This window comes from Panthera leo, chromosome D2, assembly GCF_018350215.1.
Source record: "Panthera leo isolate Ple1 chromosome D2, P.leo_Ple1_pat1.1, whole genome shotgun sequence".
Classification (NCBI taxonomy): domain Eukaryota; kingdom Metazoa; phylum Chordata; class Mammalia; order Carnivora; family Felidae; genus Panthera; species Panthera leo.
Window position 1 is genome coordinate 61,249,494 of NC_056689.1, and position 249,964 is coordinate 61,499,457.

A 249,964-nucleotide genomic window follows, 5' to 3' on the forward strand; every position below is an offset into this window, starting at 1 on the left:
TGGGCCGAGAAGATCTGCCTGGCTGCAGAAGCTGGGAGTGGTGGAGTGTGTCTAGCAAACCGTGGCAGTCCTCATCTGGTGGGGCTGGGATTCAAGCACATAGCAGGCCTGCCTTCCTGCCCTCTGCTGCTTCCTACACCAGCACGGCCCAGCACTGTTTCGTGGGGTCCAGCAAAAGTAGGGTAGGGTCAGGGGGGCTCTAAGCTGAGAGGCCAGCTCGGCCCGTTGGATGTGGATCTTTTGCCCCAAGATGTGCATTTCTTGCTCTCAAAGCCTTGGCTGCTTCCCAGAAAGCCTCCTGGTGGTGGGGGAGGGAGGAAAAGCTTGAGTCTGATTCTCACCAACAAAGGTGGCAACTTACCTGCCTCACCCCGCCCCTCCAGTGTCCTCAGAGGGCCCTGGATCCTGCAGTTCATGCTGTATTCTGGGTAATGTGGCTTTTGCCATTCAGCTGGATGGCTTTTCTGATGACAGGGAGAATTAAGAGGTGATTCTGTTCAGTTAAAAAGGCCAAAAACTTTATTTAGTTTTCAGGGAAATACAAGATGCATGTAAACATAAACAAAATACAAAACAAAACAACCCAAATCTTACAGTCTAGAAGCATGCCAAGACAGAGTATTTTCTGCAGACCAAAGAGTCCCGTCAACAATGATAAAGGACACCCGGAAAGTGGCAGGCCAAGGGGCTGGATCCCTTCCCCAAGGACACTGCATTTTTGTGATGAGAACAATTAAAAAAAATCCCACTATTAAAAATATTAGAAACATGGAGATAGTTTAGCACCACCATTGATCCTGGAAATTTTTTAGCACTCAAATTGACTGCACTGAATTCAATGTCCTTTTCTTCAGTTTCTCTGCTGAGGGCAGAAGAGGGCACAACCTTCTCCTGACCCCACAGAGCCCACTAGGAGCTGGGAGGGGCTAAGTGGAGACCATGAAGAATCTCCCAAAGTTCTGGAGCCCCAGAGACACCCAGCAGTTCACATGCAACCATGCAGTCCACAAACCACCCTCCAAGGACCTGCCACTCACATCTTCACTCAGAAGTCACCTTCCCGCAGACCTCTCAGTACTACTGTTCGTGAAACCCTGTTCTCATCTTGTGTCCTGGATTTAAAGAAAACTTGTTGCAGAGAACAAGCTGCAGATCCAAGAATGGTGGCTGTTTACTCTTCTCTCTCTGAAGTAAGCGCTTATGGAAATGTGCCTTGGTCACAGGCCACTGAGAATGAAAGGGCATATCCACGTTTGAGTGCGCACTGCACCCTGTCTTCTAAGTCACACCTGCAAGGCAGGCTCAGCAGACCGAGTAGCCACAGGTAACATCAGAGACACTCCAAAATGACTGGTGTTAACCAAAGAAATGAGGCTGCCTTCCTTCCAGACATGCTCGATAGTGTCTGGACCCTGAGGTTCCAGTTTGGTGGGGTGGTGGGTCCTTACTGTACAACCCATTACGGTCACTGGTCTCTAACCAATTTGAGCAGTTTGAGAGACCACCTCTGGATTGGACAAAGGGATGTGGGCAAAACCAGCTGGGAACCTGGGAGATGGATGAATGTTCTCGAGCCAGAGCCTCCAAACTCAAAGACTGACTTGTTGCTAGCGACTTCCTGTCTCCACTACGTAAATCAGTGACTGTTCATTAAGAACGTGCTGGGGACCCAGTTTGTGTCCCAGCAGGTAGCGGTTTCCTCGGGCTAGCTGCTTCTGTGGCCAAATCTTAGGGCTTTTCCAACCTACTCTGACTGGACCCTTGGGTATTGAATCAGTAAATTCCCTCTGTACCTGCTCTCTTCCTCCTGAAACACTCAGAATTGACTTCTTCCTTCTTTTGAATGAAGACTAAACTCCAGACTCCAAACTCTCTCAGCATTCTCACACTTTTCCCTTTCTGCCTAGAAGACATCCTCTTCTGGAAGCCGCCTTCCCGGGAAGGGACGGTAAGCCCCAGCCATTCCAAACACGCACACATTCATCTCACCAACGTGCCTCTCGCTTGCCTCCAACATGCTCGAGCCATCCTTCTGCTTTAAAACCATTTTCTTGCATGCTCTCTCCCTGCCCCTCGCCCCCTGAGGTCCAGCCCATTAGCCAGGGTGGAACTGGGAACAAAGGAGGGACCTTCAGCTCAGAAACCATTCTCTAAGGCCACTGAGTTCTAGGACTGGGATGGGAGAGGGGACTGATTGTCAAGGTCAAGTGCAAACCCAAGATTAAAAAGACAGGATTGGGGAAGGGAGATTGCATGGTAACCCCAACCTTATAGGCAGGTTGGGATCAAGGTCTTAGAAGGTAGAGCCCTCCACCTAGTCTGTAAGCACCAATGAACCCAACTTCTGGCTGCAGACCTAGGTGCACAGAACAAAACAGGAGGGAAGCTAAAATTACTGGGGCTGATTTCCTGAAACCAAGGCTGTAGGTCAGTAACCTCATCCTGTCACTGTCTTTGGCCATAGAACTGAGAACCACTGAGGGTGGTTCATGATCTAGGCAAAAAGCTCAGTAAGGTCGAGGAGGAGCCGTCACACTGTTCCTGTGATGTGTTCAGTTGGGGCCTGCGGTCTGGTGCAAGTGCATATGCAGGTCTGCTGACTACCACGAGCATGCTCTGGCCCCAGCAGCCTGACCACCCTCAGAAACACGAGAACTGAGGGCCAGAAGCTCTTACCATCGAGAACTCCCTCCCACGGTGATGATATGCATGCAGTGGGTGGGTTCGGCCTGCTAGACCACCCATCCGCAGGTGGCGGGTGACCCAGTTCAACCATCTCAGTGCTTCCACACCCAGTGACTTCTCGCGTCCACATCTTCATTTTGGAGCCCGGGATGATGGCCTAGGCTGCTTCTGCTAGATCTGTTAATGCCAGTGTGAAGTTTCCAACAAAATAATAAAATAATTACCAAAAAAAAAAAAAAAAAAAAAAAAAGACACATTGCACTCTCCAGCCAGAATTACGTGTGTGAGTAACACACACTTGCTGCCAGAAGCTGTGAGTCCCGTGGGTCCTGCCCAATGCCAAGGACTTGTAAAATGGAGACAGCTTGCCCGGTATTTGTTCTCTAACCCCTTGTTATTTAGTTCAAGTGGGAAATTACCAACACTCACACGTGTGTGCTCATGGACACACACACATACGCACATGCACACACACTCACTCACAACACACAGCCCTCAAAAAAGTGAGGGAATCTTAATTCTTTAAGATTAAGCAATGTGGGTGGTTCTCTTTCCAGAGAGCTCTGCATCGAGATTCTCAAAGATTGGACATATAAATGTGTATACTCCAAGGAGAGACACCCACACACAGGGGCATGGTCCCACTCTGGGCACACAGATCCATGTTTGTACAGGAATTCACCCAACAGAGGGGTTGGAGCAGCAAGCATACAGTACTGGAGACGGAGAGGACAAGCCAGTGAGGATGTCCCTGGAGCCCTGAAGGGCAGAGCTCCAAGGGCTTGGACCCAGAGACTTCCCATCCTGCTGCTTTCTCTACCAGTGCCAAGTAAGGAGGAGGCCCGCTTGGTACCTGTTGTGGGGAGCTGTCTACAAAGACCTGAGTAGGCCCCTCAGACACTTCTCTGAGGCCCTCTGGGAACTGTCGGGGTGTTGAGCAGGAGGCCGGGCTCACTCCTCGGGCTGAAGTCATTGAGATGAATGGGTGGCCCAAGCTCAGCACCAGGCCTAGCTGTAGGCTTGTGGGAATTGGTGTCTCACTGGGGCACATAGGGCTCAAGGCACCCACATCCCCAAAAAAGGATTTGGTTACATCTAGGGTTCCTGCCCATAAACTGAACTGAGGTTACATAGTTTTAGAAAGACTCAGACATACATCAGAAAGATCACGGCCCAAACATCAGGAGACTGGGGTGAGAGAGGGCTGCTGGGAGTGATTTTTAGGACAGGTCTTTCTGGGCAACTGGCTGAAAAACAATAGAAATGAAAACAAGGGACCGTTCCCGGATGTCCTTGCTCTGCTCCGAGGGCTGGGGCCCTGAGCGGCCTGTCCCTGAATCCCTTCTGGGTGGATAACACCCAACAGAAAAAGGGGCTGCCCTCCGGTAGGGACCCCTGCCATCCTGCCAGGAAGGGGGGGGGCGGGTATACAAGATCAATATCCAGAAGGTCACCTGTCTGCTCCACAGCTTAACTCCTTCCAGCAGCCCTGCCGCTTCCTATGGACGAACGGGCCACCGGGTCTCCCGCCACTGTCCCAACAAGCCCTGGCGTCCCTCTTGATAATATTGCACTTTTCCTGTCTCTCAGATTGTTTTCATTTTCGATTGAGAATGCAAAGTATTTGGAGGGGTAGGGGAAGTGAGTAACCTTAAAGAAATAATATATTAGTTAAATACAAAAAAAAAAAAAAAAAAAAAAACCCAAAACAACAAAACAAAACAAACACAGGAAAAGTAGGGGCTACTTTCATTTTTTTTTCCCTTAAAACAAACTACCAAACCGAGGGCTAGACTTAAATAGTTCTACATCTACTCTGCAAATACTAGTAATATGAAAATAATGTTCAACCGAAATTCCCTTGTCTTTCTTCCTTAGACGATAAAAGTAGTAACATGCCTTGCTGAGGAAAGCGATGGATATAAATGCCAGTAAAATATGCTGCTCTAACATCTGAAAGTGATTAAAACGATTCTATATAATGCCTTCGTCAAGATGGAGACTCGAGAGTAAGAAAGAGAAGCCTCTGGGGCCAGGCGAGGGGTGGAGGGCCACGGCTGGCAAGGCAGAACCTGGGTTCAGCCAGGGGCAGATGGCTCACTCGCCCTTCAGAGTCACCCCTTCCGGCCCCCTCCTGCTGCCCCCCAGGGGGCCCCTGGCCTAGTGGCAACAGCGTAGCAGGGCTAGGGAGCCCAGCCAGGCCCGCTGTTTCAAAGTGGGAGAGAGATGAAGACATTTTTTCCCCTTGTAACGAAAGAAAAAAGGTCTTTAAACGGAAAGAAAAAGCACCAAATGATGCATCTTCGGGCATTATACAAACCTCAATAATGACCTCAGAAGGGCTCATTAGGATTAAAGGTGCAGTATACAGCAATACAACGCCATTTCACATTTTCAATCGCAATTAATGGAAAACTGGGTTTGGACACTGCTGAGATTTCATTTTCCTTTTTCCTTTTTTAGTCCGATCTGGTTTTCCTCCAGATGGGTCAGAGCCACAGGCCCCTCCCTCCTCCACCTGCTGCAGTACCCTCCAACATCACAAAGCAGCTCAGTAGCTCTAGGGAAAAGCCCCCTTGCCCTAGGTGGGGCTCAGGAGTCCAGGGGCACGAGCCCTGGCATCCCCCGGCCATGTCTGAGAGGGACTGGCATGCACCCTTCGTGCTTCAAGTATTAATATTCTCTTTGGGTTTGCAGGGTTTGTGCTGTGTTGAGTCAGGGGGTGATGGTGAGGGGTGAGGTGCAAAGATGGGGCATGGCAATCCCTGTTCACTGCCCAAATCTACATGCTGTCACCAGGTGGCAGCATTCCCCACGTTTCCTAGATGCCTGAGCAACTCCCAGCCATCCTTAGGGGGCTGGATGTCACAATGTAAACATGATGACCACACAATAAACTCCAATGGGGGTGGGAGGGAGCGCAAGGATTAATGCAGTGGGGTGGTCTGCCATTAACTAGCTACATGATTTCAGGAAAAGTAATTTCCTGCCCTTGGGCTGCAGTAACAGAAGGGGATGGGATGGAGTGACTTCCAAGGCCACTTTTAATGACTATCACTTAGAGCACTGGGGATCGAGGAGAGAGGGTCCTGGGGGAGGGTGGAGAATGTGGGCCCCGCGGGTGCTGGAGAGCCCCACGGGGCAGTGCAGACCGTGAGGAAGGGCAGGGAAAGGCAGGCTCTGGGGAACACTGTGGTCCAGTCCAACTGAGATGCTCTGTGTTCGGCAGATGCGTCCTGCACTCCTTCCTGGCCTGGCTGGCACGTTACTGACTGAACTGGCTCAGTGCAGACATTGGAGGAGCGAGGCCGCTGGGGCCCCCCCCTTGGAAGACAGCTACATGGAAGGTCCTTTCACCCAATAGTCACTCTACTTTTAAATTTTATTTTAAATAATCATAAATTACTTTTTTTTTTCTTTTAATAAATATGTGCTGCTTAAAAATGAGAAAAGTATATACTGCATCTTTAAGTAATGCACTTTGCTCTCTGGGTTTCTTCCCATTCCACCTTATTAAAGTGCATTAATTAAAAAATAATGAACCACTTCTTTATCATTATTGTTCAAATAAGTCCAAATAATATTAATCTGAAGACACTAAACCACTACCATTAGTACTGCAACCTAGCAGATTAACTCAATATCCTACTCTATTTAATACTGTCCAGCAGAAGAAAAGAACGAATTTCAATTTTAAACTCACAAACAAAACAAAAGGAAACAAAATCTCACCGCGGCCCTTCCACAAAGAACACGAGCAGTTGGCTGTAGCTGCCAGGCATGAGTGCACGGCCAGCGAGGAGGCTGGGGGGATCCCCAGGCGAGGCCTCAAGGGTCTAGGGGGCGGGTGGGGTGCTGAAGGCACGAGACACAGCGTCCCGTGCTGATCTTCGGGCAACATACACTGCCTGGGTGGGGAGCAGGGGTAGAGGGAGGCCTTTCCTCCTCTGTAGAAACCGCCAACCCTTAGTCCAGGCCTCTGGCAGCTGAGCTGGTGGCCGTGGAGCCCAGTCCGTCCGCAATCAAAGGCACGTGTGGGATTCCACTCCCAGCAAAGGGGGGGGGAGTCCTTGGGGAAGCCAAGGCTTCCGGAGGGTCCCCTCGGAAACGTCAACGACTGAAAGACACAACCCAAGGTTGACAGGGACTTTATTCTCTCCCTCTTCGTGGGGGGCGCCGCCCCTTGGGAAGACCAGGTCGGCTCCCGGCCCGGGGTCCTCCGGTACCTGTGGCATCGCACGTAGGCGGGGGAACGGCCGGTGGTGGCTGCCCATCCGGGGTCCCCTCAGCCCTCAGCGGGGGCGATGGGTGCTTCTCCACAGTTCACACGTAAGGGTTCTGGTCCTGCCCAGACGGGAGAACACGTGCAGAATGGTGGCCACCCGGCAGCCTGAGAGCTGCCTTTTCTCCTGGACAACCTGCTCCTCCCTCCTGGGGAGGGTCCTGCCCCACTGAGACGTCTCTGCTTTGCCGTGTCTGGGACTGGGGCTTCAGCCCCCGGACCCTCAGGCAGGTGCCGCGCTAGGGTGCCGTCCGCAACAGTGGAAACCAAACGAAAGGACTTTGGCTTGTGGAGGGAAAGGAAGTGAAAGCCCAAAACCACCAACCTCCCCGCAAAAGTTACAACAGAAAAGCCCCATCCGCTACTCATTCTGTCCCCTGTGAGGCCGACTGCCCTTGGGCCCCCAAACAACCCCTAAAATAAGACCAAAACCCAAGGCCTGACATTGAAGCCCCAAATCAATAAACCTCTCCCAAAACATGCAAAAGAGCTGCCCACCCAGCAATACCCAAAATAAAGTCTGTGCAGATGGTGAAGAGACTGACGGCTGCACCCACCCTCTCTGTAAACTCTGGGGTTGGCGGTCCTCCGTGGGGCGCCCAGGGCAGGGCGCACTCTTCTCAAGGCCAGGGAACAGCGACAGGTAAGAAAGGTGGTCCTTGCTGGCACCTGGGGAACTGCTTTTTCTTCAACGAACAGACATTGACGGTGGCCTGGCCCAGGGACAGGCTGGGCCCCCAAGAGATGCCTCCAAGCCCCAGAGCCGGTGGGGTCTTCTAGCACACGCGCCCGTGGCAGGTGGTGGCAATCCCCGGGAGACCAGCACAATTGGCAAACACAAGGACCGCCTCTGATGGCAAGGTGCCAGCGGCAGAAACCAAGCTGGGCAGGGGCAGGGCACAGGAGGTCCCTGCGACCACATCTTTTCCGGATTTGCAGCCAAGGCACAATTGGAATTTCCCTCATGGCCTGTCCCAAATGGTGCCAGGTCCGTCAGCCAAATCACCAAGGTGCCCACGTAGGGCTCAGCTTTCTTGCCTCTGGTCCCAGGCCCGCCGCTCCCCTGCCTGTTCCCTTCCCCGCTCAACGTGGGCCCCCGCCGGACCTTACCTGCCAGCTGGGGGACAGCCTGGAGGGGAGCATCTCTGAGGTCACGCCTTCTGCAGGGTTTAACGTTGTCCCCCCCACCCCACCCCTCCCATTTTCCCTTTCCCCTTTGTCTTCATCTCACTGCTCACCCGCACCAGGCTGGAAGGACCCACGCCCCATGTTAGTTCTTTTTCTCCAGGTAGTTGGAGGGCACCCAGCCTTTGAAGGGCTTTGCGCCATCCAGGATCTGGCAGTACCACCAGCCGTTGGGGTTCCTCTCCAGGACCTCCATGGACACACCCTCCTGGAAGCCTGCTGTCTCCTCATCCCCCTCATAGTCCGCGATGGAGACATAGACGTCTTTGAGGTTGTTGTGGATGAACTGGGACTTCTCAATGGGCTTGGGGCGCACGGGGGACACGGGAATGCCGTTGCGCTGGGCGGGCAGCAGAGGCGCGTCTGAGCCCTGGCTGGCGGCCCGTTCGGCCAGGCGGCCCTTGGCGTCTGCGGCAGCCGAGCGGGCGGTGCTGAAGGAGGAGTTCCGGCGGACACCCCGGAGGCCGTCGGTGGCAGTAAGCGACTCGTTCCTACGCAGGGCGCAGGACAGGTTGTTGTCCTTGGGTGGCGGGGACACAAACACCGACTGAGGCCTCACTGCCACCTGCCGCACCCCGTTCCTCATCTTTACTGCCCCGGTGGCCGAGGTCTTGGCGAAGCCCCCGGGAGGCTTGGAGGGGATGGGCGGCGTGGCCCTCTTGTTCTGGTTGACGGTGTTCAGTGCTTGGACCCGCTTCTCGATCTTCTCCAGGCTGTCCGACTTGCCCTCGTTCTGCTTGCTTTTGGCGCTCACTGTGTCTGGCTCTTTGCCGGAGGGGTCGGATTGCTCGTTCTCGCCGAGCACCAGATAGTGGGAAGGGGCCCAGCCCTCTAGCTCCCCAAACCTCACGTACCACCAGCCGCTTTCCAGCTTCTCGAGCACCTGTACCTCCACGCCTGCGGGGAAGCTGATCTCTGAGTCCTGGACCTTCTGGTAGGCACTACATGTCATGTAGGAGGCGACCTGCCCTTCTCGTCCCTTCTTGGTGGGACACGGGGGTGTGGCGGCTGGGGGGGTAATGAGGTCAGCGGAGCCTCTCCTGGACCCCTCACCGGGACTTTCAAAGGCCGTCTGAGGGGGAAGCTCTGAATCCTCGCTCTTTGAGCCCTTGAGACCACCCCGGAGCTGGCCTGTGGGTCTCAGCTGGCGCCGTAAAGTGCTGATGTCCATCTTCTCTTGACTCTGGGACTCTGCTCGGCTCAGGAACGGCTTGGGCCGGACCGACGGCTTAGCCCGGGTGCACGAGGTCAGCCCAGCCTTTAGGTCGGCGTCCCTCTTTGCCCCAACCGTGGGGGTGCCACGGATGCCTGCGTCCGAGGCAGAACGGGGCTTCAGGTCACCACTGTTCTTGGACAGGGAGGAGGAGGAAGAGGAGGAAGAGCAGGTGGTGTTGATGGTGATGGATGAAGAAAAGGAGGCAGAGGAGTGGTTTTTCCCCAGTTCTGCCTGGGCGTTCTTCTCTGCCTTGAGCTTTAGGAGCGATGACGATTTGGGGGAATCTGATTTGGGGGAGTTTTTTCTAGCAAGGGACAGAGGGGAGCCCCCCGGGGAGTCACTGTCCCGGGAGGAGCGTCTGGCTGACAGGGCATCCTCGACACACGGCCGGAAGCCCTCGTTCTCATAGATGGTCTCCTCCTCCAGGGCCACGTCCTCTGAAGAGCCACCGACCCTGAAGCGGGCCCGCTGCAGTGAGGAGGCCGGTGAGGGCCTACGGGGCTGGGCAGGCCGCCGCTCCCCCGAGCCACTGTCCTCCGTGGGTTCCTCGCTCAGCTCTGGCTCTGAGTCGAAGCCGAAGGCAGGGATGTCATATTCAGGCTCCTCATACTTGAGCTTCAGCGGGGAGTCCTGGCTCTCCCCAGAGCCCACTGGACCCTCCTCGGCCTCCTTGGGCTTGCTGGGGGGAGCGGGGGGCGGTACCTTGGGCCGGGTCAGTGTGCTCGTGCGGCGGCTGAGGTTGGGCTTCTTGCGCTTATCGATGTACGACGCGGGGGCCCAGCCCTCCTTCTCACCGATCTGGACGTACCACCAGCCACCCGAGTTCTTATCGATGACCTAGGGGAAAGGGTGGGCAGGCCAGTGAGCTGGGAGGATCGCCGGACCCTACGATGTGCCAGGCTAGGAGCTTCGCACTTCACGCGACGCACCAGGCTACGACGCGTCATGTCTCTGTTTTACAGATGAGCAAAGTGAGCTACTGAGGAGGTGGCCCCAGGACCCCGGGGAGTAAGTGCTGGGCTGGAATTGAAAGCCAGGTCTCCACCATCTCCCACTCTCCAAGACCCTCTCCCCTGGTCCTCCAAGTCTCCATTAGCACCCCAGCTCGAGCTGGCCTTGTCTACAGACTCCTGCTTCTCCCCCTAAGCTGTGCACTTAGAAGACCTACTCCTCCTAGTCCCTATGGAACCCAACTCGCCAAGGACCCGTATGTCTAAGAACATGCCATTCATTCCGCTGCTCCTCGTCCCGCCCCTGGGATTGCTAGGTCCTCCGCCGGCGACCCTGGAAAGGGTCTCTCATGTCAGAAGAGAATGGGAAGATGCAGGTGAGGTGAACTGGGAGGTACAGCCTGAGACCAGAGCCACCCTGCTGGACGCCTCCCTGGTGTTCCTACTGCCTGTGGTCATTTCACTGCATGTGGGATCCCAGTGAAATTCTGCCAGCCGAACGGACTTTGGCTTAAATGGTTAACTGTGGGAAGGATGAGGGGCTTTTAGTCATTTCCATGTTAGTATAAACTAGTTCAAGGAGCTTCTTTCTTAACTACTATTTGAGATTGGCTAAAGACCAGGAGTGTGGTGCTGCCTCTGCTGCAGTTCATCTGGGCTGGAGCACATAAAGGGAAGATAATTTTGGATTGTGGGACACTCCTGGAGAAAGGTACCGGGGTGGGCGGGGAGGGGACATGAAAAAATTGATACCAGGGGAAGAGGGGCAGTGAAGGAAGAGAGATAGAGACCAGCCCTCTGCAGTCCACACCAAAAGGGAGAGTTTCTGTCCTTCCTTTGGTTCTCTATTCCTTCCTTCACCCTTCCCACCCCATACTCCACCCCACACTCAAGATTAAGCCTGGGTAGCTCCTAAGTATGACAGTTCAGTTACATGGTGAGCTTTGGAGGCTCTTCTGGAAACCTAAGCACCACCGACGGAATGATTTTTCTTGGAAATTCAGTTCCAAATTGAATACGTAGGATTTAAAACATTCACACGGGGGACACCCTCTCTCCCACAGGCAGAGACCGCCTGAGGGCTCTTCCGACAGTTCTACAGGTGTTAACTGGATTTAACCTCATTACTCAAGAGCGATGACCGCATGCCCTGCAGTGGCCACAAAGCAGAGTTTCATAAATGCTAGGCCGGGAGGGAGCCTCATAGGGTCTGTTACCTCATGTGGCAGAGACACATGATCAAAGCCAGGGCAGAGGAGTGACCGTATTGAGGGTGAGAGGTGCTGGCGGTGTGCACGTGGCCAGAACCCAGGCCCCTATTACCGTGGCTACGTGGACCACATTCTCCCCACGGCAGCGCTCGCTAACATGGGTTCTTCAGAATCTTGGCCCCCAGGGTGCTCCTAGGAGACAAACTGTCCTGGGGCCAAATGGGTCTGGGCAATGCTGCTATTCTGGTGCCCTCTTAGAGATGCACGGTGACATCCCTACAGCACAGGCTCTGAGAAGTTCTGCGATTAAAAGCACACAACTGCATGGATTTTGTTTAACCCAATGTCCTTCAAACCTATTCGACCAAAGAAGCCCCTTGTTTCGGGACGCTTCCATCACAAGTTCCCACTACACGCTCTGGGAAACGCTGCTGTGAGGGAAGGACTGTGTGGAGACAGGAGTCCTGCATTCTGGTCCTCACCGTGGCACTTACTGGCTTCAGGCAAATTTTTATCCCCGTGGGTCTTCTGCCCGCCCCCCTGGAATGTTGCCAGCAAGGCATAAATGGGAAACATGGCAGGTCTTTGACTAGCATGAGTTCAGACCCTCAGCTTCATGGCCCAAGGCTCACCTCTGCCTTCTGTCCACCCCGAAAGCTGATGCCGTCAGAGATGCAGGACTGGAATTCAGCAATGGTGTAATACTCCACCTCAACAGAAGGGGGCTCTGGTGGCTTCGGCAGCTGGAACCCCTAAGGCAGAGAAGGGCTCAGTGAGCAAAACCTACCTGATCAGAACTGTAACAGAGGCAGAGTGTGGCGGTTACACCAGCTGGAGGGCAGCTGACCTGAGAAGTATCCATCACCTGAGGCTCAGGGTGTCTCCCCAGGGGACTGTTCTCCTGAGCAGGCTTTCTATTACCCATGATCCACTTGAAACTCCTCTGAGCTGTCAAAATGATCATTTAGTAATAGTAACTTCACCCCTACATCTCTGGAGGTCCAGTTTATAGATACTTCAACAGCTAGGTCCCAAAAATGAAAATGAAAAAGTAGAGAAGTGGTTTTAACAAAGCCTGTGCAAACTGCCCCATGGGAGGAGAGCCTCGTCCTTAAGTCTAGCTGACAGGTCACAGCGGTGACATCTGGTTGCAGAGGCAGGGCCAGGGGAGACAGCCATCTCTTTGGGGCAGAGGGCAGGAGTGTAAGGGGGCGCGGAGATGGCTGAAAAGAGCCCTTGGTGGGTCATTGCAGAGATGCCAAATGGTCAGGCAAAACAGGCTGGAGTGGTTATACCAATACCCAAGCAAGACATTCAAGGACATTTAGGATTTGGCTGCAGCCATGACTTCTGAGTCTTATTCATTCACTTTCCAAACATCAACTGTGCATCTTCTGGGTGCCAGGCCCAGGTCTGAGGCACTGGGCACTTAACAGTGAACCAAAAGGACAACCCCCTTGCCCTCATGGGGAGGACATTCTAGTTTCACTCGGTCTCTACTCTGGTCAAAATGGATTTTGTGCTGCCCTGTTACTTCCAGTATGTCCCAGTATCACACAAAGGGGTTAAAGCAAAACAAACAAAGAAGTATGTGTGTTTGGGGGGGGGGGGGCGGCGGTGGCGGGAAGGGAGAGGGAAGCAGCTGTGGTGTAACAGGAAGACCTCAAAAGACCTCTGCCTTACAGCTGGACACATGTGGGCTCCAATCCCAGCTCAGCAACTAACCAGCTGTATGGCCTTGGGTAAAGCCTATGACCTCTCTGAGGCTCAATTTCCTCATCTGTAAAATGGGTCATGAAGAGAATTACTGATAGGTACCTAACTTCTGGCCCAGCCAAGGACACAGGGGGAGCTCCACCAACGGCAGCCAAAGCTGACCCCTCCTTCTGAAATGCCATCCTATTCCCTGGAATCTTCTCCATTCTCCACAGCTCAGCATGTCCTAATCTGGCCACTCACAGCCCAGCTGTCTTGGGTCACAGGGAGTGAAGGGCAGGAGGAAGCTGGTCTTGAGGGACCAGGTATGATTCAGCCCACTTTCTCCGCCCGGGGCCCTGGTCCTGCAGGCATGTGTGTGAGTAGATGGGGTCCAGGCCCTGGCAGCCCTCCTCTCCCCCTCCCCCAGCCACCAGGTGGGATGCAGCCACATCTGGCTGGGACAAGCCCTGCCGCAGTAAGTCCTGCACTTGTTAAGTGTGGAAGGAATGAGCCCATTGTTCCCAAAACCGAGTCTGCCTGAAAATAATCAGCTGGGGCTGAGAGAACTGGAAGGACGGGAGAACTCATTGTTTTGTCACGGAAAACTCGAGGGTAAAATGACATAGAAACTCCCCTGGGGCCGATGGCCAAGGCAGGGATGGTCTCCTCTCCACACGCCTGACTCAAGGACCCGTTTACTGAAGGCCCGCTCTTCCAGGCCAGGGCAGATGTCACGGATCCCAGTGACCCTTGCTACTAGGCCCAGTGAGACTTCAGAAATCTTTCCCCACACGGTGCGGCAGGCAGCCCGTCCGTCAGCCACAGCTGACATAGGAAAGGGAAACCTGGCGGCCAGCCCTGCATACACCATCCCATTTCATCCTTCCAGCAGCCCCAGGAGGTGGCTGGCACTGTCCCCATCTTACAGATCAGGAAATGAAGGCTTGGGGAGGGTAACAGACTTGCCCTGGGTCTCGCCGTTCCCAAGCGTCAAAGGTGCAACATAAACGCACGTCTGGCAGGCTTGAAGCCCTCTGTTTCCACGGCACCCACTGCCCCTGAGGACAGTCCCCTGAACTAGGGCTCTAGGTCCGCTGCCAGCATCACTGCCACCCTAAGCCTAGTATCCCGAGGGTATATGCTCTTCCCTGATGGTCTGGACACCAGGACCCCCACCTACAGGAGCCAGGGACGCCAGCAAGTTGAGCCTCTGACTTTCAGCGCAAGCCAGTCCTGGCTTCACTCCTCCTTGCAGGGGTGCTCGCCGGCCTGCCCTCTGCCCTCCCAGGCTCTGGCATCCACCGAAGCCACTGGACATTCCTGAGCCAGGAAGGCGAAGCTGAAAGGCTTCCAGGCTTCCAGGCACACATGGACAGCAGCCCCATTCCCAGCCCCTGGCAATGCCCTGGCTGGACACTCCCGCTGGCCAGTCTAAATGTTTATGTCTGCCAGTGTAGCGGCTGGGATGGATTTATTTAGCTTTGGAGTGCAGTGTGTTTTTGAACATCAACTGTCCAGCTAGGCCCCCAGAATGGCTGGGATGCCCAGGCTTTCCTCTCTGCCCCTGGCCCCACAAAGCTGGAAGCCCAGCAGGGCCCTGGAAAACCCCTGGACTGACAGGCATTGAAATGAGACAACCAATTAACTGGGGAATGTTACAGGGCGTCCCCAGATACAGGAAGAAAAAAAGGAGAAGAAATTCAGCATACATACCAGGCTGGATTCTCTGCGAGGTGGAGGCCTTGTCCTTAGGTTCGGGGAGCCTAGAAGAAGAAACATGGCTTCAGAAATCCCAGCCAGACAATGGGTAACAGCGCTGGACCCTGTCTTCCCTATGTGTGGCTGCCTCCTGATCCTGGGAAGCTCCTGGCTCTGTCCCACACTCAGGAGGGGCCCATGTGCTCAGTCACTATCAGCACTATAGTTTCTTCATGGAACCAGAGACCTTTAAGCTTTCTTGGCTGTGTTTCGGGGGATCCATGAGCCCCCTAAAATGATGTGCACATTTCAAAATGTATAGACATAGAGGCATTTTTCAGAAGAAAGGGTAAATAGCTCTATCAGATTTTCAAATTTAGGAGCAGAGGCCAAGTTCAGAACTAAACTAAAACCACAGCTTTCCTCAAGATTTTAAGGCTGGGTGGACATCACCAGAAGCGGCTCTCTCATCATATAGGGCAGTTTAACCTCCATCTGAAGATGCTGTTGAGCCAGAGATGCATAGATTAGGAGGGGGCCAGTTAGCTGGGTTTCTCCTATACAGAGGCCTTTAAAACTGCTCGTGGAGAGGCAAAGCCGTTCCTTCCAAGTCTTTTAGGTTTCCAGTAACTGGTGGGAGGCGAGAGGGAAGGAGGGGTAAGGCCAGGAAAGATGTTCTACTGGCTGTCACTCTGTAAAGCAGCCTTGCACAAGGGAGCCACGTGTCACAGCCTGGGGGATACACTGATCTGCAAAGCAACCATTCCTGGCTTTCTTCTAGGGAATGCCACCAGCTTAAACACTCGTGTATTTTATCTTCAGCGCAAGAGTTGTGAGGAAGTGCCTTGCCTACTCGTGATTAGCATGAAACAAGTTCAGGGTTAGGGGTCAGCCTAGATGTCAGGGTAAAAATGATATAGGGGTCTTATACACCCCTCTGGCTTTCCTTGCACCCTGTGACCGCTTTCTAAAGAGCTGTGCCGTAAGGATGCAGGGGTCAGGAAGGCTCTTACTGATCTGGGCCCTCTGAGGGGCAATCCTGGCCACGGCTGGCGAGCCCTGGGCCAGCTTGGAGACACTCCTCTCAGGGACGCCCAGAGCGCTGCCATTGGAGGCATTGCACAGGATGGGCAGGCTGATCTCCTTCTTGGCGATGGGGACCTCAGGGCCCTCTCCTTCGGCCGGTGGCGTCTCCTTATCCCCCGACGCCTTCTTGTTCAGCAGGTTGCTGATCTCCATGATGTTCCCGATGATCTCCACTGGGCCTGCCAGATTCTTCTTGCGTGCTGGCAGGTCGTCCTTGGCTTTCTTCAGGTAGGATGCTGGCGCCCAGCCCTCTTTGCCCAGGTACCTGGGGGAAGGGGTGGACATGATGTCACTTGAGCGCTGCTACCTGACCTCACACCGCAGGCTCCATCTGGCCTGGCCCAGCTGCGCCTTCTCCACTGTGTTCTGTGAGGCACCCGCCAATCCCACCACTCTGGAGAGAAGTGGGATGGAGGGCAGGTGGAAAAGACACCTAGGACACCAGTTCTTCCTCTCTCCTTGCTCTCTGCCTGATCCCTCCTTGTGTGGGCTCTCGTTCTCTACAGTCAGGCAAATGTGGGACATCAGGATGAGAAGATTCCTCAGATTGAGTTGCCCACCAAGTAGACTTGACAACGGCCTGCTACCTCCCAACAGAGAGGGCGATTCTAGAGATAAGAGCAAGCGTGAACGTGGTGTGTTAGGTAGAGGCCCTCTGACAAAGGGAAGGGAGATCAGAGAGGTGAACAGGTAGCACAGGTAAGAGGAGTTAGGAACCCCGAGTTCTGCTCTTGAGTCCCTTGGTAAGTCCCTACCCTGGAGCTCAATTTTTTCTCTCTTCTGCAAACTTCAGGAAAAGAGTAGCTACAAAAATTTATCCAGAAAGATAGACCTTTCGAGACTAACTAGGAAGATGTCTATAAAGAATGGCCAAGTGGGGGAGGTATGGATGCTAACTGTGGGGGTAGCGGACAGATCAAGTTCACAGAACAAGTCCCCAAACAGACTGATGTTAAGGGTAACACTTCAAATTACTGGGGGTAAGGGGCGCCTGGGTGGCTCAGTTAAGCGTCTGACTCTTGGTTTTAGTTCAGGTCATGATCTCATGGTTTCGTGAGTTTGAGCCCTGCCTTGGGCTCTGTGCTGACAGCACAGAGCCTACTTGGGATTCTCTCTCTCCCCCATTCTCTCTGCCCCTCCCCGGCTCATGCTGTCTCTGTCTCTCTCAAAATAAATAAATAAACTTAAAAAAAATTAAATCAAATTAGTGGGGGTAAGGATGAGCTTTCAATTACCAATTTGGAGATGACTGATTACCCAGTTAGGAAAAGTAAGTGAGACCTTGGCCTCACACCACAGGGGAAAAAAAAAAAAAAAAAATTGTGAATATTTGGTTAATCTTGAGGATTGAGAAAATCTTTCTAAATAGGGCTCCAAAAGCCAAAACCATGAATGGAAAGACTGAAAGCACATGACTGGATAAAATGAAAACCTTTGGTATGACACAACAAAACCAAAATGAAACAAAACAAAATGAAAACAAAATCAAAACCCATAAACAAGGACAAAAGGCAAATGACAGGGCTGACTTAATTTGAGGTGACTTGATGACTTCTGAAAACAAGCTTTTCCCTTTTCTCCCCATGGTGCTCAGAACTTCTACCCAAGCCCACCAAGAGCTCACCTCCCAGTCCACCAGTTGCACTGTCCCCGTCTGCTCCCCGGGGCACATCTGGCTCTTTGCAACGGCTCCTCTGTGCCAGATGTCGGACACTCGCCCTTCCCACCTGCCCGATCTGACCTTGTTCTTGGGTGCTCATGAGGTGGGAGAAGCAGGAACGTGAAAGCGAAAGTTTCTATCAACATGTCTGAGCTTTGCTGGAAAGCCTAGGCAGGAGGTGGCTTCTTATGTTCACACCACTGGAAAGCACAGGCAAGCTGTCCCAAGGTCACCTGTCTGGCCCCCTGTGTGGGGCTTGCAAGGCAGATATCAGTTAACACGTGAATGGAAGTCAAGGGGCTGGCCTGCCTTCCCAAGGTAAGGGGTGCAGAGAGAAGCACAGAAATTTCAGGGGTGGATGGCAGCAACTAGTAAGGATGCCTAATCGTATGTATGAGCCACGAGCCAAGGCTCAGCAAAGCAAAGCAAGTAGCAGAGGGCCACACAGCTAGCTGTTGGCAGCATCTGGCCTGGAACCTGGTGCTCCTGCATCTCAAGATAAAGAGCTTGCTGGCTATGGCAGAGGTGTTCTTCTATGAGAACAGTGGGGAGATGGGGAGTGGGGTCTCATGGGAGTGATGGTCAGGCCTGCTCACTGCCCTGAGTGCTCCCACGTCCAACCCTGTTGTGTTCGTCGGGTGTTACATGGATACAATTAGATTCCAGGCAGAGAGATGCAGGGGAATCAGGAGCGGCTGTGTGTGTCTGGGTCCAACTCGGCTCACATCTGCTTTCCAGCTCTGGAGCGCAGAATGACTCCAGAGGGAAGCAAACTGGAAAAGAAGGGAGAGAGAGAGAGGGAGGGTATGTGTGTGTGAGGGGAGAGGGGAAAAGAAAGACAGGAAATGAGGACCAACACAGAGCCTGGAATGTTGGGAAATGGCATATTTAAGGGGGTGTCTGGCAGCCTTCTTAAGGTGGAATCTTTGTAGGGTTTTTTCAGTTGAAGCTCCCACTAGCTAAAGGGGTAGGCCATGGGGGACAAGAGTTGACTAAAAGTGATGGCTCAGAGTAACCTTGATCATTTTAAGAAACTGGAGGGGCACCTGGGTGGCTCAGTCGGTTAAGCATCCGACTTCGGCTCAGGTCATGATCTCACAGTCCGTGAGTTCGAGCCCCACGTCGGGCTCTGTGCTGACAGCTCAGAGCCTGGAGCCTGTTTCAGATTCTGTGTCTCCCTCTCTCTCTGACCCTCCCCTGTTCATGCTGTCTCTCCCTGTCTCAAAAATAAAATAAACGTTAAAAAAAAAATTAACAAAAAAAAAAAAGAAACTGGAAAAAACCCCGCAGCCTTGTAGATAACCTCCGGGAGGGTGGTTTCGGTTACCAGCCTGCCTTAGAATGTTTGCTGGCCCTCCCATGTAGATTTGTGGTTGCTGGATTTTGGGGTTGGGTCTAGTTTTTTAGTGAGTGTGAAAGTCTAGGGGCAGTGACTTTGGGAGACACACATCCAGGCACACAGTCCTGTCCCACCTCACAGAGCAGAAAGGAACACCTCAGCCCTACTGACTGGTATGCATGGGGCCAAGGGCAGGAGCAGCTATGTCTTGTCAGGTCACATTAAGGCTGAATCCCATGCAGCCAATGACCTTCATCCTACCCATCAGCATAGCCCAATCTTAACACCACCACGGTCCAAGATACTGTCTCCTGAGTGCCCACATCACTTGGGTCAATCCTGTCCCCACTGTGGGAGACAGAGCGGAGCACCCTTCCTGCCCAGGGTGGGTACGGGGTTCCCAGGTGTGATGGGCTGGGGAAGTGGTCCCCAGAGCTCACAGATACAAGACTATCTTGGTCATTTGGGCTACGGGCAGGGAAGAGAGAAACTGGGTGAAATCACCACAGCAGAGTCAATTCTAAAGGACCCAAAAACATTTCCGGTGAGCCCTAACCCCACCCCCCACCCAGAAGGTGCTGGCTGGCCTCAGAGCCCCAGGACAGAGGGGACTGGAGAGCAGGACTTGGTAGGGGAAAGGTGAGTGAAGCCCACAGGGTTTAGTTGGCTTCTAGGATTGCCAGGGAAGCCCTCCCTCCCCTCCCCATGCTCCCAAATGGGTTTCTCAGTTGGGAAACATGATTGGGCCCTGCAAGAGGGAGGGGCAGAAGGAAGAGGCCTTTAAGCTAGGCTTGGGCTCAGGCCTTACTTCTACCCTGGCTCTTGCAACCATATAAGCCAGCCCTGCAGAGTGGAAAGGCCGCCAGTGTTGAGCTATGGGCAGCAGGGACTGCCTGTTGGGACCTCAGCAAGGCCTGTGGACGCCAGCCCTTCAGGCGGCCTGAGCTACAGAGCGCACCAGGCAGCCAAGGCCGGACACAGAAAACCAAATTCAGATGTGCTGGACCCTCCTGGCAGATGCATGGGAAGGGATTGCACCACTGCCTGCAAGCTGAGCCGGGGCCCCCTGTGCCCCACTGGCCACAACTCTGGCTCTGCTTGACGTGCCCCAGGAGAGAAGCTGCGAGATGAGCACTCTGTTCGAGCTGTTCAACCGTGCAGGGTTGAAGCAGCCAAGCCTGGGCTGTGGGCGCAAAGCCGCCTCAGTATCGACCTGCCAGCTGGTGCCCACGGCCACTGTGCAGTCTGCTGCCCAGGGCCGGAGTGGTAGAGGGATCTCTCTCTTCTGCTGAGGCTCCTACCTGATGTACCACCAGCCCTCCAAGTTCTTCCGGATCACTTCCACAGTGACGCCCTTCTCAAAGCCAATCTCGTCCTTGCTCTGGCTGGTGTAAGGCTGTACAGTGACGTACTTCTCCTCTGTGGGGGGTGGATGAAGCAACAAGGCATAGTTATTTGAGGTTGGAGCTCAGGTCCTCCTTCCTGTCTTTTCCTCCTCGGGCCTGGCCCGGCTTAGCTGGTTGCCTCACTGTGGCTCCCAGTGTGTGCAGAAGCTGGCCGGGGCCCCAGGTGGCCTGGCTAAGCCCTGGCAGCAGACAGTTGGCTCTCCCAGCCCAGTAACAGCAGTGAGGGTGCTGGGGCCTAGTGTCCTCAGGGGTCCAAAAGCTCCCTGGACTGAGGGCACAGTTAGGGGGAACCTGCCCTGTGTGGCACCTGAGTCAGGAATCCCCTGGGATGTCTGGAGGCGCCGTGGCATGCCCCCCTTCCCTGAACGTGCCAGACCCCCATCCATGCCCCAGACTTGCTCTCTGAGCCCTTCTCCCACCTCTACCCCTTAAATCCTGCCTCTGTCTGATCTTCCGGCAGCCCCAGGGCCACCTCCTTGGTGAAGCCTTCCCTGACCACTAATGTGATCACCTGATTGTGTGATTTCCCCAAGAGGATTGTGGGGAACACATGTTCTATGGGAGTGATTACATGGGTTTTAAGATGAGGGCCCGGCGGCCAAATGATCAGTGGTGATGCTGACTGCAGCCATCAGCAGGGCCTCCCGGAGCCCAGGGTGGGCCAGCATGCTGAGCTGACCACACAGCTTGGGAGCACCCCTTTGGGGAGCTGCCTGCTCTACCGTCACATTTGCCTGCGAGCCTTGTTCAGGGCCTCCCCAGCTACCGGGAAGGAGGTGCCTTATGGGAAGACAGGAAAAGCCTGGGAGGGCAGGTGTGGGGAGGCTGGGCAGTACTTGTCCTCCTGGATCTCTTCAGCCTCTCTCCTGGCAGGGGCCCTGCTGCCTCTGCACGGGTCCTTGCTCAGGCTTCCAGGGAGGTGTTCCTCCTGCGTCTGCTGGGGCCAGGTGGACTCATGGCTGGCTGGCTGGCTGCCCTGTCTCCTGGGTGGAGAGCCTCCCCAGAGAAACGTTCAGGTCTCAGGAAGGATCACACATCCCCATACTCACCCTCTGGGAGGAGGAGCAGACCTAGACAGAACTGGCCACACCCTCTCGGAAGGTTACCCTGAACTCATGCTGTCTCTTCTAGCCTGTGCCTGTCACACAATTGGGGCTCCGAAGGCACTAGGCAGCGCATCAATGAAGGGCAAGGCTGTCTGAGCAGGGGCAAGAGGCTGTGTTCTAAGATACCTGCCCCACTCCTCCTTGCTCCCATCTATGACAGTAACTCCTAGATTCCTTGGTGGACCCTGATGGGCAGCCTGCCTGAGCCTTAGGCAGCAGTAGGGGAGGGGTACGGAGGACAACTGCCACCTCCTCCCTCCCCTCCCGCCCCCCCCCCCACTGCCCCACGACAGGAGGGCCATCTGTTTACTTAGGAGGATCAGGGCCCTCTCCGCAGCCCTATGCCGGGCCCGGATAGCAAGTCCCTCCAGGATGGAGGCGGCAAGGACAGAGCTGATGGGCCCTGGCCAAATCTGAGAGGCTGCCAAAGGCGAAAGGTAGGTGATGACCCGCTGGAGCCTCCACCATTCTTCGGCATGCGCCTCTCAATGGCAAGCTTTTCCCAGACGCAGAGGCCTTTCTCACCATCGACTAACTCCTGGAAGCTTTCAAATTCCCATCCAGCCACGCTGAGGAGAGCTGCCAAGATCGCCTGAGAACCTGGGCCAGCCAGATTCTGACTCGGGCCTTTGAGAAGTTCAGTGTGCTACACTCCAGCCCTCCACTCTCCTGCCTGCTCCTGGTCCCACTCCATTTTCCAGTGGGGCACGGTAAATCCTGGCCCGGGCCGTGGCCAGAGGGGCAGCGCCAGGCCCCGGGGATGTAGGGTTCTGAGGTTAGGGTGAGGCGAGGCCTGGGCTCCACATTTTGCCTATGTTCAGCTGGGCTATTTTTAAAAGCCTGTGGTTCCAGCAGGAAGCCATCATTAAAGTTTTCCTAGGCAAAGTTGCCTCTGCAGGGAAAAATTATAGTCCTTCTCCTAGGAAGATCAGAGGAGTGCTGTCCTGCCGCATGGCAGAGAACAGGGCCTGGACCGTGACATGCGGGCCCAGGCTCTGGAGCTGTCAGGCCCCAGCAGCAGCCTCTGCAGCCCCCAGTGTGTATGCAGAGGACATAGCACTGAGGGCCATGTAAGTGCCCTGCCTCCCCTTGACCCTCTCAGAGAAGGCAGAACCAAGCACATCAGTTTTCCCTAGTGAAGCTGAGCTGCTCCTGCACAAGGCCCCGTTCTTGGTGGCCCTCGGACTGACGTGAACACAGAGGTCTGGGAGTTTATGCTCCCGGGAAGAGATCTGGCTGGCCTAGAGGCTTGTCTTGCCCCGTCACTGTGTAGGTCCCAGGTGATGAGCATTCAGAGTGCAACTCTTCCAACTGGTCTGTGTGGGGGTTTACTTTCCTGCCATGGCCAGCTCAGGCGGCGGAGGCATGGCTTACCTCCGTGTAGACATGTGGCTGGCTGTCAGGTTCCCAGCTTCCACGTTTCCCTGAGGGAGAGGCAGAGCCAGCCCCTCTACTGGACCAGGGCAGAGCCCCGTCTGGGGGTGGGGATGGGGAACCAAGTCAGGATGCCCAGACAGACTGAAATGGTCTCAGGGGCTTGGGGAGGGGGGTTGGGCAGCTAAGTCATTCAGGTTGCCCGGGTCTCTAGAAGAGACTTTTAGGAATCAAAGTTTAGGAATCAAAAGGGAGAGGGAGCTGTAAGCTCAGGGGTGGGGGGTCACCTCAGGGCTTCTGGGAAGCACTGAGGCTGTGGTCACTCTGATGTGCCGTCAAAGGTGGGTGGCAACTTTGCCCTAGGGAGGGCTGACCAGGCCGCCCACCGGTGGGTGGGTGGCTGGCTGGGGGAGGTGGACAGGCCTGTTTTGGTTTTGGAGGCGGGGTCTGGAGAACCCTGCAGTTTCCAAACCACAGACGCCTCCTCTTTCAAATGCTTTCCCCTCCGTCAGCAGTCTCCCTGGCTTCCCTCCCGGCCCCCACAACCTACCCAACCCCACTACAAGAGGCCTTCTGATTCCAAAGGCCTGGTTGGCGGAGGGGCTGGGGAGTGGAGGCCCTGGGGAAGCACTGCTTCTCTCTTGTCTAGTTATATATGACCCACTGCCTGTTTCCCCCCATTGGCTCCACTGCTTTCTCCCAGCCAGCTTTCTGCAAGTTTTTCTTGGCTGCCTGATTTAACTTAGTCCTGACTTAACTTAGGGCTGAGACTGGGAAATAATGCTGTTTAGGTCTCTTAGAGAGAGAGAGAGAGAGAGAGAGAGAGAGAGAGAGAGAGAGAGAGAGAGAGAGAGAGAGAGAGAGAAAAGTGGGCTTGTCCTCATTTACATATTTGTATACGTATGGATGTCCACAGAGTTGTGCATCTGGCTGGGAATGCATGTCCACATATACCACTGCATGCGTGTAACTCCGAGTCCGCTGCCTGTGCCCATGCAGTGTGAGGGGCTACGTATGAGACCGTATAGGAAGCTATGTGTGTCCTTGGTGGTCAGAAGCAGATGTACGATGGATGTGTCCAGAGCAGCTGAAGCATCTGCGACTGTAAATGCATATGTGGAATGTTCTACGTTGGCTGCACGAGCGGTATTACGTGTGTAGTGGCTGTGTGCCAGAGGCCACGGATGCGCAGCTGCGTGGGGGCCAGAGGGGACAGCGTACCGCTGCGCACGGGCAGTAGTGCTTCGTCACTTGTAAGTGTCCGTGTGCTTATGGAGACGCAGTTGCGTTTGGGGTTCGGTGTAGGATGGCGTTGGGAGCAGATGCTGGAGGGGATGGGGGAAGGCCAAGCTTTTGTCTCTGCGGTTTTTCCAGGCCAGCGTCCCCCTCTCCTCTGCTGCCAAGGCTCAGGGCAGTGTCCCAGGCTGGCCCCCCGGCAAAGCTGCTCCACCCCTCCTAGTTCTAGGGTGCCCCTGCTTTACACTCGAGCTCGTTCTCGCCGTTTCCATGACTTGGCCTCCTGCCCTGCACCTTGGAGTCCAACCCTTGTTCCACCCTCAGGATGAGTTGGGCTCCCACAGCCAGTGCTCTGAGTGTGGTGCTGCACCAGCCACAGGCGGCGGCCACCTCAGCGTCCGGGCTTGCTGCTGCCTGGGGCTTGGGGCTGGTGCCAAAACATGGTCTCAGATTGTTGAGGAACAAGCTGTGGGGGTGGGCCGATATTCACGGGGCATCCCTGCTATCGGAGAGAGGCCAGTGCTCATCACAGGCCCTTCCAGCCTTGTTCTCAGTGAGACAGGAGAAACGGACCTCTGCTGGCCTGTGGGCCCTGGAGATGTTGAGGGGTTTGTTCAGAGGCTCGCCCCTAAGCTCCCTACTCCCAAGCTCCTGGATGCTGGAAAGGCCCTGAACCCGCAAATGTCTTAGTTCCCAATCAGCCTGGATGGCTGGCCAGGGGCCTCCCTAGAATCTTGACCAGGCCCCCTCACAAAGTGCTGATGCCAGTGCTGAAGATGCTGGAAGCTCCTGGCTGGACCTGTCACTGCCTTCAGAGCCGGCTGGGGCCGAATCCCGGGACCAGGCTGGGACTGGCTTTTGTTCCCTTTCTAGTATCCCTGGAGCTAGCTGAAGAAGGAGGGTTGTGGGCTGGCCCTTCTTCCTACTCTGTCCCTAAGTAGTTGCTGGAACAGCTTTGGCCGATGGAGCACCTTCTCAGAGGAAGCAGGCACCGAAGAGTGGGGGCAAGTAGGACAGCCTGTGCAGAGACTTACACCCCGCCCCCCTCATCTGCAGCTTCTAGGGCCAATGTGGCCTTTCTTAGTCCAGCCGCCCCCACATCACATCCTGAATCCCATGACCCCCATCCCCAGGATGGTGGCAGAAGCCAGAGCCGCCCCCCAACTCCCAATCATCCCAATTCCCAGGTAGCCCCCTGTGCCCTCCTCCCCAACACCCCACAGCTGCAGAAGGTGAGAGAAAGTCTAGCTGTTGAATCTGGGTGAGGAGGCCGAGTGGCAGACAGGAGCAGAGCTCAGAGAGGAAGGGAGGTGTTAGCGAGAGAGCGAAGGGCGGCAGCTGCGGGTCAGGAGAAGCCGGCTCCCACAGTCACCTCGGCTGTGCTGCCTGTTGACCATCCCGCCCAGGGTCCACCGGCGATCCAGACGCCGCAGATGGGCCTTGCGTCTCTTGGACACTGGTGTGGGAGATGGCAATGGAACACGCGGCCGACGGAACCGGCGGAGAGAATGGAGATGAGGATGAGATGGGATGGGGCAGGGAGGGGGATGGCGGGAGGGAAGGTTCACGCTCCCGGGGCATCATCGCCAGGACCAAGCACCAGCAGCATGCACCTGCTGGACGGGGGCAGATCTGCCCACTGACACGGGGGAAACTCCACCAAAGCCAAACCATGTGGGTTGTATCCCTAAGACCGAGAGGGGCTAAGAACTCACAATGCTAGCACCTGAGAGGTGAAGAGGGTCCTGGGACCCAACCTGGCACAAAGATGGCCCTCCCAGGCAGCCCCAGGGAAAGACTGCTGCTTCCACCATGGCTGGGCAGTCACGGTTCCCAGGAGGCCATGGGGCCCACGGCACCACCCATCTGTCGGCCACTCACTCACTCACCACGTCCTGCTTGTGAGCCTACCGCCACGAGCCAGGCACTGTGTCAGGAGAGACGTGGGGGTCCTCTGCCATGGGGCTCCCTGTCCCTACCACCCTGGGGGTACCTGTCTTTGCTCTCTCAGCCCTCTCCGGGGTCTAGCACAGGGCCTGGCCAGAGGCTGAGCACTAGGAAATGTCGCTGAGTGAAGTGCACATGGGGACGGATGCTGCAGGCCTTGGTTCTGCTCCTTTGCTGCACGCTGCCCATCGGATTTCTGACAGCGGGGGACCTGCTGCCCAGTTCTCTGTGCTGCAGCCCCTCTCATCCAGCCCATGCCCTCTGGTTGCCGTGGCCCAGCCCCAGAAACCCTCGGCCTTCCTATAGGATGCCCAGGTGTAAAGACACCATGTCAGGGCTGCAGGGCACCAAGCGGCCCCCTGCAGAAGCTGGGGGTCAGACTGCTCAAGTATGGGGGAGACAGGTCAGCAGAGTCAAAGAAAGACTGTCCAGATGCACCTGAGCCAAACCCCACCAAAGCCTCCTAGGAAGTACTTGCTTTTCTCGAGGGAGTGGTGGTGACCTATTTGACCTGCTTCTTGGCAGGAGGAGGCCTGGACCAAAGGTTGGAGATATGGATTCAGCTGAGGCCTCGCTGCCGGATGCCTGTGTCACCTGGGGGCAGGCAGGCTTCTGTTCTTCTCTAAGCCTGTTTCCTCATCTGTCACTGGGGCTGACATCTACCCTGGCACGAGCAGAGACAAGGGACTGAACGGGCCACGTGGAAAAGAAACGATCTCCTGTGTGAGGCCAGACTGGGAAGGACCCTGACAGCAGGTTGTTCGGTGGCTTCCCTGTGGGCAGAGGAAGCCTCAGCTGATGCTCAGGCCAGGGGCCACCACAGCAGTAAGTGTTATTTCCCCAGCTGAAACCATGCACATGGAGCATCTCACTGAAGCCTCACAGAAGCCCTGTGCAGTCAGCACAATCTCCATGTTAGAAATGGGAAAACAGAGGCACGAGGGGGTTAAGAAACCCTCTGAGTCACACACCTAAGTGTCAGGGCAGCACATGAATCTAGGTGGTCTGGCTCTGGAGCCCAGATTCTAGGCCCTACGATGTTCCTCCCCCTTGACCCTGCACCCTTGGCCTGCCAACAACAGGGAAAGCCCAGATAAGAGGCTGGTGCCAATGCGGACCCAGCAGGGAGAGAGGCAGATCATTGCCAGCGGCTATAGGGCACAAGGGCACAGGCAGAGACCCAGATTCTGGTTTTGGCTCTGCCACAAACTGAACTGGGGGCTCCATGGAGGTGACATCCCTATGGGCCTCCATTTTCCTACTACCTCTGAGAGGCAACGGACCCAATGGTTCATGAAAGCACTTTGCCAGTGTTGGGCTTGGCCCTTATTGTCATCAGGGGGTAAGAGGATCTTCAACCTCCACCCCAGCCCTCCTACCTCCTACCGCTAACATTTCAGAACTGGAGCATATGCCAGAATGCCTGGTAATAGAAATAAACCCAAACAGCCAATTGTCTTTTTGGGATCAGGGATCAGAGACCTATGATGGGATGGCAATAGGCCTGGAGTAGAGGGGACCAATGTGGGATAGTCTCTCGGACACACCACAGATGCCAGGGCCCTGGGCTGGGGTGGTGAGCCCTGAGCTCTCCTGTTGAGTTGGGTAGAGACGCCCAAGATGTGATGATGAAGTTCACAGCTGCCCAAATGTTGCCAGGGGTACTGGCACACAGGTCCTATCAAAAGGATGCTGAGGAACCTATTTTAAAGATGGTCTCCCTGAAGGCACATGCACGCACACACGAACACTTCTGAATGCAGAGCCTGCACTGGTTGCCTTACTGATTCTTACTCTGTCAAGGTAAAAATCCTCTACAACCTGCCACTGCTTGTGCTTGCACTGCAAAAGCACCTCCTCTCTCCTCAAACCAGGCTGCCATCTGTGTGCACACACCTCCCTGGCTCCTTCCTGCCCGGGACTTCCCTGCCTACTCAGTGTCCTGTCCTGCATCTCCCGACATCTCTGCTCTGACATTCTTGGCAAAGCCTTTTAAGGCGGGACTCAAATTCCACACACACACACACACCCTCTCAGAAGTGCTTACAAGCAAAATGCTTCATGGGTGGGCAGAGGGCACAGTGGTAAAGACCACCAGGCAAAGGAGGCTGACCAAGGCTCAAGCCTTACAAGGACAATCACGTAGCTAAATGTCTTAAAGCCTCAGTTCCTGCATGTGGAAAAGGGGGATTATAACAGTGCCTCCCAGAGTGGTGGCGAAGGCTTTTAAAGTCCCAGGGCCACACACCTGGCAGGGAATAATACCTCACTAGACACTCTAGGGATTGTTGTTTCTGAAAGGCCCAGGGATGACCACAGAACATGGAGAACATGGAACTGGGTAGGAGGCAAGGCCTGATGACTGCAGATAAACTAGACCAGAGCCAGCTCAGGGGCTAAAATCCTCCACCATTGCAGAGGTGCAATGGAACCAGAGATGAGGCTGGGTGCAGGCTCAGCCCCAGGGCTCAGGGAGCAGCCAGGAGGGATCGGGCACCCAGTCTGAACCTGCAAACTCTTCCCGACGGAGCCTCATCCCTGGAAACCTGTCACAAGGTAGATGTGCATTTCAGGGGCTGCAGCCCTGGTCAAGGGACTGAAATAAAGCATTTACATGGGAGGAAGGGTGGGGCTCCAACCGCCTGCCGAGTAACTGACATTTAGGGCAAGAATGAATAAGGAGCTGGCACTCGCTTGGCGGACTGCTTATTTTGGCCTGGGCAGCATGGAATGGAGGGTGTGTATGTGGGGGGCAGGCCTGGAGGTGGCCTGAGCCCCGGGTGGCAGGCCTCTGTCCCCCTGGCTCTCAGTCATGCCCATTTGGACCATCCCCACTGACCATTAGGGCCAGCATTCCCGTTGCTGGGACACAGAGGGTTTAGAAGTTCTTAGGAGCAGGCAGACAGGAACTGGGGGTGGCTCGGACTCCCTGGGCTCAGGCGGCCTGCTCTGGAGAATACCTGAGTCCACAGACAGTGCTGGCCTGGGGGGGTGGGGAAGGGGGAAGGGAAGTGAGAAAATCCCAGGAAAACATCACGAGGCCAGAGCTAATCAGAGGGGCCAGGGGTGCAATGGCCACCTTGCGGTTCTTGCTACAATGAGAAATGACTTGCAGGCTTGTTCTCTGCGTCTGAACTGTTGGCCAGGATAACAGATATCCAGAACAGAGACTTCTGAGTAGACATGCACAGCACAAGTTGTGTGCACAAAGCCCATTGCGTTCATCCCTGCAGCAGAGAGCACACTGTGGGGTCAGGGAGGCAAAGGTGGGTCTGTGTGGGGTCCCCAGGGGAACCAAGGGCTTCTATGGGGAAAGGGTGCTGTGGCATTTAGTCCTAAGACTATTCTTTCCAGTCTCTGCCCCAAAGTTGCCAAAGCCTGAGATCCACACTCCAGGGAAATTTCCCCTCTAATTTGAGCCCCATTCAGGGCAGGTAGGGCCAGACCTGGGAAAGGAGGTGAGCTTGTGGGCTGGCTTCAGTGAGATGGGGTCCCAAGGGAAGGGTCTGGCACATGGCCCAACTCACCTTAGGGATTTTGATGGCTTTAGGGAGGAGAGTGGGAAATGGGTTCACTCCAAGGGCCAGGAATGGGGTGGGTACCCATCCCTGAGGATCTCGAAGCAGCCCACACCCTGCAAATGCCTCATTATTTCCCTTCCGCATTGAACCTGCAGGTCCTTACCTTCCCCCGTCTTGGAGGTGTTGATGTCTGAGTCATCCCGAGTACCATTCTGGGCCTCCAAGTAGGTGGCAGGGACCCAGCCCTGCTCCTCAGAGGTGCTCACAAACCACCAGCCTGCAGAGGGGACAAGAGAGAACGCAGTCATGAGAGCCCAGCAGGATTGGGCGGGGGGAGGGGGGGGTGGGGGCAGGGCATGGAGCCAGGCAGCCTGGGCACCTGGCAAACACCTGGCTTGAGTCCAGCCTTGAGAAGCCTGTGCCTCACTAAGAAGCAGCCAACACGCTCCCTGAGAGGAGGGCCCGATGGACGGTGATCCACACTTACACAAATGCTTGATGAAAAAATTTAACAGTAAAACTGAAACAAGGATGTGTCAAATGTGTGAAATCACCCTGTGGGAGAGGCCAAGGAAGCTCTGGCTAAACAGTGACCACTGAGGGTCTCTGAAACCCATTAGGACTACTGGTGTGCCTGGGAGTTTAGCTGCCTTCTCTGCTTTCAAAGGTATCCAGAGATAAATGCCTCACAGACAACTTCTGACAGTCACTGTGCCCCCGGCTCCATCACAGGTCCATGGCATTTGCACATCAGTGCTACTCACGGCCGCCCTGAAGTATGTTGACGTGTCAATCATACTAAGTGGGCACCGCACCCTTGAGTGACCCTTGGCGGTCACGGCCAAATGAGAAGAGTCTTTCTCGTTCCTTGGTTCATTCATTTATCATTTAAACAAATGTTGACTGAGCCAAGTACTCTGAGCACCTGGGTCTTGGGACTCCACTAACTGCCATCAATCCCATCTTAGAAAGAATTCTTCACAGGACCTTGTCTTTGCCCCCATCCCATTCCGATCCCTCTCTACCCCCAAAACAATCTGGCACTGGTTCTCTTTTCTGTCTGTGACAGAGCTCACCATTTCCAAATATGGACTGTTCCCTGTCAAGAGACCCAGGGCTTTTCCCTGGGCAGCACGGAGGCCCCGTCACTGCCCACAGCAGGGAACAGCTGCCCGAGAAGGGGGGACACTGGGAGCCTCCGAGGTGCTCCTTGTTGGGAAGTGGAAGGGGCTGCCCGAGAGCCGCTCTGATCACGGAGAGGGACAGGGGAAAACCGTGCCACCATTGCACAGGACATCGGCACCCAGAGCCACCTCCTAGGTCTTCCACAAGGTGTGACGGGCCTGGGATAGCACACAGCCTATGATCTAGTCTCGAATGTCCACTGCACCCCACCTTCTCCAGAATTCCACAACGCTCTACCTGCTGCTCTGGAAAGACCATGACACCCGGTGACATCTGCACAGTACCATAATGACGGATGCATGTCATTACACGCTCATCTACACGGCACCAAGAGTGAACCCTACTGTCAACTATGGATCAGAGTGATTTGGATGTGTCCGTGCAGGTTCATCAGTAATGACAAGTATACACTCTGATGGGGGAGGCTGTGCATGTGTGAGGGAAGCATGTGGGAAACCTCTGTATCTTCAGTTCAATTTTGCTGTAGGTCTAAAACTGCTCTTAAAAAAAAATAAAAAATAAAAAAAACACAACCAGTTGTAACAAACAGGAAAAAGCCTTGGATGAGGAATCTGGAATCTCAAGGCCCAGAGCTATTTGGCTCAAGGGCCTTCCTCAGTTGGGTCACTGTTGTCCCTCCGGAACCCAGGGTGGATGCGTTCCTCCCTCCTTCCCTCCCTCTCCCAGAGTGGGATGGCATGAGCCATCACACCCACAGCCACTTGCACATTCTGGGCCACTGAGCAGACTCCCTGGAGCAGCACTACTGTCCTCCCTGAAGCCCCGGCCACAATGGTGTGGCTGCTTACAAGGCTGTGGCCAATGGAGGCCCCAAGGAAACCAGAAGACATGATCATGCAGGGGTCTTTTCCCCTTCTCTCGGCTTCGGGGGGAGCACTCTCTGGATCCCCAGCAGTCTCGGCCAAGAAGCACCATCCCCAGGTGCTCTTCCACAGAGGCTGGCCGGAGGTCACGGAACAGGACTCCCCATCTCATAGGGATTTCCACCATGAAGATGGTTCTGCCTCCTTGACCACAGGAGTGGGCACACCTGGTCAATCATCTTTGGACTGATCTGTTATCCCCCCGGACACTGTAATGGTTCTGGGGCTTTCTCAAGAACTGACAGGGGTACTTGGGCAATCTGAACACTAAGTACCACATAGACCAGGGATCACAGGGGTACGTGGGAAGAGGTGGCCTGAGGGTTAAATCACTAAATCAGCAGCAAAGTCTAGAGATGGAGAAAGTCAGACTTCATACCATTGGAGTTCTGGGTTCCAGGTATGCTAAAGCTAGGCCACCTGTTGGACTAATTACAGTGAGCCAGTGACTGTCTATGCTGTTTAACTGAGCTGGAGTGGGTTTCAGTCACTGAGTATCCTCACTAATCCCATACCTACCCAGAAACCACCAAAGTTCATGACTAAAGGTCCACCATCGTGAGTCAAGTCTGGAGTTGCAACTCAAGTCCACTGGCCACCTGCCACCACAGACCTCAGCAGGTGAGGACAGAGCCCTCCAAGCCACTCTGGGTAAGAAGTACCACCCCCAAATTTCCGCGCACCAGGATAAACTCCAAGAGCCCCAAAGAACAGTCACCATACTTCTCAATTTGGAGTCACTTCTGGGAGGGTCTTGAAGGCTGAGGCTCTCACATGATCCCCAGGTCCAAGCCCCAATGCCAAAAACACACAGGTTTTGGCTCCCATACCTCAAGACCCTCATCAACCTGACCGCCCCCAAAGCCATGCCAAATCCCAGCAGGCCAAGGAAGTACCCTGAAGGCTTGCCCTCAAAAGGGAGCTCTGCTTCCCAGGAAAAGGGTTTCTCAGGATGGGCCTGGGATGGGACCAGGGATCTTACTGTCATTGGGAACACATGGGGATGTGTCCAGAGGAACAGTGGAGTTTGGAAGCATGTGTCTTGGTGAGGATTTGCTAAGACCCCTCCATGTCCAGCCCCTCCCAGCCTCTTTTTCTATACCAAGGTGTGCCACTGACAACTCCAGCCTCTGAAACAATCACTTCTGTCCCCACTGGGAGAATATTCCCTCCTTCCTTTGTGTGAGTCCATGCCTTCCTAGAAAAGCAGGCAAGTTGATGGTCTCCTGGATGGCCAGGGTCACTGTCTTTTAAGCCTTCTATGTCTGGAATTTGGGCTCAAAAGTCATCCTCAGGAGAGGCAAAGGAGGCAAGCCCCTCTGTGGATGCTGGGAGGGTTAGGGTTGGGGGAGATTTTCTCCATCAGTCTCATCCAAGCTTGTCTGTGTCATCATCTGGTGTAAAGTGAGTCCAGCAGCCTACAGATCTCTTGTTCTCTCCCTCTCCCCCTATGGCCATAGTGGAGACCAGCCCTTGAATGGGCCTTTCCCCTTGGATCCAGGGGCCTCATAATCCCAGGGCTCAGGTCCCTTTTTTGCTGGTGGTATTGTCTCCCCTACCCTTATTTCACCCTTTGGGAATCCTGTGTACATCCTGCTCTCTCCTTTTCCCCAGGAGCCAGGGTCCCTGCCAATTTCGCTGGGAACACTGGCCCGGGTTCCACTCCAGCCCAGAAATGTGCAGAGCTAGGCTGAGTGGCCCAGATTCTCATGTCCCTCCTGCCTCAGGCCCTGCAGAGAAGAGTTTGTCGCTGGCGTGGCTGTGGGCACCTCCACTGAGCAAAGGACAGGCTCAGACACTGCCCAGGTGGGCATGGATGCCCAGCTCAGCTCCACGCAGACCTCCCAGGAGCCCTGGCACACAGCTGGGTCTCTGGGGGAGGCTGCCTGGACCTGCGCCCACCCAGAGCTGCTGACAAGCCTCTCCTGAATGCCAGCACCTCAGACGTCAGTTGCTGTAACCGGGGCTCCCGACCAAAGTCCCTGCTGCTCTACCAAGGAGCAATTAGAGCCTGAACCCCTGGGGGTGGCCCGGCTTGCCAAGAGAGCTCAGTCATCAGCCGGCCCTGTGGGGCTCCCAGGCTCACCTCCAGTGCCCGGGGCATCCTCTTTTCTGCAGAGGCTGAGTGTGTGGGCTGCATGTGGGGGTAGGTGTGGACAAGGCTCTGTATTTTTCAGTGCATGGGAGGTGGGGTATGCTCACGTACACATCTATGTGGGTGCATGTGCGCACGGAACAAAGGTGTGTGTACATTTGTTACACGTGATGATGATTATGGTCAGGCCCTACCTTTACATACGTATTTAATCTTCAAGAATCTTGGGAAGTGTTAGTGTCATCATCATCCCCACTTTACAGATGAGGAAACTGAGGCAAATATAGATCACAATTAGACACAGAGCTGACCTCAAACCCAGGCTCCAGGAACCATATTCTTAACTACCACAGAAGTGGATAAAGGAATTTATCTGCTGTATGCACAAGGGGAGAGGTGACTCCTTGAGAATGTGTACCTGCAAATGCCACTACGTTACACATGTTCCTGTACATACGTATTGCTGAGTGTGTGCTCTGCGTACGGACACTATGAGCAGAGGTGCAGGGCTGCGTGCACTTAAATGTCTATGTGGACCACTGAGGGTCCCCTGGAAGTAGAGGGTGATGATTAGGGATATAGGGTCAGAAAGACACAAATCCAGGTCCTGGTTTGCTACTTCCTAGCTGTGTGATCTTTGCCAAATTAGTAAACCTTTCTGAGCCTCAGTCTCCCCTTCCTGATAAGGGAGTAATTAATCGAGATTACCTCTGTAACTGAAGTGTTCTTGTTGAAGTGCATAAATGAGGTATATGTAGCTTAGCTTAAGGCCCAGCACAGAAAAGGAGGGTCAAAAACCTTGAGCTGTTATTGACCTGGTGGTGGTTGTTTGGCATTCCCCCCGGCTAACACAGTCACCACCCATGGGTGGCCAGGTGGTATCTTTGCCCGCAGAGTATATCAGGAGATCCTCAGTCCAGCTTGGTAAATGGACTTGGATGTGTACGGTTTTGTGTGTGTGTGTGTGTGTGTGTGTGTGTGTGTCTATGCAATCTGTGGAGTTTGGGGACTGCCTTCAGGGGTTCCAGGAGAAGGCAAGGAGCTATCTTTCCTTAGCTGATGCAATTTATGATAGCAAGCATGATGGGAAATGGGGTCAGAGGGGAGGCATCTCTGGGGAAAGTTCCCCTCCTTGCCCCACATGTATTGGGGCTATCTTCAGCCTGGCTCCTGTCCTTCAGCTCACACGGTCTCCCAGGACAGAGTCCTACAGCTTCCTCTCTGCTGTCCTAATGCCTCGGCAAGCCCTCCCCAACTGATCTCCAAACCCCAGTAGCATCCAGAGCATCGACCCCACAATTCACAGCTGCTGGTGCACTTGGGAGAATTAGTCTTGTTGAGACTGTAGGTACCACATTTAGCTGTTCTCTAGGGCAGAACCGAAATTGCAGCAAGCAGCCAGGCAGATGGGGAAACTCAGGCAGAGAGCCTAAGTGCCAGAGCCCAAGATCTGAGTCTGAATCCCACCTTGGCCACTTCTGCGCTCTGTGACCTCAGGAAAGGGACTTAACCTGTAAAATCTGCCTTGCAGGCTAGCATGAGGATGTGTAAGATAAGGAGCAACAAATAGGCTCTGGCACAGTAGGTGCCCACTAAGCGGAAGCTACGAGCTTTACTGAGGGACTAAAGCCACAGGATGTGGGAGGTTAGGTGGCCAGCACTCACGGATGCCCAGGGACCAGTCTGAGACACCTCTACATTTTTCATGTCCCTAGGAAGATGGGTCCAACCTCCAAGGTGGCCTCTGTTAGCCTTCCTCTCAGCCTTAGTTCTCGGGAGAGAAAATGTAGTGAGGTTTTATTAAAGGACTTCTCACTGCACTGACCAAGTGGCCACAGCTGTGCTCAGACAGGGACGGCTGTCCTGATCGGCTGCCAGACCTGGCCTTTTCCTGAGAAGTCAGCCCTGTTTCTAGGCAGAAGGGGAGCAGTTTCTTATTTAGGAGGCGGGTGGGGAACAGAGAACTTGGAACAGGAAATGGTGGGGAAAACCCGAGGGGCCTGGGCTGGCTGGGAGAGCGCTGAGCACACCCCTGCAGTGCAGCCCGGCAGGCACGCTCCAGCCCATCTTCCTACTCAACATGCCTTCAAGCTGAGATTGCCCCCTGGCAGGGGCAGGACAGCAGCCACCATGCCCACTGTTTGGAGTGGGAAGTCACAAACTGTTGCAGAGGGGCCCTGAGAAAGGAGCCCCCGCACACTGGACGTGCAGGAGAAACCTTCATTCTGGGGGCTCGGGGTGTGATCTTTGGAGCTAAGCCCCCCCATGGAGGAGATGTCTGGGAGCATCCCTAGGTGGCCAGTCCATCGAATGCTGCCTGAGCCTGGTTGCTCATTCTGTGAGGACATCTCCACAGCGCCAGAAGAATATAATTCGGCCAGGCTGACCAAAAGCCCTCTCCAGGAGGCAAAGGCCCAGAAAGAACAGCGATGTCACTTGTCACAGCAGCCAACCCTGCTTGTGGGCCTCACTAAGAACCCGCTTCACAATGGTCCAGGGGCTGAGTGGGGGCAACCTGGCTAGCACCTCCAGCTCAGGGCAGGAAGGGAGACCATCCATCCTAGGTGGGGAAGGGGCTCCCCAGCCCCAAGAGGGAAAAGCTCAAGCCCAGAAGTCAGACCCTCCCTCTTTTCAGGCCAAGTGTAATCTTTGGCTGTTGAGCCAGTTGCAAAGCCCTCTAAAAGGCACTCTAACTGGGGCTTGGCAATGCTGGCATTGGGGGGAAGGATGGAAAGGGTAGAGAGGAAACAGAGACACAGAGTGAAGGAGACAGAGTGGGGGACAGACAGAAGGTGGGGATGGGGACTTAGCGTCTCCAGGAGGGGGCTGAGCCTGGCCAAAGGCAGCAGGAAGTGACGGGCACTCCCAGGCCACTGCTGTCCCCGGGGTGACCAGGCCACAATGGCCTCCTTAATGAGAGAGGATAATGAGCTCATTAGGGCCAGAGGAGGCCAGCTGCACACAATTAGGATGTTAATAAAAAGTCTTCTGAGGTCACAGCTCAGCCTAGGACAAAACAGCTGGTGGGGGTGGGGGAGGAGGACCCTGCTCCTTCCTCTCCCTCTGAAGTCCCCCCCACTCCGTTCTTCAAGGTATAGTCTTCCATGAGGCCTTCCCTGACTCGCCCCACCCTCATGACCCTGCCCATCCCAGGATTCTGCACACGGACACTTCTTAGTCCCTCTTCCAAGACCTCGGTTTGGATCCTGGCTTCACCATATCCTTGCTGGTGACCTGGAACAGGTTGCTGGGCTCCGTAGAGCCTCATCATACCAGGATAATATGATCTGCCTATAGGGTTGCCTGACATCACGGACATACGGTGTCCTCCATAACCAAATGCCTTCTGAGCACCTGATATGTGCGGGGCATTCCAGGCATGGGGACGCTATAGAGGACACAGTCAGGCTTCAGCCTCTCTTCCCCACCTCCCCCTGCACTGCACACAAGATGGGCTCAAGTACAGCCCCGGTGCTGTAGGAGGGGCCGGGCTCCCACTCAGCAGTCCTGGGCAGTACCCAGGGGGTAACAGGCAGGAAGAGATTCAGAGTTTGGAGTCTGGGAGAGCCGAGCAGCCTTTAGGTTACTTCCAGGGCTTGCCTTTTTCTTCCCCTCTCGTCCAGGTCCTTCGCGGGGTCTGAGACCAGTTAAGGCAGAGCTGAGCACCTGTGGAGTGCTAATGTACGCCTAGACCTAAGTGAAGGGTGTGGGTGTCGAGACAGAGAAGCATGGGGGATGGAGCTAGGAATAGCAGAGGCACAGTCCCAGGCCTCAGACACCTGCCTCAGACTCTGGACCCTTTGTCCAGGCATTTCTGCATTCTTCCCTTGCAGTGGTTTGGAGAAGGGTAGGGGGTGAGGATCTGTGAGCCCTGAAGGGGGCGGGGGGCTGCTGAGAAGGGGAAGGGGGCTGAAGGGAGCCTGGCCAGGCACTGGTGACCACGCTGCCCACCTGGCTGCACCACACCTGGCATAGGGCTGGGCCCTAAGGGACTGCTTCTGCCCTGGATCCCTTTCCCGTGACCTTGGGGCAGATGTGAGGTTTCTACCTGAGAGGGACCAGAGACACTGGAAAGGCTGGCTGCCCCTAATTATGCTGTGCCTTTAAGAACAACGAAAGGAGGCCCACCCTCAGCCAGGCCTCCCCTGGTCAGAAGGCTCTGTCACTGAGGCCTCTTGCCAAGACACACTCCAGCTCACAGCATGCGGCCTCCACCGTCCAAAGCAAACAGGAGCAGGCAAGGGCTCCCCCAGTCTTTCCCAGTGCACCCCCTGCCTTCCTGCCCGACCCATTCTTCTTATTCCACCTCTGGCACCTATCCCTGCTCTGTTGTCCATGGCCTCACCTTCCCCCAGATGGGGCTTTCAGGCCACCAGGGCCCCAGAACCTTCCCTGGGCGCCTGAGGCCTGGATTCCAGGACCATTAGCACAGGCTGCTACGTCAGTTTGGAAGGCTCCGTGGAGTCCACAGCAAGAAGACAGCGAGAACCGGGCGCTGCCGCCCCTCCCCCAGCCCGGTTCCAGCCTGCTCACCTCACTGGATGGGCCCAGGAGGCTGAGGCACCCAGGAGAAACCCTGACCACCGAACATTCGCTGGCACAGAGGGGGCACATGATAAAAATGACAGACGAGAATCACAGTTTTCAGCAAGGGCTCTAGAGCCAGGTTACCTGGGTTTCAATCTCAGCTCTGCTACTAACCAGCTGTTCGGATTTGGGCAATTGCCTCAATTTCCTCATCTGTAAAATGGACCTAAGGTAGTACTTCTATCTCCCCGTGTTATAGGGAGTAGAGGAGTTAACCTACAAGAAGTGTTCAGGATAGTGCCTGGTTCCTAGCAAGGCTTACCAAAGAGCTATTGTTAAAGCTGAAGTATAAGACACAGGGATTTTTAAGGAAGGAACCACGACCTCAGTGCCCCTCAATAGCTAGTGCTAGGGGTGCGCAGGGAGGCAGGTGGGTCTCCGGGGTCTGGAGTCTCAGGGAGAGAGTCTCGTGATGTCACTGTCACTTGGCCCTGACCTCGGCAGGTCTTTTTTTTTTTTTAGTTTGTTTATGAATGTATGTATGTATTTATTTAGAGAAATTGTGCACGTGCACAAGAGCAGGGGAGGGGCAGAGAAAGTAGGAGGGAGAGAATCCCAAGCAGGCTCCAGGCTGTCAGCACAGAACCTGACACCGGGCTTGATCTCACAACTGTGAGATCATGTCAGCAGGTCTCTATTGAAAGCTGAATCTGGTTCCGTGCCTGGCATGAGTGTGGGTTGGGGGGGGGGGGGGCAGGGTGAAGTAGAGAATACAAGATGGCACAAGGCCCTTCCAGGAACAGCGGAGCAGGGTAGGGTGACCCAGACAGCCCTGTGGTTGCTACAATGTTTGGTGAAGGAACCACAAACATCAGAGATGAAACTGAGTAGCCAGGGAAGAAGCGAATCTTGGATCGAATCTGGAGGGGCGGGGGAGGGAAGACAACAAACTGGTTGGGGGAACAGGACACAGTGATGGGAGTACTTGTGGCCCAAGCCAGTAATGCACGTGATGCTTCGGATGGGAGCCTTGCCAGGTGAACTTGAGAGGGGTACTCCCCTTCAACATCACAGGCGAGGTGTGGGCTTCTAAGAGTCACACCAGGAAGGTCAAAGCCTCACAAGGGAATGCCTGAGATAATGCAAAGGATAAGGGGCATTCCCCCGATGCTCCAGGAAGAGCAAAAGAGGTAAGTGGAGAGAGACTGAGAGGGTGCGGTACCGGGAGGCCAACACAAGTCGGGTGGGAGGGTCTGCTGGACTCCTGTCCCCTGCTCAGCATTTTCTTAGGAAGGGCGCCCACCCTGAAAAGTGTTCACCGAGAGGGTGGTGGGCAAATGGACCCAGGTGGGGACAGGGGTAGAGCATTGAGAGGCTGCCCGCCACAAGCTCTCATTACCTGGCGGTGGGAAAAGGTCGGGAGAGCACTTGACACAGAGTCTGCCGGGCCCCCATCCGTAGTCCTGGAAGACGCAGGAAGACAGGCCGACCTGGGAGCAAGGCCAGAGGACACAGCACGGGCAGAAGTGCCAACTTCCAAGGAAGAGAGTGAATTCCAGAGTAAATGGGCAACCTCAAGGCCGGTCCTGATTGGACTCCTCGAGGAGAGCCTGCAAGGAGGTTCCGAGCATTCCCAAGGCAGCGCGGAGAAGACACAACAGGAAGGAAGGGGGCCAGACCACACTGGATTCTGATAACGAGTGAACCACTGGCCCGGCGGGTCTGGGATGTGTCATAGCGGAGCCATCCAGGCCTTGGGGCTCTCACGACCCCCCTGGGGGCTGCGTTTCTGCCCTGAGTGATTTGAAGCCGAGAGCTGACCACTTTCGAAGAGAGTGTGATGATTTGCTGGATACAACCCAGAGGTGTTTCTGCCGGGAGCCCGTCCCACCGAATGTTTTAATCAGTCCTGAGACGAAGACAGAGGGGCTGAGCAGGTGGCACCATTTCATTTACTGAAAGCTGTGCCAGGATCAGGAGCTATCCCCTTCACCCCTCCCACCCACACACAAAGGTCTGAACAGATGGTAATGACAGGTCCACTGTGACAAGAAGAAAAGGGATGAAAATATGAAATAAGAAAAAATATGAAAATGTGAAAATAGACCAGAGGACACAGCTTACTACAGTGATCTTATAATGTACTGTGCACACTTTCTGGAGTGAGTGTAGGGTGCTATTCATAACTATACTAAAATATTAGGTGCCAACTGGGAGTGTTCTGGGCAACTGGGCTGGGCGGGATATCCCTACTTGACAGCGAGGATGAGAAACGTCCTGGAGTCTGGGGGCTGTACGTTCAGAAGTCATTTGCCTCCAGGTCTGTGAAATCTTAGGCTGCATTAGGAAACCCCTGCGCTGGGTGACTTACCCAAGGTGCCAGGCTTAGCACCCAGGTCTGACAGCAACCAAACAGCTCCCTTTAAAAATGACTCCAGGGGCGCCTGGGTGGCGCAGTCGGTTAAGCGTCCGACTTCAGCCAGGTCACGATCTCGCGGTCCGTGAGTTCGAGCCCCGCGTCAGGCTCTGGGCTGATGGCTCAGAGCCTGGAGCCTGTTTCCGATTCTGTGTCTCCCTCTCTCTCTGCCCCTCCCCCGTTCATGCTCTGTCTCTCTCTGTCCCAAAAATAAATAAAAAAACGTTGAAAAAAAAAAAATAAAATAAAAAAATAAATAAAAATGACTCCAGCTGTCCGCTCCTTTGCAGAAGAAGACCAACACCCCCTGCTGTATTAGTTCCCCAAATTTCCATGTGACAGATGAGCCAGGGAAACCGGTCCCCTTTATCTACTTCATTCCATCAGTGTCTACAAATCAACTCCATTCTTAGGAGTCACAGGCGTGGCTCACTCTCCCTGCTTCTTGCCTTGCGCGCTCCACTCCCACCCCAGAAGGGGGCTACAGGTGGTTTCAGGCCCCATCTCCGGGTTGCCCCTCTCTCACCCTCTCTCTGGGCCCACATGGCAGGGTGAGGCAGGACACTCAGGCTGATAGAGTTTTCTGGCGCAAGATCTTACCCAAGGGCTTTGCCAGGAGAGAGTGACTTTGGATCAGCATTTCTCAACCTCAGATGTTTCCACACTAGGCAGGGCTTTTGCCATATCCTTGTACTTATGTATGCTGTGGTTCACTGAGTAAATACGCATTTAAAGCAACTGTCTTTTGACTTCGAGAAAATAATTTGTTTAGGAAACTTCAGATCGCCACCATGAACAAAGAGGACCACCGGCCCCAACCATAAAATTACAGAGAATAAAGCAACATAGTAAATTTGAGCTGTGCTGGGTCTGCAGAGGCTGTGCCTACGCCTGTTCCCTCCCTCTTTGTTACAAAAAGAGATTTACTGGAGAGGAGTCAAAGACAGTGGACCATCAAGCTGAGGCAAATCAGAAGGCTTGGAAGAGGATGGGAACAGGACAAACACTGTTCACCGCGCGTTGCCGCAGTATTTAACACTGCCTCTCTGTACCGCCTGAAGTCAGGCCGTGCACCACGCAGTGGCATGGACACTCATCAACTTAGGGCTACGTTGATATTTGACCATTCAAAGTGGCTGAAGGAGGAGGCCGAAGTGTCCTTATTAGTGAGAAGAGAATATTAAACAGCAATCTACTAACCAGGGTTCTAGTGAGAAGGCAAAGAGAAAAGAATGGAAAGCAGCCTAAGCAATGTGTCTGTGCCTTATACGTGTGTTTCCAGCCTGGAGAAAAGGGCGGAGGGGATCCTCTGTAACTGCTACCAGTCCCTTGAAACATAAGGAGTTATCTGTGTTTTTTGAACTAGCTTACTTCAGTGCCTCAGAAGTATACATGCAGGAGTTTGTATATTTTTCCCCCTTTTCTCTCTTTGCCAAAAAAGGAGGCTTCTTGGCCCCAGAGCAGAGTTGCTTTTCGCTAAAAGCCTTAGGCTGACAACCATCCCCTCCCTTCCAGCTGAGTTCAGCCCCTCGTCAATTGGGGCAAAAATAAAACGGGGGCAATTTCAACTTTAAAGACCATCTCCATAAACAAAACAAACCCACTCCACAATTTGTCTAGGGCATTCCTCCCTCCAAACCCTCCTTATTTAATTTTTGGGGAATTTTAAATAGAGGCCTTGCAAAATTCTGTACCGCCTGACGTCAACAGCTCTCTGACAACGTGGATTCTTCTACGCTGTGTGGGGAGCAGACACCACCGATACTGATGCTTTTCCAGGCTCCTTTCCCGGCGGGAATTTGGGAGCCTCTGGTGTCACTCTAGGAGACCGTGGGGAAGGAAAGTACCCAGGAGTGTCCCACTGGGGTCCTGTAACTGCATTTCCCAAACCTCAGTCATTAAGACAGCACCAGACATCCAGTGAAGCACTCTAGGTGGTACCTCTACTAGTGTTTGCTTTACAAGAAGCACGTAAATACTTTTGTATTTTAAAAAGACATTTTCCTATGCTACACTAAATGGAAAGCCAATACTCCTTGGTGCAAACAGAAGATAACTGGAGAAACCTATACACTGAAACAACAATGCTATAGACTGCTAGTCAGATATTAAGGCAAGCTCTACCGAGACACTAAGGCTGGGGCCAGATTTTTCTAACAAACAAACAGGCCAGCAACATCAGCACATGCTAACACCGAAGCGCCAAACAGAGACTGTGTCCTTGACCCAGCGTGCGGTGGAAGAGAAGTCAAATAACTGTCTCGTGACAGGATTCCATGCCACTTAATCCTGTGTCCACCACACATTTTTACAACCCACTCCTTGGGAAACACTGATGTTGCAAAAGGAACGTTGGGTTAAGAATATGCACCCCCTTGATTCAAATCCAAGTTTGGCCATTAGTAGGCTTTGAGGTCTTGCGCAAACCATTTACCCTTCTGAAACTCAGTTTCTTCTTTTGAAAAAATGGAAACAAAGCCACCTGGCCTACTTAGCCCTAGAGAGCTACTCTGAAATAACAGATGGGAAAATGCTTTGAAAAGTCTGTGGGCTGTAGGTAGATGGGGGCGGATGGGTTATTCTTCCAAGCAATTTCAGGAGCCTGATGGACTCCCACCCCTGCTCCCCCAGTACAACTCACTGCCCAGACTGGACGGCGGCCCGCCCATGTCTATCGGGGAAGAGAAGAGAAAACGAATACAGCACTCCACAACTTTTTCAGTCAACCTTCTCAATGGCCACATGGATTTCAAAATATTACCCCCATTTTATAGATACGGAAACTGAGGATCAAAATGGCCCCAGACTGGCTACCCAGTGGCAGAGTGGGATCTGAACACAAGCCTTCCATGCAGCCTGGCAGGAAGTGCCCTCTATGTTGTTTTCGTGCACACCCAGCAGACCCCAAAATTGCTCTCCCAGATCCATCAGTCGCTAAGCCCAGGCCTCATCTTTCAAAGCCACCACTTTTGCCATTTCCTACAAATCCCTGCCAGTTGTGATTCTGCTCTTCTGCCCCTGTGCTCCCCCGGCACCCCCGACCTCAGGTTTGGGTTGGCCATCTCCCCCAGCGAGACCAAGAGCTCTCTACGGACAAAGGCCAAGGCTTGCTCATCCTGGCATCCTCTCAAGCCCCTGTCTAGCTCAGTGTTTCAGACAAAGAAGGGACTCAGTAAATAGTTGTTGAAAGTGAAATGCCATGACAAATGAGCTCAAGACTTCCTCCTCTTTCCCTGGCTTCCCCACCCACACACCGAAGTCTCTCCTGCTTCCTTATCCTCAAGTATCTCTCAAAGTCTAGCTCCTGGGGTCAGTGTAGGGTCAGCTGTGGGCTTCTTTCTAGCGCTCATCCCTCTGGCCCGGGGCCTTCTGCCCTGCTGGAGCCCAGGACAGTTACACAGCCCCTAGGTGGCATCCCTCTTCCAGTCCCCCCAAATTCACGAGGTGCTTCTGACTCATGGCTCACCTAGGAGGATTTGCCCACAGGGACCTGAGACCAGGAGATTTTGGTTGCTTGTTGCATATCTTGCCCAAGATCACCCAGTAAGCTGACCCTCCCACTGGAAGGGCTCCCGTGTAATCAGCGTGTACACCTGAATGGGCCATTTTCCTTTGGTCCTCTCCCTTCTCTGGAATGGAAAGGCAAAGCCCAGGGAGGTCCTACAGGACTGGCACCAGGGACAAGCCGACGGCCTGGGTGAGGCTCCAGGAGGAATGCAGAGGCCTTGAGCGGCCCCTCCTCAAACCCATTCAAAGCAGCCCCACTGGCTGGTGCAGGACTCCACTGGGACTCTTGGAGTCACGGCTTCTCATACAGGAAACACAAACAAAGCCCTCCTCCTTGGTGGGCACAATTTGGAGCTTGGGAATGGGCAGCCCCAGAGACCTGCTGTCCCCAACACCCAGAGGGTGAGTGGGGAGAAGGCTATACCAAAAATAGCTTCTCCCCACCATGGTGCCCTACTCAGGGCCCAAAGAACCACAGAGAATTAACCAGAATTCAGCAGAGTGTGCCGGGAAGAAGCTGGCAAATCACCTGAGCTCCCAGGGCCTCAGCCTTCTCATAAATGAAAGTCATGATACCTGTGCTTTATAGGGCAGTGGCAGGAATTACAAGAAGAAAGGTGTTTGGCTCGCTGTCTGATATACAGGAGGTGCTTCGGTGATCCCTTTCTCACCCTCCTTATAGCTTCTGATATTAATAGTCTCTAGAAAGCAGCAAATAGGTTAACTTGAGTCCCAAACACTCTGATCCTGGGATAACCATCCCGAAGGCCCAACCAGGTTTATGGTGATTTAGGAACAGGCTCTTTCTTTCCCTGAGCTTTTCTCGCCCCATTTCCCTTTCTGTCTCTCCTGTCCCTGGGTACCCTCTTGTCTTGCTAGTTCTTAAGAGCTGGTCTGGTAGAGATCCTATTCAAATCCAAGGAGAAGAGGCTACACTCCAAACACATACCATTAGTCTGGATGCCCCAGAGACTACCCAGGTCCAAGTGTCTCATTGTAGACTCACCACGGTTAGTGATCGATCAGATGGTGTGACTGACACTCTGGTCACCAACCAGTGATGGGCCCCTTCCTACCTTTCCCTGTCAATCTCTGGTGCCTCCTGCTCCAACACCCAAAGACAGTCACCACCATGCCTCATGACACGCCAACGACCACGGTCCCCTCAGCTGCGTCAGAAGCAGGAACTGTCTGCTCCCTCCATTAGACCATCAGCTCCAGGACATGGGGATCAAGTCTTCCTTGTTCAGCTCTGTTGGTTTGCTTGGTTTGATTTTTCCAATCTGCATGAGGGTCGGTCTTTGATCAATATGCCACCATGGTCAGCAGGAATATCCTGGCACCTTGATGGCAGAGAGGGTCGGAAGCTGGGAAGTCACCGACCTAGCTTGCCCTCCATACCGCCTTCTCCCAGTCTCCATGGGGTCACCCGACCAACTTTAGGGTGTCTGGATGGTCCTAAGGTGGGGAGGCCTACTCCAAGTTTAAGTTTGGGGGTTGAGGTGGACGATGAAGATTTCCCTCCTTTAAGTAGGTGTTGGCAGTGACAGGCCCAAGACACCTCAGCTGAGTCTCAACCCTCAGCCATGACAGGCTATAACTTCACTCCCCAGTAAGTGAGCAATATTGTCACCGGGTCCAGCTCCCCAGCTCTGACCTGGCCCTTAGACTAGAATGTGAGTGTCCCACCAAACTGGGCTGTGACTCCATTCAGGCTCCCCAACCCCGAATCCACTTCTAGAATGACGTTTCCCATCCAAGGGCCCTGAGATGGTGGGACGGCCCCAAGGAGACTGAGAGATGGGGGTACGGAAGGCAGGTTAGGCCCCTGGGGTACAGAATCCTCCTGTCCGCTGCCACAACAGCGCTGACAAGATGTTCTGGCCTCACCCAAAGTGGGGGCCCTTGAAGTCCAAGGAGGTGAGTTTGTGTCTGGCTGTGCAGTGAGGCAAAAGAGTGGGGTTACACACTCATAAGGGAGGTACTGAGGCAGGAGGCCTGGATGCTCACTCTCTCTGTGCAAAGCCTGAGGATGAGGTCAACTTCCTTCCTCTCCTCTAAGGAGCAGTCAGTTAAAATCCTGCTCTGTTGGCAAGGAGGTCTACATGTTGGCCAACCCTGGTTCTGCTCCAGGCACCAGTGACGGGGGAAGCACGCCCCTGACGGTGCCAACACTCCAGGGGGTAGTATTATTTATCCCCAAGTGTGAAGGAGTAGATAGGAGGTGCTGGCCGAGGCAGGAGAGGGGGGTTGAGAAGCAGATCCCCCCAGGGCCGGGTCATGGCTACAAGGGGTGAGGGCCTCATTAGTTTGTTGTCTGCACAGGCTGATCAGGGAAGAAGCTGGCGAATCACCTGCTCCAGTGTGCTAAGCTATTTTCATTACATTCCCACCTGCCCCCTCCTCCTCCCCACGGTGCTCAGGTACATTGCAAACGCGAAGAAAATGCCAGCTTGCATATGCAGAAGAGCCAAGTGGGCAAGATAGAGGTGAGGATGCCCTAGGTAGACAAGAAAGACTCTGGGAAAACGTGCTTCTCCGGTTCACCCAAGAAGGGATGGGGGGGCAGTGAACAGGCCAGGCAAACCCCTGTTCCAGTATCGGCAGGGGCTGGGGGAACCCTCCCATGCTGGGCTTTTGAGACCCCTTGCTGCTTTGGATTTTGGCCTCTCTTTATATCCCAGAGCTATTGCTTTCACAGATCTTGTTTAACTTGAGAAGGATGGGGGAGGAGGGGTGAGGAAAACTGCATTCTTCCCCATCAAAGCCAAGAGTCTAAAGTAATACTTCTGGTTGTAACTGATCCCAGCCTGTTTGTGATTACGGCCCTTTGCTCGCTTTCTGGCAGGACGGCCCTGGAACCCTGCAGCCCCGCTGAAGGGGAGAGACACCCCTGCTCACTTGGATAATCCTGTCCTCGTCTGACATGACCAAAAATGTCCGTCAGCCTCTGCTTTCAGCAGCTCTCCAGGGCAACTCTTCAAAACATTTATTTTAAAAAGGGGGGAAAAGCCACCCCCAACCCCAACCATGAAATTCCATAACACTAATCATATTCCTTCTGTTACCAGCACCATCCTGGAAAACACAGCAGCACCAGCGGTACCCATTGGCTGATGCAAATTGAAGAAGAGAGGGAGGCTCGGGATTGGACCTTCTTCCTCTCTTGCCTACGCCTCTCCCTTTTATTAGGGAACAGAACGAACAAACGAACACACACACACACACACACACACACACACACACACACACACACACACACGCCCCTTTTGCTGCCATAGCATAGAAATGGCTTAGCAAAGCTCAGGACTATTTCTCAGCTGTTCTTTGTCCAGAAATTTAATCTGCAAAGCATTTGGCCTCACAAAGCCCATTCCAAAGGTGTCCAGGAGCCCACGAGCCCTGTGATCATCATTACAAACCCAGGGATGTTTGCAGCCAGTGACCCATTTGGCTGCTTAGGGAGCTGGCTGAAGGCTTACCAACATGGTCAAATTCCCCTCACCTGCTCCCTCTAAGCTGAAACTGGTTTTCTCTTGGAGCCCCAGGGGTTAGAAGGGACCTTAGGAACTCTGGAAGTACTGAGATGAAAGGCCTGCTTCTTGCCCAGTTTTGGTAAAAGCAGGATGGTCACGGGAGTGGGGTGCTTGGTATCTGGAACAGAACCGTGGCCACTGTCTTCACTCCCGATCACATTTCCATTCTATGAGGGAAGGTGATGCTCAGAGAGGCCACCTGGTTAGTGGGTAACTGAGCTCAGAACCTAGATTGACCTGAGATCCTTTTATATAAAGCCTGGCATTCCTTCCAGGAGGGCATAGCACCGCCCTGCCCGTTGAGATGACACCCTAAGCACTGTGCCAAGTGGCAATCCCTTGAGCCAGTGGCTCGAGTGGGTGGCTGGAACTGGCAGAAAGTCCCCGAGAGCACAGGGAGGTCACATGGCCAGGCCAGGACTGGGAGAAGCCTGTAGGACCCGAGACCCAGGCCTTGCTGCGCGTGCATCCCGACCACAGCAGCTCAAACTCCTGTGGTAATCAAAAGACGGTGAGCACGCTGAGCAGAGAGAAGGCTGGGGCCTTGCAAAGGCGCCAGTTAGAAGTACAGAAAACAAACAAAAGAAGACAGAGTGTCCAGAAACACGGGACTGGATGCCTGGCCAACCTCAACAGCGACCTCAACACCTTCCTAGGGAGGTACAAGCGGGGCCGAGGAGGCACAGCCTCTGGTCTGGGGGGAGACCACAGCCAGCCAGTGGAACTGCCCAGAGAAGTGGGGTCGCTAAACGGCGGGGAGTCCATATTTTCAAGGTGAGGCATCTGAAGATGATCTTGCAGGAAGGAAGTCACCATGTTTGAAAAATCAGTCTGTTTGAACATACAGTGTTAAGAGCATGTAGGAAGCACCTCTGAGTCTGGGGCCTGCCTCTAGGCTCCAGCTTTAGCACCAGGCTGAGGGCCCAGGGTCAGGGAGCCTCAGTCAGTCAGCCAGGGGCAAGATGGGGTGTGGCCAGCCTAGAGAGGGTGGCAAGACCTCAGTGATGCTGGGAGATGCCAGCGGGCCTCGGAGACAGCCACCTCTACACCAGTGGTCCACAGCTGTGCCACAGCACAGCCATGAACTCGCCACATGACACTGGCGAGGAGCTTCAATTTTCCAGGCTCTGTTCTTCCTCTGACAAAGGAGAGGTTTGGGCAGATCGTCAGAAAGGTCTCCCTCAGCTTGGTGGGAAAGAAAGGGGGAAATCTCTCCTTCACCTGACATTTGGGGCCCTTTGAGGCCCCTGACACACACCCCCAGCCTGTTCCCTGCTGGGTGAAAACTTTCCCATAGGCAGCCTCAGACACAGCGGCCAGATTATGCTTGTTTGTGTCCACCCTCTGAGCCCTGGAAGGTGTCATTCTGACTCAACTCGGCTTGGAGCCCCCTCTTCCTTCAGCAACTTGCTCAAGGCCCATCTTCTCCAGAAGACTGCCCTGACCAGGCACTGTCCCATCTCTGAACCCAACAGTATTCATGAAAACCCACAGCCTTCTGGTCCTGCCCTCCCTGTCCTCTCCATGACACCACAGAACCCCAGCTACACTGTGCTTTCTGCCTCGCATTTAGCAGGTACACTGTGAAAATGACTGACTCACTGCATCTGGGCCTTTATCTTGCAGGCAAGAGGGATCCCTAGAACGCCATCCCCTCAGTGACAGGAAGATAGGGACAGCTGCTTCTTGTCAAATGCTACACCCCAGTGCTGGGCACATAGTAGGTACGTTATTTGGCGACTGAATAAGCAAACCACAGCGTATGGAAGCATTTCCTGCATGTAGGATGTCACTCAAATAGGGCTGAGATTAAAGATGTCGTGGGAGGGGGAGAAGGAGGCAGAGGCAGCTCTTCTTTGGGTCTGGTGAGGTTAAGGCGAGGGGGCAGGACATTGTTTATTTGGACAAAGAAGAACGCAGAGAGGGCTGGGGTCCTGCCCAGCACTGCCTGCACACCCTCAGCCCCACCCACCATGGCCCTGGTGAGCAGATCTCTGGGGAAATCACAAATGCCCCTAACTCATCTACCCATCCAGTTCAGCCCTGGCCCATGGACCTGGCTGAGCCAAACACTGGAGCATGCACATGACTCTTCTGCAAGAAACTTCCCTTTGGACTACTTTTCTCTTATCCCAGACAGGGCTTCAGCAGGACTGATTTCTGTTCCCCTGCTCTCTGTGGCCTGGGGAACTCACATAGCAGAGCACTCAGGGGCATGGCTCTCTAAAGAAGTAAAATCTACAAGGAAGAGAAATGCAAACATCCAGATTTCCAAACAGTGGATAAATGGCATGTGTTGGAAGTCCACACCCCCACCTTCCAGCTGTGCAACCTTGGGGCGAGTCACTTAACCTCTCTGGGCTTCAATTTCCACCTCTGAGAAGCACAATGCCAGCATTTGTCCTTTGTCTTACTAATATGTTTTATAAACTGCATGGTTTATGGGGCACCTGGGTGGTTCAGTTGGTTAAGTGTCCGACTTCGGCTCAGGTCACCATCTCGCGCTTCAGGAGTTTGAGCCCCGCGTTTGGCCCTGTGCTGACAGCTGGGAGCCTGGAGCCTGCTTTGGATTCTGTGTCTCCCTCTCTCTCTGCCCCTTTCCCACCCATGCTCTCTCAAAAATAAGTAAACATTAAAAAAATAAAATAAAATAAACCCACAAGTTTCTGGGGCATGGTGATTCAAGGGCCACTCATGGCAATGTTGATGGGCCAGGTGTAACAGAAGAGAGAGATCTGCACACCAATCTCAAAAACCTACTCGTGGCTCGCTCACTTTATGGCCAGTCCTTGGCAGACGCTTTCTCTTAGTTTGGCTTTCGCTCACCTCCCATGGAGCCTGGGCCACTTCCCCACAGTTCAGTCCAATAAAAGCTTAAGGGAGGCAAATATATTTTAGCATGAGCCTAAAAAGCACATGCCTAAGAAGGGAAATGTGAAGTGGAGGCTGAGACGATTAAATGAAACAAACAAGCAAAAATCCCCCCAAAATTCCATAAAGCACATTTTAAACATAGGTAGAAGTGAAGCTGGGGCTTCCATGAGCCACGAGCTGCTCTCCACTTAGTCCCAGGGGACACTGGCTCCCACCAAGCATCACAGGGTGACTAGCTAAACTGGGTCACCCTGGCTTTCCTGTGAGGAGACCAGGGAGTGCAGGCCAGCACTGGGAGCCCAGAGGGTGAGGTTACGGAATCTGAAAAGATGCTGATAGAGAGGAGGGCGGTAAACCCCACTACCACGAGTGATTAGTGAAAACCCAACTGCTGAGAATGTAGTATCACACAGCCACGGGTTCATCTGGGGGGAAGAAACAAGGGGCAATTACTCAGCCCAAATTCCCTGAGGTCCTGACAAATTATACTCCCCAGAAAGTGCCACAATGGCAGGGTGGAAATCTGTTATGTAAGAGCGGAGGGAATGCTGTGTGGGGAACTCTCTCCCTGTGCTTCAGCCGTGCGGTGAGACCTGTCGCTCGTACTGGCGAAAGGTCCTGCATGAGTGTGCGCGTTGGGAACGGGCAGGGGGTGTCCAGTGGTGCCTGCTCCCTGGGCACCTGGGCCAGGGTATATCCGGGGAGGGGAGTGGGGTCGCCTGGTGGCTACACTGCAAGACTCCTACCAGGTACGCGGTGGCTGTTGTATGTAGAATGCGCCCTGCCGTGGTACCACCTGGCCTCTCCCCCTTCTCTGCCCTCACTCGCCACCGTGCTCCCCAAACCGATCTGGTTTTTTCTCTGCCCACCGAGCTCCACGCATTCTCAGCACAGAAGGCCTTCAGGGGGGCCTTCCCTGGCCACATGATTACCCACTCTCGCTGTTTATTCACGTGAGGGTCACAGTGCCCTATTTCCTGTGTTGCACTTTTCAAAATCTCCAGTTATTTTCCTGGTTTACTTGTGACCATCTCACCACTACATGGGAGCCCCGTGAGGGTGGGACCATGTGGGCCTCCTTCACCTCTGGGCCGCAGCCTGGCACCTGGTCAAATAATAGGGGTTTAGTGACGACGGCTCGCGTGAAGATGGGCCTTGCTGGGGTCTGGGCAGTGTGTGGTTTAAGTAGTCCCTTGGTGTTCAAACCCAGAAAAGCAGCATTTTTGGAGATGCCCGTGCAAACTCAGTGCAAACCTGTGTGCCCCCCAAAAGGGAAGGCAGGCAGCCAAGCTGTGCTGCCCCGGGGCTGAGAGGAGCAGCTGGTGTCACACTGGCATGTCAGCTGGATTTCCAAGGTCACCACCAAAACACATCTTTTGCTCAGAAATGACTATTCCAGGGTGATGGCCTCAGAGGAGTTTGGGACACGACAGGTCCACAGAGCCAATGTGAGGTGGGAGTGACCAGCCACCCTACTCGTCCTGCCTGAACAGGCGGAGGCAAGACAAGAGAGTACCCTGGTGGCTACTGTTCCACCCAGCCGTCTGGCAGCTGGCTCCAGCCGGGTGGCTGGCAGTGCTCAGTGCTGACAAGCCCTGGGACGCCTCCCGGACAACAGCTCACTCGAGGGAAGAGTGACTTCCGGTTCCCGGACACACCTTCCCCTGCCACCTTCCTCCCCACAGCTGGGACTGCTTGCCTCAAGTGCCACATCCTCACGTCCCTCTCCTGTTCATCTGTTCCCATGGCCCCATCCTTCCTCCCCCTCCACTGCCGCCCAGCTTCCACTTTCTTCATCAGGATGCACCCGCCGGAGGTGGCCCCACCAGGCGCACCCCTCCACCCCTTCATGTGGACCTAGAGTTCCTTTGCATCTCTGCCTACCTAACCTCCTTCTAAGGCCCAGCGCGATGCCTCCAATTCCTCCAGGCAGCCTTCCTTGACTCTGCTAGTCTCCTACCAACCCCAGTGCTTCAGCTCTGCACCATGCAACAGGGTCACTGCGGGACAGCCAGCATGAGGATGTCATGGGTGAGCCACTCCTCTTCCCTCAGCCTTGCTCGAAGCTTGTGGCCCTGTGAGGGTATGGTCTCTGGGTCACCAATGGGAACTTACTTTTTTCTCCAACTCCTTTCCTGTCACAGACTGGGGCAAGGACAGCTACCCAAGCCAGGGCTCCAAAGTTGCGACTCTGGTCTCCAACATGGTTTCTGTCCTTTGCTACCCTGCAGCAAGCTCCCTGCTTGCCCTACCCACCTTGCAAACCATCAGGGCTGAGGGAATCCTTAACACTACTGAGTGCAATCCATTCTCTGGCCAGGCAGAGAAATGGAGGCCATAGAGGAAAACTGGCCTGCTGTGGGTGCCAAGATCAATCTGTGGCATAGCTGCCCTAGTCCAGCAGTCTTCCTGGCGACCAGCACGTCCTGAGCACTTCCTGTGTGCCAGGCCCTGTACTAAGCACGGAATTCCTTTCAAATCAGCATACATTGACCCTATAGCTGTGGGTACAATTATGCCCATTTTAAAGGCAAGGAAACTGATGCTCAGGAGACCCAAGTAACTTTCCCAGACTCATCACCAGCAAGTACCAAGTGAAAATGAAAACCAGGCTTGTCTAAGTTGAAGCCATATCTTACGTTGCTAGGCTGTCCTGCAATCCCATTCTCAAAACAATCTCTAGTCTGCAGTATATAAAGCTGTGTTGAGGGGGCCCAAGGAAGAATTAGGATGCTAGCTTTTGCTCCTGGATCTATGCTCTGTGGCCCTTTCCCTCGCAGGCAAAGCGGACGACACCTGCCTGCCAGAGATAGTCTGCAATGCAGACTGTGATTAACCTGCCTTTCTAGAAACAGCCTATCGTATCTTTATTGGGTTATCTCTTTTGTAGGGTAGCATGGCAATCTGAATTAGCAGTCAGGTGGTTTCTTAGTAAGCACATAATCTAAGCAGAAGACATAGAAGATACATAAGAGAAGTCCACTGAAGACACCGTAAACTCTGTGAAGCCACCCCAGCCTGACAATACAGTCCACCCCTTAAGTACCCAGAATGCTCACATCGATTAGAGTCTAAGCTTCATAAAGGCAGGAACCTTATGGGTACGCACCAAACTAGCATGGGGCCTGGGATAAAGGAGGTATTCAAGAATTGTGAAATAAACGAATGAGTGAATAAATGAACACTATGTAGATTCTCCCTTATAAGAAGCTCACTTAGAACCAGTTATAACAATGTTCAAGAAGAAACAGCTAAATAACAGAAGAGATACAACCTCAGTGTTAGAAAGAAATTCTAACTCACAAAATATATGGCTGAAGAATGCAGTATCTCTCTCGATACAAAACCATCATATGACACAAAAATCTGAAAGCTTATCAGTCTTATTAATAAATATATTTAGCAAATAATAAATGGTTATACTTTATTAACCCCCTCCCCCAAAAGCCCACGCAGTGTTTATCACTGCCCCCTTCTACTCATGAGGAAACAAAGTGATTCCTATTTACATCACAAAGTTAGGGTAATATTCGATCTTCAACCTACTATTCAGATTCCTGATTCTTTGTTTCTCCACCACACACACAGCTGCTGAACAAGTAAATAGTTTGCAGCCCAACATGTTTTAGGGTACTTTACCCCTCTGCATGTCCTTTCTTTAAAAGCTGCTCTCCACCAGCCACTGCTGAGGAGGCTGGTGAGGTAGCCAGGTTTATACCCCATGACACTTCTGGACACAGCTGATTGGCCTGGGGCTGGCCACCTCATGGAAGGTCTGCTGATTGGCTGGCCAGTAACCAATCAGATTCAGATTCAAACTTGAAATTTTGAACTCCGAGAACCAGGAGCCACAGTCCATTGGTGGCAGTTGTCTCAACTGAAAAGCCATGCAGTCTGGTCCTGACAGAGCAATAGCCGGTGAACGGGCTGCTGTTATGAGTGAACAGGAAGGGAATGGAGGTTGGTCTGCAGTGAGAAGACTGCAGGGGGGCTTTAAATCTATATGGTACACCCAAGAGAGAGACAGAGAGATGATCTGGCTTGTGCCGACTTTCTGGTTCCCAGCTCCTGTGAGGCTGGGATGCCCCTCACATCCTTGGGTTCAGGGACATTTCCCTGCATCCTTTCAGTAGTCTCTTGAGCAAGTCTGAGTGGATTTCTGTCCTCTGCTCACTACTCAGTTGGTACCAAAGCATTGATTTTGGAGGAGACTGAGATGTGCAGACTCCCCAAGGCTCAGTTTTGTCACCTGTACAATTTCTCACCTGGGTGGACCAGCAGAGCTCAAAATTCCTTGCCAGCATGATTTGATGCTAGTCCTATAGCTATGTGCCCCTGAGGAAGTGTGAGAACTCCCAGGGTTATCATGCTGATACCAGGAAAGAAACGAAGACTCAGAGAAGAAAAGGTGAGGCAGGAAAACAATGAGCCATCTATTGACTCATATCCTCACATCCTCCCCCGACCTTTATTCCTAAGAAGGAGGAAGCAATCCTGGCAAGTTGGAGATCAGCAACCAGAGCAACGGAGACCTTGCCATCACCACTCTACAAGATATCCCACCAGATTATAGCTGCATGAAGGTGAAGCCAGTGTGGTCTTTGGGGCACAAGAATGTCCTACAAAGGAGGCATCTCAGGGGATGCTGTGTATGTGAAGGGTAGAGGGTGGAGGGGTTCCCAAGGACAAGACAACAGCAGCTGTTGCACACCTTGCTTGTTGTCAAAGCAAGCAAAGCTGTTGAATCTTTCTGAGAGATTTGTCCCTGTTTATCAAAGGAGAAAAAGAGTCCTTTCTGGCTGGGCCCCAGGCCCACTGCTTGATCAAAAAGGCTTTCCCTGAAGCCACCCACTTTGGGTGTTCTTGACTTCTGCCCACCTACATTCCCTGGAATAGGCTTGTCCTCGGTGCAGTGGGCACCCTCCTCAGATCCTCTCAGCTGGCGCTTGCCCCCAAGTTCAAATGAACAATTAACAACACGAGTTCCCACTATCTATGATCACCATGTTGGAAGGTGGGACACAGAGTCCTCCTCCTTCAAAGATGTTACAGGGAGACCTGTGGTCATCTCAACCAGCCCCTGTCTCTCCCCCAACATGCAACGCCACCAGCTCCTGGTGATCCTACCCGGGATGGGACAGTTCTCACCCTCCTCCTATGTCCTCTGTAGAGGGCAGAGATCCCAGCTGTTGGACTCGAAGAAAATGACTTAACCTCTTAGCCTGTTACTTCAGCCACAAAATTGTTAAAGGGCCTTCTACCGCATAGGGTCATTCCCTGATTCTGGTAAAATGATACTCATGAAATGGCCCCTGGTGTTTACTTTTTACTGACTCTGAATTGCCTTCCAGACACATCTCTCTCTAGACCAAGGAGATTACATCCCCCAAAGCTGGGGGCTGGCACAACGATACCCCAAATCACTTGGTGGCTATGGTCCCAGCCAGAGGGCTTGGATGAACAGGCAGAGCCAAAGGCTGGTGGACCCCGCTACGAACACTCTACTCGAGGAACTTCCAGCCAAGAGAGAAGGGGACACAGGCAGAGTCCTGGTTCTTGGTGGGCAAAGCAAGGCCCTGGGCAGGGGGGCAGGGGGGAATGGTGCTAACTGGGGCTGCTGCCCCAACCACTGGAGTGGAAATGCCTCAACACGCCCACTGTGTCCCAAGGTCAGAGGCATAACAATTGGGTCTTTGTTACAGAGTTCAAAAGCCTCACTCACCACTCCTCCCAAAGCCAGCTTACAGGATGCACAACACGCCTTCCCTCCCCCACCTCAGCCACCCAGCTTCCTTGAAGTGGGACACCACTGTCCCAAGGATCTGCAGTTTGGTCCTTCTGCTTTCTCCTCTCCACCCACTTAGATTCTCTAGTTAAACTGGTTGTACACTCCAGGCCTCCTGGTTTCTGACAGCAATGGACAGTGTGGGTTTGCATGGTGGACAGAGCACTCCAAGGTCCCTGTGCAGACATCTGCTGCTAAGCAGTGATCTCCACCAAGAATAAAGACACAAAAGTCCTAGAGAAGTCAAAAAGCCACCTCAAGGGAGGCTCTCTACCAGACACCTAGGGCCCTACAGAGTCTCCCAGCCACAGAGTTCAGACCTGGGAGAGGGCTCAGGGAGGTCATTACTCCAGTTCCTGTTTCCAAACAGCCACCAAATTATCTCCATTTTACGGAAGGGATAACTGAGGCCCAGAGGAATTAAGGGATCTGAAGCTACCCAGCCTCAGCCACTGGTGGGGCAGAATCCTGCTTCTAGGGCCAGCAGCTCCCTCAGAGGGGGTATGTGTCAGATTGGACTGCTCTGGGGAGTCAGGCTGCTGGAGCCCCCCTCACACAGCCATCGGGGACTCCTCAGAAGAGGAGGTGCCTCTACACTTTTTCCAGGTGTGCTCTCCCCCATGGCTAGGCAGGGCTTCTAAGCATTCCTAGGGTCCTGAGTGTGGGATGGGAAGGTAGAGGGAGGATGTCTGCCCCTGGGAATCAGTCTCGAGCGTGTGGACTTCCTTTTGGGTGGGGGTCTTCCCCATCCTGGCCAGTGGCTGGTGTGCAGAAACGTGGGGGCTCACTCCTCCTGCTGGGCTATATAGCCGTACTGGTGACACAGGCAGGTGAAATGGCACAAGGCTCCCTAAGCCAGAACTCTATTTCTGAGCAGCCCTGACCCTATGTAGAGAAGTGGGCCCATTTTTCCCCTTGGAGCAAGCTCCAGAAACATCTGTCTCAGCTGCTGCCTCCAATTCTACCATCAGAGATCCCTTCCTTTGGCTCTTGAGGTACTCAGGGTTTCCAGAGCCAGGCCCCTGTGACAATGCCTGCTTCCCTGGGGCAGGCATGGGAAGTGGGGCTGGGGAGGTAGGCCTGGTACTGTGACAAAGGCTGAAGACAAAACCTATGCAGGAAAGAGACCAGTGTGGGCACCTGGGGGTGAAAGGCTCACGCCTTAAGCTAGGGGTGTAGCTCCACAGGGTGGGGAATGCCACTGCCAACCACCTTGCCAATGACACCAGGTACAATGACAAAGACTGACCTCTCTGAAGGGTCTGTGAAGACCCCAGACCCAGGAGGGCCAGGAGTCAGACCTGTGCTAGTATCACAGGTCTGTTCTCAAGGGAGCACAGTTCCTGAGCCTCCTGCAGCAGGAAGCTGAGCTCACCTCCCCCAGGAGGCCTGCTGGGATTTCCTCAGCATCTCTACAGCTACTTGCTGCCCATAGGCATAGGAATCGGGGGCCTGGGAATGCCCCCATTCTGTTCTGCTTTTGCCCTGAGGTTACTCACTAACTCACTTCCCCACAGTCCATCTGTGCCTCAGTTACTCTGTCTACAGAGTGAGTACAGTCACCTTTTGGTCGACCTTCCTTTCAGGGTTTAAAATATTGGAAGGGAAGGGAGTAGGACAGGAAAAGGAAAACAGGCCCCTCCCCTCTGGGAGTGTCCAAATACAGCCCAAAGAGGATCCTGTGCAAGGGACCTTCCCTGGCAGCTAACTGAAACCAAAACAAAACACCCTAGGAACCAACTGGAGCCCCAGCAGGATATGGGGAAACCGCTAATGGATGTCCCGGCCCTGCCCCTCAGACAGACCCAGGCCCTCTCTTTTTCCACCTGCAAAGATGTCTGCTGCCAAGGGCACCAAGGCACTTGTGTTCACCTGGTGAGAACCGTGCAACCAGGGGCCCCAGATAGCCATTGGCAGGGCCTGGACGAGACAAAGCCTCAGCTTGCAAGGACAGGGCGACTGCTGTGGGGCCCTCCCTGGCTCCCTTATCCCCTTGCCTGGGCCCTCTTCCCAGGTCCTGGCAGCCTTCAGCTCTGCACGGGCAGTCAGCTCCCCACCCGGACACTAGCCAACCCCCACAGGCCTGGCCTTTCCTCAGACAAGGTGCCAGGGGCCCAAAAACCCTGGCCCCTACAGTGACGTCGTGGCCTGCCTTCCCCACCAGAGAGTCAGCGGCCACAGAGCCCAGTCTTTTTGCCTGGACCCTGGCTTGGACGATGGTGCCAACAGGGGACGCTGCCCTAAGGTGCCCCCGAGCTGGGAGCTACCTTCCCTGTGGCCTCAGTGGGCACGGGGACCCTGAACAGAGGCTGGGAACCTTGCACCGGCGGCTGCCACCCTGCCCTTGCATGCACACAAGCCGGTTAATTTCCCCGAGCTGGAGAGACATTCTTCCACCACCAGGCAAAGTGCTGGCCTGCAGCCCAAACCAACAGGGGAAACTTCAGCCTCCTCGGCCCTCTCCCCACCAGATGGAAATAACGTACAGCTGCAGAGGTGGGGGAGGAGGTAGGAAACAAAACCAGCCAACCGTCAGTCCGTCTGTCTGTCTGTCTGTCCGTCTGTCCGTCCGTCCGTCCGTCCCGGGAGCCAGCGCGGCCGTCTGGGCACTCACCGCTCTCGTTCTTCTCGATGACATCCACCACCTCCCCGGCCTGCAGGCTCAGCTCCGAGTTCTCCTGCTTCTTATAGTTGGACACCACCACGTACTGTTCCAGGATCATGGGCTCGGCGTTGGTGTCGGCACCTGGCGAGGGCAGAAAGCACGCGGTGAGCCAGCGGCCGGCCATGGCCCCGCGGCCGGGGCGCCCCCTGTCCATCGGCCTCGGGGGAGGCTGTTCCGTCGCCAGCGCCGCTGCCGCTCCGAGGGGCCGCCCGCAGCCAGGGCTCGCAGCTCTCCGGGCCCCAAGGACAGGCCATATAGCAAGGCCCCACACCGGCCCGCTGCGCCGCGGGGACCGGGGGACATGGGGAGCCGGGCCGGAGTGGGGGGGAGGGACAGCCGGGGACGAGCGGAGGCCCTGGAAACTCAGAGGAAGAGCCTGCCGCTGCGATGAGTCAGTCACAGCCCGGCACGAGCAAGCAGCAGGAGAGGCCTGGTGCAGACGTGGTCTCCCCAGACCCCTTGGCCGGCAGGGGCGGGACGGGAGGGCCGCCCATGAGGGCTGAGGCCGAGCAGAGCAGAGCGAGAAAGGCAAGGCAAGGCAAGGCAAGGAGGAGGGCTCGTGCCTCTCCCCCAGCCCCTGTGAACCCAGAGAAAAAGAGAGGCAGCGGTCCTCCCCTCGGGAGGGAGAGGGAGCGAGCAGGAGAGAAGTCTCCACAGCCCGGGCCCAGGCGAGAAGTCAAGAGGGTTTGAGGCCGCCAATCACTGGGGTTTACTCGCAACCCTTAAATAGAAACACATGAGACCCATCGAATGAGGAGCCAGGGGTGGAGGCAGGGGAGGGGGAGGAGGGCCGAGACTGTTTACTTGAAACCCAAGAAGAAAGTCCCAGCGCCAGCAGCCGGTGAGCCCAGCCCGCCCCCTGCCAGCTTTTCCTCAAGTTCGGCTCCGTCTGCCCCTCGGCTCACCAAGGCGCTGCCACAGAGCCCAAGGGCCTGGTGCAGACAGACCGGTCTTAGGCCTGCTTCACTCCGGCCACATGCAGACTGATTCAGTCTCCCTCTGTCTTTTAGGGCTGGGCCTTGTGGTCAGGCTCCAGGAAGCCTCCAGCCACCCTTTCTGGCAGTTGAGGGGGTCAAAAGGTGGGGCTCTGCAAAAGGAGGGCAGGCGGGCTGGAGCTCCCAGGAGCAAGCAACTTCTCTGTCCCTCTCAGCCAGCGGACCAGTGCAATATTCATTAAGCAAGCACCAGGCTGAAAGGTGGACAGACTGGGTGCCCGTCTTGGCTTCCTGGCTGTGTGGCAGTGGACATGCTGCTTAAACCTCTCCATGTCTATTTCCATCACCACCACTAGGGGTGGAGGTGCAGACGAAACGCCTAAAACAGGACCTGCCCTGCCAGGAGCTGAGAGGATCCACAAACCAGAGACCTATTGGTTACCTCCTACAGGAAGCCTTCCCAGACCACCCCCAGCCCAAAGGGAATGTCTAGCACACTTTAACTATGTGTCTACCATCCTATATACCTGCCAATCTCCTGGAAGGCTGGGGAATTCACACCACCTGCAAGGCTACAGTAATGGCTGAGCGTCCCTGGGTTCCATATGGTTCCCTGATGCTTTAGCCTACAGCCACATTCGTTACACACCTGAGTCTAACTTGGCAAACGTTCTGTCTCAGGCATGGACACTGTCCCATTTTATCCTTTTCACCTTCCCATTTCACAAAAGACAACCCAGTGGCCCAGAGAGGACAAGACACTTGCCTTAGCTCACACAGCTGCCATGGAGAGAACCAAACAGTGTTTCAGGTTCAAGCCCATCTCTCTTTCCATTACAGAATGGCCGCTGATTTCCATTTCTAGACACCCATTCTTCTAACACAATGATCCTCAACTTGGCCCCACAAAATCGCCCGGGGAGCTTTTAAAGAATACTGATGCCTGGGTCTCACTTCCAGAGGTCCAGCTTTAATTGGTCTGGGGTATTTTTTAGAACCCCCTCCTCTCCCATGGTTCCCGTGCACGGCCAGGGGAGAGAAGCACTGCTTAGACCTTTGGGTCTTTCTATGCAGAAGGCTCCATCCAACCCAGGGCGGGGAGCAATGGAAGGAAAGAAACCCACTACCCCTGGTGGTTTCCTCCCATAGGGTGTGGGCCCTACGGCCCCAGCTCGGCCCTTTGGAGACCAGGAAGGGACCCTGTCCTGCCACATGGATGTGCACACGCACAGCTCCACTAAAGCCAGGATTGTATTTCAGGCAGAAATGCGACCAACAGCTGGGCAGCAGGGCCAACCCATTCTGCACTCAGATGGGGCCAGCCTTTGAGCCTGTCCCTGCCCACCAGGCATGGTGCTGACAGAGGCTCCCTCCCACTGTGCCCCTGGGGGGACACCAGTGCCCCTGTGGCCAAGAGCACTTCTTCAGTGCACCCAACACAAAAAGGGCCAGCCCCTGCCCTGTGAGACACAGGGGCTCCCCTTCCAGTTTCTGGGAAAGAAAAACTCCCAATACAAACAGAAAAGAGGAGCTCCCAGAGGCTTAGAGAGCTTCCAAATCCCAAGAGCCCAGATTATACTGACAATTAACAGCAGGCCCTCAGTGCTCACTCACGGTCAGCACTATGCCAAGCACCTGACTGCATCATTTTGCCCTCTCACTGGATCCTCACAACAACCCTATGTGGTAGGATCTGTCAAAGACCCATTTTACACATAGGCAGACTGAGGCTCATGAAGGTAAGCAATTTTCCTGAGGTCACACAGTTGGGACTTGAACCCAAGCTCACCAGACACGGTCTCTTGTGTTCTGAACTTCTCTACCATTTGCCACCTACAGACAGCCACTGATCCTCGGTTTCCAAAGGAACCCTGCCTCACCCTATCTTCACACACCTGGCACAAGGTTGGTGTTTAATGGAGACTGGAGTGTGGGTTCCTCGTTGACTGCTGCTACATCTGTTGGGCAGACCACAGGGTCCATTAGGTAGCAGGCATTCAGCAAGTGTTTGCAAAATGAATGAATGAAATGAACAAATGGGCGGAGATAGGAACAGAGTGATTTAGTGGTTTGTTTTGAGCCAATACAGATAAACCAGGCAAGGCCTCACCTCTGAAATTCAGGGAAGCTAGACAACTATGTAAAGGAAAAAGGGGAGATGGGGAAACAGAGGACAGAGGAGCAAGGAGTGACGAGCTTGTGGCCAGAAGCTGCTAGAGAGGACAAGCAGGGGTGATGGGGAATGGAGAGACTTCAGCTTATTTTAATCCAAGCCAAGGAAATCTGAGGCAAGATTTCAAAGAGGGGAAAAATTCCGCCCCCCTCCCCCCAACCCCTTGGAAAATTGGCCTAAGCTTTCTGAAGACTGACATTTTGGGACACAGGTAGAAAAGTTAAGAGAATGTTCTCCAGGGTTTCCAGAGCACAAGAAGACAGGCGATGGCACTTCCTGGAAGCTAGTCCAAAGGCTGTGGGATGGACAGATGGACACAGACACTCTGTGCTCCTGGCTGCTCTCCCCTCCCCCAGCACATGCAGGCTCCCAGCTCACTCTGGCATCTGCCTCTTAGGGTGTTGCCTGCCCAGGGCTGCCTGGGCAGGCATGAGCTGGGAGCAGGTATCCAGATGAGAAACCACTCGGCAGGCGGGCCGGTGGGTGATGTCATCTCACAAAGGCTGCTTTGGATCCCCTCCCAGCCAAGGCCTGGAAAATTGGGGGCTGGAGAAGTCGGCCCAAAGGAGGAGGAAGGGCAGGGGCAGTGGATGGAGCCTCTGGTCTTTAGATGGGAAGGGTTTGACAGAAGCATGGTGAAGGGGTGTACTTCTTCTTCTAGAGAGAGACCCTTTCCCAGGTTGGAAGGGGACTTTGCAACAGTCTCATCCAGGGATGGGCCCCTTGTTATTCAGAGCCCCTAGCTGGATCTGCTAGGGCTCTGGCAGTTCCCTGGAGCCCTGCCCCACACCTGCATTCCTCCTACTACCACCTGGATGGACCCCTGGCTCTTGCCTGATCCTCGCTGCCAACTTAAACTTCTAAATGAGGCTTTTGCCAAGTCAGTCCTCTGCTCCAACACCTTCAATGGGTCCCTGTTGCCTCCAGAATAAAGGCCAAATTCAAGCTCAGTCTTTCTGACAATCTGAGTCCCCCAAGTTCCCTGACACATAGCTGCCCCCCCGCCCCGGGCCATCCCAGGCAACATTCATGATTCAATACACATGTACTGAGGGCACTGTGTGCCCACCACACTGTTTTATGTAGGGTTTTACTTCCAAGCCTTTGCCTTAGCTGTTCTCCCTGCCTGGAATGCCTTCCCTTCTTCTACCAACTCCAATTCTACCTAACCATCTCTGACCCTCCAGGAGTCACCTGATTTTTCCAGCCGCAGGGTTCACTCCTGTCCTCTGCTGGATTTCTTGTGGGGCACTGTGCCCCAATCAGACTGTGTGCTTTAGACCAGAGTCTCCCTGATGAGAGTACATGCCCAGGACTGGCACTGGCCTCAACTGCCTGAAATTCATGATGTGAAAGCATAAAATTCGAGTCTGAGATCCAGTCCTGCTTTGCCCTTACTAGCTCTGTGACCCTGGGGAAGACACTTAACCTCTCTGAGCTTTAGCTTCCTCATTTGTAAACAGGTACAGTACAAGTACCTACCTCAATGGGCTGTTCTGGCATGGAATGAGGTGACAAGATTAATGTCCTAAGTAAACTACAGACAGTGTTTATAAAACAAACAGGAAATGGGATATTTGGGGGGAAGCGGGAGGGTTTCAGATTCCCCTGCAGCCTCAGAACCAGCAGGCAGCTCAGGGCAAGGGCCACACGTGCCAGGAAAAGGGTGGCTGCGGTTGTGTCCCTGAAACATGCCTCTGTCCAACCCCACCTCCAGGCAAGCATTGTTTACTTGCCAGCTAGAGACCAGGTCTGAGCCCCCTGGGCCCACTCGGAGGGAGATGCCAGGCTATGCAGCTCGAGGACTCTTACCTACAAGGATCCCCCACATCTGCCCCTTACTGTCTCATGCACTCTCTGACGTTCCAGATGGGGAAACCAAGGCCCAGAGAAAGCTGGCAACTTGCCCAAGACTCCAGCCCTGAACTCCCAGTCTGGCTGGTTTTTCCCAGCCCACACTGCTTCCCCTCAGCTTCTCACTCCAAACAGCTGGGCTCATCCTGAGAAGCCAAGCCCTGTGATAGCCCCCACCCCAGGCTTCCCATGTTGTCCTTTACCCGCTCCCCCCCCCCCGCCCGACGAAACCCTGGCATTCGACCAAAGGTCTCTCTAGCCCCTCACAACGGGTTCCTCCCAGGCTGGACTCAGCCTGCCGGCTCCTCCATAGGCCCCTGGGCGGCCAGGCTATACGTTTCATGAATAAAATGTATAGTTGTGGGCCAAGTGGGTTCTGGCTCACTGGCTCGTGGAGAGGGGAAAAAGGGACAGAAGCCCAGTGATTAGTCAGGCCCAGGCCCTCGTCACAGACAACACTAGAAGGATGGCTGCGAGGAGCGTGGGTCAGGGAAGGGGTCCTCCTGCCTGTTGCCTTTCTCCTCTGGGCCCCTCCCAAAACGTCGACCCCCCCCATGTTCTTACCCACAGCTGTGGTGGGTGGGGCCAAGCCTCTGGCTGACTGACAGTGGGGGCTGGCCCAGCCCCTGTGACCTCTGACCCTTCTGCCTTGTTCCCCAGCTCCCAAGCTTCAATCTCTGCTACATGTTTGGGCAGAATGGGTGTGTGTGTGTGTGTGTGCGCGTGCACGTGCGTGTGTGTGAGGTAGCACTCTCAGAAATGGAGGGGCTCCTAGAAGACCTTCTGGAATTTCCATCCCTCTGCCTGCCACCATCTTCCTCTAGCAGCTGAGAACCCTGCTGTCTAGGTTTCTCTCCCACTGGCCAGTAAGACCAGGGAAGCCCCTGATCCCCAGCCCAGCTCTGCCTAGGCACAAGGCACAGGCCCAAGTCCCTGAGGCCCAAACCTGGGCCACGAAGCCCAAAGCCTGGCAAGGCCACTGAGGCAGAGGCAGCTCTAAGCTCTGGGGCTCAGAGGCTGCGACAGCAGTCACAGGATTCCCTAACCTGCTGCAGCTCCCCAGTGAGGGCCCCTGGAAACCAGGCTGGGTTGGGGCGGGGAGGGGTTGCTGAGACTTCAGCTCTCTGCCTCAAGGTAACTGCCTGAAGTGGGACTGACCATCTTTGGCTGGCCCACCTCACAGGGATGACCAGCTGAGTTCACGTACAGGATGATGGTAGCCTCACCATCACCTGAGCACCTTCTGTGTGCCAGGCTCCCTGGGAGGGGGCAGTGCATTGCTGAGGGAGGTTAAGTTTACACAGCCAGGACATGGCAGAGCTGGGAACAAACCCGTACCTCTGGGTCCGAAATGCATCTGTTTACACACTGTGCTATGTGGTCATCACCCATCTAAGCCTCCAAGGTTGGACTTGGGGCCTAGAGAGGGTTGTAAGGAAGGCAGCGAGTACGGCTAGCGGAAGAGCAAGAGGGGGCCCAGGGGACGGCCGGCATGCCGACAAAGGGCTGCTACGCATCACAGGGAAGCATGCGGACCGCGGCCGGCGGGCACCGGCTCCCACACGTGCGTGCCCCCGGACACACATGCTCACACACATGCACTCAGGGCAGTACCTGTCACGTCCTTCTTGGGAGACTCAGCCCAGCTGGAGAGCCACACTTCCGAGTCCCCCGAGAGCAAGCAGCAGCAGGAGAGAGAGGAGAATCAGAGGAGGAGAGAGAACCGTTAGGCAGGCAGGAGGTCCACCGGGCAAGTGGCTGCAGGCGCCGCTTTGGGCTGGCGGCGGAAGGCGGGGGAGGGGAGGGGAGTGATTTCCTGGCCCTGGGCTGGCTGCTGGGCGTGGGCCTGAGTGATTACAGAGGCGCTGGGACACAGCCGGCTGGGACGGACGGGGATAATGAGGTGTCTGCCGAAACGCAGGAATCCTCTGGAGCACAGAGAATCCTACACAATCCCCGCCTGGAACTGGGCCCACGGGTTATCACTGCCCTGGAGAAAGCAGCCTGGACCTTTCTCTCTGGCCATGTGGGTGGGTGGCTGGCCGCACAGGGCCTGGTGGCTCCAAGGATCCTCACCAGGCCAGCAGGCTCAGCAGCCTGGACCTGGACCCTCAGACATCAGGGTTGGAGAGTCCAAGGCCAGTCTCCAGTCTTGAGGCCCCACACCACTGAGCTCTGATGTCTTGTCCAGCTCTTGACCCAGCCCTACCCAATGAGGAAGACAGGCCCTGGCAGAATGGAAGGAAGAAGACTCATTTAGAGTCTCACGCCCCAATTCCAACCCAGAAGGCCCGGGACCTTTAGTGACCATCAGAGATGGGGTCTCTATCTCAGGCTCAGACAGTCATGTCTGATCTGGACCTCAGTTTCCTTATCTGTGAAATGAGGTTAGAAGTTATCCTTCTGCCAAGACAGAGGAGTAAAGTCAAAGAGCCTAAAAGGACATATGTAATACGATAACATTATAATGAGGCAGATAGCTCTTAGCCTGATCAACGGTGTGAACCACTCCAGAGTATCAGAGAGTCAACATGTTAAAAGCACTGACAGTCTACCCAGAGTATATAGTGCTTCATTCACTTGACAGTCCCTTGAGGTGGGTATGCATTTTTCGCCCCATTTTACAGGGGAGGAGACTGGCCCAGGTTCCCACAAGCACAGAGTAGCAGAGCCGGAAATGGAACCAGGTCTGGGATCACCCCGGGCTGCTGCTTTCTCTGCTGAACTTCTCGTCGCCTCCGAAAGAGCACAGCGTTGGCTGCAGTGGGGCCAGTAAGAAGCAAACACTGAGATGCGAGTCTGAGAGGCACCCAGTGCTGGCCCGGAGAGCCGCCTGACCCAGTGACAGATAGTAAAGATAATCATAACAGCAGCAAAGGTTCGTGTAGCATTTATTGTATACCAAGAGTCACGCTGAGCCCTGAAATATAGTAACTCCTTTGCTTTCCAGAATAATCCTACAATGGTTAGGTACTCCCTCCAGTTTGCAGATGAAGAAAATTAACCAGAGAGGTTAAGTAACTTGCCCAAGGTCACACAGCTAGTACGGTGTCCACCTGGTGTGGGGCTACAGACTCCAGGTGATCAGTTGATGCTAGTCATAAATTAAAGCACCTAATTCCCCCTTACTCAGCAAGTCACTTCCTGCTCTCATTGTAAACCAGCAGTGAGGGGCTCTGGTAGAGGGGTTTAGTGACTCTGGAGTCTGACTGTGCAGATTCTCCCCTTGGAGAGACTTACTTAACCTCCTTGAACCTGTTCCCTCCCTTGTAAAAACTGACACAGATGATATATTTACTTTCTAGGTTGCTACCAGGGTTAAATGACGTAATACGCAAAAAGTGCTCAGCGTAGTGCCTACTACAGTCAGTGCTCAACGACGGTTAGCTACCATCGGCAACATCTCCCAGAAGCTTCGTTCAAACCAACCTTAGGGCACCAGGAAAACCCTACTGGAGTCACAAGGACGAGAACCAGACGGTGTTCGATACTGGATGTGCCAAGAAGACGCTAGCACCCAGTCAGAGATGCCTTCCCATTGACACCCCCAAACACGAGGTCAGCTGGAATCGGGGGTGGAGGGCTCTGGAAGACTGCACCCCAAAGACAAACATTCCACGGCCAGAGTCTCTCACCTGGACTCGCAGCCAGAAGCTTCCTGGGTGGCAGGAGCTATGCGGGCCCGACTTTCATGCCCGGGTAGGGCTGACACAAGGTAGGCACACCTCTGAGGCTTGAAGCTGGTGTGGCCTGAACTCCAAATGGGGAGGGCCTCATTACCTGGTGCCACGCCTTGCTGGGGCTCTAACTCCCTTTTGCTGTACCCCAAATGTGGCCCAGTGGTCTGCCACCCAGCAAGGCCATCCTCACCACCCCGCAGGCCCAGCACCAGGCCCACTCCAGCCCCATCTGGCCCCACTCAGCCCTGTGCCAACCCAGCTAAGAGGGTCCACATCTCTACCCATCTCTGCTGCACTTGTTACTTGTACACCTTCCATTCTGGCTTCTTTTGGGCTGTCAGAAGGAAAACTTTCGGGAAATGTTAACCTCTTTCAGTGAGCCAAGGGCAATTATTTGGCTCAGGCCTTGAGAACCCAGGAAGGCTCGTTTTGCTAGAACGGGGGTTAACACTCTTCCTGTAAAGGGCCAGAGTCAATATTTTAGGCTTTGTGGGCCATGTGGTCTCTGTCAACATTACTCACCTTTGCTGTTACAGCACAAAAGCAGCCCCTGACAGTCTGTAGAAGACTGAATGGGCTGTGTGCCAATAAAACTTTACTTAAAAACGACATGGCGGGCTGGGCTTGGCCTGTGAGCAGTGATGTGCCAACACACATGCTAGAAGATGAGGGGAGCTGCTGCTGTCCTCGTCAATGGCAGGGGGCACCCCCAAACCCTGGGCGGGAGAAGTGGGGGCTCTTGGCCCACCTAAACTACATGCACATAAGGTCTCTGCTGCTTGGGTAATTTTTTCAGTAATCGTCTTGAAGGGTCTGATGCCCTTCCAGGCCCTTGGGGTTTGGGCATTTGGGCAGGGAGTGGGGAGCAGACAGGAAAAGATCCCTCAGCCTCTGGAAACTGAGCCCCACTGCTAAGTGTGGAACAACCCAAGCTCATGCCCACCCCCAGCACCCCCCAGAAGCAGGCCTTCCCTTTGCTCTCCAAAGGAAAATGGGAAATGGACCAGAAACAAGCCTGTCTTTTTAAAAACATGATTTATTTCCCAGTCCCCTGGATCTGCAAAATTAATCCAGTTCCGCTGCTCCCACCCCAAATCTCTCCCCACTTTGGAGTGCCTTGTCTCCAGCCCACCCGAGCAAGCCCTCTCCCAGGGTGGGAAGGACACCCCCACCCCCACCCCACCCCCGCCTCCTTACAATGAACAGAGGAGACTCCAGCCAGGAGGCAGACAAGGCTGCTGGCTCAGGGCTGGGAAAGCAGAGACAGAGGGATGGGATGAGGGAGCAAGGGGCAGGCACAGCCAAGTGAGCAGCTGTGACCGACACAAACCAACCGCTTCCTGCCCTCCCACTGTCTCTCCCTCCCTCTCCCCTGGTGACAGAACCAAGGGCCTTACAGGGCAGGGTCAGGAGCGGTGGAAAGTGAGTGGCGCCAGACTGGGAATGTGCACAACTGGTTTTGCTGAGAATCAGCTCTGTGACCTTGAGCAAGTGGCTTGACTTCTCTGGGCCTCAACGCTTACAGCTGTAAAATCAAGCATTTGGGCCTGGCGATATCCAAGGCACTTGTGTGATGTTCTAGACTCTTCTAGCAGAAACCTGTTAGTCTCCATGATGCAACTGCTCCACAGCTGAAACGAATCTTTCTAGAGAAACCGACCACCTTTCCAGGGAAAACCACTTAAACACTCAATATATGGAAACTCAAGGGAAAAAAGCAACTAATTCAAGAAACAAAAAGGCAGAGAACAGAAACAAGAATTCTTTTAAGATCTTGGTTCTTGTGCTTACCCTGCCACTCAGCTCACTGATCCTGGGGCAGTGGGCCTATCTCTGGGCCTCTTTTCCTCATCTTCTTTGTAGGGTTGTTTTGAGAGTGAAATGACCTAATGCCTGTGAAAGGTTTTGGAGGGGTAGGAACAAGGCCCTTGGGGCAGAGCAGGAGTGGGTGATGGGGACAAGCTGGTGACTAAAGCAGTGTGAGCCTGGGAGGCAGGAGGTGGGGAGACAGGGTCGCTCCCTCGGCCATCCCATAATGCTCCCAGATCAGCAAGAATCCAGGCCCTGAGAAAACCAGGTGCCTGCAGGTCCTGGCCAAATGCGGTGACCCAAGGACACTTCTTAGATACTGAACCTACTTCTTGTCAGGTCCAGGTGATTGTGAGAAACCAAAGAACAACAGCACAGGTGCCCCTGACTTGAAGGAAGCTCTCCCCCCATCCCCCGCCCCAAACACACACGGGCCCAAGTACTGCATAAACACACACCTGGATAGAGTGAAGTTAGGAAAGTGACGGGTTCCTAGCACGGTTAACCTTGAGTAACTCCAGAGCAGTGAGAAGTGGGTTCAATTTGCCCAAATTGAGTCTCAAACCATTGTTTCCAGGAATCCTTCCCTGGTGTAAAGCGAGTCCCACCCATCCAAGCTAATAAATCCAGAGTGGGCTGTGAGCCCAGGTGGGAGAGACAGGAGAGCGGCCAGCAACCCAAACTCCTCAGGGAGGGAGAGCCAGCCAAGGGCAGGGTCACCCACTGCATCAGCATCCACAGCCCTCCACTGAGAGGGGAGGAGAAGCAGGGACCCCACCAGGGGCCTCGAATGGAATGAGCATCCCTGTCCTTTTTTTATTTTTTTTTTAATGTTTATTTATTTTTGAGAGAGACAGAGCATGAGCAGGGGAGGGGCAGAGAGAGGGAGACACAGAATTCGAAGCAAGCTCCAGGCTCTAAGCTGTCAGCATAGAGCACGACGCAGGGCTTGAACCCACAAACCGTGAGATCATGACCTGAGCCGAAGCCAGCTGCTCAACCGACTGAGCCACCCAGGTGCGCCCCCGTCCTTTTATTCTTCGGCAGTCAGTGCGCTTGAGCCCTCCAGACCCCTCCCTCTTCTGGAGTTCTGCTGCTGTTCTTCCCTCACTGCAGCCTTCAACTGGGTTCTAACATCAGCTGCAGCCCAGTCTTTCGTCCCCTTTTATACAACCAAACTTTGCACAGGGCTGGATTTCTTGGGTTTCCTAGAGGCTCCGTGTTTCTTTTCCTTTTTGACTAAGCCACCGGGAAGCTCAACCACTGCTTTCAGGCCATCAGCTAACCAGGGCCCAAGAGCGGCTCACTCTGCCACCGAACAGTAGTAGTGGGAGATGTTACCTTTCCAGGAGCGAACACACCCCTTGTTGGAGGCCAGGCGCTGTCTGCTCACAGGCATGGAAGAGCTCAGATCTTTACAACCGGCCTCCAGGGCTAACAGTCCTTCACAAAAAAGGCTTCCTTTACAAAATGAAGTCGTTTTGGCCTCTGTGATATCTCCACTTTAGGGGGCCTGAAATAGGTTGCTGTGCTCCAAGCAGCAGAAACCAAGGCACGACGGTGAAAGCGATAGGAATGCCGTCTGGAAACAAGCACGGCATGAATTAAGACGGCTAAGAAAGAAAACGGCAATAGTTCAAATGTGAATAGCAATCCAAAGCTACGTGGGTGTGAGTTTGGAAGTGTACAGTTGTAAGGTGTGTGAGCTCCTGCTCACATGGTCAGCTCCAGGACTGGATCCTGGGTGAGCGGCAGCATAAAAAAAAATCATGCCCCTAGACTGGAGCAGTGAGGGGTCATGCGACAGACAGCTCAGACCCCTGGCCCTGCCTCCTACTCTCCCAGCCTCCAAACTGGGGCTAGCTTCAGGTGCATGTGATCCAGGGTGTCCCACAGGGCCCCATGCTTAGAAGGGACCCTAAGAACTCTGAGCTGAACAAACAGAAATACTCAAGAATAAATTTAGTAGGGCTGGATTTCTGACGCGTATCATCTTGAAGACAGAAGGCAAATGCTAAATGGGAAGACTGGCCATTGTCTGTCTCCAGGTCCCTTCCCCACCAACATCTCTAGCTTCCTGGTGGTATTCCAAAGGCTAGAAGAAGCATGTGGGGACTTAGGACCAGAGAGGGAAAGAAATTTGTCTAAGAACACACAGCAAGTGAGTGGCAGGGCTGGGGGCTAGAGAAATCTTACCAGTTCCCACTCTCTAACACTCATGCTAGGCACTGGCTAGACATTTTCTGAGCACTAATTTAATCCTCACAGCAATCTGTAACTTACAGATGCAAAATGTGAGGTTCTTCCCAAGGGCCCACAGCAAGACTTGAGCCAGACTCGAGCCCAGGCAGGCTGGCTGGGAACTGGGAACAAAGCGGCCTAAAACAGGGGACTTCATTCTCTGGATTCTCCCCAGCCATTGGCCAATGGCTCATTATTTCTGTTGGGCTTTCCTTTGCACATGCAGCCATTATTCCTATTCATTTTGGTCTCAATCAGAAAGGGTCTGCCTCCTTCTCCAGGAGTTGTCTTTCCCAGAATCCAGAGTCTGCGTGGGGGCAGCCCAACCCAGGGCAGGAATGTACTACTGGCCCACAGGCCGCTGAACTATGCAGTCAGAGAACAGTCAGTTTCCCTCCTCAGGTGGGGAACGGGGTAGGGTGGGGGCCGGGCTGGACCTGGAGCCATTCCACAGTCCCTCAGGGACTAAGTCCAAGGGCGCCCGCCTAGGCCACGTCTGGGGCCAGCAGAGACAGCCCAGCCCTAGTGTGTGTGGGCAGAGGGGCCACAGATGCCTCTGGGAGGTGGTGGCGGTGGGGAGGGCTGCCCCTCCATCCTGTTGAAAAGACCCAAAGCGTCCTGGTGAAAGACAGGTGCCGTGGTTAGTCAGAAGAGCCGTGGGTGGACAGAGGGGTGCTGGGGTGGGGGGGAGGCTGGCGGGGTTCTGAGCCCCACTCCCAGCAGCTGCTGCTCGACCCCACGGCATCCCCTTGGGTTGCGGTCTCCCCCTCAGTTCTCAGGTTCTCACCTCTCCCCATGCTGGGGTGGTGGTGTGCAGAAAAGAGACAAACTTAACACTGTTCAGAGTTCCAGGATCCCAGCCACCTCCCCACTCCCTGGGGTGGTCTGCCTTGGTGGTCCTCTCCCACCTACTGGGATATCCCCCTCCCGTTGCCCCACCCACCGGCTCCCCCAGCCAAAGCCAGGATCTGTGAGGATGAGGCGGGAGCAGAGACAAGGGCCAGCAGTGCAGGATGAGGTGAGCAGCTGCTGGTTCCCAGCCCCCCAGCCCTGGAGCCCGTCTGTCTCCCTGGCTCAGTCTCCATAAGAGCCATGAGTGAGTAATGGAGATCAGCAGCAAGGGACTCAGGACCAATATTCCCAGGGCTACAAAAAGTGCAATGTCTTGTTTCCTCCAGACTGGACTCTTGCTTTCAGATGATCAGGTTATTAGGTTTTTTTTTAACGTTTATTCATTTTTGAGAGAGAGAGAGAGCAGGGGAGGGGCAGAGAGAGAGAAGGAGACACAGAATCCGAAGCAGGCTCCAGGCTCCAGGCTCTGAGCTGTCGGCACAGAGCCCAACGCGGGACTCAAACTCACAGACTGCAAGATCGTGACCTGAGCTGAAGTTGGACGCTTAACTGACTGAACCACCCAGGTGCCCCAACTGCTGACTATTTAATGAGCATCTGTCACGCGCACAGTAGGGCGCCCTTGGCTATGACAAACCGACTCTCCACCATCTGTCTCCAAGCTTGGGGGGGCACAGGGGCACGAATATTTACCCAGGCATTCCTGTCTGCATCAGGAGTCATGTGGGTTGGGGAGGGAGGCAGTGTAGCTGCCTGGCACTGCCAGGGCTGCCCTTCAAGTGTCTCCTCATTCCCTGAGGCTGCAGAGAGCCAAGTGCAGGGCAGGCGGAGGCCAGACACAGCAGGGTGCACCCTAGGTGGAGGTCTGTGGGGGGTGATGCAGCAGGAAAGAGTCCTGAAGGCCTCACATCTATAATGAGAACCCCCTCTGGGGTAAGACTCACAAGGCTGCAGCTGACATGTGGCTGGACACTGCCATCGACTGCAGCGGGACATGGGTGGGGATGAGGGGCTGGGGGCCAAGGCAGAGTTGACGCCTGAACTGAGACTGAGGATAACCCACTTTCCAAGGGGTGCCAGCCTCCCTCATCTTGCCCTGGGAAGGATCTCTGTAATGTTCACTGACCGTGTCAGCTGGCTCCAGAATATCTGCCCAGTGCTACGGTCCTAGCAAGTATCTGGCACACAGTAGGTGCTTAACCACAATTTGTTATGAGTCTCTCCAATCACATCTGAAGTTCCTTCAGGCTCTTATCCTGGTCAGCATCCTTGCAGCACCCTGAACACTGTAGGTAGTGCCAGTAAGTCTTGAGTGGCTGATGGAAGGGTGCACACTCACTGCACTCAGTCCCAAGGGCTTTGTGGGGAAACGGAGGCCCAGCTTACCTCACTGACCTGCGGTCTTCTTGGCACCCAGGGCCCTGCATATTCTCTAGTCCATGTTTTGCCTTCTGAGCCACAAATAGGCCTTCTCAAGACCCTGAGCCTAGCTCGTGCTAGGCAGAGAGGCTCATGGAAAGGCGTCCCCTCACTCCACCTCCCCCAGGCCCGGCAGAACATCCCTAAAAGGCTCTGGTCCAGCATCTGCTGTAAAGCCCTTCAAAGAGATTATTTTAAAAATGTATCCATAACCAATATGGTCTATGGCAAGATGGATGTTGCAGGAAACAGGCGTCTGAGCAAGAATTGGCTTATCTATAATGTCTGCTGGGAGCAGGCTCAGCAGGGCTTGGAGCAGCCCCCCACGGTATGTGCCAGGAACCCCTGGGCCTCTCCTCACCCCCATCTGTCTCGTGCTCTGCATGGGTCTGGACCAATCCCCCGAGCTCTCAGATGCCACGTCAACAGAGCAATGTGTGCATACGCGCGTGCGTGGATGTGTGTGCCTGTGTGCCTGCGCACACATCACTGCTTGGGAAATCCCCACATCTGGCTCACACGTGACCAGGCTATTCCCAGAAGGCACAACTGGGAGGGCCAAGAGGACAGCGGTCAGGAGTGTGTGAGCTCTCCGGGGAGCACAGAGTTAACCCTTTGGCATCAGAGCTCAGGATCTGTGCTGAACGCTGACCTTCTACCCCCAGGGAAAGTCAGGAAGGAGATCGGTGCTCAGAGGGCCCTGTCCTGGCTCATTATGGAAGTGTGGGAAAACGGGACCATCCTCTGGGTCCCCCTGGTCTTCACTTGTGGTATGAAAGGGCTGCTCTTTCTCTGTCCTGTCAGTCATGGGCAATCACCAAACCGCCAGGGGGACTCGCTGGCTGGATATTCCTTCCCCAGTGGAGATGTCAGTCGGATATTTGGTGCCGGGCACCCGGCTAGGGCAGGCATGGCCCTGGAACTGTATGGAATCCAGATTCATGCTCCTTTCACAGGCAAGGACATGTGTCCCCCAGGGGGCAGCTGGAAGCTAGAGTCCTCCTGATAAGGAAAGGGTCAGAGGAGGCTCTTAGGGCAAATTCTCCCCAGCCCAGGGAAAAGGACTAATTTTATAACTGGAACTTTTTAAGCTTCAACAACTTTAGCAAGTGAGCGGCCATTTGCAACAGCATCTCTGAAGTAGCACCACCCAGTAGGCACTGCGGGCACGTGGACGACAGAAGACGTGGCTCTGCTGATGCCGAGGCTGGCCAGATGTCCTCTGTGCGGCCTCTCTCCCTCTTTTCCAGGCTGACTCATTTACAAACCTCAGAGAACCCGGGGTGGAAAGCCTTGCTCGGCACCCCCAGGCAGGGCTGTGTGCCTCCCAAGGGGAGGCTCCCTCTCACTCTGTCCCACCTCCATCACAGCGCTTGGATGTTGTATCAGAACTGCTCTTTACTCTCCTACCTCCTGCACCCAACTGACAGTCCTGAGGACAAGGACCTCATCCTATCCATCTTGCTATCCCCTGACTTCTACTGCAGGGCCTGGGAGAGAGGTGCTCAGGTGTTCGTGGGAGAAATCTACAAGGCAGCCGTGGCAGAGCCAGTGAGGTCTGCTATGGGTATGGCAGGAACCATCTCATCCTAGCTGGGAAGTCTAGGACCAGCATCCACTCAGAAACCTACTTCCTATCAATTTAGCCTTTAAGGGCTCTCCCCCTACCCAGGGGAGAGCTGCCACTGGTGACTAAGCTGTGCACTTAGAGCAGAGAGCAACCGAGGTCATGGAAGCAGCTTAGGAAAGAGCCCTCCTTCATCACAACCCTGTGATCAAATGCAAGTGCGAACGGATGAAGGGCTCTTGGCATTAAAAGTCTCCAGGGAGGGATGGTGCAGGGCAGGGGAGCTGACAGACCAGAAGAACTTGTCCCATTCTGAAAGATCTGCCGCAAGGGGTGTGAAAATCTGCATGTTTGCAAGCTTTCCCCAGGGGGCCACCACCAATGCACAAAAGACAGTCTTAGTTTGGTCTCTTGTCATTGGTCTGTTATCACAGCTTTGTAAGGACCTCACCCTCCTGCCGGAAACAGTTAGGCACCCAATCCTGACCCGGATCCAACACTCCAGCCCCCAGACACCAATGGGGTCTCCTACAATGCTGCACCCATTAGCTAGAAGCAGTGTCAGGGGGAAGGATCGCCAGGAGGTGACCACTCTTCCTTCTGAGCACAAGGAAGTTAAGGGAAGGGGAGGGGAGGGGAAGGGAGGGGAGGGAAGAGAAGAGACTTTGACACCACCTAGTTTCCTCCCTCAGTGCACAACTCCAGTTCTAACATTAGCAAATACATCTTCATACCTTCATATGATGTTCATACATCAACATACCAGGGCATGTTGTGGCAATGACTAGATCCAGGGGCAAAGCAGAGAGAGTCAGGGAAAAACACTTTGTTCCCCCCTGCAAACGTCTAATTTTTACTGAAACTTTGGAAAATTTTCCTTTGTCTTCACATTTCAGAACTGACCAATTATAAAAATGCCACGAGCCAACAAAGTTACACACGCCACATTTCTGTTTCTAAACAAAGTAACTTTAGATCAGAAAAAGGTGCTAAAACAATAAGTAATGCACATTTCCCCCAAATCTTTGTTTTTCCACTGGCTTCATCATTACTGGAAATGCTGCCTCTTTTGTCACATGTCTATAAACCAAAAGCCGAAGCGAGGAGCACATTATTTTCTGGCTGACGGCTATGGTGGGAAGCATTTCTCTGCTGGACCACAACGTGGGTGTTTCCTACCCCCAAGAAGACAACCTTGTGGAAATAAAAGGCAGACGGAGTCTCGTCACTGCCTCCTGATGAGGCCAGGAGGGAATTCAGGGCTTGGGCAGGCCCCTTAGCCATTCTCCCAGCCCTGACTGCTGGGCCACGGTTCTCTGTCCTCGGACGGGTCCCCCTTTCCCTTGGTGGCCCACCCTCTGCCCCAACTTGGTAGACAACTGAGTGCATCTTCCAGGCGCAGCCCTGTCCAGTCACAGTGCACCACGAGGACACCAATGCTTGTGCAGACTCAATGCCTGTCTACCCCCAACACTGCCATCAACCCACGAGGATGACCCATCTCAAATTCAACTCTGGCTCGATCTCAGAATCCCCGGAGAGCCCATCAAACCTGCACATTCCCAGGCACCACCCCTGGAGATGCTGACTCAGCAGATCTGGACAGGGCCTGGGGACTGGTACTTCAATGAGCAGGCCAAGGACTCTGAGGCACACCTCCGGCCTTTGTACGTGCTGTTCGTTTGCAGACCGTCTTCCTGCTTTCCTGGTAGAGGAAGCTGGGAGACAAGAGCGAGGGGCAGAGAGAACAGCAGGGCAGAGGGAATCAAAGATAGCAGGGGGGTGAGGCAGGTGACGCCAGGAGCCCTCCACGTGTGCCCGCCTAACTATGCTTCATGTCCAGGCCAGTGGGGCAGCAGGGCCACGCTGACTCTGGCTGGGGGAGTGGCGGCACAGACACACGTGAGCAGCATGTTCACTTTCTCCATCCCATCACTGCCACATGGGTTGGCTGTGGGGCTGCCAGATCAATCAGCCTCCTTTCATTTACAATTAGTTGGCTTTGAACTCCAGGGTTGACATCAGGCGGAGGACCCGGAGCCATGAAAATAAGAATTGTTTAAAAACACCAGCCCAGGTGAGATGTGCCAGAAGGCGATGCCTTCAGGAGACACGTTCACTTTTGGAACAGTCCACTGGAGGGTGCCAGGAATATCTTGGCTGTGTTCTCCGAGCAGCCTGGGCCTTTCTCACTGAGGATGGGTGGCTCGGGCAGACCAGAAAGCCTTGGAAATTGCTTTCAAAAGTCTTGCTGATGTAGCCTCCAAGGCTTCCTTTCCAGACTCCTCTCCTGTTCTCTCCTTCCCCAGCCCTCTTTCCACTCCTGTCAGGCTCGACACCTCTCCTTCCCTCAAACTCTTCACCCTGATTCCAGCCTCTTAAGGCCTTGCTCATGCCCACCCCTCCCACCAGAGGCACCTGCCCACCCCTCTGCTCATCTCTGGCCTCTCTTATCTTGTCTAGCCCTGCCCCCTTCTAGTTGACTCCCACAGCTTGTGGATCACAACCTATGCTGTCTTGCATTCACTGATGAGTCCCTGACAATATCCTCCTTCCTCAGCTGAACGGTGAGCTCCCATGGGGCCTGGGGCCAGGGACCAGCAATCGCTTAAGAGAAATGAAAGCCTCAAGGAAAGCTGCTGCTGTCTGCTGTGACTCTGTCCCTCTTCCTGAGCGGCTGGTGAGCAGATCAGGCCCCAGCCTTGCTCTTTGCCCTACGGGGATCTTCCTCTGGGGGGAGGACAGCCCCAGAGGCCTCACAGACCCACTTTCTCTGCTTTATAATGTCCCTGCTCACACCTCTGCCTAGTTCCAGGGCTTGGTGGCAGTGTGAGACCAGCAGACCAGTTCTGCCCACTCCCACCTTGGACAGACAGCAGCCCCTCTTAGATGCTTCCTCTATAGGAGGTGGGTAGATAAACTTTTCATAGTAGCCAATATTATGCTTTAAGCAAATCTACTTCATTAAAAACCAAATTCATACAAAAACAAATGAGGAGTATATTAGTCACACCCTGTAAAAAAAACCCCTTTCCCCTTGTGGCCAGTAAGTTCCCTCTAGATACCTCAGGCGTATTCTCTTGGGGCAGCCCCCATCCCAGTCTGCTAGAGGCCTTCAGAGCCCAAGTCCTGGTCACCTGTGGATCCCTTGGGTCTTTGTTCAAGATGGAACAGACTTCAGTGGAAGAGGTTTGGATCAGGAGGGCCCGATTCAAATCCTGTGTCTACCTGGCTAGGTGACCGTGGGCAAGGTCCTTAACCTACCTCTGCTGGTCTATAAAATGAGGACAAGACCACCTGTCCAGGCTGTTACAAGATTTACCAGCAATTATGAGATGGTGCACACCCCACCTTCTCCCATATGACGGGGAGGGGTTCCTTCTGGAGGAGGGAAAACAGCAAGGCCAGTGGTCCCTCCTGTTTGACAGCTGGATACCAGTGGTGCTGCTTCCTATTCACAATAAAAATGGCTTGGGCGCCTGGGTGGCTCAGTCTATTAAGCCGACTTTGGCTCAGGTCATGGTCTCACAGTTTGTGAGTTTGGGACCAGCATTGGGCTCTGCGCTGACAGCTGGAGCCTGGAGTCTGCTTTGGATTCTGTGTCTCCTTCTTTCTCTGCCCTCCCCCGCTCATGCTCTGTCTGTCTGTCTCTCTCTCTCTCCTTCAAAAATAAACATTAAAAATTTTTTTCTTTAAATGGCTTAACCCTCAGTGAGTGTTGACTGCGAGAAGCACGGTCTGTGGAGTTAACATTTCATATGTAGTAGTTGTATTCAAGCCACAGACAATTGGATGAAGTGCTATCATCATTCCCATTTCACAGACTAGGAAACTGAGGCACAGGGAAGTTAAGGACTTGCTTAAGACCACACAGCTGACAGAGTTGGGACATGAAGCTACACATTCTGGTTCCAGAATCCATGTTCTTAACTGTACAGAATACTCAGCAATGGCGGGGTCTAGGTTCTGTCTCCTCTGAGGCCAGGCCTAGGGCTTGGAAAAGGAAAATACATGTTTCAAGTGGGTCTTTTAACTCGTGGATCAAAGGTAAGACCAACTTCTCACCTCCTTTCAGGATCTATCAAAACTCAAAACAATAACAGTGGCAGCCGCTCTCTTTGGGAGTTTGCTTCGGGCCAGGACCTCTGCTACGATGATCCTTACATTTAATGAGAAAGACGCTATTTTATCCCCCATATTCACTATAGGGCATGAGGATCTGAGGTTAAGCAACTTGCTAGCCACAGAGCAAACACATGGCATGGCTGGGGTTCAAACCCCATATGTCTGACCCCCAAACCTAAACTCTTAACTTCAAGCAACATGCTTCTATGCAATGACCCCAGAGTAACACTGACATCATTAACTTTGCCCAATAATGCAGATTTTATATCAGTAAAATGGAAGTCGGACTGAACTTGCCACATTTCCAAGGAAAAGTATAAAGTAAACAGGATTTCAGGAGGAATATCAACACGTGCCCAAAAGAACAAACTTGAAACACTCTTGAGTAACCTCGTTTGCGTTTAAAGTAGCTGCAGGCCCTCTGCCTAGCAAGCATCCCCAATGCCGGGCCAAGAGGAAACCACAGGATCCACGGCCGCCTGCCCCCCCTGGTGGTGAAACTCAGATCACCGCAGCCGGGCTGTGGAGAAATGCAGCTTCCAGAAATGGGAGGGGAGCATTGGATCTTTTTCAGGTCTGAGAGGACCCTCTGCTCTGGGGAGCCTGCTCCAGCCCCCTCTCAGCTCCTGCAGGAAGCCAAGCACGACCACGAGCCACAGGCCCTCCCTACCCACCAGGCACAAAGCCCTTCACTGCACCACCTCCTTGACCTCTGCACAAAGCCCTTCACTGCACCACCTCCTCTGCACTCTGGGACAGGAGACTGCTCTGACAACCCCTTCACTTTACAGGTGTGACAGCCAGTTTTATGTGTCAACCTGGCTAGGCTACAGTTCCCAGTTATCCCACCACACAGGACTCTAGGTGTTTCTGGGGAAGGTGTTTTGCGGATGTGACAAAGTTCATCTAGGTGGCTCAGTCGGTTGAGCGTCCGACTTTGGCTCTCAGGTCATGATCTCAGGGTTCATGAATTCGAGCCCCACATCGGGCTCTGTGCTGACAGCTCAGAGCCTGGAGCCTGCTTCAGATTCTGTGTCTTCCCCTCTCTCTGCCCCTCCCCCGCTCACACTTGGTCTCTCTCTCTCTCTCTCTCAAAAATAAATATTGAAAAACAAAACCAAAACCACGGCAAGTGTTGTCGTGCTAGCCAATCCCTATACCTCCTTCAAAACGCATAGCAACATCACCTCCTCTGAAATGCTCCCTGACCACTCCAGCCTCGGGCATACACCCCACTTCCCTTCTGTGTATTTATTTATAAGTCTTGCCTCCACCGGACTGAGGCTCCTGAAGTCCAAGAATTATCTGAAACCATCCTGTACTGTAGTTCAGGCCCGCGTGCTCAGTCAACATCCCTGGATTGAATGCGTACAAGGGAGGACCTCGTAGCCACGGGAAGAACTCTAAACACAGTTTCTTTTGAGGGACATTGTCCTAAAACTTGGGGTGGGGGGGTAGTGCTCAGTCAATCAGGCCTTGCAGGCAGAGCTGAGGCTTCACTGAGGAGGAAATTTCACCTGTGCACCGTGGCGCCAGGCTGGCCTTGGGTCTCAGACTTGCAAAGCGAGCCCCGACTACTGTGTGACCAATTCCTTGCAAGAAATCTCCTGGTACATAGCTCCCCCTGGGTTTGTTTCTCTAGTTGAACCCCGACCAACACAACAGAACAGTGAGGCCGCTGAGCTCAGTGTTGGGAGGGACCTGCCCAAGGCCACAGGATTGGCAAGTGGGACTGACCGGTGCTCCCCAGCACCCACAGGAACCCCTCGTGCCCCACACCCAATCATCAAAATCCAGCCACGGTGAGGGCATCTCCCCCTGCATTACTGCTGGAATTCTCATGACCTCTCACCCATCTCCTCTCCTTGTCCACCTCCACTTGCCAGGCAGAAGAATCCTTCTGAGATCTAAGTCAGATCATGCCCCACCCCTCCACCCCCTCCTCAGAATCCCTTAATGGCTCTTCATCTCACTTACAGCAGAAGTCAAAACCCTTGAAAAGGCCTGCAAAGGCCTATCTGCACTGGGCTGCTTCCCCCAGCCCCAGCCACCTCTCTGCTCTCACCTCCTACCACCTCGTCCTCCACTATCTTCCACCCTAGCCACAGACCTCCCTACCATGCCTGGAGCAGGCCAGCGTACTCCTACCCCAGGGCCTTTGTACTGGCTGTACCCTTGGCCTGGACGACTCTTCCTCAGGAAACCATGTCACTTCCTTGTTTCCCTCTAACAGGATGTTTTTTTTTCCCCTCCTTAATATTTATTTATATTTATTATTATTTTTTAAAATTTACATCCAAGTTAGTTAACATATAGCATAATACTGATTTCAGGAATAGAATTTAGTGATTCATCACTTACAAATAATACCCAGTGCTCGTCCCAAATGTCCTCCTTAATGCCCCTTGCCCATTTAGCCCATCCCCCCACCCAACACCCCGCCAGCAACCCTTAGTTTGTTTTCTGTATTTAAGAGTCTCTTATGGTTTGTCTCCCTCCCTGTTTTTATCTTTTTTGCTTCCCTTCCTTTATGTTCATCTGTTTTGTATCTTAAATTCCACATGTGAGTGAAGTCATATATTTGTCTTTTTCTGCCTTATTTCACTTTGCAAACTCCTCAAGGGCAGAAAGACACATCCCTGTAACCTCAACACCTTACACAGCACTTGGCATACAGCTGGTGCTCAATAAGATCTCCAAACAAGCCATGCTTGGTCCTGCTGTTCCTCCTTTGCACAAGTGCTGTCTCTTGATTACCAAAGTTTCCTGTTCTCTGCCCCCAACCAGAAAAAACACTCCTCTTCCCAGATAACGTCCCCTGATGAGGCTGCAATGAGCTCTCTTTCCTGACCGACAATGTTCGTTCATGCACGTATGAACTCCTTGGCCCATTCAACAAGCATCAGGGGACCTGCTATTAATGCAAGCCCTGCAGCGATGGCTTCCCTCTCAAGGGGGTGGGACACAAATAATAAACAAGAAAACCCACAAAGAATTAGAATGTGGTCAGTGATGCGCCAGGTGATTTGAGGGGGCAGCTAAACACCGGAAAACTGGGGTTTCTCTGAGGTGACAATTAAGCAGAAATTTTAAGAACGGGCAGCTATGTGAAAGATCAGGGAACAGCATTCCAGGCAGAGGGAAGAGCAAGCGTGTAGGTTGTGTGGAGAGAACGAGCTTGTTGTATTTAAGGAATGGAAAGTGACTGGTACGGCTGAGCAGAGACTGTTGGGGGTGGGTGAGCAAAGGAGGGTACCAGCCTAGGGTGGGACAGCAGGCAAGGAGCTAAGCACACAGGGCTTTGTCAGCTGGGATAAAGAGTTTATTCTGGGTGGGATGGAAAGTCCTTGGGGCAATTTAAGCAGAAAAGCACATGATTTGATACTTGCTTTGAAGAGCTCACTCTAGCTGTGGTGTAGAGAACGCAGAGGGCAAGGGTGCAAGCAGACAGGCTGAAGAGGAAACTGGGGTCTTCCTGAAGAGAAGTGAGCTTCGAACAGGGTGTGATGGTGGAGGATGGGTTGGCAGGGGAGACAAAGGCGGGGGTGCAAGAACCACTTCTTGATGCTGGGCTCGAGCATCAGTGTGGATGGTGGGATGGGGAAGATGTGGGCAGGAGCAGGTTCAGTGGAGGGAAGAAAAGCAGAGAGAAGTCTGGGCTACACTGCCAGTTTGGAGGTCATCGGCCCTGCCTCCCCCAAGAGGCTATAAGCTGCCTGAAAACTTTCGTCCTGTTGCCTCCACCTTCCTCAGGCCTGGCTTCAAGTCTTGGCTCTGCACTCAAGAAGAGATCCCTCCAAGGAGGAGCTAGGGCTTTGGTTACTAAAACGTGAACTGTGATGGCCAGGGAACAGCATCCACGTTCTCTATGCAAGTGCTGCTGGCTGGAGTGACTCTGCGAAGCTTCGTGAGCTTCAATGCAGAGTAGGGCGGAGCCCCGAACAGGGACTCAGATCCTTACTTTGCCACAGACCGTCGGCGGCCACCCTCTCAGAGCCTGTTTCTCACCAGTAAAACGTGAATCCCACCACCCACATGCAATGAGCCTCTGGGCAGCAAATGAGAAAACATATGCAAGGTTGCCAGCCCATAGGAGATGCTCATGGAATAATCGTAGCTAGCACGCTGGGAGAGCTTTCTAGGTTGCAGGCCATGTTCTAAGCATGCTTACATATGTTAGTGTGCACAACCTTCATTATAACCATATGAGGTGTGTATTAGTGTTCTCCAGAAAAACAGAACTGGATGTGTATATATAGAGAGAAAAATAGATTTATTTTAAGGAATTGGCACAAGTGATCATGAAGGCTTGGTGAGCCCAAAATCTGATGGGGTGGGCTGGTAGGCTGGAGACTCAGGAAAGAATCACAGTTCAAGTCCAAAGGCACTCTGGTCGCAGAGTTCCTTCTTTATGGGAGAAGTCAGCTTTTGTTCTATTAAGGTCTTTCTTCAACTAAGTGGATGAGGCCAACCCCTATTATGGATGGTGATCTGCTTTACTCAAACTCCAGTGATTTCATCTCATCCAAAACAAACACCTTGACAGAAACGTCCAGAATAATGCTTCACCAAATATCTAAACACCGTGGCCTGCAGTTGACACGTAAAATTAACTGCTATAAGGTGGATATGAATATTGTACCCAATGTACAGAAGAGCAAACAGGCACAGAGAGGGTAAGAAATCTGCCCAAAGTCTCAGAGGAGAAAAGTCAGACTTGACATTCCTCCTGTCTGGCTCCAGAACTTTTAACCATGACACTAAGTGGCCATTATCATAAGCAAGCCAACGTAAATTAAATTTCTCTCATCCTTTTCCTGGCTTGAGAGTGGATGGCAGAGAAACCGGGGGAGGCTCTCCCTGGGTGAAGCAGCTTGGGTGGGGCCCTGTCTTATTTAGGAAGCAGCACAGAACCTGAGCTTTGGCGATGGAGGTTGGGGGCACCTGAGAGGTTATCCAGTCCAGCCCTTGACTTTATAGCAGGAAGCTGAGGCCCAGAGAAGGGATTTGCCCAACATCCCAGCGCTTCAAAAATGATGATGATGATGATAAACTTACACTTGCATAGCAGTTATTATGTTCTAGAAACTATTCCACGTGAACTTGTTTAATCTTTTACGTGTGAGGTAGATTCTACTGTCATCTTCGTTCAAAGAAAATGAGGAAACTGAGGCAGAGAGTTTTTGAAACTTGCCTAAGGTCACACAGAGCCGAAATCGGAGCCCAGGCTCAACCAGTACGCTACAGCTCTAAGGCCCAGGGCAAGTTTCCCGGGTAGCAGGCTATGACAGAACACAATCCTAGGTGTGCCTCTCCTTCCCAGTTCTCCCTCCTGGGGCTCTGACTGCAAGTGACAGCGGAGGCCATATACAATTCCTCCGGTTCATAATGCGGCCTCAGCCTCCTATTCACGCAGGAAATACCCTCCTGCACTAGGGGGTGGGCATACCCGAGGCACCCCCTGCCCAGCTGACAGGTACATGCACACACACATCTCGTCCCACACCAGACACCTCCCAAACAGGTACACACACATGGACGCAGACTCTAACCAGATACACCCCCAAACACTGGCACACACACCTAAGCACCCTACCAGCCAACACACCCTAATAGCACACAACTATGAAGACCCACACACGTACACACAACCCCACATACACATGTGCCCCCCAATACATAAACCAGGACACAACGTTTCTGGTTCCAATACACATAGAAGCAAACACTTGCATACACAAAACATGCTAAACCATACTCAGAGGCACACACACCACATAATTACACCTACCCCTATTCACATTCTATCCATCACACATGGGCACACACACCTCTACTGTGTGTAAGACATCTACTGGCCAACGCATTTCAATACAGGTATCTCTCCATGGGAGCCAATAACGTCAGCCACGTGTTTATACATACTCCCACATCCCAGAGGGCCAGAACCCCCAGATGGCTGCCCATCCCCATAACTCACCACCCCCATACCGGCAACACATATGCCAACACAGATAGCTCAAGTCTGCCGCCCCCACCCCCTCACCGCCCAGCCGCCAAACACAGCCCTAACACCTAGGGACCACCCTCCCCCAATTAACTAGGCGCCACCCCCACCTAGGCAGGTGCAGAATCCGCCTCCTCCATCCAGGGAGAATCCTTCTCTGACCCCAGTGGTCAGCGTCCAGCACAGTGTCCGAGGACCTGCCCCGATTTTCTTATTCCCACCCCCTTCACAAACTCTCTGTGGGCCCTGGCACGCGTCAGCCCAATGCCAGGGCCGGTCCGCTCCCTCCCATCCCGGCCTCTGCTGCGACCACCCAGAGCCCCCACCCCTGCAGCAAGGAGAACAAGCTCAGAGCTGGGGGAAGAAGGGAAGGTTTGCGTTGCAGGCGTTAAAAACTCGTAGTCACTCAAGTACGACCCCCTTTTCAGTCCAGGACCCCACCTTCCCACGGGGAAAACCCTGCGTCTCCGTTAACCCTCTCATCACCACCGCACCACGGGAAGCACCCAGGGAGAAGTCAAAGCAGTGCTCAGCAATAGGCACTGCAGCCCCGGGGGGAGAGCGGGTAGGATCCGGCTGCCTGGATTGCGGGGGCCCTTCACGAGACACCCCCACATCCCCCATGCACCTATCCCCACTCCCACAAGGAGAACCCGGGAGAACCTGAGGCATTCGGAGGGAGGAGAATGTGCGAGTACCGGAGAGCTTAGGGGCCACGGTTTGGGGAGGGGGACAGGTGAAGGGAGCCCATGCCCCGCAGGACCAGGGCGGGCGGCAAGGACAAGCCCCCAGAAAGTCAGCTGCAGGATCGGAGACGCGCGAGCGCAAAGCAGGAGGGGAGGTTGGAGAGAAAAACGCCCGGAGGCTCCCTTACCTGATTTCCTCTTGGAACTGCCATAGTCCCTGAAAAAGAAGCAACAACAGATAGACATGGTTAGGGCCGGGCAGAGACGCGGGACTGCGCCGCTGCGGCTGCAGGGCACCCACGGGCCGGCTGCTGTCGGTCCCCGGCGCCACTGCTCATGTGATCCTGGCGGCCCGCGAGCCGCGCGCTCCGCAGCCGCACGCACTGCGCGCCGCGCCTGCCCGCAGGTCCCGCGCCAGCCGGGCCCCGGGCGCGAGCCGCCTGCCCCGCCCCGCCCCGCCCCACCCCGCCTCCGGCACCCTTGACCCCGCCCCGCCCCGCCCCGCCCCCGGCCGGCCCGACAGGAGGGGCTGGGTGGGCACCTTCCCGCTTCTCAGAGGGTGGGGGAGGGCGGGCCAGGTTCTCACTTCGTAAATAGGGAAAGTGAGGCCCTGGACGGTGGTCACTGGAAGCCAGGCCCTGCGGGCGCTGGGAGCCTGCTCCTCTCTCCTGGAGACGGGACCGCTTCCCCTCCCAATTCTTTGCACAGCTTGCTCATCCCCACTCAGACTTCAAGTCACGACTGAAATGTCACCTCCTCAGCGTGTCTTCCTCAACATCCTCCCCATCTCATCTCCTATTGGCCTCTGCGTAACCACAGATTTGTATGGCCCTTTGATTAAAGTCTGCCCCTGCCCTAGACCCAAGGCTCCCTGAGGTCACACTGTGCCTTGCTTCCTCCCATTACATCCCATGGGCCTGGTGTAGGTGTGGATATATATTGGCTGTAGGCTGAATATTGAACAGATAGGTCTTTCTCCTTAAGGGCTCAGGCTGGGAAACTGGAGATTCAGCAGGGGTGAGGGCACAGCACAATGCAGGGGTAACTGCCAGGTCAGAAATAATAGGTATAGAAGTTGAGCTTCTGAGTACTGGGTTCAAATCTTGTCAATGGCAATAACTCAACACCTCCCAACCTTTGATAATCTGCTCTGGACTAACCCCAGGCTGGGGCGTGCCCCACCCTCCAGCAAGGAATTAACCCAGACTCAGGATGGGGCAGTCTCCCAAATCCGGCCCCTGCTCTAGCCTTTGGCCCCTCCCACAACCGCTTCCATTCACCAATCCTCAGGGGAGCTTCTCAGGCCTCTGAGATGCTGGAGGTTCTGTTCAGTGTTCAGGCAAGGCTGGCTGTGGATCTATCTGGAGACTAGAGGAAATGCCTTTATTTTCCCTGGGGGGATCAAAGAAAATGCCAATTGCTGGACTTTGGTCTAAGTGAACTGGCCAGCTAGGTCTGCCAGCTGGAAGGAGGTGATTTCGTAGAGAAAGGGACAGCAGGTTCACAAGAAAGACAGTCAGCCTCAAGGAGACTCCCTGAGATTCTGATTCTGGAGGTCTAGGCGGGGAGCTTGAACTTCTGGGGAGTTTGTTAAGCACCAAAGTGATTTGCCCACACAGCCAAGGATAAGTAAGGGGTTCTGCCTCTCCTAGGCTCCTAAGTTTTCTAAAGTTTGAGCTCAGACCTCAGTGAATCAGAATGCTGGCTGGGGCTGAGGCCAAGGAACCTGCATTTCTGATACACTCCCCCTACCCGCCCATCTTGCTTGAGAATTTCCTTAGCATTCCATGCTTTTAGTCCTCACATCCACACTAAGAGAAGGTCCTATCACACCCATTTTACAGATGAAGAAACAGAGGTTCAGACACTGCCAAAGACTGCCCAACTTAGGGAAGAGCGATGGTATATACACCTATCTGCAAGAATGAAAACTACAGGGTGGGTGGGGTGGAGGAGGATGTGTGCATCTGTTGCCTCTAAAAGGAGTTAGGAAGGTGGGGGAGTTCCCATTTGCTCTCCAATCCCTACCTGGCAGTCCGGGCATGCTCATTTCCCTAGGGCAGAAGGGAAGACCAGGAGAGACCGTGTCCCAGAGTGCCTGCCTGGGCCCCTTGAAGCTCAACTGTGGGGAGAATTCTCAGGGAGGGTCAGGAGAGCATTATATGGTGGCTATGTTCTGCTTAGTAGACTTGCCACTCCCAAGGAGGAATTCATTTCTCAGGCTTTTTTACAGAGTGCGGGAGGCCTGAAGAAGGGCAGCAACCAGATGGCACTCAGAAGCTGTCCCTCCCTGCCCCACTATTTTCCTGCTGGTCCTGCAGGAGAAGACCTCTGGCCCTGGGACCACAATGGCTCACTGACCATCCACTGGCTGTCAGCAGTCCGGACAGGGGGTGACTTCCTCACAGTGATAGCCACCTACTTTCTCTCTTGTTTGTGCAGCTGCCCACTGCCCAGGATTCTCTTAGAGCCTGTCAACAGCACCAAGAGGGGAGACAGGCAGGTCATGATCAGGGACAGGGGAGCATACTGAGGCTTGGGAGTGGGAGGGGGACATAACTCACAGGTGCTAAGTGCCTCTTCTGCACCATATGCCCAGGTCAGCAATACTTAGCTTGGTCATTCAACAGGATCATCGGGGAGCTGGTTATAAATTCAGACGTGGAGTCCCATCCCAATCAACCACACAGTTTGCACCTCTGACAAGCGTTGGCCCAAGAGCTCTACTCCTTCACCACAACCTGACAGGCAGGAGTGGCATCAGGGGCACTGTAGTTCCTGTACCCTTGTCTCACAACCCCGGCCACCACTAAGAAACACTTCTGCTTAGTAAGGACAATGGGCTTGCAGGGCCAAAGAAGCTTCCAGACAGATCCCGGGCCTGCCTGTCCTTTAACCAAAGTATAAGCCCTTCCCATGTGGACCCCCCCCCCCATAGGAGGTGTGGCTTCCCGGTTTGCAGGTGAGGAGAGTAAAGCTTAGAGAGGCTAGACAACTTGCTCAAGGTCACAGGGTGGGTAGGTGAGGCTGGGATTGGGCACTGAGAACACAGGCCTTGCTCTGGGGCTCAAATCCTTAAACGCTGCCATCCCTGGAGCAGTGCGTGCAAGGAAGGAAGGGGAGCGCCAGGTCCTAGGGGCCTGAGAAGCACATGGGTCAACGGAGTGGCCGGGCTGTGACTGAACGGTGGGAATGGCAGGTACTGGAATCCTTCACACAGCATCTGGCTTCCAGCCCGAGCAGGCACGGCCCTAATATGGAACCTCTTGCAGGTGTCTGGTTGGGCAAAGCTGTTTCATATTTTTAGCTGCTGAATATGCTGAGAAGCAGCATAGGTATCCAATGGCTGGGACTCCCCCATCCCTCACATACCGGGGCATGGTGGGGGAAGGCAGGGCACGCCCACCTCCGGCTGCCCTGGGCAGGGCCTCAGGGCCTTCTGCTGGGGTCCAGCCCCCTAACAACTCAAGATCCCCTCCTACGCTGGCCCTCCTAGCTCCAATTCTTGCCCTGAGCTGGCACTGACAGCCCCCACCCTGCTGGTGATTCCTCTCTGGCAGGTCACAGTCTAGCCTCCTTCCTGCTTGCTGCTGAATCACTATATCCCAGGCAGCCACAGGAAGCAGAAGGGGAGGGGAAGGCCAGTCTCCCTCAAGCATCGCCAGAAGCTAATGTAATTGCAAAGGCCTCCCTGGCTGTGCCCTGACAAGGTTCCACCGAGCCACTCAGCCTCCTCTGCAGCTGGTCTGGAGGATGATTAAAGACCACAGGTACGGCGACCAGCCATCCCAGGCAAACCGGGGCATGGGAATTTCAGGGGTCAAACTGGGAAAATCTCAAACTGGGACAGTGGGCCACCCTCTGGTCCATGGGTCTGGCCCTGGCTCAGGGAGAGGGGTGGAGTTCTTCCAAACCAGCACCACGCCCTTCTTTCCTTTCAACTGGGACTCCTTGAGGCCTCCCACTTCCCCTCCCCCACAATCTCAGGGTATAAACAGTTCGGCTCCTGGCCCTGCCTCTGGGATGCCCAGTGAGGTTCTGGAAGCAGACAGAGCCCAGTTCAGCCCTCCACTACTTGCTAGCTGGGTGGTCATCTTGAGCCTCTGTTTCTCTATCTGTAGAATGAGGGTAATAATAGTTCCAACTCCTTAAGATTTAGGGAAGATGAAAAGTACAGCGTGCATAAAAGGACGAGCATAGTGCCCGGCACAGAAAATGCCACATAAATTGTCTTTGCTATTAGTCTTTCATACCTGCAACCGACCCAGGCTGCTACCCAAATGGCCAAGGCCTGCTTAAACGTACATCTGCAAGAGCCCTTCAGAAGCAAAAGGAAGGGGCTTCTTGTTAAGGACCTCACCATGATGATGGCAGCACAGTACCAGGTAGGGGCGACTCCAGCCTCGTTTTCAGAGGTTGGGGCTTTTACAGACACAAAACAAGCACTGCTCTCTGCCTACCACGGTCCACCCACGAAAAGCCCGTTTCTACACAGTGAACATTTGAACAGAGCTCATCTGGCAACAACAATCATATTTTCAGGGAGACATTGGCCCCTAGGGATTGGCATGCCTAGACTCACTGATGGGATGCCTTTAACCTCCCAGAGTGGCCTAGTCTCTAAGCCCCAAACCATAAGACGTAAAGGTCCTGCATTTTCACGCCAATGGCACCCAGGTAGGTCACTTTTTTTTTTTTCTTCCTTTGTTTCCACTTTCAGTTCTCTTGGTGAGATGCTGCACTCCTTCCGTGGACCTGCTAGTGAGAGCGCTGGGCTGGAGACAGTCAAGACCAAGAGGCTGGACGCAGGAAAGGCGGTTAACAACGCCTGCCTGCTGGACACCCATGTTTGCACAAGCTTCTCCACCCTCTACCCTCCCTTGAAAATTCCCGGCAGGCATTTGACCTTTAGTGCTCTCAAACAGGCCGAGGTGGTGGTAATCCATTTTACGAAGGAAAAGACTGAGGTCCTGAGGGCTTAAGTGGTTTGCCCAGTGCCCTGAAGCTCAAGTGACATTCTGATGCCGAGCCCCCCCTCACCCCCCACTGATGCCCACCAGGGAACGGGCTGCAAGAATCGGATGCACAAGTGGCGGGGGCAGGCTCTCGCGGGGGAATCCTGCCAGTCAGGGATCCCGGAGTGAGAGGCAAAGCCAGGAAGCGCCACTGAGGCAAGGGAGAGAATAGGAGAAAATGCCAGTGTGGTCGGGCCAGCTCTGTGGAAGGATGCTGAGTCCCTGCCAGGCAGAACTCTGCGTGCTGCAGGGGCCGTACCCTCCGCCGCCTGCCACCCCCTCTCCCTCCCACTCTCCATTAGAGAGTGCCCTGGCAGAGAAGGACACGCACGCCCGAACCTCCAGCCTGATGTTCTCACCCTCCTGTCTGCTGGCTGACATTGGCTGCTCGGCCCAGGATGCCCATCTGCGGGGCCTGCTGCCGCAGGGAAGTGCTTGAGAGGCCTGCTGGCTTGCCAGAGGGCTGGCCGTGGGTGACCTTGAGAGCCCAGTGGTCTCAGGGGACACGGGTTGGACCTAGAACACGGAGGCTGGAGTGAGGGTATGCAGCTGTGACCAGGGGACTGACATGGAGCCCTTGAGATATGTAACAACCATCTTTTGACTGCCGTTATCCACCAGTAAACACATTTTCAGCTCCTGCACAGGCAGGAGAAACCTGACATTGTGAGACCTTCCAAGAAGCACAGGCGTGGTTCTACTTCAAGTGCAGAGAAAAGGGAGATCTGGGCAGAACATCTAAGACAGGCTTCCAGGAGCAGTGAACTTTGAGCTGAGCCTTGAAGGCCTGGGGAGTATTTGGATCCATGGAGAGGGTAGAGAGTAGAAAGCTCTAGAACCAGGAACAAGCATCTCCAAACAGGAAGGTGACAGAGAGCAGATGGAGGGGTGGGTGAGCAGATGGAGGGGCAGGGAAAGGCTGGGCTGGGGGGCAGGGGGTGGGTGGGTGTAGGGGTGGGAAGCTGATGTCCCTCTGTGAAATCCAGAAGCTTTCAGAGCCAGGGAGGGATGTGATCAGAGTGTGACTGGAGGAAGATTTTTGTTAAGAGATGAGGCAGACGGTGAGGGGGCAGGATGGGAGAGAGCTAGCGACCAGTCTGGCACTGGTCTGGGCCAGTGTCCTGGTTCTGGGCCTGGCTCTGCCCCCGTGGACCCGGGCAAGCCACTTCAAAGTAATGCTTTTCAAATGACACGTTGCGACCTATTATATTAGTGAGTTCTGAAACCAACTTAGTATGTCCCAATAAGCATTTTAAGAAGACAGACAAGACGATGGAGTCAGTTACAGTGAGGTAATTATTGGAACTTCTGTCTCAGATGTCTACCTACTTACTTGTCTACCTGTACTTGTGATGGGAAATTTGTTACCATGGCAGAAAAAGTTTTAAAGACACTAACAAATGCTCAGGACCTGTTTCCCCATTGCTAACCGAAGGTACTCCAGGCGCCCTCACAGCCTGTTAATTGTCTGTGAAACCAGTGCAGTGGGACAGAGCATATGTCGGTCCAGGAGCCAATCGAGGAGAGTCTGAGTGAAGGGACCTCAGGTCAGCTGAGGTCTGGAGAATGCTGGGGGATTTTCCCACCCCACTTAACCCCTAGCTGGGTTTCTGTTCTGGCTTTTGAGAGCCTTTGCACGGAATGGTCCCGAGGGGCAGCGACCTCTGGGGAAGACAGACAGAAGGGGCATGAATGCTGTTCTTTGCCCCCATTTGTGCCCTGATCTAAACTGTGGCACTGAGGGCCCTTGTGTCCAACAAGAATCCGTCCTTTCTCCACATGATCAGTGTTTTCCAGGGTCCTGAGAATGGGCCCCATTGTGGCCGTGTGGACAGTCGAGAGAGGCCGGAATTCCTGCCCTGGGTGAAAAAGCTGAATTCCTGGGGAGGGAAAGGATCTCGGGCACCCCCCAGGCTGAGTCCCAGAGAGGCCCGTACCAGGGCTATCCCATAGCCCAGAAACCTCCCAGGCCTTGTGCTAATCTCCCGAACACCCCAGAGCCTCTCTGCCCCTGCTCCATCCACAGCAGAAAAACAAAGCGCTCGCTGTCTGTCTGTCTCCTCTGAATGGACTCACCATTCTGGGCAAAGGCCCTAGCGTCTTGCCAGCCTGGGGATGGCTCCACTGTATCCAGGCCTCAGAGTACAGGGTTAAAAGTATGGGTGGGGTGGAGCCCAGTTCAGCCATTTGCTGCTTTGTGACACTGGCAAGTTCCGTAACCTTCCTACACCTTCCCGTGTCAAAGGGGGGATACAAGTATCCTACCTTTGTTGTGGGGATGACCCGAGATAATGTGCAGAGCTCTTACACCAGTACCTGGCAAGTGGAGAGGACCCCTGGCCAAGAGCCTGGTTTCACAGCAGGGGCTAGATTGAGTGTGGATGGTGGCCAGGATAAAGGAATTGCTGACTGGCCCATTCACGGGTATGGACTTCATAAGAATCTGGCTCCATTGCCCCAGGAGGGGGGCCAGCTCAGGACCATGAGAACAACAGGCCTGGGTTCCCGTTTGTGTGCATCCCAAGAAGTCCCACCCAGGTGTTGACGGACAAGCAGTCTGTGGAGGAGGGGGCAGGGCGGGGATGCAGGCACAAAGCTGGTTTCCTAGAGGGGAAGCCAGGTTGTTCAGCCCTCTGGCCACAAGGTGTGTGAGCCCCCACAGGCTACCAGAGCTCCTGTGCTCTCTGCTGCCTAGCTGCGGGTCTCCCTGGACTTCTGGGGACTTCATGCCAGACCTGGGGAACTGCGGAAGGGGCAGTGAAAAACGCAGTGCTGGGGTTCAATTGCAAAGTTCCTAGAGAGAAGGGCAGAGAGGGTGTTCCACGTGTGCAGACCCTCCCGGTCTCTCGGAGAGCAGTGCTCTGTCGGTCCACCCACCCGTCCATGTCTGAACTTAAGGGTGGCTGAAACCCAGTCTTGTGTCTGAGCAGAAGGGTGGTGAGAAACACAGTTTTGCCCTCACAGAGTATACCGTCTGGTTGGAGTGACAAGACCAACACCCAGGAAAAGAGAACATACAGTCACTTTGTGATGAAATGTCCCAAAGCCTAGTCCAAAGGATTTGTTGTATAGGAATTCCCGAGGAAGGGGAGGTCAGAGTGGTCCGGGGCAGCTGGGAATGGCTGTCTAGAAGAGGGGGCTCTGGAGCTACCCTGGAAAGATGAATATTTAAAAAGAACAGAGGCAGGAAGGAAGTTTGGGGTGGAAGGGACGATGTGCCTTAAAAAGGCAGGGGCAGGGGGCACCTGGGTGGCTCAGTCGGTTAAGCGGCCGACTTCGGCTCAGGTCATGATCTCACGGTCCGTGAGTTCGAGCCCCGCGTCGGGCTCTGTGCTGACGGCTCAGAGCCTGGAGCCTGTTTCAGATTCTGTGTCTCCCTCTCTCTGACCCTCCCCTGTTCATGCTCTGTCTCTCCCTGTCTCAAAAATAAATAAAAATGTTAAAAAAAAAATTTTTAGGAAAAAAAAAGGCAGGGGCAGGAATGGATATGGGATCGTGCATGGGTGCATGTGTCTGTGTGCTGGGAGTGGAGGGTGAGAAGACCCCTGGGAGGCTATCTGCTTTTTGCGGTGGGGGGGGGGGGCAGGGAGGGCGGTGGGCAGGACATCCAGCTGGGGCTGGACTCAAATGAAGGCAAATGGCTTAGATTTTAGAAGAAACTTGTTGGGAGAAACCCAGGGATGACACTTGTAATGGAAGATTTTCCCCACGAGGTGGCAGCACTAGCTCTGTGGCTGAGAATCCAGTTTCCATGCGGCTCTGCTCTTCCCTGTTCAGGTGCTGGGATGGCTACTTGTTTCAGGGCAGACAGAGGACCGCTTTGCTCCCCAGGCTACAGTAGCCCCTTCTGCAGGAGTGTGCCTAATCTGTGGGTGTGCCACACACTGGGGCCCCACTGCTGAGCAGAACTCTGGTTTGCTCCTTGGCGGTAACGATGCACGCTCTCCAGCCCTAGCCTAATTTTGAGCTGGGTTAAGGACTCTGCTTCTTACAGATGCCCAGGAGCCTGTCCAAGGCCCAGCTGTGCCTGTTCCTGCCTCAGCCTCCATGGGAGGCTAAGCAAGGCCCCAAGCAAGGCCCCAAGCTTCTCCTAGGCACGCAGCTCACCTGCACCACTGGGGAGGGCCTGGGCTCTTGGGACCCATTTGGTGGCCTCTTACAGCGAGAGAACCCTGCATCTCCCAGACTTTCTCAAACTCCATCCACATCACAAATGCACAAGCACTGAGCACCCAGACAGGCCAGGCCCCCCCTTGACATCTACTTGATGTTGTCTCCAAGGCAGGTGCTTTGGGCCCATTTTACAGATGAGGCTCAGACAAGTTAAGTAACCTGCCTGGAGCCACACAGCTAGCAGTGGGGAAGCAAGGCTGAGAACTCAGGATTATTTGTGCTTCTAGCCTCTTCATGCACAGCCCTCCCCACCCCCCCACCCCCCGCCCTCTCCGGTGTTTCACAACTTTCCAGCCCAGAAAGCCCATTCTGATTTTGACTCCAAATGGCACTGAATGTCCCAATTTTGTCCCCAACACCTAGAGGTGCCCCCACCTTGAGCTGTCCAATAGAGTTCTGTGATCAGTGATGGAAATGGCCTCTATCTACACTGTGCAATCTGGCGGCCACAGCCATTAGGTCTGTCGAACACTTGGGATGTGGCTAGTATGACCCATCTATTTAATTAAAATTTTAATTTAAATGGCCACAGTGTATTACCTGATACATTGGACAGTGTGGCCTGGCTCAATGCACCGAATGTGGCTCTGGCAGGAAGGTTTGTTTTGGCTCATGTGGGGGGATGTATATGTGTGCAGCTGCCTGGATTCAAATCCCAGCTCTGCCAGATTCTCTTGAGTGTCTCTGTCTTTACTTCCACTCTGTAAAATGAAGAGGCCAACAGGACCCACCTAACTGGACGGCTGGACGATAAAACAAGTTAATGCCTATGAAGAACTCCGTGCACAGTAGCCTCGGTAAAGGTGAGAGAATGCCTGAGCCTTCAGCCCATCCTGCTGTCCCTACACCCTAGTCACAGAGCCCTGCACAGGCCCAGTGGTTGGGGGTGGGGGAGGGGAGGGGCTGCTGGAGAAGGAGCTTGGTAAGGACGTGGGGAGACTGGCCTGGCTGGCCCTAGTGGGGTGGGCCAAGGCTGGAGGTGCCTGTTTAGAAACAAGAAACCCAGGTTCAGAGGGGTGAAGCCACTTTGCCAAGACCCCGTGGCTGCTGGGTGGCAGAGCTGAGTGGTCTGAGACCCCTCACCACGTGCATGACTGTTACACTTCCTTTTCCCCGGGAATCCCAGGCTGCCAGGCCGCCCAGGCCCCTTGGCCTCACTGCTGCACCAAGTGGTGGTGCTCCACGAAGGGGCGGGCGGCTGCCACACACTGAGCAGCAGGCACTGGGGACGCAGGACAGAAGCGCTCTGTGCCCAGGAGACCTGGGATGCTCCAGGCCAGCCTGGGCCCAGGGCAGGCTGGGGGCTTCCCGAGGGCACTTCCTAAACTACTGCCTCCCTGGGCAGCATGTGAGAGAGAGGGTCTACCCAGGAGTCTCGAAAGACATCAAACCGAGCCATCCAGTGGCCGTGGGGGGGTGGGGGTGGGGTGGGGTGGGGAGTGGTCACAAGACTTGGGTTTCAGGCTCAGTATCTGAACCAGCAGCATGATCTGGGGGATGGCAGCTCTCTCTGTGCCATGGTTTCCTTGACTGAAAAAGTCAAGGCATTGGACTGGGCTGTTCCTTTTTTTTTTTTTTTTTTTAATGTTTGTTTATTTTTGAAAGATAGAGACAGAGTGTGAGCAGAGGAGGGACACACACACACACACACACACACACATACACACACACACAGAATCCGAAGCAGACTCCTGGCTCTGAGCTGTCAGCACAGGGCCTGACATGGGACTTGAATCCACACACTGTGGGATCATGACCTGAGCCAAAGTCAGACGCTTAACTGCCTCAGCCACCCAGGCACCCCTGAACTGGGCTGTTCTTAACTTCTGCAAAGAGACCTCCAGCTCCAGGCCACAGACAGGCCGCAGGAGGGGCAAGCCCGGAGGCCTGGATGCCAGCTTCCTTCCCCAGCTTTCCTTCCAGTATTGAACCTCCTCTCTCCTCTGAGTCAGCCCAGCTCCAACCAGTGAATTCACTGCTCTCCAGAACACCCATTACAGGTTCCACTGGGCCAGCCCTGGGCCACCGCCTTCATCCTTTGCTGGATAATAGCCTGAGCCTCTGCTGCCGGAAGTCCTCTGTGGTCCTAGAGCAGGCATAAGTCCTGGGTTACCCCAAAGCATGGTGGGAAATGGGGCGAATGAGGGAGGGGGCTGGTCAGGCCTTGGTAGGAGTCACCACTGAAGAGCCCTCCCACCCTGAGTGAGTCCTTCTTTCCCAAAGATGAGTGTGTGTGTAGCGGGCTTGGGGGGGGAGTGGATGGGATACTGCTATTATTGCCATTATTATTATTATACTATAATTGATAAGAATAGTACTTTTTCAAGCATTACCCTATACCAGGTACGAAACTAAGCCCTTGATGCATAACAGCTCATTTTATCCTCAGAACATTCCTATGTGTAGGTTCTCTTATTTTCTCCATGTTACAGAAGAGAACTAGAGGACCAGAGAGGGCATGTAACCTGCCCAAAGTCACACAGCCAGTGACCCCAAGCTGTCTTAGGTAGTGCTCAAATCATTTGCCACCTTGTGGCTGGCTGATAAGGACACCTGTAAAATCCAGATGAGCTAAATTAGGAGTAGGCGGGAAAGAGAAAGGTAAGGTGAAGGCAAAGCCTCAGGGCCAGAAATACCAAAATGACACCATCGACTTGTGGACACTTCCTTGGGAAGGTCACAACTTCAGCTCTGGTATGAGCACAGCCTTGAGGAAGAGGAAACTTGGCTGCGACACGTGGTGCTGTGTCCCCGATCACCCGCTCAGAGAGGCACAGTGGCTCCTGACTGTAGCGGCCTGTGCAGAGAGCCCCGGGCTGCTTCCTGGAGGCTGTGCCGCTAAGTGAGCGGGCCCATGGCCAGGTGTGCGGCCCGAGAACAGCCTGGCCTCACGCACGGGCAGGTTTTACAGTCTCCAGAGGGGCTGTTTCTCTCAGCAGAGTGGCCATGAATTCTGGGAGCAGTGACAAGGCCTCGTGGCTGTCCTGGGCTCTGCCTCCCTCTGACTTTCTCTCCTTCCCGTCCCCACCTCCCAGCCTAATGCCACTTCTGACACCCCCAGAACCTGGTGTGGCACCCTCTTTTCCTCTGCAGCTCTCGCATTACTATGATGTCTTTCCTGTTTCCTCCCCTCCACTCTGAGCCCGGGACGGGGGCCACATCTCCCCAGGCCTCACACAGGGCGAGGCACAGCAGGTGTTTGCCGAACCAATGCACGAACGTCCTGACTGCTGGCCACCAGGCTCAGGGCTGCTTCCGAGGGGCTGGCGAGAGCTGCAGCATTATCCTGAGCTGTCCTCCTGGGGCCCTCTATCCCCTCCCGTAAAGCCCGGAGGAAGTGCTGCTTCCTTTAGAGGGTCTTCCTTCATGATGACGGGTGGGTCAGCGTGTGTGCATGTTAGTTTGTATAAAATGCCAATGTCTTGAACAGTCTCCATGTGGGGAGTTCACCCTGATGACTCAGTGCGTTTTTCCTCAGTTTGTGAGGATGGCCTCGGAGTCCTGTGCTCCATCCCATGGCTGTGACATCACCCAGGGTTGCCATGGAAACTACTGGGCCCTCACAGTGAGAATGCACGCTCTTCCTGACACCCTGCATTATGCTGCAGGACGCATTATTGCCTCAGATGAGTCTCTCCCTTGCCTAGCTGAACCGCAGTGCCTTACTGCCTCCTTTGCCTGTCTCTCTGAGGGCCCGAGTCTGAGAACAAGGACAGATGTATTGCTCAGGGAGTGCTAGCTATTTAAGGCGCTAGCTCAGTAGCGAGCTGAGATCTGAACCCAGTGCTGGCTGACTCCTAAGCCAGCGCCTGGAACTGTCAGGATCTTGATCTTTGCATCCTTCCTGTCGGCCTTCCCACCTTTCTGCTCCAAAGCCTCCGAGCTTGTACTCAGAGGCCTCCATCAGCCCAGGCCTTCTCCCTCCCCATCTGTCTGAGGCACCCCCAGGTGGAGGTCAGGCTCCCTATCCTTCCCTGCACAACCCCCCCCACCCCCCGCAAGGGTCTCACTCCCTCTCCAAGCTCCCCCTGCACTCTCGGCCCGAGCATCTCCATTGGGCTTGCTTGACCACCTCGCACTCACTGACAGTCAGGGCGCACCTGACAGCCTGCCCTCTTGGACCAGAGGGCGCTGCCCCCCCCCCCCCCATGCAGGCCTTCCTGAGAGCTCGGGCCGGCGCAACCTCAGTCCAGTGTCCACATTCTTGTTGCAGAAACTCAGGGCCTCAGCCCCGGACCCCCCCCAGGGCTGCTCCTCTGTCAGTCAGCAGGCATATGCTGAGCACCCATTATATGCCAGGCCCTGGGGTCTCAGCATTGAATAAAACAGACTCATCCCCTGCCTCGGGGGGGGGAGGGCAGTAGACAATTAAATAAAACAAACTGGTAAACTGGGTTAAAAGCTCTGAAGAAGGAGCACCTGGGTGATCAGTAGGTTAAGCATCCGACTCTTGGTTTCAGTTCATGTCATGATCTCGTGGTTTGTGAGTTTGAGCCCCATGTCGGGCTCTGCACTAACAGTGTAGGGCCTGCGTGGGATTCTTTCTCCCTTTCTCTCTGCCCCTCCCCCATCTCGAAATAAATAAACTTGAAAAAAAAAAGCTGTGAGGGAAAAGGAAAGGTTGCTGAGATGGAGAGAAAGGGAGCTCTGAGGAGGTGAGGATTCTAGGGGACTCTGAGGAGCAGATGGAATGAGGGGGGCGGGGGGCTAGGGCCTTAAGTATGGGGATGGGGAGGGAACCAGGCCTGCCCAGGCCCAGGCCACCGGGAACCTTCTTGGAAGTCATCCTAAGCACAGTGGAAAGCCACGTCAGCGCTAGCTTACACAGGCTCTCTGGAAAGCCCCCTCTGGCTGCTCTTTGGAGGTGGACTGGAAGGGGCGAGGCAGAAGCAGGAGAGCTGGAAGGAAGAAACCACAGTGGGTGCATAAAAGCCCAGCACCCCTGCCCTTGGGTAGGACCACCAGTTCTTGGTCAGCTCCCAGAGCTCCTGTGGGATGAAGCCCCAGTGGCCCATGGGCATCTGGTTGATCATGAACTACTTTTGGCTGCTTTCCCTCCCCTGCCTTACTTCACTCCTTCACTGGTGTCTCCTGGTGTCACCTCCCAAATAAACTGCGTGGGCTCAAATCATCCCCAGATCTGCTTCTGTAGGATCCTAAACTGAGACACCTGCCTCTCCCCGTCTCTGGTATAAAGTTTCCCCCTACTTGCCTCCCAAGATCCTCACAGCCTGCTGGAACTAGCACATGACCAACACATAGTGGGGTCTTTACCCAGAGATATGACTGGTGTCCTCTGTCCTCTGGCTCTCAAGGTGGCTGCCTGTGGCACTGCAGGTCTCTGTGAGGCTCTGACCAGTAAGACAGGCTCACAGGTGCCCTCTCCTGCATGGGATGGGGGCCAGAGCACTCCCTGCTATTAACCTTGACTTCTCTGGCTTGGCAGGCATACCTTTCTGTAGTCAGGAGTCTGCTCCTGCATAATTATATCAGGCCCAACCACGGCCCAGCCCCTCCTCCCTGTCCATCAGGCTGGCTTTGATCTGAGTCTCCATAAAGGTTCAGCTCAGGCCTCCAGGTGCCCTTCTATGCACCAGCATTCAGAATGCTCTGGAAATCAGCTGGGAAAGTTTCTGAGAGCCAGAAGGAACACGTCAAAAAACGTGGTATGAATCCAGTTTCTCTGGGTGACCTTAGGGAAATCAACACCCCACCCCCCAGCAGAACCCGTCAGTGCAATGTGAGGGCGGAGCCGGGGCTGGAGGATGTCTGGGCAATGTTGAGCTCTGAAGGCTGGGACCGGGTGAGAGGGGGCAGCCCTCCCCTCCTGCCTCTCAATGAGATGCAGCCAGGGCGGTAGGGGCTGCTTTGATGGCCCCAGAAACTGCCAACTCACGTAGCTGTAAGCTGAGCGGTGAGTGCTCTGTGGGCACTGGTTCTCCAGGCCTCTGGCTTCTCCTTCAGCACATATCAGCCCCTCAACAAAGGCAATGGCAATAATAGGTCCCATTTATTATGAGCATGCGCCATGTAACATGCTAAACACTTAGTGAGCTTTACTGAGGGTAAGAGGCAGGTCCCCCACTGGACTACCCGGATTCTGGCCATCTCTGCCACTTACCGGCTTTGCAAGTCGCATGACCTTGCTTTGCCTTAGTGGGTTTAACTGTAAATTGGAGAAAATAACTGTACCCGTCTCATGGATAGGCACAAAAATTAAATGAGCTAAAACGTGTCAATTGCTTTCTGCCAAACACCTGGGCTGCCTAGTACTCGCCCTGGCAGGAAGGTGGGCATCTTGTAGTTAGCCCCTAGGTCTGTTGCCTGTGCCCACTGGCCTTCCGACATGCCCTGGGGAAAGTAAGCACTGCAGTCACGGTGTAGCTGACCTGCAGGGCCAGACTGTGTGTGTACTTCCTGGGGATGGGAATAAAGTGCAAGGTGGGCACCCTCACCCCTCCACCCTCGGCCCCTACTCAAGGGCCAGCCCACCCGCTTGCTGCACCGAGAAGATGAAGTAGGCCTTGCCCGCTTGCCCGTGGGCTATGGGACAATTTGTGCAAGGGCCAAAGCAGTTGGAAGTACCAGAAGGTCTAGAAATCAGAGCAGCGCATGATTGAGGAAAGAAGTCAGTCTCCAGACTGGAGAAGACAGAAAGGATGCTAACGGGTCTCCTAAGCCTTAGAGTTTGGGAAGAAATAAAAACCTCCCTCTGGGATCTTTCTAGGGCTCTGCAAAAGCTCTAAAACTGGACTGTGGTGATGGCTGCACCACTCTGTAAATTTACTAATAATTGCTGGATTCATTGTACACTTAAAAAGAATTTTGCTTTATGTAAATTATAGTTCAGTAGGGCTATTTGAAAATAAAATCTCCTGCCTAGCCTCAGGTAGTGAGCACCTCAGGCTGTGTGTCCTGGGGGTGGGGCAAGGGGAAGGGGGTTCACATTAATTCAGGGTTCCTCCTGTAACAAATGGGCCACCTGTTACAGAGGGGGTAAGAGGCTGAAGGCTTGGTCTGGTGCTAGGGTCGCAGCTAGACCCAAGACCAAAGTCAGGTATCAGTCTGGACAGTACCTGGCTTCCCTTTCAGAAGACATAGTGAGTGGGTCTGGTTCTGGAAGCAACTCAGAGGTCTGATCCCACAGCAGGAAGGCCCTCCTGGGAACCCTTGAGCTAGGGGAGGGGTCTCAGTGAAGGCACCCTGAACTGGCCCAGGGGCTCCTGAGCCTTGCACCTTCTCAAAGATATGGGCTGACAAGAAGCCTGGATTCCCCTTAAAGAGTTCCCAGATATGGAAAGTGCCCCTCAGCTGTTCCTTCAACTGCTCCCATCTGTGACCACAGCAACCAGGGGGTCCTGATTCAACTATTCAGCCCGATGGTCAGATAAAGTGTCCCATCTTGCAGTTTGGAGCTAGTCACTCTGGCCACGGCCCCTGTGCTTGTGCTTCTCCATCATACACCCCCTGTGATGCAGATCTGAATTTGGAAGGGTTTGAATCCAGCCTCTGACAATTACTAGCCGAGAGGTAACTTAACCAATATGAGCCTAAGCTTCCTCATCTGCAAAAAGGAAGCATGAGTCTCACAGGACTATACTGGTGGTTAAATAAGACAGGTCATGCTGAAGGGTCTGGCAGTTTTGGGCAGTATCCACCGAGTTTACAGACCTCTGCCATGATGCTGGCAACTGTAATGCCCAATGTTGCCACAAGGTGGAGCCAGATACACACAGATCCCGTGAACTAAGACACCCAAAGTCAAGTGGTGCCTGAACCCCAATCTACAGGGCTTGTGAAAGGGAAGGGTCACATGACCTGTAGAATGCTTGTCTCTTCCACATCTGACTGTGTCTGTGACTTTCATTGCCACGGCCACTAGCCGCCACTCCAGATCCAGGTGGCTACAAGCTTGGACTATTGTAATAGCCAGCTGGTCCTGGTAAGATCACGGAATGTCAGAGCCAGAAGGGACCCCAGAGAACCAAATTTTCCCCCTCACCTGATGCTGAAGTGTAGAACGGGTTCATGACTGTTCAAGGTCACTCACTGGACCAGGCCCAACTCCTCTGGCCCAGCTCTGGTCAACACTGTCAGTCTCCAGGAAGACGATTCCTCTCAATTCCTTACAACTGCCCCAGTCTCAGGGAATCTCTCTGACCTGACCGCCCTGGTCTCTCACTGCCTTTCAGTGGCTGGCTCCTGCCTCACTCTCTGCTTGAATGCCACCTCTCCAGAGAGCCTTCCTTCCCTGACCACCTCACAGGAATAGCCCACGGGTGTGGATGGCCCAGCACCCATACAATCACTTGTTTCATTTCTGCCATCTCCACTGGATTGGCAGCTGTTATCAGCCCCGTTTTACAGGTGAAGAAACTGAGGTCTTGGTGTTTAATTTCCAGGCCACAGAGCAGGTCGGGGAGGAGCCAGGGTGCTAGCCAGAGCCTGGGCTCCTCTGTATCACACTCTGCTGCCTCCCACAGCAGCGAGCCAGGCCCCGTCCGTGCTGTCTCCCCCTCGGACCACGACCTCTCCACAGGGAGGGCCGAGCTGTGTCCATTTCCATGGCCCCGCACCTCATACTACAAAGATGATCAAAAACACTTGAATGATAAATGCCTCCTGCCTGTTGCCGACAGAGGAAGCCTTAGTCTAGGAGGCCAAAGACCTGGGTTTGAGGGTCAGCTCTGCCACGGACTCCCTGTGGAAGGGTAGCTAACCAGCAGACTGGTTACAATGGAAGGGTAATAATTACAAGGAGGGGGAACCGAGACACCCTTGAACATGACATAACTGCAAAGCAGGACTCCAGGGCTCTGTGGGGGGGCTCATCCTGTGGCCTTGGGAGCAAGGGAATGGGTCCTCGGGGGCCTTAGGCATACCAGGACCGTCCTTCTGGGGCTGAGGTTTCAGGGAAACACACACACCCCTGCACCCCTCTATCTTCCCTATCCCACCACCTCTTTTCCGTTCCTGCTTGAGCTTGAGAGCTGAAACCCTGTGCCAGACCTAAACACAGAGTAACCTTCTCTCCCTAGACGTGGCCCGCACAGGCCTTTGCTCTGAGCTGGGCAGCGTGGGTTGGCCTCCCTCCTCCTCCCACCCAGCACGACAGCCAGGCCCTCGGCAATCCTCGTTCCCCAGAGCTGACGCCCCTTTCAAGTGGGTTGGAACCAGCGTCCTGTGGGCACCTTTCTGCCACCTGCCTAGGTTAAAGGGGGCCATGGCAGGGGGTGGACAGAGTCTGTTTGCAGGAAGTTCTCTGCGTTCCCGCCCCCAGTTGCCAGTGGACCCACAGTCCCTATGTCCAGTTGGCCCTGTTGCTGGTCAGTATAAAGAAGCTATTTGTGCAGCTGCCAGCGACAGAGGAGCTGGAGGGACAGCGTGGGCCACGTCCCTGGCCAGATAGGTGCTGGCAGGGCCTGATGGCAAGGGCCTAACTGGGACCGCAAGGCACAGGGCAGGTGGGTGGGCTTTCCACTCTGATCCCCAGGCCGCCATTCCCCTGGGAAAGGCCAGCAACACGGACGCCTTGGAGTTCCCGATAGCCAGCGAGTGGCCGGGGCAGCTGCCCCCCACCATCAGCACTGACCCTGGCGAGAACTCCCAGAGCTGACCATTTCCATTCCTGGAGCCTTTTCTGAGTGGCCACTCTGCACCCAGGCCTGGGCTTGTGGAAGAAAGGGAAGAACAGGAAGTCCCCAGGAATGAGCTGTATTGGGTCAGGCGCTCTCGGGGCACTTGCACGCATTAGCGCCCTGGAACCTCCCCACCGCCACGTGGGTACTGTTGGCCACTTTCACAGGCTTAAAGATGTGACGTGACTCATTCAAGGCCAAACGAGAGCTGGGTGTTCTGATGGTTTGTCTCTGGATTTCATTTAACTCCATTCAAAATTTTGATCTAGTGGCAACCTTGAGCCTTAAGGCCATCAGCCCATGAGTTCCTGGCACATAGTAGGTGCTCAGTGGGTATATGCTGAGGAGGGAAAGCACAGCAGGGACTCTCTCTCCAGTGCTCCTCCCTGTGCCTCCCAGGGAAGAGGAAGAGAGAGGGTGAGCACCTACTGTGTGCTCTACACACATCTCATTTCATTCTCAGCTCCTGGCCAGGTAGGTGTGAAGAGAAGGCTCTGCCATCAACCTGAGGTCACCCTGCCATCAGCAAGGGAGCCTGGATTCTAACTCAAGACATCAGGAGTCAGACACAAGGAAAGCAGTGATACTACCTCCCGAGCAGGCCTGACCTGGGGTTCAACCAGGACCAAGAATGGCAGGGGGAGGGGAACCCTGGAGGAGCCTCCCCAAATTCTCAGGGGCATCCTGCCTGCACCACCCCCACACTCTCTGTCTTCTTCCTGGCTCCCTGAGGCAGGGCTGGCTAAGTCCCTTCTGTCCCCCTGGACTGTTTTCTCCAGGGGAGGGCAGCCACCATGGCCTCTGTCCCTTCCAAAATAGAAATGGGAAGGGAGGCCAGGAGACTCTACAGAGGAGTGCCTTTTCTTGGGTCTGCTCTCCTGCCCACCCCAGCCCCAAAGCATCTGCCTGCCTCTGCCCTGTCCTCCATTCCTGGAACCCTTGCTCAGCGCCCTCTGGGTCAGCTCGCACTCCAGACCCAATCTCTGTACTCTGCCTGGGTCAGACCTCCTCGTGGGACAGCCTCCCTTTCTCACTGGTCTGCCGGGCTGTCCCATGACAGGTGGCAGCCATGCAGGGGTGGACTCCCAGGCCAGATGGAGGTTGATGCTCTGGGCAGGCTGGGGCAGGGACAGTTCTGACCTGATCTGGCCATGGGCCCATCGGCCTCTTACCCCAGGTCCCTCTGAACATTGGGCCATTGTTCCAGGCCACAACAGAGGGTAGCTCTGTGGCCCTGGGGCTGAAGAACAAAAACCTGTTTAGCAAGGCTCTGCTCCTCCCATGCAAGTTCAAGAATTTGACCAGGATCCTGGCTGGTTTCATGGGAAGAAATGAGCTAAAGGGACAGGTCTGGGCCTAGAGCTGAGAGGGGGCAGTGGGGAGCGGGAGACCCTCAGCCTGCTTTGCGGGCCCATCCCGTGTCCCGGGTGCTGCTATGTAGGAGGGGAGCCCTGCTGACCACATGCTGCGGGCTGGCAGCAGATGGACGAGTGGGAAACCCAGCAACCCAGTCTGGCCTCTGTTTCCCCCGCTGTGACACGGGGGAAGCCACCCTGTGCCATGAGGTATGTTCACCCTGCCCGTGGGCTCGGGTGGAGAGCAGAGGGCCAACCACAGCTGGGCGGCACGAGGAGGTTGCATCACTGTCCTGTGGCCGTGAGTGACAGACCAGCTTCCCGCTGCTGTGCCCTCCCTACGTGGGTGATAGTGACAGCAAGCTCTGACTGACTGTGTGCCAGCCTGTCCAGGCGCTTTGTGAGCAAAGGCATTGCCCTCCCAGCAGCCCTTGGGGCTAGGCACCATTGTGATACCCACTTGACAGACAAGGAAACTGAGGCACAGAGAAGCAACAGGCAGAGCTGGCCTCTGAACCCAGACCAGTAATTCCAGAGGGGTCAAGAGCGCTCTTCACTCGCTTCTGTGACAGTGGGCAGTTCTATTTATAATTTTGTTAAATGGCCTCAACTTTGTTTTGGCTCAATTAGCATTTACCAGGTGCCAGGCTGTGCAGATGGGAGGCCCCCGTGGTAGGAGAGACCCATGAACATACTCCTGTGGTATGGTCAGTGCCACTCCCGTGGCAGCCACATGCGAGCTACAGGTAGGGCTTTCTGGAAAGCATGAAGGCTGAGTAGGACTCAGTCCTGTGGTGGGGGTGGGGTGGGGCAGGAAATGTTCCCAGTGGCGGGGACGTGGGTTCAGAGGCTGGTGACACCTGGCTGCTCTCTGGTGACGGGAACCTAAGAATGAGGGTGGGCCAGGTGGCTGGAGAGATGGAAAGGCAGGTCACGGGCCTCTTCAGGGGCCTCACGGGGCTGGACCTCTTCCTGCCGCTAGACCCTTTCCAACAGGCATGCGCTTCAACCCAGGGGTCTGCGGACAGGCCTCGCAGAGGTCCCTTTGAGAACCTTTGGGTTCACTCTTTCAACTGGATAAAAATTTAAACTTGTAAAAAGAGACATTTGTTGGGTCATGTGGTTGCCTTGGCCTGAGTCCCGCCAAGCCATCTAGGCCTGCCTTAGCTGCCCTTTGCCATCGCTGACACCACATGGGAATCAGAGCACGGGGACCCCACTGCTTGGGGGCCTCCTGTGCCTGTGGAAGCCAGGCCAGGCGACACCTGGCCCCCCAGCCCAGCAGGGCGTCAGTCCTCACACAGCAGGGCTGTGAAGAGCATGTGTGGCTCCAGGCCTGCCCGGGCAGGCCACATGCACAGCCAGGGGTCACCTCAGGCACTGCAGGGGTGCCAGGCACAGCTTCCAGGAGGCCAGGCTCCACTGGTTGTCAGAGTTAAGGCTCAGGACCACCCGGAATTGGAATTTGTCCTGCATTGAATGCCCTTGAGCTCCAGGGGTGTGTCTTTCTCTGCCTCCTTTAGTATTTGGTGACTAAAGCTGTCCCTACCCCAAGCCGGCCACACAGCTCTAGAATCCACAGAGAAGAGCCTAAGAAACATCATCACTAGCTTCTCTCGCCCATTCCTGCCCACTCCTACCCTGGGGCCATGGGCTGGGGGGAGATATGCTCAGCTCCTTCCACTGGTGGGGCGGGGGTGACAGGACGGTGCCTCCCATTCCCAGGCACACCTGTTTGAGGCCTGCCTCCCCTGCCTCTCAGCTATGTGGCCTGGGACATGCCATGTACAGCTAGGGCCTTTGTTTCCGTATCTGCTAAATAGGGATAATAGTACTGACTTCAGGGGTGGCCTGAGATTTAAATGAGACAATATGCAGAGTACAGGCCAATCAGTGACCAATCAGGCTAACGTCTTCCTTTTCCTTTTGGCCCCACCATCAAGACACACATGCATACACATGTCTATGTGCACATGTACACACACACACACACACACACACACACACACACACACACGTGCGCGCGCGTGTGTGTGTGTGTGTGTACGTTCCTATTCAACTGCTGGCTTTCCAAGAACACATCATCCTTGGAAAGAAAATAATTGTTCAAGGGGCCAAGGCCCGTCTCCACCTGCCCTGGCTGGGCAGGGACCAGGAGGGGGCGCTGCTGAGGAGGTGGCAAACCTTAGGAGCCATGAGCTGAGTGACGGGTTAGGGCCATGGTTAAACGTGTCAGCCTGGAGCCAGCCTGCCTGGGGTTTGAATCCTGGCCCTGCTGCTTGCTAGCTGGGTGACCCTCGGTAAGCTACTTCACCTCTCTGGGCCTTGATCTCTGTAAAATCACGTCGCAGTCGATCTCCCGTGTAAGACTACATAATAAAGTCTGGATGATGGGTCTTGCCTTTGGCAGGTGTTTTCTGAGCACCTGCTCTGGGCGCTGGGGATGCGGCATGAAGAGAACAGGTACAAGTTCCGAGTCTCCCAGAACTGACATCCCCGTGAGAGGGAGCGACCATAACTGCAGTGAGGGAACAGAATGTGGAGCAGAGGAGCAGCATGGTCTGATGCATCACTCCTTCTGCGATGTTGAATAGGGACCATCAAGAGCAAGGACAGAAGCAGGGAGGCTGGGCACGAGGCAGAATCCGTGTGAGGAACGGCGACAGTGTGGTTCCGGGTGGCAGCAGGAAGACGGGGAGATGTAGTCAGAGTCTGGAAACACTCCAAAGGCAGTGCCCGCCTGATGTGCTACGTGGATGGAGGGGTGTGACGGGAAGAGATGACTCTAGAATAACGCTGGGGTTTGGGGCCGACAAGGCAGTAGTGCATGTCAGTGTTCACAGGAGGAGGAAGGACAAGAGCTGCCCTCCTGGAGTGGCCGCATGAAGACATGACACCGCTTTGGCCACTCTGTGTCGGGCTCACCTAAAGTGTCTAGAGGGAACATCCTTTCTGTGCGGGACTGGTGGTCTAGCAGTTTGGGGAAGGACCCTTCTCTCGCCCAGAGAAGCCAGTGAGCGGCTGGGGATCAGAGCCCAGGGGCTCAGGCCTCTGCTCCACCTCCCCCATCAAGGCTGGGTTGCCGCAGCCTTGCCTTTCCAGCAAGATGGAAAAGGGACACAGTCGCCCCACTCCAGGCCCTGTGAACGCTCGAGGGCCCCTGCGGCAGCACACTTGAAAGAGGCAGGGGGTTATCTGCAAAATTCCAATTAAATCCACAGGCTTTGATAATTTGATAAGCCACTCTACAGTCGCCCCTGAGTCAAAATACACTGTTACTTGATCCTGTGTTTATGTTTCAGGACGGAGGGGGAGGTGGACTGCGGTCTGGGAAGGTGCAGGCAGCTCTCAGAGAGGGGGGTGCAGGCACTTGGCTGATAAATCGTCAGCCTGTCAGGCCAGGGTCACCTATAGGTCTGGGCTCTTATGGTGAGCACAGAGTGGACTGGAACACGAGTCTCTTGGCAGGTCCTGGAGGCCGAGCGGGACCGGGGAGGAGAAGCCCTTCAGAACTGTCTGTCCATAGTTGACCCTGCTTCCTGAGCCTCAGGTCTGTCTCACATGGGACGGCTTCCAGGCCATCTCTTGCCAGACCAGCTGTGAACCAGCCCAGGTGACTAGCACCACCTGGAAAAAGAGGCCGATAACCCCACTGCCATAGTGACTCAGAGGCAAATGCTTTATGACCCCTTCCTGCAAAAGCCAGGCTGTGATCTGTAGGGTGGAGTGTGCACTGAACCACATTCCATTCTGTTCTACAACCTTCCATGGATAAAACTGTTGAATACTTCCTACGAGCCAATAGCACTGACCAGGTTATCTTCCTACACTTGGTATCCCTCTAAGCCCTCTTCACCGTCCCGTGAATTCTACGTCGTGCTTTGGAGATGGGAAAACAGAAATACCGAGAGGTCGAGCAAATGGCCAGAGATCATAGAACCCTGAGTAGCAGGCTCTGACCCCAGAGCCTGGCTCTGCAAAGCCGTGCCCACTGCCCCCCCAATGCACAACTGTCTCCCCAAGCCCAGTTTCCTTGAGGGCTTTCTGGAGATGGGCACTATTGCCATGGAGAGGTGAAACAGGACCAATTTATTTAGCTGACTGGCAGAGAATGGGCTTAGGAGTATGAACGAAAGGCAGGCTCAGTGATTTTGTGGTGATGCAACTGCTACTTCACCCACCAGCAACGATCCCTCTGCCCTCCTGTGGGCACACAATCACATGTGTCTCCAATGACAACCACCTAGGGAGGGGCATCTCTTCTCTCCCCATGGAAGGACAGAGAACAGAAAAGGAAGGAGAGACTCTGTGAGACCATCACAGCAGGGGAGCAGCAGGGCCAGATAGACCAGGGACACTGCTGGCGCCTCAGGAGACTTCCTGTCCTGGGAGAGTGAGGAGGGCTGGGGCAGGAGCACAGAGAGGGGAGGACAGAGAGGAGCACTGAGAGGCGTCAGGACCATGGTCCCCCTGACCCCTTCTAAACCAAGGAGGCAGGTGGGAAGGGTGGAAAGAGTACAGGCCTCTGTTTGAACCAGAAAAACCTGGGTTCAAGTTCAGGCTCCTGCTGTGAGTCTGTTTCCTTATCTGTAATGTGGGGATGAGAATATATAAACCCTTATGAGCCTGACATATGGTAGGTATGGTGAGAGCGATGCTTCTCCCTCTGGTGAGAACACACATTTCTGTCTCATTTTGTCATTTACAAAGCTCTTGCCCAGCCCTCATGTCATCCGAATTTTACTGATGAGAAAAATGGGGCTCGGGGAAGCCATATGAGTGAGCTGCCTTGCAGTTGTGTGGCTAGGAAGCAGCAGAGTTGGGGTGTGAACTCAACACTGTACATCCTATTCCCTTTGGCTTTCAACCAGTCTACCCTGTGAACAAGTCACCGATGAGTTTCTGATGGATTGTAGCATTTGCTTGTTTCTTTTTTTTTTTTTTTTATTTATTTTTGGGACAGAGAGAGACAGAGCATGAACGGGGGAGGGGCAGAGAGAGAGGGAGACACAGAATCGGAAACAGGCTCCAGGCTCCGAGCCGTCAGCACAGAGCCTGACGCGGGGCTCGAACTCACGGACCGCGAGATTGTGACCTGGCTGAAGTCGGACGCTTAACCGACTGCGCCACCCAGGCGCCCCGCATTTGCTTGTTTCTTAAGCCCACGGCAGCCATCAGGAAGGTGGCTTTTGTTGGGCCAAGGCTCTGGGCTGGGTGGCTTTTTCGCCCCCAAAAGGGCCTAGGCCATTTTAGGCTCTTCGTCTTATAGTATGACTGAAAAGAGAAGGGCCCCTTTAGGCAAGACTGCCATGTGTGGGTGTGCAGGCTGTGCACTTTACAACCTCCATGGGTGCCACTCACAGAAAATGCAGTAAGTGGTGCCCCTGGAGCCATGTGACACACACCCTTGTCTTCAGGCTTCCCCTCCCCATCACCAGATGGCCTCCTGCCTCTTCCCACCTGTCCCAGATCATTCCTCCATACCTTTCTTTCCTTTCCCTCTGTTGTACCCACCCCATCTGCCTCTCTGCCACTCATCCTGGTACTTTAAGATTTTAGGGGAAAAAAGCTATTGAACGAAGGGATCTCTCAGCACCCCCTTTGGTCCTCTCCCCACCCTCTCCCCTGGCCAATATTTTCCCTGCTTGCCCTCTTCTGCTCATCTGCTCCTGGGCGGAAACCAGATTTCTCTCTCTACTGAGAACCTACTCTGGTGAGGATCTGTTCTGAGCAAGAGAGCGTGGCCGTCACAATGGAGTCTGGTCATGTATGTGAGAAGCTAGCATGACTGGGTGGGTCATCTTAAACACTAGACCCAGAGCAACCTGATTCCAGAGAGAAGAGAGGGAGATCTGCTTGGTTCCCCATTCCTCTCTAAATATGGAAATACCAGCCAGCACTGGACCACTAGGAATCCAAGAGTTGGGTTCAAGCCTCCTGCCAGTCACATCCGCAACCAGCTGTGTGACTTTGGGAAAATCACCTAACCTCACTGGGCCTCAGTTTCCTTCTCTGTAATCGTGACTACTAATGTCTATCACAAACTAGCCCAAGAGTTATTCAGCGGGTGAGTTTTCAGCCTGGGCAGCACATGCCTCCCCCCGCACCCTCTGAAGGCCTACATTTCATTTGGGAGCTTGGGAGCATCAATAATTAAGAGCAATGACTGCTAACCCTGGGCATCTGAACAGAGGGTCCATTATATTTTCTTTGATCTCATCTGTTCCTTACAGTAACCTGTGAGCTAGAGTTTGCAGGAAAACCTGCTCCCCAAATGCAGAGACAGCCCCACTTGTCAGCTCTGGGGTAAAGGGAAATGAGGAGCAAGCTTGGGCAACAGGGAACAATGGTCTTCATACCTTTGGCCCATCTCTCCCCGGCCTGGTTGGCCTTGCCAGCTCCCCCTTTCCTTGTGTGCCCACATCCTGAGCCTCTCCAGCCTGCCCTCAGCTTTAGCCCACACCTCAAAGCACACAGGAGATGACTGAGCTACCACTTACTCTTTTGGGGGGTTGACATCCTCTGGTCGGGCCTCAAAGAACCGAAAGACTTCATCACACTGTGAAATGTGGGGAGGCAGTCGGACAAGTGCCTGTGGAAATATAGGAAGAAAGGGCATTAGGCCTGATGAAAGTCAAAAGCAGGGTCAATTCAGTCTGACGGTGACGGCACAGGTTCCAGGCCTGTGCTGTGGAAGACACCATCATGCAGCCAGCCACCCAACCAGACAACTCATCAGCGACTGAACTAATCAGCTAACATGAAACAACTCTTCATCCACCCCATCAACTAGCCAACCAGCCAGTTAATCCATTAACCAACTAGTCAACTAATAAAAATAATCAGCCAACCCCAATTAATCTATCAACCATCCAGTCAACAATTCGACCAACCAACCATTCAACTAGCCAGTTCACCAACTAAACAACCAGCCAACCAAGCAAATCACAATGACCATTGAGCCCTAGGTCTCGGAGCCCTCGGGAGCCAGTCATTCGGCACGAACCCTGGAAGGATTCCCTCCTGCCCAGAGAGTCAGTCCAAGATCCTTAGCCTGCCAACCCAAGGGCTTATTCTACCAGCCTCATCTCCCACCAGTCACATTCTGGACACAGCTGCTAGTCACAGCCCCTAAATACTGACTGCACAATTAATTATTTCATGACAAGCGGATAGTTCTACCAAGCACAACAGGGTGCTATGACAGAATCTGATAGGACCCAGGAAGATTAGCAGAGAGGAGGGGGGGCGGTTTCAGGAAAGACTCTGAAGCTGAGTTCTGAAGGATGGGTAAGAATTAACTGGTCAAGTGAGGGTGGTGAGACCAAGCATAGTGGCTCCGTGGGGCCTGAGCGCACTAAACGAGGGGAGAGGGACCACCAGTCTGGTCCAGCAGGGCTTTGTTTAGGATGCCTGGCAGAGTGGTAAGAGCTGAAGGGGTTGGAAAGGCTTCTTAGAAGAGTGGCCATGAGCTAGCGAAGAGGTATGTGCAGTATTTGGACAGGCAGAGAGGAGAAGGCAGCCACCGTACAGGGGTAAGTGTCCAGGTAGGGGCATGCACCAGCTATGAGCCTGTCACCCCGACAGGGCTGAGAGTCTGCTGCTGGAAAGTGAGGAGTCACAGTCAGAGGTGATCAGAGTTCCTGTTGCACACCAGACCAGCACATACTGCGTACCTTGCAGCCTGGGGCACCCAGGACCCCTGACCTGCCCCAGTCCAACGTGGAGGCCGCGGGGGAGCATGAGACCAGGTGAAGCCCTGCTCCTGGCTGCTCGATTCAGTATGCAGAGAAGACACTGGAACGATTCTTTAGCACAAACAGATGGGAGAGGTTGCTCCCGAGGCAGGGCTGAGGGACAGGGCCAAGGGAACTCTGGGATAGAGCCAGGAGAAGGGAGAAGAAAACTTGGGATGGTGTTATTGCAAAGCATTCAAGTGTGGCATCGAGCAGTAGGCATCCCAGCATGACGGCCCTTTTTGATATCATATCCACACCTGGGCAAGATGAGACAAGACCTGACTGCAACACTCTGCAACTCACAGCTGTTCTTTCTAGAGGCCAGGGCTTTCCAAGGGTCTCTAACAGATCACACACCCATGAGCAGTCAGGAAATAGGAAAGAAGGGAAATTAACATGTAATGGGCAAATGCAATGCTTCAGGCACCGTCCTAAGTCCCTTGACTCCAATTATCCAACAAACAGGGAGGGCCTTTCAGTGCGTGCCTGACATGGGGCTGTGTCCGGTGTCACAGGGATGAGCCAGACACAGCTTCTGCCCTTGCAAGAGCATGTCTGACGAGGTGTCACTCCGTTTTGTTCCGGAGGTGGACATCACTGCCTTTGTTTATGACGGGGACACTGAGACTATTCTGCGTAAGTGCAGAATGAAGCCCTGTGCTCAGGAGGTAGAATCAGTGCAAGTTGCCCCAAAGTGTTCAGGTTTTCATTTCAAATACGTGGCATGTGCTGTTTCCTCCCCCAGGAAGGGTAGAGGGAAAGGGAAAAGATAAACTGAGGAAGGCGAGAGAAAGAAAAAGAGAGACAGAGACAGAGAGATGCAGGGAGAGAGACAAAGAGATAGAGACAGATGGAGAGACAGACAGACAGAGAGACAGGGAGACTGATACGGAGAGACAGAGACAGAAAGAGACGGGGGGGGGGGGGGGGGAAATCAGGCCTGTGCACGGCAAGGGCTCCTGGCAGGAGAACTTAAGGGCTGGGCTGGGCTGGGCTGGGCAGGGGGGAAATCATTACCAGGGACCCAGGCTGTGTGCACGCTCGCTGCCAGGGTGACCTCCCTGAAAGGAAGAGGGAAGGGAGCCAGGGCTGGCTTCCAGCGGGCGCGGAGCGCCAGCACCCTCCCAGCTCAGCACGCTGCCACCCGCCCCCGGCGCAGCCCCTGGCCAGCCACGGCTCGCGCCGCCCCAGCAGCGAACACAGGGGCTCTTCATGCCGACAGAGACCGGCATTCCGGGGCCAGAGGACGTGTGGGCCGTGAGGGCTTCAGACAAAGAGGCCTTTTGGTCGAACCCCCGTGGCATCTTGACTGAACAGAGAGCCCCGAAGGGAGCCGCATGGAGGTCTCATCCTGATTGCAGGCAGACAAGAGGCTCCCAGCTCAGCACAGCTTCCATCAGCCCTGCCGCCAAGCCCAGATCTGCCAAAATTATCTGGCAGGAGAGCTAGGTGCTGAGCAGTGTGGCCCCCGAGGCCTGGGCTGCCAATCACTGCCAGAGCCGGGAAACCCCCAAATCCAGCCATTCTGAGAGGAGCAGGTGGGGGCCATACATGGGTATTTTCAAGGGCACCACCCAGGCCATTGAAATGCCAATGCCATTGGGCATCCAGGATTTATGCTATGGGTGGTTAAGTCAGGGCCTCAGGGCCAACCAGACATGGGTTTGAGTCCTGGCTCTACCATTCATGGGCTGTGTGGTGCTGAATGCGTTACTGGCCTCTCTGAGCTCAGTACAATGGGTATGACGTGGCACCTATTTGTTAGGAGGCTAGGTGAGGTTGTAACTAGGAGGAGCCTAGCACAGTGCCTGGCACTGAGTAAACACTCCGTAAATTTTAGTTGTTGTACTGTTGTCTTTGCTGCTATGTTCTCTAGATGAATGGAGTGATGCATACTAGAAACGACACTGGCATGGGAGTCAGGAGACCTCAATTCTAATTCCAGTCCTGCCCCTATATACTTGCCCATGACCTTGGGCAGCTCACCTCACCTCTCTGGTTGTCATTTCTTCTAGGATAAAGCAGACTAACTCTGGAATCTCAAACTATCTCAAGGAAAACCTGTTTGGTGAGGTAGAGTGATTCTGTGGGTACAAGTGAAATCGTGCCTTGTAGATGGCCCACCTTGGTCTTAGAGATCACCATGTTCATTAGTATAGCAAAGGCTCTGAGAAGTCCTGCAGGGAAGAAACCTGTAGAGCTTTGTTCAGATCAGCATTTATTGATAATCATGGCACGCTGAAGGATTGGCTCATGTAATCATCACAGGAACTCTAAGAGATGGATATGACTATGATTTCAATTTTAAGGAGAAGCAACTATAAAGCACAGAGGTTAAGTGATTTCTCAAGGCTGCACAGCCAGTAAGTAGCAGAATCTTCAATTGGGCCGTCTGAGTCCAGAGCCTGTGCTCCGTCCGGGTCTAGTACTGCCTCCAGCGCTACCCACAGGTCTCTGACCGTCGAGCAGGTCCTCCAACGATTCCTACTGACAGCCCATCAAACACAGCTGGGACAAATGCAGGCTACAGACATTCTGAAGTTTCTTCCATCTCTAACAGTCTGTGGCTCCAGCACTACAAACAGCACCATTATTAGTGAATTCGGTGTCTGACCTATCATTCTATGTGACTGAGCCTTTCTTTTTTTTTTTTTAATTTTTTGTAAATTTTTCAAAAGTTTTTTAATGTATATTTTTGAGAGAGAGAGAGAGAGAGGGAGAGGGCAAGCAAGTGGAGGAGGGGCAGAGAGAGAGAGAGAGGGAGACAGAATCTGAAGCAGGCTCTAGGCTCCAAGCTGTCAGCACAGAGCCTGATGAGGGGCTCGAACCCATGAACTGTGAGATCATGACCTGAGCTGAGGTCAGATGCTTAACTGACTGAGCCACCCAGGTGCACCTGAAGTTTTTTTTTAATGTTTATTTATTTATTTTGTGTGTGTGTGTGTGTGTGTGTGTGTGTGTGTGTGTGTGTGAGAGAGAGAGAGAGAGAGAGATGTGAGAGAGAGAGACAGAGACAGAGAGACAGAGACAGAGACAGAGAAAGAGTGCACGCATGAGCGGGAGTAGGGACAGAGAGAGAGGGAGACAGAATTTGAAGTAGGCTCCAGGCTCTGAGCTGTCAGCACAGAGCCTGACACGGGGCTTGAACTCACAAACTGCGAGATTGTGACCTGAGCCAGAGTTGGACGCTTAACCGACTGAGCCTTTCTAATAGGACTCTGATTCAGGTTAGGTGGGAAGAGCTGGAATGAGTATGACCTCACAGCCCTCGGCACCCAGGGAGGGGGCAGTGCCCTGTGGGGCTGCTTAGAGTATGCAGGCCCCTGTCCAATGTTGGTTGAGCTGAAATCAGTCCCTTTTTGACCTTGCCATCCTGTGGTCCAGGGGGTCCGTGAACTAGCTGAGAGCAGATATGGAGAAACAAGGCAACGGAAGGAGTCAAGGGCAGGGGGTGCCTAGGAATGGGGGAGACTAGTGAAGACGTGCTGAAGAGCCACCCAGGTGTGCCACCAGCCCGTCCCTCCAGTGCCTCCCTTCCCCAGTCCTAAACTGCCCTGAGGTCTCCAGCTCCTGGCCTGTCCCGACCATTTTCTGGGAGCCAGTGACCTGGGCCACCATTTGGTACCATGTCATCATTCTAGAAGACACGGATTCAGATAAGGGAGAGGGTGGCTGCACTGCGTGCCTCTGAGACCTCCACCCAGATGCTGCGGCCACAAGCCTGGTTTTTCAAGTGCAGTGGCATGGGAGGGGGCCCCAGGCAGACTGAGCTCAGACCCGCTTTGAAATGACCCAATGACCCCCTTCCACGAAGCTTGCCACTCTGGGTAATGTCTGCCCAAGGACAAAAAACAAACTTCCGCATTTGGCAAAACAACTGTGGATGCCCTGCTATTTCCATGGGATCAAACATTTTCCTCTTTTTAGGAGCATCATTTTGATTTCTTTTTTTAATTTCAGAGAGAGAGTGTATGAGCAGGGGAGAGGGGTAGAGGGAGAGAAGGAGAGCATCTTAAGCTCAGCGTGGAGCCTGACGCCTGAGAGTGGAGCCTGATGCAGGGATCAATCTCATAACCGTGAGATCATGACCTGAGTCAAAATCAAGAGTTGGACACTTAACTGACTGAGCCACCCAGGTGCCCCAGGGGCATCATTTGATTTCTTATCAATTTAAATCTTCTGGGTAAAAGCCCAGGGACTTAGGGTCGGGTGGGGTGTGACACAGGGGGCTGGAGTCCTGCCCATCTGGCCACACGCCCACTCTCTGCCCCCATCCCCACCCCTGGGCTGCCTCTAGCCTGCCTGGAATGTTCCTCCCGGATCCCTATCTAGGAAGCTGGGAGCTCACAGAACTTCTCTGAATCAAACGCAGGAGTTCTCTTTTTGAAGGGTGTAGCCGCAAATCCTTCTGAAACGGAAACAGCATCTAATTCGCAGCATTTAAGCCATTTCACAAGGGAGCCTAGTACATTGGGGCTTCGGGGACATGTCACCGTCCTCAGAGGTTTCCTCTGCTTGTGTGTGATCCTTGCATTTTATCATCAGATACTGGCTGGACACCCACATGAAGCCAGGCTTCCTGCTTGTTACTGAAGACACAAAGATAACAGATGTGGCCCTCCGGTTGCTCCCAGTCCAGAGAAGGTGGACACACAGAAGTCACCCTCCTACAGAGGATAGGTGTGCTGCATGGAAGCAGGCACAGAGTTTTCTGGGGAATGGAACAGCAAGGGTGGTTGGCTTTCCCTGGGGAGTCAGGAGGCTTCTAGGAGGGGCATCATGGGAGCTGAATGCATCTGCAGGAAAAGGACTAGCAAGGCCTGGGCGTGGCAGCCTAAGGGACTCTGGCTAGCTGGGAACGGCTGCACCTCTGGCGGACTGGACTGCAGAGCCTTGAGGAGAGGCAGGTGCTGAGGCCTGAGCAGCACTTAGAACGAGCCCACAGAGGGCCCAGCCAAGCGCCCAGAGGTTCTTATGGGCAATGGGGCTCCCCTGAGGGTCTTCAAGGAGAAAGGGACATAATCATCTTTATCCCAGGCTGGAAATGCTTTGCCTGGGTCTATCTGAGCCTGTGGAGATGGAGATATTCTACCAGTTGGGTTCCTCCAGAGTACCAGCCCACGTGGGAGGCAGGAACAGATCAATCTTCACTCTCTGCCTCCGTGTCCCCATCAGCAACACTCCTGACCCAGGCTAGCCCTTAGAATGGGGCCCATAAGAACAAAGTCTCCCTGTATCTAGGACTGAGTATACCAGGAAGTCTCGGTGCTTCTTAAAGGCATGTGTTTTGGTTGGGACATGAACCTTCCTCTTTATTAAGGTGAGAGCCAATGATGGGCCAGGCATGCTGGGAGGCAGATGCCTGGGACTAAGAACCACATCCCAGAAATAGCCTCAGTTTTCAAATCTGGGAAGTGGGAATAAAAATGAATGAGTCTGATAGATTTGGAGGATCACGTGGGGAGATCTTTACCTCTTCAGGGGAGATCCTGCCTTGTCCCCCTCCCCCAGCCTGACTACAACCAACCCTTCATCCCTCCCACAAAGAAAACCATTGATCCTGAAAACAAGTCTATCTTGGACGGCGGAATAATAGAAGCAATCTCAGCTTTTTGGGCAGCAAAAAAAAAATTCTAGTTGCACCCACCAGGAAATGGAGACTTGTATAAACGTCATTACCATGGCAAAGGGTGAGTTGATCATTCTCAAACACTCTCTCTCCCTGCCCCTCACCCCACCCCCTGCCCTGGGATATTTATTTTATCCCCTAGACAAACACTGCAAACATGTATTTCACACGCAGGAATGGGGTAAATGGAGTCACTTATAAAACTGTTAGTCGGAGCCCCTAAAGTATAGCTCTCGCTTGTTAGTGAGATGAAAGTCTTCGACGTTTTGAGGCCACAGAATCATTAAATATTAACCGCATAACCATGTTGCCCATTAAATTAATTTATGGAGCTAAAGAAATGCCTTTGGAACCCCTCTTGATAGACACCCAGCCCTCAAGTGCCACATAAAACAATCACCCGACTGGTGCTCGGTCAATTTTCCGTGACGCTCATCTAATCTGCCCCATATATGTTTAAAATTAACACTGAGATTTGGGCTGTGAAACCACCATTGGGCAGAGGGACTGGCTGGCCGGCGAGGGCAGGGAGCCCGAAGTCTGGGGAGGTCTACTGCGCGGTCAGACTTTCCGCGTCTGAGTCCTGGCACAGGAGCTGGCTGCTCTGTGCACAGAGCCAGCTTCACAGTTTTGGGTGCATCTGAATGCCCAGCAAATCCCAGACTGGGAGCCCGCGTTGGCCAGCAGTCCAAGGAAGATGCTGCCCAGCCAAGCAAAGCTGCATATGGAAACTGGAAACAAAAATCCCAGAGGTTCCCAGCAGTGTGTCCAGGGACAGACATGAATGAGGGAACGGCTGGCCATGCAGCAGACTGCACATGGCACTGACCATGGAATTCATGGTGGGGGCCAGTGATGATGAGTGACACTCGGATCCTGAGTGGCCACAGATTGGACAATCGGGAGGCAGAGCTGTGAAGCACGATGCTGGGTGGCAGTGGCCATGGACCGTTGCTGGCTTATCTGTCCCTAATGATGATTCCAAGGTCATTCCAAGGTCTCAGACAATCATACCACAGGCCCCAGCTTTCTAGTTCCGAAGAATTAAAGGCCACTTCTGCACTGCCCTCCCCCTCCCTCCTCCACCACCCCCTCACTGCCCCCCCCCCCACCCCCGCCATTCTCAGAGTAAATTACAGCCTGTGAGATGGCTGGCTGCTTGGTGAACCCATGACATTCCTCCTTGCTGCCTGGCTCTGTGCTAATCAGGTTAGGAGGCCCCTCCTCTTGCAGACTCCACTTAAATGGCTCCCCCGGCCACCAACTGGGCACCACTGGGGCCCCAGAGCCCCCCTGAATCTCATCCTGATTCAGGAGTCCTGTTCAAAGCCTGATCCCAGGAGATAAGATGTTATCAGTTTCCTCCTCCGGATGGCCTAGGATACGGCATTTCCACTGCAGATGCCTCGGGCTCCACCAGCTCCAGGAGGCTGAGGCTGATGTGAGCCATAAATCCCCAGCTGGGAGAGGCCTCCCTCCCTCTGCCCCCTCCTCCATTAGCTTTGCCCATTTATTTAACTTCTTGGGAGAGGAATAAAGAGAAATAAAAGCTCGGGCGTCAGCCATCAATTGAACTGGAAATGGCAAATGCTCTTTAAAGAGAAAAATGAATATTGATCCGAAGAAGAGGAGCTTCTCGTGTCAGACAATTCATCAGCGGGAATTCTCTTTAGGTTAAGGCAGACAATGTGACCAAGTATAATTGGCACAGTCACAAAATGGAAACTTGGGTTGATGGAGACTATATGGGAGTGTTCGTCTTCCTACGGGCTTGGGGACACCAGCTAATACCTTTAGCAACTTGATTCTTATTTAAACATTTTTATTGCCAAACGTAGTGTTTCTGAATCGTAACACACTAGTGCATCAAGGGACTGTGCAGCAACAATTCCGTGCAGGGACAGAGCATTTCAGAAGTGACAAACACTATGATACATATTCTCTGGTGCAGCACCTTTCATGAACTCTGCAAGAGTTGCCTTTACCCTGGTTTCCAGAGGAGGCACCCGGGACTCAGAGAAGTAAAGTAACTCGCCCAGAGTCACAGAGCTAGTGGGGGGTAGTGGGATTTGATCCCAGCTCTTCCCGTCCTAATGCCAGCATTGCAACCATCCCATACTTGCTTCTCCTCAAGGGTCTTGAGTCAGACTCCACAAGTTTCACTGAACTAAGAAGTCCCATTTCCATCAAAGCCAGTGGTAACAGTGTATTGTTTACGCCTTTTAATAATAATCATCAAAAGCCAGCGTCTCCTGAATGCCTCCTCTCTCCCAGACACTGTGTTGGTGCCTGGCCTGTGCCTGCTCCTTTCATCCCCACGACTAGCATCTGTGGAGCCACTGTCCTCCTCCCTATTGCACAGGTGTGAAAATTGAGGCTCTGGAAAGTTAAGTGACTTGTCCAAGTTCATGTAGCTAGTGAGGGTTTTGAACCCAGGCAGCCTCGCTGTCCAGAGGTCTGGTGCCCAGGCCATTTTCGCTGCCGGGATCCTAGGCTCTAATCAAAGTGGAAAGAGGAAGGGACTCTGTTTCATGACCCCGTGGTCACTCTCTCATCTGTTCTTTGGCATTGGCTGTTGTTTTTTTTTTTTAAGTTTATTTATTTATTTATTTTGAGAGAGACAGAGACAGCAGGAGCAGAGTAGGGACAGAGGGGGGGGCGGGGAGAATCCCAAGGAGGCTCCACACTGTCAGCACAGAGCCCAATGTGGGGGCTTGAACTCACAAAACCGTGAGATCATGACCTGGGGTGAAACCAAGAGTCAGACGCTCAACCGAATGACACCCAGGCGCCCCTGGCAGTGGCTGTTTTGAGGCACCTGCGCACGCGCACCTGTGTGTCTGTGAGAGTGAGCACTTGCATCGATAAAAACATGTGCACAAACATCCGTGACCATCAACACTTCTGTGAATAAACAAATATGCATTTCCGATATTTCAGATACTATTGAACTCAGAATTGGTTCCAACAACGTCCTGAAAGGAATTCACAGAAACAGTTCTCCTGTGTCAAGCAAAAAGTCCCATACAGAATCCCTTCAGCAGGAGACCCCTTAACTGAGCTCCCGAGCGGGTGGAAGTGATTTAAAATAGTGTTTTGTAAACATGGACATGTCCCAAAAGAAGTCTCAGCTGTGATCCCAAGGCCCATGTGCTCCAGGGGGTGGCCCAGTCACGAGCGACCCCTCCCTGAGGGACAGTCATACCCACCCCTCTGGCCAAGAAATGCCAGGTGTCAGGATGCATCTGCTAAACCACAGCCAAGAGTTTTATACAGATGGCTCTCCTTCACAGATGGACAGACTCTCTGGCAGACGGACCGGCCCCTCCCCCACCTGCAGACGCACCCTTACCCGGCAGTACTCGTCGATGGGCTTCAGCCTCTTCACAGCTACGTCCCGGATGTGGCTTCTCCGGAAGAGGATTTTGCCTGGAAGAGACACACGCTCATGAGCCGGTTGATTCTGGGGAAGGCTGCCATGGGACCTGGGCCACCTACACTCATTCCCCTCTCCCTCAGCTTCTCAGCATCTTAGCTGGCTACCAAGTGCCACCACCTCTGCCCATTGTCAAGAAAACAAGAGAGGAGCAGTCACCTCTCCCAGGGGGTAGGAGGCGCCCGAGGCTGAGGGCCCAGGACCTCTGGGGCCCAGGAGCAGCCCCAGAGGCTGCCATCTTGGCCAAATCACCTTGTCTGGGTCTAATGGCAGAATCGATGCCCTGACATGGGTGTGGCTCCCAAGTGACCTCACAAATAAATACAAAGGACGGCCCAACCCACACGCCATGTTTGGTTTTCAGGCCCATCCCTCCTTGAGAAATCAGCATTCCTTCCTGCCAGTCAGGCAGGAATTCCTATTCTTAGTTTAGGTGGGTGGCTATTTCCAGGGCGGGCACAGGCCAATGCCAAGGGAGCACGGCTGCCCCAGCCTGACTTTTCTCCAGCCTCTCTGTACACACAGCCTCCAACAGTGCAGGCCACTGTGCAGATGGGCTGGTACACCCCTCTGCAGGTATGGGCAAGGCTTACAGGAAAGGCCAGCCCCTCAGACTTTCCCAGCAGGCTCTTCTGAGCTTGCTGAATTCAATTTTAACAACCAGATCAATGTATAGTCCTTTTCAGCCGGTTCAATTCAGAGTTTGATCTCCTTGGTCTGACTTTCAAGTCCTGACACAGTTAACATTTCTATGCCCCATGGCCATCGATGTTGAGTCAATGCCCCTTTCATTGTTTTTAAAGTTTATTTATTTTGAGACACACACACACAGAGAGAGAGAGAGAGAGAGAGAGAGAGAGAGAGAGAAGACAGCATGAGCTGAGGAGGGACAGAGAGGGAGGGACAGAGAGAATCCAAGCAGGCTACACTGTCAGCGTGAAGCCCGATGTGGGGCTTGAACTCACGAACCATGAGATCATGACCTGAGCTGAAACCAAGAGTCTGACGCTTAACCGACTGAGCCACGCAGGCACCCCCAATGTCCCCTTTTTAGAAGGCCTTCCTTGATTAGCTGAGCTAGGAGCAACTTCCTCTTTCCAGAACATCCACATACTTTGTCCATTCCTAAGTTACTCACCTCATTCTGCTGTGTGTTACAGATATGTGTGAGCCCCCTTCCATGAGGGGCCTGACACATCCTAGGACACACACAACCCAGCCCATAGCTGTAACAAACATCTGTTGTTCAAGTCTGCCCAGTTTCCCTCTGGAGAGCCTCCCTCCTCCATTCCCAGTCCCTGGGGTTTTCTAGCCACACCCCCTGGCAACAAGAGTAGGCCCAGCCTACTGGGCTGTGACCCAGCCCAGCCAACCAGAATCACAGTGATTGGCTCAGAGATGGGCAGGGGACCCCATCTGGGCCAATGAGGGTCAGCCCTGAGACTTCTGCTGGAGGCTTTTTTTCTCCCACAGTTGCTAAGCTGGCAGGATGAAAGCCTGAAGCTTCTAGTGGCCATATTTATTACTGTCCGAGAAGGAAACCTACTGAGAGAAAGGATCTGTGCCTGGAACGAAATAGGGGCTCAGTAAATGCTTCCTGAATGGTTCAAAAGCAGAGCAAAGAGATGAACAGCAGATTCCTTTGACATCATTTGAAAGCTGGATATAGCTGTTTGGAACCCAAGGTCTACCTGGTACTTTTCACATGTATGAAGCAATAAAATAATTTTTTAAACTAATTGGAGATGGAGTTTTACGCTTGCGTTCAAGGAGTTCTAATTAAGATAATTGCCATTTCATGTGAACAGATACACAGACTGCATGTCAATCCACTTGAGTTTCTTCTATCCAGGCCCCAGGGAAGCATGAAGCATTGCCTTGGTTTAAGTTGTTTCCCCGGTGGCACCCAGAGATGAGGCATGTAAGTGGTTTATTTGGGAGCAGATCCCAGAAGATAGCAGGAGGGGAGTGAAAGGGAAGACAGGGAAGGGAAGGAAGTATTGTCGGGCCAGGTCACCCCTATGGTCTGTTGGGGATAATATGGACTACACCTCAGAGGTATCCCAACTGAGGGTGAGGGGTATTTGTCACCAGCTTCCTGCTTGTGAACATCTGAGAGTGCCAGGACATCTCTGGCACTTCCCGCCGAGTACGCTCCTGTGGCTACAGCAAAGCTCCCAGTCCTTCCCATAAGCAGCCTCCGGAGACAGAGGTGAAGGGCAGTGGACCTCGGAAGGCTAGAGCCTGAGTTCCTGGCCACCAGAAGTACTGGTCACCAGCCATGCTCCAGTTGGACCGGGGAGCATCTAACTCATCTTATCATGTGTGACTTGCTTCCCATTTGGGCCCCTCATCCCCCCACATCAGATGTGACCACCTCCTTCCTCCCCTTGGCACCCACACCCCACTCAGCACGAGGCTTTGCGTACAGCAGGCGCCCCATAGGTACTTGCTGGCCCATTCACTTCCCTCTCCTGGACTGTCCCTCAAGCTCTCTTTCCTCCCTTCCTCTCCGAAGCCAGGCAGACAGGCCATCTCCCCGTCAGAGGGACGATGCTGTGCAGACTGGACAATGTCATCAAGATAAATCGGCTTTGCCACGTGTTCCTTTTGAAAGGAGATAAAACATGATTTATCAAGACACTGGAGACGGCTTCTTTTCCTTGGAGGAAGATGTCACAGATCTGGTATTCCTGGCCTCTGTGCCTCCTACCCTTTTTTGGTTGCCTGTCGCTTTATTGCCTGCGTGCCGCGGGAGCATATGCACACAGCCATGGGGACGACATGTGCAAATAAACGCATAGCGTGAGGAGGCCTGCTCTCGGGACTGACAAAACGACAGGACTCCCTGGGTCAAGGTTTCTGAGCCTTCTACCTGAGTCTCATACGTCAAGAGCTGGAGATCGCGCAGTCCCAGTGACGCCAGTGGTCAAATGGTAGCTCGCAGGAACCTGGAGGACTCGTCTATGCAGCACAGGAAACCAAAGGAGAGACCACAGTAGGGACCCGGGCCCACAGACCTGGCTCTGCCACATGCTCCTTTGAAAGGAGATGAAACATGACTTATCCATCCTCCAAAAATAGCACTCCTGCCCTTTCTCATCCTGGCAAGGGACAGAAAGGAAAGGGAAAAGATGGCAGACAAAATCCCTCCGTCTCCAAACAGGCCCCTCTCAAGGCTGGCCAAACCCCTGAGATACACGGATACATAAGATACGCAGATCACATAAGATCACCTGCAGAGATCACCTGATCCAGCTGCAGACAGAACCGCCGAAAAGCAAACAGTTGAGGAACAGTTAAGGCCTCCACATGGTGCAGAAGCCCGGCAGAGGGGGGATGAGGTGGGGGGATGAGGTGGGGAGATAGGTGGGCTCCCACTCACATGAGTACAGGACCCCCACCTCGCCCCTCATGCCCACTCCCTGCAAACGAGGCCACCGTGCCTCTGGGACCCTTCACAAAGATTGTGGGTCTGTTGCTCAGGTGCAGAGTCAGAGGAGAGTTTCTGTACAAGCCATTTCCCGGCTGATTTTTTGGAATCCCAACAGGGCTTCTCTCCTTCCCGCTGAAATCCTGACAGGAGCAACGTTTTCTTTTCTTGGGGCTTTGGCACAAGCGGCAGAGGGTAGGAGGGGGAAAGAGGGAGGGAAGATCTGGAAGGGATTCTATGGTCTTGACTTCTCTGTTAGGAATCCAAACCGCACTCGGAAAGCCAAACCGGTGACTGTATTAAAAGGGAGAGAGAAAAAAAGGAGCAGGAGGAAAATCCCCATTAAGGAAGCCGAGACCACAGGGCATTGAAGGCCTCTTGTAAATGTAATTCAGCCCGTTTATAGCTCCTGCCAGAGTCTTCAAAGCCATGCAGATGCTGCCCCAGAAATATGATAAGCATCGTAAGGAAGATTACACACAGGGCATAAAATAGACCTCGGGACATAACTCACTCCTGAAAGTGGAGAAGAAAGTTGTTGAGCCTGACAGGGTCCAAGCACATAAGTGTAGGTCCCTGTTGCTGCTGCTGCTCTGGGCTGGGCTGAGGAGGTGGGACCAGCAGAAGGAGCAGGGGCCTTAGCAGGAGTCCTGGGTTCAAGTTCTGCCTGGGCCACAGGCTGGCTGCATGACCCTGAAGCAGGTTCCTCTGGATTCTCATCTGGAGACCAAAGGGCTGTGGCTCCATGGCTGCTCCCTCTAGAAGTCCTAAGATTTGCACAGCGGGCATGGTGGAATTGAGAGGGGCAGAGGAGGGGCGAGACAAGAGGTAATAGTAGCCAAGTGCTTACTACGTGCTGAGCACAGGCTAAGAGCTTTTCATTGGGTTCTCACTTAATCCCCACAATGACTTTGAAGCAAGTAATTTTATTAGCCCTACCTTGCACAGGGGATGGTGGCTCAGAGAGGACTGTCCAAAGTCACACAGCCACTAAGTGGCTAAGTTGAGATTTCAGCCTGGGATTTTACAGCTCATATAGTAAGAGGGAGACAGAAGGCAATGAATCCAGAGAGGTCTTTGGGGTCCAATCAAGTGAGGCCTTGAGAGCCATGGTGAGGACTCAGGGTTTTACTCTGCGTGTGATGGGAGCATTACTAACATTTCCTCCATGCTAGGTGCTCTGCTATGGTCTAGGGATCAGCCGCCTTGGGGGATGACTGAGAACTATGTAAGCCATAACCACGGACGGTGGGACACGCCATGGTACCCCACATACAAGCGGTCCTCCCAAGGTCTCTGCCTACCAGATACAAATGACCCAGTGAATGAACCAGCAAAGTGGGAAGGAGTGGGAACCAGTGTCTCGTGGACTTTGGAAAGAAAGAGCTCCCTGAAACAGCAAACCTCCCTGTCCTTCCTATCCCCCCACCCCTGCTCTGGTTGGGCGGGTATCCGCCACAAGTCAGTGGGCATCACCCGAGGGAGATCAATCTTTGCCCCAATCCCCCGTGTCGCCTGACCTTCTCATCGGCAGTGTCCACTCTGAGCCAGGACACACAGCTGGGGCCTTGACTCAGGAAGGTCCCCATGCTTGGGTGGCAGAGGGATTTCTTCCTCCCGCCCAGGACACTATGCATGTGATGAGGCATCTCAGTGGTACTTGATGGGTCTTAGTAATTGGCACTTGCTTCTGCAGAATGAACTGTTTCAAGAAGTTGAGAGATGAGGACATGGCTCAGCCATGAAGAGTCTGGCAATTTCCATGAACCAGGTATGTGTTCCTACAGACGGGCAAGCACCCATTGTATGGGGGGTGATTTGAGAGCGTAGGCTCCAGAAGTAATAGGAAAGGACTAGTCTCAGGGCCTCTTTTGGTCTGTCCAAACTGATGTAATCTTGGCAGCCTCTCCTCGTCAAGATTCACAGTGTGTATGTGAGCACGTATACTTCCTCAAACGACCCTCTCTTCCTTGCTTTTTCTGCCACCTGGAGTGCCACCCATCCCTCCATCACCATCTTGATGCTCCAGGTGCTAAGACCGCAGTGAACAAGACAGACAGGGTCCTGCTCTCAAGGTGTTTACATTTAGATTGGGGACAGGATGTGCATGGACGGGACACAGTATACAATTTTCATATCTAGTAAGTAGTTTGGTTACACATATGTGTCTCCTCCCATCTCTAAAAAAGAATAAAAAGGGTAATGGGAAGGGGCCTGCCTAGGGGGCAGGAGAATTCAGCTAGTGGTCAGGGAAGTTCGGTGGAGACTTTGAGGAGACGGAGCCAGTCATGTAAGGTTCTGGGGCAAGAGTGCTCAGCCAGAGGCAACTACAGAGCAAAGTTGAAAGACAGAAGAGAGGCCGTGTAGCTGTGTTGTAAGCCACAGAAAGGAGTCTGGTGTTCTTTGGCCTCCTCTATGAAGACTTCCTTGAATGTCTGTCTTGCCCTCCTTGGTCAGCCTCTAGGACCCTCTGGCAGTCACCCCACTCTTGCCCCTGATCTCTGCTGTCCTGGAGAATTTGTCAGGGAGTCACCATCCCAGGGCCCCCTCTCACCTTCCCTAGGGGTTCCCAGATACATAGGCCACCCTGGCCTCCCAGGGTGCAGATGCTCTCAACCCTCTCCCTTCCGGGCCATCCAGAGAACCTGGACCATCACAGGGGACTGGCCTTAGAAACAGGAGAGGCCACAGCAGGCCCAGAGGCCCCAGAGCGCAGGGTGCAGAGGCCTCATTCTCCATGAACAACGCTCCCACCCGTCTAATTGGATCTAAGGACACAAAGGGAAGGGGTGCATTAGTCTCCCAGGGCAGCTGTAACAAATTACCATAAAGTTGGTGGCTTAAAACAACAGAATATATTCTCCCCCAGGTCTGAGGCCAGAGGTCTGAAAGTGCCAGCAAGGCTATGCTCCCCCTAAGGCTTTAGGGGACAATCCACACTTGGCTCTTCCAGCTTTCGGGGGCTCCAGGCATTCTTTGCCTTGTGGCCACCTCACTCTGGTCTCTGCCTGTCTTCACACGGCCTCCCCTCCTCCATCTGTGTCTCAAACCTGCCTGTGCCTTTCTTCAATAAGGACACCTGCCTTTGGGTTCATGCACACCCTAAAGTCAGGATGATCTCATCTCCAGATCCTCAACTTGACATCTGCAAAGACCCTTTTTCCAAGTGAAGTCATACTCACAGGTTGGGGGTTAGGATGTGGACATAGGGGCCGCTCTTCAACCCGCTACAGGGGGTTATGGCAACGTCTACAGAGTTGTCCTGACTCATTACAGTCTTGTATCCCTAAACGGGCCACAGTCACCCTGAGGGCAGGGATAACTTTCTATACTCCCTCTGTCCCTGGCAATCCCTGGCACTGAGCGAGTGCCATGCATGTGGGTGTTGTCTGATACCCTCAGGAAGGTCAGAGGATTGTCTGGAGAGAGTGGGTAGAGAGTCTCTGGAGCTGTCAGCGGGCAGGCAAGCTCTGTGGGTCAGAGAGCCGACTGAGTGGAAAGGGGGTCCTCTCTGGCTCTGCTGGCTGATGCGGCACCCAGGAGAGCCTCTTCTTTGCCAAACCAATTTGGGGAGAGAAGATGAAAAGGTTATTGGAGGAATCCCCACCCCTGCAAAAAGTGACATGTATGTACGCTCATGGGGTGTGCTATGGTCTGAATGTTTGAGCCCTTCAAAATTCATGTTGAAATCCTAATGCCCAATGTGATGATATTGGACATGGGGCCTTTGGGGAGTGAGATGGTATTGGAGGAAGAGCCCTCACAAATGGGATTAGTTCTTTTATAAAAGACACCCCCACAGACTCCCTGTGGTCTCCATCATGTGAGGACGCAGTGAGAAGTCTGCAACCAGACCCCCACCCGAACACCCTGGTCTCAGACTTCCAGCTTCCAGAAGTGTCGGAAATAAGTTTCTGTGGTTTATCAGCCACCCAGTCTGTGTGTTGTTTGTTACAGCAGCCAGACCAGACTAAGCCAGAGTGATAAGACGCAGGCAATGCCTGTAGGGAAGAAAAGGAATAATTAGCTTCCACCCCACAGCTCTGGCTTAGAGTCTCGCATGGCAGGCATCTGTGGCTTTGTCTGCGAGCATCTGTACTGCAGTGTCCTGAGCTTCTTCTGAGGAACAATCCCTCCTTCATTCTCAGGCTGTGTGAGTTCAGTGGGGCTCACTTCACCCCAAACACCTGGAGTTACCAATCTGTATAGTCCAGCCATGGGCGTGTGACCCAAACTGGTCCAAGGAGAATCGGCCTGGGACTTTTGCTGGAACTACCAGAAAGAGAAGTACTTTTTCCTCAGGAGCTGCTAACTCACACACTGTGAACCCCAAGTTGCTAGGAAGTATCTTTGCAAATCGCCACCACCATTTGGGACAGCTTGTCTGGGAATGAAATTGCCAAAGAAAGCAAAGCTGAGAGCTAGAGAGATACATGATTTGGTCACCTACATCCAGCCATGCCTGAAACCACTACCCTTGAAGTTTTCAATTACATGAGCCAATAAATTTCCCCATTTTTCTTACACCAGATTGAGATGGATCTAGTCCTTGTCACCAAGAGGTTCCTGATAGTACATCTGGCCCTGCCATTTACTGTTGTGTGATATGGGACAAGTCCCAACCTATTTGAATCTCAGTTTCCTCAAAATGCAAAATGGGCACAGTAATGCCTAACTCAGAGGATTATTGGGAGGAGTCTATGAAGTGATGTACAAAATCGTTTAACACGGAGCCCAGCCCATCACAAACGTCGAGCAAATGGGATCTCGTATGAGCTGACAATCCAAGGTCACGTAGGTGGGGTAGCATGGGGGTGGGCGTACAGCCTGGTCCCGCCCACCTCCTCACTGGCTGCTTGGGATCTGAGCAGTATAGTGTTTCCCTGGCACCCTCTGCCACTTATCTTCCCCACCCGAGGCCAGACACTAGCTCCCTTCAGCCTGTAGCAACCTTTCCTGATTCAAACCCCCGCCCCCTAAAAACACTGTGTCTCCCACGCAGCTCCCATTTCTCTCCTTCGGGACGCTCTTCCATTAGTCCAATGCAGAGAGCAGAGAGCAGAGAACAGAACACACAACAGAGGCAGCGATTACTTACTTGACCCGGCCACCTGGGGGCGCTAGGATGACTCCCACAGGCGAGCCTCCCACACGGCACTCTCCGCCCCCTCTCCCACAGGCTCAGGGAAACACTCTTGAAAAAACCCGGTGGGCTTTCGCCACAGATGGAAACCTTAACTCCTCTTGCAGCCACAGCATGCTTACAGTAAGAACCATCACATCCAGGAGAGAAAAATGATTTTCCAAATTCTGATTTGGAGGTTCCCATTCCCCAGTACAGAGCCAGTCTTAAAGGAACAGAATCTTTTATTCCCCCATCCTCAATGGGGCCCCATGGGATTTATGGGTGTCTGCTAGAAAGAAAACACCTAGTCCTGGCACATCAGAAGTTTTAATACATCTTTACTGAATCACAGAATTGAAGGCTTTTCGAGCAGCCTTGCAGAGCTATGACCAGAATGATTTTTTCTTTCCTTTAAAAAAATTTTTTTTTAATTAATTAATTTTTTTGAGAGAGATTGAGAGTGAGAACAGGGGAGGGGCAGAGAGAGAGGGAAAGAGAGAATCCCAAGCAGGCTCCGCACTGTCAGCACAAAGCCTGGTATGGAGCTCGAATTCACAAACTGTGGGATCATGACCTGAGCCGAAATCAAGAGGCGGATGCTTAACCAACTGAGTCATCCAAGAGTGCCCCTACTCTTTTAAAATTTTTTTTTGTTTTAGCTTTCCTTCCTTTTTTAAAACTCCTTTCTTTTTGAAGTATAATACACACACAGAAAAGTGCACATGCATGTGTATAGCTCAATGAATTTCACAAATGGAGCCCACGTAGGTAACCAGGGCCCAGGCCAAGAAACAGAATCACCTGCACCCCGGAAGACCTTTGCTACACCAGAGCAGATTTTAGCTGGGGTTTGTTGGTACTTCTATACTAGTATGGATGTTGAAACTCTAGCCTGGGTGGTATGTGTCACAGAGAAGGGGGCACTGACACATTCATTGTTTTGGTGGCATTTACTTTTATTTTCTCCAGACTTACTTAAAAATATATGCTTTATGATTTGATTCAAGTTGCAGCAAATTGAAGGGCTCAGTGAGTCTCGATCCCTGGAACGAAGTCCCTTTTCTGTGAAGTGTGAATACACTTGTATGAATTGTTGTCAACAAGGGTAAATGCTTACCTACAGCATTAGCTTTGGGAAGAGCCGTGTTCACAGAAACAAACCCTCTGAATTTGTCAGCTTGTTCTCCCTTGTTTGGAGAATGCCCAGGGTTGGTCTTCGGCCCTGATATAGACTGGAGATACCTCATTAGCTATACGTTCTCACTTTGGAGAGAACGTATAGTGAGCTATACGTTCTCACCACACGCTGCCAGACAAGGGCAGCTCAGGTCTTATGAATCACCTAGAAGGTAGCCGGCATCTAGGGATTCCCAGTAGATATCAAATTAGGGAAGGATGTTGGCCACGAGAGCACCATGGGTTGGCAGGAAATATAGGCTGGCCCGGCCCAACCCTGGGAGGTAGATAGAGCATTGTGGTTGACCTCAGGCGTGCCAGATAGCTCCAGGGAAGGGAGAGGATTTGGGATTAACTATAACAGTGCTTAAAGTGGCCACACTTGAGGACAATTGCCACTTGGATGCCACTGGGGTTCCTTAAGGCAAAGACTGTGGTCTCATTCAGAGCTCAGCTTGGACACGGCTGAGCACAGCCTAGAAAGTGCTTGGTAGACTGGTGTAATATGTATACTAATGGTGGGCCAGGTGGCAAAGGCAAAAGGCACTGACCTTCTCAGCCACAGTCATACTGGTCTGATTTCACCTTCCAGCTGTGTTTTCCTATTCTTGGTCCAGTGAGAAGGTTAAAAAAAAAAAATCAAAATCTAGGACCATTCATCTGCCAGCAGTAGGATCAGAGGGTGGGTCGCAGAGGGTGGGTCGCCTTTTGAACCTGTGTCCTGGGGACATTAACAGGCCCCGGCATCAGCCTTCTCATCTGCCATGTGGGATTACAGGGCTGAGACACCAAGTGGAAGCAGCACGCGGGACAAGCACAGCACACAGAGCGGGGCACGCAGGAAGGGTCCGACACAAAGTGCCTGTTGTTACAGAGAAGGGAAAGGCCAGATCACTCCATGTCTGGCTAACAGCCCGTGAGTCGTACGGTGACCTTTCGTCTGTCTGACTCCCAGTCCATTTTCCACCCAGTAGCCCAAATAACATTCTCAAAACGAAAGCTTGCTTAAACCTTTCAGTGACTTCCCAGTGCGTGGAGAATAAAATCTAAACTCCTTTCCATGGCCCGAGAGGCCCCGCAGGGTCTGGCTCATGCCTCCTTCTGCAATCAGGTCTCATCATGCCAGCCATGCTGGGCATCAGTTAATGCCACAGACATGCCCAGGTCTCTCCCACCATGGGGCCTGTGTGCATACGTCCCCTCTCCCAGGACACAGTCCCCACGGCCCTTTGCACAGATATCGCCTTCCATACTTCAGATGAACGCATGGGGAGGCCTCGGCAGTACTGGGTCTCTCTGCCTCTCTCCCAGCCCTCCACTGTCTCCTCCCCAGAATTCACTGCGATGTGTAACGGTCTCACCTCTTTGTATGATGTCTCATTTACTATTGTATCCTCAGGGCCCAGCACAAGGACTGGCACACAGTGGCCCCCAGTTGACATTTGCTGAATGGATGTGTGTGTGTGTGTGTGTGTGTGTGTGTGTTGATGCCCTCTCGCTCTAGACTGTCTCTCTTATTTACACAGTCACATACACACAGACACACACCCCTGAGGGGACTAGCACATGTAGCTCACCCTGCCCATGCTGGGGGCCACAGGCGGGATGGGCTCGCCCTCCAGGACCCAGACAGAGTGGGGCCAGAGAGTGTGGTTAACTCAGAGCCCAGCATCAGGGCCAAGCTGTCCCCACCGTGTGGATGTGGGTGTGGAGGGCGTGGTGGGCAGTGGCTCAGCACCCTCCCTGTGAGAGCCAGAGAATAAAAGGCCCTATTCAGCCCCAGCAGCCCCAGCTCCTCCCTGCCAGGGGAGGCTGCCCTCAGGAAAGGGGACGGTGGGACGCTGGGCAGAGCTTTCCGGCAGCCTCTCCCTGTGGCCTGGCCCACAGCAGGGGCCAGTGGTGGGGGGCAGCCCAGGGGTACTGGGCCTCCAAGGCACAGTGACACAACAGAAAGGCCCAGCCAGCCCAGGAGGCTGTGGACAGGCAGGGGCAGCCCTGGTCCCAAGGGTGATGCTGAAAGACACAGTTTACTTCTGATGGTCTGTAGCAGAGGAAAATCCCCAGGATGTAGAGGCCCATTGGAAAACAGCCGCACAACCACAGGCCTGGCCGTGCCAGCCAGAGGGAAGTTTGCCTGGCTCCCTCTGGGTGGACACAGTCCCCCAAAGACTGCCTTTCTTGAGCTTTGGCTCTGTTGGCAGAACTGAGCCCAGTCAACTCTCTTCAGCACCCTCCCACCCACACAGTTGCTGTGGTTCCCCGCCCTCCGGCGAGGGTAGTGAGGGTCATAAAAGTAATAGGTAACATTCACCAAGTATTTGGTGTGAGATAAACACTGTGCTATGTATTTTATATTTATTCTTTTATTTGATCTGATGACAATCTATGACCTAGGTACTGGGTACTGTTGCCATTCCCATTTTATGGATGGGTGAACTGATTTTTGGAAAAGTGACCTGAGTTACCTGCCCAAGGTCACAAAATGAGTAAGCGGCAGAGCTGAAATTTAATGTGCCATGGCCTCTTTCTTTAGGCCGTCTGGAAGGGCCTAGGCTCTTAATGAGTTTGCTCTATTCCTTCTTTTCTCTGTACCTTTTCTCTGTGTATCCTCTTGGTCTGCCTTCCCCAAGAGCTACGTCTTTTTTTATTTATTAAAAAAAATTTTTTTAATGTTTATTTATTCTTGAGACAGAGACAGAGCGTGAACAGGGGAGGGGCAGAGAGAGAGGGAGACACAGAATCTGAAACAGGCTCCAGACTCTGAGCTGTCAGCACAGAGCCCCACGCGGGGCTCAAGCCCACGAACTGTGAGATCATGACCTGAGCTAAGTCGGACGCTTAACTGACTGAGCCACCCAGGCGTTCCCCTAAGAGCTACGTCTTAACCCCAGCCCAACCCCATGAGCACGGTCACCCAGCACCACTTACGCACTCACCGACAATCCAGCCTTCCTGAATGTAGGTGCTGTGCTGGGGGCCGGGGTGTGATGAGGCACCATGCAGACACAGTCCCTGCTTCTCAGGGGATGCAGTCTGTGTGGGCATTGCGTTGCAGTGTCATCTGTTACAACGGGGATACACAGGAGGCAGGACAGGCCTGAAACGCGGTGGGAATGAGCCAGGGCAAGGGAAGGGGAAAGAATGTTCCAGAAGGAGGGAAGAGCCTGAGCAAAGGTCCAGAGATAACAGGATCCAGCTAAAGTAAAGTGAATGCGTTGGGAGGTTGCGGGCGCAGGTTACGAGTGGTACTAGAAGAGACCGAATGGGTGACTGGAGTTTGATCACATGGACCACACAGAGCGAAGCAGAGCCATTCAAGTTGTACTGTTTGAGAAACACCGGAGATCCTGCACCGTCAAGGCCAAGGACCACAGTGTCTACCTGGGGGAGTGGGGGGAACACAGGCACCATCAGCCCATTCTAAAGCAATTCTCCCTCAAACCTTAACGCTGAGGGTCGGGGACGGCACGGCAGGGGGCGGGCGGCACACTTGGGCCTAGTCGCTGGTGGGACACTCACAGCACAAGCTCAAGCCCGTGTTCTCACCAGTGTGGACAGCTACCACAGTCCAAATGGATCCTGGGGTTAAAACCAGGAGATCAGGTCACCATGTCCAGACCCCTTACTCTCTGGGGTCAAGGCTGAGCTCAGGGAGGGCCATGGCTTGCCCAACTTCACACAGTGAGTTAGCAGCCAGGCTGGGACTCGGCAGGGCAGCTGGTCCAGCGGCCCGGTTCTGGGGTGGATTGTGTAGCTCTTGCACCGACAGGTTATGTTCCCCTGGGCCCCGTACTCAGCTGTCTTTCCTACTTCTAATTTCTACCCCAATCCTAACCCCACAACAAGAGCTGCCACCATTGACACAATTTCAGAGGAGCCTGTGGTAGTTGGCCTCCAACGTGACCCCTGGTGACGCATACCTCAGGGTCACTTACTTCACACGGTCCCCTCTCACACTGTATAGGGCTGATCTGTGAAGCAGCAGGACCCTGGGTGTCCTCCCCGTGGACAGGGTGACTTCCATGACTAGGTTATAAAGGACATCACAGCCCCCTTCTTGTCTTGCTCTGAGATCACTCATGTTGCAGGAAGCTGGCCACCATGTTGTAAGGACACTCAAGCATCTTATGGAGAGGTGCATATGGCAAGGACCTGAGGCCTCCTGCCGGCAGCCAGCACCAGTCTGCCGGTCAAGGGAGTGAGCTGTCTTGCCCAGTGAGTCCCCGGTCACGCTTTGTGCTGACATCTGGACCGTCACTTCCCAAGAGATGTGGTATGAAAACTGTGCAGTTAAGCCGTTCCTGAATTCCTGACCTACAGAAACTCTGAGATAAGAAATGTTGGCTATTGTTTTAAGCTGCTAAATTGGGGGCGGGAGGATGTAATTTGTTCCACAGCATGAGGTCACTGACCCAGGCCCAGCACTGCTCATGAGAGAGCCCCTGGGTTACCTGAATCAGACATATTTGGAGCATTCAGGCTGCTTTCCGAGAGGAGGGAGCTTTGTTTTTTCTCTTATGTTTACGGCACGCACATAGCAAAAGGCTACACCATCGTTGGTCTGTGTAAGAGCTAGCTTTGCTAGCAAAGAACTTTGCCGGCACTAAGCAAAATGCGGGTGTCATGCTAAAAAGGGTATGGGGGATGAGGCTACGCAGAGAGGCTGGTGCTACTGTAGAGCAATGCATCAGAGGGAGCAGTTCTCTACCTGCCAAGATGCACGAGCTCCAGGCATTTCTCCCAGGCAAACAAAATGCAGCGTGTACAAGGCAGAAATAATGGATGAGGACAAGGAGGGAGTGTACCTAACTCCTGCCAGACTGCCACACCAGCAGGTAAGAATAAAAACCCCACTTACATTTTAAAGCATCCTGGGCTTAGAAAGAACTGACACACAATCTTATTACATTACCCTTGTTGACTCAAGATAGGCAGTTCTGGTCCCATTCAGTCATTCACTTGACAAATTTGTTAAGCAGCTACTACTATGTACCAGGTAACACTTTCTTTCTTTCTTTCCTTCCTTCCTTCCTTCCTTTCTTATTATTACCATTATTTTTTAATGTTTATTCATTTTTTGAGAGAGACAGAGTGTGAATGGGGGAGGGGCAGAGAGAGGGAGACACAGAATCCGAAGCAGGCTCCAGGCTCTGAGCTGTCAGCACAGAGCCAGACGCGGGGCTTGAACTCACAAACCACGAGATCATGACCTGAACTGAAGTCGGATGTTTAACCGACTGAGCCATTCATGCGCCCCTATTTCTTTATTTAACAAACATTTATATATGTTTACTATGTGTTAGGCACTGGTGTAAACCCTTTGAAAATATTAACTCACTCCTTACAATAGTTCAACAAAGCAGATACCATTATCCCGCTGACTTAACAAGGAGATTGAAGTATACAGGTTAAGTCACTTGCCCAAGGCCAAACAGCTAGAGGCGGCAATACAGGGATTGGCACTAGACTCCACCCTCTTAACCAAGATAAAATCAGGCGCGGTTCCTGTTCTTCAAAACTCCAGTTTTGAAAATCCCCATGATCACAGAGGAAGAAAGCCCAGAGATACGTTCTGAATTTCCCCAGGTCACACAGTACTGAGACTAAAAGCTAGGGTCCGATTCCAGGCGGCTTTACTTTGCTCCGCTACATGTATCTGCTCACAAAGCAGGTTTAGGAGAAGATAGGTGTGAGGGCAGTGAACAAGGAAGGAGTTTCTAGAGCCCAGAAAGAGACAGGGTTTCTCTAGGACCCACTGGCAAGTCTGGAGTATCCCGAGAGACCCCAAAGCAAATGAACAAAGCTCACTCACTGTCCAGGCCGTCATGATTTGTGACTGTCCGCTGTCTGCCGGTATTCATGTCTCCAGATATTTTGGGGGCAGTGTTATTTATAGACCATGTTTCTATTTATATTTTCATTGAATTCCTGCTAACCCTAGCTAGATTCTCCCCACCCCACCAAAACCTAGAGAGAGAAGGATAAAAACTCATTCTCACCAAGTAAGTCAGGGGTTCAAAGGTGAAGGTCAAAGTCTTGGCTGTGTGTGCAGTCTTTCAGCAGGAGCCCTTTGCAGGGAAGCATTCAAGACAAGGGGGCTTTCTGCACTTTCCAAAGGAAACGGGGGGTGGGGGGAAGGGCACAAAGCTGGCCTTATACAGAGGAAGCCATATTCTGTCAATGCAGTGGGATGTGAGGTGGGCCTACGAGACCTCTGTTTCCCTAAATGTTTTCTCTTTTGTATGATGTTTCATCATTGGACATTTATTCCTTTGGTCTTAAAAACTATTAGATTGCAAAATATTGGGACTATGAGAAAACCCAGACAGTATCAAGTCCAATCCTAGTATTTCCCAGATGCGGAAACTCAGGCTCAGAAAGGTCTAGGACTTGTTCTTATGCCCCCATGAGAACATATCTGAATGAATACACTGCAATCTACTACAATGCACAGGAGACCATCCTAATTTTGGAGGAAGAGCTGTCAGGAACAGCGAAGTAGGCTCAGAATTCCTCTCACACCAAGTTTTAGGAATGAGCAAGTAAAACCATGTGATGTTTCCTAAGGTTCTATTTGGTGCCCCAAATGAAAACTCTCTGGTTTAGGGCCACAGAGAGAAACAAAGGTAAAGTAGGATTTCTTTCTTCCTCAATTTTAGTTCCTTGTTGAACCGTGGTTTACTAAACTGTGATGACTGTTGCTGCATGGTTACTTTATGGGTATGTGTTTACAAAGCCTGCAATTATTCCCTTCTGGTAACTATGCCTGCAATTCCAGATTTGGCCACTAGGTGGCTGGCTAAACTTGGGTAGGTTAAGTGAAAAGTAGCCGAAAATAATCTAATCTAGGCAAGACCTTTACTGTAGGAATGTGACACTTTATTAAGTGCCCAAAAAAGGACAAAGCTGATCAATGTCTAATTGATAAAACCATACAAAACTTGAAATATAGTTTAAAGAAATGCAAACACTCTAGTATAGGTAGTATTCCTACATTTCATATAACAAACCTCCAGGCAGTACATCTTTGGTCAAGCTCACTCTGCAGCAAGCACAGCCAGGACATAGAGAATAGTGAGTGGTCAAGAGCTTGGAAGTGGAAGGACCTGGGTTTGAATCCCAGCCCTGCATCTTACTAGTTGAGTGGCCATGGGCAAGTCATATACCCCTTCCAGCCCATGACTCTTCATGTGTAAAGCGAGTAGCTGTCATTAAATGAGGCAATATAAGCACAGAAACACTTTGCACGATATCTGGCACAAGTATGTACTTAAATCGTAGCTATAATGCTCAGGGAGGAATCTTTCCTTTATAACCAACTGTTTAATTTGCTAAACGTTCCAAGCGGCACACCATTTCTCAGGAAGCTGTTTGCAACTTTTCCCCTATAGCCAATTCCACAAAAAGTGATCTCTGGGCCACCTGCTAGTAAGAGAGAACAGCTTTGCCAGCCACATAGGCCTTACTAGCCATCTTCACCAATTACCAACTATTAAAGCTGCAAATTCATTTTTCAGATCAGAAAGAAGCAGCTGGGAGTACAAACCTTGCCAAGCAGAGAAGGCACCAAGTTAACAGTTACTCATTCATCTCAGTCCTCCTCCTTTGGCTCCCTTATTGTGGAGCTTAGGTTTGCAATAATTGTTTTATAGAGAAGAGCAAAACATTCTCCTTTTAAAAACCAGGGCCTGTTTGTCTGTTTGTTTTTGTCTTAACCCTTTTGCCAGAGACTTCTTCAGAGAGACCCAAGCACTTTTCCTGCTCCTAACCCTGCAGTATAACTGGACAGACAGACTTTAGACATACTTGTGCCGTGCCATCTTCAAAACCACAAGGGATTCACAGGACAGTCTCGCCCACTCCCAATCCAGACAGACTTCTGAAATAAAAACCTTAGCATCTTCTTGGCCCCAAACTTCACCCTGTCTTGGAAGAGAGGGGACTTACAGAGTCCTGACTTAGAGCTGATGAGGGAGTGTGGCTGGGGCCAAGTGTCCTGCAAGTTAGACTGGTGGTGGGGGACAGAGGCTTACGCCCCCATCCCACAGGGTGCCAGAAACGGGTGGGGAACTCAGGTCTGCATAGCTCTTACCAAGTTACCTGTGTGAAGCTTGGGTCAGAAATTAATTCACCGAAGCAGGTTCAGTGGTTTGTATTACACGGATGGACTAAACACAGCCATACACCAGGGAAGTCCTGAGGACAGAGTCAGCCTATGGAAGGGCTTCACTGGACCTTAAAACAGTGCTTCTCAAACTTTCCTGTGCATGCCAGCACACAGCAGACTGTGATTTGGTGTGTCTGGGGTGGGGCTAAGACTCTGCATTTCTAACAAGCTCTCAGGTGATGTTCGTGCTATTCAACTGTGAGCCAAATTCTGAGCGGCAGACCTTGAAACGCACAAGACTGCGTGCACAACCTCACTCCTGGAAAGGCTCCAAAAGACAGCTCACCCTTTTTTGTCAAGCTCCATTCACCAAATCATCACCACGTATTAAGTGCTTACTGTGTGCTTAACAGGTAACATTTCATTCAATGCTCTCAACAGCCCCGGGGGAATCTCATAGATGAGGATTCTGAGGAGGTGCAGAGATGCTGAGTAAAGCTGGCCCAGGGTCAGGCAGCTCCTGGGAGACTGAGCAGGGATCTGACTCAGGTTCATCTAGCTCTGAGGCCTCCAGTGCTGAAAGGTGACGCCTACCTGCCTCCACCGTGAAAAAAGCAATTTCAAGTTCAGACAACCAGTGCCACGTAGAAAGCCCTGGTGTGAGTTGTGAATCTCGATCTGTCTGAGCCCAAGGCCAGGTTCAGGTCTGTCAGAACCACCATGCTGCTCTAGAGCTGGCCGAGCTGCGGAGTCACACGCCTCCTTTTGGCAATGCAGCTTTGGAAATTTTCCCTGAGATGTGCCCCGATTCATTCTCGCTAAGGTGAAATCTGGACCTTCTGCTCTGGCCCAGGGAGAAGCAGACGTGTCGCCCCTCTCCCTCAGACCCTGCCCCTGACGGGTAGAGGAGACCTAGAGCTGCCAGACAAGCCCCACCCACCCCATGCACTTCCTTCTCTGCCTTGTGAAGGTGCGTTCAAGGGAACAGACTCCACCTTCAGGCCATGCCAGTCCCTCTGGCCCACTGTGGTCTGGAGGCCAGGCGGCCTGGGATCTGGGGGCCCCTCAGTGGACATCAGTCCTTGGAACAGTGCAGGTAAAGGAGAGGAGGTGTTTTCAGGGCCCAGAGCTACTGTACTGCTCGAAGCCAGGCCGCCTCTGGATGAATGGTGTGTCAGTTCATAAGCGCCTGGGGAGGCTCCAAGGGTCAGCTCAGTTCCTGCCAGGGAAGAGCTCTGGCTTGAGGCTCCATCCCTGGGCCGGGGTCCAGTTGGGGTGACCTTGGCGAATGGTGGAAGGGTCAGGCCGGGGACACTGTGGAGATCTGCCACCAGCGCCCCTCACCTCTGAAGGAGGGGCCTTGAGCTCCCTGTCAATGGGCCTCAGTGTTCTGCCTCCTCCACCACCACCCACTGACCCCCCTCGCACTCCCCACTGAATCCAAGACCCAGAAAACAGAGTGTCTAGTGCCCAGAGGCTCCTGGGAGGGAGGCTGGGGGCAGGCACTCCCCACCACAAAACATCCTTCACATGCGCCGGAGGCTTCAGCTATCTCAGAATGGAGGGAGGACATCATCCCCTTTCACTCCCAGGGGCGAAGTCCAAGGCGGGGATGTGGGGAGGGTGCTGGGAAGCCCCGGTTGGCCGTCTTGGCCAGGGTTGCCCTCAGCAGAACCATGCGCATCATCATTCTCTACTTCCCCCCTCACCCCCGGCCCTCAGCAAGGCCTCTCGGATGTTCCTCTAAAATAGGTCTCAGACTGACTTCTCTCCACAGCATCGTCCAGCCTAGGCCCCTCAGCTTAAAACCTTTCAGACACTTCCCACCACACGTGACAAATCCTCACCCCTCAGCGCGGCCCGTGACAACGGCACAGCCTGGGCCTGTGTGGCAGCCACACTGAAAAGTTCACGCAGCCTCATTGGTCAGGCTTCTCACGGCACCACCAGGGGCTCAGAACCTTCCTCCTTCTCCCGCCTCAGTTGCCTTCCTGTTCTCACCTCTGTCACACCTGGGCTCAGGGAACTGGCCCCTCAGTCATCCAGACGTGAGTATGTGTTTACTGACAGTGCCCCCCTCCCCGCCGCCCAGGGCACAGCAGTCCTCTCTAAGCACAGAGTGAGGGCATCTGACCCTCATAAAAGAACACTTAGGCATCAACTAAGGAGATGATTTATTTTCACAGGGAAAGATCAGGAATGTCGCAGCCACCTGAAATCACCGGCATCTGGTGATTCCGCCAACACGCAAGGCGATCCCCGGTTGCTCTGGTTTAACTTCCTCAATCCTGTGCCTCACTGACTGGCAAGAGAGGCACCCGAACCCAGCGTGTGGACTCCCGGGTCTGGGCACATCTTACTGCACGTGAAATTAAACGGACCGACAGGCCAGTGGAAAGACACACATTTCTACTTAGATCAGAGGCCTCCTGAGGGAGGTGCCAGTCCATTCAGGGCTGAGGGTGTGGGTGGGTATTCAGCAGGTTGATTCCCTTCTGGAGTTATCTCTGGACGAGGAAGACAAGTTGTAACGAAGCGGCCTGACCCTTTCTCTGGTCTCAAAGTGTGGGGATGACACAGGGGAACAGCTGAGGGACCTGATCCATGTGTACCTTTGAAAGCCATCTTCTGGTGGCGGCCTGCTCTGCAAAGCCCCTTATTCCCGGCGAGAGCTGGCAGCCCTAGAGCTGAGAGCCTGTGAAGCTGGTGGCCCTGCCGTGTGATCACGGTGAAGGGGCCAGGGCTGCTCAGGCCCCTCCCCGCCTTTCATCCCAGATCAGCCAGCTGGGTTGTCAGCTCCTCAGAAACCAGCTCCTTATGACCTCAAGTTACCATGGGCAAGAAGCAGCAAGAGGTGCCACCGGGGCTGAGATGCGATGCGTAGGGCTGAATCAGCACAGGGAGGGAGGGTAGGCGGGGGGGGGGGGGGGGGGGGGGGGTGTGGTGTAGAGCAGAGGCAACCCCACAGCTGTGTCCTGCTGCAAAGCCGTCTGGAGGAATGGCAGGTGCACAGCACCAGAACTTCTCCCTTTGAGCCACACAGCACTTGCTCTGCACTAACTGCTCGGAACGTCACGCCAAAGCATCGTTAACCCATTTGACAGATGAGGAAACTGACTCGGGAGGCCGTGTGCCTGGGCCAGGGTCGCACAGTTTATGCAAGCTTATGGAGCTGTCTCTTTCCTGGGTAGCTCTGCCATGAGAGACACGCTTTGGAGCTTCTGGTTTCCACAGCTCCTGTCTGCCCAGCTCTCTGTGGTGACTCCGTTCCCCCACATCCCCCACATCCCCCACGTGCCTCATACGCTTCTTGCTAATCTTTAAACACACGCCTTCAGTTGCACTCGGGTCATTGACCTTGCTGTCCCCTTAGCCTGGCGCCCGAAGCCCTCATTGCCCCTGTCACCTCTGCAAAGAGGCCCTTTTGACCACTAACCTCAGATGCCCCAGATCACAAGACCTCGTTATTTTTCTCCCTGGCACTTATCACTACTGGGAATTGCTCATTTATTTGTTTGCTTTCTGACTCCCCCACTGGAAGGTGAACTTCCTGAGAGCAGGGACTGGTCTACCTTGTTCTCAGCTGCATCACCAGTGCCTCCAGCTAGGCCTTGGAACACAGTAGGTGCTCAAGAAATACCTATGGCAGGAACGAACAATGCAGCTCTTTCTCGTAGCGTTCAGAACCAGCTGCCAACAGCAGGCCCTGAGAACCACCCACTCCAGATTACAGAGTGAGAGAATAACTTTGGGGGTGGGGGCAATAATTACAGCAAGAGAGGACTCAGCACTCCCAGGGGAGGTTAGAGGAAAGCCACGTTGAAAACAGTACACAGTGCCTCTTAGGCCTGTAATCTTGTCCATCTTCTTAAAACCCTGGCATTACCAGCAGACCCTATTTTTCCTACTCTATCACGTAGAAGGTTTGTCTTTTCCTGCCACCCAGGTCATCAGTGAGGCTCAGAAGCCTCTTGGGCACTCTCCCCCAGGGGCTGCCATGTCTGCCAGTGTCTGTGACATGCTGCCTCCCTCCTGGTTTCCAAGGCCCTGTGGGGAGGGCTTTCTCAGGCTGGTGCCTGGTGTGGACACACAGAAATGCCTACAGCCCAGGGAGAGAGCCAGCTCTCCCCTACGCCACAGCCACGGACCAGCTCTAGCCAAAGACATCCCTTCCCCCTGCTTCCTTCTGTGCTTGAACAAACACCGGATCTGCAGCGCAGGGCCCTGGGGGGCAGGGAGAGGAAGGCCCCAGAGACTGAGCCTGCAATTCACCCAGCACCCTCCTGCACTGTGGCTCCAAACTGCCTCTTCATTAAGGGGCCGGTATGTAAACTGGTGAGCCAGTACAAAAGAGCGGAGCATGCCTGCTGTCTAAAAATACACCCCTCTAAGCTCAGAAGATAATAAGGCTGGTGGCGCCTACTTTGATTATGGCTCACTTTTATTCCTAAGCTACCCAGCTTCTCCAGGACCCATCAGCTCAGAAGCACTGATGGCTATAGGTGGGACTAACTCAGCTATTAGGAGGAAGGGGCTTTCTAGAAGCTCAGAGGCCCAGTCCCAGCCAGCACAGAGACACAGATGGCTTGGGAGTGGGAGGAAACCTGCAGAGTGAGCTCACCTCTTTCTGCTCCACTGCATGGCTTCTGAAGCCCCTTGATCCCTGGTCACAGTTGTTTGCTTTTTACATCAGCAGCTACACTGTCTACTTCACTCTGTAATGACCATTTCCTCCCAGGGAGCCTCCTTGGACTGACAAACTCAGGATACACAGGAAATCTACTCCAAACCCAGGATGGGCAACAGGAGATGGATTTTCCACAACAGTCTTTTAAAACAAGGCAGAAAGTTCCATGTAAACAGTAGGCTGCCCTGAGAGGCTGCTGAGCCCACCATGCTTGGCCCAATGTCCTAAAGATCATCATTTCTGTCAACCCCTCCAAAAAGCAGGAGACCCCAGAAAGCAACTAATACACTTGTGAGATCATCTCCCTGGCACTCCTGCATTTCTGCGTGTCTTAACAACAGAGCACTAACTGCTTTTGTTCTGGATTACCTTTTCAAAGGTGTTTGTAAAGAAACAGATTAGAGGACAGAGGTAGTGTCTTGCTCCAGAGTAAACAGCAGGTTTGCATATAGCCTTGGGACACAGAGATAGGGCGTGTCTCCAAGGAAAACAGGGTAGGTTTGCTTACTGCCCGCTATAAGAGATGTGGGCTCCCTGAGATCTGGCTTCCTCTCCTATCGTGTAACCCACAGGCATTCGTCTGGGCACACAATTCACCCCCACAGGGCCTGGAGGCAATGGGATCTGACACAAATGTGCCATAATAAAGCCTTTTGTCTGACTTGGGAGCCTCATATTTTCTGCTGGCCTCCACGAAAGTAGGGAAAGCTAACTGTTTGGCTTGCAAATGTGATCACATCTCAGATCTTTCGCCATTCTTGAGCAGAGTTCTTCTGCTCCTCCTGGGGGTCAATGCTGCTGCCCCAATCCCCATGCTCCAGGTCTGCTCTGTGTCCAACAACCTCAGAAGGAGCCCAAAGTTATCCCAGTATATGGAAACCATAGAAAGAAGAATTTATCTCCAAAGAAGGGGTGCTCTGCTTTGCAAAAGGATTGATCCCATGACTCTTTTAAATAGAATAGTATTTAGGACAACTGAAAGATGATGTGATTTGTCCCACAGAACTAAATTTGCAGAGATTCTCAGGAATATGCCTTAATGTAAAACAAGATTCACCTCTGCTTTCCACTTGGAGATAGTAATGCCAAGAAGTCAGGCCTGGGAGTGGAGCTTCTCAGGGACTATTGTCAACCATTGCCTCCTTCTGAAAGACCAGCCAGCATGCCTGCCCACTAGCACTCACCAACCCCTTACAATAAAAATTCTTTGCTCACGTCTTTAGCTTTGGGAACTGACTCCTGCCAATATCAATTTCCTGGCTTTGATAATGCACTGTATTTACACAAGACATTACCACTGGAGGAAACTGGGCACTTGGTACACCCCTTGGTGGCTGTGTGATGGTAGAAGGTGACTTGACTTCTCCTTAAACTGGGAATAGAGTCACCTACCCTGCAGTGTGGTGGTGGAATTGGAGGGGAGGAATGTGGAGTGCCTAGTAGTTTTGCAACATCTTGTGAGTCTGTTTCAAAATACAAAGTTTTAAAAATGCTGTGACTTAGGAAAACCAAATAGGTAATCTTGGGAGACTCATAATTAAATGAAGACCGTGCTCTGAAAGCCTGGGGCTATCCTGTTTGTAATTGTATTAAAATAATAATAAACTAAGCTGTTTAAGTGTGGAAAAAAAATCAATTACTCAGCTGCAGTGACCTCAGGACACTCAATAGAATGAGAGCACTTACAGGTCACCTGAGTCCCCATGAGGTTCAGGTCACTCTCTGCCCCATGTAGTGCACTCCTGAAGCATAAGACAGCGATGGAAGCTGGAGGGACCGCTGCGGTGCTGGGTCCTTGGGCAGAAACTCCCAGGTCCCTAGTCTGGAGGATATGGAACCAACCAAGTGGGTGGGGGAAAGTTTCCAGCTGAGGCTGGCTGGGGCAATTCCTCCCTGCCCAAAAAAGGTACAGGGCAGGGCAGGAAGGAGGACAGCACTACTACTTAATGGCTAAGTAGTGGGGGAAACTGAGTTGACTTCTTTCTAAAATGGGATAATGGCCCCATACCATGCCATAAGGACTGGAGAAAAAGGTTGTAAGAGGGCCCAGCACAAGGCCAGACACACAGAAGGAGCTCAATAAAAGGTATCCGTACATAAGGGAGAATGTCCAATTTGTGATCAACCAATGAGTCTTAAATGTTTTATTTTTTTAAGTTTACTTATTTGGGGAGCCAGAGCACAAGCAGGGGACAGGCAGAGAGAGGGAGAGAGAATTCCAAGCAGGTTCCCCACTGTCAGCACACAGTCCAATGTGGGGCTCAATCTCACCAACCGTGAGATCATGACCTGAGAGGAAATCAAGAGTCGGATGCTCAACCGACTGAGCCACCCAGGGGCCCCCAACCAATAAGTCTTAATAAAGCACACACTATGTGTCTGGCCCCATGATAGAAACGTGAGAGAACTAGATAGGGGCCTTGTCTCAAAGGGAGGCCACAAAGGTCAGTGAAAACAGCTAGGGGTATCTCCCTCTCTCTCACCTAATGTGGGGTTTGGAGGCCCAGGCATGACTGGAGGGATTCCTTCCCCTTCACCCCTTCACTCACTCCCAGGGCATCAGGCCCAGGCATAATTCTCTGCCTCTTCCTGCCTGAAAAACCACCTGGCTTTTTCCCAGAGATGCCTTTCCCAGAGATGCTGGAGAACCACCTGTCCCGCATGAAGGTCATAACTTCTCCATGCCCCTCCTGCGGGCTCTGCAGGCCTCACAAACACACAGATGGGCCAGGGCATAGTGGATCTTCACTTCTAGGCCCAGAAAGCAGGTTCTAGAGCCAGTGGAACAAGTGGGTTGTGGACAGTTCCCCTACAAAGCCTTATCCAGGATTTGATCGATATGCAAATGTGAGACCACTGGTCTGGCAATTGCACCGGCTGTCTGTCATCACCTTGTTGGCCCTGCTCCCAGCCACCCTCCCCCTAACCCGACTCTAGCAGTGGTGCAGGACAGTCTCCTGGGATGGAGCCTCTGCCTCTGGCCACGGAAACCCCAGACCCTCACCACTTTTCAAACCCACAGGCTGACCCTGAACGCAGGCCATACACTACTCAGACACACCACAAACTTGTGTCCTAGATCCTGAGATTTATGGCTCATGTGTGGGATTTTTTATTTTTTTTTATTTATTTATTTTTGCTAGGATTTGACTGGCAGATGAGGGCTTGTTAACCATGGGAAGCCACAGATTCCCTCTCTTCTCTCAATTCCTTTGCTTTCTCTGTCACTTCCACCAGCCAGTCAAGCTTCCACAAGCCCCCTGGGCCAGGCACGACAAAGCAAAGCAGCTAGCTAATGCTCCAAACACATCCCCTGACCCCAGGCCCCAGAAATGCCCATCACATCTTGGCACCTGGGAAGCTAAAATCGAGACTGTTCTGGAGATAATGGGTGTTCTCTGCTTTCTCCCCCTGGGTGTTCCTTGCTCTGAAAAAGGGCTGGCAGAGCTGCTCCCGAGGTTGGCTGCTAAGCCTCCTGAGGGTTGGAAGAGTGAAGGCAGCTGGTGTGTGTGTGACTCAGGTTCTGCTGAGTCACGCTGTCAGGGCTGAGCCTGCGGGAGTCAGCAGGTGACCTTGGCTGCCTCCCCAAAGGCAGGACGTAGAAACAGAGACTTAACTGGTGTTAGATAATACAGTAGATGTTGGCCCCTGCCCACAACCCCCTTACTAGCACATGCTCTCATCCCTCACTGCTGTAGGTGTTCGCCACTGGGGGCTCACAGCTGCCCCTTCTCCAAAGGCATGTCCCCTGCCCTCAGCCCTCGGGGGCTATTTGCCCACACTCCACGACCTCTGGGGGAGAGGAGGCCTCCAGAAAATGGATGACCTATGGGGAGTATAGAAGGTGTCTCCGACACTGGGATAACTCTGGTGCCATCCACCTTGGGCTTCTTCCCCTGACCTGCCCTGCTTCTCTCACTGCCTTGGGATGTGCACCTGAGAGCAGCCCTCCAAGTCAACCGGGGAAGAATCCTCATCTCAGTCTCTACTTTTAAGGAACCTGACCTAAGACAGGAAACATTCCACATTGCGCTTCTCTCTTCCCCTCTCCTCTTGGGTTTGGGGCAGGTTGGGAACCCTCGTGCCCACGCGGCTCTCCCTAGTTTGGTTCCGACTGCGTTGGCTTCTTTTTCCTTGCTGTCCAAGTGAGGGAGTGGAGCATGAAAGGGTTAGGTAGTTTCTCATGGGCAGGGGGGAGCGAGGCAAAGGCCTGGGAGCCCCAGGATGGGATTCTGCACGGCCAGCAATGCCCATGCCAAAGTCCTGGAAAGTGAGTGAATAAGAGAGAAGCATCGGAGAGGAAACCCCACTGTAGGCAGAGGAAAAAAGCAGCAAAACAGGGGAAAGACAAGTTCCCTTGGATGGGATGGGGGCCAGTCAACCTCATTCCTCTCTACAATGTCACCCACTGCACACAGGTCCCATCATGTGGGGGCCAGAAGGGATCCTCTGTTGGCCTTTCCCAGGAGATGGGAGTGGCCATGGGGGCAGCAGACTTTCTTTATTCACAGCTGCCATTTATTGAGCAGCTGCTATGGGACAGGCTCTGTGCAAAGTGCTGCCCATGAATTCTTTTACCCTCATCACAATCCTTTTAAGAGGAAATTGGGGGCGCCTGGGTGGCGCAGTCGGTTAAGCGTCCGACTTCAGCCAGGTCACGATCTCGCGGTCCGTGAGTTCGAGCCCCGCGTCAGGCTCTGGGCTGATGGCTCGGAGCCTGGAGCCTGTTTCCGATTCTGTGTCTCCCTCTCTCTCTGTCCCTCCCCCGTTCATGCTCTGTCTCTCTCTGTCCCAAAAATAAATAAGAAACGTTGAAAAAAAATTTTTTTAAAATAAATAAATAAAAAAGAGGAAATTGAAGTTCAGAGAGAGCCCCAGTGCCATAGCAGTTGTGGGTTATCCTCCTGGGGTGGCTGATGGGGCCTGAGGTCAGAGATAAGGTTCTGGTGCTGGTTACACCTCCTGCTGTGTGGCCTGTGTGAGTCTGTTAGCCTCCCTTAGCCTCAGTTCCCTAGTCAGTAAAATGGGGATAATAACCTCACTGGGAGGAGCAAATGAGACTACACGTGTGAGTGTGCTGTGTGAAACACTAGGCGCGTTTCAGGAATTGGCAATAATTGGGTCCTGCTAGAGGCTAGCCACAGTTCTGAGCCCCTGAAACGTATGAATTCATTCTATCCCGCCAACAGCCCCATGAAGTAGATGCTAGTATCCTCCCTATTCTCCAAATGACAAAGCTGAGGCATATACAGAAGTTAACACATTTGGCAACTGACAGAGCCAGACTCTGGAGGGGAAGGTCAGGCAGGCCGTGTGACCCCCCCAGACGTTGGACTCTGGTAGCAGCAGGACAGAAGACTTGCACTTCCCCCACCCCTCCAAGCCACCGTCCTTGGAGGTCAACTCCAGGGCCCCCTCCATTGCTTTGCTGCCGTCCTCAGCTCACAATGACACACTCCAGACACTCAGAACAGCACCGTGCTAGAGAGGGTCACTTCCTGCCTGCACTGGTTCCCTGATTAGGGAGTAGACTCTGCCTCTCTCATCTCTCTTAGTAGCTTGAAGGCTCCTTAGATGAAGGCAACACAGCTACATCTTCCCTTGACTCGCCAGGCCATCCCAGCCCCTAGCCCCAGGTAACTTATCCCAGGGCCTGTCATAGGCTGAGCCCCTCACTGCAGACAAATGATGACGAGGTGATATTTCCCTGGAGAACTGGCCACCAGTGGGAGAAAAAGCCCATCCCTCTCGAGGAAATAAGCAGCTTTCATGCCCCAAGGCCAAGCCCACCTCTGATACCAGGGTGCCGCCCTGGCCTCATGTTGGCTCTGGGACACTTGTGTCCACAGCATCCCAGCTGGGCTCCCAGGTCCTTGGGGGGGCAGAGCATCTGGAGTGTACTGGAGCAGCATCTAAGGTCATACAAACCTAGGTGTTGAACATTCCAAATTTCCTCAGGACTCAGTGCAAAGCCAGGTAGAACATGGAAGTCCCCTCCATTCACTCCTCGGCCAGTGACGGAGAAGCAGTCCTCTGCCTCCATGGAAGAAGCCTAGGGGTGAGATTCTCTACACCCCCACTGACTGGTTCCAATCTTGCCCAAACCGTGGGATGTGGAAGGGCAGTTCTTCCCCATAGCTAAAGTGATTGTCTGCAATTTTAGCACGAGACTCACAGGACTGCCAGCAATGCGTGTTCTTGTCTTCCGCTGCTTTAGCAGATGTGGGTGTATGAGGACCACCTTTCAGAGAGGACCAACTCACTGAGGGCGGTGCCCCTGCATGTGTTTTCAAGTCACCAAGTAGGTGCTGACCACAGGCTGACGGGATGTCAGAGAGTAATGAGACAGAGACCCCGCTCCTTGCGAAAGTCCCACTGACTTTGCCACTGCTGGGCCCAACAGCAACGGGGGCGAGGCCCACTGTAACCCAGCCCTGCTCACTGGCCTGGGGAAAGGCAGAGGATCTGGGGTCAGGTTTAGGGCAAAGAGCCCAGACTGGAGAAGATTCAGCTCTGCCACATTTATGAGGAGTTACTTAACATCTCTGAACCCTAACATCTTTATCCCTCAAGCAGAAATCAGAATATATACCTCAGTATGGACATTTGTATACAATAACAAAAAAAGCACTTTGTAAGCTATAAATTGTGCACCAATTTCAGACATCATAGCAACAGTAGATCATGACACATCTGGGAAGTTTTCCTCTAAATTATACATAATCAATTACCTTGAACATGTTCCAAAATGGTGTAGTGGTTAATGGCCTTTATGACCAGAAAGACCCAGGTTCAAATCCTGGCTCTGCCAACTCACAGGTTGTATTATGTAAGCTCTCAGAGCCTCGGCTGGATAATGTGCCAGGAGGACCCAAGATTAGACATGGGGAGCGTGCTTAGATTAAGGGTCTCTGTGATTACAATGGGATTAGTGGAAAGAGTTCAGCCTGGAGTTCTTCATCCTCTCATAGAAGACTTGATCTGTCTGTGCTTTCTGGAAAGAGGAAGCCAAAGTCCCAGAGCCTAAGAAATTGCTTAGAAGTTGCATGGCCTGGACGCATAGAGGTGGCCTGGGACGGTGGGAGAGGTCCCTGTGGTGGCAGTGGCCTTCATAATCAGGGGCTTCCCATCTTCTGGGAAGTTATTAGTATGAAGATTCCTAGGCCCACCCTGCCTAGAATTTCTGGCTTAGTAGCCAGCCTTTTCTTCTTCTTCTTTTTTTTTAATGTTTATTTATTTATTTTGAGAGAGAGACAGAGAGACAGAGAGAGAGCAGGGGAGGGGTAGCGAGAGAAGGAGAGAGAGAATCCCCAGCCTTGACTCAGGGCTCAGTCTCACAAACCATGAGATCATGACCTGAGCCCAAGAGTTGGATGCCACCGGCTGAGCCTCCCAAGTGCCGTGTAGCCAGCCTTTTCTCAGCCTAAGAAATACTTCTCCCCAGGTTGCCTCCCATCCCAACAGTGGGGCCATCCAAAGCTTACCTGGAAGGAAGGGGATGATTCTCTGCTTGGGGTCCTTCTGGCCACCTTCAATGGGAAACTTATCCAAAAGCTGCATCTGAGAAGCCAGACAGACAGAGGTACAGGATTCAGAAGACTGGAAGAGCCCTCAGAGTCCCTTCCCCATTCCACTCCACAGCTCCAGGGCCCCACTGCCCTCACACGGATGAGTGACACCTCAATCTCCTATTTCACAGACGATTAATAAACCACATGGGGCATGAGAGAGAGGAGGCCAGAGCTCTCTATGCATCAAAGGGGTGTCTGAACAATCTCAAGGAGGCGTGGGGGCATAGAGAGAAGTATCTGAAGATGCCCGCTCTTGAAACCAGGGTAGAGACCAGCAGGCTTTCCAGGCCAGGCTACAGGTGGGGTTTCCAGAGCCTTCCTTGGGCTCAGCTTCTTTCATATGTTATCTGCTAGGTGAGCCCTTTAGCCACTGGCCATCTCAAACCATCCTGGGCCAGCACAGGGGAAGGCCCCACCTGATACTTCAGACAGACCACCCACCTTCCAGAACTGCTCTGCAGAAACAGACTCAGATGTTATTTTAATTATAAAACCAAACCCAGCCCGTTGCCCCCACGCGGTAAGACCCCCTCCTCCATTTCCTACCTTCCCACCCTGAGATTGCTGCTGTTTTTCCAGGGACAGACCCACCGGAAGAGTTTCCAGGGTTCTGGAGGAACAACTATTTTTTTCTTCTGCTATTCTGGGCTGAAATTCTGCATAAACTGGAAAAACACACAGGAGACAGGATGGACGAGGCCACAGCCCCTGTGTGTGTGGTTAATCTTCCTTCCAAGGCACAGGCTGAAGCAGAATGACCAGGGCAGGATCTAGCCCTGCTGCCCCAGCTGTGTGACCCTGGGCAAGGCATGGAAGCTTGCTCAGTAGGGCTTCAGGCCCCTCCTTGGTCAAATGAGGAAGATCAGTCACATGATATCCGAAGTCCATTCCTTCCTTCAGATATTTATTGAGTACCTACTTAGAGCACTGAACACCAAAAACATGGCGAGAAAGAAAAGCAACAAAGTCCCGGCTTTCAGGAAGTTTACATTCTAGTGGAGGGGAACAAACAGTAAACAAACAAATATGTACTGATAAATGTTATAAAGAACAATTAAGCTGGGTAAGGTGTTGGAGCACAACAGAAGTTGTTCCTTGGTATGGCGTGCTGAGAAAGGTCTTAGGAATCAGATGGCAATCTGGTAGAGACCGCAGGAGGTGGGGAAGCAAGCCACAAGGAAGGGAGAGAATGCTCCAGCAGGGGGAACGGGAAGTGCAAAAAGAGCCTGAAAAGGCCAGTGTGGCTGCTGTGGAGTAGAGCGAGCAGGGGCTGAGGTACAGTCAATGAGATCTGAGAGGTGGGCCGTATCACTGGGAGGACAGCTTAACTTCACGGTGGTGAATGAGCCATAGGGTGGAAGCAGGATACCAGGCAGGAGCCTAATGATGGAGGCTTGGACCAAAGTGCCAGTATGAAGGTGGCGAAAGTAGTCCTGTGCTAGATTTCACACGTGTGCATGCACCTGCGCTCTTTCCCATCCACTCCACCCCTCACCCTCACCCAGCACTAACACATGATTTCAGGATGCTCTCTTGCACAATCATCATCCAACACACACAGGCACGCAGGCTATTTAGAGCCCACACGTGAAGGGCGGGTCATGGTCGGATTCGATTCAAAACAAGACAGAGACTGCACCATTATTAACTTTCACTTCCTGAGTACAGACTGAAATTTAACAAAAGCTGGCTCATGAGTTTTCAAACCTTAATGTTGTAAGTCTATCTCTCAAACATCTAATAAGTGCCTACTTCATGGAAATATACCCACCGGGACACAACACTATAAACCTGTACTTAGGATTTTTTTCCTTAATTGATACATTTTCAAACAAATTCAATACCCAGTAGAATTCCCATTTTCTCCTTTTCCCATTTTTCTCACCCATATTCTGTTCAGTACATTTTATTTCAGTATCACATAAAAATTCATGTTCACTGAAGGGAAAAACCAGAAATTACAGAAGCAGTGGGTGATCAAAAGGAGAATGAGAATCACTCATAATTCCTCCCCTGGAAAAAGTGACATTAATGTTTTAGGGTATATATCCTTTCCAGACATTCTTCCATGCATGTAAATAAAATAAGCTCAACACTCTGACATTCTATAGTGAACATTTTTCCACGTCAATGAATACTTCCATATCAGCACCACCATAACTAACTGCAACCTAGAATTTCGGTCTTTGGATGTGCCATAGTTTATTTATCTACCCTCCTACTGTGAATATGTAGGTTGTTTCAGACTTTACCATAGGTAATCGTGCTAGAGGAAACCTCCTTGTCCATGTGCCTATGCACACTTCCTTACTACTATTTCTATTTTTTGTTTCATTTTGTTGGAATCTGTGCATATTTAGAGGTGCCTTAAATCTTTTCTGGAAGAAGACTGAGAATAAATTGATGGATAACTAATATGTAGAGGCCAGGCCTACGGTCTCTCTGAGCAATGGCTCTATAGAATTTCTGAGGAAGAGTACAGAGATGTCTGAGAAGGAAGGCAGGCCCAGCAACGCGCCCTGGTGTGGTGTGGTCTGCCCTCACTGAACCGCTCTTGTCCTGAAAGACGGTGGCCCGTGCCCAACAAACTGTGGGATTAACCCAAGTTGGGGCTCGAAGAAGTTAGGCTCTAAAAACTTTAGTGTCCTGTCAGCTCTGACATAGACTTGTTCTCTGATTCCTAAGATTCTGAGACTCTCACTCAGTGCACGGGGAATATGGGGCCAACGGGAGTGAGTAGGGGGCAGGCAGGGTTCATGCATTCATTCCTTTCCTCCAAAAACATTTGCTGTGCACTTCCTAGATGCCAGGCCCTCTGTTAGATGCTAGAGATAAGTTATAGTCTTTACACTACGAAGCTCACAATCTAGGTGTAGAGCAGGGCATCACACCTTCAACATGCGTATGATGTACTCACCAACCCGTGAAAAGGTAGGTTCTGATCCAATAGGTCCAGGCAGGGGCCTGAGAACCTGCATTTCTACCAAGCTCCTAGGTAATGCTGGACCTGCTGGCCCGTGGACCGTACTCACTGCACAGCTCTAGAGGTGTTCTGCCTATGTGACAGTCACTAGCCACGTGTGGCTGCTGAGCGCTTGAAATTCGGCCCATCCAAACTGAGATGTGTAGTAAATGTAGAATATACACCAGGTTTCAAAGACTTAGTGCAAAAGAAACGTGAAACGTCTTATTAACAATTTTTGTGTTGATTGTATATTGAAATGATAATATTTTGGATATATCATGTTAAATAAAAATACTTTTAAAATAATTTCACCTGTTTTATTTTATGTTTTTAAGTGGCTACTAGATAATTTAAAATCACACATGTGGTTCATATTATATTTTTACTGGAGAGGCTCTACTGAGGCAAGATGGTTCTCAAAGTGTAGTCTAAAGTCTGCAGATGCCAGAACCATCTTTGGAAGGGGGGGGGGTGCGTGGTGTTAGTTAAAAATGCAGTTTCCTGGGCCCCATTCGGAAGTTTGTGAGGTTTTGCTGTGGTGCTAGAAATAGACAAGCAATTTCTGGAGTGACAGGGAACAGTGAGGATGTATGAAAAGGATCCTGTAGGCTCTGAAGGGGGAGGTCAGGGAAGGCTTCCTGTAGGAGATGAAGCCAGCTTTGTCCTGGCAGAGTCACATTCCCTGGGCCTTCCCTGCCAAAGAGCAGTGAATTGCCTCAGTGGGTTCACGTGTCTCCTGGAAGGCAGGGGTCATCTAACAGCCCCGCAGATTTGAATTTCCCCTCAAAAGGCCTGTTGGAGGATGCTTTGCAGCTGGCCTCTCTCCCCCTCCTCCTTCTCTAACACATTTTCTACTTTCCCCTCTCTGGCTTAGTCTGGGCCCTCCAGAGGCCAAGACAAACCCATCTGCCCAGAGTACTGGGTCAACGGGTCCTCTCCAGAGCCATGAGTGCCCAGCAGGCCTGCACCGCGCCTCCCCAGCCCCCAGGAGCTGAGTCCAGCCACACCTGGCACCAAACCCCACCAGCAGGGCCGAGCCACAGAGCCTCAGCATCTGCCCTCCCTGTCATCCCCAAGGCCCAGCGGCCAGGCAAAAAGGAAACACCAGCTGAAGGTGACATTTTCTCTGCCTACAGGTCACCTTTCAAAGAAAGCAGATCCCCTGGTTCAGACTCCAGAGCAAACCAAGCAAAGGCGGCCCAGCTGAGTTTACTCGGTATTGAGGGCTTGCAAAGCTGCGCAGTTCGTCATCTCCGTGCAGGCACAGTATGGCAGAGTGGTGGGCAATGGAATAAACATCTGGGCCATGTGTGATATACAATCTGAATGTCACCCCCCCCCCATGCCCTCCCCCCAGGAAGCCAGGCAAAGTGGGTCTGTAGCCTGGTCAGCACCCAGGTTTCAGGGCTGGCTTTGACAGATTAAAACACTCACATGGAAGGCTGAGGGGGCTGCCTCGTGTGAAGAGGCCTGCCCAGGACTGAGTGCGTGGGCAGTGAGGCAGGAAGGCCCCGCCCAGCCTGGAGTTCGCTTCGGCCACCTTTTCAGGCAGGAAGTGGATTCCCCTGTCACTCCAGCAAGGGCTTGACTCAGCTGGAAGAAAAGCAGGGCCCACTGCCAGGGTCCTTCTTAGAGAGAGAGGTGTCTGGCCAATGCAGCTCTTTGCAGCCACATCAGAACCTCGCGGCGTGTGGAGGATGCTGGGCTGTTTATCTAAGGGGTGGATAGTGTGAGAGATACAGAGCAGCTCAAATCCAAGAGCTGGCCCAGCCAGGGAAGCTGACTCGGCAGCTCTTCTTGGGCAGGGTTGAGCAGCAATAAACACTGAGGAGAGAGAAGGGTGGGCCCGAGCCCAGCTGGGGCACACGTGTAACCCAAGAGGCCGACTCCTCACCCTTCCGCGAGGGTGGGGTTCCCGGCCACTCCCGCTCTGGGGCTCCAACCCTCAAGCCTTAATCCTGTCACCATTTCCAGTTCAGGAACAAAGGGGACATTACCACAAGAGGTGGTGGGTTTCTTAACCTCCCCTCAAAAAGAGGCAAGGCTACCTAGTATCACCGGGGACCATGAAGGATGAAGGGAAACCTTAGAACTGGTTTGTCCATTCTACTAACTGAGGGCTTATCAGTCCCTGGGTTAGATGCTGGGGACACAGCAGGAGGATCACAGAGACAGAGAGGGACAATAAATAGCAATACGTGTGGCTTTTCTTAAATTTCCCATCCTCTGTGGCCTGAAATGTACTTTCCCCTTCCCTTCCTTCACTGATGGCCTTATCAAGAGGCATCTGCTCTGGAAACCCTTCCTTGACCATCCCAGACGCAGGTCACCACCACCTTTCTTTGAACTCTAACAGCATTCCTGGTTTGCATTCCCTATTAGAGTACTTCACCCAGACTTTTGTGATTTTTTTGGTACAAGTTCATCACATTGCCCCAGAGGAAGCATACTTCCCCTTGAATGGTTTTGGTACCCTGTAGAAAATCAGCTCATCATAAGCATTTAGGTTTATTCCTGGACTCTCAATTCAATTCCTTTGATCCATACATCTACCCTTCTTGTCGTCCCATACTATCTTGATTACTATAGCTTTGCATTGTTTTCTTTTTTGATTTTTTTTAATGTTTATTTATTTTTTGAGAGAGAGACATCATGAATGGGGGAGGGGCACAGAGAGAGGGAGACACAGAATCTGAACTGAACTCCAGACTCTCAGCTGTCAGCACAGAGCCCGATGCAGGGCTCAAACTCACAAACCACGAGATCATGACCTGAGCCGAAGTTGGATGCTTAACTGACTGAGCCACCCAGGCGCCCCCTCTTTTTTCTTTTTAAGTTTATTTATTTTGAGAGAGAGAAAGCATACACATGAGTGGGGGAGGAACAGAGAGAGAGAAAGAGACAGAATCCCAAGCAGGATCCACACTGTCAAGGCAGAGGCTGATGCAGGGCTCAAACTCAAGAACTGCGAGATCATGACCTGAGCCAAAGTCAAGAGTCAGGCACTTAACTGACTGAGCCACCCAGGTGCCCCAAGTTGTTTTCTTTTTAAAGGACTTCATTCTTCAGAACAGTTTTAGGTTTTTAGCAAAATCGAACAGAAAGTACATATAGTTCTCCTATATCCCTTGACCCCACACACTCCTGGTCTCCCTCACCATCAAAATCCCAGTCCAGAGTGGTCTATTTGTTACAACTAATGAAACTATATTGACACATTACTCTCACCCCAAGTACATAATGTAAAGTAGGGTTGCTCTTGGTGTTGTACATCCAATGGGTTTAGACACATGTATAATGACATGTATCCATTATAATCTATCATATAGAATAGTCTCACTGCCCTAAAAATCCTCTGTGCTCTTCCTATTCACCCCCTTCCTCCTAACCTCTGGAAATCACTCATCTTTGTACTGTCTCCATAGTTCCACTTTTTCCAGAATGTCATATAGTTGGGATCATATAGTATGTAGTCTTTTCAGGTTGGCTTCTTCTACTTCTTCGACATGCATATAAGGTCCTTCCATGTCTTTTCATGCCTTGATAGTTTGTTTTGGTTTTTAGTACTGAATAATATTCTACTGTCTGACTACTACAATTTATTTATCTGTTCACCTACAGAAGGACACCTTCATTCCTTCCAAGTTTTCATGACTATGAACAATGCTGCTATAAAAATCCCTGTGCACGTTTTTGTGTGGACCAAAGTTTTCAACTTATTTGGGTAAATACCAAAGAGGGTGATTGCTGAATTGTATAGTGAGAATATGTTTAATTTTGTAAAAAATTGCCAACTCTCTTCAAAGTGGCTGTACCATTTTGTATTTCCTCCAGCAATGAACAAAGGTTTCCATTGCTACACATCCTCACCAGCATTTGGTATTGTCAATGTTTTGGACTTTCACCATCCTAACAGGTATCTAGTAGTATCTCATTATTATCTTAATTTGCAATTCCCTAATGACATATAATGTTGAGCACCTTTTCATATGCTTATTTGTCACCCAAATACCTTCTTTGCTGAGGTGTCTGTTCAGAACTTTGCCTATCCATTAATCAGGCTCTTCATTCTTATCGTTGAGTTTTAAGAATTCTTTGTATATTTTGCATAACAGTCACGTCAAATTTTTGAAATATCTTTTCCCAGTCTGTGGCTTGTCTTGTTATTCTCTTGCTATGTTAAGTTTTGAAATCAGGAAATGTGAGTCCTCTCCTCCAACTTTCTTTTTCTTTTTCAGAAGTGTTTTGGCTATGTGTAGTCCCTTGAATTTCCATGTGAATTCTGGGATCAGCTTGTCAATTTCTGTAAAGAAGCCAACTGGGATGTGACAGGAATACATGGGCAGAATCTGCAGATGGATTTGCGGAGTGCTGCCATCTTAGCAATATTAAGTCTTCTAGTCCATGGACATGGGATGTCTCTCTCATTTATGCAGTAACATTTTTGTCTTAAAGTCCATTTTGTCTGATATCAGTATAACCATTACAGCTCTTCTGTCTTCTAGTATAACATTTTAATTCCTTTAATGATTTTTTTCACTATATTTTTTAGTTATTTCTTCATAGTTCCCTAGGGCTTATGGTATACACCTTACCTTATCAGGATCTACTTTAGGTTTATAACTTAGTTCCAGTGAGATAAAGAAACATTAATCCTATATAACTACACTCTGTTTCTTTTTTTTGTACTAGTATTATTATATACATTACATTTATATATGTTATAAGTCCAATAATTGTTATAATTACTAGTTACAATTACTATAGTAGCCCTAGACTGGGACCTGGGGGGAGAGGGAGCCCTGTGTTGACGGCTACATACATCAGCTGAGATTGGGTGGGGGTTGGGGGCGGTTGGGGGTCAAATGCCACAGACACTTGCCATTTTTATTGAAATTTAGTTTCTTAAATAAATGTTTCTCCATTTGCCATTTCAATTGTCTGTTTAGGATAATCTCCAGAGACTTAGATTAAAAAAAAAAAAAAAAAAAGAAAGAAAGAAAAGATTTTCATCATTTTTGGTTGTTTCACTAGGGAGAGAGCTCATTATACAGCCATCCTAGAAGTAATCTCCTTTCATGTTTTCTTTCTGTTCCTCCACCCCAAAGTACCAGGCCCAGTGCTGGCTACCCATCTGGGGCAGGGGTCATCACACTAGTGTCTCGTGGCTCTCAAAATTGTGGCACAACCCTGAACGTACACATGAAGATATGAAAACCATGGATTTGAGACTGGAGAGCACCTCTAAAACAATTACTAGCGAATCCTTTTGGGGGGAGGTTCAGCAGGGCCCTCTGTTCAAATGAAATATCAAACTTCAATACATAATTCTTAGGGTAAAGAGAGCCTATCATTCCAGAAAAACTTGTTGAAAAGACTATCTTTCCACCCATTAAATTCTATTGACTCCTTTGTCAAAAACCAATTAACAATATATGTGTGGGTCTACTACTGCTGGATTCTCTTTGCTGTTCCAGTGACAGATTTATATATCCTGACACCAACACCATGCTTTCTTGATTACTATAGGTTTTTAGCTAAGTCTTGACATCAAACTTTTTCTTCTTCTTCAAAATTGTTTTGGTCATTCTAGATTCTTTGCATTTTCAAACACATTTCAGAATAAATTGGTTAATTTCTACAAAATAAAACACGTAAATCCCCCCTGAAATTTTTAAAATTAGAATTGCATGGACTCTGTAGAGCAACTTAGGGAGAGTAGCTATTTAACAATATTGAGATTTCTAATCTATGAACATGGTAAATCTTTCCATTTATTTAGATCTTACCATTCATTCAGCAATGTATTGTAGTTTTCAATGCAGAGGTCTTGCACATCTTTCATTAAATTCATTTCTAAGTTTTAAAATTTCCTTTGTGATTTCCTTTTTAAAAAATTTTTTAAATGTTTATTTACTTTTGAGAGGGAGAGAGGATGAACGGGCTAGGGGCAGAGAGAAAGGGACACAGAATCGGAAGCAGGTTCCAGGCTCTGAGCTGTCAGCACAGAGCCCAAGGCGGGGCTCAAATTCATTAACTGTGAGATCATGACCTGAGCTGAAGTGGGACACTTAACAGAGTGAGCCACCCAGGCAGCCCCTCCTTTGTGAGTTCTCATTTGAACGTAGAGACCCAAGAAACTCAACCAACTTCAAACACAAGAAACAAAAGAAACTACACCAATTCACATCATAAACACATGACTCAAAATCAGTAATAAAGAGAGAAATCTTAAAAAACTGCCATAGGAAAAATATACATTACATTCAGAGGAACAAAGCTAATAATGATGGCAGCAGATTTCTTGTGGGCAAAAACACAAACAAGAAGACACGGAAAAGACTTGTGACATCTATGGGGCTCTGAGAACGTCTACCTTGACGACAACAATAATTCTGCTACACGTTTGGGAAGCTCAGTTGTGAATGAGGCCCAGCAGGTCCTCCACATCCACAATGCATAGATCTCTTCGTCTGTAAGTTGGTGAACAAATAATTGACCATCCAAACCTGGAAATTTTGAGAGCGGAAGAGAATGCTAGGAATAATTATGTCAGGATAACAGGTGTAAAACAGGACTTCCAGGACTGTACTGGTTAATGGGGTCATGTGATTTTACCCTACCTCTGAGGTCCCAGCACCTAGCATAGGTCCTGGTAGAAAGCACGTGCTCAATAAATGCTTGATAGTAAAAATAACATTTATTGAGAACTCTGTGTTAGTCGCCGTGCTAAGAATTTTCACATGGCTTATCTCATTTAATTCGCATATCAACTCTTTAAGGTAAGTGTTATTATTTTCCAGAGAAAGAAACCAACACACAGAGAGATTAAATAACTTGCCCAAACTAGCAAGGTATGGAACTGGGATTCAAAGCCAGGTATTCTGCCTTCAAACCCAGTCTCTTGACTACCACGGTCTGAATGAATAAATTCAGTGGAAGGAAGGAAGGAAGGAAGGAAGGAAGGAAAGAAGAGAGAGAGGAAGGAAGGAAGGAAGGAAGGAAGGAAGGAAGGAAAAGAATAAAAACTAAATGATTATTCTTATAGGTAGATGAAGTATTTGATAAAACTCAACATCCATTTATGATTTTTTTTTTAGCAAGTAAGAAATAGGAGTAAACTTCCTTAATCTGAAAATGTTTATCTACCAAAATAATCCCTAGGGAAGAAACTCTGGGACAAACAAGAACATTGCCACTATCTCTACGTCTCTCCATTATTGTACTAATGATCCTTGCCAAGGCATTAACACAAGAGAAATAAATGAGAGACTCAGAAGGAAGAAGTAAAACCATTAGTATCCACAAGCAATATGATGATATATACAAGATCAATGAGAACCTTCAAGAGATCCACACCTTGGGACTTTGAAAGGTTCTAACACCCTCATTAAAAAGAAATTAACCCCCAGAAGGTATAAAAAACTAAGCCCCTTTAATACAATTTTTATTTTTTTAATTTTTTTTAATTTTTTTTAACGTTTATTTATTTTTGAGACAGAGAGAGACAGAGCATGAACGGGGGAGGGGCAGAGAGAGAGGGAGACACAGAATCCGAAGCAGGCTCCAGGCTCCGAGCCATCAGCCCAGAGCCCGACGCAGGGCTCGAACTCACGGACCGCGAGATCGTGACCTGAGTCGAAGTCGGACGCTTAACCGACTGAGCCACCCAGGCGCCCCAACTAAGCCCCTTTAAAGGAGAAAAAAGGATGAAAAAGCTCTGGAGAAGGATGGTGGCAAGGGTTGCACCCCAATGTGGTTTGTACTTAATGCCAATAAACTGTACACTTAAAAAGGTTAAAATGGGGGGGGGGGGCCACCTGGGTGGCTCCGTCAGTTAAGCATCTGACTCTGGGTTTCAGCTTAGGTCATGATCTCACACAGTTCATGGGTTCAACCCCGAGTTGGGCTCCACTCTGGCAGTGCAGAGCCAGCTTGGAAGTCTCTGAATCCTTCTCTGCCCATCCCCTACTCTCTCGCTCAAAATAAATAAACTTTTTAAAAAATCTTTAAAAAAGAAGTTAAAGTGGTAAATTTCATGTTATGTATATTTTACCACAATTTAGAAAATTGTAAGTTTTATATTATGGATTTCTTACAATAAAAAAAAAGAGAGAGAGAGTGAAGATCTCCTGGATTTATGGCATGGAAAACCAGCGGGGCATGGACATGAACTAGAGAGGAATCACTGAAATTCTCTCGTTATCAACCCAGGAGCAGCCACGCAAAGAGCACTGAGCACAGCACTTGAATCTGGAGTCTGGGCTCCAAACTTAACCAGCTGACCGAGTGACCTTTTGCAAGGCATTTATCCTCGTCTATGCAATGGGGAAGATGATGTAACTCAGGAGGCAGATATGAGAGCCCAGACGAGATGCTGGGGCAGGCGTGTTCTATAAACAGAAAGGGGCTGTGCAGGCATGAGGCTGCATGGCAGTTGCTCAGAATGTTCCCAGGATGAGGTCAGATTGAGGGTGGGTAGACAGGAGGGATCAAAACCACTCTTATCAAAACCACTACAGCCTTTAGGGAACAGACCTCACATATCCCAGAAGCAGCATCCAGGGAGAGAGACAGGATGCAGAGCAGAAACATCCATCCTGGTAAGGAGCTGCCTGGCATTGGAGCATTTGGTTGCTGAGGATGGGCCCAGGCCATGCTGAAGCCAAAACACAGGACACTGGAGCACACCCCAACTTTGAGAGTGGGCCCAACCCTGCTTCCAAAGTCCTTAACGAGTCAAAGAAATCTTCCTTGACCATTTTTGGGAAAATATGCAAACCTTCGCTATCTCAAATCCTCCCTTCCCAGTCAAGCCTTTACCTTATAACATCCTATGCACTGATGAGTGTATTTCAGAAAGAGTGACTTACACTCATGGTCCCTGATCTGTTTGCCTGCTGGGAGAGCCACATGGACACAGGAGATTTACTTAGTACCATTAGATAGATGAGTGCCACCTTGCTGAGATGAATAAAGCCACAAAATGGAAGTTCAGGGCAGGATGAGATCGGTATGGCTGGGTGAGCAAAGCAGACCTTTCAGAGGAGGACACGGTATAGCTAGGCCTTGCAGAAAGGAGAGAAAGGCCTTCAAAAGGCAGGAATGGCAAATACAAAGGGTTGGCATTGGGAGTGTCAGGATTGCTAGATGAAGCAGTCAGATTGGAGTGAACTGCCTTGTTCATGAATCCCGGGGACTGCTGCCATGAAATCTCAGAGAAAGTGGTGGGATCCAGGGTGGAGGCCCCTGATCACTTATTCCAGTGATTTGGGGATGACCACACAGTTGGCAGTGGAGCAGGATAAGGGCAGATGCCTGGAGTGCTACTCCACAGGGCAATTAGGGCATCCTCAAGTGTCATTGGAAATGGGACATGATGGAGAGACGGTGTCATTTCTAGAACTCAGGGATGGTGCCACATGTAGTGGGAGACTCTGGGGTGGGGATGGCAGGTGAGATGCTCCAGATGCCTGCTCAAGAAATAATACTAAACTGCTATCTATAGAAGCTGGGTCTGGTAACTTCTTGGTTTGGCATGAGTTTGAGATGAAAAATCCAGGACAGGGGAGGAGGCTGGGGGAGGGGGACTTCACTCTCTCCAGCCAGCTTCCCACAGATGCTGAAGACATTCTGAACACGTATTTAAAGACCACCAGTCCGAAGGCAACAGCAAATCATCAGTCTCTCCAGGGAGCCCACAAATGTCAATGTGGCCTTGCCTAATCCAAGGTAGCCTCTCGAGAAGCCACCGGCATCCTGTGTACAAAGACCATTGGAGCATACTGTTGAGAAAAGTTTCCTTGACTCCAAGTCTGACTCTGCAAACCCTGCACTAGGAGCATTCCTGCCCTCCCAGAGCTGAGATCTCAAGACTAAGGAGCCCCGGGAGTTTCACAAGTGCCCTGGCCTCCACACCCACTGTGACCAACCACACAGGGCAAGTGACCAGCAGGAACTGTCTGCTCAGAAAAGCCCAGTGAATTGATCCTCCCCTGCCTGCCTCTCCAGGCTGTTGTGAGAGTCAAAAAGAATTCAAATATTGAGCAATTATTATGTGCCACCCACAGGGTAGGTATTATTAGCCCTGTGTTTTATAGATGAGGAGACAGGTGCACAGACAAGTTAGGTAACTTGCTCAACAACATACAGCAAAGGAGCGACTGAGGCAAAAGTGAGGCCCAGGTCATGGGGCTTCCCAAAGCCATGCATTTCCCCCTTGGAGGCTGGACAGCACAGAAAGGGTTGCCCAACTGTGTGTACAAGCCCCTTGTCTACATAGGATCCATACCTAAGTGTTTTTCTTTGGGATCCTTTCTGGAAAAACTTGAATGCTTATTTAAAATGGATATTAGTTTCCTATCACTGCCAGAACAAATTACCACAATTTAGTGGCTTAAAACAACACACATTTGGGGCAACTGGGTGGCTCAGTCGGTTAAGTGTCCGACTCTTGATTTCAGCTCGGGTCACGATCTCACAGTTTGTGGGATTGAGCCCCACATCGGGCTCAGTGCTGACAGTACAGAGCCTGCTTGGGTTTCTCTCCCTCTCCCTTTCTCCGTCCCTACCCTGCTCATGCTCTGTCCCTCTCAAAATAAATAAATAAACAACAACAACAAGAACAAACAGCACAAATTTATTTTCTTAGTGTTCTGGAGGTCAGAAGGTCTGAAATGGGTCTTCAGGGGCTAAAATCAAAGTGTCAGCACTGTTTCCCTCCCAAAGTCTCAGGGGAGAATCTGTTTCCTTGCCTTTTGTAGCTTCTAGAGGCCACCTATATTCCTCAGCTGGCAGCCTCTTTGTCTTCAAAGCACATCACTCCAAATTCTGCTTCTGTAGTCCCAGCTCCTTCTCAGACTCTCCTGCCTCCTATTCTCTGTTTCTGAAGATCCTTACTCACATCTGCAAAGTCCCTTTCACCATTTAAGGTAACATCCACAGATTCTGGGGATTCGGATATGGCTATCTTTGGGGGCCATTATTCAGCTATCATAAGCCCCACCCAAAGCAAGAGTAGCTATAAAATCACAAGCATATAATGTGTGCGTGCGTGTGTGTGTGTGTGTGTGTGTGTGTGTGTATTCTAATGTATTAGCTTAGGGCTGCTGTGACAAAGTACCAGAGACAAGTGGCTTAAATAACAAAAATGTCCTATCTCAGTTCTGGAGGCTGGAAGTCTGAGATCAAGATGTCGGCAGGATTGGCTCCTTCTAAAGGCCGTGTCCAGGCTTCTCTTCTCGTTTCTGATGGCAATTTGTTGGCAATGCTTGGTGTTCCTGGGTTGGCAGAAGTATCAGCTCGATCTCTGTCTTCATCTTGACATGGTAGCCTCCTTGTGTGCATGTCTAGATCCAAATTTTTTTTTTTACAAGGACACCAGTCATTGGATTAGGGGCCCACCCTACCATACTATGACCTCATCCTAACTAATTACATTTGCAACAACCCTATTTTCAAATAAGGCCACATTTGAGGCACTGGGGTTTAGGACTACAACATCCGAATTGGGGGGGGACACGAAAGACTTCAACCCCTAACACCTACACACACTGAAACAATATATAACCGTTGAAAGATAAAAGCATTTGCCCACACACCACCAAAGGTCTCTTCCTGAATTCACAGTGGGACCTACACACCATTTTGAAAAATGTGAATAAGAGTAACCAGTGGTGCATAGCCAGTCAGATCTGGATTCAAATCGATTTCCTCATCTGTAAAATGAGGACAGTAACAGAACCTGCCTGATGTGATGGGCAAGAAGAAACAACGTGTGTAAAGTGCTTAGTACAGAGTCTGGCACAGACTAAGAGCTCCAAACACATTATCATTACTGTTTTCATCATCCCTCTTGTCATGGCACCAGCCTGGGTCCCTAGTGCCTGGCAAAGCTCGCTCCAGCCCTGAGGTCAAGGAGGCAGCAGGGAGAGTATGGGGACAGACAGGCCTGGCTATGAGCATCTAGGGGCCCTAGGGGAGCTGTCCAGCTGGTGTGCGTGGGCTGGGCTTGGGGAGGAGGCCTCCAGCTTTTCCAGCAGCTCATCAGGTGCGTGGGCGCTGCCTAGGACATGTTTGACATTAATGTGGTGGGGTCTGGGCAGATAGCCCAACACCCGTGGCAGGATGCACACAGAGCAAAGAAAGCAAAGGCATACGGGACGGAGCTATCCCAGGGAAACCTCCTCAAGTCTAGAAGGTGACCAAACTGGTGGCTATATCTGTCTCCCCCTGAAACTACCCTGTGGGTTCATCCCATGCACCACCCCCCGCAACGCTGACCCACAGCCTTGGGAGAAAGAGCAGGGGATGGGAGTCAAGAGAGGAGGGTTCTAGTTCCAGCCTGCTGAGGCTTGTGGGTGACTATGGAAGTGAAGTAGAAATACCTGTCCCGTCCCCATACGTGTTGTGAAGATCCAAACAGAAGACACATGAGAAAGTGCTGTGAAATGCCAAACACAATTATTCCTACTTAACTTTTCCGAGTCTTAGTCTACTCATCTATGAAATGGGGTCAAGCCTATTTTTCTCCTCCCCATTGGCCGAAGCAAAGTTGAACAGAGAAAATATATCTGCAAAGCGCTTTAACAGGCACAGAAGAAACCAGAAGCAGTCGCCTCTCTCAGTACTGTTTTACCATTACTAATACTCTAGCTACTGATGGAATGCTTGAGCTCTGAAAGGTCAGAATTCCAAATTATTCCTTCCTAACTAGGTGACCTTGGCCAAGCCGCTTAACCCCTCTGGGACCCACCCCACCCTCTAGGGGTGAGTAAAAACAGGCGCCCATGGTCATGTGTGGATTCAATGTGGTAACACGGGTGAGTGTGGTACTTGGCTTGCTGTAGGTACCTGATAAATGGGGTCACGTTTTTTCCAGGTGAAGAGACTCCAGTGCTACCTTCCTATCTCTTTATTTTTTAAATACACTTTTTAAAAGTTTATTTATTTCTTTTCTGAGAGAGAGAGTGAGAGCGAGCGCAGGAACAGGGGAGAAAGAGAAAGAGGGAGAGGGAGAGAGCGAATCCCAAGCAAGCTCTGTGCTATCAGTGTGCAGCCCAATTCAGGACTCGATCTTGTGAACGCATGAGATCATAACCTGAGCCAAAACCAAGAGTCAGACATTTAGCCGACTGAGGCACCCAGGCGCCCCTACCCTTACAGCCCTTTCTGCTTCTGGGAAGCTGCTCAGGGCCATCAACCAGGCTACTCCACCCTGACAATGGCTGAAAGGACTTCAGAGTCTTTCACCTGTAACTTCATAGGCCTCACTTCTTAAAGCTCTTGTGCTTTGTCCCAATGTGAGATCGCTCACGTTCCCCTTGGCCAAGAGGGAAGAGCATGATGGTAGGGCAGCTGACCACCTGGCAGGCTGGTGGCAGACGGGGCAGGGTCAGAGGGCGGGATGCAATCAGCTCTGAGCCTGGCTTCAGGTAGGAGGGGTAGAGCTGCCCTGGGGATAGAGCCTGAGGCGTGGTTTCCTCTGTGGAACTGGAGCTTACCCCAGCCCCTCCCAACACCCCAGTGTGTCAGTCCTCCTCTACTTGTGACCTTGCTTTCCTCTTGTCTCCAGGAAAGTGTGCAGCTGGAGGGGCAGGGTGCTAGGCCCAAGACAGGGAGCACTGGACAGTGTGAGGGGCAGGGCTGGAGGGGTCATCTGAGACCGAGAGGAAGAACCTGGAGTTCCTCTTCCAGGCAAAAGGGAGCCCTGGAAGATGCTGAGCAGGAGTAACCCTGTGGAAGTGGGAATCTAGAAAGATAAATCTGGCCAGTACATGGGATGGAACTGTGGTCAAAGACACATCTGTGTGTGGGACAGACTGCCAAAGAAATCCGCCTCCCCACAGAGGATGAGGCCAGCCTAAGATGAGCCTGCCCACACCGGTGTGTGTGTGTGTGTGTGTGTGTGTGTGTGTGTGTGTGTGCGTGCGCGCGCGCGCTGCGATGTGTGTGTTTTCCAGCAGGGTACTGGCTGAGATTACCCTGTTCCCTCTGGGGGTCGGGTCCCTATCTATCCCTTGGCCTCACCAGAGACCCTCTCAAGATTTCTAACCCCTCATGTACCCTCAAGCTGCCTGACACTTCCCCCTCCCACACCTACCTCCGAGGACCATCAACAAAGAGTGAGAGGACCTGAAGAAGGTGAAGAGGGAAGGAAAAAGAGTGGACTTCCTCCTTCTGACTGACCTTTTTCTGGCTGAACCACATGCTCAATTTTTTTCATCCTGATCATCCCTCTAAATGGCCCAGAACTGTGGTCCCCAAAGCATCCTAGCCACCATAGGATCAAAATCTGGCCAAAGTTTGGAACAAAGATAACATGTTCTTGGCAGAGATGAGACCAAGGCAGATCTTTGGTGCTCCCAGACCCCGGCTGCTGTTCAAGGCAGTGAGAGTCCAGAGCTAGTCCCCAACACACTCCCTTGACATGGCTCTCTCTTGGACAGAAGCCAAGTGGGATGCTTCTAATAAAAAATCCAATGTCCTTCCCTTCTTCCATCCCATTTCTCTGAGCTTCTCCTTCCCATTTTGTTAGAATACAAATGGGTCAGGGTACTTCCAGGTGTACCTTCATCTTTCTCCACCCCCACAAAGTCTTGTGCAAATGGAAAAAACAAAAGAATAGGCTGAAGAAGAATGCTGGAGTCACCGGGCAGAGTCCAGCTCTTTCCTGTGGCCTTTCCCTGGTCAGTACGGAACCCCGGCTTCCTAAGAGCCCGCCTCTCCTGTGCTTGGGAGTGTTTTTGGTCAGCACCAATATTGCCTGGGCCATCCTAAAACTCAGGGAGAGTGCTGAAAGCTTCTTCAAAGATGCTGGAAGCCCCAGCAAGACCCTGGGCTGTCAGGTGGACCCAGAAAAAGCCAGGCAGACCCAAGGAGTTCTGGCCAGGTGCACCACTATACCTGGTGACTTGGGTAGGTCACCTGCCCATACCCCCCAACTTCCTCCTCTATTAGAAACTTGACAGCTTAAGAGACCAAAACACATGAAGCCTCTTTGAGGTTCCAGTAAAAAGAGTGCTAAGTTGCACCATCTCCCAACACTGCTATCATCTCCCTTCCCATGGTTTTATCTCTGGCTTCAGGCCATTTGTTGGCTCTCTGCCTCCCAGGAACACACACCTATTCATAACCTCTGCTCGAACTGACCTCTCAAATTATATGCCCTGCTACCACTGTACATCCCCACACACTGCATACACTGCATGGCCTGCTTGCAATCTTCCCTGGACATAAGATGCTGTTCTGCACCCATGCTGTTCTGGGCCTTTGCACAGAATGCCTCACCCCATGTGATCTCTTGCTGTCAACATCTCTGAGGCCTTTGCACAGGCTTATCCTTCATTTACCCCCTCCTCTAGATTGCCTCTGTAGTTTAGTCATACTTCTAGAACTGTACTTACCACTATATTGTGATTATTTGTTGATATACCTGCCTCCTTTCAAAGCTTGTATGCTTCTTGTAAAGAACTGTTCCTTGAAATGCTTGCTTTCCATCACAGTATCTGACTAATAGCTGGGCACACATTTCCCAGCCTCCCTTGCTGAGAGGTAGTCATGTGACTGAATTCTGACCAATGGAATATGGGCAGGGATGATGTGCATCCTCTCCATACAGCACATAAAATATCCCTATAATTCTCCACATTCTCTTTTCCCTCCCGTGCTGACTGGATACAGAGATCCATGGTGGGTGGAGTCCCCAGATGCAAGAGTCTGGGTCCCTGAATGACTACCTGGAACACAGCCATCCAGGAACCTGTTTGGGTCTATGACATGTGCAGGAAAAAACCCTCTATTTTAACGAGTCACTGAGAGCTTGTTACACAGCATTAGCCTGTCCTAACTAATACAAAGGAGTTCAGTCACGGTCCAGTGAACCAGACTGAAAGAGGGAAGACTTAATATGAAATGCAGAACCGCCCCCCTGCCACCCAATCAAGTCAAGCATCACATCCCCTATATGAATGAACTACTCCCAAAGCCAAGTTGTCACCCCTGCTTCCCCCTACCCTATCCACCAAATCACACACACAGTATTTAGAATGCCAAGCACTAAGGAAGGGTGGCCTAACAAGGGTGGGGACTGAGGGCTCGCTAGATGACCTATAAAAGTCACCACAGGTGAATGAGCCCCAACTTGAGATCCTAGTTCCACAAGTTTGTAGAAGGCACACAGAGACACAAAGCTGAATTGCAGGGAGGGGCCTTCTCCTCCCCACACAGGCATCTATACCCCTGACACGTGACCTTTAAGCTCACAGGAACATTTCCAAGGATGCGAATACACCACCTCTGTGGCAGCCCACACCACCCTTGGCAGCTTCTGGCAAGTGCTGGAACAGTGTTCCTCATACAGAGACCCAATGCCCCAGGCCAAATTCCCACGTGGTCACAAAGGCTGAGTGAGACCAAATGGGAGAAAGATCACATTTGGACACAAAGGAAGAAAAAGAAAGAGAAGGACTTCAAATGTATCCTTCCAACACTCTGTGCCCTCACTACTCAAGGTGTGATCTAGAAACCAACCCTACTGTCGCCTGAGAGCTTGGTGCAAACGCAAAATCTCAAGCCCCAGGCAGGCCTACTGAATCAGAATCTGCATTGCAACAATATCTAAGTAGTCTGTGTGCACGTTAACATTGGAAAGCCCTCGCTGTTCTTCGCTATAAGCATTCCAGCCAAACTTGAGCAGTGTTCCCACAGCAAGCCCAGCCTATATGCAAAGATAGACACACAGGAGAAGGAATGGGAGCTAAACCATAGAGCTGGCCTTTAGAAGGGAGGTGCAGGCCTGGCACCCCATTCCCAAAACTCAGCACCAGCTTGCCATGCATTCATGTATTTATTCAACAACAATTTCCTGAATACCTGCTATGTGTCAGGCACTGTCCTGGGCCCAAGGAAAACAAGCTAACAAGCTGGCAAGGTCCTGTTCTCTCAAAGCTCACACTCTAGTGGGGAAGAGATAGTAAATGAGTAGACAGTCAAACACGATAATGACACCTTGTGATACGTGTCCTGAAGACAAGAGAATGTGACAATGTGACAGGACTGGCAGGCTCTCTGAGGAAGTGGTCAAGGAAGGCCTTTCTAGAGGTGTCATGTGAGTTGAGGCCAGAGTGCACAGGAGTCAGCTGCCTGAAGATCTGGGGGAAGAGTTTCCAGGCAGAGGCAATGGCAAAGGCAAAGGCCCCAAGGCAACACTGTGCTTGGTGTCCCAGGAGCAAGTGGGTGAGTAGTGAGCTAGAGCCAGCAAAGCAGGGTGCAGGAGACAAGTCTGGAAGAACAGGCGGGGGCCCACGACCCACGGCCTGGGGGCAGGGGTAAGGAGTTGGGAGTTAATTCCCAAAAGAAAGGGAGACTTTCAGAAGGTTATAAACAGAGGTGTGATGTGATCTAATTTATGTTTTAAAAGGATCACTCTATTGGTAGGAAGACAAGAGTGAGAGTGGGAAGACCCCTGAGGAAGCCAGCTTAGTTGTCCACGTGTCCTGGGCAGGGGTGACAGGGCTGGACCCAGATGGGGACAGAACAGACAGAGAGGAAGGGGGCAGAGCCCAGCTGCACTTTGAGAGAGGTCACACAGGATGCACCAACTTACTCTTGGGTTAGATATGGGACATGTCTGGCCAGGTTTGGGGTGACCCCAACTGGGTTTGAATCCCTTTGGTAGCTCAGGCATTACTAACAGCTGACCTGAGCAGTCCAAGTTCCCCACCCAGCCTGATGGCCTCAAGGGCTGACGCGGCATCCCCTGCCCTGACAGCTTCCTCTCCGGTCACTGAGGTTGGCCATTCAGCCCATAGGAGCCTTTTCTTGTAACTTCTCCTTACGCCAAGGGCTTCCTGATGTCCCTTCACATTGCGGAAGGGGAGGACAAGGTGGAGCCCAGATGGGAAAAGAGAAAAATCCCCAGAGCAAAAATGAAAACGGGGGCACAGTTGCTAGGGGGAGCCCGGTAAAGCAGCCCATGCAGCGAAGCAAGCAAGCAGGGACGGCCTCGGGTTCCCCAGGCTCTGCAGCCAGCTCTGGTTAATGAGGCTTTCCTGCGGGGAGAGCTCCACTCCGTCAGGGAACCAGGAAACGCAGGAGGAAAAGTCCCCACAGAGCGGGGTGTCCTCCAGCTCACCCTGGCTCCCAGCTGTAGGTTCCTTGTCCAGGCGGCAGCCCCGGCTGCTGCCCCCGGGGATGACTTCCTCCTGGAGACCTCATAAACGTGGCAGGTGCCCACCTAACACAAGGTGCAGAGAGAAGTGCAAGGACAGAAGGGGCTGGCTGCTTGAGGACGGCCAGGCCCCTGTGCGCACGCCCTGCCTCCCTGCTGGGCTCTCCCTCCACAGAAGCGGGAATCTCCCTGACCTTCACCCGAGCCCGAGGCAGTCCTGCCTCTCCACACCTTTGCTCATGCCTATCTCCCTGCCTGGACCACCTTCTCAGTCTGCGGAAAGCCAGCCTGTCTCCTGGACCTACTTCAGCAGAACCCAAGACAGGATGAAGGGAAGCTAGCATTTATCAGGCACCTCCTCTATCCACACCATTATCTTTCTTTTTGAAAGTATCTGATGTCAATTATACCGCAATTAAAAAAAAAAAAGTATCAAGCAAATGTAAAACTCAAACATTTGTTAAATCTGGGGGGTAGGTCCTCTGCTATGTTATCTTATTTTCTGTAGGATTAAACAATTTCATAACTAAAAATAAACAACAGAACAGAAAAGCTGACTGGCTTCAGTGCACTGGCTTCCAGAAGCAGCTGGAAGGACCAGACTGGAGCGCTGGGAGTCCTGGTAAGAACACCATGGATGTAGGTGAGGAATCAAGAGGGCTTGGCTGAGGGCCAAGAAGATGGCATGGGGGGGGGGGGGGAAGGTGAGGCAGAGAAAGAGAGGAGGAAGAAGGAAGGAGAGGGGTGCAGGGGTAGAATGTGGGGAGAGGTCTAGATAGGAGCCGGGCTCGGTATATGCTGAGGGCCGAGCATACGTGTGACTTATAATTGGAGACACCGGCCTATGGGCCGGCTCGTAGACAGCCCCACCCTTTATCAGTGACTTGTCCGTAACAGGTGCTCACCTCTCACCTACCCCTAGGTGATGACAGAGACTTGGACCACAGGACAGCCCCTCACAGACAGAAGATGCTCAAGGGAGAGCAGAGCCCTGGCCCAGGCCTATGTCAAGGCTCTACCTTACCCAGATCACTGACAGCTGGTGAGGTATCTGGGGACCAACTTGACTGTATAAGGGCTGCTCCCTGTTCTGCCCAGCTATTTCTAGAGGGGACAGCATCAGGGCAGGTGTGGCCTTAGAGGAACAGCTAGCATGGGGTGGGGAGGGATTAGGTGATGGAACAGACAGATGAGACCCAGGGGGCCCTCCATCCAGCCAGAGAAGGGGAAGAGCCAGCCTGAGGCTCCTTCCTCCACATCCCCAGCCCTATCCACAGAACCCTGGGCCCCACTCTCTAGGGAAGCTTGGGTGAGGGCTGAGACACTGCTGGCCCCCTGCGGCCATGGGGTCTGGGCACAGCAGGTCCAGGGAAGGGAGACTGCAGTCACACCTCTTCTGGGAGTGGGGAGTGCCAATGGATGGCATGAAGGGTGTCCTCCGGAGGCAGAGGTACCTCTGGTACCAAGGGTACCAAGACTGTCACCTGATTCCAAAAGGAATGCCAGGGAAAAGGTCAATTATGAGGCCCCACACTCCCTTGGAAAGGGGAAGGAGCCTCCCTCCCCCAGTGGGCTTTTGCCTTCGAGGGTACAGACTTGTCAAGCCCCTGGCTCCTTGCAGTCAGTGACCCCCATACAGACCAGGGTCAGGTCCCGCCCTGCCCTTCTCCCAGACTCCTGCTCAGGATGCGACGACAACGTGGAGGGGGAGATACTGATCAGAGAGACCCCGAGCCTGACAAAGACATACCGGAGTAAGAGAAAATGCCTCCAGAAAAGATTCTTGGGAAAGGCCACAGGGATGAACGGAGCCATGCCAAGACATAGGCACAGACTCAGAGACCCTTGGAGGGATACAGATAAATAGAGAAACTGGGGAAAGAGAGAGATGAAGAGAACACCACAGGGAGAATCCAGGACTCAAGAGCAGAGAGAAGGAAATGAACATCTGCACAGAAACTGACAATTTCTCTGTCTCTCTCTCTCTGTCTGCTCAGCCTAAACCCTCCCTCCCCAGGCAGGGCAGAGGGTCAGGGCAGCACTCCCTCCAGCGGCCAGCCCAAGCTCACCTGCTTGGTAGCCGAAGCCTTCTTGACAAGGTGGGAAAGGACCCCTCTCCTCTCCAAGGTGCCAGGGCCTCCTAGGCCGGCTCTGCGGTGCTCTGGCCCATGTAGGGGCCGCATCAAAGTCACAAGTGGCAATGAACAGAAGGGGTTCAGCATGTGGATTCCGGCCAGACTGCCCAGTCTGCATCCTGGCTCCCTCACCTGCAGAGACGGTGGTTCTACGGCTCTACCTCCATCCACCTTAGCTCTCAACTACACATCCAAGAAACCCAGGTATTCCAAACTGGCCTGAAGTGTCCCAGCTGCACCAGAAAGATATACATTGATGGACAGAATCTCAGTTTTGAGTCCTTCTACATTGGGTAGATCTCGTGATCTGTCTCCCTGTCTTGGCCCCAGTCACTGCAGGATGGAAGCAGGAGCGTGCATGGCCCAGCACCCCAAGGGGCACACGCAGAGGAGTTTCCCCCCACCCTCCTACTGGGGCTCCTCCTCACAAGGTTCCACGACGAAGAATGGAGCCCATCCCCTTGAGGAGCCAGAGAGGCTGGCCTTCACCAGAGATGCCCTCAGGAGACCAGCCAGCACTGTCTCAGTAGGAAGAATGGCCGCTTGTCGCATGCCAGAACCACCCTGTCTGCGCACATCTTAACTCCAGCCCATACGCAACCTCCTGCTTCCTGTTCTTTTTTTTTTTTTTCCCCTTAAGGTATACCCGAATGTGGTCCATTTAGCCCTAGGGACACCCGCCCCACCGCACCCACCCTATTCCTAGCCTCCGCCTCAGCCCACCACCAGCACTGAGCTCAGATTCCAGCGTGGCTGAACTGGCCACCGTGTTCTGCTGGGCACCAGATAAATGCTCCCCAATTAGCAGATGGAGCCAAACGCAGGCTGGCATTTAGGGCCGTCAACTGGCCAGCCCTACAGCATTCATTTGCCGCAGCTTAGAGGTGCCCAAGACCCTTCTGTGGCTGAGAGGATGTTCCCCTAGTCCAGGTTGGACAGACATGGGTCCATGGAGCTCCTGCCCTCCTCCACAGGGGCCAGGGGCAACATCAGGAATGACCACCATCCCAGCAATTCTCTGTAGTTGCTCCAGACTCCGTGGGGAAGGCTTCCTGGGCCTCATCTCCTGGAAATCTCATTTCTCTGAGGTAGCTTCTGCACTGAGAGCCATTCTGCAGATGAGAAGGCGGAGTCTCGGAGGCTAGGTTATTGTTTGGGATCACCAGGCTGGTAAGACGTGGGGCCGGTGTGCACACCCACGTTAAATCTGTCTGATAGCAAAGCTTGAGCTTTCCATCACCATGAGAAACTGCCCCACTGGGAGAGCGAGGAATTTGGCATCAAGAATCCCTCAAGTGCGGGGCACCTGAGTGGTTCAGTTGGTTGAGCATCCGACTTTGACTGAGGTCATAATCTCATGGTTCTGTGAGTTTGAGTCCTGCGTCGGCTTGCTTCTGTCAGCACAGCCTGTCCTCTCTCTCTCTCTGCCCCTCCCCTGCTTGTGCATTCTCTCTCAAAAATAAATAAACATTAAAAAAAAAAGAAAAGAATCCCACAGGCTCTTTTGGAGAGCCTGATGTCACCCAACTGTGGAGGTCTCTGAAGAATCTAAAACCCTTTTTTCCTTAGCTCCAGCTAAATTGAGGATACAAAGGAAACAGTGTTGATTCTCCAGCAACTCCTACAATGACCTGGTCTGAGGGAACATCCCTGAGATGCAGGAATCACAGCCCCTAAAATCACTTGGGGGGCTGAGGTCCAGCCAGGGCGGCAGGGAGCTGATGGGGGGGGGGGTCACTGCAGCTGGCACCCCTGGGTCACCCAGCTGAAGGAGAAAAACAGTCTTCCCTCAAACAAGCCCATAACCCAGGCTCTGACAGCTCCCCCTGGCTGTCCTACATGCCTAGTTCCAAACCAGTCAAGAGCAAAACCAACTGTTGCCATGGGGCGAAGGGGCGTGAGTATGCCAAGGCCTCCAGCCCAGCTCCGGGAGGCACTTTGACCAGCCTGCCAGGGTGCCTAAGTGTGTGCAGGCCTGATGGCAGTGCTCTATACTCTGGGTTGCTCGCTCATTCCGTGCCTTCTGCCCTACCCCGATTATTCCACCAGCTGGCGGCTCCGGGTTAGGCCAAAGCTGTGGGCCTGGGTTTTCTGCCCAGGATGACGCTGACTTTTCCCCGTGGGGGTCCCCTGTACCAAGCCCAGTGCCGGGAATGTAGCTGGCACTCCGCCAAAGGTGCCAGGATTAACTTGAAATTCTCTCCTGAGGGAAGGGAGAGACTTGGTCACAGCTGAAGGCTCCAGGCACACACATCCACACTCACAGGACACTCACCTGGCCACCACCAAAGACCTTCCTTCCCTTCATTCTCCAGTTTGGAGGGGGACACTGTCCCCCACCCACTCTCCAGCCAGCTTTCCTGCTGCTTATCCGAAGGGGATACAGGGGGTCCCAGTGGGGGCAGAGCCGAGTTTTCTAGGTCAGACCTTCAGGCCTGAGGCCAGAGGAGAAGGAGGTGACATAGGCAGCATCTACACTCAGGGCCTTCCTGAAGTACCACCCGAACACACCCTGACGTGACACCTTCTGCTAGGAAAACAGGGTGCGCAGCTCAAGCGTTCATGTAGACGGTGTAGCCTGACTCAGACGCTGCCTCTGGCAGAACCGGGGTGTGTTATCCGACAGAGGTAGGAGGAGGTGGGCGGGACGTGTGGGCTGAGCTCCACCAGGACGCGGCAGACCCTGTGAAGGCAGGTCTGCCGTCTGACTGTTCTGGGAGTTCAAGAGAAGTCTTCGGCTCTCTGCACACGCATCTTGTCCCCGGGGAGGGTGAATGACCCCTCTTCCCTCCGGGCGATTTCTTGGTGATGCAACAGGGCGTTCCTGCCCCCCTCAGCCAAAAACTGAAAGAGGACTTCTGGATAGAGGCTAGAATGACCTAGAAGCTAGGGTACCTGAGTTCTAGTCCTGCTGTCACTTAATGCCCTTATAATTTGCGTAAGTCACTTCCCCTGCTGGGGTCTCTTTCCTCATCTGTTTAGGAAAAGGACTACATCAGAGGGTAGCCAATAATTTTCACTCAAGGTGCCTTTGCCAATGGACAGGTAGTCTCTTCCTGAAGGTATCTGGTTTTGGTTTATTTTTAGAAGGACTCTGAGACCATGTCTGGGCTCATGGTCGATGAGCAATGACTGCCATGGGCAAAGGATGGGAACATGCCATGACCAATCAATGATGTCTGCTGTGGGCATGAGGCTGGAAAGTGGCAGCGTGAGTGCCAGACATGTATCATCCTGGTAGGTGATCTCCAAGGGCCTTCTAGTTATAAACCACAATTCTACCCCTAATTCCCCAGCAGACATGGTTAACGCTGGTTGCCAAGCGTGTACCTCCCATATTCTGATATTTGCACACAGCTGATTTCTCTCCTTGAACGAGACATTCTCATCAGTCCTGCAGGACAGTTACTGGGGGAGCAGGCCGCCTCCTAAACTCTCCATCCACCCATAGTCACAAGACTTCACCCAGAAAGTGAGAGACAAGGAAACAATGCCTAGATTTAACACCCAGAAGACATTCCAGCTTTTCTTACAATTTTCCCCATGTATACAAAGGAGCTTCCCCACTGTGTGAAAATCCCACCAGGGCACAGCGGGAGTATGAATGATCAGCAAAGGGCAGACTGAGATGGCTCCTGGCTTCATGGTGCACTCACAAGAGAGGGTCTCATCTGAAAGGGCCTATGTCCACTGAGCACCCTAGGAGGCATGTGCCTGGATCACTTATACATCATTTGCTAGGAGCACCTTTGCAAGTGTATGCAGATACCAAACACGGTGCTCGCAGATGCAGTACTCATCAGTACAAGAAGAGATTAGTTTTCCAAGCATACCTACAGCATGGTGAGTATCCTGCAACTCTGGGCTGTTGCAGAGAGTCAGATAAACTCCCCTCCTCTATTTGTATCCAGCTGGAAAGTTCTCCTGATGGCAGGTTCCAGCAGAGCCCAAGCTCTCTCTTCTTATTTCCCTTTACACATAGAAGATGTGTGAGGCTGTCTCCCACCATCCCCCACCCACCATGACTCTGCCCCAAGGCCACCACCTCTCCCCTCCACCTCTCTTCGTCTGCTCTAGACCTGTGAGGCCTCCGTGCACATGATTATTCCTAAAACCACAGGGTTAGGGAAACTGCACAAGAAGGGGGCACTGGCAGGGTACCAAGTAACCCCAGGGCTCCAACCCAGTGGTAGGTAAACAGCTTTCTATCCTGAGCTGGCCTCCAGGTAACATTTCCCCAGGCCCTCCTCTCCCAACATTCCCCAGGGAACAGATACCCCCAGCACTCCCCTAACCCCACCCTTGCAAACAGCACAGCCTGCCAGAAGAGAAATCAAGAGAGAGAGGAAGCTGGAGTTCACCCTCAGGCCACAGGGGCAAGATGAAAGGCAGTAGTTAAGGCAGGAGCCAACTCCCGGAGGGGAGGGAAGCCAGCCATAGAATTCCCAAAGGCTACTGGAATCCCCACAGGGTTCCCCTGGAATCCCCCGGTGCTCCATCAGGGATCCAAAAGATGCGTCTTTCCAAGAGCAAGGAAAAACAGTGACCAATAATTACTTGTTTTCCTAATAGTGTTGCTGGGAGAGAAAGAGCGTTGGTAATCACTCTTTGGAGGTGAAAAGCTTTATCTAGGAAATGCTTAACACTGCCACCTGACTCTCCTGTCTGGAGGCAGGCTGCACCACGTGGTGAGAGTGGAGCCTGTATCGGTGGGGCACAGGAAGAGACATCTGCCTGCAGATGGGATGGGCATCTCTACCTATTCTCTCTCAGAGTTATGTTTCTGAGGGTCTAACTAGTGAGCTTTCAGCTTCCCCATCCAGAGTCTCAATGCTCGTGGCTAGTGTATGGGTGTTCTTTACACGGATTACCTCATTTCATTCTTAGTATTACCCCATGAGGCAGGTATTTTTGTTATCCCCATTATACAGATGAGAAAACCGGGGTGCAGAGAGGTTAAAGAACTCACCAAAGGTTATATACTAACAGTATATCGCTAACAATGAGGGCTGGAGCTGGTCTTGGACCCCAGTCAGCCTGGCCCTGGAGTACCTGCCCACAATCCTTGCACCCACAACCATGCAGCCCTTAGTGTGTTTGGTCGTGACAAGGACCACCACCCAGTACTTCTTGCCCCAATACACAGTTCGTGTGTTTTGAGCAATGTTTGAATACAAGATTCCGGTTTGATAAGATAATTTGGACATGTCCCTGGGGTTTGATGTAATGGGTTCTAACCAGTTCCATTCCATAGGGATGATTCAGAAGAATGGTTCAGGAAATATGACATAATGTGATTTTAATAATTATTGTCATTTTCCTTCTCTTGGTAGATAAGCTCTTAGTGTCTATTTTTTTTTAACTTGTGTGTTTTCTATCACGTTATAGTATAATGACCACGAGAGACATATTTTATTTTAGACTTCCCACTTTTCCCAATCCTCCCATAGGTATCCTTTTAATTATTAAATATTAACGTCGTAAATAATACATGAATACATTCTTTTTTTATATAAAGTAAAACATTACAAATAAGGCTAAGTTTCCCCTTTGACCAAGATCCTCTTCTCATTGATGCCCCAACCCTCTTCCAGAGATAACTTTATTATCAATTTGGAGTGCATCCTTCCAGATCTTTAAAAAATATTTATATACTTAGGCTGTATATGTACTTGCAAAAGATATGTCTTGCTGTTGCTTTTGCATAATTGCTATCATACTGTACTGTTTGAAATCTGCAGTGGTCATTCATTAACATTTCTTGGTTATTCATCCATAGAACTGAGATCAATCTCATTTGTTTTGACTGTTGTACAACATGGTATGAGAATACCACAGTTTACTTAGCAGCCCTCTGCGCCATGTTTCCCACCGTCACCACGGCAAACAACGTGAGGCTCTCTGAGCCTTCCTGGGACTGGGGACTGACATCAGTCATGGCCGATGTTCTCCTCTGTCCAGGGTGTGTGAGCAATCACAATGACCCACAGCTCACCGCACAGCTGGGACTTGTACTGCCATGCCAGGCAATGGAAGTCTGTAATCCTTGGAATGAAACTGTTCTTAGAACTTGGCGTGTTATCTCCCCAGGCTTGGGCCGCCTTGCCTTTAGTGTAGGGTCAATGATCTCAAACAACACAGAGCCTGCCTTGATGATTAAAAGACAGAGCCCGCAGGAGAGACACTTCCTCCCTCCCCTTTCCTATCCTCAGCTTGGTTCCTGGCACACATCAGGACCACCTTACTTTGACCTCGGCAGAGGCTTGCTCTGAACATCAAACCAAACTAAAGCAAAACTATAAGCTACACTAAACTAAGCTGAACTAAACAAAACCTAAACCAAACTATAAATCTAATAAATAGAAAGATGAACACAGATGTTTACCTGCAAAGTGAGGGACCTGGAATAGAATTCTCATTCTAAAAATGCAGTGATCCAGTAATGCACCACAAATGACCTCAGAACAAGCCCCCCCCCCCCCCCCCCCCCCCCGCCCCCAACACACGTTCCAAGTCCAGTAATGAATGATTTGGGGATTATAGTTTTGTTTGCTCAACATTAGCCTGGCTATTTGAAAGCTAGAAAGTGAGTGTGACCCTGGGTGGGGTAAGTGGGTGGAAAGTCTAGAGAGATGAATAAGGAAGAGAGATTAAAGCTCTTCAAAACACGTTAAATCCACTAGAGCAAATGAGCATACCTAAAGAACCTTCTTACCTCCATCTTCCAAGCAGTGTGGGGGAAGCCTAAGGGCCTCTCCGGTCTCTCATCAAATATTGACCCTCTGCACTCACTGGCCGGAGTTCAGACTAAAGGACCAGCAGCAGCACGGAGCCAATGTTTGCAGAGCAATTACTGTTGCCCACCGTCTTGTAGGTCAGATTGTGAAACAACCTTCGGTGGAGCCGGGGCTTCAGAGAGTCTTCCGGTCCTTCCTCGGTGGGGGGGATACTTAACAGTGAAGGAGTTGTGCAAGGAACTTTACAGAGGCTGGAAGTGTGATCCAGTGCCAATGAGAAGGCAACTTAAGAGCATCTGCGGCCCTTTACTGTCCTCCTTCTCCCCTTAGCTGCACCTCCAAGTAATCCAAGCCCTTTAGAGCCAAACAGGCCTCAACATCAGGCCTTGTCCCAGACAGCTCCCTCTGGGACAGGTCCCTTTTCCTGGGCAGATAGGCTGAGTGGCGGATTATTTTTAGAAGAAATCAATTTCTACTTGGAGACCAAGAGCCTCTCTTCTCCCTACTCCCAACTTAACATCTGAAATGCCCTTAGAAGCCCTCTCTAGCAACTGACGTGGTTTCCAGAAGTGTTTGGAATAGCTGTTGAATTGAATTGCTCTATTGATCGAGCAAATCATGGTAGAACATAGTCTCCTTCTTCCTGCCGGGGCCCTAAAGATTTTAGAAGGCAGCTGAGGAGGGGCTGGGAGGGTGGCAGAGCCCTCTGGGGTAGGCAGAAAACCCAGTCAAGCCTGTTGTGTGCCCCAGATGGTCTAAAACAGCACATTCCAAAAGACACTTCTGTCACGATAGAAATTCTCTGTATCTGCTCAATATGTAGCCACTAGCCACTGTGACTATTGAACACTTAGAATATAAGCAAGTATGGGGCACCTGGGTGGCTCAGTTGGTTAAGTATGCGACTCTTGATTTTTGTTCAGGTCATGATTTCAAAGGGTGGGCTCTGTGCTCACCAGGGAGCCTGCTTGAGATTCATTTTCATTCCCTCTCTCTGTCTCTCTTTCTCACTCTCTCTGACCCTTGCCCTCTCACACATGCATGCATGCTTGCTTTCTCTCTCAAAATTAAATAAACTTTATATAAAAGAAGAATATAGCAAGTATGACCAATAAAGTAAATCTAATTTGATTCTTAAAAATGAATTAAACAAAGGGCGTCTGGGTGGCTCAGTTGGTTGACTATCCGACTTCGGCTCAGGTCATGATCTCACGGTTCATGAGCTGGAGCCCCACATCTGGCTCTGTGCTGACAGAACCTGCTTCGGATTCTGTGTCTCCCTCTCTCTCTGCCCCTCCCCTACTTGTGCCCTTTCTCTCTCTCTCTGTCTCTCTCTCTCTCTCTCTCTCTCTCTCAAAAATAAATAAATGTTAAAAAAAATTAATTAAATTTAATTTCAAACTTTTTAATTAATTTAAATGTAAATGTAAATAGCCATGTGTGGCTAGTGGCTACCACAGTGAACAGCACAGGTGAAGGGCTCCATACCCGGGGCTTCCCGGGGGCAGGAAGAGGGGCCACATTCAGTGCACAGCCCCTGGTGGGTGGAGGCAGAACCACTGGGGCTGAAGGCTGAAGGCAGAAGATACGAGGAGAGGAGAGGGTTTGGGGCAGAGTAGAGGGTCTTATCCTGATACCCTTGGAAGGATATCAGGGGGGTATGAATGACCAAAAAAGGTCATTAGAATTATATATGTACATTCATGCCTTTGTCTGGGGAGACAGTCTTTGTCTTTCATTAGAAGCAGAAAAAATCTCTGATCTCCAAAATAAGATAAAATAACTCCTTGATCTGTCAGTTTCCACTTACTTCTTCAGGGATGCCTGCTTTGATCCCAGAGTATGTTTCCCTGTAGTATCTCTATGGTACTTCTCTTTGTAGCATTTGAAATAGTATGAAATTATATATATATATATATATATATATATATATATATATATATATATATATACACACACACACATACATACATACACATTTATATATATATTTATAAAATATATATATTTATTTTGCTTTTGCTCATCAATAAATCCCCAGAGCCTAGCATACTTCCTGGGACATAGAAGATAGGCACTTAGATTGGATAGATTAGATGGATGGATGATGGATGGATGGGTGGATGGATGACGGACGGATGGATAGGAGGCAGGCATGTTTAATGAATAAACAAATTAACAAAGAAATTAGAGACATACTTTACCCCAATAACTATAATTTTCAAAAAACAACCAAATACCCCCAAACTGTTGTGGGGGTATGGGGCTATATCACTCGAGGCTGCCGTCCCAATCAAACCACACAGGTTTTGTTCCCTCCTCCCAAGAGGAGTGCTCTTTCCTTTCTTTCCATCCATAACATGCTGCTTGTCCCTCAATCAAGTGTTTATTTCATTTCCAGTAGACTTCACTGCCTAAAAGTCTACTTTCCCCACCAGACTTCTGGAAGGAAGGGACCTTGTCCTTCTCAACTTAGCATTCCTCAGCTTGTGCCACTTCCATCCTAAAGAAGTGCAAATATGTAGGAAGGCGTAGCACAGGCCCATCCACTCTTACCCTGAGCCAGCCTGGCTTATTCATCTTTATTCTTCCTTCCTCACCATTTACAGTCAGGGTAAGGCTGCTAGATTAAGCAAGTGAAAACATAGGACACACAACAACATGTGAATTTCAGATAAACAATGAATTGCTTTTTTAGTATAAGTATATCCCATGCAATATTTGGGACACACTTACAGTGAAAAAAAAGTATTGTTCCTCTGAAATTCAAAATTAACTGGAAGAGTGCCTGGGTGGCTCAGTTGGTTGAGCGTCTGACTTCAGCTCAGGTCATGATCTCGCGGTCTGTAAGTTTGAGCCCCGTGTCGCATTGGGCTCTGTGCTGACAGCTCAGAGCCTGGAGCCTGCTTCAGATTCTGTGTCTCCCTCTCTCTCTGCTCCCTACCCCACTCATGCTCTGTCTCTCTCTTCCTGTCAAAAGTAAATAAACATTAAAGGGGCGCCTGGGTGTCTCAGTCGGCTGAGCATCTGACTTCGGCTCAGGTCATGATCTCGCAGTCTGTGAGTTCGAGACCCACATCAGGCTCTGTGCCGACAGCTCAGAGCCTGGAGCCTGCTTTGGATTCTGTGTCTCCCTCTCTCTCTGCCCCTCCTCCACTCATGCTCTGTCTTTCTCTCTCTGTTAAAAATAAATAAACATTAAAACATTAAAAAAAAAAAAAACATTAAAAAAAATTAACTGGACATCTCATATTTTATCTGGTGACCCTACTCCAGGGCCTCAAGGGTAGCAGACAGCCTGTAAGTAAGGCATATGGGTGGTGTGGGGGACAGAGGTGAACGTGGATGGAGATAAATGACCAGCCCAGTATAGTCCTATAGTCCTAAGGCTTCAGGTAAGTGTAGAATGGGCAGTTACCAGGTTATCTGTAGACTCTCGTCCACAATGCCACGAATGAGCCAGCTCCCCCGTGCTCCACCAGAGGACTCCTCATTAATGCCACAGGTCACATGAAAGAGACACTGTCTCTCTCCAAGCACAAGTCGTTTGGCTCCTGTGTCCCCCGGCCTGCCTCCTGCTCAGGGCTGCTTGTCCCGGTGTGTGCCTGAGATAGTCTATTCCCAAGGATAGATTTGCTCATTTAAGCCTCACAACAACCCTACTGGGTGGGTACTATTCAAATCTACATTCCACAGATGGGAAAGAGAACCTAGAAAAGTTGAGGAATGTTTCCAGAGCTACAAGGTGGTGGAGCCAATAAACAGTCCTAGGCAATGTGTCCCCAGTGCCTAAGCTTGAAGCCACTCTCACTAGAAAGCCCAGTTGCGAGGGCACCAGTGACTAGAGATGGAGTTAGCATTACCATTTTTCTTCCTCTACAGGAGTCGCCATATTAAAATCAGCGACCCTGATAAATAAGAAAGGCTTTCCAAAATGAATGCCACTAAAAGTCATGTCATGAGTTCTGTAAAATGGGCTCACAAAGATGTTATGCTTGGCTCAAAGGTTAAATTCCGAAGGACCCTTTCCAAACTGTATCTCCAAGGCAGTGATGACCCACATGGACAGGCCTGGCCATGCTCACGTCTAGAGCCAGTGCATCACACAAGCTGACCCATGCTGTGCGTCCCCTCCCAACACACAGGAAATAAGCCCTCCAGGCAAGGAAGAAGTAGGGGGAGTAGCATTCCTTTCTTGTGAGGTTCTGTAACTGGGAGGGGATGGGGGCACAGAACAGAAGGGTGGGGGAAGAAAAGCTCTGATTTGAGAGTTTCCGTTGGCTCTGAGACTCCCTCTGGCTCATCAATGAGTCCTTTCAGGGTTCCCTCTCCCCAACTAACTTATCATTTCCTGTCCCGCACACTACATCCATTGATGGGGTATCAGCAAATCCCACCAATTTATACCAGAAGGACCCAAGGAGACTGGACAGCAATGGGGGAGGTGAGGAGAAGAAGAGGCAGGAAAGTAAGGAGTGGTTTTCCATCCCATATTATCGGATTAAGACAGGATTTACTGTAATACAGGAAGCTGGCTCACCTTTGACTCATCTCATTGGTAGAGTGATAAGGACAATGGGATAAAGTCAGGTACTTAAGAGCAAACATGCAGGCCTGGCCTCTCCAAGGTGACTCACCACCAAAGCCTGCAAATGAACGAGTAGAGCCTGGTTGTGAGGACCAGAAGTAGGTGTCTCTTCTTTGTGTTTTTATTGGCCTACACCAGGCTTATAGCCCTAAGGAAGAATCTAGAAACTCTCAGTTTTCCCTTCCTGGTATTGGAAGGGTTGCTGTTCAACTCACACTAATTCTGCCTTGTCTGGTGCCTGACTCTGTTACAGAGGCATAGGCCCCCTAGTGGTCACATCTGTGCTACGTGACCTTCTACTCCGGGCCACTCTGATTGGTCCAGAGAGGGCACGTGACCAAAATCAGGCCAATCCGAGTCTTCCCTGGGATTTTTCAACTTGAAACAGTCAGTCAGAGACAGTCTCTCAGGTGTTGGGAACTACAAGATATGAAATTCGGGAGTTGTTGACAGCCAAGTTCCTCAGAAATCTGAGGCAGTGCCCAGAGAGAAGCAGAGAGCAGACAGACAGAAAGCAGCTGTAGTTTTGGGTGTTCTTGGAGCCCACTGCCTCACTCCCCTCTTTACCACCTGGCCAACTACACAACCTTCTGTGGTATGGTATACCCTTCCAAACAAATCTCCTTTTAGTGTGAGCCAGTAGGAGTGTAAAACTACCACTTGTAATTCAAAAAGGCCTAACCAAATTAGGTAGCATCAAGGGAGGTGTCTGCAGTGGAGCTGTGGGATCCTTAGTACCATCCCCCTGTGCAGACATCCCTGTGTATATTAGAGAGTCACACACATCATACACATGTACAAACATGGCAGCAAGAGCCTTATTCGGCTAGCCAGACACAGTGGTATGCCCAGTTTGTGTCTGTAGTTCAAGAAACTGCTTATTTTCTGTTTCTGTCTCTCCCGTGTGTTTGCTTTTCTTTGCCTGCAAAGATGTGGTGGCTTGTGTCTCACCCTGGATGTTTATAGACACATGTCTGCTCATGCACAGAGCACCCACGGCCATCCTCCTGCCTCTCCACCCTGGTTTCCTAACCCCCAGGCAAAGGAGGGTGACAAAGCTTGACTGTTAAGACCATCAGATGAAGCCAACAAATACCTGTGTCTGCCTGTGACATTCAAGACTGAGCCAAGCTCAGCTAGACAGGTGAGGTTCCCTCATTTGTCCCTCTGTTCTGACCTGGATGCTGACCCTGAGAGTTCTGACAGGGGTTCTCCGGCTGAGTAAGGACATGACAGAGGCCAGCCCAGCAGAGACTTAGGCCACGGTGGGTGGAACTGGGTACCATCCGAACTCAGACCAACTCACCTGCAGGTCAAAGAACTTGCTGTACCTCCGGTAGATGGTCTGGGATGTGGAGTCGGACCAGGTCACGTTGATGATGTACACCTGTAGGGAAAAGGTAAGCACAAATGAGCCGGTGACTAAGGCTGAGCTTCAAGCTGTACCAGGCATCATTTAACATGACTGTGGGTGCACCATGGCCAGGACCATTCTTCTCATCTCTGTCCCCAAGGCCTAGCGCAGTGTCAGGTACCACACAGATGTCACACATGTTTATTTAAATACACACACACACACACACACACGCACACACACACCTAGAAAGATATCCAATAAACTGCTAAGGATGATTATCTTAGGAGAGTAGGATTGCAAGTGGTTTTAATTTCCTTCATTTCATTTGTATGTATTTTATAAAACAAACACAAAATTGGAGTTGTCAAAAATGTCCACTGGTTCTCAAACTTTACAGTGAATCAGATTCTGTAAGAGGCCTTTCTAAATTGCAGATGCTGGGGCCCCACTCTCTGAAATTCTGCATAAGTAGACCAGGGGTTTCAAGACTCAAGCAACTACATTTTAATTTTTTTAAGGCTTTATTTTTATAGAGCAGTTTTAGGTTCATAGCAAAATTGAGCAGAAAGTACACAGAGTTCCCATATACTCCCTGCTCTCTCCCACCACTTGAGTGGTACATTTGTTAAAATTGGACATCTATACTTTTTTTTCCCCCAAGATTGTATTTAAATTCAAGTTAGTTAACATATAGGGTAATATTTCAGGAGTAGACTTTAGTGATTCATCACTTACATATAACACCCAGTGCTCATCCCAACAAATGCCATCCTTAATGCCCATCACCCATTTAGCTCATCCCCCCACCAACTCCCCTCCAGCAACCCTCAGTTTGTTCTCTATCATTAAGAGTGTTTATGGTTTGCCTCTCTCTCTTTTTTTTATCTTACTTTATTTTTCTGTCCCTTTCCCTACACATTTTTTCTGTTTCTTAAATTCCACATATGAATGAAATCATATGATATTTTCTCTGACTGGCTTATTTGGCTTAGCATGATACACTCTAGTTCCATCCATGCTGCAGATGGCAAGATTTCATTCTTTTTCATCACTGAGTAATATTCCATTGTATAATCTTCTTTATCCGTTCATCAGTCAATGGACATTTTGGCTCTTTCCATAATTTGGCTATTATTGATAGTGTTGCTATAAACACTGGGGTGCATATGCCCCTTTGAATCAGCATTCCTGTCTCCTTCCGATAAATACCTAGTAGTGCAATTGCTGGGTCATAGGGTAGTTCTCTTTTTAACTTTTTGAGGAACCTCCACACCATTTTCTGGAGTGGCTGCACCAGTTTGCATTCCTATCAGCAGTGCAAAAGGGTTCCCCTTTCTCCACATCCTCGCCAACATCTATTGTGTCCCGAGTTGTTAATTTTAGCCATTCTGACAGGTGTGAGGTGATATCTCATTGTGGTTTTGATTTGTATTTCCCTGATGATGAGTGAGGTTGAGCATTTTTTCATGTGTCTGCTGGCCATTTGTATGTCTTCTTTGGAGAAATGTCTGTTCATGACTTCTGCCCATTTCTTAACTGGATTATTTATTTTTGGGGTGTTGAGTTTGATAAGTTCTTTATAGATTTTGGACATTAGCCCTTAATCCAATATGTCATTTGCAAATACCTTCTCCCATTCTGTACGTTGCCCTTTAGTTTTGTTGACTGTTTCCTTCACTGTGCAGAAGTTTTTTTATCTTGATGAGGTCCCAATAGTTCATTTTTGCTTTTGTCTCCTGGCACCTGTACTTTTAACAAACCACTTCTGCTGTAGTTGATTCTCAAAACCCACCCTGAAAAGCACTTCAGGTGACCATAAGCAATTCAGAGATGTGCAATTCATCCCAGTATTCCTACGCCTTAACTCAGGGCCGGGCACAGACCAGAGTGGGTGCTCCGAAAACGTTTTGCTGCATTGGAGCACCTGAATGGCTCAGTCGGTTGAGCGTCTGACTTCAGCTCAGGTCATGTTCTCAAGGTTAGTGAGTTTGAGCCCCACGTCAGGCTTTGTGCAGACAGCTCAGAGCCTGGAACCTGCTTTGGATTCTGTGTCTCCCTCTCTCTCTGTCTCTCCCCCATTCACACTCTGTCTCTGTCTCTCTCAAAAATAAACATTAAAAAAAAAGAAGAAAATATTTTGCTGCACTGAACAATCAAACCGCCCTCTGGATGAGAGGCAGATTTGCAGGAGAAATGTCAGTGCACGTAAGATTTTTAAACTTGTTGGAAATGAAGGCGTTTCAGGACCCTATTCCTAATGTCTTCCCCACTTCCCAATGCTCAGTTAGGCTCTCCAAGGCTGCTGCCCCAGGCCACTCTAGAAGGCCTACTGGCCCAAGAGATGGGCAGGCCTCCTGGCTGGAGAAAGAGAAAGTCCCCTGCCACATAATCTGGCCTACTGTCCCTACCATTTCTGTCCCTTTTACTGAACCCACACCAAAGACACACCCTCCTGAGGGAGGCCTCAGTGAGAGGCAGAGTCCCTTCACCCCCTCAGGACTAGTCTGCTGAACTTCCCCTCTAGTGCCTGCTATGACCTCTCTTGGGTTAAGGGCCAGCACGGACACAGTGAGCAAAGGACACAGTGAGACATCTACACAGCACGGACACAGTGAGCAAAGGACACAGTGAGACATCTACCTTGCTTCCTCCCTCAGAGGAGACTGAGCAGCTGTGTCCACAGCTGTGGGTCCCTTGCCAGAGCGCCCATCAGAATCTCCTGGCAAGCTTCATAAAAATTCAGATTCTGGGTACCTGCCTAGTGATTCTGATTCAGTAGGTCTGAGGAGACTCCATCAGTGACAACAAAATGGGCAGAGAAGCCAGGGGTCTCAGCCACTATGAGAAGGAAAGAATGTTAGCAAAGAGAAGTAAAATTTAGATCCCTTGGCATCAGGGTAGATGAATTCACCAGAGGCCTGGAGCAGAGCTGTCTTAGTTTGTTTGGGCGACTATAAGAAAATACCATGGACTGAATGGCTTACACAACAAACACTTATTTCTCACAGTTCTGGAGGCTGGAAGTCCAAGATCAAGGTTCCTGGTGAGACCCACTTCCTGACTTGCACATGGTCAATTTCTTGCCGTATCCTTACACGGTGGAGAGAAGGGGCTCTAGTCTCTTTCTCTTCTTACAAAGGCCCTAATCCCACCCCTGGGACTCCATCTTCACATCCTCATCTAAACCTTATCACCTCCCAAAGGCCCCACGTCAAATATCACACTGGGGATTAGGGCTTCGATGTACAAATTTGGGAAAACACAAATGTTCGGTCCACAGCAAGGGTTTTGCACACAGGGATATGGGGCTTTATGTCTGGTACTCAGTTAACATCCAAGCAAATGAGCCCTGAATCCTCAGTCCCTTCTCCCCCGCACTGAGCTCTGTTACAGAGGTAGCCTTGTTCAGAGCAGGGTTCGTTCCAAAATGCAACTAAGGAGGAGAGGGCCATAAAGTAAAGCAAATAGTGAGTGTTGCCCCTGTGACATGGAGTATTTACGACATGTTTTGTGTGATCCTGATAAGAACGAACATAAAGTGAAAGGCCATTCCTATCTTCACAAACCCAAAATAAACTATCATCTATTATTATAATAGATAGGGTTATGCTTTGCTTTATATCATATATAAACACATATCTCATATAATAAATGGTAGAAACCATTTTTAGGGAATGGTTACTTCATGCCAGCATAGCAAAACCATTGATATGCATTAGCTCATTTAATCTATGAGGTAGCTACCATTGTTATCTCCAGTTTGTACAGGAGGAAGCCGAGGTTCAGAGAAGCTACATAACTTGCCCAAGGTCACACAGCTAGTACAATACAGAGCGAAGGACTTGACTCAGGTCCAGTTGAGTCCAATCACCATGCTGTTTACCACACTGGACTATCTTCCTATATGTAAATTTAGGAGTGGTTTTTTTTAATGTTTATTTTTGAGAGAGAAGGAGTGGGGAGAGGGGCAGAGAGCGGCAGAGAGAGAGGGAAACAGAGAATCCGAAGCAGCCTCCGCGCTGTCAGCACAAAGCCCAACATGGGGCTCAAACCCATGAACTGTGAGACCATGACCTAAGCTGAAGTCAAACACTCAATCGACTGAGCCACTGAGTCTCCCCAGGAGTGTGGATATTTAAATCAAACTACTTAATCAGGACTGAATGATATCTTTCTTAATAAATTTCTGAGTGGCCTGAAAAGTCTCTGTACCCCTTGCACAGTGGATGAGCCTAGAGGATCATGGGGGAGTCATGTCAGTCCTGAGAGCCTGAGAGAAAGAAGAACTTGGGGCCCAGACAGAAGTCAGTGGTTAGGAATGCTACAAAACCAGACGAATGCAGAGGAAACCCTCATAACACAACTGGCTTCATTGACTGTGGCCGGATGCTCTGAAGTTTTCACTGGGGTTATAACCCACCCCATCCCCCCGGCTGACTCCCAGCTCCTTGCCCCCCAAGTCCTACCAGCTACATCTTCCCTCCCCCAAGTCCCAGGCAGGGAGCAGATGCTATGTGGCCAGGTGCTGCCTTCCTGACCTCTGCCTGGGCAGAGGCACTGTAAGGAGGCCCCAAGGGGCAGTGCCCTCTCAGGAGAGAGCCTACAGACCATTAGACAGCAGCCTTTCTCCCCGGCCAGTCAAGCGGGGCCTGGAGGAAGGGCTTATCTGGGGCTTAACATGACCCATGCTCCATCCTCCCCAGTAATTAGGGGCTTCCCTTCACCTCCCAGGAAGAATTAATTATAGGCTCACAGCCTCTGGTGGCTGGGAGGTCTCTCCTTCTGCAGAGGAAGAAACTCAGACCCGGGATGGTGATTTGCCAAGGAAGAGGCACACGTTCTGGAGTCAGCCACACATGGGTTTCACTCTCAGGACCTTCCTTACTGGCTGTGAGACCTCAGCCCAGCCTCTCAGGCCCTCAGGTTCCTCTTCTACTCAATGGGCACTGGCTTTGGGGCCCTGGGCCTGACCCACTAGGCTGGTTACCGTGGCAGATGTGCTCAACCTGTTAGTGCCAGAGCTGGGACTAGAGCCCAGACCTCCCAGTTCCCAGGCCAGGGCTAACCAGCACATGGGAGCACACTCCCCCCAATCTCTTCCACCCTGTGGAAAAGTCCTTTCCCTTCACAGGGAGCCATCTCTCTCTAACCCTTGACCTGAATCCACACCAAAGACAAGCCCCCTGGAGAAAAAGCAAGAAGGCAGGGTGAAAGAGGTTGTCCACGTGACCCGTGCCAGCCACAGCCACCAGGCTGCAACCCAGCCGCGCTTCCCCTCAAAACACATTTGTTTCCTTGTTGGGCAAAGGATTGCTCCTGCTAACGTCTTGCCTCCCACTTCCCGTGCTCGGAGCCAGCATGAGGTGACTTGGGTGCAGGGGTACAGAAATGAGCCCCCATCCCAGGTCCTCCCAAACTTTTAGGATTTACCAGGCGCCCCCAGCCTCCTTTCTGGACAAATGCTCTAAATCCTGAGTAAGAGAAATGGTCAGAGACTTCCCTGGAAATAGAAATCCAGATATCCAAGGACAGTCTCCAGACCACTTTCTTTTATCTGGGCAGCCTATTTCAAAGGCTTGTCTGCTTTCTTCCAAACCTTGAACCTCTTAGATTATCATTCCAGATGAGCAATGGATATGCAAAATTCCAGCCCAACCCATACACCCCCCACCCCCACGCCCACATTAGAATTTCTTAAGCCTCCCTGAGCTGGCTCTAGTGGCACTAGAAACCCTAGAGATAAACCCCAGAGAAAGAGCAGGTGGAGGGGAAGGGGGACAGGGCAGAGGTCATCAGGGAAAGCCAGCTCTGTTTACCGGGCCTGCGTCAGGGGCCCAGATAAACTCTCCTCTGCTGCAGGAGCAGACGAGATAACATTACCTAGCAGCTGGTTCTCAAGAAAGGTTTGCAATTAAACATCCTGCTTCCACACACTTTGCTTGGGGTTGTGTTTCCCGGGTGGAGTTTCCCTTTCTTCTGGATTTAAAAAAAAAACATGGATTCTGTTTCCCCCATTACTGGCTGTTTCAGGCAGATGGTAGGCATCTTGGAAGCCTTGCTGTCGACCAGCAACTGCATCCAGCTTTTCTCGGAGAGGAAGCTCCTGAGTCTCATGTTCACCTGCCTCCCTTACCCTCTACAAGGAGGATCTCTACCCCAGACACAACGACGGAAACTCTCAGCAGACACCTGGCACGATGCCTTGGTCCAACCGGAGTGCCCACCCACTCTGGACCACCTTCCGTCTGCTCAGCTCATCAGGCCCAGAAATGTCTGAGACTGCCACGGCTTCCAAGTCTTGCTCGTTTCAACAAGAAAACAGTCATGATGCAAATTAGACCCACAGCTCAACTCCAGAGCACCGAGAATGAAACCCAGCCCAGTTCCTCTGGAGGACTATAGGCTGCGACCAATGAATGACCCAAATATATGGCCCAACTGTTCTTAGAAGGCCTAGGACCTGCCCCATGTTTAATTAGAAAGTGCCAGTAAGGGGTGCCTAGGTGGCTCCATCGGTTAAACGTCTGACTTCTGCTCAGGTCATGATCTCGCAGTTCATGGGTTTGACCCCCATGTCGGGTGGGCTCTGTGCTGACAGCTCAGAGCCTGGAGCCTGCTTCGAATTCTGTGTCTCCCTCTCCTTCTGTCCCTCCCCACTCACACTCCATCTCTCTCTCTCTCTCTCTCTCCCTCTTTCTCCCAAAAACAAACATTAAACAAAAAATTTTTAAATGCCAGTAAATACCAATTGTTCCCTGTGCTGACAAAAAGTACAGTTGTTTTTTTTTTTATTTGTCTTACTATTTATTTATTTTTGAGAGAGAAGGAGAGAGAGAGAGATAGACCACGAGTGAGCAAGGGGCAGAGAGAGAAGGAGACAAAATCTGAAGCAGGCTCCAGGCTCCAGGCTCTGAGCTGTCAGCACAGAGCCCGATGCGGGGCTCTAACCCACAAACCACGAGATCATGACTTGAGCTGAAGCTGGACCCTTAACCGACTGAGCCACCCAGGTGCCCCCAAAAAGTACAGTTAGAGGCAAGGAGTTAGGAACTATGGAAGAACTCATATATCTTTGTGGCACTGTGGCTCAGTTTACTAAGGAAGACCTTATTTTCCCTGGACCCTTGCCAGCTGCCCCTGCCCCAAGGCCAAATGGAAACTCAGTGACAATCTTCCTTCACCTGCTCACACTATAGTCCGTCAGTTAGCTAAGACTAGGGCCAGTGAATACTGCTATACACGGTGTTCACCGTCCAAAGATGTCCAGCCAAGGGGACAAGTAGGGGCTGAAATCTAACCCATACCCTGTACCTCAAACTGTGTATGTTGGCTGGAAGCTGTGGGGAAAGGGGTGCTTTTTCTAATGAACAACACAGTGGTTCCGGTCAGGACACAGCACCCTGTTCCCCTGGGTGGGTTGTCACTGCTCTTTAGGGCCCCTGAGGTCACAATATCTCCTCAGGACCCAGTTCTTCAACCTCCTCCAAATCTTCTAGATGGAGGATGCTTAACGTTTGGAACTGACTGCTAAATGATTTGGCCCCAAAAGTCTGAAAGAACAGAGCCAGTAAAGGGGGGTTTACATCTGGGGACATGATGGTTGCTCTGGCTCCTGGCTGGAACGGTTTCATCATGCCAAATTCTCTGAGAAGGTGGCGCCAGCCTGTCTAAGGTACCAATCAGCAATAACCTTCTATTCAAAGGGCCCCATGTACGACATTCTACCCCAGGGAGGGGAGGAGTGGAACGTAAGTTCCAAATTAGGCCAGACTGACCTCTGAGGTCCAGACCACCTGGCAAGGCAGAAGACCCCAGGGCTTTGCCCCCAATGCAAGTGGCTACACCAAACACTGGGACGATGACCCCTTTCCTCCCTGCTGGGGCCCATAGAAACTCATAGTAAACAGTGGAGGCCGTGATGTCAAAGGTGTCACCTTGATGGCACCCAGAATCCACCATCTGACCTGGATCCACTGGCCTAGAAAGTCTGTGTCCATCTCTTGTGGTGCCCATAGTCTTTTTTTCACAATTAACCAGTTCTTATATCTCCCTTTGTTTGGTAATTGTTGGCTCAGAACAACCCAGCAATGGACACATGCTGTGTCCCCGTCTATTTAACACGCTCAGTATGTCCCTCCCGGCAGCAAGGGTAGCAAACATCTTCCCCAGCAACCCTGGAGTTCTCTCAGTCCTCAGGGCACACTGAAATAAAGACTGACTGGTAGATCTACTGGGTGAAAATCTGGGGGGTTTGAAGCACCAAAGAGGTCACTAGAAGCAATTTTTGCCCCAACCCCAGAAGCAAATTCCCAGTGGCCAAGGGTAGAACACAAACATATCTGGCTCAGTGCAAGCATCTTTGCCAACCTAAAACCCAGTCGGCAAAATCAAGTTCAATAGCCTGTGGCCACTTGGCTAAAGTTTCTGAGCACTCTCAGGGTCTGGCCCTATTAAAATTCCAACCCCTCCTCTAGGGTGGGTGCTTGTTCTTGGAGTGGGGAGGATGGTGATGCTGCAGATTTGGGGGAACAACCACAACCTGGAAGCCCAGACTCGGAGGGTGACCCCCGCCCCAGCATGCACATGTACACATTGACCACTGGGTTAATGACCAGGTGGTAGAACCTTCCCAGTCCTCAGACCACCCTACTCCAAGCTCCCTCTGGACCTCATGTTTATGGACCGGTCACAGTAAATGCAGCTGCAGCCACCCCAGGAAGGCTCCAGGAGGGGTGGGGCATGTGCTAGGAGGGGCATGTGCTCCTCCCAGAACTACCCATCCACCAGCCACCAAAACACAGACACTGCCACTGCAGGTGTGCACTAAATGGCCCTCATCTTGGATAAAGGGCTTTTCAAAGGGGTTTGGAGAGAAGACAGTCAGCAGGCTCCTGTACCATATAAAACAACTTCAAGAGTGTTTTGTGGGTATCCATCACACTCAGTGTGGGTGCCTGCTATTGTCAGCACGGATCATGGGCCTTGACTGTATTTAGCTTGGAGGGCAGTGGGTAGGCAAGAAGGTCTGGAAAAAGCCTCCATATTGCTTGTGCCTCCACTTACTACTCTGCAAGAAGGGGATAGCAGTAGTTACCTCACCTTTGGGCAGTTGTGAGGATTCAGTGAGCTAATCCTGTATCTCCCCATAAGAATGGAAGCTCCCGAAGGCTGATTATGGTATACTAATGCTCAGCATGGTATTTTATGCCAAAGAGGTGCTCACTTAGTGTCCCTTAAGTAAGTCAAGGGACAAAACAATCAGCAAATGTTGACTGAGTGCTTACCTAGTACGTGGTTTTGTGCCAAGCTAAAAATGAGGCAAAGTCCCTGACCTCCAGGCTCTTACAGCTCAGCCAGACAAATCAAGTAGGGAAACAGTGCACAATGGAGTCATGGGGTACCAAAAAGTGAGGCTCAGAAAGGACCAAAAGTTGGCACCACGGAGGAGGAAGACAGCCTTGAAAGCATTTGAAGGAATTAAATATTAGCGCCAACATTGCTCTGTTGTGTGGGCTTGGGCAAGTGCCGTAGCTTCTCTGAGTCAGGTAAGTGTGGTTTATAATGGGAACTTCTCATCAAATGTGACGATGGACATGAGGTGCTCAGCACAGGGCCTGGCACATGGCAATCACCCAACCAACATTAGCTATTTAGACACCCAGGAAGAGAGAGAGAGCATGAACCAACTTCTTTCCCTTTGCCATGAGACATGGATCAGGACACCAGGAATTGGAAAAGGAAGTGGGAAACAGGGATGCAAATGGACAAGGGCGAATGCACGCGCGCACACACACACACACACACACACACCACACACACACACACACACACACACACACACACACACGGCAGTGGTGGAACCAGCACTGGCCTGGGAAAGCAGAAAGCGCCAACATTAACTGCTGCCTGGAGCCAGGAAAACAATGGCCATCCTCAGGAGCACCCGCTGAAAGGATGGGCGAGCTGTGGCAGGCCTCTCTGGGTCGGAGGCTTTTTTTCTTCTTTATTTCATATTTCCTGCAGGGAAAATGAGTGTCTGAAGCAGGAGCTCCCAGGATTTACAAACCCTACACGGACCTTAAAAAAAGGGTTCAGCTGTCCAAGCTCTGTCTATATAATTCTGTTTTTATGACCCTTTTTCTTAGATTGGTTTCACTGGGAAGAACGCTAATTGCCACGCTCACTTTATAGAGCACTTACTGCTCTATAGGCATTCTAGGCCTAGCATTCTAGGCCTTGCTGAGCACTTTAGTCAGATTATCTCACTGAATCCTTACGATCAGGGAGGCGAATGTTGTTAACATCTTCAGCCCACAAATGAAGACACCTAGAGAGGTAACTGGTCTACCTAGCTTATACTGGCAGCAGGCCATGAAGCTCAGCTTCCAATGTGCCACTGACGACACAGTCAGACGTCATCCTCTTCAATAACTACAGAAGACTTGCTGGAACAAGCCAGAGTCCCTGTCGCAAGGGTTCGTCCTCATGGTTCAATGCTCTGTCAAGGGGTTACTTCATGTGTGGGTGATCTATCAGTCAGCACTGAGGTCACCCATGCACCAGGCTGGTAAGGAGGCCTGCGTGGGGACCAGCACTCTATCTTGCATGATCTGAGTTACTCTAAGTAACTCAGATGAAAAGTTCTTACTCTCTCTGAGCCTCACTCTCCATCCATAAAACAGGGGTGCTAATAACTGCTTCCCTGTGAAGATTAATGAGAACAGAAGAACCACCACCAACCAGTGCTTGGGATCCCATAGCTGCTCAGTAAATGTGATCTCCCTTTTCCATCTCCTCCTTCATAGTGCCTGGCATGGTCTTTTGCGCTTAGAATTTTAGCCTCTTCCCTAGAAGTTTCTGGAGGCACCAGTTAGCCCGGGTCTTGAAAGGAACCCACTTTGGGTTTCTAGAGCCCTGAGCGTGGTCCCTACTACATGCTTTCCAGAGTCCCTGAGGGCCCATGGTCGAACCTTTGTACCTTCCTCCCTCCAACTGTGCCACTACCCTCTGGTCCCAAGCCAGCTCTGATCAGAGCAGACAGGTCTGACCACCTTGCAACAGCAGGTGCTCCAATGGAGAGGCAGCAATAGGCAGTGAACATCTTGGCTCATGCCCAGGAGCCCAGAAAGGGTGGCAGTACGCCCAGACCAGGGGGAGAAGGCGCACCCTACTATGAAAACTGAGAAAAACTCTAGATGCATGTTGTCATTCGGGAGCTAGAGTCCTGGAAACCTTAACCAAAAGTTTCCTCTCCTGATCCAAAAAAGGGTCATCCTCCTGGGCTTTCACGGGGTTTGGATGTAGCCCAGTGGGTCCAGAAAAGGATGAGAAATGAAGATTCTCACTCCACACACTCTCAAGTCAATGACTGACCTGGGCCCGCTGACCTGGACACACACATCCTGCGAGCGTGCCCCACTCCCTCGTCACACCCTGGAGAACAAGGCAAAGGTTAACACACACAGCTTGGTTTCCTCTTCCTGGGAAACAGAGCAGCTGGGCAAGGCCAGAGGCCAGTGGCCTCCTCCACACACAGTGCGCAGGGGAAATGACCCCAGTGTTTCCTCCCCACCATCTGACACACTCACACCTTCCTTTCTGCTGTGCTCAGCAAAGCTCAACTTTTGACACAGGGCACATAGCTGTTATTAGGAATTTTGTTAAAAGGGACAGAGGGGAACAGAGTGGAACAATTGTTTTGGAAAGCATTTTGGCAATCTCTATCCCAAACTTACATTGCCCTTGACTGAGTAATTTCACCTCTAATAATTTATCCACACAAGTGTGTGTATGCATGGGTGTGCACATGTGTGTGTGTGGTATGTGTGTTGTGTTTATATATATAAAGATGCTTATGGCAGCACTGGTTGCAAAAATAAAGAAAAAATAAGGAATACTGAATGTCTAGTGATTGTATAAGTGGTCAAATAAATTACGATTCACACGCCATTCAAGAGAAGGTGGATCTTTCTGGGTCATTTTGGTAAAAATGTCCACAGTACACTGAGAAAAGAAAACAAAAGAGATTACAAAACAGTATGTATGCAATATGATTAGATTTATTTGGGGAGATGGGTGTATGGGGGGGTTTGTGTGAGTGCACATACAGGTACATTTGAAAAGTCTGGAAAAAAAACACAACAAACTGATAAGTAGTTATTTGGGTTAAGAAAAGGAGAAATGGAATAATTTCACTTTATACATTTCTATCTTGTTTTATTTCTTCTGGACATGTATGCCTTTCATAATTTAAAGCAAAATTTCCATCTTATAAAATAATTGTGTCTTAGCTAATGTCAGCTCCTAAATATTCTGCTAACATCCAACATTTGCTCCTTCTTGGGGGGGCAGCAGGGGACTTCAGTTCAATGTTGAGCCCTTGAAGCCAAGGTCTGCACCCTGTGCACACATACAATCCCCTCCAAGTGCTTTAAAAACACTGCCTCCCAGGCCTTATCCCACATCATTTAAATCAGAATCTTAGAAGGTGGGATGGACACTGGTAGTTTTTGGAGTTCCCCAGGTGACTCTACTGGTTGTTACAGGTTGACAACCACTAAGGGGAAGCAGTACCAAAAATACCAACGAGCTAGCTGAAAGAAATACTCATTAAACAGAAAGCAACATGATGGTATAATCTGTACTATGAACAGTGAGCTCTGCCTTCAAGAGCACTAGTGAGAGAGTTTGTAGTCAGTGATTTTTCTGAAAGTTCCACCGACAATTTTGGAATTCACCAGCTCAAATGGGGAAAAGAAAACAAGGGGCTCATTTGTTCTGAGCTATGGCTGTGTTTCGCTTTCTTTGGCAGCCAGTGACCATCCTCCCCTCCGCAGAACCTACAGCAGTGCCTGAGGGGTCAGAGCCCAGCCCTTCTCGGCTCTAGGAGAAACAGCTGACAGAATTAGAGGTGCTGAACCCAGAAAAAGTATTTAAGGGACATACGACAGCTGGTTTCATATATTTAAACAACTACGAATATGGGAGGTCCAACTCCATTTGTACCCAAAGGAAGATGGTGGGTGATGAGTGCAAATTATAGGAAAGCAGGTCCTTCCTAATGTCAGGAAGAACCTTCCAGCCAGAGTGGCCCCAGGATGGAAGGGGCTGTCTTAGGAAGGAATGGGATGATTCCTTCTGTGTCAGGAGATGACTAAACTCCTATCTGTGACGTTGCTGGAAAATCCCTTCCCACTCAGCCCTCGAACCTTCCACCGTATGAGGCCAGAAACTCAAATTTTTAGCAAAATACACTAGGAATGCAGCTCCTTTAATAAAAAATTTTCCGCTCTCAACAAATTCGGCCTGAACACCAGCTGAGTGCCAGGCTCTGCCCGAGGTGCTGGACGTACAAGCAGTGAGCCAGTCTGTCTTCATGGAGCTTGCATGGGGAAGATCAGGTACACATATAATCATTTCTGATGGTCCAATAAAATGGAGTATAGTCACAAGAGGGGAGGTGGCTACTTTAGACACATGGTCAGGGAAGGCCTTTCTCAGGAGTGGATGTTTGTGTTGAGACCAGAATGCAAAGAGCAAAGCACTGCCCACCAACTGGTGAGGTGGGTGGGACCTCAGTGTGACGCAATCCAAAATTGGAAGGGAACCCCCCCTCCCCTCATATACAAAAGTTAACTCAAAATGAATCAAATACGTCCATGTGAGCAGTAAAACTGTAAAAGTCTTAAAATATAGGTGCAAATTTTCATGACCTCGGACTAGCCAACGGTTTCTAATATATGACACCAAAACAGCAATCAAATAAATTGGACTTCATCAAGATTTAAAAGTTTTGTCCTTCAAAGGACAGCAGCAACAAAGTGAAAAGACAATCTACAGAACAGGATAAAATATTTGCAAACCATATATCTGCTAAGGGCCTTGTATCTGGAGCATATAAAGAACGCTTTTTTTAAAAATTTTTTTCTTTATTTTTTATTTTATTTATTTATTTTTTAATGTTTATTCATTTTTGAGACAAAGAGAGACAGAGCATGAACAGGGGAAGGTCAGAGAGAGAGGGAGACACAGAATCTGAAACAGGCTCCAGGCTCTGAGCTGTCAGCACAGAGCCTGACGCAGGGCTCGAACTCATGGACTACGAGATCATGACCTGAGCCGAAGTCGGACACCCAACCGACTGAGCCACCCAGGCGCCCCTAATTTTTTTTAATGTTTATTCATTTTTGAGAGATAGAGACAGAGTGCGAGTGGGGGAGGGGCAGAGAGAGAGGAGGAGACACAGAATCCAAAGCAGGCTCCAGGCTCTGAGCTGCCAGCACAGGGCCCAATGCAGGGCTCAAACCCACGAACTGTGAGATCATGACCTGAGCCAAAGTCGGACGCTCAACCGACTGACCCACCCAGGTGCCCCAAAGAACTCTTACAACTCAATAACCCAACTTAAAAATGGGCAAAGGATCTGAGCAGAGTTTTCTCCAAAGAAGATATACAAATGGCCAATAAGCACAAGAAGAGATGTTCAACATCATCAGCCATCAGGAAAATGTAAATCAAAACCACGGTGAATTACCAATTCATATCTACTTAGGATGGCTATACTCAGACAGACAAGAGAATAATAAGTGTTGACGAGGATGTAGAGAAATTGTAACTGCCACACACCGCTGGTGGGAATATCAAATAGTGTCATTACTGTGGAAAACAGTCTGGCAGTTCCTCGAACGGTTAAACACAGAGTCACCATATGGCCCAGCAATTCTACTCCAGGGTATCTGCTTAGGGGAAATGAAACTCATATCCACATAAAAACTTGTATGCAGATGTTCACAGCGACATTGTATTATAAAATATTATATATTAGGGGCACTCCTGGGTGGCTCAGTCAGTTAAACATCTGACTTCAGCTCAGGTCATGATCTCCCGGTCTGTGAGTTCAAGCCCCGCGTCGGGCTCTGTGCTGACAGCTCAGAGCCCGGAGCCTGCTTCAAAGATTCTGTGTCTCCCTCTCTCTCTCTGCCTCTCCCCCACTCATGCTCTGTCTCTTCAAAAATAAACATAAAATATATATATATTATATAATAACCAGAAAGTGAAAACAACCCAAATGTCTGCGAACTGACGAACAGGTAAATAAAATGATGTGGTACATTGTATGACTATACAAGGGAACATTACTCAGTTATAAAAAGGAAAGTACTGACACAGGCTACAACACGGCCGAACCTTGAAAACATTATGCTAAGTGAAAGAAGCGGACACAAAAGGCCACATTCTATGTGATCCCATTCCTATGAAATGCCCAGAAGAGGCAAATCTATAGAGACAGTAAGAGATTAGTGGTTCCCCAAGGCTGTGAGCGGTGGCATTAGGGGAAATAGGAAGTGACTGCTAATAAATAGGGTTACTTTTTAAGAGGATGAAAATGTTCTAAAATCGACAGTGGTGATGACTGCACATTATTTGTGGATATACTAAAAACCATTGAACGGTATGCTTTAAATTGGTGAATTGCATGGTATATGAATTATATCTCAATAAAGCTGTTTTTAAAAACAGGAGAGGGGCACCTGGGTGGCTCAGTCGGTTAAGCCTCCGACTCTTGATTTCAGCTCGGGTCACGATCTCACAGTCATGAGATCTAGCCCCGTGTCAGGTTCCGCTAGGGGTGTGGAGCCTGCTTGAGATTCTCTCTCTCCCTCTCTCTGTGCCCTTCCCCTACTGTCACACACTCCCTCTCAAAAAAAATTAAAAACAAAATAATAAAACACACACACAAAAACACCACAACGCTGTTTAAAAAAAAAAAAAATTAGAAAGGAAAAGATGTCGCTCTTGGTTAAGAAGTTCTTGCCAGACAGGCTCCATCTCTCCACTCTCTCAGTGTGTCTAATTCCTTCAAGGACTAGTTGGGACCCGCTGCCTCCTAGAAGCCTCCCTGGACTGCCTCAGCCCTGATGTTCCCTCTGCCTCTTCATCTGGTACGCAGCAAGCTTGTGTAGGTAGGGGTCATGTCACATCCTTTAGTCTTGAAGAAAACTAATCCTGGGCCTCTGATCTCCACATTACAGATCACCAACACTGGCAAATAGTAGGTGTGCCTGGCTTAAAATGTACCTCGTTTCCCAGGCTCGGCAAGAAGAAACCAGGTTCTCTTTCGCAGATGACTGGAAAGAACTGATGCCAGAAACATCTTGCTCTCTTTGCCTAGAGAGTTCGCTGGCCCCGGCAGAGCCTGGCATGTGGTAAAACTTTCCCAATCAAGCAGCAAAACTGGGAATACCATCAGCTCCTGTTCGGCTTCCAGGGTAGAGAAACTGCTCTTAAAATCTGCTAACCCCACTCTGATGTTGAAAGCATCCACAGGAGAGTAATTGCAGAACTCGGTGAGATCTGCTCCCTTTCTCTAGAAACATGTTTCTCTGTCTATTCACAGTCCTGACCTTGGAGTTTGGTCCAACCTCCTTCCATCTGGTCCCACCCACCCCTTGCCCCCCAATCCAGGCCTATTAGCCTCTCTGCCCAGGCAGGGTCTTTTCCCCTTTTCCCCAAACCCTTAGGAGTACATAATAGCTACGGCACCCACTTCAATACCAAAGACCCAGGTTGCCAATTGCACGTGTATCCATTCCTCCAAGCCATTCCCAGAACTGTCCTCAACTGGGTCATAATCCCCTTGAAAGTAAGTATTTTATCCTGACTTCCCTCGTTTTCCCTAAATATCTAAGGATACTGGGCACATGGTAGATCCTCAATAGAGACTTGTCACTTTCATCTGATAAACTTCAGTTCCGTCCAGTAAAGAAGTTGAGAGCGGACCATGTGCTGAGCTCTGCACTGGATCAAATACAATGCAGTCCCGGCCTCAGGGGAGCTCCCAGACTCGTGAGAAAAAGCGGTACTGGTGGGTAATTTGCTGTAGAAGCTAGATTGAGAGATGTGCACGATCACGGGGGCACTCAGAGCAGGGGCGCCAAGCTGAGATGGTTTCCTGAAGGTGGTGGTGCTGGAGGTGAGGCGAAGGGTGAAAGATGTGGAAGGTAAGCTGGGTGACAAGGTGAGGATGGCCGAGGTGGAGGGTGTGGTAAAGCAGAACAGGCATAGACAAAGGCTGGTGGGGGAGGGGGGCAGGCAACAGCCTGACCTCGGTGTAGAGGCAGGAGTAACTGGGGTGGCCGGTGCCTGAAGCCTAAGGCAGTGAGCACCAGGAGGTGAGCCTGTGGCTCTGAGACTCGAGGGAATGACGAAGGCTGAGGAGAGCAGGAAGGGAGGGGGGCAGAGAAGCAGAGGTCACAGCCAAAGTGTTTCTCAGGTGGGCAACCTGGAGTGGTTTGGGGCCGGAGAGGGAGGGAAGAAGGGGCCTGGAGAAGATCTAAGAAGGAAGAGATGAGGGTGAAGAAGCCCGGAAGGAGCAGAAGGGGGCCTGGGAGAGGAGGGGCATGAAGGTGAGGTCAGGCTGGTCATGAGAAAACGAGGGTAGGGAAAGGCATGGGGTCCAGTAAGGGGAGAGGGGACATTTGGAGGCTGAGAAATCTCCAGACATCTCCAGGGGACGCCAGATGGGCCACAGTCAGGATGCAGTGGAATGACTGAAACAGATCTCAGGGCTGAGAGCGGGGGGACCCCGGTTCCTGGCAGTGCACGGGGTGCTGTGCTGCTCGCTGCTGGGCAGAGCAAAGAACGGCTGACACATAGAGACATTCATTGCAGACGAGGTGTAAGCAACTTTTAGAAAAGGAGAGGGACCAACCACTAGAAGTCCGAGGCTTTGCTTTATGCTCAAATCACTCCCCCGGTCCGGATCTGAGAGCAAACCTTATAAACCTCCCCTCCCTCCCCCAAACTTGGCTCAGAATCCAGAGCCATTTGAAACGAGGGAGGGGAGTACAGGTCACATCTTCTGGGCCCCTAACCCGATTCTCCCTGCCCCTTCCTGCTGCAAGGCCAGAGGAGACCCTCTTCCCTGCCACAGCCAACTCCAGGATGTCATTTGCTCCTAGGTCCCCTCAGGGAGGAGGAGGAGGGACCTGCCAAGCTGGCTGGAGAAGAGCCGTGCACAGCGCCCAGGGAAGCCTGCCAGAGGCTGCATCTGGCGCGGCTTCCCGCACCGATTCCCCATCTGGCCCAGGCTTGGAGGTGAGACGAGAAACACACAGCCGGCCTCCTCCCCCAGCGCCCCCCAAAGTCACGTCATCCAGGCATTCCCTGGGGGAGGGTGGCCCCCTCCCTCTGACCTCAGCCTGTTTCACTTGGCCAGAGCCCACCTCCAGGGAGCAGGCCCCCTCCCCACATCTTCACTCACACCCAGGCCCATGCAGGGAGAGGCGTGAGCTATAGATTCCAGCCCTCCCAGGCCACACACCAGAGCCCCAAATCAGGGCCCGCCCCTCTTAGCCCTGTCTTCTGAGATGCCAGCTGGGCTGCAGAGGGGGGCTGGGAGGTTGGGGCGTTCAGCCAGACACCGCAGCCCCCATCTTCCACCCTATGCGTGGACTCTCCCTCCAGCTTTAACCAAGGGGTCAGGGCCCGGGGAGAAAAGACAGGGAAGCCCAATGTGTGGTGTCCAACGGCTGCCGGTATCAGATGCTAGCTTTGCCTCTTATTTGGTGTAAGATTTTGCACAAATTATCTAATTCCTCTGAGCCTCCATTTCCTCGCCTATAAACTGAGCAAACTGCTTTGGACGGTCTGAGTGAGGATTAAATGGGAAGATGCCTGCAAAGTGCTCAGCACGGGCCTGGCCGGCAGCAAACACCCAACGTGCGGCAATTCGTTCCTTTAATTTGCTGGCTTCCCTCTGTGGTATTGCCAAAGGGCGCAGTCCTGCCTCCATAACCGCCCTTGGCCGGCTCTGAGTACGAGAGGTAAATCCATTATTATTTTATTACTGATTTCATCCTCCTTTATTTTTATAGTTATTTACTCTGGGTAGGAGACAAGTGAACTTTTCTGTTGACTATATCTATATGCACAAAAGCAACTTCAGTGAATTTATTTTGAATATACTCTCTAATGGGGTGCTTCCCATGCAGATATAACCCCCAGTGGCCCAAGCCCCGCCCCAGAAATTCTGGAGCTCTCATACATCTGCATACACACACGTATTATTCCCTGGCATCCTGCCATGCACCCCACTCCCCCGAACACAGAAGCAGCGGGTCCAACACCAAGCCCCCTGCCCAGCCATTCAATCACATGCTCTCTGCCCTGATGTACTGCCCAGCATTGGGATGGAGTGGAGAGCCTCACTACCACACCTGTTAACAGTGAGCACACCAGGAAGCTCAGAGCAAACCCAGGGCAGCCCCTTGGTGGGGGGCAAAGAGACTCACTCCCAACTCACAACCCTGGTGAAAACTGATCTAAATGCCAAGCCCTGTTAGAGACCGTCCCACCTCCGCAGGGAACAACCTTCTAAACCCGGAGTCATGAGTTGAACCACCCAACAGAAAAATTTTAAATGGGCATTTACCAAAAAAGAAAGACAAATGGCCAATCCATCCATGAACATATACCCAACCCCATCTATAAATGAAAAAAGAAATTAGAGCTTTAAGACATTATTTTTTTTAGCTGAATGGCAAAACATTCAAGTGTGGGGAGTCCCAGTGCTGATGAGGCTATGAGGAGCAGATATGACTCATATGCTGTAGGAGGAGCCTGAATTCTTCTAGGAGGGCCATTTGCCAATGTATATTGAAATGAGAAATGCAACCTCTGTGACCCACCAACTCCCCTGCCAGAAATGTATCCTGGGGATAAACTCACAAAAGTGTGTTAAGTTGTATGTTCAGGGCAGTATCCATCAAACTGTTCCAGGATATCCTCGGAATTAAATTCTTTGCAACTACCCCAAGAGCAAGAGCATCTAGGTTGGCCCATAGGAACTTGGTTGAATCAAGGGAGAAGAACAAGGTGCAGAAGAATCCATCCTTTTTTGCATAGATACTCTTAAGGCAGTGCTGGCTTTGTCTAGGAAGGTGCCATTCCTGTACCCTGGCTTTTATCCATCTGGTTTTAACCCCTTCCCTCAAAGGGCTGGGATCCTGGTGCTGGTTGCCCAACTCACAGAGCACCACAAGTTTCATGGCACCTGAGGAAGGGACAGAAGCCATCCTAGCAAACTCCAAGCAGGCTCTATGCTGGAGGCGGCCACACATACACGAGCTCGGGGAAAAACACAGACACAAACCCTGTGCACAGGTGCGAGGAGTGCCTCCATTTTATAGAAGATGATGCTAAGGTTCTGAGAGGGTAAGGGACTCACCTAAGGTCACACAGCCAGGATGTGGTAGCCTTGGATTCCAACCTCTGTGTTCTTTCCAGCTTGTGGCACAGCCTTGGGCCTTATATTATACCTCTCTGACTCCTGGAAAGCTGAGGGAGCCTGGGAAGCCCAGGGGAAAGGGAGGCAGGGAGGAGCCCGCAGGGGAAGCTGAGCTGAGGGAAGGAGGCAGTGGAGGCAGGTCTCCGCTGGGACAGCCAAGCAAGGCCAGTCAGCTTGCCAAGGCCTCACTCACTGCCGAAGTGATGAGAAAAGACATGTCACTACCTATACCCCAATGCCCCCATCCAAGAGTGCTCCCTCATGCTGTCCTCTGCCAGCTGGTGGCCACTGCCCAGCCTCTGCGAAGAAACTCACAGGCTTGTCAGGCTATTCTGAAAGCTTGAAACCTTGTGGAATATGCCCGATATGGCACTCTCCTTGGCAACCTCTCACCCGTTGACCCTCCAGGACCACACGCCCTCGTCCTTCTGCCGAATCCTGAAGAGGACAGAGGAAACGTCCAGTTTCTCTGAGTGCTGAGGGGAGAGAGGGCAGGCATGGAGTTTGGTTCTGTCAGTGGCTGTGACCAACTTGTCTCACCCCTTTGGGCCTCAGTTTCCTCGTCTTTAAAATGTGAAGACAAGTTAAAGGGCAGGGTGGGGACATGGCCACAGGCATCTCCCTCCACTTTTAACATTCTCTGTTTTCTGGGCTTTCCCATGGCTGGGGGAGGTTTAATGGAGGAACACTGTGGCAGGCCAGAGCTCAGCCCTGGCTGCTGGCAACGCTAGCTTCCCACATACAGGCTGGTCAGCTGGGAGGGGGAGGTGATTTAAAGTCAGAGGCTGGGCTTTGTGTCTAGCTCGGTCACCGTGGGCTCTGTGACTTTGGGCCTACAAGCGCTCAGGTTCTGGAGGAGGTCTGGGGTATCAAGCAAACATTCAGCAAGGCTGAGAACAGACTGCTAGTAGGGGGACCGCCACTCTGTCCCCACCCCCAGGCCCTGACAATATCCCCTTGACGTGAATGGAAGTCTCAACAGAGGAACTGAGGGAACAAGAGCAATGTTCTCTGAATTTCAACCACAATTGGAAAGGACCAGTATTGGCCAATCAGAGAACAAGAGAACCAGACTTTCAGAACCAAAAAGGAACCTAAAAGGTCACTGAGCTCTGCCCCATGCTTGCATATATCCAGTGGTGATGGGGAGGTCACAGGAAAGGCAATTCATTCAATCTCTGGGCATCTGACCATCAGAACATTCTTCCTCATGTTGATCTGAATCTACTTCCTGCGCACCCCTGCCCATACCCACTAGCCCCGCCCCTGGGCCACAGAGAACAGAGCAAACTCTCCTAAAGGAGGGCATTTCACACCTGCTCTCCCAGTGCTTCCTCTGCTCCAGGCTAGCCTTTCTACTTCCCCCTGCTGCTACCTGTGACCAGTCCTGGGTCTCCCACCATCCAGGCTGCCTTCCTGGTACCCTGCTCGGACACAGTAGACACAGTATGCACCGGAGCCTGCCCCACCCTTCCAGGCGCAGACGGGGACGGCTGGACAGCGTAGAGGGAAGTAGGCTCCGCCCACCTCCCCTCCCTCTAAACTTCCTACACCCTGCACATCTGTGAGCGTGTTCTAAGAAATGTGAACTCTGTGGATGCATGCCCACGGTGTGTGGAGAGTGCCTCATACTGCTGACTTCCACTGAGCTGCCCCACAACCCAAACCCAGACACCTCACACTCCTGCTTCCATGAAAACCGACCTCCTGCTGCCTGAACTTGAACCGCTGATTTCTTGGATAAAAACCCATTATACTGATGCCTACTCAAGTCCAGTCTTCAAGGTAGTTTTGGAAGCTGGCTTGTTGTCTGAAGCACCCTCTCTCCTTCCTTCTGTGTCACCTATAAATGTGAGCAGGATGACATCAAAAATTCCAAGTCATTGACAAACATTTTTGGTCAGAGTCAGAGAACAGAGCCCTGTGGCACACGCCTAGAGACTTTTCTTCGGGTCAACACTGACATGCTTAGCTTATTTCTGTATGGAGAACAGCAGTGCTCCTGGGTAAATCACAGTTGCATATAACACTTCTATTTTTCAAAGTATGAGAGGAGCTCTCGATACAAGAGAATCGTTAAGTTTTTTCACAAAACAAGAAATCCTCTTGTAGATTAAACAAATCATAAACTGACCTGTTTTGCACACCTAGAGTTTCATGAAATCCAGCTAATAAAGAGGCCTACATTTGCTCGGGGCTCACCACGTGCTGGACTCCTGGCTGGGCATTTCAGGCATAAAGGCACATCAGTGATATTGTCATTCCCATTTGGCAAGTAAGGGCACCTTGGGTCCCAGGGGTCACATGACTTGCCTACGGTCACAGATAGAAACCCAGATGCAAGGCCAGGTATGTTGAACTCCAACCATGCTGCCTCTCAGGTGTTCTTAAAGAAGGCTCTACTTGGTGATGTACTTTCTGGGGGCTGAGCCCAGAGCTCAATCCCAGGCTGCCGGTGGGCTCCCAAGATCCTCCCTGTAATTAGACCAGGAACACAGCTGGCCTTGGGAAACAGGTAGGAGACCAGGATTTTGGTGGAATTGGCCCCCAGTGCCAGGATCTCTTCCTCTAGTGAGCACAATTCCTGCCGGGGCCCCGGCCACTTTTTGGAACCTGGCAGCAGCTCAGGCCCACTTCTGTTCAGAGTCTACCCACAAAGCAGGCCCTGCCCCGAAGTTCAGGAGACAGGGGCGTACCTACGTCCCACCCTAACTACCTATCAAATGATATCACAATAAGAATAGGGAGCTGCCTCCATGGGGTTGTGGCAAAGATCCCAAAACACCTGGCTCCCTCCCACCGCTGAGCCTTTGCCAAATGCTGCTCCTTCTGACTGGAATACCCTTCTCTCTCCTTCCAAATCTGCTGAGCTGCCTCCTGTTCATGCTTCAGAGCATCCTGTTCCTTTCCAGGCGGTTCCTGATTTCAGGCAGATAGCTACAGGCCACCCTTGTTAATGCCGGTTGTCCCAGCCAGTCTGTAAGTATCTCCTCTCCAGGAATAGAATTGTTTTGATTCACTCAGGAACCTGCAGCACCTGACATGGAGCTTGGCACCCAGTGGGTCCTTTTCATTGCATGAATGAAAGAAGATCACTTGAGAAAGTGGACATTGGCAGTCTTTTCACAAAGCCAGCACAGCTGATCCAGTGCAAGGGGCTTGCATGGTCACCATTGGGTAACCAGGAGATGCTGCTCAGAGGAGGCTGGGGGGCAGGAGGTAGGGAGAAGCAGAGAGTGCAGAAGTGACCAAGGGATGAATCCTGTTCCTTCCAAAGATGTCCTGTGGCTAATCTGTCATCCTGACAGGTCCACACCCATTGCAGATGACCACATCTAATGAATTACCCAGGGGGCTGCAGGTGGAGGAGGGGCAGGAAGGGGGCATCACCTCCCTAGAACCAAGGAAACTTGGCCCTCAGCAGCTACTATATGTCATCAGCTGTATCATGAAAGTGATGGATTTGGGGCGGTGGCAAATGAAGCCTGGGCCACTCACTCACTTACTCAGGGGAGGGGCGGACAGAATGCCTGCAGTTCCTTGGGCCCTCATCTTCTGCTCCCCCCAGCCCAGAATGCTCACTGCTTCCTATCTCCCTTCTCACCTCTTACCCCCCTTCAAGGCCCTTCCCTCCTAACCACTCTACTAAAATGGAGCCTCTATGGTGGGAGTGGGCAAAGAGAATGTGCTTTGGAATTAGACATGTGAGTTCAAGCCCAGCTTCACCACCTGTACATAAGCTGCATGGTGCTGGGCAAGCAACATAACCAATCTGAGCCTCGGTCCTGTATTTGTAAAATGAACCTCACAGAGTCGCTATGAAAACTGAAAGGGGTCATGGATACAAAGCCTGTAGCATAGAGCCTGGCACACGGATTTTCTGGTACCTAATTCTGCGGGACCTGAGAACTATCTTTCCACACGAGGAAGTGTTGTTCTCTTTAACCCTAAACTGTGAGGTTTTTGAGGGTCACCTCTGCATAGTCCTTGGAGAGAGAGGGCAGTGTGGAAAAGCATGGGCCCAGGACTGAATTCTAGGTCTAGGTCTGTCACACACTGTCTCATGTGACCGTGGGCAAATATTCCTGTGCCCGCTGGAGCCTCTGTTTTCTCGTCTGTAAAATGCAGATAACAAGAGTGGATGGTAACAGTCCTGTGTTGTAGAGGGTCTGGTGTGAGGCTTAAGTGAAGGCTTATGCGTACAGAGTTTTTGCACAGTCCCTGGCAAAGAATTCAACACATGCTAGAGACCGTGGTCACCACCCTGGCTGGGTCCCGCAGAGTGCACAAGGGCACTGGCAATTCTTTGGGGAGTGAGGGAAGGCAGTCTTCCTAACAAGTTGCTACAGACCTCTGTTTCTCCATTTGGAGTAAGACGGGAGCAGCCGGGCTGATACCTCCTCACCTAGGTAGTCACAGTCAGTAGCGAGGGGAAGCTAGTGCTAAGGACAGAGAGCTAGCGAGGTAGGGACAGCACCAGGTCCCAAGTCAGCTGAAGGAACAAGAGGCCATTCTCCACACCTGGGAGTTCTTCCTGATGATTCATGGACAACATTCTCAGGTCTAAGAACAACATTCTCACGTTGCAAGTCCGGTGAGCGATTTTACTGCCACTCCTCAAACGAGCTTCCCCCAGCTCATTAAAGCCGGCAGGCCAGCAGCTCAGAACTTGGTCAGCTTTGAAGCATCGCCCTCCCTGGGGGCGGCCCTGAGATAACCCAGCCTAACATTTTAATAAAAGCAAGATGATTCCTGGTCTCCAATTAAAGTCAGGCTGCCTGGCCTTCCAGCTTTCCCAGCTTCGAGAGCTCAACCTGGCCAAGAGAGGTAGGTTGGAGAAGCCAGAATGCATCTCATCACTCAGATATTCTGCTTCAGGGGCAGGGGGCCCCTCCCGGGCTGAGAGGCTGCCTGGAGCCCAAGGGCAGGGCCACTGCTGCAGCCACTGGGCTATTCAATGCAAGTGTCTATCTTCACTTAAGGCAGAGGATGAAGTGTCTCTTCCTGCGACTCTGCCTGTTGGGTCTTGTGAGAACAAAGAGTGTTTCTGCCCTGCACTTCCTCGCCCGTCCCCAGCTCCCCACCAGCCCAAGTCACAGTTGGACCGTTGCTTGGGTCAGCCATGCATATGCCCGTGCATTAATTTACTTCCCAGGTGAAGGGTGCCGTCACAGCATCTGCCGCCGCATATGGAATACACACGCACTTTCTTTCCTCAGTGGTGCAGTCACCCGTTACAGCTCATGCTGTCTAGATAGTTCTTCCCCCTTTTGAAGTCTCCACCACATCTTTTGCCCACTGAGTGGGAAGTTCCATGCTGCCGGGTTCTTATTTTCTTAACACAGTGGAAATATTTGGCCTTTTCCATAATATTTAGCTCTCTTGATACAATACGTAGACAGTACTTTTTTTCTTATGCTGTGTTTTCAAGGAACTGTTTATTTAATGGCGATCTGTAGGATACCACACATGGCTATGGGCAGCCAGCCCTGTAGGTGGGGGTAGGGGGAGAGCAGAGGAACCATCTAGAATGTTGTGCTCCCAACCCACTTCTGGGACACACACAGGCAACCAGTCTTCTCTAAAGGGCATAATTTATTATGTCTCTTTTAAGTTAAAGAGGCTCTCCGGGTTACTCTCCCAAGAACCCCCATCCCGAAAAGCAATAAATGAGACTAAAATGAACACATGTGAGGGTAAGAAGGTAATGCCACTTTTAAAAGGAAGGATTGTTTGTTTTTTTAAATAGGTCTGGTTCTAGCCTTTGAAGATGATGGATTAACATGTAATCCTGTGTCAGCCCCCCAACAAGTATTTACTGAGCACCTGCTAAGTGCAAAGCTCCGTGGAGGAAGGCAGGGGAGGGTGGAGAGGGGGGGACAGACCCCACCAAGAAGAAAGACAAGGAAGGCCCTCATTGCTGCCCTCCCAGAGCTCACAGTGGAATTGGAGAAGTCAAGCAAACAGGTAACATGAATCTAACATAGGACCTCAAGCCACGTTTATGCCGTGCTGGAACGAGGCAAGGTGTAAGACTTCAGTAACAGTCCATCCCACAGCATAGGTGTCATGGAATAGTTATGATTCATTAGCAGTTGAACAGTTCAAGCCAAAATTTGGATAGTATTACATTGGATGCTTTTTCCTATAATTATCCCCAGCAAACAAGCCCAACTTATTTCCGTTTGCCAACAAGGCTACAGGCCACAATTTAAACAGAGCTAAATCCCAAACCTGGCTTCTGTGATGGGCGTAACATCCGGGGAAGGTCTGCAGCCCCAGCCCCAACTGCAGATGCAGGTGAAGTAATGCCTTTCAAGGGCCATTCCTGGAGTAAAACACAAGAATGGCCAGTGAGGGTTCGAGGCTTGAGCAAAGGGGGGAAAACAAGATAAGAGGGGCTTACTTCAGATTAAGTTGAAAAACAAAGGAGGTCTAGTTTTGAAAAGCTAGCTGAGTTCTTAAGATAATGAAGGAAGGTTTTAGGTTTCCAGTCCCATTAGTGAGAACTGGGTAGGGAATTATAAAAAGAACTTTCATTCCAGTCAAGGAAGCCAGGCCAGGAAGGAATAATACAAAGACATTAATATTCACTGTCTTCCAACTTAGGTTGGACTGGTCCTTGGAGAGAAGCGTCAACAGCCTCGAAGGTCCTCTCCGGAAGGGATAAAGGGAAATGACTAAGACTTCTGGATAATACCAAGTGTTGATGAGGGTGGTAGAAGGATGAGAACCCTGGTTCATTGCTGGTAGGTGTATAAACGGTATAGATGTTCTGGAAGCAATATGGTAGTATTTGCTTAAACTCAGTCTGTGTATGCCTACCCTGTGCTCTAGCAATCCCACTCCTGGGTACACACGCTGGGGAAGTGTCTGTCATTTGTAAGGGCTGCAGCAATGCCTGCACTGGGGAGTGTTGGAGGCAACCTCAGTGTCCATTAAGAGGGGAAGCAAATAAGTAACATGTGGTAGAGGCAAGCACGGAACACTAGGCAGCAGTCAGAAGCAATACAGCAGAGGCATACAACAATGTAAACAGATCTCATAATCAGAGTATGGAGTAAAAAAGGAATTTATCAAATAAAATCAACGGCACAATACGCATGTAGATTACAAACCACAGACACAACCAACACAACCTATTTTCTAAGGATACACGGGTTTATATTAAACAGGCTGGATGGATGTATAAGGGGGAAAAAGATAGGAGTGGGGATTAGGGATGAAGGAGAAAAACAAAAATAAAACAGGAGATGGGCTTTGCAATAGTGATAATATGTCACAAATTGAAAAATATGATGAAATTAACTTGCTACACCTGGAATCTGAAAAACTAGCATAGGATGTACTCTTTGGGGAGGGAAAGGACACAGACAGGGCAAGATCAGCAAACACTGATGGAGTGTTACACTCAAGGTCCACCACAGCCCTGGTCTTAAGGAGCTTGTCATCTAGTAAGTTGCCTGGGACTCAAGAAGAGGACCCTGGCTATCCTCTCCTCATCCCGCATGTCTGGGACGGTGCCTCACACATGCCTGCTCAATTAACCTTGCCAAGGAAACAAACACATACACCAATAATTATTACAAGGTAGGAGTGGAGGAAGCCTGTCTGCCTCGGATGGGTCTGGAAGGCCCTTTATAAGACACATCTGAGATGAGCCGTGAGGGGTTTTAACACATGAGGAACATGTCCCAGGCAGTAAAAACTGCCAGGGAAAAGGTGCAGAGAGATGCTGAGTGACCCAAAGGTGATTGCTCTGGTCCAGGCTGTCTGTGGTGCCCTGCAGAAGCCCGTCTAGGCTGCCACGTGGCCTGGGATTGTTGTGATGGGGAGAGGGGTGCAAAGTGGAGATGACAACCTAATGGACCCATGAGACTGGGCGGAAGTAGGCGCTGGGCACTCACCCCCCAGCACTGGGCTCATCTTCAGAAGCTCTTGGAAAGCTTTGAAAAAGGCATGAACTTTGGGTCCCACTCCCATGCCAAGCTCACTGAATATGGAATCAGCCTCCAGGCTTAGGGCAGGCGAGCCCTAAGGAGGGATTTCATCGCCAGCTTCCCAGCAGATGTGGAAACCACCCATCAACAGAACACACAATACAAATGAACATCAGGGGGAGGAGAAGTCAAAAGTCACTCCTGGGTTTTGACTCTAGGGACTCGAAAAAATGGTAGTGCTGTTAATTTAAATACCAGGGAGTCAGGGAGTAGAGGAAAGTGGGGAGGGAGGGAGGAACTGCCCTTAGTGAGAAGATGCTGGCTGGCTGGGGACAGAAGTTCCTGCTAGAGACACAAGTCTGCCCAGTGGTCAGAGATTAAGTGGAAAAGAAGGTCCAGAACCAGAGCTCAGAGAGAAGAAATGGAAGCACAAAGATGGGTTATTGGACAGAGCTTGGGAAAACATCTTTGGGAAGTAGGAAAGGGTTGTCAAAGGAGGTAAGAGAGATGATGAGAAGTAGCGGAAAACCAGCACAGACAAGCGCCAGGGAGCCAAATTTCCCCTTGTAGCTGCAGTGGAATCTCATCCTTCTGGTGCTAACTTCACTCTCTGGGTCCATCCTCCTGACTACAAATCCCCTAGTGAGGCTGCAGGTTACAGAGGCTTAATCTTGGAGCATAACGGAGTAGGTCTTGAAAGCAGCCGCACAGCTAGCACCCCATCCTCCCCTGTTACACTGCAGGTGGACTGGTCTGGACGCCGGACACCGACACTGACTTGTCTTTTATTTCTCTTTTATGCCAGTTTGGTGGTTCTCATGCTGCACAGATTCACATACAAAGCGCCCTCGACACTAAACTGGATGGGCAATTTAAGAGACGTTCCAAGGTAATTTTGACCCTCCTTGCTGAGTTGAGAACCTGAGCCACACGTCAGACGAGGCTGCACCACACTGCCATCGCCTCCCAACTGGTCTTCCAGGTTTCTCCCGTCTCTGGAGTCTAATCGATCCGTTGCACCTCGTGTGGGGCTGCATCTTTAAACACACCCTGGGTCGTGTCAAGCAACACCTCCAGGGCCTCCACGTGCTTGCAGGGAAGTCTGAACTCGCAGCAGGACATTCCAGCCCTGTACCTCAGCCCAGCTTTACTCATACCCCAGTCTCTCCCCATGCCCCAAGTTCCCACACTGGGGCTCCTCTCTGCTCCCCATCAGCTGTCGCCTGCTCTATCGCTGCCTCCCCAGGGAGACCTTGTCTATCCCTCCTTCCTCCTTTAGTAACCCAAGGATTAAGAGCACAAGCCCGGAAGACAAGGGTGCCTGGCTCTGACTCCCAGCCCCACCAATCGCGGGCTCTAACACCCTGGCTAAGACTCTTTCTTCTTTGGTTTGATGGGGATGAGTTAATATCTACTTCACACAGTGGTTGTAGGGACTAAATGAGACCATTTTCAAAAAGCACTCAACAGTGCCAGGCACATAGTAAGCCATCCATTAAAACAGACAAACACACGCTCACGGGTGCATACACATGCACATTCACTCATGCACACATCTGCTTTTGTATCTCCACAGAGAATTCACATCATACTATTTAGCCACCCATGTGGGGGCCTCTCTCTTACCCTGTGGTTCTACAAGGACAAGGACTCAGTCTTGATGTTAATCCCCACTACCCCATCTAGTCCTTCCATCCCACTGAAGCCCTAATTTCCTAGCAGAGGCTAATTTGTCAAGCAATATGGAGCCACTGAGGGTTTTTTTTTTTTTAATAATTTTTTTAATGTTTATTTTTGACACACAGAGAGAGAGGCAGCATGAGCAGGGCAGGGGCAGAGAGAGGGGGAGACAAAGAATCTGAAGCAGGCTCCAGGCTCTGAGCTATCAGCGCAGAGCCTGATGCGGGGCTCAAACCCACGAACCGTGAGATCACGATCTGAGCCTAAGTTGGACTGAGCCACCCAGACACCCCGCCACTGAGGGTTTTTAAACAAGAAAGTGACCCAACCAAAGCAATACCAAGAGATGTTAACTGTGGCACAGGTCTGCCAGGATGATTAGGAGTTGGGACTATAAGCCATTTGGGAGCTCCTAGGGTCCAGGGCTGAAGGCCTGGGCTGGAATGGTGGCTGAAGTAGTGTGAAGAAAGCCAGGCACAGCAGCAGTGAGGTCCACTCCAAAGGAAGCAACCAGAACCCTCTTGATGCTACAGTCTTCCTAATGTACAATAAACTCCACCAAGGCATTGAACAGGTAAGCTCCATTCCCAGTTGGGGCTCACTCAAAGGGTGAATTTGTATCTAATTACCACCTCTGCTATTTCAAGGGTCAATCAAATTCTGTGCTGTAATCAAACCTATGCTCAGATGCTCCTGCCTTTTTTGAAACCTTTCCAAATTCAGAATTAGGCCAGACTTCTGTACCAAAGAACCAAGACACAGGGTCCTGAGCTTTCTTTTTATATTTTTAATTTTTATTAACTTACTTTTTAAATTTTGAAATTGTATTATTGTGTTTTTACTTGGAAAATTTTTAGGGGGTGCCTGGGTGACTTAGTCGGCTAAGCGTCTGACTTCAGTTCAGGTCATATCATGGTTCATGAGTTTGAGACCCACGTCGGGCTCTGTGCTGACAGCTCAGGGCCTGGAGCCTTCCAATAGCATTTGCTCACTTCGTGTCTCTGTGTCACATTTTGGTAATTCTCACAATATTTTAAACTTTTCATTATTATTATTATTATTATTAAATTTGTTATGTGATATTATCTGTGATCAGTGATTATACTCGCTAAAACTTGGATGATGTTTAGCATTTTTTAGCAATATTTTTAAATTAAGGTATATACATTGGTTTTTTTTTTTAGACATAATGCTATTGCACACTTAATAGACTACAATATAATGTCAATGTAACTTTTACACGCACTGGAAAACCCAAACATTCATTTGACTCACTTTATTGAGATCTTTGCTTATTGCTGTGGTCTGGAACCAAACCTGCAATATCTCCAAGGTTCGCCTGTAAAAGTTATGTGAATGTGGTCTGTCTCTCTCTGAAAATATCTTATTGTACTGTACTCACCCTTCTTCTCATGACGATGTGAGATGAGAAAATGCCTACATGGTAAGATGAAGTGAGGTGAATGAGGTACTCATTGTGACGTGATGTTACAATACTTACTGACCTTCTGATCTTATGTCGGAAGGAGGATCATCTCCATCTCCTACAGTTAACTTCAAGTAACTGAATCCACAGCAAGAGAAACTCCAGGTAAGGAAAGACTCCTGCACACCATACTTCTTTATCTATCCTCTTCTCCTGTATTTGTGTTATTCCAAATTTCCAGTTGAAATTCACAGAATATTCCAGGTCTCTGGAATATCTCATCCCAGGCACATAGTAGGATCGTGTTTCCTCTCGACAACTTGAAGCTGGGTGTGACCAGATTCTTTGGCTAGTAAAATGTGTTGCTTGCAGATGTATTTTTTTTTTAAACTGAAGTATATAATTCATATACCATTAAATTCACCATTTGAAAGTGTATAATTCGGTATTTTTAGTACATTCGCAGAGTTATGTGACTATCGCCACTACCTACTTGCCAAATACCTTCATCATCCCAAAAAGAAACTGCATAACCATTAGCAGTCACATCTCATTCCCCTTTACCCCCAACCTCTGAAAACTACTGATCTACTTTCTGTTTCTCTGGATTTGTCTATTCTGGGCATTTCATATTAGTGGAATCACACACTACGTGGTCCCTTGTGTCTGGCTTCTTTCAATTAGCATACTGTTTTCCAGGTTCATCCACACTGAAGTACGAATTAGTGCTCCATTCCTTTTTACGGCTTAATAATGTTCCATGGAGAGAAGTATTCAATTGCCACTGGGATGTCTGGGTGGCTCAGTTGGTTAAGCATCCACCTCTTGATTTCGGCTTGGGTCGTGATCTCATGGCTCATGGGTTCAAGCCCTGCCTTGGGGTCTGCACTGATGATGCGGAGCCTGCTTGGGATTCTCTCTCCCTCTCTCTCTGCCCCTCCGCTGCATTCACTCTCTCGCTCTCAAAATAAAAATATACTTAAATAATAATAATGATAATAATAATAGCCACTGCCAGACACTGCTGCACTCCCTTTCCCTGCCCGAGGGACTGTGCAAACACTCTGAAGCCTTTGTCAGCCTCAGACCCGAATTGCCTACAATGAGCAGAGATCCCTATTCCTTCCAAAGGACAGGGAGTATAAGCAAGAAATAAAACTTCAGGGATGTTTGTTCTGGTAGCGTAACCCATCCCGTCCTGACCGATATGCCAATTTTCACTCTTATAAATACACAGCAATAAAAATCCTCGTACATGTCTTTCTGTGTGCATTTGGGAGAGTTTCTTTAGACCCTGAGTCTAGGGTATCCACCTAGCAGTGGAACTACTAGGTCACAGGATATGCACATTTTCAACTTTATTAAATTACTAAACTTAGTAATTTAAATATTGCTAAATTCTTTTCCCAAGTGGTTGAACCAAGTAACAATTCCACCAGCAGCATAACTGCGTTCCCACTTCCCCATAGTCTAACCAACACTTGGTATTGTTAAGACTTTTCATCCCGTACTTTCCAACGGGGAAGCACATAATCTCTTGAACAAAACCACTAACTACACTCAAGGGTATAGAATATACCAAATATTATGCTTAGAAAGTCCTTTATGTTGCATCTTTTGTTTTTAAATATTATTTTAGCCTGATACCCAACCACAGGTTGGAAAAAAATGCAAGATAATAACAATATTCTTGAATTGATTCCACAAACATCAGGAATCCACGAGGGCCTTCATTGTAAACATCACTTCTCATTGTAAGGATTTAGATACAGATGGAATAGGAGAATGGATTAAATGTGGACTGACCTACCTGACATAAACCCCAGATTCTCTTACCCATCAATGTCTCTTCAATAATTATCCTCCAAAAATAGTAGCCGCAATTCCCAAAAAAATATATATGCATGTTTAGGGCAGCACTGTTTACAATAGCAAAAAAGAAAAAAAAAAGTTGGACACAACCCAAATGTTCATTAATGGGGATAGGTTTTAGAAATTATAATTTCTTGCTATCTGCATGGGAACTGCATTGAAGGTAAGATGATACATTTCCATATGGTTTAGGAGAGTTTCAGGTGTGAATTAATTACTTGCAGCTCAACACCCCCTCACAGACTCACCAGTTGTGCAGTAGTCCAGCTCTAGCTAGAGGAGACAAACACAGTCTGGCTGCACATGCAGAGCCCTCCTCCAGAGCACTCTGGCAACTTCCCCGTCAGCTGTCCCCAAGAGAGAAGTCCCATGACCCTGCTTCTCGAGGGAAGAAGCTGACCAGGAACCCGGCAACTTTCACCAGAACTTGGTAAGGGGGCTGGGGAGTTAGTCAACATTAAAAACAAATAAAGATTCTTTTATCCTCTCTCCCCATCCCCTCCCGGAAAGAGAGTCTCTGGGGGACTCTGGGATCAGTAAAGGCTTTGCACAGTTTCCACCCTTCCCCCAAGTCACTGACAAGGCCAGAGGAAGTAACGGGAATAAACCACAAGCAAATTCAACATTTTCCTACAAGACCCAGCCTCAGCCAGTTTCAAGGTGCTATGGCGGGGAGAAAATCCACATGCTACACAGGGTAGGGAGAGGAAATGCTCCAGTGGAAGCTGCACTCAGGACCATGGGCCAGCCCTGCCAAGGCCACTATGAGGGTTTATGCCCAGGGCTCCTCAGCCACCACGGGGAATGAACCAAGCTTGCCCTACAAGCCATCCAAAGGGCTGACAGTGGATGAACCTTGAAACCATTATGCCACTGAAAGATGCCCATCACCAAAGACCACACAGAACAGGCAAATCCACAAGGAGAGAAAATAAATTTGTGGTTTCTGAGGGCTGGGGACCAACTGGAGGAGGGGGGTTTGTAGGTGATGGCTAAAGAATTCTTGCTTTTGGCAGTAACGAAAATGTTCTGAAATTGACTGTGGTGGTGGTTGCACAACCCTATGAATATGCTGAAAGCCACTAAATTATACGCTTTAAATGGGTCAGTTGTGGGGCGCCTGGGTGGCTCAGTCGGTTAAGCGTCCGACTTCAGCTCAGGTCACGATCTCGCGGTCCGTGAGTTCGAGCCCCGCGTCGGGCTCTGGGATGATGGCTCAGAGCCTGGAGCCTGCTTCCGATTCTGTGTCTCCCTCTCTCTCTGCCCCTCCCCCGTTCATGCTCTGTCTCTGTCTCAAAAATAAATAAAAGTTAAAAAATTTAAAAAAAAAATGGGTCAGTTGTATGGTATGAGAATTTTATCTCAATAAAGCTGTTCCCAAAAGGGAGGGGGGCTAACAGCACCAATGGGGTGCTGTCTGCCACCATCACCCAGGGAGCTCAGCCAGGACGCCAAGCTCCCACTGTTGCCTGTGATGTTGCCATTAATACCGCTTCTATAACTGCCACCAACTCTAGGAATGTGTGCTACTTTTATTATCCTCATTTTACAGACGAGTCAACTGAGGCCTGGGAGATTAAATAATTTCCCCAAAGTCACATGGCTTGTAGGGGCTCTGACTCACCTGTAACTACTGTAGTATTCCACATCCTAATCCAAGTCAGCAGAGAGCCAAACACATCCACAAGGGTTAACACCGTATTAGATAACACCTCATACCAACAGCGTTGGGGCTGGGAAGTTATCAGATAATGCCTTTTGAAAATTTGTGCTGCTCAGGCTGCCTTGCATGAGTCCACCTGCTTCCCGGGGTCCACCCTGGCTGATGTTGGGGATATGTGGGTGGGGCAGAGGTGGCCCTTTAAGGTTCTCTGCTGGCCGGAACTATCTGCTTCCCAAGAGCTGATTGGAGTCATGCAGCTGGCTGGGTACAAGGGGGCCCTCTCTCACGCACTCAGGGACCAAAGAATATTGAGCCCTGTGAGTAAATCCCAAATGCCCCCCACACAGACTCACATCTGGGACTTCAGATTCCGTGGGATTTCCCACTGTACTGACGTGAGCTCTCGTGGATGAGAACGGCCAGGCAATCCCAGTGGCCCCACTGCCTCTGTCTGCCAAGAACTCGCACTGACGAAATCTCGATCTTCTATTCCTTCCAGGAATCCAGCCCCTGCCCATCCCTGTTAGAGGGTAAATCACGTAACAGATAACACTGACAGGTTTGCAATGCCCCATATGTCCACACATCTGGATGTGTAACCTCCTTACTGCAAACAGGAGGGAGACTGGCTCTTGAGGGATTAAATGTAGGTGTAAGTTTCCTTATCTGAGTACACTTTCCACAGCACCCCGTCTCTGAGGCCCAGGGGAGTGACCTCAGGGACTTCTCTCGCTTCCTCCCTCCTTCCCTGTTTTTTTGCAGGACCTCCTCCATCTCCACCCTGCTGCGGCCACAACAACTTGTTCCCAGAGCTGGGTCCCCCGGCAAGCCTCCACCAGCCATGCAGCCCCGCGGCCAGCCTTCCTGCCCCCCATGCTTCTTCCTCACGGCCTCCACGGAAGCTGGAAGGGAGGTTTCCAGAGCAAGTTTCCCAGAGGGATAGGAAGGCCCCTCCTGCACAGCCAGAGCCACAGCAGAATCCCAGCTCCCAGGTCACCCTTCTCAGGTCAAAGAGGCAGGAGAAGGTGGGAGTTAAGAAGCTGGTCAGATCCCAGCTCTGCCACTAACCTGTATCACCTTTGAGTAAGTGACTTACCCTGATTCCCCGGTCTCCTCAACTATAAAATGGGAGTAACCCGATCCTTCTTTTGTGAGAAGGAGGGGAGGTCTGTGGGAACCTGTCTGACAGAAGAGGCACTGGAGAAAGGATGAAAGGTAGCTACTGGAAGGTATATGTGATGATCTATGGGACGTTTTTATGCCATCTAAGTATTCTTGGATCCCCTAACCTGACCATAAGGACCTCTCAAGGATAAAAGATGGCCCAGGAATATGCCCGATGAACAATGATCCAACAGCCTGTACAACGCACAAAACATACCATGCCCAAACACACTCGTAAACACACACACACATACACCTATATACACAAACATCTGCCAACACACACACACACACACACACACTACACATCTCCAAATACACATGCACTCCACACTCAAACACACACACATGCGCACACACACACTCCTTATCTCCCTTTATTCTTCTGAACCAGTCTTGCCAAAATTTTGAATACTGTCACAAGAGGTTTTAATGTTCATAATGTCCAAATCCCTGCCAAGTAGCCAGATTACAACAGATCCAACCAGCCAGATACAAACAGGAATTTGACAACAAACCCGAGTGTCCTGCTCACACGTGTCCCGTGGCACCTGGCACAAAGGCCCCCAACCTTGTTTCCTCAGACGCTTACACTGCCCCTCCCAGCCTCACCTTTATGGATAAAGATATTTGATTTCTATTTATCCCTAAGTCCCTTGTTTGTTTCTTTCTTTCCTGGGGCAAGTCCATATAAGGTCAGATTCCCACGTTTCCAAGGCCAAGCTTCTCTCCCCGGTGTTTGCACTGAGCTCCCTCTCTGATGAAGCTGTTGTACTGGTAAGTATTCTTCAGCCCTGTCCATTCTGACTCACTCCAGAAACTGCCCTTTTTAAAAAAATTTTTTTAATGTTTATTTATTTTTGAGAAAGAGAAACAGAGTGCGAGTGGGGGAGGGGCAGAGAGAGAGGGAGACACACAGACACCGAAGCAGGCTCCAGGCTCTGAGCTGGCAGCACAGAGCCTGACACGGGGCTCAAACCCACAAACCGTAAGATCATGACCTGAGCTGAAGTCGAAGGCTTAACTGACTGAGCCACCCAGGCGCCTCAAAACTGCCCTCTTATTAGCTAAAAAGACCTGCATCAAACAAGGACCTTTTCTGACTCCTCTATAAAAGAGGCCCAGAAATCTCCAGAAACACAGCATGGCTTGGGGGACTGAGTCACAGACAGAGGTGTCCAGTCCTAGCTCCACCATGTGCTATAGCAGAAGTTTGCTATCCTAGTTTCGGTTCAAAGCAGACTCTAAGACAAGGCCATGAGTGCAGCCTGCCTGTTAGGGAGAGGTTTCCAGAAGCCCCAGGTGAGGAGGAACAGAAAGCGAGACCAGGAAAGGACAAAGGCCAATAAAGGTTGTGCTAATGAGTAGGTTACTGCTGTGGGCATCTGAGGCTTCGTACTGCTGGGGATCTCCTGATGTTCTGGCTGGAACTCACCTCAGAATCCTCCCAGGGAAGGGCAGGCAGTGGAGACATCAACTCCTGCCCCCACAGCTTGAGGGCAACCTCCTGGGATGATAACTCGCCCCCACCCCTTCCCCTGCCCTTCCTCAAGTGTACCTGCTGGGGTCGAGCAAGCTTCCGTGGTACCGCAGGCTGGAGAAAGCCCTCATACAAAGAGGTGAGGTGGGGAACTGTCAGGGTCCTCGAAACTACAGGAATCAGCGGCAGGTGAACTCAGGTGAGCCCAGGGGGTACAGGGTGGGGTGCCCACAGAAGCCATGTGCCTTTCTGAGCCTTTCCTCATCTGTGGAACAGGCAGGAGATCCATACTGCTTCCTCGAGGGTCCCTCAGCGGTGGAGATTAAGGTTGTGAGCTCAGCAACCTGGTACCAGCAGAAAGTACTCTGCAAGGGCAGCCGTGCGGCCATCAACACCCAGAGCTGCTCATCACGGAGGAGATGCAGTGAAGAGTGCAATATAAGGTTCCCAGCCAGAAAACTCAGCCTGGACTGACCATCCTCCCAGTCCCCTTGCTAAGCCTTGAGACAGTACAAGCGGCCACCATGGGGAGTGACCACTGGATACCTTATGCTGTGTTGGGTTCTCATTAGTGACCCTACAGGGAGGGCATGGACACCGTTGGCTGAGGAAACTGAGCTGAGGGGTGGAGCTACTCATTCACAGACACTCAGCTAGGAAACGTGGGAGTCGGCATTCAATCACCTGCTGATGTGAATCTTCACACTCCCTTTTCCCTAGAACACACCACAAGCTCCAGCCAAGATGCCTCTGTCACAAACACCATGAGCCTCTCACAGGTTCTAAATATATATCCAGCAGGTCCCAGAGGTTCTGGGCTGATGGGACACAGACTCCACCTGCTGTGCCCTCTCAGATGACAACAGTGACACTCGGGGTAGCACTAACTCTCTCCAGGGCATGGTTCTAAGTGCTTTCATCATCATGATCTCATGGAATCCTCCCAGCAATGAGGAAGGCACTGTTACTATCCCCATATCACAGAACAGGAAACTGAAGCAGAGGAGTTAAGTGACTTGCCCAAGGCAGAGCTTGGCAGAGCTAAAATAAATGGCAGAGCTAAAATTTGAACTTAGGCGATCTGGTTCTGAAGCTCTTGCTCTCAATGACTTTCTACTTTCCTCTACTTTCCTTTCCTCCTACCCATTCTCTTCACTGTCTATTAGAAGGTGACATCCCCAGATGTTGGCAATGAAACTGCAGCTGACCTCTCTCCTTAGACAAGAATTGACAAAGGCAGCATGGAGAAGACGGGACCCCACGCCCAGGCAGGGCACCTCTCTTAAAGGATCAGGCTCCTGGGGAGACAGTGCAAATGCTCCATCCTGGGTGGGGGTCTCTTTACTGGGGGGTTGGTGTCTCCACTATGACTTCTGGCACTGTAGCCCAGCACAACTGGGATCGAGTGCTTTTGTTTTTTCTTTTGCAGAATGATGACTTTGTGGTCTAGATTCTCTAATGGGGGTTCCCAGCATAATCTTTCCAAAAGGAAGGACAAATTCAAGAGAAAGCCAAAGATAACAAGAGTTTCCCAGAGTATGGAGCCAGGGGGAAGCCAAAGCAAGCTGGCCCATGGGGAGGTTGCAGAGATCATATGGAAGAACATCTTGGGGCTTGCACATGAGCAGAGATAACTAGTCAACCCCAGAGAGGGATCTGCCCACAGCTGAAGGCAGTCCTTGGCCACAGACATGATCTTTCCATTTCTTACATTACATCAGCAGAACCACTGCCAAATAGAATAGAAATCCCAGCTCTCTGTTTTCATGCCTCCATCCTGCTTTATAACCAGTTCTACCACCACTCCCAGCCCCTCAAGTGTAAGTTCTGAATGCGGGCTAGAAAAAAAGCCAAGCAAATTAGCATAGCCACATAGAAGTCAGGTTAGGAGGAGAGTCATTCTGTCAGCTCTTGGGTATGTACACGTGAATGATTCTTTTAGGAGATGTCCTGCTTTATCTGCCAATGGGAGCACACGCTATTCCATTCATCAAGCTCTTCCTCTGTGCCTGGCACCCTTTTGAAGGCTTTATATGTATTAACCTACTTAATCCTCACTACCAGCCTGAGAGATGCTTTTATTACCCACGCTGTACAGATGAGAAAACTGAGGCGTGGAGAGCTTCAGCACCTCCCCCAAAGTCACAGAGCTCTTGATTGGCAAAGGTGGGATTCAAACGTGGCAGACTGGCTTCAGTGACTTCACTCTAGCTGCCTGTGTAGCACTGGTCATAATCCTCTACTGTGACAGACATACTATTACCTGATTTACAGAGAAGGAAATAGAGGCTCAGAGTTATCCAAGGTCACCAGCTGAGTGGCCGAGCCAGGAGCTGAACTGATGTCAGACTCAAGCTTGAGTCTATGGCCACCATGAGGACCTACCTCACTGCAGGGCAGGAGGGGACAGTGCCAGTGGGTGGCCAAGAGGCCAGTGCTGGGCAAGAGGCCACACCAGCTGGCTAGCAAGGCAGGCTCTGTAGGGCAAAGCCAATGGTCCCCCAATGTCCTGTGCCATTATACCCAGAAGGGGCAGGGCCAAGAGAGAGCCAGCCACTGTTGACAGACTGGTAGCTGACAGAGGTGATGTAGCCAACAGCTGCTGTTTATTTTGAGGCCCAGAAGGAGGGAGCAGACTGGTTAGGACCCACCTCCTTCCAACAATAAACTCAACGGGGCAGGGTGGGGAGGTGCCCCTCCTCCTAGCTAAAGTACCAGCCCAGCCACCTGCTGGGCTTTGCAGAGAGCAGAATGGTCTAGGTGTCAGAAACATCTTGCCAGACACTCTAATCTGGCCTCCACCAACACACAGTGTTCCCCACCCCCATGTGCTGGACTTGTAAATGGCCCAGGAAGATAACCACACCCCCTGCAAACCCACTCCCTGCAGTGTCAGGTTCCAGGGACAAATGGTTTTTCCTGTCTTGGGAACAAAGAGGGGCCACTCCTGCTGGCCACCCCCAACTTTGCTTCCCTGACTCTGACACTTGTTAACTCCATTCTTACACCTAATGACAAAGTCCTCCATATAAGGTCTTCTACAAATGGCCAACCAGGGCTGGCTGTGGCAAGGCTGGCTGGCAGGATTCCCTGAAAGGCCAGGAAGTAAGGTTTCCCAAAGGACTCTGGGGCCCTGCTCTGCTTCTCCCTAGCCTATGATCTTTGGTCTCCATTTTCTTATCAATAGTGTAAGAAATATAATAGTGCTCTTCTCCTCGGATTGCTATAAGGATTAAATGAGTAAAATGCCTAGAAGATAGGCTGGCACACAATCAGTGCCACCATTATCATCATCATTATCATCGTCACCACTGTCATTGTCATCATCATCATCATCAACCCCATTTAGCCTGTGAACTGTGAACACTGGAAGACAGTTTTCCTGGACATGACACATAGAGTTTAGCTTCCCAGGCTAGCCCACATGTAGGTGAACTGGAGACATCTTCCATCGACTTCATGGATGCGAAAGGTTTTGGTGGACTAGCCTGAGAATTTTGACACCATTTACAAAATTACATCAATAGGAATATATACTTTGAACTTCAAAAAAGCCATTTCTATAATTGTAAGTTAAAAGCTATGGTTCTTTAAAAAAAAAAAAAAAAAAAGGAGTGGGGTAGGAGGAAGGGACTTTAACAGAATGAAGTGTTTGTCCATGTATTTATCCCACTGATCAAAGACCTGCTGTGACCCAGACCTTCTGCTAGCATGGGGAGGAGGTGTTAAAGAGGAAAGGACTGTGCTGCTTGCTGTCTTAGCAGGAGCCCCCACCCCCTGGCTTCCAGCTGAAGGAACTGCTTTCAGCTCGGTGCCTTGTGCACAGTAGGTACAAAACTAATGTTCAGTCAGTGAAACGCCCTAACAAGTGCGCTCGCTGCCTTTGGGGTGTTGGAGCTCCTATCCATGACACTGCTGCGCTTCCCCAGAGAGTCTTTCTTAGAAGGTCAGGGTCCAACTCAAACACAGTCCCCAGAGCAACCTCTCTGCAGTTTGGGGGCCAGTTTCAGTCTTCAACAAGTCCTGAGCAAGCACCATGCTCATTTCCAAGAGGGATGCAAGGCCCTCCTTGGCCCCTTTACCTGTCTGACCTCACTGCCCACTGCTCTCCCCCTCACCTCTTCCATGTGGCCTGCCCAGCCTTTTCTCTGGAAAGGCCAAGTAGAGTCCCACCTCAGGGCCTTAGCACTGGCTATTGCCTCACCCTCAACAACTCTCCCCCAAGTATCTGTACACCTTACTGCCTCACCTCCCACAGACCTTACTCAAAAGTCACTGTGCAGTGGGCATGTCCCCAGCCACCCTCTATGAAATAACAAAACTACCACCACCATCTCTGGTCCCCCTCCCCCGACCCCAGGTTTCTGTACCACATTTATTCCCCATCTAACACACTGTGTATTTTACCTAAAATAGGTTTGTTCATTGTCTTCCTTCCCCTGTCAGAATGTCAACTCAAAAAGGGCAGCGATTTTTATCTGCCCTCCTGTGTTCCCAGCGGTAGGGACACAATCAACGCTGAAATGTTGACGAATGGCTAATTGAATGACCGAGTCGGTAGCACATCGAGGTCCATCCCCGGAGGAGCTTTTCCATCAATCAGGCACACCAGACATGGGCCTGCCAAAAGCTGACCAACCAAGGCCATTCTTGGTAAGTGCCATACAAGTGGTAAAAACGATAAACATCATAAAAATTTATAGGCAGGAAATGTTATAACAGGTGGCATCAGGGAAGCTTCTGGGAGGTGGCAGAAACAGAGTAAAACCATGAAGGAAGACCATGATAATAATGGTAACAATAACTGCCATTTACTGAACAGCTACCTTATGTCAGGCACAGTAGAGAGTAACAATCATATGGGCTAGGTAGCATTGTCATTCCCATTTTACAGATTAGAAAAATGAGGTCTACAGACATGAAGAAACTTGACGAAGTGAGAAAAGCTAGTAAGAGGCTTCCGAGCTGGAGCTCATGTAGCCAAGGCCATCGGTGCCCTTGCCCCCACCCTCTTGTTCTCAAATTCCAACTACTGGCCTCTGAGGCCTTCTCAGGGCTGCCAGAGCCCCATCTAGCCTGAGTAAGCAGCAGGTGGCAAGTGTCCAGAATTAAATGTCCCCCTACTCCAAAACACAGTGCTGTGGCCACAAAGCCACCATCCGCAAAGACAGGATGCAGAGCCCCCATCATCTCAAGCATCTGAAAGGCCAGGCCTTCAAAAGTGGCTCTGGACAAGAGCTCAAGGGGAATAAAAATTTAGATCCCAAAATAGAAGCCAGACCCTGCCAGGGGTTCAAACTCAGTAGTGAGAGGTTTGTTATCTTATCCCAACCATATCATGTGTTGATGGAGGGGCTCAGTGGGAGGTCAGAGTGGGCAGAGGACCCAAGGGTTTCATCCTGACCCTTTAAGTTTCATCCCACGTGATACACTCCCTAGACCCCCAGCCTCAAAATCCTCAGGAGACAAAGCCATGTACAAAGCCACAGGTCCTCAGCCTCCCAAGGGAACCCACACTGTGCACACTCCCTCTGGGTCTGCTCCCCTTCTTAAGCCTCAGGGCCAGGCTGCAGCGTTCCGTACCCCAGCAGAGCTCAAATCATGGCCATGACCTTTATGGATGCACATGGCAGAGGGCGAAATACAGACACAGAGAAGGCAGGGAAAGACCAAATGCACCTAGTTTTGGCATGTATGGATGCTTCCAGCTGCGGGCTGGAATAAAATGAGAACTCCTAATTAGACACCCAACCACTGGGGGCAATCCATCCAATCTCCAGGGAGCACACTGGAACCATCATAGGCTTTGTTGCTGGAGAGACCTGGGTTCAAACCCCACGTGTGCCATTTGCTGCCATGCGATAGAGGGCAAGGTGGGGCATCTCTCCGAGCCTTGGTTTCCTCGTCTACAAAACAGAGTCAGTGCTCAGGGTTTGTGGGGATTAAAGGACACAGTGGATGGAGGGGAAGCCCCAGCCCAGTGCCTGTACCTAGAAGGGGCTCCACTCACACTCTTACTCAACTCCCCTACTTCCCCTGCCCGGGAGCTGCTACATCCAGAAATCATGGAGAAATGAAGCTGCCCTTCTCCAGCTGCCCATGAGCGATGACTAAAGTAAATAATTAATCCTGGCTTGAACCAAAGTTCGGACATTGTCCTATTATAGACCTGAACTCTGAGAGAAGGACCAGTTCGCCAACCCACCAGGGCTCAGAGCAGCAGAAACCTCTGGGTAGTCGCCTCCAGAAGCCCTGCCCCCACTGACAAGTGACTGTGTGTCCCTTCCAGGTGCCAGGCACCTAGCTGAGAGCTCGATGAATCAATTCCAGCCCAGGGGCCGAATTCAGGGGAGAGTTTCACTCTGTCAGAGCCCTGCTGCCAGCACCATGCCAGGCCAGCTAGGCTGCCTCCGATGTTGTTACAAAGAGAAATTCTCCCACACAGGCGAGTCCCTTAAAATAGCCCTTTGGGTCTGGGCCATCAGGAAACAGAACAAAGCTGGGTCAGAACGGGGCCTACCGTGAAAGACTTTGCAAAGCAGCCACTTCAAGCAGGGACAATCCCTTCACACTCAGAACCCTTAGGTGGGCAAAAGCGGCAAGGCAGGCTTTCTCAACAAAGAACCCTTCCACAGGAGGACAGCATGCTCGGTGGGCAGAAGGCCCCGCTACCCCTGGGGCCAGCCCTGGAGAGGGACCAAGTGTGTAAAGCACGGTGACAGTGTGAAACAGGCACAGGCTGGGGGCAAGGGGTCAAACACGCCTGGCTTTGTGCAAGGCTAATAATGATGCAACCTATGCTTTCTGCACGGTAGTTTCCACAGGAGTAATATGGGGTTAAAAATGCATGCCTTCAGGGCTGGGTGGGGACCAGAGATTATAAACAAAAGGCCTGGCAGTGCCTGGCATAAACCAGGAATTCAATGCATGGTAGCTGGATGATGATGATGTCTACGTAATACAGGCCAAGGTCTCCTTTATTACCAAGAGAAAATATTCCCAGAATAAAGGGAAACAGCAAGGGCTCTCTGCCCGGGACCACTAGCGACAGGCCAAAGTACAGACTGGCCCACACCCACTCAATCCCTTACCCCACCCGGTAGACCCTGCTAGCTCGTGATTCCCTACTCCTCACTCCCCAAAGTTAGCAGTGATCCATTTCCACCAGGCTCCAGGGATCCCAGAGACAGACTGGGGGCCCCTGCATAATTTATGCTGCACTGACACACACAGAGGAAGGGACTCTGTCCCCATCCCACATGTCCCTCCACCCTGGCTTGGGGAGGGTGGCTTCCTCACCCGGCCAAAGGGAAATGACAGCAAACGGCCAGAGAAAGAGCCAAGCGGAGGGGCAGGACGGCCAGCTGTTTCCCCTTTGCTAACTCAGCGCCTGACGTCACTTCCTCCCCTCAGGTAATAGCAGAGAGATGTGACTGGAAATAGCTCTGTCTCTTCCCATTCACAAAAATGACAGGCATGGAAAGAAGCAAAGTGTAGTTCCCAGAGGCACTTTTCTAGAAGATGTCTTCAATGAGGGCCTAAGGTGATCCTCAGTCCACCCTGGCTACGAGGCTTCTCAGGGGACAGAGCAGGGCCAGGAAATCTTGTATGAAAAATTCCCTGGAGGTCAGGAACAGCTCCCCTTTATAAAACATCCCTAGCCCCACACACATGAGAAGCTCGATTGAGGGACTCAGGAACCCTTCACAGAGTCTCTGGGCTCAGCACTTCCCCAAGCAGCTTTCACACCCACCCTCCCCTCTGCAAGGCAGGCCAGCAAGGAAGCAATCACCCCATTTACTAGAAGGGCAATTGGAGATCAAGAAGGGGACGGTGACCTGTGGAAGGTCTCACATGTGGAGAAGCCAAGCAGCCAGGCCTCAGGTGGGATCTCCTCAGGGCCTGGTCTCCCCAGGTGGAACGTGTGACTGAGGGGCTGTGAGGCTGTGGGGACAGGGCAGATCTGGAGCCAGCAGGCTCCTCTCCATATGTAGCCTATTAGCCGCATGGTGTTTGGCAATTTATTTAAGCTCTCTGGGCCTCAGTGTCCTCACCTGCACGATGTGGAGGCCAGAGGTAACTACACACTTTGGGGGGCTGTTTGGAGAGTTTCCGTGTAAAACTCGTAGCACGTAGAAAGCACTCAGAAATGTTAGCTGTTATTGTTATTATTCCATTTTCCCTAAGAATCAGGCTTACTGGAATATCTGACAGTGTGGCAGGGGTTTAAATAAATGAAGAGGTAATCTGAAGCATTGTATTTAAAACTAAAACCAGTTCAGAGACATGTTGAAGCAGAAGGCAACATTAGTGTGAATGTTTGGGGTGACAACCTAGGCTCCCAGCAAGCTGTTTAAAGCTAGCCCCCAGGCCCTATAGAGATAGGGGTTTCCTGGGGTGCTGGCTGGCTCAGTTGATACAGCAAGAGACTCTTGATCTCGGGATTTTGAGTTCGAGCCCCACATTAGGGGTAGAGTTTACTTAAAAAAGAATAAGTAAAAATATGGGGCACCTGGGTGGCTCAGTCGATTAAGCGTCCCACTTCGGCTCAGGTCATGATCTCACTGCTCGTGGGTTCGAGCCCTATGTTGGGCTCTGTGCTGACAGCTCAGAGCCTGGAGCCAGCTTTCAATTCTGTGTCTCCCTCTCTCTCTCTCTGCCCCCCTCCCCCACATGCACACCTCCACGTGGGTGCACGCACTCTCTCTCTCAAACATAAAAAAATCTTTACAAAAAAAATAAGTAAAAAAGAAAAAAGCTAAATATTATTTTTTGATTTTTTTAATGTTTATTTATTTTTGAGAGAGAGAGAGAGAGACAGAGAGAGAGAACGAGAATGCGAGCAGGGGAGGGGCAGAGAGAGAGGGGAATACAGAATCCCAAGCAGGCTCCACGCTCTGAGCTGTCAGCACAGAGGCCGACGCAGGGCTTGAATTCATGAGCTGTGAGATCATGACCTGAGCCAAAGTCGGCCGCCCAACCGACTGAGCTGCCCAACAGCCCCAATATTATTTTAAAAACCAAAAGGATAGGAGTTTCCTTTCTCTTGCTACTGGGGTACTGGGGAGTGTGGATGGAAATCACCCCACCGAGCACACTGCTGCGGCACCAGGCCCAGCCCGCCGGGGCCCTCCACCGATGAGGCCCGAAGCAGCCCCTGCCTCACTCCCAGCTGCATCCTCTCTCCTCCACCTCCTACCCCACCCAAGACCTCTGGGGTGCAATCAACTTTTATGAGGCAGCCTGACCCCTCCGAGTAAGAGCTATAAACAGAGAGGGCTGGGCTCTGGCCCGTCAACTAAAGAACCAATGCAGAACCAGAAAAAGGGCTCCGGTTCTCACCTCCGTCCCAGCCGTGGCTGCCAGAACAACCCAGCTCTGGGGCCCACCCGAAGGACCCCACAGTGACAGTCGGCTCCAGTCCTAAGAAGCAGAGGAATGATTCTCCCAAGGAATACTGTGAGGAGGTGTCTACACAACAAACTGAGTTCCCTCAACTGGCATTTGAGGCTCTCAGAAGCTACCCCCGACCTTTCTCCTTATCCTCCTCCCCCACATGGGTTTTGCCCTTGTTTTCCTGGCAGATTCCACCTCCAGGACCTTTGCCTTTCCCTTCCTTGGAATGCCCTTCCCCGCTTTTCCCACCTAAACCCTACTCCTTCCCATCCAAATCCTAATTACTCCTCAAAGCCCAGGATGAGCCTGCCTGTCCCAGCCCGGCTTCCCTGAAAACTCCAGTTCACAGAGAGCACTCCCCACTCCTGAAAAGCTTTAGGATTTCCTCGTTATTAAAGCTATGACCTATGTTGTGCTTAACACGTGCCGGGGACTGTTCTAAGCTCTTCACATTTATGAACCCATTGAATCTTCACCACCACCCAACGAGCTAGGTCCTATTTCCCCCACATTTTATGTTTTTTTACAGATGAGGAAACAGGTTCAGAGAAAGAAGTAGCTTGCACTGGGTCCCATGGTAGCCAGTGGTGGAGACAGGCTTCCAGCCTGGGGCCTGCAGAGCCCAGGTGCTCTCCCACAACGCAGCCTTCCAGATGCACATGACCTGAACCCCTTGGTTATTTTCATAGCCCTCCCTCACTGACCCAGCTCTGAAGGGGAAGACAGCGACAACCTCACAGACTTCAGTGTCAGAGACCAGGGTAGAATCCCAGCCTTGCCACTCAATTACTCTGAGAGTCACAAAAACACCGCGAGCCTCAAATTCTACATCTGCAAAGTCGGGATAAGAAACACCTCCCTACCTCATATGGTTGTCACATAGTTCAAACAAAAGGCCCTCTAAAAAGTACCTTCTACACTGCCTGGCACATAGTCAGTACTCGCCTTCTGAGTCTTCCCCTTCTCTCCTCACTGTGCATCTTGACACCCTCACTGGACTCAGCTCAGCACTTGTTGCCAAAGTGGTGCCTTGTCTAGAGGTTACTCGCGGGCACGAAAGGGGCCTTCCTGTGGTTTGCCCTCAGGCCCTCCTGTGCACACGTCCAGACCCCTGACCTCTCCGTTCACCTGCTTTCCTGTGGCTGACTCCACTCCAGGCGGCGGCAGCCTGGCCCAGGCGAGAAGTCACATGCAGCTCTGGGAATCACCTCTTGAAATGCTGATAGCCCTACTGGACGCTTCCATTATTTTTGGCAATTGTCATGGCAGAGAACAGCCCTGGCCCTGGCTCAGAACCTGTTTCCAAAGCCAGAGCTCCACCTCATTTCCCACACACACCCCTTGTCCTTCCTGTTCCCTGGATCCCTGTCCTAATCCATTATGATTTTTCCTGGATTCTCAGAACTCAAGAGGAGTAAGTGTAACTACCATATGCATAACTCTATTATTTGTTTGATTTTGTTTAATTAAGAGGCAAAAGGGAACAGGGTTGCCTGTTAGACTTTTTCTGGCCAAGAACTAGTCTGGTCAGTGACTCAGGCTGAGGAAATTAGAAGGCAATTTCCAGGGGACTGCCATGCAATCCCAAAGTCCTAGGTCCTAACACTTCTCTAATTCATGGCCTCCACTGGCCATTAACTCATGCTGGCCCTGGAATATCTCTTTGGGAAATGCAGCAGCTGGCACTTACGTTTCTGGAGCTGGAATAAGTCTCCTCTAACATCAAATAGGTTTATTTTTCCCTTCCCTTCACTTCCCCTCTGCCTGCCACCACACACGGTGATTCCAATCCTGATCTGTCCTCACCCCCTCCAAACCCGCACTCAGGTCCCAAAAGGGCCATGATAAATGGCTGGTTGTGCTCCATGTTCCAAAGGCCAGTAGGATGTGGTTGGTTGTTCCATGAGCAGGAAGCTTTGTCAGACCCGTGAATCACCCCTGGATCACTCACTCGCCTCCTTGGAAAAGGAGAAAAAACTGTTCTTGTGTGTATGTGTATGTGTATGTGTATGTGTTTGTGTAAGAGGGAAAGACAGAGACAAAAAGAGAAAAAGAAACCAGGCAAGAGTAACCCATGTGTAGTACTGACCTTGGGGCTAGGGTCCTGTTTGACCTTGCCCTTACTTGATGACCTCTCTACTCCTCTTCCTTAACCCATGTCCCTTCCCTTCCCCTTCCCAGCTTATAGCAGCCATTACTAGATCTGCTCCAGGAAGCCCTCCAGGTCTGAACAGCTGCTCCTTGTTTATCTGTTTCTGTTGTGTGTTGGGTGTTTTCCATGGGGCATGTAGCCCAATTTCCCATCACACTATGAGCAGCTGGTCTTTCCATTTTTGCCTCAGCCTTTCCTTTTCTCTCAGCTTCACCTACCAGGTCTTACATGTACTCTAGTGTTTTGGTGATCATCAAACAGAAGGAACACCAGATGGAAACTAGAATATGTTGAATGAGCATGGTAGGGACCAGGTACTAAGTAGAATGCTTTACCCAGAATTATCTCAAATCAATTCTCCAAAAGTCCTGTGAGGTTACAAGCGAGGAAACTGAAGCCCAGAGTGGCACAGCTAGGAAGGGCCAGAGGTGGGATTCAAACCCCGATCTACCCAACAACACTCATTTGGTAATGGAACTGGCCTTCAGAAGACCCTTTCTACAGCTGCACGTCCTTCCTCCTATAACACTGGATCCACACTCTAAGGGCTTAGAGAAAAAATGAAGGGCAGAGAAATGAATGGGTCTAGAGCCAATTCCTAAAAATGTACTCCCAGGACCAAGACCAAATTCTGTGATGATCTAAACATACAAGAGGATGTACTATTTCCACAGTGTTGATCCTTAATTCATCACCTCCTGCATCAGTGGGGACCAGATATCATCCTGGATCCACTCCATTCTCCCTGCCTCACCATGCTCGCCCTCCGTTGCTTTCACAAACTCACCTCCACTGCTTTCACGAACTCTGTGGCATGAGGTGAATGTCCCACGGGACATACAGTGAAGCAGTCCTCAAGACCACCATGCACTGCTCTCTCAGTGACATGCAAGCCCGAGCCTGGTCTCCCCACCCTGACTTTAGTTGATGAAAGGGCCCCATTTTAGGTTCATATCCTCCTTAGCAGGTAAGCTAACCTGTTTACCCAGATCTGCCTTATATTAACTGGGAGACTCTGGGCAATCTCTAACCTTTGCAAGTTAACCCACCTCTCGAAAGAAATCAAAGAACATACCCAGGTTAGGGTGCATTAGGGTACATCTGATGAACTGTAGGAATCACACGAAATCATGAATGTTAAGTGTTTGGCACCGCTGATGGTAACTGCTAACAATGGCTATTATTCACATTCCCTAAAGAGTCCTGTAGAGGATCAAAACATTCATGACTGATATTTGTCTGAAATAAACAATCAGGAAAGGAAACCACTGTAAAAGCACAATGCCTCCCAAATCCAAACAAATACTTTGTTCTAGATAAACGAGCTTCTCTCCAGTGCCATATGACTTGACACACACCTACACGTGCATGTGAGTGCAAAGAATTATGGTAAACCTGAACTAGAATTCTTATGGAAAATGTTTATATGAAGGTATCTGCAGGTTGCATCCAGCATCATCAGGACCATTTGAAAGACAAGCGGTCTGAGGCCAAAGTCACTTGACCTAAGATCTCCCCAGGGGCAACTCATAAAAGTCAAGCGAGGAGCCCAACTCCACGGCAGGGAGCCTGGTCTAAGTGGCAGGTGCCCACTTTCCCTGAACCCCACCCAAGCAGGGGCTTGGCAGAGAGGAAGGAAGCAAGGGCTGACAGCACCATCCAAACAATAGAAGCCACTTGCCTGTCTTTTCATAAACAGACTAAAAGCACAAGACCCTCGGTGTTTAGGCAGCTCCCCCTTGTCCTGGAGACAAGCACACCCTTTGCTGGATGTCCTGAGAAAAACTTTCCACTGTGTTCCCAGTGTTCTGCAGCCAGCAGAGCCCCTCCTGCTTGGGCCCCAGGCTTCTCATCAGCCAGCTCCAGCTAACGTGCACATCCCATAAAAACTCTCTGCTCTGCAATGTGCCAAGCCACAGAATAAGAATTCACCATCAGTGGAGGAGAGGCGGGAAGGGGGTATGCTTCTCCAGTGCAGAGGGCTTCCAGAACATCTGCGACTTGGGCTCAGCGCATCCTGCCAGCTACCCACACCAGAGTACCTTACCCAGGACACTTGACCTTCTGGTGTGTGGTATCCACCGTAGAAGCACCATGAGGGGAGGAGATCCTAAGCTTCAGAGGCACAAGCTCCCCCAACCTGCTCCTCCTGCCGCTATGAGCCCAGCTGACACTTTCTATTATTGGGTCCCCTCTCCTTATATTATGCCCCATTAATGCCCCAAATACGTAGGAACCTCTTACTATCACCAGATACTTGATTTCCTAGTCAACTCCAACCAGACTTAAGGGTACTTAGATGAACAAAACCCACGCCATGTTCAAAATGCCAGTTAAACCCAGGTGTTGTGAATGGTTGTGTTGCAAGTGACTTTATCCCGTCTCCATTTCCCTCCATTTCCTCTTCTGTAAAATGCGGGGGGTGGGGGGGTGGTGAGCCTGATGAGTCCTGCCAGCTCCACAATTCGACAACATATAACACTTTCTCCTTTAATTGTTTTCTACAACCTTATTTTAGAGCCCTGTATGGCCCCAGCTGTTCAGTGACATCACTCCCTGTCCCAAACATAATGTCGATTCTTACATGGGAAGCAGAGATGTCCTGGGAAACGCTGTCTACAAAAAGAGAGGAAATGATCATTTCAAGGGAATCAGACAGGACTTCTTTTGTGTTTTTCACATACAACAAGTTATTATCAATCTGAAAACCCGAACTCTTTCCCTCTTTTTTGCCAGACCATTAATAGCTACTTTTCAAAAGTGCTTTCTTAGTCAGAATCTCACCAATAGTAAGCTATCATTTAGTGAGGGCTTGTTACCTGCCAGGAACTGTGCTAAGTGCTTTTCATGGATGATCTCATTTAATTCTCCAGACCACTCTATGAAATAGTACTATTATTATCCTCACTTTAAAAATGAGGAACGCTGAGTCCCACAGAAGTTAAATAACTTGCCCAAAGTCACATAGCTAGTTAGTGGCCAAGCCAGGCTTTGAACAGGACCCTCCCCCAGCCCCAGCACTAACCACATTTCAGTGCCGTCTGCAGTGGGTACCCAGTTGTTTTAGCAACCTTTCTGGCTTGTTGCCAGTACATTCAACATCTGTAATCTTGGACATCACTGGTCAGAGCTAAGATCAGATGTTTCACGTAAAATCGAGAGCACCACGAAAAAGCACCACGTGGGTCTCAGAGCAGAGAGTGCCATCTGTTGAATGCAGGGCCTGCCTTAACTGACGACTAGAAAAGAGAACCCCTAAAACTTAGCCTGCCACGTCTGAAAAAAATGGTTAGGAAGGCCAACTTGATACTAAGTGCTGGGATGTGCAAATGGACATCTGTACCTGGAGCAGGGTGACCACATAGTAACCCAAGTCCTCTAAAAGGAGCTTTCTTGAAATGAAGATGCTTGCTGAGTCAAGCAAGGAACAACTCCCCCCCCCCCCCCCCATGGGCACCCACCTCTCTGTCTGGTCAGGAACCAGACTCCTTAGTTTACCTCCTCTCCAATCTGAGCCCAGGCCCATTTATTCGATTCTTAAAAAAAAAAAAAAAAAAAAAAAAAGCCCCAAAGTTCAGAGCTATTGGTGATACAGACAGAAAGAGCAGCCTGAGGCTGACGTTGACGTTGGCACAAACCTTAGTCCTCTTCCAAGAGAGAAATAAAAGCCATTTCTCAGAGAGCAATGTGCAGTCTAGGGCAGCAACCTACAGCCTGTTTTAATTGTTAAAATTAATGCTTTGAGCATTCTAAATCCTCCTTTAAGTGCCTAATTTGCAAATAAGATGCAGCCCTTCTGCTTTGCGTGCCTGGCTGTCTCTTCTTTCTCAAGTACAGAAGCAAAGCGGTTCAGACAGGCGTCCTCAGCCATCAAGGACACCATGTTTACTTCCTAAGGTGCGAAGGATGGCAAGACAGGACCGGCTGAGATGAAAGGGGGACGTGTCACACAGACCCAGGGCTCAGCTCGGCTCAATCAACCTTAGCCCCTTCTCATTAATTGTGGGGAAGGAAGGGGGAGGGGCAGCCGGCCGTTCCTTGGAGACCACAGCAAACATTTGCCTCCTCGTGTCTGGAGACGGAGCATCACTTAAGAGGAAATGAACCCGGTTAAGGGTCACGTCCAGAGAAGGGATAAAAGGAAAAGCCACAATTCTCCTCACACCGACGGACACAATGACTTTAAGAAGGAAATCAAAGCTCAGGGCTGAGGGTGGAGGTGGGGCAGGGGGCGCGGCGGCTTCCCTCTGCCCCCAGACCCAGGCCTAGGGAGGCAAGGACCAGAGCAAACGTGGGAGGACAGCACGAGGCTTCCTTCCCCAGGACAAGCCTCAGAAAGACTCACGGGGCGGCGCGAGAGTGAGCGACCCAAAAGCCCCCAGGGAGGGCCAGGAGATGCTCTTTCCCAACGGAGCTACTCAGCTAGGGCTCGACGAAAGCTCCCCCCACAATCCATCAAAGCTCAGGCGGACAGATGACTTCACCGTTGTAACAGACAAGGGCAGCCACTTGCCAATTCCAATGCCAAAAAAAGAAAACGGGGGGCGGGGGGAGTGGAGAAAGGACAGAGAAGGCTTCCCTGGAGATCACAGCCCTGCGAAGAAACTCCACAGCCGAGGGCTGCCCTGTGGGCACTTAGCTCCGGGACTGAGCGGGTGAGGGCGAGGGGGCCCCCCGGGGGTCCTCGGGAGGGGGGGGGTGTCTCCGGCCAACCCCCCGCAGAGGTCGGTAGGGGCAGTACTCACGTAGTGCTTGGAGGGGTTCCTCCGCTTCTCCACATCCACCACCGTGGCGTCCTGCACGCAGTAGGCCAGCATCTTCCCCCCCACAAAGAGAGTGGCGCCCTCCAGCGGCGTCACCTTCTCATCCCGGTCCGGCTCCCGCTTCTTGCCCCGCTTCTCGGGTCCCGGGGCCACCCAACACTCCGGCCCCCGCGTCGCCGCCGGGGCTCCTGGCGCCCACAGGTACGGCCCCGGGACAGGGACGGTCCGGGAGGGCACGCGGGCTCCTTGCGCCCCGGGCGGCTCCCCGTGGGCCTGCCGCGCGCCCCTTCCCTCCCGCGCCGCCGCCGCCGCCGCCGCTCTCCGCCTCGCCCGCCCGCTCTCTCCGCCGTCCGCCGCCCGGTGGGTCCGGCGGGAACTGGCGGAGCGGAGGAGGGGCGGGGGTGTGTCCCGCCGGCGAGGGGACGGGGCGGGGGCCCCGGAGCCTGCTGTCAGCGCGCTGGGGAGGGGCTGGCGGCGCCCCTTCGCCGCGCTCGGGCTCCGGGGGGCTCGGCGCTGGCTGAGGCTGTGGGCGCAGGAGGCGGAGGCAGGGCCGGGCCGGCAGGGAAGGGAAGGGAGGGGAGGGGAGAGAGGGGAAGAGCGCGGGGAGGGGCTCCGGGCCCGGGGGAGGGGCTCGGGGCGACTAGGAGGGGGCTGCAGCCCGGCCCCAGAGGCCTGGGAGCGCCGGCGCGCCCCCACCGAGCGTGAGCGCAGCCAGCTGCCTGACCCCGCCACCGGGCTACTTCGCCGGGCGCAGAAACTCGAGGTGTCTTTGGAGGGAGGAGGGGCGGGGGAAGTGAACCCAGCGCGCCCCCATCCTGGCTTTCCGTCTTGGAGCGGATTTGTGCCTTTTTGTCCCCACCTTTACGTCCCCCTCCCACTCATATCCCCAGAACCTTGTAATGAAAAGTAGTTTATTACCCCGCTGTTACTGCCCAGGCTCCCCGAGGAGGGGACCGGAATAGGGAAAGGGCCGGCATTAAATCCTTCAAGCCAGAGCCTCTTTTGATAAATCACCTGACCCCCCCCCCCACCCTTGCGGGTCACAAAGGGTGAATTCTCCCCGGAAATGTGATCGATCCAATGCCTGAGTCGTCCATCGATCTGGGCCCGCGTAACTAACCCGTGACATCATTTACCAGTGAGCTTACAAGACTGCATAACACCCCGGCCTTAAGCCCGGGGCTCCCCCTGGAACCCTCCCCAGGCGGGCCAGGAGGGAAGGGAGCACACAGGAGGGAAAATGCACCAGATTGGCCCCCCCACCCTTCACCCCTGCTCATCACTGGCCCCTTTCTCACCACTTCTCTGACTTGCGCACTTGTCCATCCGTGGACAATTTACTCCCCTCCCCCCATCGATTTCAATATTCTTTTTCATTCTAGTTTCAAATATTTAAAGAGGTGGTGTTTTCACAATTAATTTCTATTGTTTCACAAACACAATAAAGCTTTGTGAGCATAGACCAATGTGAAACGTCTGAAATGAGGGCCAAGAGTTTTATGACCTTATTGTATTAACAGTTTCTTCCCTGCACTGTCAGGACCCATGCACCAATCTAAGATTATTCACACATTTGCATGGTACAGAGTACCCCACATTCCTCCATCCTTCTCGCTGAAGGATGCTAGAACACCAAGGGATGACACTATCTAAATACTTAACCTTGAGCAAATCACTTCATGCAGGTATTAGACTTACCTTAATGTTCTCATTGGTTGAACGTGGGTGCCAAACTAAATGGTCTTTTAAGATTCCTGCCTGCATATACTCCAAACTCTAAGCAGTAGTTACTCCTGTGAACTGTTTTGGGTTCTTTGTTTTTCATAATTAACTGGTATGGATTTTTGATATTTAAAAAATGAATAATAAATTGACTATGCACCTATTCTATGCTCATTTATAAGACATTAAGAGATGGAAGAGAGTGTGAAAGAATTCAATTAATATCTGTGGAACTGAAAACTGAATCTAATTGAAATATGCTTATCCTTTCCCTCAAAGAGTTGAGAAACAGGGATATCATTAAGCCTGTATATAATAAAATGTACATTAGGACATTAGAAAATGGAGGCGTAGAGCAGTCAAGGGGAGCTTCATGGAGGAGGCTGTCTCTGTGCTGAGCCCTGGAGGATGGGCAGAGTTCAGAACACCACAGAACACCATCGGAACATCATAGCAGAGTTTGGAACACCTCCTCTGAACTCCTCTAGGCCAGCAGCACTTGCCCTGAGCTGTCTTGACATGTGTGTTTGCCCACAATATGCTTTTTTTTTTTCCCTCTGAAAGCACCCTGTGCACAGGGACTGGCTATAAGCCATCTTATACTCCTGTGCATTCCTCAGATAGCCAAGCATGGTGCCATGTACGTAGTACTAGTCACTGTACAAGAATCTGTGGAGCGAGGGGCGCCTGGGTGGCTCAGTTGGTTAAGCATCTGACTTCGGCTCAGGTCATGATCTCGCAGTTTGTGGGTTCGAGCCCCACGTCGGGCTTTGTGCTGACAGCTCAGAGCCTGGAGCCTGTTTCGGATTCTGTGTCTCCTCCTCTCTCCCTGCCCCACCCCGCCATGCTCATGCTCTGTCTCTGTCTCTCAATAATAAATAATTTTTTTTAACTCTTAAAAAAAAAAAAAGAATCTGTGGAACGAATGATCAGGGGAAGAAGAAAAGATGGAGTGAGGAGAAGCAACATGTGTAACCTGAAGCCTGAACCAGCTGAGACAGACAGAAGACCAGAAGGACAGTGTCCACCAGGTGCAAGGGTAAGGGAAGGGGGCGAGGCACAGGAGAAGGAGATCGAGAGAAGGATGGGTGTGGGACATCCAGACTGTGACTAGTCTTGACACTAGGCCCAGGGCTTCTCTATCGGAGATGTTGAAAGCCTTGTGGATGCTAGAGCAGGTGTCCTAGGAGAAGGTGATCTGGCAGTGATGCTCAGTGATAGGAAAGCCAGGAGGCAAGGTGCCACTGTTCTGAGCAAGACTCATTCCCCATGGGGATGGAAGGTACACCTGGATAGGCCCTCAGCCCTGAGCTCCCCTCAAAGGAAGGACTGGGATCTGGGAACCCAGGAGGGCCTGTGATGATGAAGCAAGACAGCCTGTGGGTTCACCGTAAAAGGATTCATAATGGCACCCAGCCACTCTTCCTCTGTGGACCTCAAGGCATTCTGGAAGTGCTAATTAAGCCTGAGAAGCCCCTGGTGAGGAGAGCTGGTGTTCAACTGTTGGAGGGAAAGAAGAGAAAGGCAGTTAGCTTGTCCTGGGTCCCCTTTTGAATCAGAGCAGTCAGCTCACCAAAGAGGCACTAATGGCTTCCCACTCACCATCTTTTTCCTGCACTAAGATCCACACTGAACAAAACTCTAAACACAAGGGATCTGGAGGACAGAGGGAAGGCTCCATGCTTCTCCACTGTCCTAATGACTTTGTGTTCGCCTACAAGGCATTGGCCTTTTGCCAGTCTCAGAAACCCCGTACAACCTGACATTTCTTAAATTCAAGGTCCTTTTTTTTTTTTAACGTTTATTTATTTTTGAGGCAGAGAGAGACAGAGCATGAACGGGGGAGGGTCAGAGAGAGGGAGACACAGAATCCAAAACAGGCTCCAGGCTCTGAGCTGTCAGCACAGAGCCCGACGCGGGGCTCGAACTCACGGACCGTGAGGTCATGACCTGAGCTGAAGTCAGCCGCTTAACCGACTGAGCCACCCAGGCGCCCCTTAAATTCAAGGTCTTTACACACAACGTGAGTACTCCCAACTTCCCCTTGCGCTCCCGAATTACCTCAATTAAAGGGAGCAACTGAGTGGCGGTACCCACCCCAACCCCATGGTGCCGAGATCTCTGGGAATTATTAGTTGGGCAGAAGTAATTTACATCTGCAGGGGGCAGGGGGGGAATCTTTTTTCCCTCCTGGGGCTGTATGTTCAAGAGGCTGTGAGTGTAAAATGGTACAACTCTCTCTTCTTGCCAGGGTAATTTCAAACTCACACAGATCTGTTTCCCAACAATGAAGGAGCCCCAAAATGCTTTAGGCGTTTTTCTTCAGCACGCTTTTACTGAGTGCCTGGAACTCCCCAGAAATGACTGAGACTGGACAAAGGCCGCTTGGAGAAGGGACTGTGTCCCACCTGTTCAATACCCCAGCATGCCTGGCACATAGAAGGTACATTGGCTGGTCTGTGTTGACAGCATCTGCTTGAGGAGCTAGCAGCACCGGAGAAGATTCGGTAAACCCGTATTTTGCCACTTCCATCCATGAACTGGGGATGACTTCAATCCAAGGACATTGTGTGAGTTCACCATAAAATTATAAAAATACCAAATAAAAGTTTAGGATAAGTAAGGATAAAAGAGGACCCAAAATAAAGATGCAAACTGATACCTAAACATCTGATTTTTCAAAAAAAACAGATCATTGTACGTATTTGAGAACAAAGAATCTTCCACTTGGGAGGAATCCAAGAAGCTCCTTATCCCTCTAATTTTACAGAAGAGCAAGCTAAGGCAGAGAAAAACTAAGCAAGTCGCCCCTTGCCACAAAGCTAGGTAGTCCCAGGCCAGCAATCTTTCTCCTCCCCCGCGCTTAGGAGCCTGTTCACAGGCAAGAACAGTTTGTTGAAGGAGCACGCTCAGTGCACTGACAAATCCATGCAGATCCAGAATGGCGCTCTCCCTTAAACCCCGAGTCCCTTATTCCGATGCTCCATTCACACAAGCATCACACTGGCTGCCTCGACCCCCATGGAGGCAGCATGCCGCTCAAGGGCAGGGAACATGTGTGTCTTCCTGGAAATCCCACCCCAGAGCCCACCCTGCTTCCTCTGCCATGTAGTCTTCATGACCACCCCAAGGGAGACAACCACAGGAAGCCACTGAAAACAGCTCAGTGCTAAACAAAGGCCCAGTACCGCTCCCTCTCCTTTTCAGAAAGTTTATGGCAGTTGCTAACCACGCATTTGGTTACTAATCATACATTGCCCTATGACAGCTCCACTGCTACTGTATTGAGCACCGATCAACACCTTTTATTGCTCATTAACTTAGGCTGTGCTTAGGCTGTGCCTCCCAAACCGGCAAGAAGCCTGTGAGGGTCTGGAGGACTTCTCCAGACTCTGGCACCACCTTTCCCTCCCTGCCCCCACCATTGCACCCTGGCCACCTGCCATACACACCCCATCCAACGCAAGGCTATGTACATTCCAGGCACTCAAGAAATAGTTGTCTTTTGACATTTCTGAGCTCTTAACAGTTAACTGCAGGTGCTGATGATAAAAGTGATGTCTAAGAAGAGCTGAACAGAGTTCTGGAGCAAGGCTTATACAACCTGGTTTCTAGTCCGGCTCAACCACAACCCATCCAGCCTTGTGACACTGACATCACTTCCCACCTCTGGGTCTCTGATGATCTTTCTGGTCCCTTCCATGCCATCCGATGGTGTAAAACTACTACAGTAAAGTGAGGTAGAAGTGGACTCTTACCCAGAGATGTGTAAATTTGAGTGAAATTTGGGGCCCCCTCCTGGCCAAAGTGGTTTTAGCACCTTTAACTCCAGCAGCTAGCTGGCCCTAAGGGATCCCTTACAGTCAGTCCTCAGCCGACCTCTGGCCAGGTATCAATGACCTGCCAATATATGGACTATACACATCCAGGGCATTCCTGCTTCTCTATTTCTTTTCTTCCTTCCTTCCTTTCTCTCTCTCTCTCTCTCTCTCTCTCTCTCTCTATCTCTTTCAGATCAGCCCTAATATTCTTATGTTTAGGGAGTATCTTAAGGATGGTCTCTCCTGAATTTGAAGTAGACACTGAGGCCAACTTCTGTATTCTCCAGAGAAAGGTAAATTGCTGGCCAGACTTCTCCTTTCTTTGGTTGCTGTGAAATGGGAGCGGGATGAGGTGCCAGAATTGCCCTATCGGTTCAGCCCCACTGTTCAATAATAACAGGCCCCTCCTGCTTGCCAAACCAGCAGGTAGGGGAAGCCACATCTCTCTGTCACCCAACACAGTAAGTATATCAGTGAAATCTCAACAGGCTTATTTACATGGTGTCATTGAGAGTCTCAGCATCCTGTCTTAGCCTTGACTCTGGTGAGGGTTCTTACGCAGCAGAATTTTTTCATAGAACCACTTTCAAGTTCCAAACTTAGCAAATGATCATGCCCCTGGAATACCAGAGAGAAATCCAATAACTTGCACGGCCAAAGAGGACAAGGACATAATTTGATTCACAGAGGGGGAAAAAGTATCATTCTATAACCCCAGATATCTGGTCCCCAGACCAGGGCATTTTGTTTTAAGAGCCTCAGCTTGAGAGTATGGATGGTTTCATATATCTATCTCAACTAGTGAGCATGCCTTCAAGTGTATTCCTGCCTGGTTGGGGTCACTAGCATCATCTTGTATAAAAGATCAGTCTGCGTAGTTCCATTTGACCATAAACCACCAAAGATTTTCTTTTTCAAAATCCCCTGAATTTTCCAGAAGCTGACAAACCCTAAGTTGGCCACTGGATGACCAAAAGAACAGAAAAAAAAGTCACTTTGGAAATTCAAAGGCAATTTCTTTAAATAGTCCAAAGCCACAAAAAAAAAAAAACAAAAAATAGGAGTCTGGTTTTGTTTGGCCCCCAATTTTTTTTTTCAGTTTTGTATTCAGAAATGTCATAAAACACTGTTCTTCATCCTT

General features: G+C 51.7%; 1 protein-coding gene and 1 long non-coding RNA gene across 5 annotated transcripts; both read right to left on the bottom strand.

The window, feature by feature from the left end:
• Positions 1 to 496: 496 nt before the first annotated feature.
• Positions 497 to 8,134, bottom strand: LOC122202345. Its single transcript, XR_006194606.1, has 2 exons — positions 5,006 to 8,134; positions 497 to 4,335 (listed from the first exon to the last, which is right to left on the bottom strand). It is a non-coding gene; the product is annotated as an uncharacterized LOC122202345 (long non-coding RNA).
• A 45-nt stretch (positions 8,135 to 8,179) lies between these two features.
• SH3PXD2A (SH3 and PX domains 2A) lies at positions 8,180 to 243,475 on the bottom strand. Of its 4 annotated transcripts, XM_042907911.1 has the most exons (15): positions 243,263 to 243,475; positions 189,407 to 189,487; positions 153,420 to 153,495; positions 123,324 to 123,400; positions 113,104 to 113,195; positions 86,611 to 86,639; positions 65,651 to 65,695; positions 59,024 to 59,155; positions 29,764 to 29,877; positions 25,505 to 25,588; positions 20,312 to 20,429; positions 15,939 to 16,276; positions 14,941 to 14,990; positions 12,162 to 12,281; positions 8,180 to 10,205 (listed from the first exon to the last, which is right to left on the bottom strand). In XM_042907911.1, exons 1-15 carry the CDS (start codon positions 243,332 to 243,334, stop codon positions 8,238 to 8,240), a joined length of 3,396 nt encoding a protein of 1,131 aa, XP_042763845.1. In that variant the 5' UTR covers positions 243,335 to 243,475; the 3' UTR covers positions 8,180 to 8,237. The 4 variants fall into 4 exon arrangements, with proteins under 4 accessions (XP_042763845.1, XP_042763843.1, XP_042763846.1 ...); XM_042907909.1 differs by lacking the exon at positions 65,651 to 65,695; XM_042907912.1 differs by lacking the exon at positions 25,505 to 25,588.
• Between the last annotated feature and the right edge of the window lie 6,489 nt (positions 243,476 to 249,964).

Bases quoted from the DNA above. Each gene is read 5' to 3' on its own strand.
- SH3PXD2A (XM_042907911.1), bottom strand. From the start codon at position 243,334: ATGCTGGCCTACTGCGTGCAGGACGCCACGGTGGTGGATGTGGAGAAG. The intron at 123,401-153,419 runs GTAAGCTTTGGA...TGTCTCTTCCAG, and splicing joins AATCATCCCCTTCCTTCCAG to GCAAAATCCTCTTCCGGAGA. The intron at 20,430-25,504 runs GTGACTGTGGGA...CACCCCCCACAG, and splicing joins CAACAGGCAGCACAGCCGAG to AGGAGAAGTACGTCACTGTA.